Source organism: Telopea speciosissima, chromosome 6 (genome assembly GCF_018873765.1).
Source record: "Telopea speciosissima isolate NSW1024214 ecotype Mountain lineage chromosome 6, Tspe_v1, whole genome shotgun sequence".
Classification (NCBI taxonomy): domain Eukaryota; kingdom Viridiplantae; phylum Streptophyta; class Magnoliopsida; order Proteales; family Proteaceae; genus Telopea; species Telopea speciosissima.
In genome coordinates this window covers 54,831,001-55,093,289 of record NC_057921.1, presented here as the reverse complement: position 1 = coordinate 55,093,289, position 262,289 = coordinate 54,831,001, and the positions used below count along the sequence as shown (strand labels likewise).

Sequence of the window (262,289 nt, the reverse complement as noted above, 5' to 3'; positions counted from 1 at the left end):
CCCTCATATCTATGCAAATGGAATTTGAAATGCAAATTTCTAAACTTTACTAGAAATTGAGAACAATAAGGAAGTTTTTTAACACATGATGTTAGATCTTATCATCACGGCTTGGGAAACTCGTGGGCTGGGGTCCCAATAACTTACCACATGTCATTTGTTCAAAGTTCCCCTTCACTACTGTATTATTCTAAGCTTTAAATGTATAATGGTTTTATGTACGAGCCATCATTAGTTAGCTGTTATTATCATCATTATCATTGATCTTGATATGCAAGCGGTTTAGTGGTTTGTCGCTGAAGATGAGTATTGAACCAGGTCTTTTTTACAACCCCCCACCAACATAAAGCTGAATTTTGTATTTATTTAAGTTTTAAATTTAGTCTTTCAGCAAGTTCAGAGCATGGATTGAATTGAAGAATGCAGCAACTTATCAAGAACTTTTTTCCTGCCTTGTAATTGGATGGCACAAGCAAAGGACCTTAGGTTTGAGGGATCCTGTATTCTGCTGTGTTGTTTATGGGTTTTGGTTGAACGCAGATGGAAGTGTGTCAGCAATCCACTACCCCCTTTTTAACTGGGTTGGACTATACCCTAATTTTATTTTTTTTGGGTTGAAAATGCAAAACTAAACTCTTAACCCTGTATTCCTTTCTATGTAGAGGGCTGAAATGATACATGTATACACAGATCACTCATAGGCAATAGTGTCATGCGCATCAGTCTAACCCTTGTGTTTCAATCTTCTCCTTGCAAATAACAAGCCTTATTACCAAAAACAAAAAACAGAAAAGCCTTTTTTCTATACTCAAATTTCAGAATTAAGGTTGTAAAGCTTAAAACCTACCTTGGCATGTCATGTGTATAGATCATGTATATAAGCAAGATTTCCGGCCTTATACATTGTAGTGTCCAGAGGCACTGGGTACGCCATTTTTTTAAGAGTCCAGATGCATTGATCGTCTTTCTAATGAATATTGTGCATGACAGATACTCAACATAATTGCTTTTAAACATGCCATGAGTTGATGCATGCCGAGTGATTGGACCAATGAAATGTCATTGAGCGATCGGAGGAACTCTTGAACTTCTTCCAATCTTGAAGTGCCACTGTCATGTCAGTCACCTTGGCTTTTACACCACGACAACAATTCGCATGGACAGTTATCACCACATTAAAATCTCTGCTATCAATGCAGAATCCGCTAAAATAGAGTATGTCCATGAACATCACTTTGAGCCCCAACTGTTTAAACACACCCTCGTTCTTCATCTTCTCAAGCACATACTGTTCATTCATCCCTCTTGAATTGTTTTTCTTGTTATACCAGGAGTCGAACAAAGCAATGGTCTTGTTGTTTGGTCTGACGAAGTAGAAACCAGTGTTGACGTGGTTCTCTTGTGACCATGTGTCGCCATTGAAACCATCACTGCTGAACTGGAAGTCCATTCCTTCATCTAAGTTCAACCTCTTGAAAGGATTTCTCAACCACATTACATCTGTATCCTATGGCAAAGATGGAAAGGGATTACTGAAAGACTTCAATTCATTAAATGGTCAACATCAAGAAGTTGGACAGATTATAAACATGATGCAAAATCCCAGATTCTATCCTGTCTAATGAGTACTAAGAAGGTTCATCTTGTTGGATGTGAAGCAGGCTATTGGATGGGTTCACATTTGAGGGCCCAATGCCCTTAGAATTCCAAGCTTCACACAGAGCATTGTCAAACAGGTACAGGGCAAGTACAAAAACCGAATTCGGATAGGTTTAACTTGAATTTTGCAATTATACACTGGTCATGGCTGCAATTATACACTGGTCATGGCTATTACTGGAAATGAGACAATGCCTCTATCACATATGTTGCTGAATCTATAGCCATAGACCTGGCTGACTTGGGGTGGGTAAATATACAGAATCATATCATAGATTAACAACATTTTTTCTGAAATCATTCAAAATAATACACTCTATCCCAATAAGACAACTGGTCCATTTTAACCCAATCAGGCAAATACCTACCCTGCAACCAAAGAATTACTTAGTCAAACATCATCTACCTAAAAGGGCTGAGCCTCATATACCACCTAACCTCTGAAGCTTCCTCTCCCATATTTCCCCTATATTGAGAACAGAGTCTGTTAAACATCAAACAAAGTCCTGAAATGTCTTAGCCTATTGTATTTATTCTCTTCCATTTGATCCTTTGACCTGCTCTCATTATTCTTCTTCTCATCTCTGTACCTAATATGTAATCTAATGTATGAGGTAATTGTTTTATTGTAAATGTTCTTCCCAAAGAAAAACAGCTAAATAATCCCTCTTGAAAGTCATATGATGATTGATAAACATACCGTGAAAATAAAGCTGTAACCATGTCTGAGGACATCACCAAGGAAGAGAACTCTTGTCCACATCATCTTAACAAAAATATCAGACATGTAGAGCCCCTCTCCACTGAAATCAACTCCATTTGTTACAAGTTTGTAGCAGTGAAGCCGTCGAAAATTGCAGCGGTCAAAGGCTGTTTGATCAACTGCAACAAGGAGAAGGTGATTGAGCAATGGTATTGTATCTTCTCCAACCCAGAAAGCCTCCAAGAACACATCCAGCATCGTCTTTTCAGGACTGTCTCCTTCAACATAAGCTTTGTTTATCATAGCAATTATAACTGTCTTGTTTCCCATTGAAGCTTGTTCCAGAGCTGCTTCAAGATCATCTTTTGGAACATCCATGGTATTCTAAAATCCAATGAAAGGCCAGTGTTTGAATTTCTTGAGAAAATAAGGAACAAAAAGGAGGAGAGTGAGAAGATCCTTACCATGTTTGGTGATAGACATTGGCAGTTTTGGAATGGAGAGAAAACATTGGAGATGGAGGTGGTGGAGATGCAAAAATAAAGTACTACTCCAAAGAAGAGAAGAGACAGTACTTTGATTTGTATACTGTTACTCTTTTCTGTGCAATCCATTATCCTCAGTGACTTTGGTGTTAAACAAGCTTTCTGAACTCCTCAAATAAAGTTTGCATTGTTTTGCAACACTATATATAAAACTAACCTGTTTATTAACAGACAAACACGGTTCATGTGGTGGTTGGCATTTGGCACATAGTGGTTCTATTAAAATGCATTGTACATTTATGTTCTCTAATTAATCATACTTTTCTCACCCAAATTTATACCAAAGATGTGGACCAGATATGGAATCGGTGGGCCATATTTTTCTCAACTGCCCTTTTTCGAAAGCTGTTTGGTTCGGTTCGTCACTCTCCCAAGTGGTTAATTTTCCTGATCAAGTTACTATGAGTGATTGGTTTAAAGCTTGGGATCCTATTTTTTCTGTTGATAAGAAAAAGGCACAAGATCTCTTTTCTCTTGCAACGTTCATAATATGGTATATTTGGAGAGCAAGGAACGATATCATTTTTAAGCATCACTCTTGGTCGCCAGTTGAAGTCATTAAGGCAGCAGATAAAGCTTTTCATGAATTCAATCAGGTTACCAAAACTCCTCACAATATTTCTCCTCCCATGGATATCCATCCATCTAATATTCAGGTGCCTTCCCACAAGTGGATCCCTCCTTTTCCTTGGGTTAAATTGAACGTTGATGCTGTTTGGAATAAAGTTTTGAGGAAAGGTGATATTGGGAACATTATTCGTGATCACTCTGGCCTTCTTCTCTCGGCTTATTCATTCGGTGTTCATTGCGATTCTACTTTTATTGGCGAAGCGATTGCCATCCACTCTGGTCTTTTGCTTGATATTAGAGGTGGCTTCAGTAACGTCTTAGTGGAATCGGATTGCTCTTGTCTTATCAACCAGCTCTCCTCTTCAGAGCCAGAGATTGCTATTGATAGTATTTTTCATGATATTGTTCATCTTCAAAAATCTTTTGTTGAATGCTCCATTTCTTATGTTCCAAGGTCTGTCAATTCTGTGGCTGATTCCTTGGCCAGGTCGGCCCTTTCAGTAGAGTCTCCGATTGTTTGGCCTCTTACCTCTCCTTGGCTTCTCTATCTTTGTGAGACAAAAGCCAATGTTTGTAATGACTCTTTGATTCAATGAATTTTCTTTCTATCAAAAAAAAATAAAATTTGTGTTTATTATCTGCCAGATTATTATTTTGATAACACCTTCATTAAGTTTAATTAATTAAATTGTCTTCAAATAAATCTCAACGACTCTGTCTAATTGTTAGGAAACAAGGGGAATATAAATGGATACTTTTTGTGATTATTATTAACTACTACCTCTTAATTGTGTAACTAAACTCCAAAAAGGACCGTGAAAGACGGACAATAGTTTAATTAAGTTAGTAGATTAGTTATACGAACAAGAATGCGTTGGGGAAAAAACACACATAAGTGGATCCCATTCTTCAGTTCGCTTGTCCATTCTCTATCCTCTTAAATTGGGACATTGGAACATACTAAAACCCTAGGATGGTGGGTGAACCGTCCTTACTTCAATTTCTTGTTCGACGCCCATTGTCTTTTCTCTTTATTTAATCTTTCATTATTTTTTCTGACTATTATACGAATCAATCAACATTGGAACTGATTCTGATCTGGTAATTTGTTGAAATCGAAACGGTACCAAAATTTGGGAATGGTGTCATTTGTCGTTTTTTCCCTTATGTTTGGAAAACAAAAAACAAAACGTGTTTAAAAGGGTAAAAAATGGAAACAAGTTTTGTGCTAACTATGATTGTGAGTTTCTGACTAATCACTGATTCCTATCGATTTTGGGTTTATTTCAATCAAACTCAAATTGAAATCAATGGAGGCCGATACCATATCCAGTTTGGGGTTTTGAAACCTTGTTGCTTTTTTGCTTATTTAAAAAATAAAAAACATAAACATGGGAGGTTCTTAAAAAAAATTTGGGGATGTGCAGGCATGTATACCTTTATATGTGGAAGGCCAAAATGTTATATTTATACCTGAAAAAAACCCTTTACAGATCACCCACAGGCAAGAATTCTCCTTGCAAACAACAAGCTTTAGTACCCAAAAAAAAAAAAAAAAAAAAAAAAAAAAAAAAAAGCAGAATAAATCATGAATATAAACAAGATTCCAGGGCTTAATGTAATTAATTTCACATTGTAAAGTCCAGCTGCATTGGATGGATATCTTTCTAAAGAATTCTGTAAATGTTAGAGACTCAACAGAATTGCTTCAAAATTTCCATGAATCGATGCAGGCCGAGTGATTGGACCAATAAAATGTCATTGTACGATCAGTGGAGCTCTTATACTTCTTCCAATCCTGAAGTGCAATGGTTATATCAGTCACCTTGGCTCTTACACCACGACAGCAATTCGCATGGACGGTTGTCACCACATTAAAATCTCTGCTATCAATGCAGAATCCGCTAAAATAGAGGTTGTCCATGAACTTCACTTTGAGCCCTAACTGTTCAAACACACCATTGTTCTTAATATGCTCGAGCACATGCTGTTCATTCCTCGAGAAGTTTCTATTGTTATACCAGGAATTGAACATAGCAATGGTCTTGTTGTTTGGTCTGACGAAGTAGAAACCAGCGTTGAGGGTGTTATTTAGTGACCATTGATCGCCATTGAAAATATCACTGCTGGGCTGGAAATCCACACCTTCATCTAAGCTCAGCCTCTTGAAGGGATCTCTCAACCACATTATATCTGTATCCTATGGCAAAGATGGAAAGGGATTACTGAAATTCAATTGATTGAATAGTTAACATCAAGAATTTGGACAAAATTATAAAGAAGATACAATTGACATGATGCAAAACAAATATCAGAACTCCTATCCTGTCTACTGAGGACTAAGGAGCTCCATGTTGTTGGACATAAAGGAGGATATTGGGCAGGATCAAATTTAAGGGCGTAAGACCCTAGAAAATCTAACCTTCACACAGAGCAGTGTCAAACAGGTACAGGGCAAATATAAAAACGGATTCTTGTAGGTTCAACTTGAATTTTAGTCATGGCTATAACCGGAAATGAAACAATGCTTCTTTCACATATGTTATTGAATCTTAGCATAAGCCTAGAAACGGATTCTACAGAATCATATCATAGATTAACAATATTGTTTCTGACATCATTTGCAATTATCCACTTTATCCCAATAAAACAAATTGACCCACTTTACCCCAATCAGACAAACACCTACTCTACAATCATATAAGTACTTAATCAAACATCATCTACCTAAAAGGGCAGAGTGTCATATACCACCTAACCTCTGAAGCTACTCCCATATTCCCCCTATATAAATAACAGTCTTTTGACCTGTATGTCACACATCTTAATTAGATCAAACAAACTCCTGAAATGTCTTAGCCTACTTTATATCCTTCTCTTTTCGTATTTTTTTAAAATCTTCTGACCTGCTCTCAGTAATCTTTTTCTCGTCTCTGTACCTAGTATGTGATGTTATTTTCTAATTTTAGAGCAGGAGTTGAACAAAGCAATGGTCTTGAAGTGGTTATTTTGTGACCATGAGTCACCGTCGAAACCATTACTGCTGAACTTGGAAATCGACACCTTCATCTAAGCTCAACCTCTTGAAAGGATTTCACAACCACTTTATATCTGTAAGCTATGGCTAAAAAGGAAAAGGATTGCTGAAAGACTTCAATTGATTGAATGGTTAACATCAAGAAGTTGGCCAAATTATAAAGAAGCTACTATTTACATGATGCAAAACAAGTATCCCAGATTCTGTCCTGCCTAATGAGGACTAAGGAGCTCCATGCTGTTGGACATAAAGGAGGATATTGGACGGGCTCAAATTTGAGGGCCTAAGGCCCCCAGGAAATCTAACCTTCAATTCCTCAATTCACCGAGACAGTGTCAAACAGGTACAGGGCAAGCAGAAAAACTGAATCCTTGTAGGTCAAGCTTGAATTTTGCAATCAAACACCGGTCATGGCTATCTATCACTCAACATTAGTCAATGCCTCTAATACGTATTGAATCTATAGTCAGAGGCCTGGCTGAACTGGTGCGGGTAAATCTACAAAATCATATCATAGGTTAACAATATTTTTCCCGAAAATAATTTTCAATAATTAATTTTATCCCAATTAGACAAATACTTACTCTGCACCTAAAAAAATACATAATCAAACATAATATACCTAAAAGGGCAGAGTATTATATACCACCTAACCTGTGAAGCTACCTCTCCCATATTTCCCCTATATTTAGAATAGTCTTTTAACCCATAAGCCACACATCTTAATTAGATCAAACAAACTCCAGAAATTCCTTGGCCTACTGTATTCCTTCTCTTCTCGTATGCTTTGATCCTCTGACCTGCTCATAGTAATCTTATTCTCATCTCTTTACCTAGTATGTGATCTAGTTTTTATTTTATTTTATTGTATATGTTCTTCCCAAATAATAAAAAAGAAACAATCCCTCCTAAAAAAATCTATCCATTCGATTCATGAAATACACTTATACACATAATTTCAAATGAAATTCAAAGAAGAATGTACCTATATCATAGCAGTTGATATGATGATGATGATAAACATACCGTGAAAATGAAGCTGTAACCACGTCTGAGGATATCACCAAGGAAGAGGACTCTTGTCCACATCATCTTAACAAAAATATCAGACATGTAGAATCCCTCTTCACTGATATCAACTCCATCTGTTACAAGTTTGTAGCAGTGAAGCCGTCGAAAATTGCAACGGTCAAAGGACTTTTGATCGACTGCAACAAGGAGAAGGTGATTGAGCAATGGTATCGTATCTTCACCAACCCAGAAAGCCTCCAAGAACAAATCCAACAGTGTGATGCCTCCAGGGTTGTTGTCCCCTTCGACATAAGCTTTGTTTATCATAGCAATTATAACTGTCTTGTTGTTTCCCATTGAAGCTTGTTCCAGAGCTATTTCAAGATCATCTTTTGGAACATTCATGGTGTTCTAAAATCCAATGAAAGAAGAACCCACCAGCCAATATTTCAATTTCTTATGAAAATTGGTGGAAAAAAAAAAAAGAGGGGTAGAGTGAGACAGAAAGAGGATCCTTACCATGTTTGGTGACGTGTTTTCGCAGTTTTGGAATGGAGAGAAAACCTTGTAGATGGAAGCAGCGGAGATGCAAATATACAGTACTACTCCAAAGAAGAGAAGAGAGAGTAGTGTGATCTTTAAACCATTACTCTTCTCTGCAAAATTCATTTTCTTCAGTGACTTTGGTGTTCAAGCTTTCGGACTCCTCAAATAAGTTTGCATAATTTTCCAACACTAGATATAGAAGTACCCTGTTATTAAGAAACTCTCCCATGGTTGCGTCGTGGACGGCACTATTGGTTTTATTAAATAGTAGTTCAAAAAAAAAAATTTGAAGACTGAAGCGTCTTTGACTCTTGATAGCTGCAACTGAAACCGTCAATGGCGACTTTAAACCATCAAACAAGAAAGCGAGAAAGAAAGAATTGCCCCTGCAGCCGCCAAGGCGGCCGGGTCAGCATGACGGAACAAGAGCAGCATTTGCTGCTGAAAACGATATCGCCATTTATAAGTTGTGAACTTCCTTCCTCATCGTTTGTTTTTCTAGGGTTTTGAGCTCAATCCCCACAGAATGAAGAATTATCGAATTCGCGAACTGAGAAAGAGAACATGCGGAGGAGACTTCAGTGGCGTACTATTGGGGACAAGCGGAGGAAATGTTATTTTACTCTGCAATCAAATTAGCAATCAAATTATTTTAAGGGCTCATGTTCTTTGTGCCGCATACACATGGACCTGTGTCACTCGGGGGCAAGACGGTCATTGCGCTCACCCCATATGTCTGGGCGCAGCCTGAACCTTGGCACAGAGAACATTTTCTTTTATTTAAATTTGAAAAGGAAAATAATGGCGTGTAGCGGAGGAAATTTTATTTTACTCTGCAATCAAATTCTTTTAATTTAAAAAGAAAAATAAAGATTATCCTGTAGGCCTGTATTAGAACGTGGGCCAATGAGAGTGCAAGAAAAAAGTCATCAACATTGATGCAATTAATTTTTTTGGGGGTAAAACATAGATGCAATTATTAATTTGATAGGAATAGTTTGGCTGATTATATTATCAAAATATAATTTTTAAATAGAAAAAGGAATTTTTTTTTTTTTATAGAAAGAAAATTTATTGCAAAAGAGGACAAGAAGACAAGGAAAGGAAAGCAGCCACATTGTCCTACTTGCCATGAACAAGGCCGTCCTGATTAGGAAATGAACTAATGTTAACATCTTTAGAAATATAACCAAAAGAACAGTTACAAAGTCTTGATCGATTCGAGTTGGAGATATAGGAAATGAAATCAGCATTATCCGATTCAACCTCAATACTTTGAGCCCCATTCTTTATAGTTTTTTGCAATCCCACTAGGATTGCCAAAGCTTCACTCGAAAGAGGGTCTGAGAAGGAAATCATATTTGAAAAGGAGTAGAGAGGAACTCCCCCATGGTTACAAACAATTCCGCCAATATCGCTCCATGACTCATCTAATGGGAATGTTGCATCGCAGTTACACTTCAAAACCTGGTCTTGCGGGGCTTCCAATACTTGTTTGGAATCTGATCCGGAGTTGCTGTGTTTGACAGATTGGAACCATTAGCATAGAGTCATAAACTGACCAGAATTCTCTATAACTCTTCTATGCCTTGGAGAACACCTTTGTCAGGGTCCATTCTTTAACATTGAAGATCAAGTCATTCCTTGTAATCCATAAAGACCAACAAATAAGTGAGAATAACGCTTAGGACCTCCTTTTCCTCCTTGTTTGCAAAGTTAAACTGCTTCGATGCTTTTAGAAGTTGAACAAGAGAAGGGGAGTCACTGCCAGGGACCAGTAAGGATAGTTCACTGTCAAACCAAGTTGCCCTAGCAAAGGGACAACCTAAAATGATATGATCGATGGTTTCGGTTGTAGCGCCACATCTTCTACAAGAGGAATCCATAGGGGGACATCTCTTTGATAGATTCTCGCCGGATGCAAGCCCTTGCACACAAATTCTCCACATGAAATTCTTCACGTTTGGAAGAGATTTACATCCCCAAATGTGCTTCCAAATAGATGTCGTAGCCATTTTCCATTAATGAGAGCAAGATGAGGAAGCTTGGAACAGTGTTTGGTAGTCAGCAGGTGATATGCTGTCTTAACTAAGAACTTGTCATCCTTGGCTCCCCCCCCCCCCCCAATAGAGTTGGTCTTCTCTAGGATTCACGCTCAACCTGATTTTTAGAATTGCAGATTTATCAACAGGGCTGAATCAACGATAAAAAAGATCAGTCCGCCAAACATGGCTCTCATGGTCTATCAAGTCATATACTTTCATTAGATCACATTCAGGAAGACGGGCACCTTGGATTTTGAAATTGGGAAGAGAAGGTATCCATTTTCTCTACCAAATGTCACATTTCTCACCATTGCCAATTTGCCAAACCAAATTGCTTGATATCACTTTCCTTCAACTATAATGCTCATCTAAGACCAGGATGGATTGTTACCCAATGATGCATCCATGAACTCGCAATTAGGAAAGTAGATAGCTTTAATAAATTTAGTTCATAAGGAGTCGTGATTCTCATAGAGTCTCCAAGCTACTTTAGACAGGAGTTCTATTTTGCAGAATTGAATCATGAAGTTCTAAACCTCCCTTTTCCTTAGAGTGACACATCCATGATATCCAATTGATTTTTTGCTCGTCCTCCTATTGGTCCCAATAAAAATTTGAAATAGCTTTCCTTACAGTATCATGGAGAGTAGGCAGGGCAAAGTGAGATGCGGCACAACTAGACATTGATGAAGCCACTGCTTTAATGAGAACTTCAAGTCCCAATTGGGAGAGAAGCCTTTGTTTCCATTCCTGAACTCTCTTACAATTCTTCATACCAACCTTATTAAATATCTCAACTTTAGAGACACCAATTTATGATGAAAGCCCTAGATATTTAAAGGGGCCATCGCCATATGACACTTTTAGGATACGAGAGCCACCTTTTAAACCGAGGCAGGGTGTTGGGACCAAAGGTGAGGCTAGACTTGCTTGGATTGATTTCTTGACCGCTCGCTTTGCAATAAACATCGAGACATGCCTTGAGATGAATAACTTCCTACAATTTGATTTTTGAAAAAGGAGGCAATTGTCTGCAAAGAGGGGATTGAAAAATTGGATCGGATTTGCAAAAAATATAAAAATGCTCCTGTAAGTCATGTACACCAGGGGTTGAAAAATTGGATCGGATCTGTCTATTCGGGCTGATCCTGATCCAGACCGATTTGGATCGAATCGATCATGTACAAAACTAGGGTTTAGAGTTTTTTTTTTTTGTCAATTTTCACCAATTCTAAACTGTTTCATATCAAAATCAATCGAAACCGATCCGGATCCCAATTCCTATTCTTAAAAGTAGATGAAATTTTAAAAAAATTTGTTTTTTTGTCTACAAATGGATTTATTCTTTTGTAAGAAAAGGATTAAAAAAGAAAAAACTAGGGAGTGGCTTATTAATTCTCAATCAAATTTCGGAGTGAATTAAATGAGGTCTTTAAAAAAAAAAAATAGTGAAGATGCCCTGTAGTCAAGACTCAAGAACACATAGTTGGAAACAATAGATCTAAAAAGAAGAAGTTCGACGTTAGGGATATGTGTGAATCCGTACCATTAAATGATAATTTTTGTTTGGTGCCCTTGTTGCAGTCTATTTGTGTTTGGGAGATGTGCGCACTCTCTTTCACAAAGTTCTTTTTTCTAAAATATATAAGGGAAAAAGTTCTCTATCCGGGAGTGTGGCCTACGCCAGCACTCCCATGAGTCTATCTCTCTCCTCTCCATGTGAAAAGACACCTCTGCCCCCTTGTTTTAAGGAGGAGAGAGATAGACAAATGGGAGTGCTGGCGTAGGCCACACTCCCATACAAAAAACTGCTTCCCAATATATAAATAGTGAGAAAGTATGCTACCTGGTCGCACCAAACACGCAGCCCCTGCGTCTTGATACAGGGTTGCTCGAAATGACCATCGCACCCCTGGTCATTTCTGGGATTCCAGGGGGTGTGGTGGTCATTTCGCGTGCCCCTATGTCAAGGCATAAGGGCAACGTGCACTACACAATCAGGTGGCGTTCTCTTTTCTCATATAGATATTTAAATAAAAAATTATTTTATTTGTGTATAAAAAAATAACATAAAAAATAGCTAGAGCTCGTCCAGGCTGGGATTGGGCTGAGCACAAAATGACTCCCAAGATGAGTCTAGATTTAAAAAATGCTTCCAACCCCGAGCATGTTGCAAGACTACCATATCAATATGCTTGGAAATGAACTTAATTATATCAGTGGTTTCAACTTTCAATCCAGTTGGTCCTGATCGCTAAGTAGGTTTCAAATTTATTTTACATCCACCATTATATATGTTAAAAAATTTACATAATCCCCAAAGTTGGTAAGTACTCATGCCACATAAGAATAAAATAAAAGCAAACTTTCAAAATTGCCCCAATCTCATTAACTATTTTAAAAATCGTGAAATTCGATGAAAGTGCACCGTAATTGTAGGAGTAAAAATCAAACTCCTATTACCCCCTCCAAAAAATGAAAACAAAACTACAACATCAGTCCAAAAGGAAGTACACCTTAATTGTTGGAATAGAAAACAATAGAAACGTATTAAAAAAAAGAGGATGATTCACCCACCAACCTAGGGTTCACAAACCCCTCCTAGGGTTTTCGTATGTTCCAAAATACCCTCTCGATACCTATTCCTGCCCTGCGGTAAATTGGATCCCCCCATTCACCGTGGGTGGAAGGAAACTTGGTAAAAAAAAAGAGTTAGAGAAACAATTAAAAAAAAGAAACAAGTAGAGAAAGTTGCATATCGCTTCCTATTTTTCCCATCATAGTTTAAAACAGATTTTTGGGGCAATTTTGAAAGTTTGTTTTTATTTTATTCATGAGTGGCATGAGTAAGGGTGTCAATCGGTGCAGTTTTGGTTATTCGGTTCGGTTGCAGTGTGGTTTACATTTTGATAATTGAAATCAAAACTGAATCGGATAGGAATTAACCAAAATCAAAATCGTTTTTTATACAGTCCAGTTTTACCGGTTTCTATCCAATTCACAACCGGTTTACATGCAGTTTGTGTAGTGTAGGTTTTGGGAAACAATAATGAAGACAACCTCAGTTTTCAAAGCCTTTATATCCCCGTGTTTCCCCATTCTTTTTTCGGACTCCCTCTCTCATCATATTTCCCATGTCTATGTGATTAAAAAAAATATATATATTCCCATTTTCATGTGTCCTTTTCCTTTCCTATTGTTTGTTTTTCCTTTTTTTTTTCCCTCTTCCACTCTCACATGATAAACATACTATTTCTTCTAATAACAAGTAGGGTTTTGTTAATCCATTTTAACATCATCAATCATTTTCAATTCGAAGTTGAACAAATATAATATATAGTTAACCGAAGACATTTTACTTATTTTATGTTTCAAGCTCGTATGATGTAATAATTATTGTTTATTAAATTAATTATTATGATATTAATTAATCTAATTGATGCATGTGCTAGTATTTGAGTAAGAGGTACTAGTTTCTATTCGGTTTAGAATCGCGGTTTTGCGGTGTAAATCAAAATCAAACTAGAAAGATAACCTATATAACCAAAAATAGGATCATTTTGCTGCGGTGCTATTCGATTCGATCGTAAAAGGTCGGTTCCGGTTCTGATATTCGTTTCAGTTCCATTTTGATTTTTGATACCCTATTCATGGATTATTTTCCTCTCTAATTCCTAACGCTCAGCAGTGCGGCAGTGCTAGGTGGAGATACTGACACGTGGCAGCTCAGACATCCAATGGTCTGAGCTCAACATAGTCAATGAGCTTGGACCGTTGGATGTCCAAACGGCCACGTGTCGAACATCCACACTAGCACTGCCGCACTGCCCAGCTTTAAGAAGTTGGAGAGGATAATTTTCCATTAACTAACTTTGGGGATTGAGTAAATCTTTTCAAAATGGAAAGTAGTGGATGTAAAACAAATTTGAAACCTACTTATCTCATAATTTCCGTTCTTATCTAATTGATCTATCCGAATTGAAAGTAATTGTCCCTAGAGTTATATGGAAGTTATCCATGTCAGCGATCAGTGTGAAGACTGTTATTGTACCCAAAATCCCCTTGAACTGCACCTACTCTATCTCACCCCCCACCCCCGGGTCTCCGATAACTTTCCTTGAAGCAGTCCCCGCTTCTTCAATCGTTGCAGAAAATTCAACTTTTCCCTCCAGGTATTCTATCATTCTCTCTCTTCTATTCTCTGTTCTACGGAATGCTCTCTTCTTCTGTAGTGGAAATAGTAGGACTCACTGTCCCAAAAGGGCACTCAATATCTAACCACCTACCTACCTTGGCAAAGACGTCAGCCAAAATATCATACTCATGAACCATCGAATGGAGTTTGAGAAATTGCACCCAAAAGATAACAAAATGGAACACCACCTTATCAGTTGGGATTGTGGGATCCCAAGGTTTTAGGATAACTAAATAACCATGGTAAATCTAGGGCTAGGAAAAAAGTACGACATGCATGTCATGGGCATTCGAGAATTTAACCACGAACCTATCTGGAGCCTCATCAACTAGGTGGCCGGATCTCATCAGCCTTCATAGATCTAGGGTTCCAAGCTTTAGAAAACATGTCTCTAAGATCAAAGCGATTAACAGAAGATTGGTCACAGACCCATCCCACACGACAAAAACGGAATTGGTGTTTAACAAACTGCATTTTTTGTTCAAGAATAGTAACTGCAGAAACAAGGTTTAGTGGCAGGTCCAGTTTGGTGTTAAAATTTGAGGCAAGGCTTTCAGCAACAGTCAAAGAAGACTCCACCTCAAAGGGGAAAGAAGACAGTGGGACAACAGCAGAAATTTTAGGATCCATGAAGACAGAAATGACCACCTTCACAATATCGCTAGCAAACTCCAAAATAACTGTTGGGATATCCATGCATAAGGCAAAAAGAATAGTCCCACATCGGATATGAAAAGGGATGTGAGTGAGTTAATAGGTACTTGGGCACCCTCTCCTTAACGGCTAACTTTTGAGGATAAGACCCAAGTTCCTAACAATAACACCCACAGAGATGAAACTTAGCCCTCCATAATGATGAGGTAAAGTGGAACAACCTCTAGAATCCCTCCAACTTATATAGAAGAACCCCCAAGAGAAAAGCCTGAGTAAAACATTAGACCAACAAGTCTGTAAAGAAACAAGAGCGAGAACGTTGCTTGCTCCACGTTCGCGGTAATAAAATATCCTCTTTAGAACCCTGGATACATTTTCCCTCTAACACCTTTGAATGTTTTTGCCGAATATTTGTTTTCTAATTATCTTAACTCATAGAGTGGAACAAGATCAGTATCACTAATTAATGATAGACATTAATGATGACAACAACAACAACAACAACGAGTTCCTAAATCCAAATAAACAATGATAGCAAAACCGAAGCAAGGGCATTTGGTCTAGTGGTATGATTCTCGCTTAGGGTGCGTTTCTCTGCACGTCCTAACATGTGAACGTACATGTCACACCCCCATCCCTGAACCACGGGAAATGCAATCGGAGCATACAACTACGCTCTCCAACCACCGAATCCCGATGCGATACCCAGACTAACTCATTCACAACGACGGATAATAGGTAAAAAGGAAAGGATTAATATTAATAACATCGAGTTAGCGAAGCTAGGTGATAGCATATAAAATATTATCTATTCAAGTTTACCCCTTCAAGTACAATTCGTTCTAATCGGGACTTATGTATTACCTACTATATAAATAATACATCTATCATGAAAGGAATCAAAAGAATACACCTATAATTCAAAATGAATAATCAAGTGCATCAAAAGATGGCCACCGCCATAAGTCATCTCCCGCCAAGGAACACACATCGCGAACACTCGGTCCATGCTCCACGATCTCCGGAGCCCACCAATCAACGTAACCAGCCTCGGGAGTCTCGTACTCTGTGCCACTCTGCTCGAATGTACCGCATCAACTAAAAATATGTTTCCTCGAGGAGTGAGCTCCAACGAGCCCAATGAGTGGCTAAGCCACACAAGCATACACAATAATAATAATGAATGGGGTTGTGCAAAACCATACATGATGGACGGATACCAAGGTGTCCCATACCACCAAGGTAGACCGTACATCACATACAATTACAATCATGCTACATGAATGAATGATGATGTATAGTTTTATTGTTATCCACCTAACACACAACTAAGTCGGTATAGTACTATAGCAACACCTTAGGTAGCATCCCGACATCGGTACCATAAACGGATGGTATACCGACGATGACAAACCAGTCGTCTTGAAGCTCCTTGTACCGGTCTCCACCAAGAGATATACGCAAACCCCAAGTCAAATCCCGTCCTAGCGTTCGGCCCAAAATACGGTTGGGCCCGAACTTCCCGGTGGGTATACCCGAATAACGGTCGGAACCCACGGTTTGACCGACACCTAACCCCCTCGGTAAGGGTCATAATCTTGGGTAAACATTTATCCTAGCCAGACATTCACCTATTGTATGAGTGAGGACGCATGTGCATAGGCCGAGGCCGAGTCCATAGATACCGAAATACGGTCGGCGGCTATCCTCTCGCCCCTCTAGCCCATATGCGTATACAAGTACGAGATGTGAATACCGAAGGTAGTCGGTCGGTCACCATCCCGTTTCCACCTAATGCAATGGACAACTCTAATGCAATTTCAAGTACGGTAATCTCAAGCCCAGCACCCACCGACACTTGGATCCCGCTTGAAGCCCTAGATCTACATGCCATGAGTGAGTCCATATTATGGAATCCCAGGTCCAGCACCAACCGCACCGAGTCCCATAACTAAATCAATACCATTCGCACCATAGTGCAATAAAATAAATAATATCGCAAGACAAGAATGTAAAGTCCTATCAACATCTAAACATTTATATCGTCCTATATCTTACTAATAATTATATATTATAGCACACATGCATGAATGACATTCGCAAAACACGACACACAAACATTCCATAAATTAAGACGATTGCTTAACTCACTCACATGATTCTCAGTCAATCGTCAGTACGGAGCTCTTCAAATCGGCGTTCGATGCCAAGTACACTGTCCCACGTACTAATATGCCCCGAGCCGGGTCGGTCAACCTAAAGAGAGTGTACAACGTGGGGAGAGATTAGTGCCTTAGGGCTAGAAGAGTTGGGCCCCATAAGTTATCAAACAAGGCTAAAATAGGGGGCCGACACATGCAAGAAGGCTATATCATGTGCTGTCCATGTGCTGTCCATGTGCTGTCCCTCTCGGACTTTCCCACCGGCAGATCTAGGTTCTCGGGGTAGCACTTGCATGTGCCTCCATGTGCCTGTCCCTCTCGGACCTCCCACCGGCAGATTTTTCTCGGGGTGGCACTTGCATGTGCCTGTCCATGTGCTGTTCCTCTCGAGACTTCCCACCGGAGATCTAGTTTCTCGGGGATGGCACTTGCATGTGCTGTCCACGTGCGATCTTCTTGTTCATGCCATTCCGAGAATGGTTTTGCAGCCCCAAAGTCTTGGGCTAAAATGGGGTATTCTTTGGGGTTTTTTTGGGGTCTCTTTGGCCATGAGAACAACTCCAACCAAGGTGCCATAGCACACACCCAACATGGGTTTGTAAACCCCATGATCGATTAGGTTTTCCTCCATTAAAATACATATGGAAAAAAAACTCATGGGTTTGGGTATTGGGGTTTTGAAAGGGTCTTTAATCATTGTTATTTAACACCCCTCAAACCCACACATCTACGGTCTTCCATGAGGGTTGGTAAAACCCATAAATGGAGGTAAATCCCCAACTTAGGGTTCATAAATGGAGAAGGGTGAATGGGTTTAAGGTAGGGTTAGATGCTTCATAGTTAAACATCAAGGATTTGCCATTAATGGCTCTTCTAATTGAGTAGATGGAGCACTCAAGGTGTGCTCAACCAATTCAAACCCTAGGTAATAGAATTAGGGAAAGAGAGATGGAGAGAGAGAGAGAGAGAGAGAAAAGAGACTCACCAAGGGTTGATGATGATAGCTTGTGCTCCACCATACTTCTCCCTTCTCCTTCCTTCTTCCTCTTCTTCTTTCTTCTTCTTTCTTCTTCTTCTTTCTTCTTCTCTTTCTTCTTCTTTCTTTTTCTCCTCTCCTCTCCACGATTTAGGATTGAAATGTGAGGTAAATAGTAGTTTTGGGTCTTTAATAACCCATCTAGGCATTAGGTCTTGTTTGGTTAGTCTCAAGTCCTTAGGTCCATTTGTTTAGGAGCTTGTTTGGTTAGGTATAAGCCCAAGGTCTAGTTTAAGTCATTGGGCCATTGGATCCACTTGGGCCCATGGCCCATGGTCCATGGCCCATGTCCTAAGTTCTAGTTACAATTAGAAAGAGACTAAGCTCCTAAGCCCAAGCCCATTCTAGTTCTTATGCTTATTAATGGTCATGCATAGGCATGAATTATTCGGATAGTGACTTACTCCCAATCATCGCTAAGTGGATAAGGGCGATTTAGGTGCGGGCCCGTGGATCCCTATCATAAGGGAATTCCAAGAATATGCTTTAGTGGATGATTTTCCCCCTGTCTCGGCGGTGGATCTTTCCTCGAGGACTTCCCTGTTTCGCGGTCCACAATCTCGTGTGATGGCTTGAGTATTATGACCCACGAGTTCACGAGCGTACTCCACTCTTGGTTCTACACAAAAGGTTCAAACCAGACCGGTGGTGAGATCGCGTTCAAACCGGGTTTTGGACACGGATTTAACATCCTCCCCACCTTATAAGAATTTCGTCCTCGAAATTGAGACGTACCTAGGTATCTGCATAGGTGAGGATACTTGACCGCACTTCACCTTCTCATTAACGAGATGCCCCTTTAATCAATGAGATTGCTCCACCGAACTTTATCAAAAGTTACAGTTCGATTGTGAGGATTCTTGTCCTTATAATCAAAGTTCTCTTGAGTAGCTCTTCATGTGTCAATCCATGACAAGTGATGTGGCTTTTTAGTCTTGACAATATCAATGTAGGGGTGTACTTTCTCACATCATTACGTAAAATACATTAACACACTTGCCCTCTTTGTCGAAGCGAATTACTCCCTTAGTTGGCGATACTGCAAGAAAACATAATCGGCATAGCTCTTCCATTTAGATTAAGCCGCCATGATTCGGTCCCTTATCAAATCTACTTTTCCACAAGTGGCTTGTATCAATTCAGACCTAATATTCTTTGCTAATCAACTTCCTCCCAATATAGTGGTGTTCGGAAATTTCTATTGTCTTGTGCTTTGAACGGTGTCATACCTATAGTAGTTTGGTAGCCGTTGTTGTAAACAAACACTACGAGTGAGATGTGCTCATCCCGACTACCCTTCATATCAATGACACAAGCCCCGAGCACGTCCTCTAGGGTCCGAATAGTCCGCTCTGACTTACCATTAGTTTGTGGATGGAGAACCGTGCTAAAATTCAGCAGGTGTACCCATAGCCTTACGAAAACCGCCACAGGACTTCAATGCAAACTCGGGATCACGATTAGAAATGATATCCATCTCCATGTAAGTGAGTCACATTATCCATGTATAGCTTATTCAACTTGTCCAACGGATAGATCTCCTTTATTAGGATAAATGTGCTAACTTGCTAAGCCGGTCAACAATGACTCAAACAGCATCAATACATTTAGCTATACCGGGCAATTTAGTGACAAAATCCATAATGATGTATTTCCACTCTCGTTCGGGAATAGGAAGTGATTACAATAGTCCATATGGTCGTTGCCTCTCCATGCCACCTTAACTCGCTCACCATTGGGTACACATAACCTATCCCTGAACCAGAAGGACGTTATTTTCGGACAAGGTAAAATCGATTCCTCCTGCATCTCTTCCGAATGTCATCTATCAATTTCGTAACTCCACATCGGTATGTTGGGCTTCCTTAATCTTCTCCGCCAATGAGGGTTGTCTTGTCAGAGCGGCAAATAACATAGTAGCATCATCAATTAACACTTCCACCCCATTCTTCCGGCTTCCTCTATAAGCCTCTCATTGATCGTTAGAGTGGCAAGGAAGGGTTTGTGATTTCCTACTAAGTGCATCTCGCCACCACACTGCGGCTTTGCTTAAATGGTATTGGATAGTGCCGGATAGAGGGGTTAAAACTATGCTCAACTTCCGCTCCGGGACTCGCTTAGTTATTTAGCTTAAACTAAGTTGTATGGATTTGTCCTCTAATAGTATCCACCTTACATAATGGTATAAATCAATTCGATTTAGTTAATATAAAGTCCAGTGTATATAAGGACCCGTGAAAATCAAACTACGAGCTTATACTTCTAGGAATAGAGAGATGCAACTATTTCCATATACTTCGTCCAAGATGTCTGTACTCTAAAATTTTGGGTTGAATGACACAAGGCTGTACTACTTTGCTTACCTGGCTTTTCCTATGAGGACTTTCACTTCCGATCCTCCAATACCTAACTCGACTTTAGAATGAATTAGAATATTGATGGAATCCCCTCTATTCACTCCCAATAACGGAGGGGACATTCGGGACCCATTACTCCACTCATATCTATTGTTGAGCAAGGTTTTGTCGAATCATTCATTCAATTCCTTTTGTTCTTGACGCACTTGGCTACACTAACACCCGATATAATACTGTTCATCAACTTAAATTGCTAGATCTATCATTCTCTTCCAACTACATGATATAATCCATACCTCGTAGCATCCGTCCTAAATTATCCTTTCTAGATATCCATCGGTTCGTGGGTGTATAGACATATCGAGATTTAACTACGTGCCTATATATATATTGTTTTTCACCGTCCCTTGAATCTAGACACAATTCAGGGTTTCTATTGGACAAGGTCCTGAGCGTGCCAGGCCCATACACCAAGCCAATCCCGGCATTCCGGTAGATTTACCAACAAGTCCTAAAAATGGCTCTCCGAGAGACATGTAGGGCCATAGGCTTACCCAAGGGTACTTAGGACCAATACTCAAATTTCTAGGTGGTTCCCAAAGAAAGCCGGGCGATCCATCGAGGATACGAGAAAAATGAAAGATAATTTCCCCTAATCATTAGCCTACGTAACTTGAGGTCCTACGGAGAGTCTCTCACCGATAGCTAGCTTTTTTGGTTAGGCTAATCCCAATTATCATTATATTTTACATCATTGTTCATGACTTTATCCTCATAAACCTTAGTATATATCTTCTTCCTTTTTTTTTTTTTTTGTAACTCCTAGGGTTTAGTATGTAGTTTCTCATCTTTTCTTCATTTCTAAACTGGTTTATGTTCTATGGAAGTCCCATACCTTTATTTGTATTATTAAAGCATTGTTCTATCGGCCAAAATTTATATATTCTCCCTTGTTCTCACGATTCTTGTTTGTGGATAAGGCTTTTAATATTTAACCCTAATTTAGAGTAAATCGGGTCGTGTGAACACCGAGTTAGTCCATAAGGTAGAGCATCGCTCGATACCAAACTGTCACACCCCATCCCCGAACCACGGAAATGCAATCGGAGCATACAACTACGCTCTCCAACCACCGAATCAGATGCGATCAAGACTAACTCATTCACAACGGCATGATAATAGGTAAAAAGGAAAGGATTAATATTAATAACATCGAGTTAGCGAAGCTAGGTGATAGCATATAAAATATTATCTATTCAAGTTTACCCCTTCAAGTACAATTCGTTCTAATCGGGACTTATGTATTACCTACTATATAAATAATACATCTATCATGAAAGGAATCAAAAGAATACACCTATAATTCAAAATGAATAATCAAGTGCATCAAAAGATGGCCACGCCCATAAGTCACTTTCCGCCAAAGGAACACACATCGCGACAACACTCTGGTCCATGCTCCACGATCTCCGGAGCCCACCAATCAACGTAACCAGCCTCGGGAGTCTTGTACTGTGCCACCACTGCTTCGAATGTACTGCATCAACTAAAAATATGTTTCCTCGAGGAGTGAGCTCCAAGCGAGCCCAATGAGTGGCTAAGCCACACAAGCATACACAATAATAATAATGAATGGGGTTATTGCAAACCATACATGATGGACGGATACCAAGGTGTCCCATACCACCAAGGTAGACCGTACATCACATACAATTACAATCATGCTACATGAATGAATGATGATGTATAGTTTTATTGTTATCCACCTAACACACAACTAAGTCGGGTATAGTACTATAGCAACACCTTAGGTAGCATCCCGACATCGGTACCATAAGCGGATGGTATACCGACAATGACAAACCAGTCGCTTTGGAAGCCTGCTGTCGGTCTCCACCAAGAGATATCGCAAACCCCAAGTCAAATCCCGTCCTAGCGTTCGGCCCAAAATACGGTTGGCGCCCGAACTTCCGGGTGGGTATACCCGAATAACGGTGGAACCCGCAGTTTGACCGACACCTAACCCCTGTCGGTAAGGGTCATAAATCTTGGGTAAACATTTATCCTAGCCAGACATTCACCTATTGTATGAGTGAGTGCGCATGTGCATAGGCTAGAGCGAGTCCATAGATACCAAAATACGGTCGGCCGGCTATCCTCTCGCCCCTCTAGCCCATACGCGTATACAAGTACGAGATGTGAATACCAAGGTAGTCGGTCGGTCACCATCCCGTTTTCACCTAATGCAATGGACAACTCTAATGCAATTTCAAGTACGGTAATCTCAAGCCCAGCCCACCGGCACTTGGATCCCGCTTAGAAGCCCTAGATCTACATGCCATGAGTGAGTCCATATTATGGAATCCCAGTCCAGCACCAACCGGCACCGAGTCCCATAACTAAATCCAATACCATTCGCACCATAGTGCAATAAAATAAATAATATCGCAAGACAAGAATGTAAAGTCCTATCAACATCTAAACATTTATATCGTCCTATATCTTACTAATAATTATATATTATAGCACACATGCATGAATGACATTCGCAAAACACGACACACAAAACATTCCATAAATTAAGACGATTGCTTAACTCACTCACATGATTCTCGATCAATCGTCGATGCGAGCTCTTCAAATCGACGTTCGATGCCAAGTACACTGTCCCACGCTAATCGCCCCGAGCCGGGTCGGTCAACCTAAAGAGAGTGTACAACGTGGGGAGAGATTAGTGCCTTAGGGCTAGAAGAGTTGGGCCCCATAAGTTATCAAACAAGGCTAAAATAGGGGACCGGCACATGCTGACAGGCTATATCATGTCTGTCCATGTGCTCCATGTGCACGTCCCTCTCGGACTTTCCCACCGTGAGATCTAGGTTCTCGGGGGCACTTGCATGTGCTGTCCATGTGCTGTCCCTCTCGGACCTCCCACCGGCAGATTTTCTCGGGGTGCACTTGCATGTGCTGTCCATGTGCTGTCCCTCTCGGACTTCCCACGGATCTAGTTTCTCGGGGGGGCACTTGCATGTGCCTGTCCACGTGCGTCTTCTTTGTTCATGCCATTCCGAGAATGGTTTTGCAGCCCCAAAGTCTTGGGCTAAAATGGGGTATTCTTTGGGGTTTTTGGGGTCTCTTTGGCCATGAGAACAACTCCAACCAAGGTGCCATAGCACACACCCAACATGGGTTTGTAAACCCCATGATCGATTAGGTTTTCCTCCATTAAAATACATATGGAAAGAAAACTCATGGGTTTGGGTATTGGGGTTTTGAAAGGGTCTTTAATCACTGTTATTTAACACCCTCAAACCCACACATCTACGGTCTTCCATGAGGGTTGGTAAAACCCATAAATGGAGGTAAATCCCCAACTTAGGGTTCATAAATGGAGAAGGGTGAATGGGTTTAAGGTAGGGTTAGATGCTTCATAGTTAAACATCAAGGATTTGCCATTAATGGCTCTTCTAATTGAGTAGATGGAGCACTCAAGGTGTGCTCAACCAATTCAAACCCTAGGTAATAGAATTAGGGAAAGAGAGATGGAGAGAGAGAGAGAGAGAGAGAGAGACTCACCAAGGGTTGATGATGATAGCTTGTGCTCCACCATACTTCTCCCTTCTCCTTCCTTCTTCCTCTTCTTCTTTCTTCTTCTTTCTTCTTCTTCTTTCTTCTTCTCTTTCTTCTTCTTTCTTTTTCTCCTCTCCTCTCCACGATTTAGGATTGAAATGTGAGGTGAATAGTAGTTTTGGGTCTTTAATAACCCATCTAGGCATTAGGTCTTGTTTGGTTAGTCTCAAGTCCTTAGGTCCATTTGTTTAGGAGCTTGTTTGGTTAGGTATAAGCCCAAGGTCTAGTTTAAGTCATTGGGCCATTGGATCCACTTGGGCCCATGGCCCATGGTCCATGGCCCATGTCCTAAGTTCTAGTTACAATTAGAAAGAGACTAAGCTCCTAAGCCCAAGCCCATTCTAGTTCTTATGCTTATTAATGGTCATGCATAGGCATGAATTATTCGGATAGTGACTTACTCCCAATCATCGCTAAGTGGATAAGGGCGATTTAGGTGCGGGCCGTGGATCCCTATCATAAGGGAATTCCAAGAATATGCTTTAGTGGATGATTTTCCCCTGTCTCGGCGGTGGATCTTTCCTCGAGGACTTCCCCTGTTTCGCGGTCCACAATCTCGTGTGATGGCTTGAGTATTATGACCCACAGTTCACGAGCGTACTCCACTCTTGGTTCTACACAAAAGGTTCAAACCAGACCGGTGGTCAGATCGCATTTCAAACCGGGTTTTGGACACGGATTTAACAGTACATGTGATAGCCAATCACCTGTCCTATTTTTTATATTTACAATAGGAGGGTATTTTATAAAAATAATATTAACCGACTGTACCTGCCTTGACACAGGAAGGGTGAAACGACCTCCAAGGGTCACACAACCTAGTGGCTATTCCCACTTGAACCAAAACATAATTTTTACCAAAGGTTTATTGTGACCTTTTAGTTCAAATCACAATTAAGGTGGAGCAAGGTGAAGAACACCGAATCTCGGACTAGTAAAATTCATATCCATGGAAAAGAAATAAATATAGGAGAAGAATTCTTTATATGGAAAACGAAATCTATTTATCTCGATTATTTCACAAGGTAAAGAAAAAAAAAAATAGTCATTTGCCTCCCATAATATTATTAGTAATTAGAAGGATAAAAAACGATTTAAGAACATAAAAATGCTCTTGTAAGTCAAGTACACCAGGGGGTTTAAAAAATTGGATCGGATCTGTCGATTCGGGCCGATCTTGATCATGTCCAATTTGGATTGAGTCGATCTTGTACAAAACTAGGGTTTAGGGGTTGTTTTGCCGATTTTTGCCAATTCTAAATCGATTCAGATCAAAATCGATTGAACCAATCCAGATCCCAATCCTTGTTCTCAAATCCTAATGGCTGATGGAAACCTATTCTAATAGCTAGAAGAAATCGCTTCTTTAAAATTTGGGTGTGGTTGAAGTTGAAGTTGCCAAGGCGAGGAAGAAGCACTATAGAATATAATTAACCTCAATGAAAGTAGATGAAATAGAAAAAAAAAATGTTTCTTGCCTACCAATGGAATTCTATTGTAAGAAAAGAAAAAAATAAAAAAAAAAAACGTCTGATTTATCAATTCTTAATCAAATTTCAGAGTGAATCAAATGAGGTCTTAAAAACAAAATAGTGAAGAGGCCCTTGTTGCAGTATGTTTGGGAATTGAGCTCCTCTCTAAGGAATCCAACATGCCCAGGGTGCATCCAACTGTTGAATTGTGTTGCACACATCTCTAGGCATGCACCGAGATATGTGTGGCACGATCCAACCCTTGGATGCCCCTTGGGCGTTGACCACCCTGGAGAGGAGCCGGATCCGTCTGTTTGTGTCTAGGTGCAGTGTGCACTCTCTTTCACAAAGTTCTTTTTTCCAAAATATATAAGTAAGGAGAAAATACGCTACTTGGTCTTGCTATACATGCTGCCCTTGCTCACACGGGTGTGCGAAATGACTGACACACCTTTGGTCATTTTTGGGGTTAGTGGCTGCGATGGTTATTTTGCACGTCCCTATGTCAGGGTGGACAGCATTATCTTTCTCATATAAATATTTAAATTAAAAAATTATTGTACTTGCATGAAAAAAATAACATAAAAAATAACCCCAAGAAAATTCTATTTTAAATTTAAAAAATGCTTCCAACCCCGAACATGTTGGAACACTACCAAATTTTATTTATTTTTGGTAAATTTGCAACACTACCAGATATGGAAATGAACTTAATTATATATATATATATATATATTATAGGCTAATTTGACAATGGGTTCAGTGAACCCAATTGGTTCTCAGCTTTATATAATCTCTCATTACGGTTTTGGTGATCGGAGTATCTCTGAGAAAGGGAATTGGGATAGAAAAGTTAGAAACCGGCCATATCCACTGTTACTCTGAAGCGTCATTCAAGCCGTAGATATAATAAGAGAAACGAACGGCAGGGATTGAATTGAGTTATTTGGAAGTTACGGTCCTGCCGGGCAGCTCGGCAGCAGAGGATCCAAATTCGTGATTACCAGCGATCTGTGTGAATGAACCCCTTACATCCCAAAACCCTACTCTTTCTCTCTTTAAATCCCTTCGATTTTTTTCTCATTTTCCCCAAAACTGTTGTGTCTCGTTTCTCTTTCTCTCTATCAATTGTCGACCCTCACATTGTCGCTGCCGGAGAGAAAAGCTGCACATATTCTTGACCTTTCATGGGAACTAAATTTCTGATTATTTAGTCTGGCAGCAATTCTATGGTATTAAGCCGACTCTCAAATGGCTGGTTGTTGCAGTTACATATACCATGGAGTGGACAGATTAAATAATATGAAGTTAGTGCCCATGCAAAGGGCAAAAATACTTGTGCTACTACCCAGAACAAGCTTCGGAAGATTGAATCAATGGGCTGTTGCAATTTTACAAACAAGATTTCGGAGGAGATTTGTATAAAAAATGTGAGTAAACTTCAATTCTATGTAGGTTTAATATAAAATTATCAAGATTTTGCTTCTCATTAATGCCCATACAAGGGTCAAGAATTCCCGTGTGCTACGCTACCTGGGTGAATATCTTTCATTTGTTTGAGTATTAGAGAGAAAGAATCTAGAGTTTGTTCTTTGCTGAGTTTACCTTGTTGATTCCGATTTTGGTTGGTTCCTGGCTTTCTGGTGTCATTTCTTTATTGTTTTGTGAGAAAGCAAGAACCCATCTTTGTTCTGAATCAAAATAACTATTGTTTTTTTTTCTTTCTCAGAGGAATTGTGGAAGAAAAGGGTCCCGAAAGGCTATCGATTTGGAAGAGTAACTTCTGCATCAGTGTACCTTTCATTATGGAAGAGTAACTTCTGGCTTCATATATTATGGTATAACTTAAAACAGTGTCGGTTCGGACTTGGCCAGTCTTAGCCCGAAACCTCAATTTTGGCCCGATCCGTCATCAGGGCCAAATATCTCAGCGCAGACCCTGTTTGGACTCAAGACGGATTTGGGCCGAGGCCAAACTTGCGCCCTTATACGCATGGGGAGGGAGAGGGATGGGAAATTACCAAAAACACATTTATCTTAAAAGTTGGTAAGTAATATATATTGGACAAGTAAGTGTGATTACAATAATGTATTGTAATTGGCCTGGTTACAAACAGCTTTACCCTTTTCTAAAAATGTGTAATGGTTGCAGGCATGAACCATACATAGTTTGCGGAGAAAGTTCTTCTTTACCCATTATAAAGGGTTCACCCATGAATCTAAGGTCATCATTACTTCTCCTTATATGTTAAAGGCTCGAAATTCTGTCACTGTTCTTTATCCCCCATCCAAATGCAATGGTCCTATTAGTGAAAGAATTCCTCCTTCACCGTAGCTTAAGGAAACTTGCATCCTTAGCAGTTATTGTCATTCATTATTAATGATCTTGACATGCAAGTGTGTTAGTGCTCTGTTGCTGAAGGTGAGTATTGAACCAGGTATTTTTTTACAACCCCAAATGTAGAGCTGAAATTTGTAATTATCTGTTCTGAAGTTGGTTTCAGCTAGTTCAGAGTGATGATTGAGTAGAAGAATGGAATAACATACCAAGAACTTTTTTCCTGCCTTATTATTGAATGGCACAAGCAGAGGACCTTAAGTTGAAGTGATTCTGTATTCTGTTGTGTTGTTGATGGGTTTGATTGAACACAGATGGAAGTGTGTCAGCACCTAACTGACCAAATTTTTAACTGGATTGGACTAAAATCTATTTTATTTTTTGTATACTCAAATCTCAGATTTAAGGTTGTGAAGCCTAAAATCCACATTGGCATGCCATGTGTATAAATCATGCATATAAGCAAGATTCAAGGCCTTATGTAATTAAATACACTATTAATTTCCATATTGTAAAGTCCAGCTGCTGCATTGGGTAACTTGCTAAAGAATTCTGTACATGTGGGATTCTCAACAGAATTGCTTCAAAATTTCCATGAGTCGATGCATGCCGAGTGATTGGACCATTGAAATGTCATTGTGTGATTAGTTGAGTTCCTATACTTGTTCCAATCTTGAAGTGCAATGATCATATCAGTCACCTTGGCTCTTACACCACGACAACAATTCGCATGGACGGTTGTCACAGCATTAAAATCTCTGCTGTCAATGCAGAATCCACTAAAATGGATGATGTCCATGAATCTCACTTTGAGCCCCAACTGTTTAAACACACCCTCATTCTTCATTTTCTCGAGCATATGCTGTTCGTTCATTGAACTGTTTCTATTTGCATACCAGGAGTCAAACAAAGCAATGGTCTTGTTGTTTGGTCTGACGAAGTAGAAACCAGTGTTGACGAGGTTTTTTTGTGACCATGGGTCGCCATTGAAAATATCAGTGCTAAGTTGGAAATCCACATCTTCATCCATGCTCAACCTCTTGAAAGGATCTCTCAACCACATTACATCTGTATCCTATGACAAAGATGGAAATGGATTAATGAAAGGTTAACATGAAGAAGTTGAACAAATCATAAATAAGATCAATTTGTACATGAAGGACAGCAATTATCTGAATTTCTATCCTGCATAATGAGGACCAAGAAGCTTCTTCCAGATTGATGGACATAAAGGAGGGTATTGGGAAGGCTCATATTTGAGGGCCTAAGGCCCTAGGAAATCTAAGATTCACACAGAGCAGTGTCAAACAGGTACAGGCAAGCAGAAAAACTGAATTCTTATTGGTTCATCTTGAATTTTGCAATTAAGCACCAGTAATGGTTGTCACTGGAAATCAAACAATGCCACTGTTACATATTGGATCTATAGTCATAGTCCTGGCTGACCTGGTGTTGGTAAATCTACAGAATCATATCATTGATTACCAATATTGTTTCTGAAATCATTTGCAATAATCCACTTTATCCCAATAAGAGAAATTGACTCCTTCACCCCAATCAGACAAATTCTTACTCTGCAACCAAGAAAGTACTAAATCAACCATCATCTACCTAAAAGGGCAGAGGTTGAAGGTTATATACCAGCAACGTCTGAAGCTGCCTCTCCCATATTCCCCCTATATAAAGAACAGAGATTTTCACACATCTTAATTATATCAAACAAGCTCCTGAAATGTCTTAGCTAACTGTATATCCTTCTCTTCTTGTAAGTTTTTATCCTCTGACCTGCTCTCATTAATCTTTTTCTCATCTTTGTACCTAGTATGTGATTTGATGTAAATGTTATTTCTTATTGTATACAAGGACTCAAATAAAGCAATGTTCTTGTTGTTTGGTCTGATGAAGTAAAAAACCAGTGTTGAAGTGGTTAATTATTGACAATGAGCTGCCCGTTGTTAAAACCATCACTGCTGAACTGGAAATTGACACCTTAATCTAAGCTCAACCTCTTGAAAGGATTTCTCAATCACATTACATCTATGTATCCTATTGCAGAGATGGAAAGGGATTACTGGAAGACTTAAATTGATTGAATGGTTAACATCAAGAAGTTGGACAAATTATAAAAAAGAGGACTAAGAAACTCCATGTTGTTGGATGCAAAGGAGGGTAAGCTTCACACACAGTATTGTCAAACAGGTACAGGGCAAGCAGGAAAACCGAATTTTCAACTTGAATTTTGCAATTAAACACCGGTCATGGCTATCATTGGAAATGAGACAATGCCTCTATTACATTTGTTATTGAATCAATAGGCATAGAACTGACTGACTTCTTCTTGTGGAAAAATCTATAGAATCAAATCATAGATTAACAATATTGTTTCTGAACTCCAGTTGAAATAATACACTTGATCCCAATAAGGCAAATTGGCCCATTTTAACCCAGGTAGACAAATACCTACTCTGCAACCAAAAAAGTACTTAATCAAACATCATCTACCTAAAAGGGCAGAATATTTTATAACCCCCTAACCTCTGAAGCTTCCTCTCCCATATTTTCCCTATATTAAGAACAGAGTCTTTATAGACCCAAAAAAAGAACAGAGTCTTTTAACCCCTATATTCCATATCTTAATAAAATCAAATTCCTGAATTGTCTTGCTTATACTTTCCCTCCTTAAAGAATCTAGCCATTTTGATTGATGAAATACACATCATTTCAAAAGAAATTAAAAGGGGGAAAACCTAAATTAATCCAATCACTCTCTCTCTCTCTCTCTCTCTCTTACACACATATGGTTATTAGAAAGATTAAGCTATCATAGTAGGTAGTATGATGATAAACATACCGTGAAAATGAAGCTGTAACCACGTCTGAGGATATCACCAAGGAATTGAACTCTTGCCCACATCATCTTAACAAAATTCTCAGACATGAAGAGCCCTTCTCCACTGAAATCAACTCCATCTGTTACAAGTTTGTAACAGTGAAGCCGTCGGAAATTGCAGCGGTCAAAGGACGTTTGATCAACTGCAACAAGTAGAAGGTTATCGAGCAATGGTATTGTATCTTCTCCAAGCCAGAAAGCTTCCAAGAACAAATCCAACATTGTCATTCCTCCAGGGTTATCCCCTTCAACATAAGCTTTGTTTATCATAGCAATTATCAAAGTCTTATTCTCCATTGAAGCTTCTTCCAAAGCTGTTTCAAGATCATCTTTTGGAGCATTCATGTTGTTCTAAAATCCCACAGAAAAAAAAAAAAAAAAAAAAAACCCAAGTCAAAATTTCAATTTTTTGTGAAATTGAGTAACAAAAAGAAAGAGATTGTGAAGATGCTTACCATGTTTGATGGGCAATCACAGTTTTGGAAGAAAACCTTGGAGATGGAAGTGGTGGAGATACAAACATACAAAACTCCAATAAGGAAAAGAGAGAGTGCTGTGATGTTTACAGCGTTTCCTTTCTCAGGGTAACCCATTTTTTTCCTTCTTCTCAGTGACTTTCTATGTTAAGTTTCAATTTACTACTTCCTTATAAATGGAGTTTCCTTAGACATGAACGTAACCTGCTATTGACTACTACTCCTGTTTCTATTAAAAATGTAATTTTTTTTTAAGATTTTTGTATTTGAAAGTTAGAAGTTATCTCAATTAATAAAATCATAAATTCGAAGTCTCTTGCCACCTGTATAGGTGCATGGCTACAATTGGGTCGTCGGCACACTTGGCAAAGACTGGTTTTATTAAAATACATGCATTCTCGCCGTCACCAAAAAATAATAATAATATGGGAGAGAGAAAGCTACTTCGTCGCATGGCTCATGCACCAACGCTAGGACCAATGGGAGTGCATATCCAAACATCCAATTGGGAGCAGGGTGGTCATTTCGTCACCCATGTGTCTGGGTGTAGGGATCGTAACTCACTAAATCATGATTAAATTAAGGGATGATGTTTTTTGTCCGTTAACGTGGCTTATGTAGTCTAGTGCTCCATGGGTCTATCTCTCTCCTACCCCAAAAAAGGCACCAATGTTGTTTCATAGGGGAAGAGAAATATCGACATAGGAGAGTGTTGGCATAGGTCATGCTCTCTCGGATAGAAAACATTTTTTCTTTAATTAAAGTAAAAATCCCTATGTCCAACAAATTTTAATTTATTTCAGTATCTATCAATGTAGTGAGTTTCACCCCAAATGCATTGTTCAATGTGTCACTTAAAAAATGGATTTTCAAATAATATTTTTGTTTCATTATGATTTTTATTATATTTTGAAAATTTTTATAATTATTTAAATATTTTTTTGTCTGATACTAATTGATATCAAAACTGGTCGTGCAAAACCCTATTTTCAAGTTTTTTTCGATTGGTGTAGACCGATAATAATCCAGACCAATATCAGATCGGTATTGGTCAAAACTGATCAGAAGTAGAACCATGCTCCCAAGGAACTGCAGTTGAAGAACCTTTTACCTATATTTGGTATCCCCTATTTTTCGGGTTCTTCAAACCCCCAATTCTAGCAAGGAAGGCCTTGTCTCTGATAAATAAGATAGTGTGGCCTGCTTTCCATCCTTGGCTTCTTGATCTATGTAATCCGAATGACTCGAGCTCTTTTTGTCCAATAAATCTTCTATTTACCAAGAAACCTTCAGTTCCTTGTGAATTATTTGGATGTGAAACTGAGAAACCTGTGTGGTAAAAAACTAATAATTTTGATTGGTTGAAAGGGAACTAAAAAAAATGGAATATAAGATTAACTTCACTTTAATATTCCCACGATCATCATGGGATCTCGCTCTCCAGCCGTGGCAGGAGCTGGATGATCCAACCCAGCAAAACAAAGAAAGTTTTGATCGTTTCATAGGTGAGATCCCCCTGCCACGATTGGGGGAAAGCCAAATTCTATCATCTTTACGTTTCAAAATTTATACATATATTAAGATAGAATAAAGGCCAGCATATTCCAGTGCAGTAACAGCTGTATTAGTTGCCAAGTGGTGGGTTTGGTGGCCCCAATTAAGCTTAATCTAATTCTTCCACGTGTTAAATAAACAGATGATAGAAAAAAAAAAGAGGAGAATTTTGAACCCTTTGAAAATAACAAGAAAAACGTGAAATACAAGACAAATAATATTATTAAATTAAGATAAAAAAATTTAAGATACTAAAAATGGAACTGGTTTGGGTTCATAGTTTTTGCAGCATAAGAAGAAGAAGAAGAAGAAGAAGAAGAAGAAGTAGTCAATGGAATATGAAAAGGAAGCGTTGGGTTTATTAAAGGCCACCACCATGATCTTGGCAATGGCGGTATATAGTAAAGAAGTACAGATTTTGGATCATTCGTTTCGTTATGATTTCTTTGCTTTTTTAATAATAAAACAAGCTTTTATTATTTGTTATATTGTCATTTTCGATGATAGCTGGAGCAAGCAAGCTACCAAGTATATCCCACTTCCCACCTACTCCACCGAAAGAAAGAAAGAAAGAAAGAGGGGAAAAATATGAAACCGAATACATTATTGCGGCTCCGTTTTGTCCAATGGTTTCTCCTTCAAACCCTGTGACGTGGTGTTCAATTCTGATATAATAATCTAAGATACTTGATTGATACGTCAAAAGGTCTAGAGCTGATGAAACATGTTAAATCAAATCCTTTGACCTATATCATATTAGGCTAGTCCAATGTAGCATTTATTTACTAATATCAAATCTTAGGTATTTTATCGATATTCCAAAAACTCTAGAGTTGATGGAACCTATGAAATCAAACCCTTTAAACCTATTACATATTAGGCTGGACCAATCAAATGATTGTATTATGTTTTGAATTTTGTGTAGGTGGACTGGCTTGGTCACAAGGTCACTTTTCTCCAGTCCTTGCTTTGCCTGGCCCAGCCCAGCCTATTTTGACCTTTTCCAAACTCACCCCAGACCAGCCCAAAGAAGTCATCCTTACATGTTTCATCTTTCAATTTCTATTGGCTTCACTATCACAATATCCAATCTTCTTTATGCATTTACATACTACTTTATAAAAAAATAAACAATGAAAATAAAGCATCTTAGTTGGGCTCAATCTTAGCTGGTTTTTACCTGAAGCCTCAGCCTCAGTACAGCTTGGCCTGAACTCGGTTGGAATTTTTCAACCCTAACCCAGTCCATGGGCTGAAAATCCGAGCCCATGCAAGGGAAAATTTGGGAAGGCCAAGCTCGGGTGCAATCGTGTGGACTCAAGTTGCCCCCTAGTTCTTTAACAAGGATCGAGTTTTCCTTAAGCCACGGTGACATAGTGAATGGGAATCGATTCACTGTAGCATTTCAAATGCGTATGGGAAGTATCGAGAGAGTATTTTGGGGAAAATATATTAAAAGCTGGGTTTGTGAACCCTAGGATGGTGCGATGAACCTTCAAACACGGTGGAGGAAAACTATTTCCAAAATATAATGACCACAAAAACCAAGATTGATGGTTCATATAGTTGAATAAGTTGTGAAATTTGACATGTTATCTTTTTTTTTTTTTTTTTAGTAGAAAAATTTGACATGTTGCCAATTCAGATGACACCTTGGAAAGACTTCCAGACGGGCTGTTCTAATTTTTGACACACATTTCCCTAATAATTAACTCTTGCATGAAAGAAAAGTAAGTTTTGAATGTTAAATTTCAATTTTTTTTAACGAAGGAAATACTGTCATTTTACATATGTACTTAAAAAATATGCAATATGCATGACAATGACATCTTTTGATAATGACATAATGATATGTCATTTTCAAATTAATTTTGAAGACCTTTTTTAAACCAAAACAAGGGTTAATTAAAAGAATGTGTTAAGTTCTAAATACATCTATAGAGGAGAGCGCATGCTGGCATCTTGGGGGGCAGGTCAGTCATTTCGCCCTAAGTGGTCTTCCCTCACCAACATTTTGACAAATTTTCCCAACTTCTCACCAAATTGTCAAAAGTATACTTCTTTCTTTCACCATCATTTCAGGAGACCACGAGAAAAATGCCAAACTTTATACTAGGTTGTCTATTCCTTTCCAGCACACAATCCACCCAATGCAAGTTATTGAAGACCTAAATCTTCCCCGGTCTAGCCACGGTTCAACGAATTAGTAACGGATTGCCAAAATCAAGCGATCTGTATCAGTATTGGTGGTCAATGATATCAAGCGATCGCACATCAATGGGTCGGAACGGACTAACGGTAAAAAAATGATTTTTATTGAAAACCAAGGGTAAATCTGTTTTTTCATCATAAAAAAAAAGGGTGGGGGGAGCAAATCCAGTTTGGTATTGGCCGAGATTGATCCTGCATCCCATATCGATTCCTAAAACTGTGGTCTAGCTTTGAAAAGATGGTCAATTTACCATAGAAAATCGAGGTTTGTAACTTTAGAAATAATCTATGACATCACCCACGGTGCCTCGTGAGAGGGCGTAGGAAACACCATCAAGTAGAGATCTTTTTCTCATAATCTATATATGATGAAATATTTATAGCTAATTTGACAATAATATTAAGTTATTATTATTACTAAAAATTTCTATTTTAATTTCAATTTAATTTCACTACTCTTCCCTTCAATAGCCAACAAGTTAATGATTTAATCGGACCAGGATCCTCTGCAATACCGACGGGACGACAGTGCATATCCGACGGCACAGCAGAGGCCAGGTGGCACGTCCCACCGGTACTGCAGAGGATTTTAATACGATTTAACCACTCAACTCAATCCCTAAAAAAAAAATTAAGTGAACTTTTCATCAAACTCATAAAGTAATTAAAATCAAATTATTTTTTACTGCATTAAAATCTACCATGAATGGATACAAGCATTGTGTTTTGACCACCTAGAGGTCAATGTGTGATTAGAAGAGCTCTTAAATTTCCTCCAATCTTGAAGAACATTAGCTAGATCAGCCATTTTAGCATTTACACCACGGCAACAGTTAGCATGAACAGTAGTCACAGCTTCAAAATCTCTGCTATCTTGACAGAATCCACTAAAATAGAGTGTTTCCAAAAACTTAACTCTTAACCCTAATTCTCTGAACACACCATGCTGCATCATATTCACTAGCACATCTTGCTCTTTCAACCCTGGAGAATTATTTTTCATAGCATACCATAATTCAAATAGAGCAATGGTTTTATTGTTTGATCTAATGAAGTAGAAGCCTGTATTAATGGGGTTGGCTTCAGAACTTGGGTTACCATTGAAGTCATCACAACTGATTTGGAGATCCTCAGCTTCATTTTGGACCAATTTCAATAATGGATTCCTTAGCCACATAACATCTGTATCCTGCAATTAACAATCCATGAAACAATGAAAGCTTCATGTCTAAGGTGTTAAGAATTAACAATAATAGCAAAAGAAAAACAAGGAAAGAATCACACACACAGAATACAACAATTTGCGTGGTTCACCTAAGATCGATAAATCAGAGCTTTCACTATTCTAATGAAGAAATTACAAAACCCTCACTCACCCACTTTCCTATATAGGGTTTTGAAACGTTACAATATAGAGAAACCCTAATCCATGAAGTACAAAACTAATATGGAATTCACAATTATGAAATAACGATAGCAAAAGAAATTACAAAATTTTCACTATTTTGAAGAAGAAATTAGAAAACCCTAACCCATTGCCACCCTATATAGGGTTTTGACGCATTACAATATAGAGAAACCTTAATCCCCGAAAATACCCCCCCCCCTCCCCTCCCCGCTCCACCCCAAATAACAAAAGGGTCTATCTGAGTAGGAGAAAAGTGAACAGCACTTCCTGGATTAGCCTAAAATCAGATTTCACCAACAATAAAAGCAGCCATATGAATCAGCAATTGGCTTGAATTGAGAATCAAATGCAATCTGATTCTTAGAACCTTGACAAAATGATACAATCATGGTGCAACAACAACTAATAAGTATACTCTCCAGATGTAAAATATATATCATGGTTGTTAGAAATCAACGCCCAGAATGGCGACTTTGTAGAAGAAATTGCAAAGTGAAAGGAAAAACACACGCACAAGACAAGATTTACGTGGTTTACCCCCAAGAAGGAAGGCTATGTCCACGGCACGAATTCACTAATCTGTGAAGCAAAATACAAAACCCTCTCACATCTCTCAAAGAAATAACAACTATAAGAAAACCCTAATCCAAGAAAGTTCAAAACTGCTCCTTGTAATCCACCCGGTTCAGACCTAAACCAAAATAGATCGAAATACATATCAAATCGAAGCTCTCGATGAGCTCTACAGCGGTTAGATGTATGCACTTTTGACCATTCTGACGTGTTTCGAAGGTAAAACAGCCAGCCGAAGAATTACCACAACACTTTGAGTGTTTTATAGGTGCAACCAGAGAACCAAATTGACCTTTCAGTATGAGATAGATCATCTTATGGTCTAGTTACAAGGCCATACGAATTCTTAGTTGTGTTTGGTATGCGTTCTTGGAATGCATTCTTTAATTTCGCATTCTTAGATGATAAAAACAACTATTTTTATCATCGGAGAATATAAAATCGACCTAGAATGTGTTCCAAGAATGCATACCAAATTCAACCTAGAGTTTCATTCATGGACTTTCTTTCTCTCATATTAGAATTTTAGTTACCTAATTGTTTATCAAATCCACACAAAAACAACATAAAAAAAAACCCCATTAACTACGAACGTACCGTGAAGATAAAGTTGTAACCCCGCTTCAGAACATTACCAAGGAAAAGGGTTCTCTTCCACATCATCTTTATGAAATCTTGAGTCATATAAAACTTCTCTCCTCCAAAATCTACACCCTCTGTTTCCAATCTGTAGCACTGAAGCCTCAAAAAGTTACACCTATCATAAGCAACTTGATCCATTGCCACAACCAGAAGATGATCCACCAAGCCTTGTGTATCTTCTCCTAACCAAAAACCTTCTAAAAACAGATCAAGCATTGTCTTCTCCAGATTCTCTCTCTCAACATAAGCTCTGTTTACAATAGCAATTATAACTGTCTTATTCCCCATTGAAGCTCTCTCCAATGCTATTGTTAGTTTATCTTTTGGACAGTTTATGCTCATGGTGGTCTGATAATAGAAAAAAAAAAAATTAGATTTCACAAGAACAAACCAAACCCATTTCCTAATTCAATCAATAAGATAGATTGTATAGAAAGTTACCAGGTCTGATGAGGTTTCTCTGCATCTGGAATTCTGGAATGGAAAGAAAGGGTTGGAGAAGAAGGAAGGAGGAGGAGGCCATATGCACAGATAGAATACTCCAGCGAATAGAATAGAAACTACAACCAAATTTGCTATGTTACCCTTTGAGTAATCCATGGTTTTGCCAAGTAAAAACTGACTAATTTTGCAGGAATCTGTCAAAAAAAATAAAAAAACATAAACTCTTCTGTTTAATTGGGGTTTCTGCCGATTCAGTTCTCCAATATGTAACCGTCTTTCCGGTCAATGTTTTTAAAACTTACCAAATTAAATTAAATGTACAGTGAGAGTTAAAGGGAAATAATAGTGTGAAGAGTTTACATCAGATAAGAATACAAGAGGAGATGGGTTACATGTGATAACCTTGGTGTCCGTTATATCAGTATTGGGAATCTTACTCAGGTTAGTGTCAAGAGTTGGAGATCAGGATGGACTCGTTTTGTATTTTAAGGGGGTGCGGTGGTCATTTTATGCACCTTTGTGTTTGGGCATGGGCGTAGGGGTGATGATGTGGCGTGCGTTGCTTGACTTGGTGGTGTACTTTATCCCTAAAAAAAGACATATTCGGTACCTTTTGGTTAGAGGTGTAAATGAGTAGTCGAAATCCGTTTCCGTATCCGTTTAGCACTATCCGAATCTGTCCGAAAGCTAAACGGATGCGGATACGGATAAACTATAGCTATCCGAAAAACTATATTTACATGTACATAGATAAAATATCCGATCCGTATCCGTTAGCACTATCCGAATCCATCCGATAGCTAATCGGATGCGGATGCGGATATAGCACTATCCGAGCCGAATCCGATCCGTTTACAGCCTTGCTTTTGGTGAAGGTGTAAATTATTGGTCTAGAATCGGGTATTTGGTTTGGCTCCAAGGAGAGTTGGTATGAACGGGATTGAGTCCTGCTTCGGTTCTGAAAAGCAGTACCTTTCTCATACCTATTTGCTTCCAGTTCGGTTATGGTGTCTATTTGGTTCCGGTTCCTGTACGCGATTTATGACATAGGGGTATTAATATACTGTACTATGTATAAGTATTTTAATTAATAAATAACTCGGTACCCATATTCGGTTCGATTTTGGTACCCAAATTGAGAAAATATGGTTTTCACCATATCAATACTTGATCCTTGGTTTCCAAGGTAGCATACAAAGGTTTCTGTCATTGGAGCGGCCATGGGTATTGGTTCCTTGGTATCTAAATTCGGTTCCTATGCTGGAACAAGATCCGAACCGAATCGAGCTCGGTTCCTACATCCCAGTTCTAGATGGTAACCAAATTCCATTTGGTTCGATTCGTTTATTCGATTCGGATCCATATTCGGTTTTCAGTTTCCGGTCCAATTCTAATTGACACCCTTAACCTTGGCCACCTTGCAAGGAACTAGTGGGTTTACTTTATCCCTTTGGTAGATATCAGGTGGGAGAGGGGTTTTGCATGCCAAATCCAACCTTAATCCGGGTTGTAGGAATCCATAACCAATAATTGGACATGACCCGCTCCAAATTCATCCAAAGGGTATTCTGTCTTGAGCACAACTTCTTTGTATGGACAAGAGGTTAGAGGTCAATTGAATTTAGGTTGCAATTCGAACTGGGCTATTGGGCTTAGTGCCGGGCCTTGGGCTTATCCCAATGAAGAACCCAATTGCCCAACCCTGTAGCCCAACACATCCAGTTGGTTCATGGTTCTACTCAACCACTAGACCCCACTGTGCAAAGTGCAATATATGAGAAAAATGCCCAATATATATATAGTTTTAAAAATCGGGAATCTGATTGGTGAATCGGATGCTTCGGATCATAGTTAGCAAAAACAGGAACGGCAAAAAAATGGAGTATTACAGTACGGATTTTAAATGATAGAAACTTACAAATGGACGGTCAAATATAATGGTCCAATAAACAGAGAACGGTAAAAAACGGAAAATGGACGGTGCGGATTTTAAACGTTTATATTTCAAAAAAATGAACAAAAAAAATGATACTATTCTCATATAAACTGAGGAATTTTCATTTGAAATACATGCTTCTAATTTCGGTATCCGTGCATTGACCTTGAGTTGAAGGTGATATCATGAAAAATGTAGCCCTTCGAGTACTCTTTACGTTGGTGAAAGAATTAGGCCGATAAAAGTTTGAGAGAGAAAGATATGATCACTTAAGTCCAAGTTCTTAAAAAATGCCAAAAAAACGAAAATGTGTTTTAAACTTGTTTTAAATGCATTCAAAACAGGAATGTTTGCCGTTTGCCCTTTTTTCCCGTATAATTGGAAAACATATGGCAAAACGTATTTAAAACAGTAAAAAACAGGAACACCTTTAAAACGAAGTTCTAGACACGTTTTTACTAACAGAGATTCGGATCAAAATCGATTGACACCGATCCTGATTTCCACCGTTCATAATCCTTGTTTCTTGAATCAAAATTAGATAGGCCGATTCTTAGTCATTTTCTTTATAAATCATCTTGTATCGGACCAATTCATTGGCCAATTTCCAATTTCGAATTTTAAAAACTTGAATATATAGCAGTTGACACATTATTCATTCATTGTTAAAAGAAAAAGTTAGAAACACTTATTTTTAATAGAATCATAATATATATTTCTATTCTCCAATACACTCAAATGTATTAAGGTTACAATCATGCACTAGCATCAGCTTAATTACACACTAAAAATTTTTAGTCTATCCATGATTTAGAACAAGCACTGTGAGGAGACCATTTAAGGATTGATGTGTTATAATTGGTTAAGCCCTTATATTTGGTCCAATCTTGAAGAGTAGCCATAAGATCAATCACCTTAGCATTCATACTACGACAACAAGTTGCATGGACTATTGTGACTTCATTAAAATCACTACTATCTCTGCAAAATCCACTAAAATAGAGGGTATCCAAGATCCTCACTCTCAACCCTAATTCTTCAAACATACCCATATACATCAACTTGATTAGGACATCTTGCTCTTTAATCCCTGTAGAGTTGTCTTTCATGGCATACCATGAATCAAATAGAGAAATGGTCTTGTTGTTTGATCTAACAAAGTAGAAGCCTGTGTTGATGTAGTTGTCTTTGGATTCTGGATTTCCATTGAAGTTGTCACAACTTATTTGGAGATCTTCACTTTGGTTTTGGCTTAACCTTACAAATGGGTTCCTCAGCCACATTACATCCATATCCTGCAAACATAATAAATTTGAAAATAAAGAGTTTTTAACTAGTAGTTATAAAGCCATTATTCTCCATTTAGGCTTTTTATAAATGCCACAGAGACCCAGCTCAGTCTGATCTTATCAGGGACAATCAGGGTCGGGCTGGCCTGGGGTTGAGCTCAGCAAGGCTGGTTTTGGTTGAGATATCTCAACCCGATCTCAGGACTGGGTTGGGTTAGGGTTAGGCTACAGGGGCTCAAGGTTGGGCTAGGGTTTTAAAAAACCTGGTACTATTTCACCTCCAATATATATATAAGGGATAAAAAACACTACCTGGTCCTCCAGGGTTGTGCATCATGGGGGGTTAGGATTTTTGCCTTTTCATGGGGGTGAGGTGGTCATTTTGCACCCCCATGAGTCTAGACTGGACCGATTAGCGTTCTTTTTCCCTAAATATAATATGGGAAAATGTTTCCTACGTGGGATGCAAGGGCCACACCCACGCACAGGAAGGGCCGAAATGACTGCCCTACCCCCATGTATGGTGGAAATTCTGCCCGTATTCTCTCATTGGTTGGTGCAGCATGGCCTTTGCGTCCCCCCTGATGTGTCACATTGCACTCTCATTAGTTGGTGCGGCTTGGCCCTTGCATCTCACACAGGAAATGGCGCCCCTTTGCGAAAATGTTATTTGGGGGGGGGGGGGTGGAGATCACGCCCATTGCACCGCACCGCCCCCAATATGCCAACATGTGCACGTGACCCCTGCGCTCCCCCATAGCGAACGCTCTCTGATTAGAATAATTAATGCCAAACCTGAAGTCCGTTACTTGAGAGTTGAGAAACCATGTGAGTTTGTGAAACTGATTCATAGTTTGTTTAAATGAAACCATGTGAGATCACGCCCATTGCACCGCACCGCCCCCAATATGCCAACATGTGCACGTGACCCCTGCGCTCCCCCATAGCGAACGCTCTCTGATTAGAATAATTAATGCCAAACCTGAAGTCCGTTACTTGAGAGTTGAGAAACCATGTGAGTTTGTGAAACTGATTCATAGTTTGTTTAAATGAACCCCCCCTCAATAACGTGAGGAGAACGCCACCCAACACACTATGGACAGTACTGAATCGGACACCAATCTGATAACTTACCGGTAAAGGAAGAAATTAAACGTCAGGCAAGCTTAGTTAGAACTTAGAAGTAGTACTTACAGTGAAGATGAAACTGTAACCACGCTTGAGAACATCACCAAGGAACAGAGTTCTCCTCCACATCATCTTAATAAATTCCTGAGACATAAACAACTTCTCCCCTCCATAATCAACACCTTCCGTCTCCAATTTATAGCAATGAAGTTTCATAAATTTGCACTTGTCGAAAGCTATTTGATCCATGGCCACAAGCAATAGATGATCCACCAAATCACGGGTGTCTTCTCCAACCCAGAATCCCTCCAAGAATAGTTCAAGCATCGTTTTCCCCTTAATTCCCCCATCAGCATAAGCTTTGTTAATTATAGCAATTATAACTGTCTTATTGTACTTCACCATTGAAGCTCTCGCCAATGCCATCTCTAGCTCATCTTTCCGCCCAACAGTATTCATGATTGTCTCACTCTGCTCAGAACCCACCAAAGTAAATATTAAAATTTCACTAAATTAAACTAAGTGAACCCATTTCCTAACTCCAATAAAAATAAGATTGAGAGAAAGAAAATGCTTAATTACCTTCAATTTGGTTGGACATTGGCAGCAGTTATGGGTTGGAAAGAGAAGTAAGGAAGCAGAGGGAGACAAGATGCAGAGATAGAGAACTCCGGCGGACAGGACAGCCACTAAAGCCAAGTTTGAAACGCTGATTTTGGAGGAGTAATCAATCATGATGCAATGAGTGAGTAGTGAGTAATTTAGAAGAAGAGTTTCTTCGTAGTTAGTAAGACTCTATTTATACTTCTCACCCTTGGATTCCGGATGCTCTTCAATTTCTTTAAGAGAATTGATGGAAAACGTGGCATAAGGAGAAGGTAGTTGGAGAGAAATCCTCTTCAATAAACATTGGGTGGAGACCCAATTAATTTAACCCATTTTCCATGGATCTTGTCTTCTTATTATTACTATTTTCTAATACTTACTTAGTAATTTGGTAGGGGTCAACAATACCTAGCTGTAATAAATCCTTTTAAGAATTTGAATCCCAAATCTATATAAGCCTTATGTTACGCAACATATATAATACAAATTGATTGATGATTGATTCGGTTCTGATTTTGTTTGTGCACTATTTTAGTATAAAAAGAGTGCCACCAAGATTGAATCTAAAATGACTGAGACTTAGAAAAGATGACCAAAATGAGGTTGGTCGGTTTAGGTTCGGGTTCGATTTCGGCGTGAGAATGGTGAATTCGAAATCAAATCAATAAGGAAAGTTTGGTTTCAATTCGATTTGGTTTTTGGGTTGTATCGATTTGTTATCAAGGTTTGCTTTGGTTTCGACACCATTCGAAGGTGGGTGGTCCGCCCTGCCTAGAATAGTTCTGTATTCTATCGATTAAATACATTCAAGTGATTCTGGCGTAACAAAAAAATCCGAGAGCGATCAGCGAGAAGAAAGAGCTAGTTGCATGTGAAACACTTGATTATTTAAGCTTAAACACCTTGTTGGAACGAGGGCAGTCTTCCAGCTCTAGTTCACATCGGAGGGAATCCTAAAGATGAAAGCACCCAAACATCGATTGGGGAGGGGGGTACGTAGTAGGTTGGTCAGTTTGCTTGGACCTAGCCAAACTAATGGTCACTTATGTCAACATATATGTATGTCTAATCACAAAGCACGAAGGGCAAATCAACAAATTTGCACTTTTATCTTTCTTAGGAGTAGGAATAATCAAGAATAGCTTAGTCTTTATAGTGTAAACATTCCCTCTGTGGGATCTTGTTAATGTATTTTCATCTTTCGAAACAGCAATCAAAATCAAATTCAATCATTTGCTTCACGTTCCTTTTAAGTCTTCCTTGTCATCTGAACATTGAAAGTCTTTGGAGCCAACAGGCTGGAGTGTCATCCATTTTCACTTCGAAGAAGTCAGATTAGCGTCCACACCACTCAGGTCTCAATGATTTTGGCATGCTTGCGCATTTCAACCTACGGTCCCAAGACAGAAAAAAGTGGAAATAGATTTTCTCGATTTGATACAGTTTTGGTTTTAGAGTTGAAACAGTTCAATTTGACACCCCACATACTGACACGGCCGTGTATGAAAACTTCCCCCTTTATTTTATACAACCTTTCAAAACCCTAGACCCTATTCTTTCTATCTAATGTGTAAAGGTCACCTGTGCTTGTCTATATTTTTCACTAGCACCTTTGAAAGTTTGGACTTAGAACTTTTGACGGAAACCTTCTAGATATGTACCCAGTCTTTCTAGTCGAGAGGGTCCATGTGAGCTTAGAATTGAGATGATCAATTTGATTTTCACCGGCCAACATAATATATAGTTTTATTTCCTGTACTTGTTGGCAATTTTCAACCTGAATGATAAATCAATTGGGTTTCTTCTTATTGAGATTTGAGAATTGAATGCCAAATTTGGTCCACCCCCATGTGTTGGAGCGCATCCTGTGCCCTCAGTGCAGAGAACATTATCCCTAAAATTTATATTGTCTAGCAAGAAATTAAATCTATAGGTATACATGAACATACATGGAGATGCTTGCCAGTACAATTCGAACTAGGCCATTGGGCTTAGCCCAATGAAGAACCTAATTCTTTAACCCTGCGGCCGATTTACACATCCACTTGGCTCGTAGTTCTACTGAACCAAGATAAGTTTTAGACCCCACTATGCAATATATGAGAAAAATGCAAGAACAGCATAAGATCAACCACCTTAGCTTTCATACGCCGACAACAATTCGCATGAACTGTTGTGACTTCATTAAAATCTCTACTCTCTCTGCAAAACCCACTAAAATAGAGAACTATCAACCCCAATTGTTCTAACATACCCATATGCATCATCTTGATTAGAACATCTTGTTCTTTCATCCCTGGAGAACTATCTTTCATGTCATACCATGAATCAAATAGAGCAATGGTCTTGTTGTTTGATCTAACAAAGTAGAAGCCTGTGTTGATTAAGTTGTCTTTGGATTCTGGATGGCCATTGAACTCGTCGCAACTTATTTGGAGATCATCAGTTTGGTTTTCGCTTAATTTTACGAATGGGTTCCTCAGCCACATTACATCCATATCGTGCAACAATAATAAACGGAAATGAATTCACATTTCAAATGTGTTCTGGAAACGTTTTCGGAACAGCTTTACCAATTGGACACCCTAAAAATTGTTTCTCAGCACAAAAATGGAAAAAACTGTTTTTGTTGTTTCTCAACACAGAAACAACACCATAGATTTTTTAGGCAAGTAATTCACAAGACTTTAACTTAATAAGATAAAGTTTTCCTTTACCGCGGAGTGAAAGTTCAACACCCCCATGGTAGATCACAAACTCCTATAGAATTTTAGTATAAATTTCAAAATACCATCTTTCGACCACACACTCAAAAAAATTCCAACAAAATAAATGCTTGCACGTAGCAGCTGGTATTTAAGATTGTGAAAGAAACACTTGTCCTTTATGCATTGCATTTAATTATTTATTAATTAAAATGTCAACATAGATTAAAAATTAGTCAATTTTATAAGTTGCGAGCCGATCATTTCATCTACCCAAGGCTGTGTTTGGTATGCATTCTTGGAAATGAAAACAATAAAAACAGTAACAACTGTTTTTATTGTTTGAGAATGCATTTCAAGAATGCATACCAAACACAGCTCAAGTCTTCCAAATATAACTTTTCATACTTAACTATTCTCTCCCCTTCAAGATTGACTCCAACTCAGAGATACCCCCTACAGATGAACCAAATCTTACAAAAGTAAATGTAACTATCTATCCTTTCACACTCTTAAATCTATTAAAAAAGAACTAGGTTAAGTAAGTTAGCCATTCAGTAAAGATGAAATTCCTATTTGTATACAACACTGTTTGAAGTTCACAACCCCAAAACCCAAAAAAAAAAGAAAGAAAAGGAAACAAAACATAGATGGCTTTTGTTAACATGGTCGTGGGTTCAATCTTCCAACCCACAAATGGCCAAAAAGACAAAAGAAGGAAAGGGCAGAGACAGAAAGACGGTCTCTCTGACTCTCTCCATATCTAGCTCTAACTTGGGGAATATTTCCAATTCCAACACCTTTAAACAGCTAGTTGTGTTTGGTAGGTGGATTCATCTTCACTGAAGCTACAATGGAGCTTTAAAGATCTCCCTAGATTTAGAGGAGGTTCCAGGAGAGGATCATCTCTCTTTGGAGGTAAGAACAGTAAATGTGGAGTGTGATTGATGGGTGTCACGTTTAAGTGGAAGCTCCACTTCAAGGAAGTTCATCTCTGTTGTGTTGATCCCTCCAACTTTTGCATAGTAAGCATTGTTGTTATACCTACTAGTTTGTGACTTGTCTGTACATCCCTTTCAACAAAATTACATGAATCCCCTTCATGAACAGCATTACAACACCTTAGGTGGTTGTCTGAGAATGATGAAAAGGCTTTCACATGGCTCAGGCCAACAATTTGAATCCTCTACTTCAGTATGGAAGAACAGAGAGACTCAAAAAATTACAGGGGATTGGGGTTGGTTTTGGATGAAATTAATCACAAGTATGGAAGAACAGAAAGAGACTCAAAAAATTGGGTGATCAAATCGTCAAACCTTCTCTTAAAACTGAAATTTCACGCAAACACATGAAAGATTTGAATTTAGAGACTTATAAACTCTGCTAAAGTAATCCATTAAAAAGAAAACGTCTGCTACAGCTAAACAGAGCAGAAGAAACCAAACGTAGCCAAGAAAGAAAGAAAGAAAAGCCCATCAAAATTCAATCCAATTAATGCAGAAAAAGAAGAATAAAACCATGTAAATGATGGAAGAATTAAAAAAAAAAAGAAGAAAAAAACACTCAAGTAACTCACATGTCATCCATGAATTTGACAGCAATCATGATGCTGGTGATGAGCAATTATTTTACATTGAATAAATTGATGGGCAACAAAGGCTGCCTCTGTGCAAACCAATCCAGATAAACATAAGCGACTACAAAGCAAGACTGGCTGCAATCGGCGTACTTGGAGATCCTCTCCAGGTAGCTCTGTATTGAGATGGTGGGCCAAGTGAGGCCATGGAAGACCAAGATCTTCTACAATACCCCCTCTATGATCTTTCTAGTCAAAAACAGTTCTGTGGATATATTATTGTAAAGCTGGAAAGTTGTATTGAAAAGAAACTAAGTGATATTGAACAAGACCTAAACAAGAAAGCTTCAACTCAATTGAGCTGTGTCCCAACTTAGATGGGATAGGCAACATGAATACAGCTATTCCTAAATCAGTTTTCAAATTCTTTCAGAAAACGTATAACATCACAAGAACTACCATCCATTACCTTATTCACAAATCTATGTACTTGACCCATATAAAAGAAGTAGTTGTGAAGTGACTACTAGTATTGGATGATAGCATGAAAAAGTTCAATCTTCAGCAAACAGAAAAAGAACAGCTGGACCAAAGGGAACCAGATGGTTTCAAGTTTCCCCCCAAGAAAATGAGATTGTAACCATATAAGCAAGTGGCACAAACAAATGTCTTGTTACAATATCAAGAAATCCTTAAACCCTTAAAATCATGCCAAGATCAAAGCAGTACAAGCATGAAAAAGTTTAATCTTCAGCAAACAGAAAAAGAAACCAAAGGGAACCAGATGGTTTCAAGTTTCCCCCAAAGAAAATGAGATTGTAACCATATAGGCCAGTGGCACAAACATGTCTTGTTACAATATCAAGAAATCCTTAAACCCTTAAAATCATGCCAAGATCAAAGTACTACAAGCATGAAAAAGTTTAATCTTCAGCAAACAGAAAAAGAAAACCAGATGGTTTCAAGTTTTCCCCAAAGAAAATGAGATTGTAACCAAATAAGCCAGTGGCACAAACAAATGTCTTGTTACAATATCAAGAAATCCTTAAACCCTTAAAGTCATGCCAAGATCAGAGCACTACAAGCATGAAAAAGTTTAATCTTCAACAAACAGAAAAAGACACCATAGTGAACCAGATGGTTTCAAGTTTCCCCCCAAGAAAATGAGATTGCAACCCTACAATCCAGTGGCACAAACAAATGTTTTGTTAGAATATCAACAAATCCTTAAACCCATAAAATCATTCCAAGATCAAAGCACTGAAATACCAAAAAAACACTTCCTTTCCCACCCTTCAACAGTAAGGAAGTTGTACCTGCCAATCCCGAGCTTCACCATTAAGAGATCTGAAAAAATAATGTTAAGGTCAATCAGACTGTAGAAACAAATGTTACAAATAGCATAAACAAATGTTTTGGTACAATATCAAGAAATCCTTAAACCCTTAAAATCATGCCAAATCAAACCACTACAATACCAAAAAAAAAATAAAAAAAATCATGCCAAGATCAAAGCACTACAATACCAAAAAAGACTTCCGTGCCCACCCTTCAACAGTAAGGAGCTGCTTGCTAATCCAGAGCATCACCAATGGAGACCTGAAAAAATAATGTTAAGGTCAATTAGACTGCAGAAACAAATGTTACAAATAGCATACTGCTTACACTAATAAAATGGATGCTATGGGCACCCGTGGCTGAGGATTACATCCAACCCCACTGATATAACAGGTCCCTAACATTATTATTCTTCAGTTCCCCATATCCCTCACCAGAAATGCCATATACATCCTACAACTAGTCCAGCTTAGTAAAATATTTTGGTAAAATTGATAGACAAGATTCTTTATCTCTCTTGGATAATGGTTTTCAGTTTCTCCAATAAAATATTCCAGTACAAAACAGATATGCCATGGTATAATTCTTCTATAAACAATGACAACCTAATTGATGGAGTACATATTTACAGATGGGAGTTCAAGTGAATAACCAAAAGAAATGCATCAAGAAAAAAAATGACAGAATTACACCCTGATCATAATTTAAGAGCAAAAGCTTACTAGGACTAAAGAAAATGCATGCCCCAACTGCTATTTTCAGACAAGAAGTTGATTTTGAAATACTTTCCAGCCCTGGCAACTAGGAAAACATGAGCACTACAGCTACAACTAGTACATAACTGTCTTAAATTCCCCCTCCCCATTTTTTATCATAACTGTCTTAATTGTTGAGCTCATTGTGGGCAAAACTGATGTCTCGTCTTACCAAACACAACAGCAACTGATTGGCAAAAGATGAATCCAAAGACAGTCGCACAACAACATCACTTTTGGCTTTTACATAAGCATTGCTTACTATTTGGGAATTAAATTTATTGAAGCTTTTATATTTCTGTTTTCATTAACATTTGAAATGACTGCATTTTAAATGATACACTAGACATTTCAAATGCCTAACAATTGTACAATTTACTCGTTCTGTCATCAGTAAAAAAAAAAAGTTCTTTCATTTTTTACGGATGAGTGAAGTTATTAGTGCAAAAGATGGAAAAAGACCATATGCAAACATAGGCCGAAGAAATTCAGCGGCAGATCGTGATTCATTATAATAAATGAACCTTAGCAGAATGATCGTTAATGTACCTAAAATAGTTAAGAAACCAACACCATAGCATCATCAAATTTCTCAAGAACTTCTGTTCTTGTTGCCATTAATCTACTATAGCAAATAAATGGCATCGAGCAGATCCCCAATATATCTAAGTAGTTAAAACCTCAGTCCATATAATCGTCAAGAGTTCCCAAGAAATTTAGGTGGTTGTTTTTGTTATATATTCTAGAAATACTTGTAAAGATTTCTGTTAAAAGCTTTCATAATCATAGGAACTCAGAATTTGTAACACTTGGACATAGTACATCTAATTTTGAAAAAGTAATATAGTTAGAGAGAAACAATGCTCTGACGGACTCAGTAATTCAGAAATATAATACAACTTTAAAGGCTTTGATTTACCAAATGGATAGAGGAGAAAATAATGTTAAAGTTAAGTTGCAACTTACTTCTGCCGTGCATATCTGTACTTCTTTTAAGACCTTTTTTAATCCGACCATGCTCTCTTTTCTGAACAACAGGCAAGCTAGGGTTCCGATACGACGATGCTTTCCATTCACATTGGGTGACGATGTCCTTTGTAACAACCGATGGTACATGTTGAATCTTGTACCAATCCTCTCCCACATTTTTAGGGAGAATCCTTGCCATGAATTTTTCAGACATCTTTTTCATTGTCAACTCCTCGAGCATGGTCAGATGCTGTAACCCTTCTGGAAGGGTCTCCAGCTGCAAACATTCAATGAATTTTAGATGTTTGATGTTTGTCATTACCCCTTCCTCTAGCCTCCACTCTTTCAATTCATTCAACCACAGTAGTTCCAGTTTTTTGAGCTCAGGAAACCCTCTTGCAGAGCAGATCATTGTCTTTCCTTTTTACGCTCCCGAGGACAGTACAGGAGTTTGTAAGTGGGGCACCTTCTCTAGTTTTGCCATTGGGTCCTCCATCAAATCGGACAAATGCAAATGTATGTGAATGATGCTTTGAGGGAAGTTTGACAACCTCTCTAACTTTCCTGATAGATTCAACTCATAAAGAAGCACATTATCTGAGAAGTTCAACTCTGGGAAGATGTCATCAGTAGTTAAACTCAAGAATTGAAGATTGGGTAGTCTGCTTGTAATAGAATCTAACCACTTGGTTAAACTGGAGATCCCTACTACTTTTAATGTCCTAAGATTTCTGAACCCTTCCAAACCAATCTCACCAATCCAACTGCCCGCCTATATTTGACAAAGTTTGCAACTCCGTTAGATTCCCAATTTTGGATGGACCTTGTATATTCCCACGAGACATATATAGATGTCTTAATTGACCCATCTTGCTCAAAACAACACCTGATATGCTCTGACTGTTGACTCTGGAAGACTTTATGTCAAGGGTTTGGACGTTGACAAGTTTGGAAATGGTTTCTGGGAGACTTGCTATTTCGTTATATCTCAACCCCAAGTACCTCAAATGGATCATCTTGCCTATTTCATTCGGCAGCTCAACGATTCTCACCCTTGGGAGATCCAACACCCTGATTAAACAAAAACCACCATAAAGAAATCTCCAGTGTTGGTGGGGAAATAGTGGAGCAGTATGCCCATGAAAGAAGAAGGAACGCAGCTTTGGTGCTAGAGAGTCACGGGAGATCCACTTAGCAAGATGACTACTATGGCCAGAAACAAATAGCCTATAGGCTTGAACTGGGGATTCATTTTCAATTGCACGAGCATCCAAAAAATTCTCATCCATGGCTACGGATATGGACAGATTCCGCAGCTTGTCATGGATGCGGCTTTTTTTAATTTATGAATCGAATCTGCTCGACACTTGAAGGATACAACGATCAATCAACTCTTCCAAATAATCGTCACCCCTCTGTTCTATCAGTCCCTCCACAACCCATATTTGAATTAATTTTCTTGTTGGTATTTCATCTCCTTTAGGAAACATACCTAAACACTGGAAGCATTCTTTCAAATGAATTGACAGATCAGTGTAGGTAAGAGCTAACAACTATGAGATCTGATCGTTGGCTTCCTTACGATTCAATACTTTCTTCCACTCTCTAGGGGTTTTGGGTTTAGTCGATAATAATCGACCCAAGACAACCGCACCCAATGGTAAACCTCCATAGCTAACAAGAATTTGTCTTCCCAAATCTTCCAATTCTGGAGGTAGAATGACCGGAGAAGTTTTAGGGAAAGTTACGTTGCAAAGCAACGTAGAAAACTCTTTATGGCCTAAAAATCTCAAATTACGGGGAGGGTTCTCCATATCTGCATGCACTGCAACCTCTCGATTGCGAGTGGTAAGGAGCACTCTGCTTCTTGTTTTTGTCTCAGGGAAGACACTTTTCAAACTGTCCCAATCTTTCTTGTGCCAAACATCATCGATCACCACCAAGAATTTCTTTTTCTCGAAGTACCTACAGAGCTCCCTCTGCAACTGTTGGTTGGTCATGTGTTGCTGCTCTCCATTCCTGAGCTCAACAACTTGACACCAGAGGTCCTCCAAGAGCTCTCTAATGTCGTATGCTCGAGACATGACAATCCAAGCACAACAATCGAAATGCCTTCAAAGATCATCCCTCTTATAGATTTTCTTTGCCAGAGTGGTCTTCCCGATACCACCCATACCCACAATTGAGAGTATGGAAAGTCGTGGCTCTCCTTGGATGAGCTTCCTAACAAACATTTCTGTTTCATCTTCCCTTCCCACCACGTCCAATACTTCCTCCACCATATGGTCCCTCCTCTGAGTTGGCCTCGATGGCTCTCCAAATGGTAGAGTTTCTATGCCATATTTTAACTAGTTGGCGGAAACCTCTTTAATCTCCTCAATCCGATTGCCCAAGTCATGATGGATCTTCATTTGGGTGGTGGTGGTGCTACCAACAATGCCTGCAACTCCTTTCTGCCGTTGATTCTCAATTTTATAAATAAATTCATCTACAATGTCCTCAGCTTCGTAGGATATGGTCCTTAGTTGATTCAGCCACAGCCTTGCTCTTTCATTGTCTTTGACTTCCCCATCTGCATCTACGAGGACACAACGTATCCACTCGAGCTCATTACGGAGCGACGAGATTTTCTTGTCCACTCCGGTTTGTAATGCCGCTTCTTGTGCAATCAACTCCGTCAGTTTACTTAGGATGAATTTCACAATACTGCTAGACATTTTCCTTCACTGATGCTGCTGTTGTTGCTTGCTCACCAAGAAAATCCAGATGGGAACAAAAAGATGGCTGCAATAATCTGCAAAAAGGGCATCCCTTCATTTCTGGCAAGGTATAGTTCAACGACAAGCAGGATCATTATACCTGTATTGTTTCTTAATAAGAGAATGCAGGATCATTCTTCATTTTTCTTCTCCAGGAAATTGATTGCCTCATGTTCTTTCAAACCGGCCAACACTTGTAGCCTGGGGCAGAGAAGAAGGAAAATCAAAATTCTGTCCCAAAGCATTAGAAATATTAAGCATGGCCATAGAAACAATAACAATCACTAAAGTCATTAGGTAGTTGGAAATGACAAAACACATATTACCCAGCAAATGGGTACCACAAACCAAACATATCATGGAAATTAAACAAATGCATCTTAAAACAGAGTTAACAGATTTAAAGCTAACACTTCCAAGATACCTAGTGGCCAAAGAAATGGGTAGCTAAATCGCACTACTTGAAAAGTTGAGGCCCATCTTCTTCATCAATTCCCCAAACCATAGCAGCTTCACAAGGTAATAATACGAAGGTTATGGAAAATATTAGCAATAAAAGCTAATAAGGAAAAGATGATAATTCCATTATATAGCTTCACAACACACTGGAAAATATTTACAGGTACAATAATAGATAAGAGCAAGCAACATACCTACTCCAAGAGGTCTCATATAAGCATGCTGGGTATAGACTTGCCTCCGTTATCTACAAGATCACCGAAAATCCATGGCTGCAATAATCTGAAAACGAAGAACGAAAGAAAGAGATCGAGAGAGTGAGATAGACAGGGGAGGATAAAGGAAGGAGAAAAGGGCCCAAAGGAGGCGAAAAGCGATGGGATTTTTTCGAGCGCATGCAGGCACGCATGTACTATTGTACTCCCTACCCTCTGCACCTCTTACTTCTTTTTTTTTTGCGTTTTTTTCTTTTTTCCGGGGTTTTAAAACGGAGACATCCATCTGTACTTTCGAATCCGGATCAGTTACTCACATGGGGGCGTAGGTCTCACACCCCACCCACGCCCCCATGGAGGGTTCAGATCTGTCCCCACCCGTCCCATACAGATAACAGATCTGCATTCATATTGTGGTATCCCGTATTGTTGGAAAATGATTTTTAAAAGTTTCATACCTTTTATGTTGAAATTTGAAATTTGGTCGTTTGTGTTGCTTTTTTTGAGAGTGCATCGTTTGAGGTATGGGTATCCTAGCCCCCAATTATCAATCCCGATACTATTTCGATATTGTATCGGTGATACGGTACATATAAGGGATAAAATGATCAAAAAAATCTATTTTTGAAGGATAAGCTGATACCAATTTGATACAGTATTGATTTCCAAATTGATCGATACCATGCACTAAAACCATGTGAGAAAGAGGTAGTTTTGTGAGGACTGTTTAGTCCCACTTTGTAAGTGAGTGTGTCAAATGGTTAATAAGTAGGAAGTTGGGCTGGAGCAAAAATAGGGGTATTTGGGTCATTTTTCTCAGGCGACCCACCCCCCCCCTCGTTTTTTTTGGGGTGGATCCTCCAGCTCCCACCACGGCTGGAGGACAGTCAGGTCCTGGGAAACTAAGGGTAGGGTTCCTAGAAGAAATGTATCCTTATTCCCATGTGTCACATACGCGTGTGTCGTGTCAAACCGAAGAAGCTTAGGCCATGTGTCCCATAGCAGTCAATTATCTTTTTGGTTCTTTGTTGAACCAATTTTGGGTCTGACCCAAAGTTAGTCTTTTTGGACTAGAACTCGGGCACCTTTGGGTGTCTCTACAAATAATAAACATGTCTATATGTAAAGAAATATCTATTTGTACAAGTTCACTCACAAAACTCAAATTGAAATCTTTAAATCTCATTCGTTGAAATTAAGAGGCACATCTATTTAAAGGGGTACATTCAAGAGACATTTTTCTTTTATAAATAGAGGATGTCCCAGGCCATTTTATTTGGTAAATAACGATATTCTCTCTCTCTCTCTCTCTCTCTCTATATATTTTGGATATACAACACTTTCCATAAGGCTGTTGTATCTTGGTGGCCAATTCACGATTACCTGACAACACCTTTAGCCTATATCATTCTATATATTTAATCTTTTTGGATTATAACTTGGGTCCATTTGAATGTCTCTACAAATAATAAACATGTCTATACATAACGATATATCTATTTGTACATGTGGCTTAGAAACATTGATTATCAGTACAGTGTAGGAACTCCAGATTTGCATTGAGAATTCATTGCAACTTGAAGTCTATACATTCGAATCTGGATCCTCTACTTCCGAGCTGCCCCTACTTCCGTGTGCTCCACACAGAGCAAGGCGGAAAAGGCCGCCTTACTCTCGCTTGGGAAAGGTGCTCAGGCAAGGGTAAGGTGGTCTTTTCGTCACCTTGCTGTGTCTAGGGCGCACACGGCAGTAGGGACAGCTCGGCAGTAGAGGACCCTGACGTCTATACATCCTAAACGTCATGAACAACCTCTTGATCCATCTATTACTTCAAAAACAAGTAATTCTACCTTTTTTTTTTTTACCTCTTATTTCATTTAATAGGTATATTATTGAAAGAATGATGGCCAAGTGAGTATCAAAGGATCGTTGTTGTCCTAAGTAAGTGATGACCATTTTCCAACAAATTTTCAAATTGATTTGTTTTGTGTTTTAATTCTATTTTGTTATTTGTATGTAGATTATACTATGTTTGCATCCATACGAATTTTAGGATATTTATGTAGTGATATTTGTTTGAGTTCAATATGGATATTTTTCATCATCTCACTGTTGTTTTCACAGTGGCGATTCAATATCACAAATTTAACCTCTGAGAATCTTAGGACACGTTCAACGACTCCCATCGTCCAATTCGATCCACCCATGGGCCATGGGTTCTCATACATACATACATACATCTTAGTTTGTGTTTTCCACTTTTCCCTTTTTGATGTTTTAGCTAGACTTTTCTTACATGTTCTGCATTATAATGACGTCTCTCTCTCTCTCTCTCTCGCTCTCGCTCTCGCAAACATCAACCCATTGGTTCGATGAACAACTATCGATTTGGTCTTACAAAAGGATAGTGAGAAAATTATTATTGGGGTGCTTACCAATGCCGAGAGTCAATGCACGGTATCAAATCGGATTGGGTATAGATCACCTATAAAATCGATATGATATCGATATGGCATCAACACTGATCGGTTGTGGCAGATAAGTTTACCCCTGATTTTCTTTTTTAAAACATAGGATTTTTTTTTTCCACTATTGTTCCTTTTTTCAGTACCATTTCACCAATACAGTATTGGATTGGTCGATTCGCATTGGTATCGGTTGAAACCAATACCGATTCCTGGCCGATCCCATCTTGGTGGACCAGTACAGACAAGGGTAAATTTTTAAATTAAAAAATCTAATTTTTTTTAAGGAAGTAGGGGTAAACCTAACCGATTTAGATCAGTAGAGACCGCTATCGATTACTGAAACCCATGATTTTAGTGCATGGTATTGGATTAGGTATCGGTCACTTGCAAAACCAATATGATACCGCTATGGTATCAACAAGGATCGGCCGTATCTGATAAAATTGCCCTTGATTTCCCTTTAAAAGAGGATATTTAACTATTTTACCCCTTGTCCATACCTTGTCACCGATATGATATCGGCACAATATCGGGATCAGCCACAATTGAAACCGTTACATATTGCCCCAATACGAGCGATATGATACCGATACCTCAAACCATGGCGATACCGATACGTATCGCAAACGATACGATAGACCATGATAAATAGTCTCGTCAATGCTTTCAAATTAAACTTTAACGATTTGTATGTAAAGTTTTATAACGATTGCGACATGATTTAAAGATTCCTATCTTAATTACCTAATTTTTTCGGTAAATAATCTAATCGGCCAAGAGATCTCTACTTGGTCGCATGGTCTCTACACAAGCATTAGGGCCAATGGGGGAGCATGCCTGAGTATCTACCTAGGGGTAGAAGCATCATTTCATGATGCCCAGTGAGAGGGTGTTGGAAACACCACCAAGTAGAAATCTTTTCCCCTAATCTTAATTACCTATTTGAACTCAATCACTTTTTATGGATTCAGGATTCCTAAAAAAGAGGGAGAGAAAGGAAAAAAAAAAAAAAAAGGAAACAGAGTTAAGTCTCCGTGAATCGATATGAAACATGGCACTAGGAGAAGGTTATTGGAGAGGAATCTTCTTCAATGTCGTTGGAGATGACCCAGACTCGTGGACCTTAAAAGAATAGTAATATAGAAGTGGCAATGATGTAAACATCAACTAGATATAAAGAAATGGGGAAACGAATGCAACCAAGTCGCATGCGGTGCGTGCGACTCTAGCGTCTGGACACAGGATTGTTCGAAATGACCACCACACCCCCATGGAAAGGTGGAAATCTCCGAAGGCATGCTAGTCATTTTGTACAACCCTATGTCTAAGCATAGGAGCCGCACGTCGCATTCGACCAAGTAGCATTCTCTTTCCAGAAAGAAATATTGGGGAAGGTTATGTGAGCTAGGACTCACTAGGTTTAGTCCTATATAAAAAAAAAACATAAAAAAAAACCATAAAGCTGATTCACTTAGAAACCGATTGAATAAAAATAATAAATACATATTCTAAAATAGGGCCTGCATGATAACACTTCTGTTTTTGAAACATGATTCTATTCCAGAAATGATTTTTTGTATTTCTGGGCAAAAAAACACGTTTGGTAACATATAGAATTTCTATTTCTTGGCCAAAAAAAGAAACAGAAATGCATTTGTTATGCACAATCATTTTTGTTTCTAGAACTTCTATAAAATTCAAAAATGCCATTAAATACCCAAAAATTTGGTGGAGGTGGAGGTGGCGACGGTGGCGGGTGGAGGAGGTGGTGGTGGCAATGCTGGAGGTGGAGTTGGTTGTGGTAGAGGTGGCAGTAGTGGTGGAGGTGGTGGCGGCGTCAATGGTGGTGGTGGTTGAAGTTGCATTGAAGGGGCTGTTTTATTTTGAACATGAAATTACTGCGTTGCCCATCAAATTAAGCTTGTGCTCATTAAAGAACAACTCCTCCCTTATTTCTTCTTTTTATTTATGGGACAAAGTAGCTTCAAATTGGAGCTTCTATTTTTCAATTTCTCAACAACATTTTTGTCCCGGTTTATTCCCAGGAACAAAAAAATGAACCGGTGTTAACAAACGGATTTTTCTTATGTTTTTTGTTCCCAGGAACCAAAAAACAGAGACATAGAGAAACAAAAGTGTTATCATGCAAGCCCTAAGAAACCCCCAACTCCTTGACTGATTTTTCTTTTTCAATGGTATAAACTCAAAATGCATTAATATGTGATTCCTTGATTTTTTTTTTGTTATCACATATTTTTCTGTATATATCTGATTTTACTAATTTATACATATTTATGGCATTAAAAATAAGAATAAACGTGATAGGCCTTGATCGGGTTTGACAAGACTGAGTCATCAAGTTTTTTTGGAAGATGAGTAGAGTCAGAAAACATGGTTTTCCAACTACGATTTTCTTTATTCCCAAAAGTTATTTAAACGAAAGTAAAAAATAAGGAAAAAAGATCATTGTTGCCTGACACTCTAGAGCCTGCACATACAATTATCTACTTGGGCGGGATTTCAGCATTTCCATGGGATCAACACAATACTTTCACGTACTTCTATGTCTAGGCGCAGGAGCCACGCAAGCCACATGACCAAGAAGCATTATTTTCCAAAAAAACTAAATTTTAAAATAAGTAAAAGTGTGGTGAAGGAACAATCCCCTCACCCCATATTGTTAGGGGTCGAAACTCAAACTACCCCTCCCCTTGGTACCGATGCCCGTGGTGGAGAAATTTCATGTGAATGAGAAAATGACTTTATGTAGACTTATGTATGTCATTTTCAAGAACAGCCACAAGAGGATTTACCCTAATTAATAAAATGTATATTATACTAACAAAGCAAAAAAAATATAATTACAACTTCTTTTTTCTTTTTTTGGTAAACCAATATTCATTCATTTAAACATGAAAAACACATGAAATCAGAGTGACAAACATCCTGAATCCACGGAGAGGAAAGTGGCCAATATATCTTACATGTTTCGGATATAGCCTTCCGGGCCAGAGTATCAGCTAGGTTGTTGTGGACTCTAGGAATACAAACAAAAGTACAGGAATGAAAGATTTGGGCTAATTGAATAATATCCATCACAATTGGCTGGAGGAGGAGAGGGGGTGATTTGGTGAAGAAATATACGAGATAAGGTTGAGATTATCTTATTCCACCTCAACCCTCTTGAATCCTCCATCCTTAGCTTGTGAAAGCCCACTACAAATGGCTAGATCTTCTCCAACAAGAACATCAGTGAAAGTGAAGGGCTCTGACGCCGCAAAAAGGAGTTTCCCATGATGGTCTCAAATGGCATAGCCAAGGCCTCGTTGAGAAAGATCTGCCCTGAGACTAGCATCACAATTGAGTTTTACAGCAACTTTGTTTGAAAAATATTTATTTCTATAAATAAATTAAAGTAAAGATGTGGTAGCATGGAAATGATGTCATGCTTAAAACACTCGTCTGTCTCCAATTTATAGCAATGAAGTTTCATAAATTTGCACTTGTCGAAAGCTATTTGATCCATGGCCACAAGCAATAGATGATCCAGCAAACCACGAGTGTCTTCTCTAACCCATAATCCCTCCAAGAATAGTTCAAGCATCGTGTTGGAATTTTTTCAATAATTGTGTTGATGGTTTTGGGTCATTATTTGGTTCAATATTAACCTGATTTTTTTTTTGCGGTTTTGGATCATTCTTTGGTTCAATGTTGGCCTGATTTTTTGGCTAAGGGACATGTATCTTCAAAGAGACGTACATATCCATTTGCATAGGTGCATTCATAGCACTTGGATTGAAATCTTTTAATCTAATCCATTGATCCAAGAGACACACCTATACCATGGGATATCTTCAAGATACACTTACATATAACTGCTTGGATTAGAATCTTTTAATCTTATCCACTCATGTCAATGGACACACCTATTCCATGAGGTATCTTGAAGAGATACATCCACCACTATAAATAGAGGTGAAATGGACAGCCCAAATCATTCAATTTTTGTGGTATGATTTCAGTTAGTCAGGCATTAATAAATTCTCAATTCTCTGATAATTTCAAGTAATTACTGTCTCTGCAAATCAGTAATCAGTCCAACTTGTTTTCTTGGGAGGCAGATTTGCTGCAATCCAGTGCAGTAATAGGATGCAAATACTGTCTTAAAGACAGAGCGTTCTCATTCGACTCAGGCTATTTCTTTGTCCTCTTCCTTTGATATCAGTGTTCTTCTAACACATCGTTTTCCCCTTAATTCCCCCATCAACATAAGCTTTGTTAATTATAGCAATTATAACAGTCTTATTGTACATCACCATTGATGCTCTCTCCAATGCCATCTCAAGCTCATCTTTCCGCCCAACATTAGCCATGATTGTCTCACTCTGCTCAGAACCCACCAAAGTAAATATTAAAATTTCATTAAATTAAACTAAGTGAACCCATTTCCTAACTCCAATAAAAGTAAGATTGAGAGAAAGAAAATGCTTAATTTACCTTCAATTTGGTTGGACATTGGCAGCAGTTATGGGTTGGAAAGAAAAGTGCGGATGCAGAGAGAGACAAGATGCAGAGATAGAGCACTCCGGCGGACAGGACAGCCACTACAGCCAAGTTTGAAACGCTGATTTTGGAGGAGTAATCCGTCATATGATGATATGAGCGACTAGTGAGTAATGGATGATTCTTCAGTTCATCAATTTAGAAGACTCTTATCTTATTTATTTGACTTCTCACCCTTTCTAGTTTCAAGGGAGCCTTTGGACTACGGATCCTCTTCAACTTCACTCCGTGAATGAATGGAGAACATGGCATAAGGAGAAAGTAGTTGGAGAGAAATCCTCTTCAATGTCCTTCGAGAAGATCCAAACTCGCAATGTTGGGCCGAGACCAAATTAATTTTAACACATTTTCCATGAATCAAGGACATCATCCTTCAAGTATGGATTCCATCTTGGAAAATAATCCTCTCCAATTCCAAAAAATTATACCCGGCACACTTCCCTAGTGCCTCTAATAAGGGGGTGGACCTAAGGGTGTCAATTTTGGATTCGAACCGGTAATCGCACTAGAACCGGTCTGCTAGGAACTGGAACCGACCCTCATTAGCTTCTTGGTCTGCTTTCAGATCAACCGATAAGTTATTGGTCCAGTTCCAAATCTACCAATTAGGAACCGGTAGAACTGGAACAAATTCACATCATAATCCTATGTGTTATGGGCGGAAGTTCTGTGTGCAACAGCATAGGCTGCGCCCAGATACATGGGCTGCCCATTCAGGGGGTAGAATGATCATTTTGCCCACCCTCATGTGTATGGGTGCAGCCTACGCTGCTGCACAGAGAACATTTGGCCATGTGTTATATAATTCTTTGGACTCAAGGTTGTGAGAGCTAAAGTTAAACCCTAGTATTTTTTGGTCTTTCGATTTTGGTTGGTATCATTTGTATCATGTGCTATTTTACCAAATATTTGGTTATAAATTTAAAGGTCCATTTGGGAATGCTAACTTAAGAACATACCTTAAAATATTCCTAACTTATGAGAGTTGTGATGTTCTTACTTATTAATTAATACAAAACAAGAGATATGTCATGTGATTGAAATTATTGTCTTATTATAATATTATTAGATATATGTAGCATTTGTTAGGGACTTTTTTTTTTTTTTAATTGTCTGGAACCGTTTAGGAATCGGAACCAGCCCACACATTAATTAATGGTCTTGGATCTCAAGTTTGGAATTGATTAGCTTATTGGTCCGGTTCTGATCCTAACCACTTAAGGCTGTAACTGGACCGATAGCCTAGAATCGGACCAAATTGACACCCCTAGGTGGACCCCACCTGGGTAGACTGTTTGGGCAGGGGTAGGGTGGTCATTGCACCCCCTTCTTAGGGGTACTAAGGAACTGGGCCAGACAGGTAATTAGAGGGGATAAAGATCCCTCCAATTCCCTAAAACTGTGCACTGCGGCAGTTCAAGGTGGAGATGCCGATTTGTAGCAGCTAGACATCCAATGGTGCCGCACTCAACATGATAGATAAAAACCCTCTTATTGTCTTATTATTACTATTTTTTATAATACTTATTAGTGTTATATTTGGTTTTTGCATATAGTACGCAGGCAGCGGAGGGTGAACCGTGGGTAGGGTCAACATTCAACAATACATAGGACAAAGAGAGACAGCTGTATTAACTCCTTTAAGAATTTGAATCCCAAATCTATAAGCCTTATGTTACGCAACATATATTGTAGAAGTTGATTGATGATTGATTCGGTTCTGATTTTGTTTGTGCCCTATTTTAAGTATAAAAAGAGGGCCAGCAAAATTGGATTTAAAATGACTCTGACTTAGAAAAGAGGAGTAAAATGAGGTTGGCCGGTTTGCTTGGACCTGGCCAAATTATTGGTCACTTATGCAGAGAACGAGCAGAAATGACCTTTCCTCAAATCAACAAATTTAAACTTTTATCTTTTTTAGGAGTAGGAGTAATCAAGAATACCTTAGTTCTTCTTACCAAAAAAAAAGTAGCTTAGCTTTTATAGTTTGAACATTCCCTCCGTGGGATCTTGTTAATGTATTTTCATCTTTTGAAAGAGCGATCATAATCAATTTCAGTCATCTTCAATTATTTGCTTTATGTTCCCTTAAGTCTTCCTTATCATCGGAACATTGAAAGTCCTTGGAACCAATAGACAATTTTTCAACTTGACTGATAAATTAGTTGGGTGTCTTGTTATTGAGATTTGAGAATTGAAAGCCAAATTTGGTCCACCCCCATGTGTCTGAGTGCATCCTACGGTCTCAATGCCAAAAACATTATCCCTAAATTTTATATTGTCTATCAAGAAAATTTACAGGCATACATGAACATACATAGAGATGCTTGCCAGTGCAATTCGAACTGGATCATTGGGCTTAGCTCAATGAAAAACCCAATTCCTTATCCCTGTGGGCGAGTTACACATCCACTTGGTTCATGGTTCTACTGAACCAAGATAAGTTTTAGACCCTTCTATGCAATATATGAGACTGGAAACAGGGGTAAGGCTAGTTGTGTACATCTGACCCTCCCCAGACCTTGCTAAATGCAGGAGCCTTGTGCACTGGGTACGACCTTGTTTTTGTTTATGCAATATATGAGAAAAATGCCAGTTGACACATGATATGAACTTAAATTAAACATTTTATTAATTTTTTCATTATTAAAAAAAATTAAAGACTTATTTTTTGAAATAAAATCATAATATTTTTCCTAATTTTCTATATATATATATTCTTCTATAATCTCAAATGGGCTAGATTAGAAGTAGTAGAATCATGCATACAATAAATAAAATCTATGGTACAGGTGCACTAAAATTGAACCCTATCCATGACTTGAAACAAGCACTATGAGGTGACCATTTAAAGAATGTTGAGTTACCAGCTAAACGCTTATATTTCATGGTCACTCTCTTATATTTGGTCCAATCTCGAAGAACAGCCATAAGATCAACCACCTTAGCTTTCATACTTCGACAACAATTCGCATGAACTGTTGTGACTGCATTAAAATCTCTACTATCTCTGCAAAATCCACTAAAATAGAGAGTATCCAAGAACCTCACTCTCAACCCTAATTGTTCAAACATACCCAGATGCATCATCTTGATTAGAACATCTTGTTCTTTCATCCCTGGAGAACTATCTTTCATGTCATACCATGAATCAAATAGAGCAATGGTCTTGTTGTTTGATCTAACAAAATAAAAGCCTGTGTTGATGAGATTGTCTTTGGATTCTGGATAGCCATTGAACTCGTCGCAACTTATTTGGAGATCATCAGTTTGGTTTCCGCTTAACCTTACAAATGGGTTCCTCAGCCACATTACATCCATATCCTGCAACAATAATAAATGGAAATGAATTCACGTTCCAAATGTGTTCCTAGAAATGTTTTCGAAACAGGTATACCAAACTCTATTGCACACCCCAAAAATTGTTTCTCAGCATAGAAATGATAAAAAAAAAACTGTTTTTATTGTTTCTCAACATAGAAATAGCAGAAGCGTTATCAAACAGTACCTTAGATTTTTATAAACAAGTAATTCACAAGACTTTAACTTAATAAGAAAAAGTTTTCCTTCACCACGCAGTGAAAGTTCACCACCCCCATCCTAGATCACAAACTCCTATAGAGTTTTAGTATAAATTTCTAAATACCATCTTGCGATCACACACTCTTAAAAATTCCAATAATATTAATGCTTGCATGTAGCAGCTGGTATTTTTTTGATCAAGGGAGGGCAGCCGAAGCCACCCAGTGAGATAGTATTAAGAAAACATAGAACGAGAGTGCCTGCGAGAGATCTCACGAGATACAAGACAAACAGGTGGAGAAAGCCACCACATTTGTCCTTTATGCATTGCATTTAATTATTTATTAATTAAAATGTCAATATAGATTAAAAATTAGTCAATTCTATAAGCCGCTTCGTGTCCTTCTCTAATATTATCTAATTAGCACAGATAATTTAGTGACAATATAATATATGGGGCGATGTTCTCTGTTTGAGAGCACACATTGTCACAGAATATGCCCAGACACATGGGATAGAATGGGGCAAACCAATCATTTCGTCCACCCCCATGTGTCTAACACAGGAGCAGAAAACATTTTCCCATAATATATATAAATGGTCCAAGTAAATGATGCATGCAAGGCCGCAACATCCACGGAGAGATTTATGCAGCCATGCATTGTGATGGCATGTATTCTAGTAGTTATTTTTCCCTTGAACATTGAATTTATCATAACAATTAGCTGGTCTAAACTCTATTTAATCCCTTAAAATGGGAGTAAAACAAAGTTGACTATGTTATAAGTTATGCAATTAATTAACTATCACAATAAAGAAATGTTTAGACTTTTGTTAATCTTTTCTTGAAGTGAGGATTACGTATAGAGTATTTATTTAGTTTAAGAAAATTATAATTAAGAACTTCTCTTAATCTGAGAAAGGAAGTACTCATTGACGCACATCTTGCAATACGGCAAAGGATCCAAATTGTTCTACTAGTGAGAAAAGCAAACTATAAGAATATTCCCGACAAATTTCCTAATTGAGAGACAGTAAGGGGTGGTGGATCCATGTTATGTTAGCTGAGCCAGCGAAGCTCCAACCCATTCAAATATATATCAGGTCAAACAAATCCAATATATATAACAACACTACCTAAGGTACGTTCTTGATTGAGTTTAAATATTAATTTGATAAGTGGCAAATCTAAACCATTCTCTAGATATCCAATGGTTAGAATTGTGACATCATCAATCCACATGGCATAACTAAATTTTTATCTAAATTTGAAGTTAGTTTCCAAATTTGTCTACCATTTGGTGTTTCTTTTTCATGAAATACAATGTATTGTTTCAACTCATTATGCGAATCATCTTTGATTTGATTGGTTTATAATTATGTTTAGCACCAGTTTAGCAAGAGATTCAATTTAAGCAAACTCATTGCTCTTTCCTTTGTAAAGTAAGGTTGGGAAGAAGTCAGTAACACTTGATTCTTGGGTCTACAAAACATTATTAGAGTCTCTAGTTGTAAACCCTATTACTAATTGAAAAACATATACCTAAAATCTAGTTAGCTTTGTGTAGAAGAAACGTTTGGTAGACCACAACCTTAGTGTGATACTGGTTAATCTTTCATTCCCAATATAATTTGGGTAAATCAATTAAGCTGTATTACTCAGCTCAGTAACTAATAATAGCTTAATCTTATAAAGTACAACTTAAAAACAAACTTAAAGGGAAAGAGTAATAAGTTCAATAGTTTTGCCATAGAATATCCCACTTTTTGAAACTATCTATATTAGAAAATGATGGCTGCTAGGCTGCGTGGTGTCTGCATCCAGACACAGGAAGGGTAAAATGAAACAATCTTGGATTCCTCTTAACATGGGTAAAGGCTCGGAAACATTGCAAGGATACCTAACATGTGTCATTTTCTATCTTTCCTCTTTTGAAAAGACATTCTTGTCCTCCTGCGTCCAGCCATATGATTGATGTATGTTTTTAGTTTATGGAAAGCTGCCGACATATCCAACTCTTTTCCACTTAATATTTATGAAAATGTTTTTCACCACAATGGGCTTGTTTTAAAATTTTGACCAATTAGATTCAGTCATCTGTCAAAATAATTAACCTAGCCTCCTTGTAACAAAAATAATCACCACAAAGGAAATTAAAGGAGCTTTTACTTGATAGATAATATTTTTTTGGAGGGGATTTTAAACAATAAAGGTTGTTGGCAAAAAAGGGAAGAGAGTTCCTCTCATTCCTCTCAAACCCTTGTGATGGGTTCTTCTACACAACATATCTATAACATGTGAAAAAACGGTATCACCAACATGCATGGTTAGTAATCTCAGGATCGCTCAAATCTGATGCTGAAAATTGATTTGGACCGGTGAAAATCAGTACGAATTGGTCAAAAGTGGCCAAAAACTTGATTTTGTTGAGTAGGTCTTGGAATCAGTTGTCAAAAAAAAAAATATAAAGGGTTTAGTCCCACATCGGGTGTGTGAATGTAGTATGTGTTGTGCATATTCGCCATGTTATGGTCCTAAAAGTCGATTAATCTTTTGGGATTGTTGTGTGGTTTGTGTGATTACACTTTCATCAAAAAAAAAAAAAAAAATGTAAATCAAATAACCATAGTCGATACCAATCCAACCTCGAGATTACAAGACATTTTAGTAACGATCAATAGGAACCATTTAAGATTCGGGCTATCCAACCAGATTGACCAATCCACTAATACTGGAACCGATTCAATTCGGGTGATTTTGATCGACCCGATCCGAGATTATGAACCATGTCCACATAGGTCTACAAAATCAGTAGGAGAGAGAAAATAAAAAACCACAATGTGAGAGGGTGATAGTCCCAAATCCATATCGTGGAGAACTTTGCTTCCCTGAAAATAGGGAAGGGAATTTGTGACACCACTAATAGACACGCAATCGCAATCAATCGCAATCACAATAATTGAACACAGAAAAATCACTTTCTCTTGTCCACTTCCCCTTGGAAATGGGAAATGGGTCGGATCAGTGTGGTTCGTAATACTATAAACATGAAATCTTAATCCTGCGTGATGGCTAATGGTTCTTGTAGTTCTAAACTTCTGCTTCAAATCATTATCATATCATAGTATGAAAAACATAAACCTGGTTTAAGTGTTCTAATGTTTCCTAATTCCTAACTAACTTATCGGGTCGGGTCGGGTTACCTATTAGGAAGGCAACAACCTATGAACTATGAACTATGAACAAAGAATGGTGAGACCAATCTGACCCACCGGTAAAGGAAGAAAACGAAACCTCAAGCTTAGTGCTCGCTTGTCTTTCCTCTCCCTCCCCCTCCCTCACGAGAATCTATTCCATATCTCATTTTATTTCAAAAAGTCTGCAACTTTAGCTTAACAAAGACAATAATAATGGTGGGAAATTAGAAAGAACTACTTACAGTGAAGATGAAACTGTATCCACGCTTGAGAACATCACCAAGAAACAGAGTTCTCCTCCACATCATCTTTATAAATTCCCGAGACATATAAAACTTCTCACCTCCAAAATCCACACCTTCTGTCTCCAATTTATAGCAGTGAAGTTTCATAAATTTGCACCTGTCAAAGGCTATTTGATCCATGGCCACAAGCAAGATATGATCCACCAAACCTCTGGTTTCATCTCCTACCCAGAAACCCTCCAAGAATAGATCAAGCATCGTTTTCCCTGGACTTCCCCCATCTGCATAAGCTTTGTTAACCATAACAATTATAACCGTCTTGTTCACCATTGAAGCTCTCTCCAATACCATCTCAAGCTCATCTTTTGGCCCAGTCATGATTGTTTCACTCTGATGAGAACCCACCACAGAAAAAGATTGAAATTTTAGTAAAACTAAATGATTACGAAATGGGTAATTCCAATTAAATAAGATTGAGAGAGAATTAACTGAAATTGCTTACCAGTTTTGTTGATGGGCATTGGCAGTTCTGGGTTGGAAAGAAAAGTATGGAAGCAGAGGGAGACCAGCTGATGCAGAGATATAGAAATCCGGCGAACATAGCAGCCACTACTGCTAAGTTTGAAACACTGTTTTTGGAGTAGTAATCCATGAGTAATGGTTTTTGGGTGTTCTCAGATCAAGAGTTTCATGGTTGATGTAGGATCTTCCACTATTCAACGCTTTATCTTGCTTTCCCTCTCTCACACTTTTTGTTTCTCTGTACACAAGAAAGATATCTAATATTTAACTTCTCAAAAGGTTTGTTTACCTTTTTTTTGTTTTTCGATAGGTAGGTTTGTTTATCTTTTTATGAATATATACTATTCTCTGTATTGTATCTCTCTTGACTTGTAAATATAGATCTCTAGTAAATACATTGGTACGAATTAACAACGCAGCAGAGAAACAATATGATTTACGTGGTTCACTCTGTTATTGGTGAAGTCTGATCTCAGTCCAGAAAGTGTTGTGGTGATTCTTCAACAGATAGTTTCGCATTCGAAAAGCGTCAGAATAGCCTAAAAGTGCATACATCAGTTCCATAGGCGTTGATTCTTGTAGAGCTTATCGAGATATTCGGTTTGATATGTATTTCGACATATGTTTGGTTCTGTCCGAACTAGACCGGATGGGTCTCTAGGAATAGTTTTGTACTTTATGAGTTAGAGTTCTCTTATAAAAGGTTATTATCTCGAATGGGCTACGTTCACGGCCTAGCGATAAATCAAAACTTCCACTATTCCGATGAAGAAGTTACACCCTCACACACCTACTTCCTTGCGAGATTACCCATATATATAGTGCTTTGACACATTACAATATAGAGAAACCTTAATTCCTAAAAATACAAAACTATTCCCAATGGAAAAAATCTCCCAAAATTTGGGGAGAGACCTTTAGATTTGGGGTAAAGTGAATAGTGCTTCTTTAAAATTAAATTGAGATCAAGCGTCATACTTGTATCATACCTCAACCCTCAGGTCAAGTAGGAGACCTGAGGGTATCATGCAATTGTCTTCAATCCCTCACAAGTCATAACAACTCAGAGACTCAGAGAGCCCATTGCACCAAAATACGACTAAAATTTAGACTTTGTCACAGACAACACATTCTATAGTCTATATTTGTGGGTGGTGGAGGTGGTGGTGGTCAGTAAAGTCAAAATAGAAGTTAGAATATGTTAGATCATTTTTTCCTTCCAGGAAAGGTTCAAGGTATAAGAGTTCAATAACAGTAAGTAATCTGATTAGATGGGATGTTGGGCATGGTGGGTCCACTCTATTGATAGTAATTACCCACCTCTGGTGTGTTGGGCTCACACCCCATAGAGGGTCTAGATTTGACACCATGCGTCCCGGGATGGAGACCTGATCCAAACTCATTTTTATGGGGGTCCATTCACATTGGATAGTAGGAATGGACCAATGGATCTTCAATCCTAAAGTGTCACGGGGATAAGCTATCCTTTTCAAGTATGCATTAAATGAGTTGTATTCTCTAATGGAAGCATGGCTTCTACTCTTGCATGGGGGCATATGAAAGCACATGCATTGGTATCATAGAGAGCATGATTTCCGTCTTTCATAGGGGCGGTGGGGTGGTCATTCGCTCCAATGTTTCTAGGACGTGGTTGATACGCTTTTTAACAGAGAACGGTGGAAATTCCTGGAGACATGATGGTCATTTTGCCTAGTCCTACGTCTAGACACAAGGGCCATGCATGCAACCAAGTAGCGTTCTCTTTCTCTAATCATACATAGAGATATAACACATCAGATACCTTTCCCCCAATTAATACCTACCTTCCTTCCAGCCGACATCAAGGGAATCACTGGATTGAATTGGCCTCTAGACGAATGTCGCATTATGACATATAGTACACCAACCTTTCCATATAATTTTTCTTCCTTGACTAAAACTCTCTTTTCTACTTGACCATGTGATGTAAACCCCTTATGCATGTATGAAGCCTGAGATACACCTTTGAGGGATAAAAATCCTCTCCAATTCTCTACAAATGCAGTGTTGTGCAGTTTGCGGGGCGAGAGAGATGTAGATACATGGTAGGCATGACATCTAACGATGCCGAACTCATGAAGAAATAATTTTTTTTAAATAAAAAAAAAATGGGCAGTGCAGCTCAAACTGTTGGATGTCACACCTACCAAGTGTCAACCTCTCCACCAACTACATTGCACTACACCATGGGGGAATTGGAGAGGATTTTAATCCCCCTTTCAGTGCAGCTATTGACTTGGTATTGGGAGATGCCATTACATGCGGGATAGGATATACATTTCTCTCCCTCTACCAAAAAATATCATAAAGACGAATGGTTCTTAATTGGCATTCAAAGCTTAGAATTTTCTTGTAGGCATCAACAATTCAGCATTGGATTCTAGTAGGGGTGTCAAAGTTGTGGCTGAACCGGATAAACCGGTCCAAAACAAATCAAAATAGCCTAACTTGAACCAAGACTAAGTCTCATTAGGTTGGTTTCTATTTGGGGGATTACGACCCTAAAACCAAAAAGAACACGAAACCGGTTCAAAACCTAGATCGAAACTGAAACCAAATCGATAACAACCCGAAACCTATTAAAAAGCAAAATTTTTATGTAGTTTTTATATAAATGTGTATGGTAAATCAAACTCAAACCAGGCCGAAGTCGAAACCAACCTGATAACCAACCAATACAAGAAACCGATGTAAACTCTAAACCAAACTTTCCTTATTGGTTTGGTTTCGGTTTCACCACTCACACACCGAAACTGACTCAAACCGAACCACAACCAGCCCGAACCTACTGATTGACACCCCTATAGTCTACCAAGTAAGTCCAGGTTCATTACACATCAAAAAAAAAAAAAAAAAGTAAGTCCAGGACTCTAGTTACACCAGTGAGGCAGTGACTAGTCCAGGTTTGTGAGATGTCACTTTTAGAATAGTCGCACAGGAGGGTAGACCATAGGGTCGACAGAGGACAAAGAAAGCCAGCTGTATTAGAACTTTAAGAATTTGGATTATTGTAAAACCTGTCCGGCACAGTAGGAGAAATGCCAAAACTAGTAAGCTTTATTTCAACACAGTAGTACAGTACAACTTTGATTGATGAATACATGTTTTCAGTCGTTCTATTCTGTCGGTGGTCAGTTAATTGGTTCATAATTGGGTTCATGATAATCAGGTTTAAAATGGGTTAACTCCCTAATTGGGTTTGAAACGAACTATAAAAGGGTTATAATCGGATTAAATAGGGTTAAATGACTTAATCGGACTATAAACAGTTGATTAATGGTTGGTTACCGGCTGGTGTCAGTCGATCTCAATTGGACACCTATTGGGCTACAACCAAACACCATTACCAACCGGTTAGTAATCGGGTTAGGAGGACAGGGTGGTTTAGAACAAGAAAATTTTGGTTACTAGCAACAGGTTCCCTTGTCCGCCAGAATTTGTTACATATATATCATCAGGCTTTATCCTTTAAAATCTAAGCGAAAGGAAGGTTTTTCATTTAGGGAAGGGACAACGTCTTTGTACAGAAACCCATCCATCTGGATTTCAACAAGGTAACATGGATTCCATCAATCATAGAATTCTAAGTACCACCATTTGTCCACCACAGTATGATCTCCAAAGTCAAGGAATTGATGCACACTCACAGGTGGAATCAAAACCTTATCTGAAATGCCTTCCCAAAAGAAATTGCTTATGCAATATCAGTAATTTTGCTAAGAATCACCACATTCTCTGATCAAACTAGAATCGTTTACTGAAATTGAATTGAGCTATTTACACCGAAATTGTGAAACCGTTCAATAAATGGTTCAATTTTTATTTTAAAATTGAGATTATTTAGTTAAGCGGTTTAAATTGAACCGAACCATTTAAAACGATGATATACTTTTTAGAAAACTATTTAAACCTAAACAAATATTAGTAATATGTAATGGCAATAATTAACCATTAGTGATAACAATATATAATTAGTAAATATATAACGGTACAAATAAGCAATTATTTAAAGAAAACATATAAGTATTCAATTCATACATCAATTTCAATAATAAATTAAAAGACATGTACTAAAAAATAGCCGTTTGAATAAAAAAAGTTAAAAAACCCTCCAAAACCGTTTAAATCGAAACCGTTTATAAATGGTTTCGATTTTCAACATGTGAAACCATTTATTAAATCGTTTGGTTTCGAATTTACCTAAACCTTGCACCGACACCCTTAGGTACCTTGGAGTTGGAATTTCTACAAATGTAAAGGTTGGAAGACAGCTAGAAAACTCAAAATCCATCTCAAATTCAAGTTGTTCCTTTGAAAATCCTCAGAAAAAGTTTTCCCACGTAAAAAATCAAAGATTCTTCCAACTAGACAACAAGTGTCTATTATGTCATGAAAAAGTAGAAACTGATTGACATATTTTTCTGTCATGCAATTTCATATTTGGTTGGCAAGAAATAGATAGAAAAGAAATAAATAAAAAATCAAATTTCTTTTTTTGGAATTTGAGGATAGAGATAGACACATAAATCAATCATTGTGTAATACACAATGATTGATGTACTTTGTAATTCAAACCGAGAATCAACAGGGGAATATTTTTCTCGTAATCTCTAGTTTCTTTCATGACCAGCAATTCCATCACCAAACAGTACCTCAACCATTTATTTGGTAACATCAATTAAAGTTTATTTTCTGTAGACAACAACAAATAACCAAACCTTTCACCATGAGAGCCTAACCTTTACCATATCCTTCATCAAACACAAATATGGGAAGAAGGCTCAAGGTTCCACACTCATTTTGATGTTAGAGCTAATATTTATTTTTGGGTCTTAAATCGCATACCTACTAAAGTTTTGAAAATTTTTAAACAAATACAATATTGTTCAAAGTTTGGAAATTTTTTTTTTTTTTTTTTGGGAAAAGGAACTTTGCTTGGTGACTTCGCCTTTGGTCAGTCCAACCCCCTAAAATGACTGTCCTGACTCCTATAAAATGAAAAAACCCCTTGATCGATGCCTCTACATGTCCACTCATGAGCTCTTTTTTTTTTTTTTTTGATGAAAGAAAAGAAAATTTCTATTAAGTAGATGAAAAGGTACAGCTATCGTCTATCCAGGGTACATTAGTAGCCAAAGTTTGTTGTGCTAGGGACTTAAGCCGACATAACAGATAGGGGTCCGTCATATGTTTGAACAAAATGCCTAGTGAGCGATCCAAAATCTGCAGAAAGTATTCCAACACTTCTATAGGCCACGGAGAATGACATGGAGTTGGAAGAAGTCCAGGTAGCACATTGTTAGAGCACCAAACTTCTTTCAGCTTCAAACCTCTCGATTTAGCCAGTTCAAAACCGTTGAGAATAGCTAACAGTTCTGGTTCCATTTCATGGTTGCTTTTAACCCTTCTTGCATTTAACAAAATGAATTTCCCATCTAACAAAATGTCAAGAGTCCATCCGGAACAGCCTATGTTCCGTGGAATCAAGCCCTGCGCATAACAAAACAAGAAAGTCCAAAGTAGGTAAATGAAGCTTAGGATTAACATGCATATCTTGATTATTAGAAAGTACAACATTGGGCTTAATAGAGGTGGGGAATATGAAGGTCTTGCATCCAAAGTTCAATCCTCTTTAACACAGTTAGAGGATGAGGTTTAACAGCGCAGAAAATATAATTGTTCTTGGAGATCCAAATAAAATAACAAGTTATAATAAAAATGAAAAAAAACCAGACAAGAGAGCTCTGATGCAAAGACCACACAAAAGAGCAACATTCTTCTTTCATTATTTACATATGTGATCAATTGGCCGATATAATTCACATGGTTTTTTCGTTACTTTTTTGTTCTACTCTTCATTCGAATATATATTAGTTTTAAAAATATTAAGTTTGTGTTACTAATTATGATAATATATTTTACATATGCAAAAATTTTCATGAATAGGTTGTAGCCCATTTTGATATTCTACCAACAAAAAAAGTAGCCCATTTAGAATGGTGGGCTTGCATAATTGGAACAGGAATTGAATATTGAAATCGAAATCGAAATCGAAATCGAACCAAATATATTTGGATCAAAATTCGATTCTGTAAAATGGTTTGGTTCGTCTCGGTTCTAGTTTAGGAACCATTGGTTCAAATCGAAACGAATTACTCACTCGTATCGCATATGGCGTCATTATAGTTCTTAGTATTTTTCTTTTTCTTTAAACCTCTTTGCAGATTTGGGCATTCATTCATACATTTGAAAGGATTGAATTAACGAGGGAATAAAATGCCGCTGGGACTGATCTTAGGGTTGGGAAGGGCAATGCGAAGAAAGCGAACTTCATCTCTTGATATTCTGTCTTCGAAACGAGCACCTCGAGATTACTACAAGGGCAAGAACTGCAAATCTACTGGTTTCCATACCCGCAAAGGTTTTGTTTTCTTTGACAATTACTTCTTCTCTTTTCTCTTTATTTCCATTCTCTACTCGTTGATTCCCCCCCCTCCCCCAACCGTCTACCCTTTTGGATTTGCTTCCTCTGCTGCCTGGAACATTAAAATATCTTATTGGGTTTTAGAAATTTCTGTTTATGCTTGGTTGAGCTAAACTATGACCTTTAAATGAAGTTTAGTGGCTAAAAACAACCAAAATAATTGATGTCGAGATGTGCAAACCCGCTTGTGAAATCCATTCTAATACCCAAATTCACTTGTTAAAGGATTCTGTTAATACTTGAAGTACGCATGAGTTGACTGAGAATAATTTTAAGTAGGAGGAATCCACAGAATTTGTACTTCATCTCATTTAATGGTTAAAGGGAAATGGAACATAAAGTCTGAGAGACTAGGATTACTCAAAAGAAAGCGTGACACAAGTACGCAATAAAACGTTGATTAGAAAAATGAGTTAATATCAAATGCTGAATCATATAAACAAAATAAGTCCAAAATAAAATCGAAAGAAATTCAGAATATTAGTTTGTGACTTCAAAGGTGTGCTTGTGCTACACATCTAAAGAAGTTAAAATAAAACTTTAGTACATGAGGATCGATGATCCCATTTGTAACAGTTGTTAATTAAAGAAACCAAACACCAGAAAATAAGAGATGAGAAGAGAAGAGAAGGGAAGAAGGGGAACTATCCAAAGAAGAAATTTTTATGAAGATCATTCCAAACTCCTTTGGCTGTGAAGTGAAACATAACATTAGAGGCAATGATAGGATCAATAATGTTCCATAAACAGATTTTTAAAGTAGAATCTTCACCGTTCCTCATACTCAGTCACAGAAGCTGAGTCTTACACATCATAAGTAGGAGGATCATTGGTAAGATATTTCATCTTACCCTTAGCATGTATGTAAACTTGAACAGCTTGGGCCCATAGCATGTAATTAGATACCCCATTGAGCTTAATATTGGTGGTTTTAGAATTTGTGTTGATCACACAATTAAAAAGTAGTGGTAAGTGGTACCACAACAGGCAGCAGCAGAACACCACAGAATCCTATCGGCAGCAGGGAAGGAAGTAGAACACCACAGAACCCTATCGGCAGCAGGGAAGAAAAAAAAAAATACCAGAAAATTTGAGGCAGCTTAGGGTTTCTCTTGCAGTCGAAGACTCTCTCTCTCGAGGGAAATAAAGGCCCCAAAATAGATCTGCAACAGATCTAATCCAGAACTGTCGCAAGGTAACAAATAAATCTGATTTCAGAAAATCAGATCAATAAACTAGAAGAGGCATGAATCAAGTGCATCAAATGGCTTCCAGAATAAGTCTTCAATGTAGCAGCATCAGTAAGTAACTGATTGTATGAATAGAAGATCGATATCTGAAGAAGAAACCCTAGAAATTTCGAATCATAGATTGGAGAAGGTAGATCGAGATCTTCAGATCTTCATCAGCAGCAAGTAGGTAATATAAGCCCTAGTTTTATCTCTGAGTCTTTTCAAACTAAGGGCATCATGTAGCAGATATGCAGCACAGGCTGCTGCAGCCAAGAATCAAGAGAACCTTGAAGACCAGTCAAACCAGAGTTCAGTTGGATAAATCACTAGTTCGACTAGTGCTCTGTTACCATGTGACAGTTGTTAACTAAAGAAACCATACACCAGAAAATAAGAGAAGAGAAAAGAAGAAGGGGGACCATCCAGAGAAGGATCGAACTTAACTGGAAGTCCCCCCCCCCCAATGGCTTTATTTACATTGCTGAAGTGACAAGAGAAAGACTCCTTATATTAAAAGGAATCATACATAATACTGACTTACTGAAATAGAAGCTTAATAGACTTAAGACTCAGCCTAACATAACAGAACTAGGACTCAACAGATCGATATTACTGCTCAACCCTAGGATTCAATAGAGGGAAAACTCACCCTATCAAGTGTACATTATTTAACACCATTTTCTTGGGGAGGTGGGGGTATAAGGATCAACTGTACCAGAAACATAGGACAAACTTGTTAAAATTATTAAAAAATCATGGGATTGTTTGCAAGGATTCCTCTGCTTATGTAAATGCGAATAGAAGCTGCTCTTTCCACTCTATTTTGCCACCAAAAAAAAAAAAGCACAATTGTGACAACTTAAGGGAGAACTAGTAACTTGAAGTAGGTCAAGCTTCCTTGCCTCCACTTTGCTATTTTAATGCATTTAGGGACACAAGTTTATTATAGTAACCCCATATTTCTGGGCTCAAACAGATGCATGAAAACTTGCATGGTCTCTCTTATTGAACAGTATCATCTTACCAATAATCCTCTGATGGACAAATCAGAAGTTAGATACATATATAGAGTTCAAGTATGAACAACCAAACAAATTCTTTCATACATCATGAACTAAGGTTCGGAAGTACAACAATCCAAGATGTGTTTCTTGAAGGGATGCCCTTGCATTGTATAGTGAACAAAATCATAAAGGGCAGCTTCTGTTAGATTTAAATCTGCTGATGATCTTAATCAGTTGGTACGCATATGTTGTATGACAATTTGTGCCAGGAAGCCATAAAAACTGTGCTTAAACTGTAGAGAAGAGTCTTAACTTTCAAAACTATTAATAATACTATTGATTGTTTATTATGTGATACAACTCATTGCAGGTGGCTATGTTGTGGTGAGCGAGAAATTGCCGAACTATGTAGTCCCTGATTTGACCGACTTCAAGGTACTCATGTTCATATCCTCTTGAAAGCAATAGATTTTTATGTTTCATTGGAGTTGTGATAGACATGAACTGTTCTAATTTGGGCATATGATATTGAAATTCCAAAGTTTGTCGAAGTTTGATTGGACCCACAAAGTTAGGTTTTGGAATGAAATTGGACATCCATATTGTTCTCCATTGCTTCTCATATAGGGTTCTTGGTGTGAACCTGGGGTCAAAACCCCAAGGTTGGTGGCTCTAGGCCCACCCAATCTCTACAACAACAATAACAAACTAAGCCTTATCCCAACTTAATGGGGTCGGCTACATGGATCCAATCAAAGAAAGTAGGTAGAAACTGCGAAGTGAAAGAGAAGAATGGGAAATGAGATGAGAAGTGAATTTTTTTTTTTGAAAATTGACAAATGAACAAAGGAAAATACAAGAAAAGTAAAAGAGGAAAGAGGCACAACCCAACAAGTTAGGAGAAACTCAACTAAATAGGGTCTACTACAAGGATCCTTACCCTCCAATAGGCTCTATCCAAAGTCATACATGGCACGAGACCTAGACTATGCTTGTCCTTTCTCACAACTTCTCCTATGGTCATTTTAGGCCTACCCCTCGCTCTTTTAGCTCCATCAATCGGAATCATTTCATTCCTCCTTACTGGGGCATCCCTAGGCCTCTGTTGAACATGACCAAACCACCTCAGATGACTCCTTCGGAGCTTGTCATTGATCGGAGCAACTCCCAAGTCAGCTCTGATACAATCATTCCTTATTCTATCCTTCCCTGTTTTTCCACACATTCATCTTAACATCCTCATCTTTGCCACACAAAGCTTCTCAATATGACACTTCATAACTGCCCAGCATTCTACCCCATACATCATAGCCGGTCGAACTACAGTCCTATAGAACTTTCCTTTAAGCGTTAAAGGAATACATCGATCACACTGCACTCCGGACGCACCTCTCCACTTCAACCATCCCACTTTAATTCTCTGTAAGACATCATCTTCTATGTCACCTTCTTTATTTATGATTGACCCCACATATCTAAAATAGTCACTTTGTGGTATCTCTTTTTCCTTAATTCGCACCATGTTCATATCCATCATAGTGCGACTAAAATTACACATCAAATACTCCGTCTTCGTTCTACTAATCTTAAACCCTCTTGTTTCCAGGGTTGATCTCCATAGCTCTAATTTAGCGTTAATCCCTGCTTTAATCTCATCCACCAAAACGATGTCATCGGTGAAGAGCATAAACTACAGGACCTCTTCTTGAATGCTTTTGGTTAGGTCGTCCATGATAAGCGCAAAAAGATAAGGGCTTAAGGCTGATCCCTGATGGAGCCCAATCGTAATTGGGGATTCCTTACCCTGACCACCCACAGATCTCACACTAGTCACTACGTCTTCATACATTTCCTTTATTATATCCATATATTTACTTGAAATCCCTCTCTTCACAAGCACTTGATGGATTAAATCTCTAGGGACTCAGTCATTGGTTTTTTCCAGGTCAATAAATACCATATGGAGATCCTTCTTGCTATCTCTATATCTTTCCATGAGCCTCCTCAATAAGTAGATAGTTTCAGTCGTGGATCTACCAGGCATGAAGCCAAATAGGTTCACCGAGATATGGGTCTCTCTTCTCAAACGAGCTTCAATTACCTTTTCCCAAAGTTTCATGGTATGACTCATAAGCTTAATGCTTCTATAGTTATTGTAGCTTTGAATATCACCTTTATTCTTGTAGATTGGGACTAAAATGCTTCTCCTCCATTCATTTGGCATCTTCCTTGTGTTCATAATCCTGTTAAACAAATTGGTTAACCAATAAACCCCACAACTTCCAAGGGTTTTCCACACTGCTATGGGAATCTCATCTGGGCCTGGAGTCTTGCTTGGTTTCATCTTTCTTAAGGCTTCTTTAACTAATAATTCTAAAAATTCAAATCTTAAATTTAGTGATAATGCTGTGATTATTAGGAGTCAAGGCTACAAAAGGAAACAAGTAAGTGAAATAGCACGTATGAATGGAGGAGGGGTAATCTTCAACCTCCTAATGGGAGATAACCAGTGGTATACCAGCCCCTCTTTCAAATGGAGAACTCATCCGAATGGATCCCTAAAGCTCTGAAATTTTAGGCAAAGGTTGGAACATCTATGCTTCTTGAGAACAACCAGTAGCGCATCCAAAGACCAAGTGGAACAATCAGGAGATTTTCTGCAACTAGGTCCTGGCGGTAGGGAAGAGGGCAGATTTGACAATCTGGTTGAAACCCCCAACTGTGAGTCTGTGACCAGACTTAGACCCCCAAATACACAAGCTGGATCTTTTTTAATACCAGAATCACTTCCTAAAGTCTTGAACTGATCCAATGAGAATCGAAGGAAATCGTTCTCAATGTTTGGGGCTGCAAGTACTATTAGAAAGGGCTGGGGAAAAGAAAAGTAGAAAACAGAAAAGAAAGAAGGAGAAGAAGAAGAAACACAAGAAGAGAAGGGGAACCAGATCGCCGGGAAGAGGGAGGGAGAGAGTACACAATCATAAGCCATGTAGGCACGCCCAAATCAATTTTCTATTCCATGTACCATTATATCTAATAAGGAAACTAAACAAACTAGGATATAAACTTAATAAGAAAAGGGAGAGGGTTGGGCTTGCTGCTGGCTTTCCTGGATCAAGCGGCTGTGCCCAATGAAGAGGGTGGGATGGGGAGGGCAGGGGGGTCATTTCCATAGGGGGTGGGAGAGAGAGAGACAGATTCAGGCTGGGCACAGCACCAGTGTGCCCAGCCTTTACCCATAAGAAAACTACTAAAATAAGGAAACTGGACAACACAATCTAATCTCCTACATGAACACAAATATAAGATTACATGATTTTCCCGATTTAAATAAATAAAATCCTAAAATATTCTACTACCAAAGACTCAAATTTGGGCCCAGTTCTTGATTTGGGTTCACAAGTTTGAGCCGATTGAACCACAAATCTGCATCAATTCCCCTGGTGTTGAAAAAAACTTGCCCTCGAGTTTTGTAAAACGGGAGAATCAACACCACATGATCGACGTCCATCCTTGACTATATGAAATTATCGATCCAACCATGATCGGATAGTACAAAATCCATGACATGAAGATTGTTGTCGAAGTAGCAACTTGTAAATACCAAATCGACTGGTTCACCCAAAAGATCAACTGGTCTATTCTCTTCCACAAGTTGATCTTCAACGATCAGAGACGCCATCTCATCCCCCATCATGGGTAGCTGAAGGATTGGAGAAGAGAGCTTTGATTTGTGTCTGAAAAGGTGATGCTAGTCGATTGACCTACCTTTGAGGAAACTGTTATAATATTAGAATAAACAAATAAGTTAAAAAAGAGATTCGAAAGGATGGCGGCATTTGAAGGAGTTTCATCTTAAAGCGTTAGATACTCAATTTTTCTTTTCCTGTTCAGAATGAAAAGATGGTTGGCTTCACTTTGTGGCCAATTGTACTGATCGGTTTATGAAGCAAGTTCCTTTCATTTTAGTTCTATATTTGTTTCTTTCTTTTTTTTCATTTATATTTTCTTTAGTCAAGGGCCATAAAAATTTCATCAATGTATTTAAAGAAAGATAAATAGTAAAAATAGTTTATTATACAGAGAACCTTTGTGGTCAGATGATGCAGTTCAAACACTCTTAATATAAGGAGGTCTTGCTACAAAGCTTGGGTATAGACTAGGTAATGCTGTAAGTGGAAAACTGTGAAGTCATAGAAGTGATTCAAGAAAGGGAAAACACCAGTTAGCCCTGGACCAATTTTGGCTATTTGATGACCTTAATTGAAGCACGTCCAAACGCAATCCAATATGATGGATGTTCGTGTTTGGAAGCTGACCAAATAGGGATCATTTTTTGCTTAAATCCCTTGACTTCAGAGTAGTTGTGCTCACCACACCTTCCTTATACACTTGTAAAAGTATGGAATTCTTTGTCTATGAAAGGTTTCCCAACATTTGTTTGATTGCAGCACTTGACTAAGCTTTTACTGTGGATTACAGATGATGAGTTTTTTTTTTTGGGTGAGGGGGGGGGGGGGAGAACATGTGTCCCAACTTTATTTATCAAGATTCCAAGACTGTTTTTTCCACACCCTATGATCCAGATCATCATTGCCTCTCTGCTAGAGGGATCATTCAGTCTCAACTTCAACAGATGCTTCCTCTGTAATCCTAGGCATCCAGAGATTGAGAGTGCCCTCATACAGTGGAGTATAATGGGTCTCAATTTAGGTGAGTGATTTGAGTGCATCCTATGTTTGATAAAAGGGGTCCAGCCCACTGCCAACCGGATTTATGCTTCTAAGAAATGAAAGTATTACCCTACAAGAGTTAATTTTGTTTATCAAATGAATGCTTCTCCAGATGCTGTGAGATGAGCACGGACTCATTGCTGCTCGTTTGAGTAACAGAAATGATTCTGTTCCATCGAAATCCAACTGAGACCTTCAGGTGTACACGAACTTGCCCAATTTTTTTCTCCTACATGGTTTAATTTGATTGACTTCTTTTCCTTAGTGGTGGCTTTGGGTCCAATTTCTATGCTCTTTAGACAATCCAAAAGTTTGGAGTATGCAAACAGATTGAGTGATCCATCTCATCCTTTCTCGAAGTTTAAAAAAAAACAGTTCTGCCGCTTACTGTAGCAGTAGGGTTAGTTACAGGCCTTTCTTTTCCTCCTGAGCTGTTCAGCCGCAATGTCTCTTCTAGCTCTTCAATTCAACCTTCCAAAAATCTATCTGTGTTTCCCAAATTTTGAAGAAATTTCATTTGAAAAGACTCTCATGTGTCCTCACAGTTTCAGTTGCCAATTGGAGCAGTTCAGAGGGAGGGATTTAAGTTTGAAGTTTAGTACTTTCATTTTTTAAATCCTAGATCTATTTGGCAGTATGGTGCGCCCAAACCATTTGGGACACCTCAAAGGGGCAATGCATACCATTCCATTATTCACACAAACTCTTCGATTACTTATCAGCCGCCTTGCTTGAGACTCTTTTTTGGTTTTGGATGTATCATAAGGTTGAAAAATGCCCCTTCCTTACCTGCACTTAATGCTCCAAATTAATTTGATAAATCCAGGTCTGTCTTGGTGTGTCTATGATAGTAATGATGTTTCTGTGATTAGAATTGGATTTCCTAAATCAATTTCATGTCTTTATATCATATGGTCTTTTGTATGGAAGTTCATAGGGCTTTATATGCGAGAAATGTTGGATCATCCCACATCAGAGGCAAATGGATCCCAAGTTGCTTACTGCTTGGTCCTTTTCCCTACCGAGGAGAAGTAAAAGCACACATCATTAACTGTAGCTACCTCATAATTGTCTGGGATAAATCCTTGACTTCTGCACCGTTGACGAATTTTTCTCATGCCATTGATGATTTGAAACACTGTAGTTCTGTCTGTAGGTTTTCACATTAATCCTGAACATATATGTTTGGAACTGTCTTGACTGCTATTTTGGTCCTGCTCCTGCTTCAGGTTCCCTAATTTGGCTAAGGAATCCTTTTTTTTTCTGTTAGTAATTGAGACAGTTGTTGTGGTTTGCATTGCTAACCACTGTTCCACTTGCGAAACACTGTCCACCTAGGATTTGCTTCAACCTCTTCTCTGATAAATGTCATCTGCATCTTTTTATGCTATTCTGATTAGACTTGGGTGAACGGTATGCCATTTCTTTTATTTCTGCCATGCAAAACTTGCTCAATGTAGATGACCCAATAGTTAGGCAGCCTATTGAATGGACTTTTGAACTAAAGATATGTCAATATGGATTTAATAGCAATGCAGTGAAATCACCGTTAGTGGATTCAATAGCAATGTAGTGAACAGAACAATAATGGCTACAATGAAGCAGAAAAATATGCCTCATAACTTCAAATTTTGTCCAATGTCATGCTGAAGAGTGGACTCACATCTAGGCAACGTGTGCTCGGCGTAGCTGGAATGTGGACTGAGCTGCTGTCTTCCTATTATCTTAGAGGTTTGTTGCATGATATAGTGCTTGTGCTCCTGTAACCAACCATACGTTGGGGTCTGAAATTCCTTATCAGAGAAGCCTTTTATCTTATTTCTGAATATTTTAGTGTTGATCGCTGAATTGTTTTAAAATATAAAGTTCATATGTTTATCCACATGTTTTTGCAGTTACTGATCCACTCTACCCACTCTTTGTATGCAGCTCAAGCCATATGTATCTCAGTGCCCCAGAGAAGTAAAAACTGCAGATAACACAGACACTTCTGCTACATAAGCTAAAGAAGCAAATGGGAATTCGATCCCTTCTGTAGATGTTTTAGCCACTGGTGCTTGAGCTTTTTAAATTTATCCCAAAACTTGTTATGTGCACTATTTGAAAAGGGAGGGGAGGGGGGTTTGGTTACATGGATGGAATTTTGAAGGGCCATGTAGAATTTTGTTATTTAACTCTTTTTTTTAAAGCTTGAAGAATTAATGCTTACATCCGATGATTAATAATCAGATGCACTGTTACACAAAGTAACATTTTGTTTTGTTTTCTTGATTCCATGAACATTAGAGATGCCGCTGGTGAGAGTCAAAAGAATCAAAATATTGGATTGCAGTCTCAAATTTAAGGCACTTGCCATTAGCTTGAGATGGCAATCTCCATTACTCTTGTTCTGGTTTAAGACCAGTTGAGGCCCTTGTTTCTGGATGATCCATAAGCCATAGCCCCCAACATGCTATGAATCGGATCAAAAGAACTGATTACTGATTCAAAGCAGATCACTTCAGCAAACTGGAAGAATCAAGCACTGAAACTGCTTGTTATACAATGGGGTGGATACTTTTGACACTTACAGTAGAAGAAATGATGTAATGTATGTATTGCATGTATCAATTTACTAAAATTGCAAATTATTTACATGAATTTAGTTGATATTTTCTATTCTTATAAAGTGGAAAAGTTGGGAAGGTATGTTGTATATTAGATGATGAACTTAGTTAGATTGGAGCTGAGCACAGACCCAGTTCCCTTTGAATTGATGTAAAGGCGATCTTAATGCCTATTCGACGAGTAAGAAGATCAATAGAAGGTTTCTATGAAGAAATCTTAAACCTTTCTCTATTAAAAATGATGTGGGTCTGACATTAACCTCTATGGTAAAATGATAATGACTGTGTATACTTTGATCAATTTTCGCTTGGTTCATCAATGTACCAATTTCTAAGTTTCAATAAATTTAGAATTTAATTAAAAGTATCTCTCTAATCTAATGCAAATCTCCTCCTTTGTCACAAATTAACCCAGAAAAGGAAAAGGGGTCTCTTATCCTTGTTTAATGACTTTCTTTTTTTTATTGTTTCTTCTTCTTCTTCTTTTATTTTTTGTACCCACAGACACAGAAGCTGGCTCTTGGTTATGCCTCAATGCTTTCTCCTGCAAAGAATAACTTCCTTTTCGAAGCAACAAGTTAAGCAATGGGACGAAGAAGAGAAGAGGTGGTTGGAATTGGAATGCGAGGACTGGAGTTGAACGAAATAAGGATCATCAAGAGATCAATCACCCCAACATTTACTTATACACTTCACACTCGAACCTCAAGAGGGTCTTCACTGATAGCCATGAAAGCACGCTAATAATGACTACTCGAAGTTGTAGAGGGATAAGGCTGCGATCATTCTTGGATAATTAAAATTTTAAACAGCAAATAAACAACATATCAGAGTGGCGCAGCGGAAGCGTGGTGGGCCCATAACCCACAGGTCCCAGGATCGAAACCTGGCTCTGATAAATCAGAGAGGCTTCTCAAATATACCACATTTTTTTTGGCTGTATTTTCCATGGAAATTATCCATGAAAAATTCCTTTGAAAATTATCCATATCTGGCTCTGATAATAGAGAGGCTTCAAGCTCAACCCACAGTCATTTTGCCTTTCTTTCCATGAAAAATTCCTTTGAAAATTGTCCATGAAAAATCCCTTCTGTTGAAAACACTTCTATGAATTCTAATTGATATGGTTATAAGTCAACTTTTAACCCAATCTGACTTCTTTTAAACCCAATCCAGGTTTCATGACATGCTCCTTTGATAGGGGAGATGATTAGAACAAATGAGCTGAAATTTCTCCAACAAAAAAAAAAATTTAAACATCAGCATAGAAATGCTTTCATACTAAACAAAAATGAGAGGGAGATAAACTATTATTTTTCTAATTATATTCTCAAACGTAGGTCTAGGGTAAACCTTGGTGCAATGGTAAGGTTGCTCCATTGTGACCAATTGGTCATGGCTTCAAATCTATGAAAATAGTCTCTCCATGAAGCGGGGGCCTCATGCACTATGTTTTTCACCCAACAACAAAAAAAAATAATGTCATTTAGCCGTTTTAGGATTTTCAGGACTCCAGATTGAGCCCAAATTTGATCCACCTATATCCAACAACGTGATTGTGTCACAAGGAAGTCGAAACTGATTAGTATCTTTTTCTATCTTATGAATTTTCTAAAAACATCTTGACTACTAAGGAATTGGGATTAAAGACGTAGAACCTTGTATAAGAGAGTAAGATAGTAATGTACATTAATTTCGTTTTTTTTTTTTTGTGTCTCAGTCATAAAGTATTGTCCAAATCATAAATTTTCATTCTCTTTAGCATCATGGCTATTACTATCTATTGTTTGTGGTTAGCTAGGAATCATGTTTTTATTCAACAAGGAGTCTCTAAACCCCTATCAAATAATGACATGCATCTCAAATTGGGTCAAGGACACTTGCATATTTTACCAACAACTGTCTAGTACAGTTGGCATACTCACCAGGAGCGGGTGTAAATGAATAGCCGAAATCCGTTTTCGATTCTGTGTCCGTATCTGTTTAGCACTATCCGAATCCGTCTGAAAGCTAAACGGATGCGGATATGGATAGGCTATTGCTATTCGAAAAGCTATATTTACACGTAAATGGATAAAATATCTGATCCATGTCTGTGTCCGTATCCGTTTAGTATTATCCGAATCCGTCCGAAAGCTAATCGGATGCGGATGCAGATATAGCACTATCCGAGCCGAATCCGATCCGTTTACACCCCTACCAGGAGGTCTCGAGTTCGAGTCTCTTGACGGGTACCAATCATTATTTTTAAGAATGGACAGCAATCATTATTTTAAAGAATGCTTTTGTATCAGCATTTATAAATTATCATTATATAGATCCACAGGAAAAGCAGAGGCAAGGAGGCTACTACAAGGAGTGTCTGGAGCAAATTAAGTCATTATGGCCATGAGAATGTTTTGCTAGTCTATTAGATATTAATTCTGTTTTGAAGTCTATTAAATTTGTAATTAAGTAGAGGGAAGTAATACGTGTAGCTCATAGGTTAGCTATTAAGGCATGAACTAACAAGCTTAGAGGTCTATGTATTGAGAACCTCATGGATGTGTTATTTTGTTTCTAATGATATATTCTCTCTCTTTCCATCAAACAAAATAGGATTTCAAAAACTAGGAAACCAATTGCAAAATGGGAATTAATTCACTATTGTAATCCTAGGTGAAAGTAAGAAAATGGATAATAATGAATAGGGAGGGGGCTCGTTCCTTTGAAGGCATTGTGGATCCTGTGTCAATGGGAACGTGTTCAGAAGTATTAACACGGTGAGATTTTAGCCTTTTATGGGGGGTGGGTTGGATATTTTGTGCCCCTCTGTGTCTGGTTGAGGATTCGATCATGCTGGTTTTCAGGGTTCTTTTTCTCTATTGAATAATTGGTGAGACATCATAGGTTACATGATTGTTACTTGCAAAGAAATTAGAGGGCTCGGACGCTCTCAGTGCAGCAAAGCACAAACATCGTGTACTGAAAAACTGATGAGACGTCATAGGTTACATGATTGTTACCTGAAAAGAAATCAGAGGGCTTGTGCTCTCAATGCAACAAGGCACAAGCAACGTGTAGGTCTGTAGCATGGTTCTAAGTATTAGTATTGTATCGCCATATCGGGCGATACGATCCTGTTTTGCTAGTCAACGATACCGATACCATGCCGATACCGTATAGGTAGCACGGTATAGACAAGGGGTAAAATAGTCAGAAAACTCATTTCAAAGGAAATTCAGGGATATTTTTATCCGATACAGCCGATCCCAGTTGATACCGTATCGATATCGTATCGATTTTGCAGGTTACTGATACCCGTTTTGATACCGTGCACTAAAACCATGGTCTGTAGCGAATTTCAGAATAGTAGAACAACCGAACAAAATAGGTAAAGGAAAGCTTAGAGAAGCAATGAACGACAGAGGAACCACAGGTGGAACTACAGAACAAAACGAAAGAGTGGAAGGAAAGATTCAGTTTAGTTTTGTGCTTCGTGTTAGCTTCGATTCAAGTTTACATCGTATCCAGTACAATTCAAAGTTTCAAACCAACGGTTTTCATCTTATAATTGAAACCTAAATTAACTGAATTATTTTTGTTCGTTTTTAATGGGATGGTTTTGATTCTAGTTTTTAGTTCCGGTTTTGAATTGACACCCTTAGACTGGCTTAGATGTGCATTGCATGTCTTTATATATTAAATATGGGAGAAGGTTCTCTAAGCTAGTGGCGTAAAGGAGTGCATCAAAGAGGTAACATAAGAGGGCAGTGAGATATTTGCATGTGAAACGGATAGAGACTGGGAGGGAATAGATTTTTGTCCATTAGTGTTGGGTTTCTCTCCCGCCTCTCCCACAATAGAGACAAAGATGTCACTTCAGGGGGGTGAGGAAAGGGATAGATACATGGGAACATCGAACACTGGTGTAAGCCACACTTCATGTTGGGTAATTGTATTACAATTCTTTATAAACAATTGAAATAACACAAATTGTAATACAATAGCATAAGCAGTAGAAATCAGGCTATAGTTATCTTGACCTTTGGCTGAAATAAGATGATCAAAACTTGAGTTTGATGTAGAGTCACACCTGCAATAACTTGAACAAGCTTGAGGTTGAGTCACACTTGAGATGCTGCCTTTAAGGTAATTGATGCCTCCTACTGTCAAGGATTGTACTGCACCACTACCCCAAGATAAAACAACCTCCAACTAGAAAGATGAAGCAGTTCTTTTAGTCCCTTAAAGGAGCCAAAAGCTTCAGCACAATAAACCTCTAACATACTTAGAAGAAAAGAAGGAAAGAGAAATAAGACTTTTGTGACTGCAAAGTATGGACATAGATATGTATCAAGATGTGTATTTTACAATATATTTGGTTGGGTTTATATAGGCCCAAAACCAATTCTTGCACATCCTTGAAATTCCCAAGAATAACCATCCACTTATGACCAATTTAATTGAAGAATGAGATTTATGGACATGAATTAGAAATCAAATCTTAATTCATGGTCATTCTCCCACTATGGATCATGAAAGACCTTAAAATCCATTTATTCCCCACTAAATACCATAAAAGACCTTAAAACCCCATAAATGACCATTCTCCACTAAAGAAGATAAAATGCCTTAAAACCCCATAAAGAGAAAGACATGCCTATGACCATGAATTAAAAAATTAATCTCATTTAACATCCTTAACCCACCTTCCCACTCATGGTAGTGACCATGAATGGACTTTAGGGTACCCATAGAATAATGTTACAACCCTTTGGAATTACTTCCTTGATCACATGGGTCCCACACCATAACAAAGTAATCAAATCCTTTTTAAACTTAAAATAAAATAAAATATATTTTATATCTAACACTTCTAGACAGAAAAAATTTCTCATCTACTATTAAAGGCAAGAGATTGCTGTCTAGTTGTGTAACCCCTACGCTAGTACAGGAGCCAAATGAGAGAACACACGTGGGCCTCAACATGGATAGGATTTTAGATTTCATTGAGGTTGTCATGGTAATTTTATGCATTCCTATCTTTAGGAACAGGAACCATACAACCAGGTAATATTCTTTTTTGTATTAAATAAGGGACAATGTTCTTTATTTGGGAGGGTAGGGTGTCTAACGGACCTAGCTCCTATTTTTACTGTTGTTTATCGGGGTTGGACGCTCTCCTGCCATGGCTGGACAGAATCATTTTCCGTGTCTAACTGGCTATCTCTTTCCTCCCCTCTTTCTGAAATGATTCCTTTACCCATAGTAATGATTTCTTTTCAGGGGCAGTGGTTGGGTGTTTTCTACAGGTATAGGTTACACTATCGGACAGGAAACATTTTCCTGTTAAATAAGAATGATTCCTCTGGACGGGGATCTATTTGAAAATCTTATGATGCCAATCTCACGATCAGAATTAACAGTCCACACAAATGCTAAAACTGATGGGCAGATGTGATTTCCATTTGCAAAACTTGGGTCACCCGTCTCCGTGTCCCGGTAAATGGTTCTTACCCGCCTCATCATGGTGTATTTTATGGCCTCGCTCTACTGTAGAACACCTCACCTATAAAGCTTCATTACACCCTATTTCCCTCTTAGGTCGTCGTCTTCCCAGCTTCTGCAGTTCTCTTCTCGCGGAATCAGAAGGGATAAAGCGACTGAGCCATGGTTCACGTCAGTTTCTACAGAAACTGTAAGCTCTGTTCTTTCTATACTTTTCAATTATAGCATGTCGGATATCGATCTCTTTCGTTAACGGAACAACGGATACGAATTTTCAATTGAAAGACTGTTTTAAGCTTCGGATCTCTCAAAGTTTGTGTTCAGACTTCAGACTTACATGCTAATTCATGTTTTGATCTGATCTGTTGCTCTTACTGTTAATTTTAGGTTTATTTAGCATCATTTTCTGATTACCGTGTTTAGTGCCTTTTGTTTTTTGTTTGTTTTGGTTAGGGTTTTAGGAGAGCAAGTTAGTTTAGTTCAAAAGCTGTTTGCGTAGATTATTAGCATGAATATTGTAATTTGTTTTACATTCTTCTTTTCCAAAGTCTGTATTGATTCAGTTTACTCTTTTTTGTTCTCGAGCATCTTTTTCTCTTGTGGTGTTTTGGTTGATGTAAAACCCTAGTTTTTGGATTGCTTCAGATGGCAAGACCTTTAAGAAGCCTCGCCGTCCGTACGAGAAGGAGCGATTGGACGCTGAGTTGAAGCTCGTCGGTGAGTATGGGCTCCGATGTAAGAGGGAGTTGTGGAGGGTTCAGTATGCTTTGAGCCGTATCCGTAATGCTGCGAGAGAGCTTCTCACTCTTGATGAGAAGAACTCACGTCGGATCTTTGAGGGTGAAGCTCTTCTTCGTAGGATGAACAGGTACGGGCTTCTGGATGAGAGCCAGAACAAGCTTGATTATGTCTTGGCGCTGACTGTGGAGAACTTCCTTGAGCGTCGTCTCCAGACTCTTGTGTTCAAGTCGGGTATGGCCAAATCAATCCACCATGCTAGAGTGCTTATCAGGCAGAGGCATATCAGGTATAAACTTTATAATTTTCCATAAAGAAAGGGTTAAACAGCCTTTTGCTATAGAGAAATTTTAGAGTCAGCTGAAGCTAAAATAGACGATCACCTATAATATGGCCTTATCCTTTGATTTCCGCCAAATAAAATCAGTTGCAAAAATAAGTGTTAAACTGCTGAACTCACCTCTAACACCTTAAAAAAAAAGACCTTTTAGTTTAGATTGGAAAGAGCTATCACTCGCCCGCCTTACAAATAGGAAATAGGAAAGTTGAGTGGATAGAGATTCCCCTCCCCACCTTAGAAGTAGGAAATCCGAAAGATCCCACCCACCAAGTTGGCAATGGAATTTTTTTGGGGGGGGGGGGAGAAACTAAAGAAGGCAATTGGCCATGTCACCAACCTTATATCTCTATGCATTCATGTTCAGGAGACAACAACAACAACAATAAACTCAGCCTTGTCCCAACTTAATGTGCCCTCGAAATGGCTTTATATGAGGTCATACTTGGTGCAAGAACTAGACTATGCATGTCCTTCCTCACAACTTCTCTTATGGTTATTTTAGGCCGCCCCCATCTCTTTTAGCTCCTTCAATCGGGATCATATCACTCCTCCTTACTGGGGTGTCCTTAGGCCTCCGTTGAACATGACTATACCACCTCAAACGACTCTCCTAGAGCTTGTCATTGATCGAAGTAAGTCCCAAGTCAGCCCTAATACGATCATTCCTTATGTTATCCTACCTAGTTTTTCCGCACATCCATCTTCATCTTTGCTACACATGGCTTCTCATTTCAACATCCTCATCTCATGTTCAAAAGAGATTGGGATAATTAAAATGTTTGTTGAGATATATATTTGAATAAGGCTCAGTGTTGTTGTTGAGATATATATTTGAATAAGAAAGTAAGAAAAATAGGTCATACTCTTGATATGGGGTTTAAGATTTTCTGATGAAAAATAGATGTAGTCATTGTTTCTTTGGTCTATGATCAACTAGGGATGGGAGGACTTGAGTCCAGCATCAACAAAAGAAGGGAAGGGCAGGTGGTTGAGACACTATAGTCTGATTTCGCAAGAGTACGAAGCTTAAACTTAAATGACCCTTTTTCTTGTGGGAGGCTGAAAGTTGGGCTTTTCCAAGGGCAGCGGGTGGGAAAAGAAAAATATGGTGTATAAGGTAGGGCCAAGGAAGGTAGAATGGCTATTAGGAGCAAGGTGTTAAGTTTTGGTTTCAAGGCTGGATTAGACCTTGGCCGAAACCGAGATAGTTGAAACCTAGAATTTTTTGGGCCAAAATTGAAACCTAGGTTTCAAGGCTGGTTTTGACCCTGGCTGAAACCGAGATAGTTGAAACCTAGGATTATTTGGGCCAAAATTTATACCTAGGTTTCCCTAGAAGATTGCTTTTTGTCTTCTTTTTTTTTTTGTGATGTTATTTTTACCATTTTACACGTATTCCATGAATTAGTTGCACCCAAAAAAAAAAAAAAAAACCCCTAAAATGGTAGTTGTGGTTTGGAACTAAGTTTGCTAGTGTACGCTGAATGTTGTTGTACACTATAGCCCTATTATAAACAATGGCTACATATAAGTTAGCTACTAGAAATGTAAAAAATGCACTTGAAACAATCAAAACATGCATTAGGTTAGGGAAATACTAGCATGCAACATTCTGATGTAGAATCATCACCAAATAGGGCTTATTTCTTTAGAAATAGGCCTAGGGTTGGGTTATATACATGTTGGGCCTTTGTTCCCAAGGGTTTTTTATGTATTTGGCCACTTTAATGAGCCTAAACTAGGGGTATATAGGTTGCATACGGGATTTACCCAGTACTTAGTTTATTTTCCTGTTTTTAGATTGAACCGGTTTAGAATTGGTTGTACCCAATTGGTTCAATTGGTCTAATTTAAGTGAAGTGTTCCTATTGGTTAATAGGTCCTTATATCCTATTGGCTAATATGAAATTTTCTTTTAAATTAGTTATTTTAAGTTAGATATCTTTTAACTTAAGTTAGTTGGGTTAAATAGGTCTTTTACTGTTTTAAATTAGTTAAGTTAGATTAAATCTCTTCCTTCCACGATTTTTGAAGGAAAAGACTTTAAATTGTACTAGGACTTGGCATAAAGCCATCTTATTAATATAGTAAATCGTGGAGGGCTCCCACACATTGAAATTTGAATTAAAAGACTGTTTTCTGCTGCTGGCCGACGGCTGCTGCTGTTGTTCTGCTCCTTTGAGTGTGCATCCTTGTGGATTTCAAGGTGGAAAGGGTGGGTGGATTCCTGCGACTCCTTACGCCGTGACGGCTGGGTGGATCTCTCTCTGAAGGTGGTTTCATCCTTCATCATTCAAGCTGCTGCCGGTGGATTCTAGTGGTGAGTTTGAGTTTAATTTCTGTTTTTTATCATTCCTTCTCCTTCCCCATGCGATCCCTTTATTTTTTGTTTTAATTTCATAAACCCTAGTGTTCTAAATTCAGTCCAGCCATATCCTATCAGCCAAGTCCCTCCAAACTTCAGACACAACATCACTACATCAACCCCTCCATTCGACCTAGCCTGCTGCCTCCTCTTCCATAGCTAAACCCTAATTCCCCTTCATCTCCACTAAACCCTAAATAGTCAAAACCTGTTCTGACCTAATTAGCCATTCAATTCAGTTCATATTACAGTCGAACCTTCCCCTTACTGTTTAGAAAACTCGACCTCAGTCCCAGCCCTTAGATCCCACTCAAAACCCTAGTTTTGCTAATTTGGGAAAAAATCATTAACTTCAAGCTCCAATCATGCAAATCCAAGCTGTAGAAGGGTTGAATGTGTATGAGAATGCAAAAGAGTGTGATCAATAAAGTGATTTGGGCAAAAAATTAAAGTTTTTTGGCAAAACCCCCTTCATAGTGTCGAAACTTGTCGAAATAGATAGGTTTCAATCAACTTCAGTGAAAATATAACAATGGTTTGACCATGTTTCGTTCGAAACTAGTGGAAAACTGAACCAACCCTGTTTCGACCCAAGGTTTTTTCTCGAGTGGCTATAAAACCGGGATATCTTGGTCTTGGTTGAAACTCTATGTTTCGACCAAAACTAAGAACTATGACTATTGGCAAGACTAAATGCCTCGATAAATGGGCGAAGAAAGAATACCTAAGCTTCAAGCAACTCTATATATATATTTTTAATCTTACACCCTATTGTTAGAGCAGGTCTATTTTTCTTACTTTTTTATTGAATTATAAATCTCAGCAAATGTTTTTATTATCCACATCTCCCTTGAACATGAATGCATGAAGTTATAAAGCTCATGACATTGCTGATTACCTTCTCTCCTTTTTTATTTAATTATTTTTGGCAACGTGGAAGTGTCCCTATGCTTTACTACTTCTAAGATAGGAAGGGTTATCTTGATCCACTCTAAACTTTTCTATTTTAAAATTGCGGGGTGGGGGGTTGTGATTTATCTCGTTCCACTCTAAATTTTCTTTTGTTAAGGAAGTTTAGTGCAGCCATTTGAGGCTTCTTTTTGCAATTGATTGTGTTTGATGGTAATCTGAGGATAATGGCCAATCAATGGTTGAGGACTATCGGTAAGATCATAAGATTTTAGCTTGAGCTCTCTCCAACAGTTCTTTTTGCCATAATGCTTTTTGTTGTATGCCATAACTGTATTTTTGGTAGTTATTCTCGTATTGATTATTATTTCTCTAATATGTTATAAACAATACTCTTGAGTATCTTGAAGAGGCAAGAGTTTGAAGCTAATACCTCACTTTAAGTTTTGATAACATATAAATGGTTTAATTCAACTGTCCATTTTTAGGACTTGAACCAATAGGGAGTCAAATGTTCAGTGATGAAAAAGATATATTATAATGACTGCAAATATTATCCATGCTCCATTGCAACCTAGTGGTCATGGATTCGATTTGGGAAACAGTCTCCGCAAAGCGGGGGTAATGCTGTATACGTTATGACTCCTCCAGACTCCACAGTGGCAGGAGTCTCATGCACTGGGTATACCCTTTTTTAAAGAGTATCCTTTTAACTTTTAGTGTTGGCTCTGATCATTTTGACAAAGGTATAAGTGAACACTGCTTGAAAAGGTCCAATATATGCTAGTAGATGTAACAATGTATATCTACTGGAGTTGGCCAAACAATTCTTTCATGAATATCTTTCTTGAGTTTATCTCAATGCCATTTGTCAAAAATCGAAAACATGCAAATATTGAGTGCATAGTTGTCACGGCGGCATGGCGGTCCAAGGCGGTTGAGGCCTGTCTAAGCGCTTAGGCGGTAAAGGTGGTCTAGTCACTCTAGTGTTAGTTTTCCCCCTCCCTCCCCCCCCAAAAAAAAAAAAAAAAAAAACAATCAAGACATATCAATATGTTATATCATTAAAAATTAAATTTAAGCCACTACAAACTACGGAGTACAGAGAAGAAGAAGAAGAAGGTAAGAACTAAGAACTAAGAAGCAGAATTGATTAATTGAACCATCGAAGAGGGAGAAGCAGCAGGCTGTAGCAGACTAGCAGGCGTTAAAATAAAAAAAAAAAAAATAACAGAGAAGCAGGCTGTAACAATGGAGTTAACATTAAAAAAAAGAAAAAACCAGAGAGAGAGAAGCAGCAGGCTGTAGCAGACTAGTAGGCATCAAAATAAAATAAAAAAGCAGAGAAGCAGGGCCTGTAACATGCGTTAACATAAAAAGTAAAAAAAAAAAGAGAGAGAAGCAGCAGGCGTTTAAAAAAAAAAGAGCAGCCGGCAAAACACTCAAACAGAGAAGAAGAGTAGGGAACTAGGGGCTTATCTTGCCAGAAGAGTCACGTTTCAGTTGGTGGAAGTGGAACCGGAAGAGTAGAGATGCTGTGTTGGGGGAAGCAGTAGCAGACTAGCAGCCAGCGGTCGTTAAAATAAAAAAATAAAAAAAAAAACAAAAAAGGGAAAACAGAGTTACAGAGATTAGAGAAGTAGAAGAAGAAGAAGAAGAAGATTAGGGGAGTAGAGACTAGAGACTTATCGGAACTAGAAGAGAAGATGAGTCGAGTCTTTGTTGCCACTTGCCGGAACTGGAGGAGTTCAAGACTCGAAGAGTTGCAGGAGACAAAGAGTTGAAGGAGACGAAGGAGACGAAGGCTTTAGAGTAAATTTAGGTTTTCACTTTTTTGTTTATACTTTTAGATAGATTTTTAACTTTTAAGTATTTAACATTTTAAAACTAAATAATCCCATGTAGCAGTGTACATTAGACTCTTTATACACAAACCAATAAAAAGCAAGCAAAAAGAATAAAAAAACAGAACATGAAAAAATAAAAATAAAATAACCTAAGTCATGGATGGCGGTCGCTCAGCCCATATGGCGCACCAAGGCGTCGCTTTGACCGCCTTGGCGACGCCTATATGGTCAGAGCGACCGACATCCATGACTCATGGAAAGCGTAGCATTGCCTAGCCTATAGAATACCGCCAGGACGCCTAAGCGCCGCCTAGGCGACGCCTTGACAAAAGAAACGCGTTTCTGTTTCTTTTTTCATCTTTGCCTCGTGCCTTTCGTAGGCCTATTGTAGGTGTCTTGTGGCTTTCATTGAATAACTCATGAAGTCATGAGCTTAGATGTACCTTTTCTCATGAGATTGGTATTGATTAGGACATAAAAATCATATTGTTCTGCGTATTATGTCTCTCTGATTTATGTGCCTTTGCTTTCCATGTACATTTTTGTTTTCTACTTGGCTGATGATAGATGCTGTATCTTTAATAGGTGATACATTTGGTGTTCAGATGGCTATATTGTAATATTCAAATGGTTAAGGTCATGGTTTAAGTTCACAGTATTGGATCCAGGATCTGTAACCCCAGAAATTGAGACGGGATCGGATATGGATCAGTGTATCGGCACGGTACCGGATGTCTTGACCTTGATTTTCTTAAAAACTGGTCTTTTGACATTTTTACTCTTGGTCCATACCGTTACACTGATACGGTATCGGCCTCAGCCAATACAGATCCAGATTGGCCAATCCCAAACTTAATACCTAAAACCCTGGTTAAGGTGTCTTAGGCCTGCATGATAACACTTTTATTTCTGGGCCATGTTTCTATTCCAAAAATAACTTTTTGTATTTCTATTACTGGGCCAAATTTCTTGCCAAAAAAACGTGTTTGGTAACATAGTAAATTCTATTTCTGGGCCACAAAAGAAACAGAAATGCATTTGTCAGGCGTAGTAATTCTTGTTTCTTGAACTTGTAACAAATTTTCAAAATGCATTGAATACCTAAAAATTTGGTGGAGGCGGTGGTGGAGGTGGTGGAGTCTCGCGGAGATGAGAGCTGTGGAGATAGGTCAAACACCCCCATCCCCTTATTTCTGGAATAGAGAAGTTCCAAATTGGAGCTTCTTTTTTTTTCTATTTCTCAGCTACTTTTTGTCCTGATTCATTACGAGGAACAAAAAAAATGAACTGATGTTAACAAACAGATTTCTATTCTTTTTTGGTTCTTAGGAACAGAAAAACAGGGAATAGAGAAACAGAAGTGTTATCATGCAGACCCTTATCTTCAGCCTCTCCCCTTGCCAAAAAAAAAAGAGGTCTAGGTGTCCTATGTTTCTTGATTGTGTAATTGTCACAATCACAATCCTGAAAATGATGTTCCACCGTCCTTTTCAATATATCTGTCTGCAATAAAGATTTGGCTTTTGATGCCAATTTTCATACTGGGAATATTCTGAAAATTAAACTGAGCATTTACATTATTATATAGGGAGAAAGACGCCATCCAGTCATGTGCTGTGGCGTGACACAGCCAGATGCGAAATGACCGCTCTGCCCCCATGGAAAGGCAGGGGTATTCCTGACTATTATATATTGAGATTCATAACGGGTTTCTCACATATTATTATATGGTTATATGTTATAGGCCTGGTGTGTTGTTGTTCCATGTTCAGAATCTGAAGCTATTGACGCTCATACCTGAAATTTGTAATTAGAATTGGTGATCCTATTTTAGTTTTTGCATAACCTTTGAATTGCTTATCTGACACACTGAATATTTTGTCTTCTATAATGTGTTGTTCTGTTAGAATTGGCATTTACTCATTGTTGATATTTTAATTCCCCAAATTTCCTGTTTCTTTCCCCACCGACTTCTTTGAGCATGGTTTTCTGTTGGTTTTTCAGTGTGCCATACCATTTTTATATCTAGGAGCTACTGTAGTACTTCGCATTATCTTTCTATTCAGTTTGTTAATCTTGAATTTTCTTTGGGAAGCAGTTTTCTGTACGGGAGTGTGGCTTACGCCAGCACTCCGATGTGTCTATCTCTCTCCTCCTTAAAACAAGGGGGCAGAGGTGGTGTCTTTTCACATGGGAAGGAGAGAGAGACTCATGGGAGTGCTGGCATAGGCCACACTCCTGGACAGAGATCTTTTTTCAATTTTCTTTTTATATCTAGTGTGGTAAGGAAATTGATCAACGTTCTTAATTTCTATCCTCCCAATCTGTCAGGCTCGTTGAACTTGTAGGATCAAGTTTCTCAGTCTTGGTCATATAATTTCTTTATGGTCACTTTCAATTCATTCGATATGAGACATAATTACCACACACACGCCCCCCCCCCCCCCCAAGGGGAAGATTACTTTTTTTTCTTTATAATGTCAATGTCTTGAAAATATTCATGCCTTTGATGTGGCATTCTACATTTTTCTGGACAGGGTTGGAAGGCAGGTTGTCAACATTCCCTCTTTCATGGTGAGGGTCGACTCACAGAAACATATTGATTTCTCACTCACCAGTCCTCTGGGAGGTGGACGCCCGGGAAGAGTGAAGCGAAAGAACTTGAAGGCAGCTGCCAAGAAGGCTTCTGGTGGGGATGGAGAGGAAGAGGATGAGGATTAAACATTTAGTTTGAACATAGTTTCTTGATGATAATAATAGAAATATTGGTCTCCAGTTATTTGTTAGCGATCTCACTTTTAGTTGTAGTTGGTTGGTATTAGTTTAAGAACTCCCCATTGAGGTTTAGAAGTTTGTTTTGGCTGGCTGCGTGATGTTTCGTATTTCGATTAGTATTTTGATAAGTACTCAAAACTCTGTAGGTTCCATGTGTTTGTAGCAAGTCGTTCTTAACTAATTTTTGAAGAATTGAGTTTCTTTTTCTATTGTGCACACCCAGAGGACCCATAGTCTGTCTTTCCTATTGCAAATCCACCATATCAGTTTCATAATACATGCAATGTTCTCGGGTCTGAAATGGAATCATTCTTACAAAGATTCGTCGTTTTTTGGGATCTTTATCACCTCCAGTTTCCTACCAGTTCTTCTAACAAGGGGGGTTTGGAATGTCCACCCTACCCCTTGCCCAAACATTCTGTTTGGGTGGGGTCCACAGCCCCCTATTAGAGGAATTGGGGAATGGGGAATTGGGCCGGGCAGCGAACTGGAGGAGATAATTTTTCCCTTTTTTGATGTATATAAATTTTGGGAAAAATGTTTCAAATAATTATTTATTATTAGGAAAAAAGAACGTTGTCTAGTTGCGTGGAGTTTATGCCTAGGCACAAGAGCAGATGAAATTATCACCCTTCTCTTCGTAAAATAAAAAATCTCATCCATGTTGATACTTATGCATGTGTTCTCATTTGCCCCTACATTGGTGCAAGGGTTATGCAATCAAGTAGTGATCTCTTACCCTTATTGTTATTGGGGAAGAAGAGCATTGTCCAGTCGCCTGGCCCCGACACCTACGTGGGGACCAATGAGGGGATGCACAGGGCATCGATTAGGAGGATTTTTCTCTTTGTAGGGGGTGGGGCAATCATTTTAGAGGGGCTGGGGAAAAAGAACGTTACTTAATCGTGTGGCCTCTGTGCCCAGACATAAAAGCACATGAAATTACCACCTCATCCCTATAAAATAAAAATCTCATTCATGTACAAAGACAATGCGATTGAATTATGATCTTTTGCCCTTATTATTATTTGTTCTTTCTTGAAAAAATAAATAAAATATTACAATGTGAGATGAGTAGGAAATGCCTTAAGCTCTGAGAACCCTGCTTCATAAATTTTTCCACTTGAAGTATTTAAGGATTAAAAAGAAAGAAATTGCAAAGGGAGTTCGAGTACAACATCTCTTGTTTGTAGTTTATGAAGGAAAATTATCCTTTCCAATTTCTTAAAGTATGTCATTGCGGCAGTGCTAAGTGGAGATATCGACACTTGATAGTTGTCACGTTCAATTCTCTATCAATGATTTTGGACCATTAGATGCGACAGTTATTAGGTGTCAACATCTCCACCTAGCACCATCGTACTGTCACACTTTAGGAATTGAAGATGATAACAAGAATAGGGTTGTCAAAGTTAATTTAGCGTCAACAACAATATTCTCCTCATCCATGACATCATCCTATATAGTCAAAGTCAATGTTCAACGACAATGTTCCCTCAATGATACATCACTCTTCATGGTCAAAGTCATTTCAGAGGTCAACGACTATGCTCTCCTCAACATGCCCCATATGTGAAAGGAAAAGAGGAGGTCACAATATACAACGGCTCATACTATGTGAACCGATGCAAAGTGTGTTTGGTTCTGATCCCCAGACCCGATGGGGTCCACAAGCACGCATCCAAATGGTGTCAAAAGCTATTCATACTTATTTGTTTTTAGTTAAAAGGTAGCTTTTAGTATTAAGATAAATAGTAACAGATTACATTCTTAAATAAGCCTTAATCAAATCAGAAAGCGCCGCTGGTAGATCATCCAAATTACAATAGAAAATCTGGTCAGCATATGTAAACCCAGCCAGGTAATCTGCACAACAATTAACCTCCCTAACATGATAAATGAAAGTGCAACTACGAAATGAATCACGCAAATCACGAATTTCCTCCACTAACCACAGAACAGCCTAAGGCACCTTGTAAGCACCAACAATCATCTGCACAGCAACCTGAGAGTCCGACCGAACCTGTATCTGAGGCAACCTATACAGCTTTGCTCTCTGCAAACCACTTCGAATAGCATATAACTCCACATAGACAATATTAGTCTCTGCTATACCACCTACAAGCGCAAATATCGGCTGCCCCAAGTAATTCCTATTCATACTTATTTTTCAAAAAGGGAAAAAAAAGCTACTTGGTCGTGTGACTCTTGGCACCTATCCTTAGATACAGAAGTGTGCGAAAGTATTATGCTGCCCCATGAAAAAAAAATTGTAATCTCTTGCCCTCACATTGTGTGCATTCTAATTGGCTTGTGTGTTGGTGCAAGTGTTAGAGGTTCAGACAACGATCTCTTGCCCTTAAAAAATATTGGTTTTTGCTCAGGTTAGTCATTCAAGTCAAGTATAAAATAACATAACTTGATAAAAAGTCATGTAAATTCATTCATTATTAAAAAAATACCAAACACAATTCAAGTTTATCCAAGTCACATGCAACTAGGGATTGAGGTATTGGTATTGGGGACAGTATCAATGGATCCAGATTGGTCCACAGCAATCCAGATCAGTTAATTTTACCTCTACTTTTCAATATTTTTTTTTTATTTTACCTTTGATTTGAAATCGATTCTTGATCCAATATCGGCCAGATATCGATATATTGATACAATTCGCCTGATTCAATCAATCCGATACCGGTACCTCATTCCATGCATGCATTTGACGTATGTTGGAATTTTAAATGTTTTAAAATTGATAATTAAAAATACGGCAAGAGATTTCTACTTAGTTGAATGGTCTCTGCACAAGCATCTGGGCAATGGGGCAACACGCATGGGTATTTACCCAAGGGGGCATAGGCCTCACTTCATGGTACCTTGTGAGAGGGGCGTAGAAAACACCACCAAATAGAGATCTTTTTTCCTAAAAAAATATTAATTTGTTTTGTACAAAAGTTTGTTAGAGGGTTATGTCTTTTTCAAATAGGCATTTAAGTAACCAATATGTGTGATTATTGGAATTATCAATAAATATGTGTTGAGGGAATAATCAAGGCTATTATATTCACTAATAAGGACCTCCTTTCAGAAGGTGCAAATCACATTAAGGCTCTATACATAACGGTGGACTGAAATTCTCCAAATCATGGTCGAAATGGGTCAGCTTCGAATGTATGTTTGTTATGAACCATCGTCACCTCACATGATGGTGTAACTAATTTCAAAACATAATAAATTTGATCATTCAAAAAACTATTTATTAAATATGATAAGAGTTTTAGATAGATTATATTATTATAATTATATAACTTTATTTTTTAAGGAAAAATTTCACCAGGGGAGGTATGGCTTATGTACACTTTCACCCATTAGGCTTGAAAATTTTCATGTACCTCCCTTGCTTTCCAAAGTAAGTAACAAAAACATTCAATCCATCAACTGGTAACTGAAAACGTTAAAGTTGTATTTTAATTGATCAAATTGTCCTCATCTTCCCCAAATAATTTAGGGATTGAAATCAAAATGCCCTCATCTTCCCCAAATCTACATTTCCTCATCTTCCAGAAAACCCTACATTCTGGAGCATAAACCATTTCCCATTTGATTATTGTTTATAACTTTCTCAGTTTATCCAAATTCTCAATCACCTCTTGGGTTGAGCTTGAACGTGTTGCTCTTGTCCACTCTCAAGATCGATCTCTGCAGCAGCTCTGTTACTCAAACCCGTCGCCGAAGAATTAGGAAAGAGATTACCTTTCCTTTCTCTGATCAATATCCTCTTCAACCATAGAATTCGGCTTCCAGGTGACTTCAAACTCTGTTGCCCTCCAGGCGATTTCAACCCCTAACCTCTAGCCGACCAAGCAGAGCTCTTCCTCCTCCACCAACCCTCTCAAACTCTCGCTCCTTCTTGGCACCTCAATCGAGATAGTCACAACTAATCATAGGCAACTTCAATGGCGACCTTATTAATCGTATCGTTCAAGAGTTAATGGTTTTGCACAACTAATCGATTGATCAGTAGTTTCAACTTTCAGAGCGTCGTTTCCCTCCCTTCTTGGATAATAAAATCCGATTTCCCTCCCTTGTTGGATCTAGACCTGAAATTGCAGGGTAAGATTATGCACTCAAAAATCTCTTAGAAATATTCAACAATAGGCCAACAGATCAGGAAAAGAAAAACCGACAAAAATTACCTGAACATTCGTCAACAAATTGATTTCAGGCCCAATCCTGTCCCAGAGCTGGAGATTGCTACGGGGCTCGAGGCTTTAGGGTAACCATTCATTTGGGTTGTGAGATAGAAAGATGAGGGTGAACAGAGGTGGATGCCAGAAGGATTTGAAGAGATGATTGAAGGGCTTCAAACCCTAAACTATTTGGGGAAGATGAGGACTGGGTGTTTTTGTAACTTAGTTTGGAAAGCAAGGGAGGTACTGTAATTTCCCAAACGCTAGGGGTAAAAGTGTACATAAGTCATACCTCAGTGTAGTTACGTGAAATTTTCCCTTTAAAAAATAATAATTGAACTTTAATTGTTTGATTAACTGGAGTAATTGGACCAAATCAAACCACTTATTGGTTCATTCAATATAAACCAGATATTTTCTAGACAATTGACCTCTATTAGGTTCAACGCCGGCGTAGTCTTGGACTGTATTAATTAATTAAGTTTAGTGCCAAAAAAATGATAATTAGTTTGTTAGTCCAGGGGGGAATCCAAAAAGCCACAACCAATAGTAAATATTACAATTAAAACTAAAAATAGAATAAATCGAATCGAAAGCTATATATTATATGGTACGTAGCTTTGCCACGAGGACTATTACTAAAAAAGATCCCGCCGGCGATAGCAATCTAGCCGGAGCCTAGGGGTGCGAAATTTCTTAACCTTCACACCCCTCTCTCACACACTCCCTCTCTCTCTCTCTCTTCCTCGTGTTCTGTCTTCGAGCAAGCGAAGCCAAAAAAAACAAAGAAAAAAGGAAAAGAAAAAACAAATCAAAAACAGAGAAGAGAGAGGGGTTCGCTCTCTCTCTCCATCCCCTTGGAAACCCTAAAGCTCAAAGTTCGCTTTTTCCTTCTTCGAAACCCTAGTTTTTTTCTCTCTGTAATAATCTGTTTCCATCAGATCATCAAGTTTCTTCGTTTCTGATTTGTAGCGTATTGTTCTAGAAGAATTATCATGTTGGGGGGAGTGGATTGAGGAATTTTATGCGATCAATAAAAGGTGTTGAATCGCGGAGAGAAAAGGGGAGGATATGTATAGAGATCGAGGTGGAGTTGGATCGAAGTCGGAGATCGGTCCTATCGACCGTAAGCGGATCAATGATGCCTTAGACAAGGTTTTGGAGAAATCGTCTCCTTCGACTTCTAAGGGTTTGAACGGAAAGGAGAAGGATAGGTTATCTGTCCCGTCCACCTCAGCTGGTAAACAGCCTCCTGATCATAGGGATACTCGTTCTGTGTCTCTCTCCAAGAACAAGTGCTCTGATGGTCAGTTTTACCTTTTTCCTTTTTCAGTGTGATTTGTTTTTCTTATTTCTTTTTCCTTGGTCAATTTGTTAGTTCCCCTGTCCCCCTTTTATGTCTAATTGAATATATATTTTTTAAATCGCAGCCTGTTTTTTCGATCAGTGTAGGATGGATTTTGCTTGCAGAGATTTGAAATTTTAGTCGCTATTTGCAGTTATTGAATTTTTGTATATGGTCAGATGAATTTAGCATTGGCTAGGCATTTGGTTTTTCCTTCTGATATTTGATGAAACTTGTTAATGCTACTTGAACGGTAAAGCCTGCAAAATGACTGCACTCTAACTCATAGAATATAATTTTGGGCCTTTTGGGCAAAAAACTGTTGCAATGGTTTGAATCTTTAACTGGTTGTTCACAGCTTAGAGATTATGTACTGCAGAAAATCTCTGCCTACAGCTGTTAGAAGCAGATAGGTGGCGTAGATTCAAATTGTTTGGACTTGGAAGTATTGGGTTTGTGAATTGCATTTAGGTGGGTGGCACGAGAGATTATGTAATGCTTGTTAAAAGTTATGTCAGAAATGGAACTAGTTTAGGATTTTCAATATGGTTCCTATAGAATTAGGTAGCTAAGATGAATAGATCCCGTTTTGACACCATGCAACTGGAATAATGAGGACTTTGTGGACATGAATGGTGGGATAACAATTGGGCTTATCCTATACATTGGAGACTCATCAAGCAGTTCTTTGGTTTCTCCAAACTATAGTTACCATCTTCAAATACTTCTCAGTTCTGAGGTCCTGGTGTTATGTGTAAGTTATGAACAAGGACTTATAATAAAAGTATACAAAAAATTATTTTCTTGGAGAAAGCTTCATTTTTGTTGGTGAGCATTATCATTTGATACTTTTGTGTTTGCTCGGCTATTAATGGGAAATTTTACAGGTATGTAATTATTGTGATATTGCATCCTTTTTTATGGTTAGTGGAAAGGTTGTGTTGTCATTTACCTTCTCTGATTAATCATATATTTTTCTATTTTCTCTTATCTTCACTATTCCAAAATGCTATCAGTAATTTTGATATATCAGATGTTTCTACTTGTATCCTACTTTTTTTTTATCTGATAGCTTTTCTCATTGCTAGATAATATGTTTATTTTTATTCAACTGCAACTTCTTTCCATCTCCTACATAACTAAAATATAACGTGGAACGTATGGACCTGCTTGGTTCCATGTGGTTGTAGTCTATGGAGTCCATGAGTTCTGGTGGTGCATTATCTGTAATGCTTTTGATTTTAATTACTCCCTCATCATCCTTGGGAGTGAATCATGTTATTCTGCTAAAATTGTATGACGGCTTTTTAGCACTCAGCCTCTGCAATATATTATTCTTGCTAGTTTGCTTATGAAGTTCTTGTTTGCATTAATTTCAGAAGAATCTGAAACGGACAGTGAAGAGTCTGATGTTAGTGGCTCTGATGGGGATGATACATCTTGGATCTCATGGTTTTGCAATCTGCGAGGGAATGAATTCTTCTGTGAAGTTGATGATGAGTACATCCAAGATGATTTTAACCTTTGTGGGTTAAGTAGTCAAGTTCCTTACTATGATTATGCGCTTGATCTGATTTTGGATGTTGAATCTTCTCATGGTAAGCATTTTTGTTTTTGTTGTGAATTGTTCTCGCAAATATTTGTGGCGTATTATGTTGATTGCCTTTTCTTGGTTGGTCTTCTATTGATTACTGTAGTTTCATTCTTATTACTTTGTCAAGATATTGTATAATTCATTAATTAATCAAGGCTTTTTTTATATGAAGAAATATTGGACTGCTACACCTGGGTAAAAGGCAAAACATCAGAATATCATTTTGTATAATATGTATATGACTGGCATTTATGAATTAATCAAGTCCAATATGAGCCAAAATTTGTTTGTTGGTTCATTTCTTTGTTGCCTTTTGTACTAGTGTACCGCTCTTGCTCATAACCTCTAGAAAAGTTACTAGAGTTTGCCTGGTGAGGTTTACTAGCCTCAAAGAAAAACAAACATTAGAAATCTGCCAGAAACCAGAATCGTAGTGAACCAGAACTGAGAATAATAGGCAGCAAAGTAAGTATACTAACTTCCCATCCACTGAACAGATGGGGGCTGAGATTAAAGTTGAATGGAGGTCTTAACAAGGGGAATTGGATAGGGAGAACTAGGCATGGATAGAAAATGGAAATTTAGAAAAGCAGAAAATAGCAAGGAAAACTTGAATAACTTCAATCCACCACTCCAATGGTGCTTAAGTTTGGGTCTAAGGGAGTAGAATGGGAAGGGAATAACATATCCAAAACTCAACCCAATCTGATGGTTAGATTCTCATAAATCAATGACTGAAGTCAGACTCATATGCTGTCAAACAACCCTATCGCAGACATGAGACAATACTTATAATAGAAGATAAGGAGAATTTAGAACAATAATAAAAGATTAACTAAGCACACAAAGAGGTCAGAGATCACCTAATGGAAGGCCACGATGGTGAGAGGACAGTATGACCAAAGGCTCTACCACCTATGGCCTGCGGGGAAGGCTATACTACCAGTCCCAAACCAGGATTCACCACCTTCTGCTGTTTGAGTAGGCCAGTGAGCCATCCTCACATACATTTATGTGACATTAGCAGAACTCTTTTTAAAATTCTTAGGATACTTTCAGGTCTGGTTTTATGTTCTTAAAGCCAGACAGGACCTGGATCTTTTGGGGGTGGATCGTTGAGGCCTGGTATTCAACTACACGGCTTGTTAGTTTGACAGTCCGTGATGATAGAGAAGGGATGATCTTCATCCATTATTTTTACCCACTTCACTTGTAGTCCTATTTTATTAGAATTGCATGTCCCTTATGTTTTGGCCCATGTCTTTTAAACTTATTTATTCTTACGCATCTCTTCAAACTTTTTCGCTGGAAAGATCACATACCAAGGAACTTCTTCCTTTATTTTCCAGTTCAACTCAAATAAGATGGTTAGTAGCAATTCTGTAATTTCACAACACAATTCAAGGCTCTTTTGGAAGAGAAGAATAACTTTAGGACATATGAGTAAATAATTCTAAAGAAGTGGCTGATCTGGAATGTCAATGAGAAAGGTTATGCAACAGAAATAACTTTAGGATATAAGGACTTTTATGTATTAGTGATAAGTGAAGGGGGTTATTCGTAATTTCAGAACTTTACCCCTTCTTCAACCTCACGACATGAGCAGTAAACCAGCGGTGAACTGGTTCTGCTCCAAGTGAGGGCACTCCCTCAATTCATCTTCTTTCAATGTAGGATTTCAGGCACCACTTTCTGATCCGAAAAACCTCTTAAAAATGACCAACAACAGTCTTGAACAATCAATGATAAAATAGACATAAATCCCTGAAAGTGTCTCTGGCAGTATGCAAATGTTTAAGTCTGTGGTTTTGATCATAGTTGTCAAGGCGCCATCCAGGCGGGGGCCTTGGCATCCACGCAAAATGTAGAACCAGTTCCCACTTCCCAACTAGACTACTGGGAACTAATTCCACGGTAGGATCTTTCAGAGCTAACAATAGTACATTTTGCACCAGTTTCCAGCAACAGGAAAATAACGTATCACCCAAACAGTAGGTGAATGACAGGGTGTCTAACTCTTCAAACCTCCAACAAGGCCTAACAATACCCTGGATTGCTGCCTAACTTCAGAGGAAAACAAATAAGGCTATTACTGGACAGTCAGCTGGGTGGGGCGTAGGCTAACAACCAGGAAATTCACAAATTCCAGAATTAGTAACTGTCTCAGAGTTAGCAACTATCAATTCTGATGGACCTGGCCTTCCAGTCGAAGATAGTCTCTGTGGAGTGGAATAACTCCTGAGAATATCAGCCTAATCTGAGGGCTGAATGCAAAACTATGATGGGGACTCAGAAAGTTTGAAATCAAAATAGCAACTCACTGATAACAACTAACCCAGCCAATAGTAGATCAGCTTTAAACTACCATCGAAGGGAGGATCCTTGGTGGGTATTCCACTGTCAAAACCTGGGCTGGAATGGATGGCTTGATCAGGAGTCACAGGTCCACGAAATTCTCTGCAGAAATCTCCAATATCAGGGGAACCGCAAGGATGGGAAGTTCTTCAAGTTTTGTCTCCATTAGAACTCAATGGATTGGCCTTCAAGGATGTGAACAACTACTCTGGCAGTATTCAAGAGCTTTGAATGCCCTCTCAGGTGTAGGATAAACCACAGAACAATAAAATAGAAACTGTGGAAATTGATTGAGAGATAGGAGGAAGAAGATTGGGGGGGGGGGGGAGGATGGCCAAAGCCTCACACCTATGGCCTTGGTCTGTATCTCACAGACATAGGTCTCTCACCTCATTCTACTGTATCTCAGCCATGGTTGTAAAACCAACTTTTCTTAATTCATCAAATCATGCTGTGTGAATACAGACCCTACCTTATTTATAACAGCAATATGGTTCCCTCCTTGTGTTGAAAGGAGGTTTCCTTACAATATGGACATTCTCTAATTTAGAAACTAATTGCATAGTTAATCTAGCTAATTAACAAAATAGAAAGAGTGCTAAAATTAGCAACTACTATTATATGATGAAATCTTTATTAAATAGAAACTAATTTGAAGCAACTTAAGTCCCCCAACGCAAGGACTATCCAACACTCTAATGGGCCTCAACTTGGCCCACAAAATTGAACCAACAGCTGGCCCAGAACCTTGGTTAACATGCTTGACAGGCCATGTTCGATGTGCTGGCTGGTGTAACTGTTCCATCGATCTACATCAACGTGCCTAGCCAACAAGGGTCACCTTGGTTGCCTAGTCGGGCACCTTGGTCGCCTTGTTGGTGTCGCCCTGCATTCAGGTGACAACTATGGTTTTGATTCTCACAGTTGAAGGGTATTAAGAACCCAAATTGTAGGATTTGGGTCGCTTATAAGTAGCAACTTACATCAAGAATCTTGGGTGGAGAGTGGCTTGGGAAGAAGCAAGCGGAAAGGGAAACAGGGGGGTCTTGCCTGTGAAAGGAAGACACCGATTCAGGAGAGAGAGAGCAGCACGCTTCACACCCACAACAGTGAGAAAACTTCAACTCAATACTCCAATAATCTCTGACTATTGCGTTGATGCATGTTTATAAAGAAGCAAAACTCTTATAAAATCGAAACAGATTCCAATAAGGAAACATGAAAAGAAATAACATCAAACAAGGAAATTGAAATAAGATTCCTACGTACGTAACTCATACCAAAATTACAATAGTATCCCCATATAACTAATTAACCCCTACCAACGCTTGTTGGTTCAAAAACTCAGGTTGGGTCCGTTCACCTTGGTCTGGGTTTCCAGATGTGGTCGTACCGGTCCAGCCATGATAGGCTACTGTATCAACTCTCCTTCTTTGAAAAGAACTTGACTCCGTTGAGTTTGGACAAGGACCATGGATACCATTGGAGTCAACTCACTCGAGGATAAATGATCCTGCTACTTTCTTGAGCTTAATTTTGTGGAGGACCTTGGCGGGAAGAAGCTTCATTTCTTTGCCACCGTGCTTGAAAGAGGAGGTATTTGCATACCCACAATGTTGTGCAGCCACGATAGTCCAAGAAGAATGTAACACACCTTCAGAGGTAGGCTTCCACATTGCACCCTATCCGCGTACCTACAAATAGATTATGTGAGCACACACCTATCAGTAATCTTGAGATTGGTGTTGTTCATCCATGCAACCTTGCAGGGATTTGGATGCGGCTTTTTGCAACCCAAGCTTATGAACATCGTATTTATGGATGACATTAGTGCAACTGCATCCATCAATCACTATGCTACACAGTTGTTGCACTTCACTCGGGTCTATAAAATATTGTTGCCATAGTTGTCAAGACAATAGGTGAATCAAGGCAGTCGAGGGGTGAAAAACTTAAGGCGGCACCAACCAAGGCGTCCCAAAACAAACCGCCTGGACGCCTAGGCGCCGCCTTGATAGCCTTGATTGTTGCGCATCTTCCTCATCAGAACTCTTGCGAGTGGTCAAAACAAGACGAAGAACATAGCAAGTTTGTCGCTCCCCATCACCATCATTACTGTTGCCTTCACCAGGTTCATGCTTTACCTCCAAACAAATTGTCTCAAGATTCTATTGCTCTTCTGGAGCAAGAGGTATAAAAGAATCTTTGTCAATGTAAGCTACCAAACATTTGGGGCACTGAGAGAAATATGTTTGTACCCCTTGCACGTGAAGCATTGAGTCACATCCTTCAGAGTCACAAAAGGTCTGTTAGAACCACGACCTCAAGGTGGAGAGTAAGGATGGTTTGGCCTTGAGATGCCATAGATGAACCACTAACCTGTGGCTTGCCGAAGGATTTCTCTGGTGGAGGAGGTTGCTTGTTTGTATTGTCACCTTTAGAGAAGATATCTGTAAAGCTCCTCCGATTGTAAGGCCTCTTCAGACTCTCCACTACCTGATATGCTGCCTGTACCGCATCCTCCAACATAGGTAGTCGACTAGAAGTTAATGCAGAACTAATCTGAGGGATTAGGAACTGAAACTGTCGCTGGCGGTAACCAAAGGTTCAATGCTGATCGTGGTTTTGATTCTCACAGCTGAAAGGATATTAGAAACTGAAATTCTAGGATTTGGGTCACCTATAGGTAGGCAACCTACCTCTGGAATCTTAGGTGGAAAGAAGCTGTAATGAGATCGAACAACAACTCAAAGGGGCTGCAAGTGTCACCCAGAGCAGAACAGGGATACATAAACAGAAAATAATAGCAAAGAAGAAGAAGGAATGAGGGAAGAATGATCAATGGTGGGAGGAAACAAGAGGAAAGGGAAATTGGAGGGACTTACCCGTGAAAAGAATACGTTGATTCAGGCCAGAGAGAGAGGAAACAGCATGCACCACGCCTACAATGTTGATTCAATACTCCAATAATCTGTCTATTACGTTTGATGATTACATGTTTATAAAGAAGCAAAACCCCTATAAAATAGAAACCAACTCTAACAAGGGAATATGAAAACTGGAACTAAAATCAAACAAGAAAATTGAAATTAGACTCCTACTTAGGTAACTCCTACCAAAATAAAATGCAATTACAAAAGTATCCCCATATAACTAATTAACCCCTATTAACCCTTGTTGGTCCAAAAACTCAGGTTGGGTCAGTTCCGGCTTGGGTCTGGGTTTCTAGATGCGGTCATATTGGTCCAGCCATGATAGCGCTGCTGCATCAATCATACACCTATCCCTACGCCCTAAGAGTATCCCTTTGACTTTGAGGCACCAAGTCATTTGGGAAAAGCCTCATCTACTTGGTTACTCATGTCTTTAATGGTTAAGTGTCTTGATTATACTGTCATGGTGCAATGCAGATGCGCAACCTTGTGGACTCTTCATCACTGAAGATAGCACACACCCAAATACAAGTGGAAAACCATTCGTCACTGTGTTTTTGGGCAACCAAAGACATCCTTGTTCATCACAAGGCTAGCATTAGGACAGTCTGATGCACATATAACATTTGAGAAAGATAAGGTTTTCTTTTAGCAGCATGCTTAGACAAACATAATATTGCTTAGTTAATGCTTGGAAGGATAAGCTTCCACTCTTTTATTTTGTGGATGACTGAGAAGAAGAATCAACTGAGGTTTTCTCCTGAAAATTATTGATTAGGAAGCATGTGGAGGCCAGGATTCCATGTTGGTCTGCAGTAGGTTCCTGAAGATCACATGTAGTATGGTCTTCTGCTTGCCGATTAACTTAAACTATGATATCATCTGAGGACATCTCTCATGTATTCCTTCTTCATCTGAGATATCTGGTTGAAAAATGTTGATACCACCCTGAGCTAAAACTTTCATAGGGAATGCTAGCACCACAGTTATTCAATCAGATGTAAAGGCAGAGATTAATAAATCTCCTAGGGGAGAGTGATGTGATGTCCCACACATTGTATACTACTCTTACTGGATGTATTACTCTTTTGGCTGCAGCTAATAATTTTTCAATTCCTGTACCATTCCAAATTGTTTGGGACGAAGCATTGACATATTACTTCCTGCATCTGCGTATAATAATTGCCCTTTTTCATCAACATATATATGAAGTTTTGTGTTTCCTTCTCTGCATTTTCTATTCCTTTTGGAACAACACGGGGTTCTTGGTTTTATCTGCAATCTGATTTCCCTTTTTTTCTATAAAAAAAAATTATACACCTGTTATGTGAATTTACAGGTGATATGTTCACTGAGGAACAAAATGAATTGGTTGAATCAGCGGCAGAGATGCTTTATGGGCTGATTCATGTTCGGTACATATTAACTAGCAAAGGAATGGCTGCAATGGTGAGGGCCTTTCTTAAGTCAATAGCATTTGATGTGTAGTGTTATAATTTTTTGTTTCAGACTGGCTGAGATTTGCTTGTGGAAATCTCTGCAGTTGGAGAAATACAAGACCTTTGACTTTGGGAGATGCCCAAGAGTGTACTGCTGTGGACAACCCTGTCTTCCTGTTGGTCAATCAGATATTCCTCGATCAAGTACCGTGAAAATCTACTGTCCAAAATGTGAAGATATCTATTACCCACGGTCAAAATACCAAGGCAGTATCCTTTTCTATATATTATTTGTTGTGCATGCATAAAGTAGCCACTATAGCAATGCATTTTTGTTTACTTTGTTAATGCTAGCATGATCTTGTTCTATGTGGGAGTTGGGGTTTTCATCTCACACCCCTTGTTTTGCAAATCATCTGCCACCTCATTAGCTGGTTTTGGTTTCCCCAGGGATAAAAGTGCATATGAGAGGCCAAACATCTAATTGGCCTTGTGCAATGAAAGTCTTGTGGACTCTGTATCCGTTGTATCAAATTTGCTGAATCACCCTCTACAGTGGCTCACACCCCCCTTTTTGCATGTAGAATATTTTCATTAACCTGTAATATTAAATGGTCAGGTGATGAAGTGATCTCGTACTAGGTAATATTACTGAATGATTTCCAATTATTAATATGATGGTCATTAATTCTTCTGAGCTACGTCCTGTCATTTCTCTTTTCTAAACAATCCAAATTTGAAAAATCTGGTCAGATGTATGGTTTGTCCTTTGGTGTTACTGTTTTGGAGGCTGCTTTTTTATTTTAGGGAAAAGTCTCTCTGAGGCTACGCCAGCAGCTCCTCTCTCTATTTCTCTCCTCTTCTCCACCTCCTATTGGCAAAGTGCCAAAGCTAGCTCTCCAGTTCCGCTAGCTCAGAGAACCCTCTCCCTTTATTGTTATCCATCAAGGGCATCTAGCCGTTTATTTCCTTGGTAGTGTTGGTTAAATGTTGTGCAACTTGATCTTCCTCTCAGACTACCCACAGATTTCTACATGGCTTAAGATGGTATTTACTGACCCCTTGGACTCTCTGGCCTTGAGCCCCTAGCCTGTCAACACTCCCCACCCCCACCCCGACCCCCACCCCACCCCACTCCACCCCACCCCTCCCCTCCCCTCCCCTCCCCTCCCCCCATACACACAAAAAAAAAAGATTACAATTTATAATATTTCTTTTTGGTCAACACTCTTAGTTTGATTTACTGCACTCGGTACATATATTTTCATATTCGTATAGTTGCTGCATCGATATCTTGTTTTCCTTCACTGTATGTAGACATTGATGGAGCGTATTTTGGAACTACATTTCCTCACCTGTTCTTGATGACCTATGGGCACCTCAAGCCGCAAAAGCCATCGCAGAACTATGTTCCAAGAATATTTGGCTTCAAAATCCACAAGCCATGACATGACCCTTTGTCGTCATCTTCAAGTGCTGCATTGTTGCTGGTACTCCTGTTGGGAAGAAATGGTTATTATAACCAAGGTAGAGTTCAGAAGTCCCCAAGAAATTACAAGTGGTTTCACCTTCTTTTATATCAAGAAAAAAAAAATACTTGAAAAGCAATTTGACTATTATTTCTTTCAATTTAGTCATGTATTCAGTGAGCATATTGTAATGCTTTTTCATTGTGAAAAGTGTTTGAAGTTCCTTGCATTGTGTTTTTTTTATATCACTTTCATGGTTGAGCTCTGAGGCACTCATTCGGATTCCAGGAAGCTGCCTCTCATGTGGCACATTGTGGTTCTATTTGCACCTTTATTTTACGTGGTTTTCAAGTGCGGTGCACTGCCCAGTGCCCCTCACTTGTTCATCTTCTCAGTCACATGGCCACCGTCGATGCCCAAGTGAGGTGCACTTGAGAGGATAAAAATTCTTTCACAACAAATCCATACAAATTGCATATTTTTGTTTGCTCGGTGCTATCTAGAATTAAGACCTGGGTCGCGGCACTAATATTTGCTGTTGTGTGGGGGAAATAAAGGTTATTGTGCTATGGTATTCTTATTCATCTACTCCATCCTGCAGTGACTGTAGGGCTTTGGTTAGTTGGATGGAGAACGAGAGGAAGAAAGGATCATGTAAACCGTAAGTTGAGTAGAAGGAAAATGATTTTGGTGCATCACTAGTTGATACTACCATGATAACATGTTGTGTACTAGATTTGTAGAACGAAAGAGATGCTTAACATGGAATCCATTTTCCACAGTGAGAATGTCAGAGAGAGATTGTATATGATTGGACCAAAATTTAGATTGAGTGATCTTACAATTAAGAAAACTAATTGGATTGGATTCCAATAAGTATGAATTGAGGGAGAGAGACGCAACACAGTTTTGAGGGTTTTCCATCCCATCCTCCACCGAGATCTCTCCTACCTTACTCTCTTCTATTCTCATTGATTCAATTAGAGTTTTGGGGAACCCCAGCTGTTAGTTGTGAATGTGAGAGATAGTTTCTTTCTGGATTGTTAAAGAGCTAAACGCCTTAAGAGGAACTACATTTGTGGTTCGTGAGGTAACCTTCTTGAGGTTACTGTAAAATTTGATGCGATTTTTCAATTACTCTAATTAAAGCTTATAGCTACCAAAATTCTAAAACTGCTATAATAGCAATAAAGCTGAATAATTACAAAGACTAGGTGGGACAAACCCATTTTTAAATCACTGATTGGTTGTACTATATTATGGATGTGGTACATTTACAAAGCAATTGAATCCCATTGTTTTTCAAGCCATGTGAGCAGAATCTCCATTGTTTCTACTTTGGTCTTAACCATCCAAAGTAGAAACTTCACCTCTAATGGAAACTCACTGAAAGACCTCATTAACAAGTTCCAAAGATAAGATTCAATTTGCAACCTTTTCTCATTTTTGGTTTCGTATTTAGTTACCTTCCGGTGGACATGCTTGTACAACAAAGATAATCAGGTCCCACTTAGATTGGGGGTGGGGGGGTGTGTGCTTGTCTTGTTTCCATTTTGAAACATATGGGGAGATGTTTTTGAAAGCTTGATTATTTCCTTCAAAAGTGAATAAGAGAGATAGGGGGAGATGATAAGGACACGGATGTGTGTTATGGAATGCCATGAAAAGGCATAATTGGATAAGAACCAAATAGAAAGGCCAACTCAATTGCATAATTATAGATGTGGTGAATCTGGAACTCTGGATACCTTATCCAAATAATTGAGGCCCTTCTTTTTCTCTCTTTTTTCATTTTCTTTTTAATTTTATGAGTGGGAATGTGAGATTAGAGAGGGTTGTTTTAAGACATATTGCGCGCGAAGATAGGAGAGTCGAACCTGTGACATCCTGGGAGCTTACACTCTACTCGGAAGGCACCACTAATTAGGGGTGTTAAAACATAGTCCGAATAGGTGAAACCAATATGAACCGACCAATATAGCTCAAACCAAATCGAACTGATCCTTATTGGATGGGCTTTGGGCTAGTGAATTGCACACATGAAACTAAACTACACCAAATTGAAAACCGAAACTGGGTGAAAAAATCAGACCAAAATCGAAATCAAACCGATATAACCCGATACCAACCTGAAACTCATTAAAACCATATTTTCCCTGTAATTTTGTATACATATAAATGTCAAACTTAATTTAGGGTGTCAATTTAGAATCAGAACCAGAAATCGGAACCGATCTAGACTGACAGGAACCGGAACCGGACCACCCAATATCTTATTGGGACGAATGTGGTCCTAATGATATACTATTGGTCCGGGTCTCCCAACGGTTCTAGAACCGATTGTCCATTAAGGACCCGATATTAACTAAAGTCATGACAGATTTTTGTTAATATCTTCACAACAAATTCAAATTTTAATTTATTTATTTGTATATAATTAATTGGAGATCGAGGGGGACCTAAATGTGATGCTGATTGATCTACCAATTGATCATTAGAAACCAAAGGAATTGTACCACTAAAAGTTCTATCTTTTGAAAAGCTGACTTGAATCCTTGTCATGGCCCTCATCGATCACTTTAATTTCAGACCGGAAAAAAAGAAAAAAAGAAAAAAAAGTACCACTAAAAGCTCCATTTCATAGCTAAAGGGTAGAGGTAAAAAAAAAACACAAAAGCTTCTTAACTTTACTATTCTTAAGTGGTTACTTTGAAATTAAGATAATGATTCATTACTGAGATTGATCTCATTTCCATTTGCAATCAAAATCCATTGGATCAGATTAACCTCCGGATTAGAAGTGTTATGTGGGTCCAAAAGCATCCTAACCTCGTATAAGTACACCATTAAACTCACAAGTTGAGATATAATATCAGTTTAGTTGCAGAATTTTAATGTGGTCCAAAGCATCTTTTGCTTTAAGAAATGGCTTTTTGAAGATTTGCAGAGTTTAGTGGTTGGCACGTGATGCATCACAGAGAGAAAGGAAGAGGGAGAAGTAGAATTGTAGAATATTCTCCCTTATTGTTCTTGACATATTGTTACACTTAATTAAAGATGATTTAGAAGGAAATTAATCTAAATCATGAATCTCATTGACCAAGGGAAAAGGATTATGAACATGAGGGCCAACCATTTATGTTGCTAATAAGATGATTGTCTCACCTTAATGATAACTAAAATCCAATATTACCAAGCCATCTTCCAAAAAAACAGATATATCATGATTTACACTTAACTTAATCCTTGACTTAATTACATGAGTTAGCATTTCTTTCTAATATCTTTGTGATTTCTTTAATGGGTTGATGTTCTCTGTGTCACAGCGTAACCTGTGCCCAGACACATGGACCTGCCATTCAGAGGGCAGGATGGTTATTTCGCCCACCCTATGTGTCTAAGCACAGCCTACACCATTGGCTCAGAAAGCATTCCCCCTTTCCTTAATGGGTATCTATTGCTGGTTAGATGTTTATATTTTTAATAGTTCATGTATCGGTGAGGTGGGAGAGATTGGGGTGATATGCTTATTAATTATTTATCTGCTTTTTTCGGGAACAAGCAAAAGGTTTTCCTTCGTATTTAATTAAATAAAACCCTAACCCTATCCCCTCATCCAAAACACAAACACAAACACAAACAAGCACAAAAATATAAGGCTGTCCTAGCTAGGTGGGCCACCTTAGACCTTTTCATATTTCAATCCTTAAAATGAACCAATGATGTGGCCGACTAGGGTACATTCCTTAAAAAAAACATCTTTGTCTTGCCCACACAATCTCTGTCCATTTCAGTTGTATGACCTTCTATGATATTCTTTAAGCTTAAATTACATTAAGGTACCTCAAAGTTTCAAAAACTATGCTTGGGCCACAATTTTTTTTTTTTATATTTTCAACTTTGCCCATACTCTTACTTCAAGAAACTCCACCCCCCTCACCTCCTCCTCCTCCTCCTCCTCCTCGAATAATTATCACCTCTAATTTGCGGGTACCTCCAATTTCTCCAATTCCTCTTATAGAGGGGTGGACCCCACCTTGGGTAGTGTTTTCAGACAGGAGATAGGATGGTCATTTTCACCCCCATGTGAGGAACTAGAAGAATTGGAGTGCCCGCGAATTGGAGGGGACAATGATTCCACCTCCTCTTCCTTTGGTATTTCAGCCAAAGAAGAACAGATCCAGCAGCCGCCCCGAAGGAGTGGAATATTGTCGGGCTTCCTCATTGTCTCCCACAATGGCTGACCACCGGCTTCACATATCTCCCCCCCTCCCTTGCCCTTGCATCTCCCCACTTTGCTCTTTTTGGCACCTCTTTCTCTCTCTACTCGCTCTTCTCTCCCTAATTTTTCGTAAACTTTATACAATAATGTTAGATAATGATTACCAATTTTTTTTTTAAAGTTAAAAAATTTTCAATTCCTTTCCCTTTAAGTTTTTCCTCGTAACCAAACAAAGAATATTGTGACTATGCAAAATATAGCTATAAGAGGTATTAGATCCACCCCTCCCCCTCCCCCCTGTTTAGTTTCAAGTCAAAGAAATTGTCATTTATTTGTAGTTAAGAAGAAGCTAGAGTCGCACAACAAACTCCCTCATCCCAAAACACATTTTGCAATGACTTATTACTTCAGATTTTTCACCTAATTATATCTTGGTGCCATTCATTTTAATCCATATTCTGCAAGATATTACTAGATTTTTACCTATAATGTTTTATGAGTAAATTTACAGTGTAGGCAGCATGGGATTTGGTAGTTTATTAGAAATCAAATCAGATTTGCTTATAAACAATTAGAGACATTGATTTTACTTAAATATTTGTCATAGATTTTTAAGTCTCATTACAATGTAAGGAATGTTCCATCACAATTGCTGCATCATGAAATTTATGTAATCTTTTAAGTATTAATATTTTCATTAATTCCTTTAACAATTAGAAAAAAAAAAAAAAAAAAAAGACCGAGTTTTCCTTGAGATACAGTGAATCCATTCACCGCAGTGCTTCAGATGAGAGCAATGTATTGTGAGAGAGGGGGATAGGACTGTGCATGATGTATAGTTGTGCACAGAACCTTTTGCCATAATAAATATAATAAAAATAGATATAGGGAAAAAGATTACTATCTTACCCTTGTACAAATTCTTTTATACGGACCCCACATGGATGATACTATTTTCTAAATCCTCATTGATGTAGCGTGCAGATTCCTTCTTACGATTGTCCTTATAGGAAACCCTCTTCCATAAAATATTAAAGTAAAAATTCAATATTTCTATCAAGATAAAAAAATTTAAAAAAAAATTCATTACATGGTATAGGCTAAATCCCAAACTTGACATAAAATTAAGTCAAAGGATGGCATCTCAGCCATCCTTAGAACAAATCAACCTTCCGAGTGATTCAAAATGCTTGTTCATGAAGGAATCTATGATTCCTTCATTGGGGTTATGTAAATAGCAATTTCCTTTACACTAAACAAGGTAACCTCCTATTAAATAATATTTAGGGAAGGAGAATGCTACTTGGGTGCATGTGGTACACTGCCCTTGCGGCCTAATAGAGGGGCAGGTGAAATGACCGTTGCTCTCCCAAAAAATTCTGTCTTTTCATGGGGTTGTAGCATTCATTTGCCCATCTTTATGTATGACGCAAGGACAACGCATGCGCCCAGGTAGCATTCTTTCTTCCTAATAATTAATTAACCACTAATTTCAACTTTAGATAATTTCCCTGATCACAGAGGAGAACAAATGCCATCCAGATTCCCCAAATTTACAAATCTACCGTAATTATTCTACAAATTAAACTTGAAAACTAAAGAGTGGTGTTTCCGAAATTTTTGTCACGAAAGCGTCCCTTTTCCTTTAATTTATGGAAAAGGAAGTTACAAGCCCCGTTTCGTATGGGTTACCCATCCCGGGTCACTCAGTTCCACGTGTCACTATTCAATACAGACACGTGGAAAAGTAGGTTTAAGGTTAGTAATCTGAGAGTCTGAGAACCATTATTGAACGGGTCGTCTGTCGTATCCCGCAAGTGAAGTGAGAAGAGGCGTAGAGTTTTTGAAGCAATGGAACCGCCCAGGGACAAGGGTCAAGCTTTTTCAAATACCCTCCCTTAATACTCCAAATTACAATAATACTTCTTTTTTCACATAAAATAAGTTTTGAGATTTGACTCTTTACTATTTAGTTTTATTGAAATTACAATAACAACCTCTAATTGACTAATTCCTTTACCATTCAAGTTTTTTGCTTTGCTTTTGATGGACATCAATTAAAGTTAACAATGATTCAATGAGGATGGGCTCTGGGCAGGTGATCTCCCATCAGATTTTCTCTATTCTTCTTAAATCTGATAGACATTTATTAATGAAAAGGGGTCCTAGAAGCAAATAGTCAATGCTTAACCCTAAACTTGAATGGTTCAATAAGTCAAAAATACTATTTAGGACTACTCAATCAAATAGAAACTATGACCTAGGGTTGAGTCATGAGTGATTCATCAAACACTTTTCTTAATTACTCTTTTGTCCTTTTAGGGTAACATCTTCTTTTTTTTTTTTTTTTTTTTTTTTTTTTCAATTAGAGTAAAACCTGTCATTTCACATATATACTCGAAAAAACATACGTTGGTTTTTTATAATGACATAATCATTTTCAAATTATTTTTTGAAAATCCTCATTGCTGAAAGAACTTACAGGAATAAAGCAAGGGCAATTAAAAAAAAGTGACAAGTTTTAAATATATCTATAGAGGTGTCATTTAAACAATTCCCTCTTGAAAAGATCTGAATTTTGTTGGCAACTAGAGAACCTAAAAATTATTTGACAAATGGTTGAAAACAAATGGACATTTATATAGAATAAAAAATGGGGATATATGATTGAAATCGATACTAAAATTTAACAAGTGGTCAATTCAAATTATTCCCTATTAATTCATCTAATGGTTGAAGTTGCTACATTACCCTTACTACAAGACAAAAGTAGGTGGATAATATAAAAGATTTATTTTACCATGGTGGGACAGAAATTAAAGAAAAAAAGATAATCAAAAAGTTATCTCAGATTAATATAATTTAGATCAGTCATAGTCTAGGGAAATATGATTTTGGATGCTTCGATTTCTTCTTAATTAATAAAAAGAAAGATTTCCTTTTCCAAGAAACACCAAGAAGGTTTGAAATATTCTTCATGATTCTTTGATATCCATTCAAGAATCAAGAGCAATGATGGCCATCGATGAAGGAGTTCACCCTCTTCAATGGAGGAAAACTTGGTCCCAATCAAGGTTTTAAATAATGGAATCATCATCTGATCAATGTTGATTCCCCGATTCAAATCAATCAAAATCGATTGATCAGTGTTGATCATGGTTTGAGGTATCGGATTGGATCAGTCGATTTTGGCTGGATCGGATCGGATCGCTTGAGATTGATCTTGATACCGATCAGATCCAGTTGTACGAATAGGGGTAAAAATGTAAAAAAAAAATTTTAGTTTTTTATTATAAGAAAATAGGGACAAAAGTGTCATATTTGCCCGAGTTTGGACAATCTTGATCCGTATCGATCGATCTGATCCGATCCAACTGATACCGAGATCACGAACCATGGTGCTGATTCTGATATGAATTGATCGATTCGCAATCCGATTCACGGATTTTTGAAACCCTGGTCCCAATTAACAAAGATGTATTGCCTTCCAAGAGAAAACCCCATGGTCCAGGCCTTTTGGGTTGAAGGCGATGGGGTTGGTACACAATTTGAAAATTTGAAAAGTGATTAAAGGGTGTTTATGTTAATTTAATTTGATAGTAATAACAAAGAGTGGCATTTCCTGTATTTACAAACGAATCCAAGGTCATTTGTGGATTCGCATTTTCTCTATCCCAAAAACGAATTCAACCCCATATCCCTTCCTGCAAAAACCAACGTCACACCGAGACCAGAAATGATCACAGAAAAATAGCGAGAGAGAGATAGAGAGAGGGAGAAAACCTAGATTGCCGTAGACACACAGGATAAACGCAGAAGAATCTGAGGCAAACCTTACTCTTCAGGAACCTTCATTGAAGAAGAAGAAGAAGAAGAGAAGCAAAGCAAAGTAAACAAGAAAGGGTGCGATTTTTTTTTTTTCTTTTTTTGATTCATCATTCATCATTCATCATAGCATATATGTAATGCATCAGAAGAAATCCGAAGTTCAGATCGGAACAGAAAGCAGCGGTATCTCTTCCGATTTCAATCCAACACCGCCTCTCCTCCCAATCCACCAGAAGCACATCCATCATCAATTCCACACCACCCAATCCAATTCCTTCCCTCAACCCTTAAGCCTTCTTCAAATCCAAATCTCAAACCCTTTATCTTTCTCTTCCTCATCTTCATCCCCATTATACAACCCTCAATCTTCACCAACATCAGCAACTCCACCCTCACAATCTCAATCACCGACTACTGCAATCAACACCACAACATCATCTGTAACCCATCAAAATCAAACCCACCACAATGCGATCACAAACCCATCAACCAAGACCCTTCTCTCTACTGCCCATAAGAGACCCATTATGAACCACACCCCTTCTTCCACCCTCTCCCACTCACCCACCTTATCTTCCCTTCACCACCACAACAACAACAACCATCTCCACCAATCACCTTATTCTCCTTCGAATTCTTCGTCTTCGCCGGCTTCACCCTGTCCCTCTCCGCTGCAGATATCATTGGCCACCAGGGCTGCTGCCTTCCGCCTCCTCCGCCACCTCCGTCACGTCCGCCGCATCCGCGTCCACCTCCGCCTCCTCATCCTCTTTTCCTTACCCTCTTTCTATTTCTTCCTTTTCAACCCTCGCCGTTCATTCCTCCTCGACTTCCTTTCTGCTCTCGCTTTCTCTGCCGCTCTTCTTCTCTCCATTAACCTCGCCCTTCCTCGCCTGCCCTCAATCCGTCTACTCCTGGCCCGCTCATTCCCTCTGAAGCTATCCTTTTCCGCTGCTTCTCGCCCTCCTGCGCCGGTTCTTTGGTCAATTGGGTCGAAGCAGAAATCTGAGAGAAGGGTCGATTCGGGTTGCGCGGTTCAGGTATACAGTAATGGAGATGTCTATGAGGGTGAATTTCATAAGGGTAAGTGCTCTGGCAGTGGTGTTTATTACTATTACATGAGTGGGAGGTACGAGGGTGACTGGGTCGACGAGAAGTATGATGGATATGGTGTGGAGACTTGGGCGAGAGGGAGTCGATATCGAGGCCAGTACAGGCAGGGCCTTAGGCATGGCTATGGAGTGTATAGGTTCTACACTGGTGATGTTTATGCAGGAGAATGGTCAAACGGGCAGAGTCATGGGTGTGGAGTTCATACCTGCGAGGATGGAAGTCGGTATGTTGGAGAATTCAAGTGGGGTGTTAAGCATGGCCTTGGCCACTACCATTTCAGGTAGAAAAAGATTTTACTTTTCTTTCTTTTAATAATGGCCCTTTGGATTCCTCTATTTATTAGTCTATATTTGGGGTTCATTGTATCTAGTCTATTTTGGTGCTTGAATAATTGTTCTGTGGAGTGTCAGGTAAATGGTTGATGTTATTCAGGATTTTCGAAGTTAATTCCAATTATTGCAAGCTGTTTGCTTGTTTAACATGGGTAAAACCTCTCCGCGAAGTGGGGTTAATGCTGATAAATTTGGCCCTTTCAGACTCTGCAATAGCGGGAGCCTCGTGCACTGGGACACCCTCTTTGGTTGTTTAATATAGTTTTTGATTTTATATCCTTGTGATTGAATTTGTATTTTTTTGGGCTTGCCATGATATGTGAAGTTTTGGTTGGCAAAATCTTTGGATAGATTTGTCCATTCTGTTTACAATTATTGGAAATTTAAAGCTTGGCGTAGTTTAGCATTTGAAGACCTCCCTTTCATTTAGTTGAGTTTGCATTGCGGTTCTTTGTGGTCTTTGCTTTATTCTTCTTCATCATTTATAGTACCTTGTTATATGTATTTCGTAAAATTGAAATAAAGATGTTGTTGGATGTGATGTTTTGAATTTTTATTTGATTTATTTTTAATCTGGTTTTCACATATTAGGTCAGCATTAAAGATGAAGATTTGATTGTATAATTGTAACAGAGGAGCCTTCAGTAATTCATGTGTGCCTAATTGTCTGCTCCTAACTAATGAGAACCGAAAGCTGGCAAAAGATTCATTTTCCTCCAGATCTTCAATTATCACTTCCACCTTCCAGTCAGGAGCATTAAGTTCCTCAACCTTCACCAAAATAGACTGAGCTTCATGTTTGTGAACCATATGTCTCGAGTCTAAACTCTTTGCTGACAGAACCGTACTGAAGAGCTTCACCTTCAACTGCTACACCCAACATAAAAACCCACTTTTGGTCGCTGCAGCAACCTGCTACTATGGTTTCAAATGGCGACTCCCTCACCTACTACCCCAGCACTACAATATTGTAACATCGCAATTAATTTAGTGCATACAATGTTTTCTCGTTCATCTGCCATCTGACTCTGAGTTCTCGCGTGATGTTTGTTGTGCATTTTCTGGAATTTAAGATTCTGCCTTGTTTTTTATCGCCTACTGTTCTCTCTCTCTGGGTTTTCCATAAGTTAGCCAGGGGAAGGGAGGGGGGGGGGGGGGGCTGTAAATCCTGAAAGTGTGTTCTTCTTGTGCACTTTCCGAACCTGCACAGAGAAAATCTATTCTGCCATCCGCTTGTGCTTTTGTTCCTGCTGATTGGCTATTTCTATCACATTTGACAGCAATATATGAAAATAATTCTACAGAATCACATCTTATCAGGAAAGTCTCTGAACTGAAGAAGTATGACTAATGCATGAAAATTTAAGTGCTTCCTCAGGTACAAGATTTCTATGGAATTTTCAGGAACAAGAGGTTCAATCGGAAATATGAACAAATTCTTGTGTAGTCCAAGGAAATTAAAATTTTTAAATGATCCCCCACTACATGTCTGCAAATTTTAATATTTATTATCAGAATAGCAGAAACAAGTCAACAACCATGATTCAATGGGTCAGATCCACTTACTGTTTCTTTTTTTGATTGATTGGAATAATATACAAAGTAGGAATATTTAGTGATTCCTAACTGGAATCAGGTAGATATCCTATCTATGTCCTAGGACCAAAAATATTGAATTATGAAATGAGTAAAAGTATAGTCTGTAGTGGCATAATCATCCTCCGAATAAGTGGGATGACGTCTCATATAATTATAATTATATTGAAGAAATAATCAACAAATGCCAATAGACAAAACTATAGGTTATACTTTGGCGTTACTATACCGCTGAGTTATAGGGTCCCTTTGATTCAATTCCTGAATATCAGCCACTATGGTGATGGAAAGGTTGAACTGCTTCCCTGGTACAATTCCTTTCGAACAGAGTTATATGAAGAGAAGTATTAAACTGATTTGACTGCTACTTGACCAACATATACCAATTCCTGATCATCATGTGGTCAGAATTAGAATTCCTTAAGGGGATGCCTATTACCTTTCACTTGTTCATCTTTGGAAAACAGCCGAATTAATCTGTTTGTTACATGACCTGGTTTCTGTATCTATTAGACATTAGACTAAGGTTTTTTAGTCCCCCTTGGATTTTGAGAAGAAGTTCCAAAGTTCAAAGTTTTGGACAGATATGGTCATTGCATAATTATTGTTCAACCCAACCCCGCTTTCCATCTTATCCCTTTCTTGAGGTGCTTAGTGCCCTCCAAGATAACTCTAGTTATACATTACAGGCACTGGGCCCATTTGGCATCTATTTAAAAAAAGGCTGTGGGGCTCTGGTATAGTTTAATAGCTAGTGGTAAAGCATATATAAAGTTAATATATTTATTTGGCTGGGCCTTCAAAAACTCAAAATAATATTTTGAAATTGATAAGCTCCGGACAACTACCCTAAGCATTTGGCCAGAACAAATGCCTTTTATCAACTCATAACTACAGATGTATTCAAGCCCATAACTTGGAAAATGTTTTAGTCTCTCTAGGTCTCATTTAGGACAAAGGCAAAATTTATGACTCTCCATGGCTACTTGTCCATAGACTGCTGAATTGAAATGTCTAAGGACCTAATTGGACAACAGATCTTATTTTAGAAAGTTTTTACAATCCTGTATGATGAATTTTGCCCTTTGTAGCTGCCCTATTCCAAATAAATTCTTGATGCTCTTCATGCTGACAATGCCTAGTAGATGTCAAAGGGATTAACTGTTTGTACCTTGTTAAGAACCACTCTTTGGGATTCAACATTTTTCCCTTCTGGAACAAACCCCCCCCAACCCAACACCAAAAAAACAAAAAAAATCCCCCGTGGGAAAGACAAATCATGTTAAAGACTTAGGTAATTGTACAAATGCATCCTGTTCGACATCCAGGAAGAAGGGTCATCAAGAACTTTTGTAGTTGGTAAAAAGAAAAAGAACATCAGCCACGTGGTTCCTCTCTGAAGATCTCAAGTTCTTGCGTGGAAGAATGGGATGTGATAATGGAAAACCATAGTGTTTTCTTCTTGATCCTTCACAAAGTAGGATTTTGTCTTCTATGTGAACTTCTTGGCTAATAAAATCAGCAAATAGACAGAACAAAATAGTGAAAGATCCAATAGTGGTTCTGTATGTTAAAATTTTAGGAGCCGGTGAATGATTTTTCTGCTTAATTTATTTAGGTCCATTGTGATGATGCTACAATATAAATGTGCTTAGTAGGATATATATATAGTCCAGAAGTTCCCTCTAGCAATGCAAGTATGTGTGTTGCTAATACACATGATAAAATGAATGCAATGTTTCACATGGTCTTTGGTTTTCTAAATTGACGTACACTTACTTTGATGGTTTTAGTTCAAATCTCTTTACAGGTAGTGGAACCAACAAAATGGCATCTTCTTCCATAGATTTCGAAAATGAACATTACAATGAAACTTCTGTTATGTAAGATTGGATGTGGTGTCTCTTTGCTTGTGCTCTCTAATACCAACTCTGATGTATTGATTGCAGAAATGGAGACACCTATGCGGGAGAATATTTTGCGGACAAGATGCATGGGTTTGGTGTCTACCGTTTTGCAAATGGCCATCGGTATGAAGGAGCCTGGCATGAGGGAAGGAGACAAGGTCTTGGAATGTATACATTCAGGAATGGAGAGACGCAATCTGGACACTGGCAAAATGGTGTTCTCGATATTCCAAGCACACAGAACACACACCCTGGATCTCCCATTGCTGTGAACCATTCCAAAGTATTGAATGCTGTCCAGGTAAATCCACTTACCACCCCTTGTAAACATGATCCCTCCTTTTTGAGTGTTACGCAAAATCAGATGTTCTTGTTTAATATAAACACAGTTCCAATCCACCCAAGCCGTATCTTGCAATCACATTGTTGGATGGATGATCATGAGTTCTTAGGTATTAAAAATTATTGTGGTACCTGGACTTGTCCATCTTGGTTACCTTGAGAATCTCCTTGGTGGATCAGGTAGCTTGGGGACCAATTTTGGAATAAAACTGGATCAAGATTTGACCACCTGGCGACTAATCCTTGTGCTGGTTGAGTCTGCTGGCACTTGGCAGAGATTGGGTTGGCAAGATGCGAGTCAATCCGTGATTGTCCTTCATGTGCTGATTTTTCAGTTAAACATTCATCTCATTCTGAAAATAATGCCATCGACCATCAAATTGTTGGCAAATTTTATTTTTGTTATCATAATCCCCCATATCATTGCCGTTGGTCAGCCCAATCAGAGGGAATGGTAATTGTTTTTTCTACCATGACACTTGGAAATGTGAAAACCATAGTTGTCAAGGTGTTGCCTAGGTGTCCAGGTGCCTTGGTCGACTTGTTGGTGCCACCTTCTGTCTAGGCTCCCTCCAACGCCTTGGGTCGTCTAGATGCTATTGACAACTATGGTGACAACTCTGGTGAAAACTGGAAAGCTGGACCATGAAAATTTTTTTTAAATTGATTATAACTTTTTTATTGGATTTGCTCTCCAGGAAGCACGACGAGCAGCAGAGAAAGCATATGATGTTGCGAGAGTTGACGACAGGGTGAACAAGGCTGTAGCGGCCGCCAATAAAGCAGCCAATGCAGCACGAGTTGCAGCTGTGAAGGCTGTCCAAAAGCGAATGCATCACAACAGCAATGATGATATACCAATGCCAATCGTGTGACACTTAATGCGCCACTCACCATCACGCTCCTAGTCCAAATTGACAACAAATATAACAAATTAGGGAGAGCAAGTGAAGGGACAATGGAATATTGTCAAGCGAAATTTTCTGTCACAGCCTTTTCTTTTATGTTGTTACTACCTTTCTTCTTTCCTGCATTTCTCTTTCCCTTTTCACTAAGAGGATGCAACAATGAGCTACCAGCTTGGAACCAACTTTCAGTTGAAGATGACTGACTTGAGGAGCAGGTTGAGGTAATCTCTTTTTGCGTCAATGTGATATGTATATAGGATGAGCTAGAGGTTTTTAGTGAAGGGCTGGCACTGACAATGTGCTGTTTTAGGTGGGATTTTCATAATTTTGTTGCTTATTTGGTTAGCTAGTTGTAATGAAAGTGCTAAGGTGCCGAGATGATCCTTCAGCCCTGGCACTTTGTTGTATGTGAACTATGGCTTTTGTATAAGAGATCAAAGGGAGTTGGTGACATTATATAACCACAACTCCCCTCCTTTATACCATCATGGTATGGTGTCTGATATTTCTGCAGGAGCTTATAAATTCCTTTTGACCAACAAAATTGTCGTTCAAGAAACAAAAAGTCAGAAAGGTCTTCACAGGCTCTTCTGGTTTTGCATGATTAATCTCTTGGGTGAATCCAACACTTGTTCCTGTTTTTTGTTCATGGTGCAACAACAAATGGTGGGTTATTAAGGTCATAACAATGTATCATTGTATTTTGAGAAAAAGGTTCTCTGAATCTGGCTGGGGAGGGTATACCACTATTACTTAATACCCTCCATCTCTATCTCTCTTCATATGAAATAATTGTCTCTCTCATGTATAAAACTCTTGTGCCAGATTAACCTCAGGAGACATGGTTCACCTTGTATTAATTACACATGTCCATTGTCAATTAGTGTATAATACCTGTATAATATTCAGTTCTATAATGAAAAGAGAAAATCTCCTCTCTTAAATCCAAGGGAAAGTGGTAGTACAACTTTGTGTTGTGCCAGGCCATGAGATGTTAAATGTTACTCTAATTTTTTTTTCCCACCAAATATTAGATAGTTTTACTTTCAGAATCCTGAGTTTTGAGAATTCATATTTTCTAACAATAGCGGAATTAGTTCCCGTGAATTGGTTTAAATTTCAGAAAAATCAACAAAAATTTGGACTTCAATCACCTTATGCTATTTAGGACAAAATGTAGTCGTATCAGTCTTCTTCTATTGATAGGGTTGGCTACATTAATTACAATTTCGGCAACAGCCTCTTGTAGCTGTTTGGAGTTTGGACAGAAGGTGCATACCTTAAAATCAGTTCCTGCCTCTTGTAGCTGTTTGGAGTTTGAGCAACACCGTCTATGGAAATCAGTTCCTTTTAGGTTTCATTGAAATTCTGTGAAATTTTTTACGAAAATTTTCGGTTTCGCAAGATGTCAAAACAAAGCTGCATACGAAAGTAAAAAAGTGAAGCTTTCGGTTGAAATTTCGTTGTTTCAGAACAATTTCGACGATATGTGTGGTTTCAGTATCGTTTTGATCGAAATATACAAATCTTTAATATAAAATGTATAGTTTCAAATGAAATGGGTTGAAATTGCTAGATTTGCTGGTTGCGACTCTTAAGGTTTGTGAAAACTTGTTTTTTTTTTTGTTAAAGCACTCATACAAGTGTGCATCAAGTTGTTAGGCAACAGTAGAACCCATAAAAAATGATGACTTGTTGCATTTTATGGAAGTTTTTGTGCAAGATTTATAGTTGAAGATATTTCACTTTTCCCAAAAATAATTATAATATGGTATAATTATTTTTTACACCATAGGCCAATCTATGACTTTACAGAATCGGATTTAATTTGTTTTTAAATTATTTTAAATTTTTTGGAAAATTTTTAAAGATTAGTACTTAATGGTTGGAACTCGATGTGGTACTAGAAATCAAAGGTGGGCAGAGGGATGACTTGCTTGTATGCATCACCAAATGGTGGGGTTCTTCATTCTTGGCCAGAGAAAGAGAGAGAGAGAGAAAATGGCAGGGTTCATGGTTGGGGATAGAGGGAGCAAGGCAAAGGTGAGGTTCTAAGGTTCGAGATAAATGAGATGTTGGCTGAAGTTGCAAACATGTGGTCACAAGATAATTTAACGCAAAGGGAAGCAGTTTTCTGTCCGGGAGTGTGGCCTACGTCAGCATTCCTAAGTGTCTATCTCTCTCATCCTCAAAACAAGGGGTCAGAGGTGTCTTTTCATATAGAGATGAGAGAGATAGACTCATGGGAGTGTTGGTGTAGGCCACACTCCCCAACAAAGTTCTTTTTCCCTAACGCAAAATAGGATGAAGGATTTTGGCAAAATAGATGAAATAGCTCAATTATTTCACGATTTCTGTTGAAACTGAATTCAATTTATCAATTGAGTGCAAAAATCATATCAAACACCTTTTGAAATTGAAATCACTGCAGAGAATTCTCCAAATCATACCAAAAAAACCCCCATTAAAATGGCCATCAGGTTTAAGAAATATATCGGTTCATGCTGGATTCCTAGGATTCAGGCCGACTGTGAAACCCATTTAGAACTACTCCAGACCAAAATACCAACAGGCAACTACTCCCCAGATGAACTCAGCATGGGAAACAAACAATAATCGCAAATTTCCATCAAAATTCTGCTCATCAACTACTCCACAAAGCTTCCGCAAACCTAACCTCTAGCTGGGTTGGCTCTACGAATGATTACTACATTCTCCTGCGAAGAATCATAATCCAATGGGAAAAATTCTCTCGAAATCAACCCAAATAGAAGTCGCCTTGATTGCACATTATTGGGAAGGGGTTCAACTTCCTATAGAAAAATCTGTTTAAGACTTTTACGCAACCTACCTTCTCAGCCTATGGTCGACCCAATTTTTCTACATTTTATGATCACATTTCTCTTAACCTCAATTTTAAGATCAACTGAGAAGCAGGGTAACTAACAGATGATGACCCTGTTACATCTTTCAAACAATGGCTACCTACAAACGGTGCTGAATCATGAACAGTTACTACCAAAAAGAAAATTATAAATTTGAACCATCCAATCTCTCAAAAAAAGCAAGAAAAACCTCGAAATGTAACTAGTTTTTGACAATCAACTCTGTAGTTGAAACAAAACAAAATTGCATGGTCCAAAACATTCATACTAGGTAGGTAACCCAGTGGTTCAAGTGCTATGCATCCACTTCAACTAATCTTCAATTGTTAAAAACTGCTCAAATACTAGGAATCTCAGAATAGACTGGACCTAAAGATAAAAGAGATGAGTAGAACACATCCTGGGTCTCAACTCTCAGTTTGCTCTCTCAGCCGCCGGATGGTGCTCCTGACTGTCACGGCACTGGCAGTGCTGTAATAGCAATTATAGAAATGGCAATCAGTATCGACAAGAAATAGGATACAAAAGGGAAAATTTCAGAGGATAATCTTTACTTCAATGTATAAGCACCGCCCGCCTTAACTTTCCCACAATCTTTGCAGCCCCAAATTCCTACAGCCTTCCTCTTTACTGCGTACTACACCAATGCACCATAGATTATAACAAGCACATGCCTCATGGATGAAGCAGGACTCCCAAAAGAATGGAACCAACAGAATTACTAGACACAGAATAAGATACCGTACCTTTCCACAGAATTCACAGAAGTATTTGCTGTGCTGACTAACCTCCATCTTCTTGATCTGCTTACGCAGACTAGCACCATATCGGGTACCTGAAACAGAAATCATCAAATTCTATTTGTGTTTTGAGTTTAATTATACATATATGGACCTCAGACTTCCAACTTTGATTAACCCACCCATCTACAGTCCACATTGTAATTGTAGCCAACTACATCATCAATCAAGGCCATTCAATTGTTAACAGCCTCTAGGATAGGGGGTCCCAAAATGTGTTTCAGAATGCAAGTTTAGCTCCAGACCAAAGTTAACATTGTCAGAACACTAAGAATTTTGAGGGCAGCACACAATTCTGAAACAAGAGAAGGTGAACTTTGCAGTCTAGGCTAAAATAATCCACATGGTAAGAGTGCCATAAAAATACCCAGTACATAGCAGACCCTTGGAGGAAAGGAAAATTAGAGAAGGGTTGACAAGGTCCAGTTTAAGTCTGAGAGCGACATAGCGCACTTACCATATTTCCCAACAATACCCGCCTTCTTTGTACGTTTTGTCTGCACCAACAGTGAAAGTGTCATAACAGAAACATAACATTTAAGAAAGGTGAAGTATTACACACAATGACAAAGCAAATCAATTTGTAGCAGCATTTGAAATTGATGTCCTCTACACTGCCAAAATGCATAGAAACTTGCAGTTTTCCCAGGAGCTTACTTCATTAATTATGCTGATTGCTGACAGTGATATTTGGAGATTTTGGAAATTATTGAAAAAAAAAACTATGGGAAGCTCGATGTTCTATCAAATAAAGTATACAAAAATAACAAAAAACAAGAGGGCACAGAAAGTTATAAGCAAAAGCTTACAAGAATAATTTATCAAACAGTGATGATGTGAAGCTTTCAGTAAACATGGTACAGAAAGTGTCAATTGACAAGTTTCTCAAATAAGGCTTCTATCTGAATCAAATCACTCCTTCGTACTGGAGCATCTAAAGGCCTCCGTTGAATATGGCCATGCCACCTCAAATGACTTTCTCATATCTTATCACTGCATTAGAGCCTATTCTCAAATCAGCTCTAATATGATCCTTCCTAGTTTTGCCACATCCATCTCAGCATCCTCATCTCCGCTACATTAAGTTTATCTATGATTGACTTATAAAATTTTACTTAAATTTTTGAAGGAATATGTCAATCACACAACACTCCAGACAAACCTCTCCACTTCATCCATCCTATTTTAATTCTTTGTGAAACATCATCCTCTATATCACTTTCTTTATTTATAATTGAGCCTAGTTACCTAAAACAATCTCCATCTCATCAATTTTCACCACCTCATTATCCGTCCTAGTGTAACTAAAGTTACACACCATATACTTCATCTTGGATTTACTTATCTTAAAACCTTTTGATTACAAGGTTGATCTCCATAACCCCCAACTTAGCGTTAATCCCCGCTTTTGTCTCACCCACCAAAACAATATCCTCAACAAAAAACATACACCAAGGAACCTCATCTTGAATGTCTCTAGTAAATTATCCATGATAAGCGCAAACAAATAAGCACTTAAAGCTGATCCTTGATCTAACCCAATTGTCATCAGATTTCACTACCTTGGCACCCCCCCAGTTCTTACACTAGTCATCACATCATCATACATATCTTTAATTATATGTTCACGTATTTACTTGAAACACTTCTCTTCTCTAGTACTTGCCAGATTAACTCTTTAGGGACTTTTTCATAAGCTTTTTCTTGGTCAAGAAAGACCATATGGAGATACTTCTTGGAATCTCTAAATCTTTCCATGAGTCTCCCAAGTAAATAACTTATGTCGTGGATGTTTTGGCATAAAACCAAATTGGTTTTCTGTAATAGTAGTTTGTTGTCTCAAGTAGATTTCAATCACTCTCTCCCATAATTTCATAGTATGATTCGTTAGTTTTATGGCTCTATAGTTATTGCAACTTTGGATATCGCCTTCCTTTTTGTAAATCGGAACCATAATGCTTCTCTTCCAAAAAGAAGCGAGGATTTTATGGCTCTACTCTTCTTTTCCTTCATTTTGGCTAGTCTTAGAGAGTTTTTTCCCCTTCCTTTGTCTCAGATTGTTATAAAGATCTTCATATTTCTTCTCTCTTGCTTTTACCATAATCCTCTTATGTTCATTTCTGGCAAATTTATACCTTTTTAGATCCTCTACATCCTTAATCCTTTGCCATGTCTTAAAACTAGCTTTCTTAGTCTAATTGAACCATCTTAATACAAATAAGCACACCTTATCAGTAAATGATTTCAAGGTATCTCCTTTTAAGCTCCCCACCTTATCCTAGGGCAAATAAGCACACCTTTCTTATGATTTTGAGAAAGAGGCACATATCCATAACCACTAATCTATGTTGTGTGGTTAGGCTCTCCCTTGGTACAACCTTACCGTCTTTACATAACAATCTATTAGACCTTCTAGTGAGGAAGAAATCTATTTGGTTCCTATGATGCCCACTTTTAAAGGTAAATAAATGCTCTTCTCTCCTTTCAAAATAAGTGTTTAAAATGGATAAATCATAAGCCATGACAAAATCTAAAACTGAGTTCCCCTCATTCTTCTCTCCAAAACCATACCCTCCATGTACACCTTCATAGCCTCTACGATCTCTCCCAATATGTCCATTAAGATCACCTCCTATGACAATCTTTTCTCCTTGACTAAAACCTTTCACTAATCTATCCATGTATTCCCAAAATTGTAACTTACTACTTTCATCCAATCCTACTTAGGGTGCGAAAGCATTAATTATAACAATCTCCTCTTTCTCCAACACAAGCTTGATGGATATAATTCTATCTCCAAATATTTTAACATCCACCACATCATTCTTTAAATCTTTATCCACTATAATTGCCCACTCCACTTCTACTTTTATCCCCCGTATACCAAGGTTTAAAGCCATCCAACTCCTTAGCTTTTTTACCCTTCCATCTTGTCTCTTTAATACAAGTTGTGCTAATCCTTCTCCTCATGATATTTATTAATTCTACTCTTACCCGTTAATGATCCAATGTTCCAAGATGCTAACCTAATCCTATGCTTTTGGACTAGCTTCTTTACTCGCACTTGTCCATGGTACGAGAACCCTTGCCTACTAAATATTTATTGTCACAAACTATTTACTGTTATTTATGTGCAAATCTTTAATGAGCACTCTCTTTCAATCTCGATAGGCATAAAAGAGAATGTGGAACCATGTGGCGAGGAGAGACCCATCGAATGGGAGAGGAACAAAGAGAAGGTAGGGATCACCAGCTTCAGGAGTTTTCGGACACTATCATATGAAGTGAAGATCATGTCTAGAGCAAACCTTAGGCACTGCAATTGTAAGATGGCAAACAAGACTACACCCATCTAGATGACACCCTCTCAAAAATCTCCTTCTACAGGAATTCAATAGGGTCCGATTGAGTTGTACCCTGATAACAATAGACTCCAAAACAACGTCTTTGATTGCTCTCTTGAACAAGAAGCCTTGCACATGGAAAATGTGGTTAGCAAACCACCAGGGAAAAGCTTGGAGCACTAAGTCTCTTTCATCCTTTATCATGAACTCAACAAGGAAGTGCCCACCCTCAAACAATTTAAGGTGTTTTGCACCAAATGGTTTCTAGGAAGCTACAAGCGTGTCGCGAAGGCGGTCCTTGTCAAGGTTGAAATGCATAACTACGTATCCATTTTGTATTGGAAGCATCCAGTAGTTGTGAGAAAGATCTTGACAGAGAATGCCCGGGAGGGTATTGGGACTCCAATCAGACTGTTCTCCTTCGGTGAAAAATCGAGTTCATTTTTCGATTTGCATCCTAAAAATCCTTTTTGACCTTTGAAACTTTTTTCCTCCTTCTCCGTGATATGGAATGTAGATCTTGTTCTAAAGATAGTCAAGGAGGGACGATTAGGTGTTCTAGAGACTCATGCATCTCACATGTTTGATGAAATTATGAAAAGTAAGAGGAATCAAAAGTTACAAATTTATTCTGCACATTGGTATACCAAGCCCAATTCTCCTTCCATAATATATTTTGTCTAGTAGTAACCAAACGATTATTAATTATGACCCATAACTTATTTTCATAAATGATTTCTCATAGAAAGAACATAAATAAAAAAAGAAATTATACCAAAGAGAACCTAAGTAAATATAAATACTAGGGTCATACAAAATTGAATTCAAAATAGACCTATCAAAAGGTCTGTCAGAACTTATTAAGCACGGAGAATAAAGTACTGATGTGAAGCAGGGAAAGGCAAAGTAAAAAATGGGGAAAGAAGAGATGAACATTACGCCAATCTAGGAAAATAAACACTAAACCCATATCAAACTTAACGAGCTTGAGAATCCCCTCGCATACCAGTAAGCCAATAGTTTACTCAGCCCAATGTCATTCTCCAATCCCTCTTATTTCTCACTTGGGAGTGCTCTTGGAAGAAGATAGCGTCTCCAGACCAACCCAGCCTATATCAATGACTATATTCTAAACCTATGCTTTTACATCTTTCCTAACTACTGATAAATACTTACAATATATATATATATATATATATATAGCTCGAATTTATGGCCCCGAAACTATAATTAAATTCAAAAGATTTCCGAGTACAGAAAAACGTGAGGATGCTGATATCCTAATGCATTACAGTACACAGATAAGATGATTCAACAATATCAACTCAAACTAGATTTCACAAGCTCTAGAATCTTCCTCATGTAGATCTTGAAATCCAAGAGAAGCCCTTAGGTTCAACAAGGATGAGGGGGAGAACAGGTCTTAAGCCCTCTTATTCCATCAACTATAGCCATCGAAAGTGAAAGCATTTGATGAGGAATTCCATAGCTACAGAACGTACGACCAAAAGGATTGAAAGTAGATAACACATAACATAGGGCATAGCTCGAACATGAAACAGAGAGACGATGTGAGATTTACCATTTTCGTTCGCTTGAGAGGTCTGCGGTTGCTGACTGACGGGTCGAGGCAGCAAAACCCTAGCTCACCTTGGTTTCACCTTCGGGCCTTCAAAAATGAGGACTGTCGTTTCTCATTTTTTATAGTGTACTTTCTTAGCCTACGAAAGTTGGTAGCATCCGTACGATCAAGATCTTACCCAGTGCAGTGGATCCACATCTGATGAACTATGTTCTAGTCATTTGTGTGGTCCAGATTCAAGATACCATTCTCGCGCGTACGCCACCTGCTTTAATCGTGTGGTTTTAACACTTCTCTTATTTACCGGTTCATGTTTGTTGCATGATGTTACATTGGCCCGGCCGCCTGGACTTGGATCTTGTGCAGCTGTGGCGGGAGCTGCACTGTGCAGCACCAAAACCCACCCTGAATACAGGGGGGAGGTGGTCATTTCACATGTGGGGCCCAGGTGGGACCCACTTGTGAAATGACTACCTTACCCCTATTTTTCTTGTCGTTTAGTGGTGCTGCACAGGTGTAGCTCCCGCCACGGAGGGATAAGATCCTTTTCCCGGCCACCCTGGGCTACATTATAAATTTAGAGTGGAATGTCGGCATTAATTTAGTTCACAGTATCAGTATCGGTATCGATATTGTTATTGGGTTGGTAATATCGATACTGATACGAAGCAATTGTATCAGGTCGTTGCGAGATCAAAGCATCCTCTCAACAAAAGCAGGATGTATGTACAATACTAGCCGATCCATATCTCAGATACTCATATATGAATCAATTGATACGATCGAGATCCAATACCTATAACAAAAACCATTGCTGTTGGGGTCCTCAGCATTGGGGGAAAACGCCTTGTGTTTTTTAAGACTATGTTCGGATGTCAAGGAACGAGAAAAAAACAATTGACTTTAAGGAGAGAGATAGACACATAAATTAATCACTACATCATTATGATTTTATTTCATTATATTTTTTCTTTTCTTTTCTTGACATCCACATGTAGTCTAAAACTCAAGTGAGTCTACATCCAGAAGACCAAAGCTGGATAATCCATCAATGCTTATTAAGTTGATCTGACGTGGTGTCTAGCTAGTCTCGTCCCTAGTCAGTACGGGTTTAAGTTAAAACTTAAAACTCGTTATAAAAATCATGCAAACTAATTTATGTATTCCATAAAAATATAGATTTGATGGACACATTTCCAATAGCATTACCATTTCAAGTATAGACATCAATGAAAATTGCTTCTCCAACAGAGACTTTAAAGTGCCTTAGCTCATAAAGGTTGAACTCTGAAATGAGTATCTAATAATGAAAATTATCATTTTTGAATTTACGGTTCTAGGTTCTATCCTCTAAATTAAAACTAAGTTTTTTGTGGAGGGCCTGTGCGGACGGTCTTGCAACAAGTGAGGGTCTTCAGTCTAGAAATATTTCAGTAGACCCAAATTATCAAAGATGCAGGGGCATGATGGAGACGGCAGACCATATCCTTCTTAGCTGTTGTTTTGCAAGAGCAATTTAGTTTGGGAGTTCCATATCATACATTCTTCTTACTGGCCATGATCCCTCTTTTCTGCTTTGGCTTCAGAGCTAGGAAGATCTGTTTAGGAGGGACAAAAAGTTAGCTAGAGAATCATTAGCAAGAGCAGCATTTATATGTTGGTACATTTGGCAAACACGTAACGACTATGTCTTTGGCACGAAGGAATGGACCCCTCAAGAAGTCATTTTGGTTGCGGAGAGTGTGTTCCTGGAAGACCACAAAGCGTCAGCGAAAGGGTTGCAATTTTCAACGGCAACAACATCAGCTCCTTCGCAACCCTCTCCTGTCGCTGACTGGTTCCCACCTCCAACCGGTTTTGTAAAGGTAAATTGTGATGCGGCATTGAAGCTGGGTAGCTTGGAGGGAGGCATTGGCTTGGTGTTTCGGTCAGATGTGGGAAAACCCTTACATGCGTTATCTGCTCCCCTTCATTTCACTTATGCAATTCAAGGTGAAGCTCTTTCCATCAGAATGGCCATTGTCAAAGCGGCCACTCTAGGAATATCACATCTTGTCGTGGAATCTGACTGTAGAGAAGCTATTCTTAACCTTCAGGGTACTCTTACGCACCCTCCCCTTGAAACAGCTGTAATTTTAGATGATGTTAAGCGCCTATGTAATACCTTTACTGCTGTTTCGTTTTCTTTTATTCCATGGGATCTGAATACTGTTGCAGATACCCTGGCCAGGAGGGCCCTGTTTAGTGCGTGTATAATAGATTGACCCATTTCCACTCCTTGGCTCCAAGACGTGTTTGGAGTTCAAGGCCCCTCACATGATTATCAGTAAAGCTTCTTGTTACCAAAAAAAAAAAGAGTAAAACTAAGATAAATTTCATATTGTATTGGTATATACCAGGATTGAAGTCCAAAGATAATCTTCATTTAAGTAGCTCTTGACCCTCTTTGAAATCCAAATCATCAATCATAGTTTGAAATTAGTGATTTGTTGGAATTACTTTCAAATTATTGAAATTGTGGTAATTGAATAGGTTTCCCTGGTAATTGAAGAGTTTTAATCCATCTCAGGTGTTGTCACCCTCTAACAATAGTAATGAAAAAGGAAACTCTCTCTTCTATTTCCATTTCCTTCTTTATCATTTTAAACTCTCTCTCTCTCTCTCTTTCTAATTGTATTTAAAAATTTGACATCATTTTTAAACTGCTCATTGTCTTATTCCCAAAAGTTATTTAAAGTAGATGTATAAAAGGATTTTCAAAAATAATTTAAAAGTGATATATCATTATGTAATTATAAAAGATGACACTATCATATAATTTTTTCGAGTATGCATGTAAAATGACACTATAGCCCTCACTAAAAAAAGTATGTAATATATTTTTTGGGTGAATAAAATTGTGTTATATTAGAAAGGCAAAAAAATAAAATTACAAATTATTTGACATCTTGAGGGATGTCAATAAGAAAATCCTTTTACAAATATAAATGAGAAGTGAACATCAACCATCTCATTGAGAACCATTTCCCTTTGTATGCCATCACGTAATTTTCACAAGTAGAATCCCTATCAAGAGTTGGTCACTGAGATCCAAATTAACCTCTAAAAAGGGTTAGAACAGATCCGATGTGAGGATCTGGTTCACTCCATTTTTATGCTTTAGTTGTAGTTATCATTGCATATTTGCCTTTAGAAGACTTAAGAGAATTTATAATTTTTTTTTGGTTATAAAGGATATTGATTAAACAAGTAAGACAAAAAGCTGCAACAAGATAAACAAACAAGTCCAAAAGCCTAGGAATTGGAACTTTTTTTTTTTTGGGGGGGGGAGGGGGTAAAAGCCTAGGCATTGGACTCTTGAAGTAAAAGAGTATGATATACATTTCTTTCACTGTTAATTTGGTCTAAATGTAGTGTAAAATTAGCTGCCAAGACTAATGATGCTCTTTTCTTTATCTTTAATCACTTTAATAAAATAAAAGGAAGGAATAAGGCTATTCATAATTAATTCCTTTACCTCTTTTTAATGTTTCACCTAAGGATAAGGTAGTTGAGTAAAACATAAGCTTCAATTTAGCCCTCTTTAAGAATAAATTTTAGATAATGTGGTCACCTTGTCCCCTTTCCTCCTTTCATCCATTTTGTTACTTTGAATCAGATCCTTTGGATGGGTAATTAGATAAAGAGAAGAGACATAACCTCTTCTTAACTTTACCAAATATTGAAACATTACTAAAGATATTATACTAAGCATCCTATGGACTTAAAATTTAGAACACTAATCTCAGAAGTCAGGTCTTCTTTTTCAGCTATTTATACCTTCCAAACACATAACACTATTCTCTAACTCCCATTGTTTTTCTTGGTCTTTGTTTGACATACTCTGTTCGGTTCTTCAAATCCACTAATATGAGTACTGCAGGTAACTGATCAAACTCTTTCTCTTCTCAATTCTCACATAGGGTTTCATGTGAGGGCATTAGTGTGGGAGTCCAGCATTATATAAGTTTTTCAGACCCAAGAGTAGTGTGGGCTAGGCCTAGTTAAGCATCATCTAAGCCAAGCCTAGCACTAAATTAACTGTCAAACACAAGCAGCCCTACCAGGCTTGGTGCCAACTGATCTATGAAATTAATATTTCATTCATGTTATATATTAGTAATTTTAGTTCACATTGATAATTTGTTCTTCTATTTAGAGTAACTTTTTAATGTTTCTGTATTGGTTAACTAGTATAGAATTGCCTAGAGCATTGCGACCTAGTGGCCACGGGTTCAGTTGGGAAACAGTCCCTTCACGAAGTGGAAATAAGGCTGCATACATTTTGACCCTCCCCAGACCCCGCAATGACGGTAGCCTCGCATACTGGGTATGCCCTGTTTTGCTGTTTCTTTTGTTCAAACCCGCAATCACTAGGTTGCAACACCATAAGTGGACCAAAAGTTGGACAAAGTTAAGAATTGATGTCCAAAGTCCAGCTCAGTTTGGCCATTGATACACTTATTTTATATGTAGTATTTCATGGATTTATGATTTGCTTGGATCATATGTATTGATTTAACAAAAATATGTTTTAGTTCAGCAGAAGGACCCATTGAAGAAAGTGAAGTGCCTTCACTGGAAGACATTCCTAAGCTAACCAAAGATAACTATGGGAGTTGGAAAGTTAAGATAGAAAAGTACTTGAGGAGAGAAAGACTCTGGGGTTTTGTTGAAGAAACAATACCTAAACCCCTTGATGAAGATCCAGAAGTTTTGATAGAAAATGCTCCCTCAGAGTACCAGTTGTGGGTAGAAAAACATGGACGAGTTCAATCTGTTTTCAAACATAAGTGTGGACCATGGGCACTCCCATATATTGAAGGAAAAGGCAGAGCTAGTTCTGTTTGGAGTCAATTGGAGATCATGTTTAAGAATGATGAGATATCCCTAACAGCAACAGGCAAGTCTCAAATAACCTCCCACGCGTCAAATTTCAGAACTTAATTCGATCAAATACGCTCCCACCATGTATTTTAGAAAGAACACTGCTTGGACGCGTGGCCCCCTGCCCCTGCTTACCATGAGAAGTGCTTTAATTTGCTTTACATTTTGCAGGAATGTGCACAAATTACACATGGTGGCTGCCCTTGTACAGAGCTATTGTAGAAGGTGATTTAAAGACTGTCCTTCAGTTGGTATCAAAAAATGAGAGTGTTCTTACAGCCAGGCTCACATCAGAAGGAGAGATTCCTCTTCATGTCGCAGCTCAACATGGACGGATTCAAATTGTAGAGAAGATGGTAGAGAAGATGCCTGTAAATGAACTCGCAAGAGCAGGAAAATATCGTAGATCAGCACTTCATATTGCTGCCTCAGATGGAAACTTAAAGATTGTAAAGATCTTGGTAGAAAAGCATAAAGCTCTAGTGATGCTCACCGGTGAATACTATGACAATAACATCCCAATTACTGTTGCCGCTAGAGCTGGCAATAAAGATGTGGTTTATTATCTTTACTCTATCACTCTGCAACAGGATCATAGAGATCCTCCGGAAGAAGAAGATGCCAGAAAAGAAAGGGAGATTATTAGAGCTGGACTTCTTACTTCTTTAATTTTCGGTGATTTCTTTGGTGAGTGATCTGGACTCATCATGTACCCCTCCACCAAAATTTTTATTTTTCTGTTCTGATATATTGATTTTGTTTGTAGATCTGGCTCTTCATCTACTACAAAGACATCCAAATTTAGTATTGATGGAGGATGCAAACCGGGCTACAGCCTTGGGTGCACTATCAATGAAGCCTTCTGCATTCCCAAGTTCATTCCCTATAGCAAAGTCAGGTGGGTTTGGTATCCTGTCATATCAGCTCGAGAAGACCATATACTCATGTAAGTATTTCTCTTCAATTGCTGAATCCTTATGTTCTCAGAGAAAGATACAAATAGGGTGCTATCTTATGGTATACCGTTAGTATACGCAGCATTTATATATAGGGGACGACACTCTCTGCCCGGGAGCACATCTGGGCGTAGGCTGTGCCCAGACACATGGGGTAGGGGTTGGGCCATTCAGGGGAGCAGGCCGGTTATTTTGCCCACCCCCATGTAGAACTTTATCCCTAAATGATTCACAGCTTGTTCACTTCCAAATCATTTTCTAAATGCAAAATACTTTATAATTTTAATATACTTTGGATCAGACAGCTTGTTCACTTCTAAATCATTTTCTAAATGCAAAATACTTTATAATTTTAATATACTTTGGATCAGTCTTTGATGTCCATGATGAACGCATTAATCCTTGGTTGCAAGCCAAAGGAGACGTAGAAAATTCATCTGATGCAACCCGCGACAATGCTCAAGGTGACTCTCTCTCTCTCTCTCTCTCTCTCTCTGTAGATGGTTATGTCATGGTCCAATCCAATTGAGGTCCGGGAAGCGCCTCTTGGTGTGGTGGTGGCTGCCAGTGCAGTAGAACGCTGGCCTAAGCCCAGGGAGAGTCTCTTCTTCAAACCCCTTCCCCCAATCAAATGTATAACATCTCATTATTCCCCCTTCCCCCCTCAGACTCACACCCCCGGCCGCTTTTCTTTGAGTTAGGACGCCAACCCCTAGTGGCCTATGGGCTCTCGATAAGATCTGTCTAAAAAAAACAGAAAAAAATTTGAGGCTCAAAAAAGAGCACAATATTCAAGCCCAACATCTCAAGCATATACAAAGAGCTGCTTAACATCCCCAAGCAGCAGATTCTCTACGAGGACTTCAAGCTCAAGCACATTGAAGGGGTTTGGCTATTGCTTGGGCTTACAGAGTCGAGAAAAAGTTGCCCTTTTAGCTTAAATGACCCATATGACATGCCCAAGGCTTGCCAATTCATAGCTCTATAGTGTCAGTATAGTGAAAGTTAATTGAGAAATGTACTTGAAGAGCCTGCATATAATACTATGGAATCAATTTCCACAATGTAACATTTATAATGCAGTAAATGTTATGAATGGGCTTGCACAGGTGGAGACGGCATTACTGTTCGATTTTGTAAGGGACTACCTTTGTGGTTCCATGGATTATTTGAGAGAGTACTTAAACTAGGTGAGCAATTAAGAAGAGCCTGCACATAATACTACTTGCATTCCTAAGCCTCTATCATGACAGTTCTTTCTTACAATTCCAGTTCCAGGTTATAAGACAATCTATGATACGAAACTGAAGCATCACAGGGCTATAAAGCTGCTAAAAGAAATATGGAAGCTAGTATCAGAAATTGATGAACTTGGGCCCCTGGAAGACGAAGCAGTTGAAGCAATGTTCCTAGCTACTGAGCTTGGAATCATTGAATTCCTCAACGAGATCATCTACAATTGTCCTCAGCTTCTTTCTCAAACTTGTCCCTGGTTTGAAACAGAAGAGCCAAACAATATAGGCCAAACTATATTTCATTATGCAATCAGCAACCACCAAGGAAAGATCTTTCGCCGCATCCATGATCTAGGCCCAATGAAGAATGATATCACGAGGTTAGCAGACAGATCCAAGAACCTTATGTCACATTTGGCAGCAAAATTGGCCCCTATGCGTTGTCTCAATCAAGTCCCGGGTGCAGCTCTCCAAGTGCAACATGAACTACTATGGTACAAGGTGATTTTTACTTGCCCCATTCTTGCTTCATTTAGTATTCTTTGTTAGGGACTTGGGTAGAATCCAATCTTAAAATCTTACTGTTATAAAGAGGGTGTCCAAGTACCTATAAGTCTCCACATTGGGCTACTCACATCCACATCGGAGGTGGAAAGCATCATGCGTCCTGGGAGGCAACCTTAGACAAATCTAAGGTTTCATATGCAAGTGTAGTGTTTCACTTTTGATAATTTTCCTTATCATAGGAAATGGAAAGCATCATGCCTCCAACCTACGCTGAATTTGAAAACGAAAAAAGGAAGACGGCGAGAATTTTATTCACAGAGGAGCATCAAGAGCTAGTAAAAGAAGGGGCAACTTGGATGAAAGATACAGCAACACAATGCATGGTTGTTGCAACCCTTATCACCACAATCATGTTTGCAGCAGTGTTTACTGTACCAGGTGCCAAGGAAAGTGATACAGGCAAGCCCAATTATATACATGAAAAGTTTTCTATAATTTTTGTTGTAGCAAACATACTAGCACTTTGCTCTTCCGTTGCTTCAATGTTGATGTTTCTAGCGATCATTACTTCACGCTACGCAGAAGAAGACTTCTTGAAGACATTGCCACAAATGTTGATCTCGGGACTTCTCTTCCTCTTCCTTTCTATAGTAGGGATGATGATAGAATTTGTTGTAGCTGTCTTAGTTTTAGTTCATTACAATGTTTTCTGGGTCTCCTTTCCTATTGTATTTCTAGCTAGTGTCCCAATTACTATATATGCTTTGGTGGAATTTCCCCTATTCATAGAATTGACATTCGCCACAACTAGGCTAGAAGTATTTGGGAAGAAAAAATAATCATGTCTACATGGAAGTTTAATGTAAATGTTTTTAAGCAGGGGATGGGAACAAGTTGAATTAAAGGAATGACTTGAGATGTGGGTTTTACAATCCCTTGTGAAGTGTTTTGAGTTATAAACAATTGTAAGTTAATTGGTTTAAGATGATTATAATTAGTGGTGTGTTATAATACCAATTATCAGCTTCTTGAGGTTCCAAGTGAGGGCGGTAGAGAGGGCATAACGGATTGCCAACGCTTCAACAACCAAAGCATAGTTCCAACCAACACCGACCGCAAAAATAGCAGACAAAAGCACCATCAAAATTTTGACAAATACCTCCTATTTTACACTTTTGTTTACCATTGTGGTCACATTCAGAATATTTAGGTTTTTTTTTTGGGGGGGGGGAGGGGGGGTAGAAGTCACATTCCTTCAGAATTTTAGTCATTTACAACTTTTATAGTCTGGTCATTCCAAACCATATAATTATGGGAAAAAGATCTCTACTTGGTGGTGTTTCTTATGCCCTCTCACAGGGCAGGGCAGGGCAACGTGAGATGACAACTCTGCCCCCTGAGTAGATGTTCAGGCGTGCTCACCCTTGGCCTAAAAACTTGTGTAGAGACCATGCGACCAAGTAGAGATCTCTTGCCCATATATTATATACATTCTGGTCTCTTTCAAAAATATCCATCTCAACTCCGATACGCCATTATGGTGGTGGAATTTCCACAAAAACCTACCTACCTCATTGTCAATTCCCTTCATCTTTTTTGAGCTGCAAAATCAAATTTCACACTATAAAATTTCTTGGAATCCCTATGACGTCTCTAATGGAGCAAATGTTAATATGATTGGGTTGCATTTGTAAATATAAAAAGGAAAAGTGAATAGCAAGCAACCATCTCATTAACCATTTCCCTTTGCATACCATTGGATAATTTCCATAAAGTTGCACCCCCTATCAAGAATTGGTCACTGAGATCTAAATTAACTTGTAAAAATGGGTTGGAACAGATCCGATGTGAGGATCTGAATCACTCTTTTTTTATGCCTTAGTTGTAGTTATAATTGCATATATATATATTTTCCTTAGAAGAATTGGGCATTTATTTATCTTTGGGTTATAAAGAAGAAAAGGCTGGGGATTCTTAAAATACATATTGTTAGATACATGTTTAGGGACATTGACGGTCCACAAGATCGTTTATGTCAAGGAGATATGAACCGGAGTAGAACCAAAACACCAACACATGTCTAAAATGTATAGATTAAGACTTTAACTAAAGTAGAGTAGTTAAACTAAACTATTACAATTTTAAATTAAACTTAAAATTCTGAAATAAAGGTTACAATTTCCAAAATTAAATTAACAAATTATAAGTTCTTCTAAAATTGAAAGAAAGTGTAAAGTTTCTAATAGTAGTTGTCCTCTTCTAATCCAAATACTTCGTCCTCTTGGAACTCCTCCTCTAGTACAATCCTCACATCCAGGTTCGCATTCATAAAGTTGTTCATCTGAAAGGTGGTGAGGATAAGCTTTGGAAAAAGCTTAGCAAGTAAATTTACAACAACTATACATGTGTGAAAACATGCACAAGTAATACAAAATGTAAAGACATATAATAATATATTTATATAGATCTGAAACAAAACAAAACAAAATGATCATAACCATATTTGTTTATCACCACTACCGTAATGAAAAGTATATATGGCAACAATCAACAAAAGATGCATCAAAAGAATATAAAATAATAAACACATCACTCCCTGATAGACTAGTGTGAACTAGTTACCATACACTGGTCCAGGCCCTCATGATAGCGGCGTATGAACTCCAGTTATGATCAACTGCAACACCACTGTCCCCTCTCAACATCAAGAAACTAATGGAGAAACTGGTGACCAAAATTACCCCAGACTGAGTCAAAGCCCCCGAAGGTTTTACTAGCAATGTCCTCCTGGAGAGTTTTTTATCATCTCTCTCTTTCAGTAGTCTATTTAGTTCCAATAAAGATAAGCCCGTAACTTAAAAACTCGCCAACTTATCCTTACCCCAACATATTCACCAATGACAATAAGGTAAACAACAAAATAACAATCAAGGACTTGCTTATAATTTAAAGCTATACATCCAAGTTCGGAACTTAGGGGTCATGACTCCCCAATTCTACACTAACACATGCTATTGAAAAGAATGAAAATAAAGTGTGAAAACATTAATTTTCATCAACATACCAATACATAAAGTGAAGAACAACAATAAGGAAGATTGGGCAAAATCTTCGTAATCACTTATCCAATAATAACCTCAATGAAAATTAAAGGGTAAACCCTAAACAAAATCAGATTTTTATGCATCATCCATAAACATCATGCATTAGGTTATAATCATGAAGAATCATCCATAGACCTTTCTCATACTATCAATAAATAAGCATTGGATTCATTAGTCTATAAACATGACATTATTAAAATTTCTGCACACACATATGTGAATTAAATCATAAGAAAATCACCATTCCTTGCAAGTAATCATGTGTGAACAATTTAATTGAGTAAAAAGCATGAATGAAATATGTTTTCGACATGGTAAATCTCAATCTAAAATTAAATTTCAGATTTATAACAATGTTTTAAAACAAGTTTTATATGAAGGGAAAATATTAAGTATAATGGTTGAAAATCTACTCACCTTGTGTGAAGCGACTAGGGTTTCTATAGGTGACCTCAAATCAATGCTTCAATGATGTTGATCTACCTCTTTCTAGTTCAGAATCACTTTGATGGAGTCCTACGAGTAAGGTAATGATGAAAGCAATTTCAAAGTATTGCTTAAACTTGGATTTAGGAAACACAGATTTTTTACAGAAAGACCTATCTTTAGTAAATTAGCGATATCTCTCTTCTCAGATCTCTGATTGGGCTGATTCAAGTTGGGTTACGAAGATAAGAGATGAGGCTACGTTTTATCATGAAATAAGATTTTCTCAATTCGGCTCTGAAAAGGGTCGAAATTTTCCTTCAAGTGACTAGTTTTGCACAGTCCGAATCTTCTTCTTCCTCTTCTTCTCTTCCTCTCTATAGTCTACGAATTTTTCTCTCTCCCTCTCTCTCTCTCTCACACATTTTTTATAAAAGGAATGGGGTTTGGGATTTGGTTATGAGAATTTATTTCTAACAAGAGAGAAGGAGGTGGGAAGAATTCGATTTAGTCTCTAACTAGATCTCTTTACTCTCCCTCCAATGAAAATAGGGGAAATATCATTCCTCCCATCTAAGTTTCCATAGCATCAATCCAATACCGAATTTTTGAAAAATGATAATGCCCTTCCCCAATTTTTAAAGATTCTATTAACCGTACCCTAACTGTTAAAAAACGTCATTAAGTGATGACGTGGGCATTTCCAAATTTTCTAATACCTTAGATTACCCTTAATATAGTTTTATTCCAATTTTGCTCTCCTCAACCCCAAAACCCCATTTCCTCTTCTTCCTCTCCGTGTTCCTTCTTCTTCTTCCGCCAGCACCACCATCATCGCCACCACTGCCGCCGATCCTCTTCCACCTCCAGCACCGCCACCATCGTCGACCCATCTCCATCCATCCTCCATCTCTTCTATTTTGTTTCTATAATAGTCTATGGTAGCTCTAAACTATCGCCGACGTTGTGTTTTACAATTTTGCCAGACCGTCATTCATGGCATACTATGGTATTTCTACATAATCATAGATGATAGAACGCAACTATATACTCTATGGTAGCTCTAAAAAACCAAACTGATTCCAGAAAGACTCTGAACTCGAGTCCATTATGACTTGTTGTCCGTGCCCTTCTTCCAATTCATGTTCATGGCTTTTATCGCTGCGTTTTGGTTTAGCATAGACTAGTTTCACTAAGCACCGCCGCCCTATAGAATTCGCCGCCACAAATGGGACGAAGGTTAGATCTAATGGTCGAAATGAACCGATCTGAGGAGCTCCAGATACAAATTCCCAATTCATAAGCGCTTGATGGAAAATTGAAAAAAAAAAAACCAAAAAGCTCAAATCTTACAAACACAGAAACGAGAAATCAGAAAAGGAATGGAGTACAGAACACAATCTTGACCCTTGAGGGAGCTAAAAAACAAGGAGAAAAAACTTTTTTCTTTCTTAATAATGGCAGCAAAGAATAGAAAGTACCTCTGAGCTCCTGGGGACTGAGGGAATGGGAAGAAATTGAGCTAGAAATCGTAGAAGAAGATGCAGCAAGAGCCATGAGAATTAGAGAGAAAGAATTGTAAAATCTCTATTTGTTTGTGAAAATTCTCAAAAGAGAATTTTTTTTCTTTTGCAAATTTGATTTGGTGGTTTGGTTATGTCTGTTTTAAGACTTGTTAGGGTTTAGGGTTCAAGCACAAGGTTGCTTAAAGCATTATACCTTGGGTATCTAGTTTGGAATACCCAGACTGCTGCCTCCAACTAGTATTTATAGGAAACTAGGGTTTAGGTCAGATGGGCTAATTACTAGATTACCCCTCACAGCCTGGGTATTAATACAAGTAGGATTATATTAGAACATATGAAGGGATATTACATAAATACCCTTACAATCTCCTCCTATGTTCTACATATATCCACCACACATGTATAGAAACCATTGTTCAATTAGTAATTGAATCAATATAAATTGAACATCAATAATCTAATAAAACAAGTAAGTAATAAGTAAACTTCAAGAAATAAAACTAGGGTTTTAGATCAAAACTAAACCCAACAATAAATCCGAAGTTCCACATGCAAGTGGCTAAACCAAAAGAAATAATCAAAAGAAAAAATCCTTGCAATCCATGTGACTTTACTCATCAAGTAAGTCATCATCATCGAGATCCAGATTTAACTGTTTTCCTCCATCTTCGCCATTCTCTATAATTTGTCAAATATGAATTTCATAAGATAATATGAATTCAATCATTTGTACAATAGTATCTAGTTCAACAATAAGAACTTAGTACATTCTATATATGGATGAAGGTAAATAAAAAATAATAAACATCATCATCAAGTTTCTTTACAAGAATTTGATCCTATATAGTCTCTATCATAAGGACCATACCATGTTTTCATTTGGAATACTGTGTTCGTCATATCAGTCATAGATTTATGTTGTATCATCAAATTTAGAATGGTACACCATACTATGAAAGACATGTCATCAAATTTAGAATGACATAAAGACTAGCACAATATCATTGAAACATATCAGACATTTTTCATATTCCTTTGTGGAATAACAAAGTAAGGAAACTTCACATGAAAATTTGCTACACCATCAAGTTTGGAATGGTTTCACAAACCCCCATACTTAGTAACCTAACTAAGTTATCTGAAACATGTAAACTGTCCCGAATGCTTTCCAAGGCTAGATGAGATTCGAATAATTCAAAATAATACTGGGTTAGGTTAAGACATGACTTTGTTCAATATTTGTTCAATCCTTTTGTAAGGGCATTTGCCGTATTATCCTTCGATCTCACATTAATTAAAGTGATAATCCCTTATTTTGTTCGATAATTCAGCATGACCTGTTTCAGCCTGATGTGTCTCCTCTTACCATTAAAGTGTGAGTTATTCACTATCGTCTTTGTTGCTTGATTATCACAGAATATAGATATAGAGTTTAACTTAAAACTCCTCAATGGAATATCTATGATCAGATCCTTTATCCACTCTGCTTCATCTCCCGTAGAAGCTAGAGCATAAAATTTTGATTCCATAGATGACAGAGCAATACCAGTCTATCCCTTGGACTTCCATGCTACAGCTCCTCCTCCTAGTGTAAATACATAACCACTAGTGGATTTGCTGTCTCCCAAATCTGAGCACCAAGATGCATCAGAATATCCTTCCAAAGTTGGAGGATGTCCAGTATAACATAGAGCATAACCAAGAGTACCCTTAAGGTATCTCCTCAGCCTCGTCAGGGCATCCCAATGCTCTTTTTCAGGATTACTAGTGAAATGACTCAGCATGCCTACCGTAAAGGCTATGCCTGGCCTAGTACAATTCATTGCATACATGAGACTACCAATTAGTTTAGAATATAGTTTAGAATATTCTAACTGATTTACGGTGTCACCTGTGTTAGGTTTCAACCGTTTGTTATAGTCATAGGGTGTCTCAATCGGTTTACAGTCACTGTATCTCCAACTAGAAAGTAGCCTCTCAATGTAATGAGACTGACTAAGGGTGATCCTTTGCTCATCGAAGCTTACTCTCATTCCAAGAATGGTGTCTATCACACCAAGATCTTTCATGTCGAATTCTTTAGACAAGGTTTCTTTAATGTCACTCACTACAGAGAGATCAAAACCTAGAATCAACATGTCGTCTACATACAAGCAAATAATCGTGACCTTGTTTGACTCAGACCCAAAGTAAAGGCACTTATCCGAGTTGCTGGTTCGAAAACCAAGGCTTTTTACTATCTTGTCAAACTTCTCATGCTACAATTTAGGTGTTTGTTTAGACAAGGTTTCTTTAATGTCACTCACTACAGAGAGATCAAAACCTAGAATCAACATGTCGTCTACATACAAGCAAATAATCGTCACCTTGTTTAACTCAGACCCAAAGTAAAGGCACTTATCCGAGTTGCTGGTTCGAAAACCAAGGCTTTTCACTGTCTTGTCAAACTTCTCATGCTACAATTTAGGTGTTTGTTTAAGACCATAGAGAGATTTGTTTAATTTACAAACTCTTTTTTCAGAACCTTTCATGACAAACCCTTCAGGTTGGTTTATGTAGATTTCTTCTATTAGGTCTCCATTAAGGAAAACCGTTTTTACATCTATTTGATGCACAACACAATGCTCAATAGATGCTATGGCAAGAAGAATCCTTATCGTGGCCAAATGGTAAACCGGGGAGTAGATGTCAAAATAATCTATCCCTCTCACCTGGGTATAGCCCTTAGCTACTAACCGTGCTTTATACCTAGCTATAGACCCATCCGGATTAAGTTTCTTCTTCAGTACCCACTTACACCCTATTGTCTTGGTCCCTCTAGGCAGATCAATAAGGTGCCAGGTTTCATTCTGCATTAAAGAGCTTATTTCCTCATCAATGGCTTCTTTCCATAATAGTGAGTCCCTAGATCTCATCGCTTCTTTATAGGTGGATGGATCAGCCTCTAAATGGTAGGTCATAAAATCCTCATCAAAATTCTTGGGTATTCTATCTCTAGTAGATACTCTTCTAGGTTCTGATTCAGGGAGCATTGTGGGAGTAGTGTCAGAAACAATTGGTTCAGACTCCAGAGGTGATTCTGTAACCATTTCAGTCAGACCAGACAAGGTCATGTCTTTATCTCTGAGGAATTTATCTTCAAAGAATATGGCATCCCTAGATTCTATCACCACATTGGTTGATAGATCTAAAAATCGGTCTGCAGCACTGTCTTCTGCACAGCCTAGATACACACAATTGTTTGTTCTAGTTTCCACCTTAGGTCTCCTAGGGTCTTATATCCTAACATAAGCTATATAGCCCCAAACCTTAAAAGTGTCATATCTACAGGGATGGTTATACCATAGTTCATAAGATGTAGAAGTCAGTTTTGAATGTGGTAGTCTATTTAGAATGTGATTTGCAGTCAACACTGCTTCTCCCCAATAGCAAGAGGACATGTTAGCTATAAATAATATGGAGTCTAACATCTCTGTTAACGTCCTGTTCTTTCTTTCAGCTATGCCATTTGATTGAGGTGAGTAAGAAGCAGTAGTTTTAAGGATTATGCCCGCCGAGGCACAGAATTCCTTAAACTCTGTCAATTTGTATTCTCCTCCCCTATCACTTCTAAATCTTTTAATTTTCAAGTTCAACTGATTTTCTACCATATTCTTGAAAATTTTAAAATTTTCAAATGCTTCATCTTTAGATTTTAACAGGTATAAATGACAATATCTAGAAAAATCGTCTATAAATGTTATCAAATACTTCTGACCTCCTCTAGTTGTGTAGCTTTTAAAGTCACATATGTCAGAATGTATAAGTTTAAGAAGTTGAGTGCTCCTAGAAACCGGTCTGAAAGGTTTTCTAGTTATTTTGATTTGAGTACACACTTCACATTTGTTAAATCTAATTGAAGTGTCTAATGATAAATTTTGAGTTTTAGCCAGTTTGAGCATTTTTCTATAGCTCACATGTCCTAACCTACAATGTAGTATTTTGGGATCAAGTGAAATATGGTTAACCTGATTTATTGTCTCATTAGCTAAACTCAACCTAAACATACCATTCAAATTATAAGCACATCCAAAATAAAAAGAATTAACAGACAGTGTTATTCTACCACTACTAAAAGTAATAGACATGCCAGCATCAAGCAAAATTTCGATTGAAATTAAATTATTTTCAAAACCAGGAAAGATTTTAACATTTTTCAAAGTTAATATTTTACTTGATGAAAGAACCAGGTTCGCTGTCCCTTGTTGAATCACTTCCACGACGTCTCCATTTGCAACAGTGATAGTCTCTGCTACTTGAACAGCATCAGTGAGCAGGTTCTTGCTATTACAAACATGATAAGTCGCCCCAGAGTCTAACCACCAATCTGAAGATGTACTGGCCAGCCCCTTACCCTTGCCAACCATGGCAACAAAGTTAGTAGGCTCAGTCTTGTCCACCAACATGTGAACTTCCTTCTGTGGTGTGTCAGTGTTCCCTTTCTTAAGACCCCTACACTCAGATGCATAATGACCCCACTTTCCACAGTTGCGGCACTTGCCCTTCTTTTTAAAGTTAGTCGTTTTGGCCTCCAACTGTTGGGGTTCTTTCTTAGGTGACTTAGACTGCCTAGGATTTTTCTTGGATTGTGAAACTAAATTGGCAGATGCCTGTTGTTGTTGTTTCACCATCTCCAAGTTGTTCCTGGCTCTGTTCTCATCTTCAATTCTAATGAACCGTTTGAGATCATCTAGCCCCACTTGTGTTTTCTTCCTATGCATCTCAGTTTTAAAGGAATGTCAGGTAGAGGGTAACTTAAAAATAATTGCACCCACTAAGAATGCATCAACAACAGGGATATTTTCTTGGTTCAGTTTTGTTCTCAAGTTCTCAAAGTCTGTTACTTGAAGAAGTATTTTCTTGTCTTCTTGAAACTTGAAATCCATAAACTTGTCAACCAAGTGAGTCTTTGATAAGTCCTTCTCCTTTTTGAATTGGGCTTCTAGGTTTTCCCAAATCTCTTTTGCAGTCTCATATTTACTATAGGTCTCTGCCAGCCTATTTGACAGGCAGTTCAATAGGTATTCTTTGCAAAAGTCCTCATCACTTGTCCATTGGGCTTCAGTTAGGTCCGTGCAATCAGAAAAAGTATTTACTGTAGTGTAGAAAATATTGAGGTACTTTAGTCCAAACTGAGTCCTCCTTTTCCAAGAACTGAACTCAGAGCCACTAAAGCTTTCCAATTTGATCATCTCAATTGGAACAGCATGTTTCTCCATTGTTAAGTGATTTGTTTATATGCCCAAGTAAAAATTCAAATAAAAAATAAATTCTCAAATGAACAATCACACCTGAGATGAAGAAATCTGGATTTAGACGACGGAGGAAAGGATGGCGGCGGTGCAGTGGCATCGACAGTCGTGGTGTGCACCCTAGTGCTGGCAGGCACGAGTCACTGGCTTCTGTTCGGTGACGGCTGGCACTGGTCGCAGCCCGTAGGTAGTGACCGATCTCAAAAACAAATCAGAAGCTAAAGCCTTTTTGTCTTCTTCTACTTTTCCTTTGTTTTTTTTTTTTTTCAAAATAAAAAACAAAGTTTGACTTTTCGTCCTATTCTCAAACAAAAGCTTAGACCATTCTCTCTCAACGAATTCTGATTTCTTTTTTTCTTTTTTTTTTCAACAAATCAAACCAATTCGTTGAAGAAATGGCACTCTGCCTCTCTCTTCTTATCAAAACAAAAGAGCTCTCTGCCAACGTCAAATCAACCCTTGTTGAACTTTCGAAATTTATTTTTTTCAATAATCAATCAAAGCAAGAGGGCGTTTGACCAAACAAAAAGCTGCAGCCACGTCCTTTTTGGTTTTAAATAATCAGGGAAAACTTGATAAAAAACTGTTGATTGTCACATCCAAAGCAGTGAATTGTAAATCAGATGCATACGAACAAAACAATGTTTTAAAAGCCGAAGCTGAACCCGATCTCTCAAAGGAAAATCTGCGCCGATCTCTCAAACGAAAAACCTGCAGAGTGTTTGACCGAGATCGTATAAAACAAAGAATGCAATTCTGCCGAAGCCGATCTCTCAAAAGAAAAGAAAAAACTGCAGAATGGTGACGTACGATCAACCACAAATTTGATTTCAAAAAATCCAAAAATCCAAAGCCGATCTTGATCGTAGAGAAACGAAATAATAATGCTTTAAGATTGTTAGGGTTTAGGGTTCAAGCACAAGGTTGCTTAAAGCATTACACCCTGGGTATCTAGTTTGGAATACCCAGACTGCTGCCTCCAGGTAGTATTTATAGGAAACTAGGGTTTAGGTCAGATAGGCTAATTACTAGATTGCCCCTCACAGCCTGGGCATCAATACAAATAGGATTATATTAGAACATATGAAGGGATATTACATAAATACCCTTACAAGACTTGCGTTGGAGCTCGCTAATCCAAACAAAATATACATGATTCTTCCCAAATCCCAATCTTGAGAACCCCTAACTCACTTGTAACTTCTTCCCTTCCCAGTCCTTGCCCCCAGCCCTTCCCCCACTCTGCAAAATCTTCTCTGCCCCCACCTCCATCTTTTAATTTCGCTTTGTGTTTATTCCCTGCACCTACCCTCGCCATTTTAGTTGCTCGGAGGAGTGTCTTTAGACGGAGACAGGGGAGGTGAGTTGAGAAAGGTCTACTTCTGAAACTAAAACAGGGTAAGGGGTTTCACGTGGAAATAAAAGGAAGAGAAACGGAAAAAAAAAAAAAAAAAAAAAAAGTGACGACACAGAGACCGGTAGCAAGGCCGAGAAAACAACCTACAAGCAGCAACGCCCATTCTGGAGGAGCGCCATCGCCAAGAGCATCGTGGAAGTGATCTAAAGATAAAGAGGATGGAACCCTATCTAAATGCTTGCGACTCAACCGTCAGCCAGATAATCCTCGATCCAAATGCTTTAGCCAACCCCTAATTCCTTTCCTCTTTATGCCCTGTGTTTCCAAATCGGAATCAGAGGTCGATGAATTCGACAGTAACAGAGTCCTATGATCGCTGAATTCTCCCCCTGACATGTCTGACCTCATCTCATTAACCCAACAGAAATAATTCAAACTTCCAATACCATCGGGGAAGACCACAGAGAAAGATTGAAGGTCACGCGATGAACAACGGACCACTAATGGAGAATCTCGTTGGTCAGTTGATGGAAAATAAACAACAAACAACTAAATAAAAAAAGAGCTGAATGGGTTTCGGCGGTGGTGGTGATGCTAACAGTGGTGCTGGCGGTGTAAGAGGATCGGTGGCGGCAGTGGTGGCGATGATGGTGGTGCTAGCGGAAGAAGAAGAGGAGAAATGTGTTGAAGGAAGAAAGAAAAATTAGAAAATCAAAGAAGAAAAAAATATGAGGTTAGCCAATAAAGGGTAATATTGTCTTTAAAACTGTTATTTTAACACCGTTAGCCACTTAAGGTACGGTTGATAGAATTTTTAAGAAGTAGGGGAGGGCATTATCATTTTTCAAAACTTGGGTATTGGGTTGATATTATGGAAACTTAGAGGGGAGGGGGATGATATTTCCCCACGAAAATATTTTAAAAGGAATCTTGACTTAAGGTTTTAAAAAGATTTAGATTTATTAGTTTAATTTTAGTTACATTCCTTCTTATTTTATTATTAGTATTTTGTTCTTAGTTGCTTAGAACCGAAATGCTCCAATCCCTCTCATGCATGGAACCTCCCTGGTATCCTACATTGACTCCTCTCTATTTTCCTTTTTTTCACTCCAACTCCTTCTCTTTCTTTCCTTTTTTTTTTCTATATATATACATATTTTTTTTTTAAAACGTGGGAGAGTTCCCACATCTCCACGGTTTCCTAGTTAGCTAGTTGTGATGTGGGGCGCCCCACCATAAGGTAAATTCGTAAAAATAAAACTTCCCAAATAACTTGTTGAAGTAAGGATTCAACCAGTAGACTAGATTATTAGTTATTTATTACTTCCCAAATAAAATCATATATTCTTTTAACAAACCCTAATTCTACATTTAGGCAAGGAATAATCCAAATTAAGGGTGTTACACTAGGGCACACTACTTACCATGCATGTATGTGTTTACCTCCAGCTAGTCCAAGCTCCTACATATCAGTTTGCCCTAATCCTGTATTATGTAAAAAGATCAAATTACCCTTAGTCCAAAATCAGAATATTACATTAAGGTTGTGTTTGGTATGCATTCTAGTTCGATTTTGCATTCTCGAGTAAGTAAAACAACTATTATTTTTATCATCTTGCTCGAGAATGCGAAATCAAAGACTTGGAATATTGCATTCGAAGAATGCCTAATGAGTAGAAGAATTCATTTTCTTGCAGTGTTTGGTTAAAAGTAGTGTGAAATTAGTTGTCATGGTGCTGCTCTTTTCTTTATCTTCAATCACTTTAATGAAGAAAAAAAAAGGCAAGAAGGATTTATGGATTTTCAGAACTAATTCCTTTACCTCTTGTAATGTTTCTTCATCCAAGGACAATCGGATGCTTCGGTTAAGCCCTCTTTCTCTTTAGTAATGAATCGTACATATTTTGGAAACCTTGCCTCGTTCCTCCCCTCCCAATTTTCAAACATGAACCAAACCAGTCTATCAATTCGTCACTTTTTCTCTAAGGGAATGTTACCTAGCATGCATCATCTCTCGTATTCCAGAGAAGTAGGGAACAACAACTTTGAATCAGATCCCCATTAATTAGATAAAGAGAAAAGACATAACCCCACTTTTTTTAATTTTACCAATTAAATATTGAATCAAATTACTAAAGATATTTGGGCTTTTTACTACCTTAGCATCGCATCCTGTTAGAGTAGTAGCCATCACCATTTATATCTAAAAAGATCAAAATGAACTCAAAATTTTAGAGCTATAATTTCAAAAGGTACAGGTCTTGTTTTTCAGCTATTTATACCTTCTGGATCGAACACTTCCCAACGTTGTCATACTCTAATCCTCTCGTCTTGGTCATTGTTCAATATATAATTCGGTGTTTGCTCTTCACATCCACTGCAAATATGAGTACTGCAGGTAACTGATCAAACACTCTCTTTTCAATTCTCATCGACCATCCACATTAATCTAATAAGACCTGGTTGCCAAAGCTGGTTAATTTTTAGCATACTACTACATACATGGTTTCATGTGAGGCCAGTAGTGTGCGAGTAGTGTGGGTTTTGGTTATTTTTTAGCATTACATAAGTTCAGACCCACCAAGAGTAGTAGTAGTGTGGGCTAGTAGGGCCTAGAGCATTGTCTAAGCCAAGCCTAGTATTAACTATCAAACACAAGCAGAAGCCCTACCAGGAATGATGCCAACTTAATATAACATGTAGGGCAAGAGAGCCCACATAGTGGCACCAACATAGATACGTTTTTTCTTTCATGGGGGGTGGCTAGTGCAGGTAGTGAGTGTTCTTCTTCCCCTAATATGTATTATTACTCCATGGATTTATGATTTGCTAGCATCATATGTATTGATTGATTAAACAAAAATATGTTTTTTGTACTTTCAGAAGAAGGAGGACCCATGGAAATTGAAATACTGCCTTCAGTACCGCTGCCTCCTGTACTGGACAACTGTCCTGTGCTAACCAGAAATAACTATCGGAATTGGAAAGTTAACATAGAAAAGTACTTGAAGGGAAAAGAACTCTGGGGTTTTTTGGAGGGACCAATAACTAAACCTCCTCCTACTGAAGAAGAGACAGAGTTCTTGGTTTGGGCAAAGAAGCAAGCACAAGTTCTATCAATTTTCAAAAAACAGTGTGGACCATGGGTGCGCCCATATATTGAAGGAAAAGGCGGTGTTAAATCTATTTGGAGTCAATTGGAGGTCATGTTTAAGAATGCTGATGAGTCACCGCTAACTGAACCAGGTATATTAATATTAATTGCAGCACTTCTTCTTCTTCTTCTTCTTCTTAGTTGAAATTCCTTAGACAAATTTGTAAGGATCATTTTATCAAACACATGGTGATAAAATGATATGTTTCATAATTGGCATTGTTGGCAGGAATGAGCACAATTCACACATGGTGGCTGCCCTTGTACAACGCTATTGTATATGGTGATTTAAAGACATTCCTTCAGTTACTCCCAACAAATACAGAAGCGCTTACAGTGAGGCTGACGTGTGATGGAGAGATGCCTCTTCATATTGCAGTTCGACATGGACAGCTTGAAATTGTTGAGGAGATGTTAAAGAGGATTCCTGAAAATAAGCTCACACAACTGGGAAAAGATCGTAGAACCGCACTTCAAATCGCTGCCTTAGATGGAAACATAAAGATAGTGAAGAGCTTGGTGGAAAAACGTAGAAGTCTAGTGATGCTCACCACTGATGACTACTATGAAGAAATCCCGATAACTATCGCTGCTAGGGCATATAATAAAGATGTTGTTTATTATCTTTACCAGATCACCCTAGAACAAGATCGAATTCAGGAAGCTCGAGCAACAGAAACAGCACCAGCCGCCGATAATGCCAAACGACGGCGAGATGAAACTAGAGCTGGTCTTCTTACTACTTTAATTTTAGCTGAATTCTTTGGTAAGTAAAATGAATATGCAGACAGACGTGTGCTTTGGCCTGGCGGCGGTTTGGCAATGCTCGCCCGCCTACGAGCTTGCCCTCAGCTCGATCAAGCTCCTCTCCAGGGAGCAACGCCCAGGGGCTGACTGCCCAAGCGGGGGCATCCATCCAGCCGTTGGGCTCTACCACACACATCCCGATGGCTGACTGGGTACGCACGGGGATCGGGATGTGTGCAGCACAGATCAGCCATTGGATGCCCCCGGGCACTCCTTGGGTGCTGGAGAGGAGCCGGATCTGCCCAGCTCAGGGTTATTCCTTTAATGTGCATCGGTGTTTGGCATTAATTATACACCAATTAAGTATTAGTTTCATATTTTCTAACTAGTGTTTGGGATAGAGTACACCTCAGCCTCCTTGTTTTGAGAAGGAGAGAGATAGACACATGGGAGTGTGTCTTGGACAGAAAATTGCATCCCCGGTAGGAGATAGGAGGTTTCCTGAAAAGTACGTGTGTGCTTAGAGGCATCAATAGGAGTTGGATTTCCACCTCCCTGCAGTCTAGGAGCCATGTTGCCTTTCAGGTTCATTTTCCCAAAAATAGGATAAACCATGAACAATGTTCAATAGGCATCTTTACAAGTCAAAATGACCAATTCTATTTTGTTCAAGAGAAAAAGAACTTTGTTCACTTGATGCTCCCATTGGCTCGTACGCATGCAGAGCCATGCTCCCAACCTATGCTAAATTATTATTTCTATATTGACTTGCTAAGTTGACTCACTGTTACCACTATTTTTTTGGCATCGACAGCATGAGTTGAAGATGCACAGACGTGCCATAAAATAAATTGAAACTGACTTCTAACTAGGAAAGAATTGGTTCTTTCCAGTGCATCGGTTGTTCCAAGGACTTTTAATGATAAAAATTGTAATGTTAAGAAGAAGAAGAACTTAGAAATCAAATTGCTTATTTGCAGAACGTATCTGTTGAAGCTTACAATTTGATCGATATTAATGGATGTCTTTTAAAAAGACATATTGCCGGAGTTATTCTCCAAGCAAGACCTACTAAATGTCTCTTGAAACACGGGCCAATGAGACATTGGGGCCAGGACCAACCCTAGCAAAAACTACATCTAAAAAGAAAAGAAAAAGATAAATGATAAATTGTTTGTTGTCTTGATTTGGGTGTCCCTTCATTTGTTCTGATGGCTTTTGGTGGTTACCAAGTAGGTGACGTACCTTTGATATGAATCCCATATTGACCGTTCGTCGATCATTGACCACTTACCTCACTTAAAACTTATCGATCTTCGCTAAAATAGTTTTTTTAATCTATTGACTGAAAATAAGGTGTAAACACTCACTTGTATCACCAAATTAAGGTTTGGGGTTCAAAAAATTAGAAGTAAAAAATAAGGTCTTTCTCCTCCCCCCTCCCAATTATTTGTTTATTTATTTATTTATTTTTGTTTTTGTAGATCTGGCTTTTCATCTATTACAACAGTGTCCCAATTTAGTGTCGGTCTTTGATACATACAAAAACACAGCCCTGCGTGCAATATCAATGATGCCTACTGCATTCCCAAGCTCATTCCCTATCGCAAAGACAGGTCGGTTTGGGATTCTGGGATATCTTTTCGAGAAAACCATATACCCACGTAAGTATTTCAATTGCTGAACAGAACCCTTCTTATGTTCTCTATTATCTCTATCTTCAAATCAAAGAAGTAAAGAGATTTTTTTTTTTTTTAATCCTGATTGACTGACCCATTTGAGCAAACACCTGGGCGCCTAGCTAGTAATGTATTAGTTGGATCAGTTGGTCCGAGGTGGTCTTTCCTTAAGGCGAATTTTGGATCAATTGGTCTTCCATTCGCATTATTCTCTATGAATTTCAAATTGATGATGATGATGATGATGATACAGAGTTTGTTTTAACTTTCTATAATTAAATCTACTTGGGATCAGTCATACGTGTCCATGATGAACACATTATTCCTTGGTCAAGCACCAGAAGAGATATTGAAAGTCCATTCAATGCATCCGGCCACAATGCTCAAGGTGAGTACTCTCTCTCTCTCAATGTTTGTATTTTGGACTCCCGATATATATTTCCAATGCAGGAAATTTTTATGATTGGGCTGCAGGCACAGGTGGAGATGGCATTACTGTTCGATTCTGTAAGGGACTATTTCAGATAGCTCTTAAACTAGGTGAGTAATTAATTAAGAAGACCACCCTCTTGCAGCAACTAATACTACTACTACATGCTTTATCTAAAAGCCTATCATGAGGGACAGTTCTTTCTTGTAACTGCATTGCAGTTCCAGGTTATAAGACCATCTATGATAGGAGATTGATGCATCACAGAGCTATAAAGCTGTTACAAGAAATATGGAAGCTAGTATCAGAACTTGAAGATTTCAGGCCCCTGGAGGACGCAGCAGTTGAAGCAATGTTCCTTGCTACTAAGTTTGGAATTGTTGAATTCATCAAGGAGAGCATCATCCATTGTCCTCAGCTTCTTTATCAAACTTGTCCCGGGTTTGAAAATGGTGATAACGATGATCACGCCTATTTAGGCCAAACCATATTTCACTTTGCAATTTGCCACCGCCAAGAAAAGATTTTCAGCCTCATACACAATATAGGCCCAATGAAGAATGATTTCACAAGTTTTTCCGATCATTCCCAAAACCTCATGTCACATTTAGCAGCTCAAAAGTCACCTGTGGGTCGTCTCAATGAAATCCCAGGTCCAGCTCTCCAAATTCAACATGATCTACTATGGTACAAGGTGATTTTTTTTTACTAATCTGCCTCATATATCCTTGCTTAATTTAGTATTCTTCAATCATCACACCAAACACAGCTTTTCAAATTCCTCGATTGATCTCCTGACTACCCCCCCCCTTATCCATAGACCCACTGCACACAGTATTATTGGATCTAAAACAAGAGTAACCTCTGGCCGGAAAGCGCTAGTAGAGGTTGCTCAGATCTTCAAAACAATTTAGTATGTCAAAGAGTGATCAAGAGGAAAGGGCAGTCTGATAATGCCCTTACAATTGCATCAATATTATGTGATATTAATTTTTGAAAATAGCTTCCCCTACCTAGATTTGTTGTCAAGGCAACCTTAGGCAACTCTTTAAGGTTTCATATATATATATGCAGTGTTGTTTTACTTGTGATACTTTTTCTGTATTATAGGAAGTGGAAAAAATCATGCCTCCAACCTATAAAGAATTTAAAAACAAGGCTAAGAAGACACCGAGAGTTTTATTCACAGAGGCGCATCAAGAGCTAGTAAAAGAAGGGGCAACTTGGATGAAAGATACAGCAACACAATGCATGGTCGTTGCAACCCTTATCACCACAATTATGTTTGCAGCAGTGTTTACTGTACCAGGTTCCAGCAAGGAGACTGATACTGACAAGCCCAAGTATATACATGGAAAGTTTCCTATAGTTTTTGTTACGGCAAACATACTTGCACTTTGCTCTTCTGTTGCTTCAATGTTGATGTTTCTAGCCATCATTACTTCACGCTACGCAGAAGAAGACTTCTTAAAGAAATTGCCTCAAAGGTTGATCTTGGGACTTTTCTTCCTCTTCCTTTCTATAGTGGGGATGATGATAGAATTTGTTGTAGCTGTCCTAGTTTTACTTCACTTCAATGTTCTATGGATCTCCTTTCCGATCGTATTTTTAGCTAGCGTCCCAATTATTATATATGCTCTTGTGGAATTTCTCCTATTCATAGAATTGGCTTTCGCCACAACTAGGATAGAAGGATTTGGAAGGAAAAAATAATCATGTTTTAAGTTATAAACCATTGAGTTATTTGATTGAAGATGATGTAATATCATTAGTGGTATGTCATAATACTAAGATTTGAAAGTTAAGCATATCATTAGTTATATTTTTTTGCCATTTGTTTGTTGTCAGGGGTGTATCGGTCTTTTTATGCTGGTTTGTGTTTAGCGCAGGTACACGCTGTGTCTAGTGATCGGTTAGCGTCACTTTTTTTCTATAAATAAAATAAATAAATTTGACAGTACCAATCAAACGAGGCCACGTGGGATTTTCCAACGTATGGAAAAACACGGGGAGGTTACTACCGGAAAACAAAGCACACGTTTAGATAAAGCCTGAAAGCTAAAGCTAACCTTCACAAGTCAACTTCGGCATGTCCTCGTCCACAGCCAATGACTATAATGTCCTTACAAAAAGATATTGGTTACCTAAACGCTTTTGAATTGTGATTAAACTTCGAACTTATTTATAAGGGTAACATCGTAATATCATAGGGGGTGGCGTCCCCCATCAAAGATTGGCTTATTCCCTTTTTGAATAATATTTGAACTTTCCACTGACTCCACCTTCAAGAACAAGGAAGTTCCGAGTCGCCCAAATTTCCTTCCTTTTCCACGGTCCACCTGCATTCTTCTTCTTTAGTCCTTCACCCTCCTCTCCTTAGCTCACAAATCTCTTTCTCTCTCTCTCTCTGTTTCTGAGATTGATCCAGTTATTAAGAGCAGGTGAAGATGCATCTGCTTGTGAACTGCTCCAACTGCCATACACCGCTGCAACTCCCACCAGGAGCCAAATCGATAAGATGCGCACTATGCCAAGCCATCACCCACATCGCCGACCCTCGCAGCGTCCCTCCTCCTCCCTACCCCTATAATTACTATTCTACTCCGCCGCTACCGCCACCAGCACCCTCTGCCTACAACAACGCGCCACCAGCACCCTCTCCCTACAACCACGCGCCACCTGGGCCTCCGCCTTCGCCACACGGCCACAAGAAGGCGGTGATATGTGGCATATCGTATCGACGCTCCAGGCACGAACTCAAGGGATGCATCAATGATGCCAAGTGCATGCGTCACCTTCTCATCAACAAATTCAACTTCCCTGAATCCTCCATTATTATGCTCACCGGTACGATTACGATACGATACATACGCCACTCTACCATTTGATTGTCCATCTGGGTTGTTCTGTTATGTTAAATTCGATGGTGTTTGCTTGATTTTCAGTGGAGTATTGGTTCTTTTCTAGTCTTTAATTGTTCCATTATTGCTGAATTGGAAATTCTAATTGTGGAATATTTTGGTTTATTGATGACAATTAATACCCCCTTGCAACACTGGTCGTTTTTTCAAAGAATTGTTTGTTTTTTCCCCTAAAGGGAATATTAGGCAACGGTAACTCCTATTTTGAAACTTCTGAACTTCTAGTCTTTTCTATAGCTGCTCTTGGTAACTTTGTTTCATTGTGAATCAAGCAACACACTATTCTCTGGTGTAAATTCTGTTATACTAAGTTTACGGTAAGCACATTGACATAGGATTGAATAAAGATCCTCTCAAAGTGCATATCTGCCCATGTCATCAATTCTTAGAATCCATGGGAGTTGCCTTTTGTTTTTACCCATCTATTATCCTCTTTGCCAGAAAAAAAAAAAAAAAAGAAAAATGGTCACACTAAAGCACTATTAAATTGACTTCTCAAATTATCAGTCCTATTTCAATATATCAAGGTAAGCACATTCCCAAACTGTTTCCGCTGTTGTATAGACACTAAGGTGATTTTTTGTTTGAACATCTGTTAAAACCAACAATTTTTTCATCATGGAAGTTTTGATGTCTATTTGGGTTTAGAAGGGATTGTTGCCTTTTCAGTTTTTGCTTTGGAGCTACTGAGTGTTTTGTGACCATGACCTTGGATTGAGAAAGTTTTAAGTCATTCTTTCTAATTTTCATAGACCTTAAACTTGGTACTTTTTCATGTGTATTGGACTGGAGGAAGCTGTCTAATTCTTACCACAATCATCACCTGATGGTGTTCCTGTCCATGGTTGAGACACTACGTTCCATGATTTCATCCATTGATATGCAAATGAAAATCATGGCAGAATTTTGATATGGAATTTAGAGACTTTTTACCATGCTTATGAGTTCTATATTTAATAGTCTTATGCCTTAACTGAGAGATCGAATTGTACTTTAGGTTCACAGAATCTGTTGTCTTTTGCCTTATATCTCTCTATATATATATATACACAAAATGACATCCTACTATGGATGGGGTGGGGGGTTGACTTACTACATAAGGTATTCTCAAAAAAGAAAAAAGAGGAGCGGTGAAGTGAAATTGTTGCCTTCTCGAAGTACTACTGAGCAATTCGTGTATCACTTGATACAGACGACTTCTGTTTTTCCGCTGGACCACACTCTTGACCTCCGATCGAGCTATGAGCACAAGTAGGTAGGCTGCTAGGGGGCTAGTTCAGGAGAGAAACCAAAGGCAAGTGATAAAACAAACAAGTGATGAAAAAAAAAACAAATTGGGGGAATGCAGTTCTCAAGTCATACTTTTTTAGGGTTTCCTGGGAGGTTGTTTTATAACTTTATTTATTTATTTATTTGGGGGGGGTGGGGTTGGGAGAGGGGGGTCTTGGATCTCTTATTTCCAAAACTGATTTTGCTAATTAGAGAGATCTCTTATTTCCATAACTGATTTTGCTAATTATAGAGGTTTCTTAGAGTTACCATTGAGGGTTTGGATACTGTTTTTTTTAAATTGTACTGTTTTTATTTGACCAGCTCTAATCTTTACCTCTTCCTGAAAGTTTATCTGCAGAGGACGAAACTGATCCAAACAGGATTCCTACTAAGCATAACTTAAGGATGGCATTATATTGGCTTGTACAAGGTTGTCAACCAGGAGATTCTCTAGTGTTTCACTATTCTGGTCATGGTTCACAGCAGAGGAACTATAATGGGGATGAGGTTGATGGATATGATGAGACCCTATGTCCCTTGGACTTTGAAACTCAGGGAATGATTGTTGATGATGAGATTAATGCGACAATTGTTAGACCTCTTCCTTCTGGGGTTAAGCTGCATGCAATTATTGATGCTTGCCATAGTGGGACCATGCTAGACTTACCATTCCTCTGCAGAATGAGCAGGTTTGATTGCAATATATTTATAGTTTCATTTCTTGTCATTCTATGATAACTGGGAATGGGGTATTGACATGATAAACCACTTATTGTGTATGCAATTCGCCCAGAGTGGCCTGAACCTTGCTTACGTATTACTTTTTAATACACTCAGGAGTGGGCAGTATACATGGGAAGACCAGAGCCCTCCATCTGGGGTTTGGAAAGGAACAAATGGAGGGGAAGCAATTTCCTTCAGTGGATGCGATGATAATCAAACCTCTGCTGATACTTCAGTGAGTCTTCAGATCATTAATGAAATACATTTTCTACTTTTCCCCAATGACAGACTATTTCCTTTTAATTTGCAACAGAATTTATCTCACATATTAAACAAGCAAGTGAAGAAGTTAATTTTGTTTGCAGGCTTTATCAAAGATCACTTCAACAGGTGCTATGACTTTCTGTTTCATTCAAGCAATTGAGCGTGGACATGGAACTACATACGGGAGCATGCTAAACGCAATGCGGAGTGCTATCCGTAATACGGGTAATGACCTTGGTGCTGGTCCTGTAACATCTCTCCTCACCATGCTTTTGACAGGAGGCAGCCTAAGTGGGGGATTAAGACAGGTATAGCTATCCTCACTTTGATATGGACATTTGTAGTTTGGAAACTGATATGATGTAGCATTGGGGCACCCCTCTGAGTTCTTGGTAAGGAATGCTCCGGGAGCCCCAATTAACCTTTTAGTGTATGCACGAGCTCGTGCACACACACAGGAGATTCAAGTCCAAACTTCTTTACCGGATGAATCCACTTCACCCCCCCCCCCCCTGCCCACCCACTCTTATTGTGGGATAGATTAATGAAAAGGTTAATAAGGCACTTGGCCAAGGAATGCATGTTAGCCATCTTCCTGGCTCACCCTCCCTGAAGGTCTCAGCCTAGTACCCCACTGGATCCTCCTCTCACCCCTTTTTTGTTTTGACTTGAAATAATCAGGTGACCAGGAAAAATACTAGGTTGGAACAGAGTTAATGTGTCTAGGTAGCTATCCATGTGATAGTCAGTGGATTTCCTATCAGATGGATGATTTAGATTTTCTGCATCAAGCCTCCATATACCTTGGGAGGAGGCATGACCATTCCAAGTTTGACATATGTTCAAAAATTTCTGCTCCAACCAAGTCTGCAGTCCATAGATTCCACAATGGACTGTGTAGCCCTGAAAATTTTTTCTAAAAAAGAATTATAATAAAATAAAAACATTCATGACAAACAAGGACCAAGGCTATGTATTAAATTTCATTTCTTCAATTTCTTTATTAAGTCTTATGTCATCCCTACTAATATAACAGAAATTTCACTGAACTTCTACAAAAAAGCCTGAACCCTTTGGAGAACTCAAAACTCCAAATGGTATGAGGAGAATTTAGTGAAATAGTAGAAACACTTCATGCAGTATATTGCCTAAGATTACTTTCATGGGTAAAAACTGTCATGACTCAATAAAATAATATTTTTCAAGATATGAGAAGAGCTTAACACCCTCAGATTATAGGTTAATTACTTCACAGTATTGTTTTTAATCCTATTACATATTAGTTGTTGGACTTATAACTATCGTTTGCAAATCACATGTGCATCTAATATTGGTCAAACTACAGCAATACTGATGTAGTTATGTCAGTAAAAGTGAGGAATAATTAGGAGAACTATTCAGTTATGAAACAACCAAATTATGAATTAAAGTGGCAGTCGGTAGTAGCACTGTAGCAGTTTAAGTCTCTATCTTAGTATTTGTTTCTTTGTGGTTATATTTTTCGTTGGCAAACTTAAAGGAATAACAGAAGGCTAACCAAAACATGGGACAGGGTTTTCTGAGATAGTGGTATAGGGGAGTGCACCAATCAGGGGGTGCTGCGGTGCCTTGTCAATAGGGGGCAGGGAGGAGAGAGATGGAGAGAGCAGCTGCTGGCATAACCCACGCCGGCAGCTCAGAGAGAATTTTTCTCCCCAAAACATGTGTATATGCATGGTGGGATACAGGATCAGTATGAAAGAGGTGGGACATCTTTAAAAACTCAGGGAAACATGATACCATTTTTTGATCTTGCTACTGTATTAGTTACACGTTTAAAATTGCGATGATGTCATCTTTGCTGTAAATTGTTAGTTTTCAGTAGCAAGTACATAAAACAATATCAATAGTACCTGAAAACTTGAATAAAATTAAATTGAATATTTGTCCCAATCAGCTTGCCATTGTTAGATGAAGATCTGTACTGTAACAGTTCATACTTTACAAGCATCCCATGCATATGAGCTTTCCAGTTCCTCTTTTGTGAGGCCGATATCCTGTTATATAATCTGATCTAAGTTTTGTTTCCTTTTGCTCCAGGAGCCGCAATTAACATCATATGATCCATTCGATGTATATGCAAAGCCCTTCTCCCTATGATTGTCTTCTCTATCTGATGACCTATGGTTAATTTTCATAATTTGTTGAGTAATTTGTGGGAAGGTATTTGCCTCTGTTTACCCAATTTGTGTACTGAGGAGATCCTCTGCCTTGTTCTTCAAATATATATTTTTTTACTTACTATTCTTCCAACCTTGTGGAAATAACCAGATTGTTTGACAGAGCTGAAGTGAGATGTTCCTCAATTAAACCATTTTTCAATCTCATCTGGTTGCAACTGGGTTCAAAAGTAGAATATCCAGTCAAATAATTCATGGCCTGGGGCTGCCTGTGCCAAGCTTGAAAAGAATTGTGCAGCTCACACTGGATCTCACTAGTTGTCAAAAAGCGATGAAATTTTATTTATGATCAAGGATGCATTACAACACTCTGGGGCAGATCATTCAGCGATATTGTTGAACATAAAAACAGAACAACAAACTGCGGATCAATCTTTATAAATTTCATTGTAAATGTGAAATACATAATAAAAAATGTGGGAGAAATCAACTCATGTTAACCTGTTTTGCAAACGCTTTAAATGTAGAAACAACAATCCATGAAACTGAATGTTAAGTTCTGATTCGTGTCCAAATCAGAATCATCTCAATCAGCTGCTCTTCAAATGAGAGGAAGGGTAGAGCTTCTGTTTGAGAAGTATCAAAGTGAGAGAGAGAAAGGGAGAAACTTAGGTTTAAGTGATGGGGTGTGTTTCCAACCCTATGTAGATACTGAATTTTGTCACCCCAAGGGATATCCAAACAATAATAAATTGAGTCCAATTTTGCTCCCTTAAGTTTTCCAACAGAAAATGATTATTTTACCTCTACAAAGAATTGGGTGTCCAAATCTTATGAATTGGTTGAAACTTTTAGGGAAGCTTTATCTTTTCATGACGAGGCAAGATCCTAGATTTTATATTGTTTGGCCATCATTGCATCAAAGATTCAAAGTACCTATTTTAAGAGGCCTCCACTTCGAGTGCAGTTTTGACTATAATCCCAGTCAAATTTATGGTTTATCTTCACATTAGTGGATTGTAATTGAAAGACCTTTCCAACAATATATATGTATCGTCAAAGTCAAAACTCCCAAAATCTGTCTAAACATCAGCCAATAAAATAACTTTTCTAGGGCAAATAAGGATTTTTCTAGGTCATCCAAGGGTTGCCACGCGGCAACCCCTTGGTGGTGTCATCAAATAGGAAAACCCCAACAAGCCCTTACCCCTTGTTTTATAAATAGGGCTCTGCCTCCATTTCAAATCAAACCGAAGCATGCTTCACACCCACTGAGCTCTAGACCTGAAATCTAGAGAAAACCCTGAGATACCTTGAGAGAGAGAGAGAGAGAGAGAGAGAGAGTCCCCATGGATGTCTAATTGATCCTTATCAGTAAAAAAAAAATCCCATAAACTGCCCATATATTAAAATTCTCCCTTTCATGGCTGTCTAATTGTTCTGATGGGAGAATAGCCATCCATTTTTTTTTAACTATATTTAAAAAGTACAAATTTTTTTAATGGACTTTTAAAAAGTTACAACTGAGACAAGTAATCACCAAGGTTCTAAAAATCGGGTTTCAACCAAATTTCGATCAACCAGAAACCAAGATATGGTCAAAATCTTGTTGAAACCTGTGATATTTTCCCAGCCAACTTGAGTTGATGTTTCGAAGCTCAAAAATGCCATTTTTGTATCTGATTTTTTGTATACAGTCTATTTTTGACATTCTAAATACAATGCATAAACTATTTTCACACCAAAAAAAAAAACTGAAAATGATATTTGTGGTTTTTTACCCAAGTTTACTACCGTATATTGTTGTTGGACATTGGCTGGAAACCAAGACAGACACTTATTTTTTAAGATATTATTCATAAATAATAAATATCCTCATATTTGAATCCAATAAAAATAATTAGAAAATCAAATTCTAAAATGATAAAAAGTCAAACCTCCAATTCAAAAACAAAAATTGGATTTCGACAGTAGGTGACGAGCTTTCCAACAAATTCAAGATTGTTTAAATCTAATTTATATATTGGAGTTATGTTTCAATCAAACCTAATTTGATGTGTACGAATATTGTCAAAATCGCTCTGAATGAAAATATTTTTTTAGACATCAAAACAAATGAATATTATACTACATTTTTTGTTTTTAACAATGTTTTACCATATTAAGATTTGAGAAAAATCCAACATTAGAAAGTTGAAAATTTTACCTACCACTGAAAAACCAATTTTAGCTCTTGATTTGAGAGGTTGACTTTTTATCTTTTTTAAATTTGATTTTTAACTATTTTTTATAAGATTCAAACAAGGGTATTTGCTTATTTATGAATAATATCGTAAGTAAATAAAATAACAAATATAAAACATAAATAAATGTCTTACTCACTTTTTGACATAAATGTGTGTCCAATTTCTAACCAGATTTCCTCAAGTTTCAATGGAATTAAATGATAAATATATGGGCATTTAGGTTGAAACTAGCAATATATTATCAAATTTTCATATCGAAACTAGTTACGTTGAATCAAAACATGGGACTTTTTAAAATCGATTCTACCGAGATTTAGTTCCTACTAATCACAGACCACAGGCACCATTCTAGTTAGGTTTAAGAAACTTCAACCTCACCATCTCTAAGGAAGATCCACAAGTCCGGATCATTATCACTCCAATTCTGACACCCTCCAATTCCCTCCAATCCCTCACATGGAAGTTGAAATGACCACTTACTCACTGTTTGGACACACTTCCCAAGGTGGGATAGGGTGGTCTTTTCAGCTCCATAGTGAGAGGATTGGAGGGAATTGAAGGGTGTCAGAATTGGAGATAAAAATTCATATTGAAATTGAATAGGGGTCCCATGCCACCGTACACTTTTGTGGACTTCTAAGCCAAAGAACTGTATTTACGTCCTATTTAACCCTGGGTGAAAGAAAACTCACTCCTAGTTCACTTATTGAAGGAATTGGAGAGGATTATTTTCCAATCAATCAAACATCTAACGGACATACCCAGACCAAATTGATTATGAAAAGTAGTGAACCATAGACGCAGTGATATGGATTGTGAAGAAATTAACTTAGTCCAAGCCAACCACAACTTGGAAACGCAAAAATTAGAACGAGAAGATGCCATACGAAGAACCAAAATAAGATGCTCATTAGAACCTTGGCAACTGCAGTGAACCATTGAAGAAATAATTATAATAATGATAATGACAATTTGACAAGGAGGATGATTACCCAGATTCAGGATGGAGACACCAACCACCCCCCCAACTCCCAAAGAAACTTCGCCGGCCCTGGACATGGAATTTTCTTTTACCAGGTACAATGAGCAACGCCATCCTCTAAATAAACGCATCAAGCCTCCTTGATCCAATTGCTTCTGGGGGTCTAAAATTCTCCAACCGCAGATTGGAGCTAGTACAAATCTCATTCAAGAAAGATTCTCCTTTCTCTAACCTAATGCTCTCAAGAATGCTGCCGAGAACTTCGGACGCAAGACCAATTTGTAGTAGACGTCCTGGTTCTTCCCCACCCTCATGTATTAGTCGACCAATCTCCTTCAATGAAACAATATTTTCAGCAATGACTTTAGCAAGGATACGGCCAAAAAACTCAGGTGCTTTTGGGGCATCAGTTACAGCATCTTCCAAAGTAGCAAGAACTGATTCGAACCTGGTAGCAAAGAATTGAAACAGGATTAAACGGAGATCCCAGATTTATTTTTCCCCTGGTAGTTGGGAAAGGGGGGACAAGACCAAGCAAACTGACTTTTACTTATCTCCAGTAAATTTGATTTCTTACCCTTCAAGGAGCTGTATTTGATTTAACGAGCAATCTGGGAACTTGGTAAGATTGACAAGAAGCATAGCCAAAGAATCCCTGTCCATATCCTTTCTCTCGAAAGAGTCTGTGACCCAGATAGATATCATAGACGGGTGGAAGCTCGGAGAATTCAAATCTTTGATACATAAATCAACCTCTTTCTCATCTTTGGCACTGAAAAGACATGTTTCAGCTCATAAATCAGACTATTCAGGAAAAAGTTACTTCTGTCAAGGACTATCTGCCAAAACATGCAAGGCAAATCCTTTCAAGCAAAATGGAGTACTACAACCTAAAAAGTATATCCTTGACCCCAATTAAAGGAACAATCTATTTCAAGCCTTATAAATAAACAGTTAGATCAGATATGCATTAAATTTTCATTTTAACATAAGCTAATGGAGGAGACAGCCCCTCCCACTTCAATCTTACCATTCATAGTGCCGCTTTGGGCCATTAAGGGGTTGATAAAGGTTCCTTGAACAGTGTGAGATTCTCCCACACTGACAGCTTTTTTTCCCCAATGGAAAATTAATTAGACTATTCTGACCACTAGATAGATGGGAGTTCCTCCGATAAGCCACGTGTCAAATCTTGTGGCCCATCTCAAACATATGGGCCCACTGTGGGGACTTTTCCTTGTTTTACAACAGTTACTGTTCTTCGAATAGATTCAAGTTTTCTCAAACAACGTTCAAAACATTATAGCAAGACATGGGATAAGTTAGATCCGTCCAAAGCTGAACCCATGACTAGACATTCTGGAGAAAATGTCTACCCACGAATCCTTGTGGAGAGACTCTAAATGGACGAAGGCCTTCCCACAAAATTAAGGGCAGCTAATTAAAAAATTGCATTACAGAACACATAAATAAAATCTGATTCTGGGTTCCTGAAGTTAGGTGGAAGCCGAATATAAATATGGTGACATCCAATCCTAGCAGCGACATGAGAGCCAGAAAATACAGGCAGTTATCCGATTCACTAACTTGTCCATCATAAGCAGCCAATGCAGCTCTGTCCAGGAGAAAATTTTCCCAAATCTTTTTACACAGGAAGCTAAGGTATTATCAATGGAAGCTACTTGTGAATCTTTAAGCTTCCTCTTCAACCTAGCAAAACCAAAGTGCTGCCATTCTCGGTCACAGGACAGAAGTAGGAGTATACACAGTAAGTATCAAACCCTCTCTCTGCAATCCATACACCATCCAGCTAAAACTACTACCAGGAGAAGCATCCCAAGGTTTTTTTCCATGACATCACTATACAAGCCTGTTCTTAATACAACCTCCCTTCTGGATTATCTACAAGTTCTATTAGCAGATCAAGGTCTACAAGATATTCATTCAAGCACTCTCATCCATAAGTTGTCTAATAAAAGCTGAACTCCATGTACTCTTACTCCCTGAAGCCAAGAAGCTCAATGAATTGAACTCGACCATTTTGACTCGGAGGTCAAATGGCCAAACCAACAACCAGCCCAAGGCAGCAAAGCAACGAGGAGAAAACAAAAAGGAAGGAAGGAGAATATAGGAAATACATGGCCAAACCGCCTGAGGAGCAACTCAAAAGAGAAATGATGCAGATCAATCAGATCTGATGGATATGATTGGCCTTGCAGTACTGGGTGATAAAATAGGACGAGAGGATTCAGATCTGATGGTTCAGAGTGCTCAGATCTGATACTCGATCTAATGGTCAGATTTTATAGAAGATGATAACAGAAACTTAAGAAAAAGTCAGATTCAGTAATAAGAAAGAAACTACATAAAAGATGTGAGATCAACAGAGAAAGTGGGAGAGAGAAACTAATCCATTCAATTCCATAGTAGTAGGGTAAATAAATGTACAATGCTAATTTATTGAAAACATAACAAATCTTCTAGATCAACTCAACTACTAATAAAATATAATACCAAGACTTTCCTAACTAGGACTCTTTGACAGCTAAGGAATCTAGAATATAGATTTCCTAAATGGACTCAAAAATTAACTAACAACCCACAACTAGTCTAAGATTAAAATATAATACAAATTCCTAACCAACTATCAACAACATGGGACCTACCAAAATAAGATACTAATTTTGTGCACCCCTTAAAACCCCCCACTTTCGACTTCATATTTCAGCCTATGACAAAAATAAATCCCAAAAACTAAGGACTAACCCAAACCAATACTAAAAACTGGCCCAATTTTAAATCGGACCTGAATTAAGAAGGCCAAAACTTGATTCCCCTGAATGATTGAGAAAACAGTGAAGGAGATGATCAGCCTCAAGGCCACTACCAGAGAAGAATTTCCAGTAACAACAACATAAGCTCCCACAAGCAAAGACACCGAAATTTTAAAAAAAAAAGTGGGGGGTGGGCGAGAGAGCAATGCATCACAACCCAAGCAACCCTGGGTGTCTTCAAGAATGCTGACGCCCCATAAGGAATGTTGATGCAAATCTTTCAGACACGCATTGATGACCAATCTATCAGCCTTCATAAAGAATTTCACCCAACAGAAGGAATAAACACAATTTTCCCCCCTGATCTCAAAAGCTAAGTTAGCAGCTTCTCCAAGTAGGTCAACCCAAATTCATCTCTTCAGCCTAGAAATTCTGCATCACTTTCCTAACAAAAGCAAGATAACTGGAGTTTCCAGGAGTTGCTCCATCATCTTGAGTACACTCCAGCAGGGTAATTCAATCTTTAAGTGCAGGGACGTTGTGTGCTCGAGAGTTGACCAACATTTTTTTCATACTTTGCCTGTGTTGAGGTTTTTGTCCAACATCTGGTTCAGACTTCAGAGATTGATGGCTTTTTAGCCCCAAAAGGTCAAACCTTAGGATCAAACTGTTTATGGTCAATAAACAGTTTGGCACACTTCCTCTGGAATGAGCTACAGAAGGGCTCGTGGTGAAAGCTTCCTATTTTTATTTTTCAAGACCCACAGGGTGAGTTAAGATCCAGGGGAAAGATAAATAGTCCCTAATATAAAATTAGCAATGTTCTATTGCAAGTCTTGAGAAGAATCCTACCAACTGAGAGTTATCCTTAGACTTATCATCACTTTTGGAAATCCTAAGACTCAAAAAACTAACAAGAGGAATCAGCAAATTTGATTTCCTTTCAATTTCAAACCATGAATAAAATCTGTAACTTTGATTAGTGGAGTATGTGCTACAGGCATGGTTCAAGTAAGCGGAATCAGCAATGGGATCGAGCCTCTGCCAATTCCAATTCTGATTCCGACTCAGCAGGGATCGTCCCAAAGGCCCTGAACCTAGAAATTTAGCACCAATCAGAAAATTCGAAATAAGCCAGAATCAGAATCGAGAAGGCTCATTCCGATCCACTTCCTGTAACAATGGATTCAGGTTTCATAACATTGTTAGGGGCATGAGTAGTGGAACAAAAGAGGAATCAAGTCTCAAACATCAACCAACCTTTGAAAATCTCAAATAACAATCTTGAATAATAATTCGAAGAAAAAAATCAATAAATTTAAAAAAAACAGCTTAAGAACTAACCAGAACTGATAATAAGATGACGGAACATGCAATAACAGCAACAAAAAATAGAAGAGTGACAAATAAAAGTTGGACCACACAACTGAGAAGAGTTATATCCCACACAAACCCATCAAATTCTCAATTTAACTGCAGATCTTTGTAACAGAGCTATTGTAATCCTATCCCCACTAAGGATGGAAAAGAACTCCAGAACTCACTTTAATTTAAAAAAAAAAAAAATAGAATTACCAAAAGAACATCAAGAACAATCATAGCAACTCTAATTAATCATTAACTACATGTTATGCTTAATGATACAAGTCTATGCTGCTATACAAGTAGCCTTGTTCCGCCCCATCGTTCTGTCCCTAACCACAGAACACTAAATACATGTGATTCTAGTGTCCTTGTCAATTTTCATAATTCAGTCCTACGGACCTCAATCACCATGATTTTAAACCGTTAGAAATATTTATAATTGGTAGAAGGACTATTCCCATTCTGTCATCTCATTTTATTGTTATCATCATGATGCTCAAAGCTATTCAAGAGGTTATCTTACTGTTTCTTCCTACCATGATGAATTCGTTAACTTCGTATAATTATTAGGAAGTGATGGATTGATCCCCAACTCTCCATTCTACTTGAATTTCCACTAAGGGTCTTAGCATGAATTGAAGAGCACATCCAGAACTGTCCATTTGCAATATCCGTAAGACTAAACAACAGCACAATCAGTTACAGATAAAAAGAAGCCATGTAGGACATAATCACCCTCCTTACAAAACAGATGGCTGAGACCGTTTTCTCATTCTTTTCATTTAAAAACATTTTCTTTTATATCTTTTACAGGAACAGGAAAGCAGACTGGCAGCTAGTTGATACGGATGAAAGCAGGTTTTAGACCCACATCTATAATATCATCTCCCATAGAACTTACCAACAAAAGAAGCAGGCATCTTCAATAAATGGGCATGTAGATTCTAATCATTCTATCCTTCCATAAGAACCAGCTGAATCTACTTTCAAGGAAATACATGATTGGCCAAAACTTACAATCATAAACTACCCAACAGAGATATTAATGATGAGTATACCAAGAAAAAATATTTTGAGTTAACCAAGAGTTTAGGATTTCCAGCTGGATCAAAAGAAAACAAATCAGCAACCAAGATTCAGGCCGCTTCAATGCTTTAACAAATTTGAATCACTTCCTAAAGACAATTCTAACAAACAATGTTTAAAATATTTTCCGGACTGTGGTACTAAGAATATAAAGGAAATACAACATGCTATCAAATTGGGAAGCTAAAAATTCTCCCCACTTTATTGCACTTTGTTACATGAAGGAATAAACATTATCAAGTAGGAGGAAGCAATTCAAGGAATGAAATCTTAAATGACATTAGCAAACTCCCCCCCCCCTGCCCGGTTAGTTGTGGATATCATGTCAACTGTGAAACGGGCTTTCACATTGGAGAAATTACAGGGTATTTTTGTGAATCTTTTCCTAAGAAAGTTCATGCATGCATATCAAGCACCACAGGCTTCCTCCCCTATCCAATATGTAGCTCCTCGGGCAACCCTGGCCCTGCTGGTAATGGTGGTGTGTGTAGAAATAATGAGGACAGGACTGTCCTATTGGTTTTCTAATGTCAATGGAAATTTTACAACTACCTTCTCTATGTCGCGGCCCCACTTATTTTCATATTACTTATTTAATTTATATGGCTTAGGGTGTCCTCTGAAGGTTCATGGAGATACAATCATTTGATCAAGAAAACTACAGCAAACTTGTTTCTCCAGGAGGAAGCAGTCAGCCAACTCCATTGCAGATGAGCTGGCCCATTGGGAGGAGTGCTAGTAGGGATTCTTTGTATAACAGATTTGAGTGGGTCCTCTGGGCTTCAGGATCTATGCTTCTTTTCCAATAAGATTTTGTCAATTAAATAAATAAATAAATAAGTGGAATAACATGGCATAAAACAATATAGAGGGTTGACAATAATGGACGAGCTTCATATACCACCAACCTAAATAAGCTAAAGTGACAAATTATGGTGTTAGGATTCAAATCTACTATTACCAAAAATTTACCAAAGATACCCATAAAACTAGAATTCAAATAAAAAAGAAGAACCAGTATATTCAATAACATAGACAAGAAAAAATTATACCTGTAGTACTCTCTAATCGCTGATATTGACATCTCCCGCAGGCGCTCTTCAGGCCAAACTTTTTCTGATGAAGCATTTTGTGCCACAGAAGATCCCTGCATCCGTGTGGCAGGTGAGTTTACCATGGATCTATCAAAAGTGCGATCCGTGTTCCTTAAATCCCGGTTACCAAAATAGGAATTTCGTTCTTGCGAATTTAATTGATCATAAGCAGGTGGGCCCATTAACCTTTCTGCGGCATATCTTGGCATGAGGTCCTCTCTTGAGTTAGAAGATGTCCACTCAGATACAGAATTGTAACCATTTGGGCCAGCTGTCATTCTTCTGGAGTCTCCAGTGCTGGGGAAAACATCAGCCACAGAAATAGTTGAAACCAATGGCTGCCCTCTGATAGACATTCCCCTAGCAAGACCACCTTGGGGACCAAGAGTAATAGACTCATCATCAAGAGACCTTTGAGGTAGGGGGACCGACAATGTCCTCTCATAAGTAGGTCTCTCCTCGAATCTAACATCTTGAGCACCAACCCCGCGGACAGGTGGTGGCATCCCACGGAAGCCACCCATCTGGGCATTTGGAGAAAACATGGTTGATCCTCTCATACCAGGATCAATTAATTGCCCTCTTCTTGGTGAGGAATTAATGCCTGAACTACGTGAGAGCCTACCGGCCTGTGCCTGCCGTTCTTGAACTGCATCTCTGTGCACTTCATCAATCTTTTTTGGTCCCTCGACTTTTCTTCTTTGTTGCCATTTGTTCTTTCTCAGATCAATAGCATCCTTCAACATGAATCTCACTCTAGAAGATAGCTTCATGTTGTTAGATAATGTCATCATCAATTCAAAATATGCATCCATATGTTCCTTGGCTTTTGGGTGGTCAATCATCTTCCCAATTGTGCTCATTAGCTTGCACAGAGCTTCAATGTCTTCCTCATCGGGATTCTGATATTGCATATCATAACCTAACAGCTTCTTTATGCATTCATGCATTATTCTCTCAGTCAGCATCTTCTTTTTGTACAATTCCCCAATCAATCTAATATTACCCAGCATCCGCCTTCTTGCCTGGGTCTTCTTCTCCTCCCTATCCCGTTCAGACATTTTAACTTCGCCTTCTTCTTCATCTCTGTTAGCTTCTGCTTGCTCCCTTTCCCCCCTCTCAAACTCCTCCTGGCACTTATTCAAAAGCAATCTCTTAAATGTGATCTTCTCATTGTCCTCATTAATATCAGGCAATGCACTGGCAAGATGGAAACAGAATCTTGCATACATCTCACAGAAAGTTGGTTCCGTGAGAGCTTTATCAAAGATCTGTGAGATGACACCAGTAAGAGTAACCGCATTGTCAATGTTGACTTCTTTAACTTGTTCAAAAAGCTTGTCAAAGTTTTGAGGAGTTAGCTTATTAAGGATAGCTTTCAACTGTCTTTGTTTGCACTCTTCCTCATCAGAAGTTTTACCCACTACATACTTCTTCTCGGCTTTGTGCATCATCTGTAAAGGAGTCTGAGGTGACGGGATCAAACCCTTCTGAGTGCCAGTAGCACGTTGCCACCGGCCGGCATCAGAATTATTTCGCGGAATCCCTCCCTGCGGTGAAAGGGACTGCAATGGTCCAGAGAGAATGCCACCAACATATTGGGGAGAAGGTTGCCCACGTGGATTCCTCAGAACACCATGATTTCCACCTTGACCAGGACGAAAACCTACAACAGCACCTCCATGTTGGATCTCAAGACGTGGGTCTCGTCCTGAAGGGAAAGGACCAGGTGATTTGTTCCATTTGTCATCATCTGCCATACCATTCCCACGGCGGTCAGCCCGAGAACCCCCACTTGGCCTATCTATAATTCTACCAGCAAGGAGATATGAATCACGATCAACAATATGACCTATACTGACTGAACCACTCATCAGGACATCCGCTATGTCAGAGCCAATCCCAAAACCTGCAGGAAGATCCATACATAGCTCTGAAAATGTCAGCAGAAAATCTCTAGAGTACTTCTTTTTGCCCATAACTTCATTTCCATCTTCATCAGGATTGACCAAAACACCACAACCCCGTTTTCCAGTATCTGATGTTTTCAGCTCCGGAGTCGATACGTCAGCTGCATCTTCCCAATCATCTGGTTCAGCTTTATTTTGCCCATCCTCCTCATTCACGAGGATACTCTTCTCAGTATCGACCACACATGCCTGTTTTACATCACCACTGGAGCTGCTGTCTATGCTTTCTTGACGAACTGCAGTTTCTTGCTTTTCGTCTGGACCCTTGTATGCATTATAAAGATCAGAAGTTGCCCCAGCAGCATCTGCATTCTTAAGAATTTCTTTCATCTTCTTCTTCGCCTTTGATGTACCCTTCGCCCTATTTGGTTCTATGTTCTTGTCCTTGGGAGCTGACAAGGGAATGGAAATTAGCCCCCCATTAGTATTCTCTATGCTTCCCCCCTCAACTTTCCAAGTAACTTCAGACAAAATGGGAGTTGGAACAGCAGCTGCCTCCTGATGTGAAGCACCAGATTCCGTAACGAATGGTTCTTGACTATCAATGCTCTCAACCCTTCCAGAGGATGAATCCATGGACGAAACATTATCTTCATGAGAAATCTTAGGGGAAAGAATGCCAAATGATATGGTTTCAGCAGCAACAGAATCAGAAGATGCTGTAGCAGACTTTACTAAGTTACCATTTGTCCTGTTGATCTCTGAGATGGAACCCAGATCTTCGTTATGTTCAGATTTAACAGACAAAGACTCCATACCACCAACAATGATTTCTCTCTCCTTGAAGTCCTCGGCCTGAAATTGTTTACTGCCTTCCGCATAGCCAGAAAAAGTGGATCCTGCAGGCATTTTAATGTTATTAATATCTTGTTGAGGCCCTTCAGATAATTCAGTTTTCCATTGTTCCCGCACAGCAAAACCATCTTGTATCGCATTATGAGCAGCATCCAAATTATCAGATACAGTTCCAGCAAAAGACGTGCTTGATGGTTCACAGGTGGTCACCTCCCCAATCCGAACAGTATCTGTCAATACTTCAAAAGAATCGGTACTTCCTATATCAACATCCAACACATGTTCCTGAATAAATTCTGAGGTACTTCCTGAGGTTTCCGATGGAGAAGAAGTTGTTTTACCTTCAACAGTTTCTGATATCCTATCATTCATGGAACTACTATGTCCCAAACTCCTAGATGTCAAGCTCAAGATAGATGTTGATGACCCAACAACCACTGAAGGAGGAGATTGCATCGTGTCAGGGTGCTTAGCAACTTCTGTGGATATCCTTAATGAAGATGACTTCACAAAACCTGCAGATTCAGAGGCATCTGCCTGCACAAAAGCCATTGTCTATAAAGTTACATAATGCGATAAAATTTAACGAGAATACCATGACTGATAAGCACATAGCATGATACCTGGTTCTGCAGTTGTGAATGTCGTTGACCCTTCTTAATAGGCTTCTTCTGATGATCCTTAATAGAATCAGATCTTCTGACAGATTCTCTTCTTTGGCCTTCAGTGTTGGAAGTAGTATGTACTAACTCCTCAGGAGGGACAGTAAGCGCAGAGGAAGTACTGGGGGTTGCAGGCCTCTGCACTGATGCAGTTACAGTAGCAAAGTGTTTAGTTGTGGCAGGCAAAGAGACAGAACCTGATGGTTCAACAGAGCTATCACCAACCACATCAGAGTCCTTCTGTGCAATATGCGGGCTAGATTCCCCAGGTGGCCTTAATAATTTAGATGATTCACTCTTGCTAACAACAGGTGAAGTAATTGACACCGAAGAGGAGCCAACCTTTTCTAGGATTGAACCAGAAGATGACTTCTGTGTCACCTGCACTGAAGTTGGTGGAGCAGAAGCTATCACTGTATGAGCATCGTTAACATGTTCCGAGTTTGACATCTCAGGGACACCATGTACTGGAGGCCCAACCTTGTTAGACAAGGGGTTAAGAGAGGACAGATTCATAAATGAAACAGTAGGCGGACCCTGGCTACCTGGATAATTATACCTAGCAGATTGAGAACCAGGAGTCATCTGGTTACCAGTCAGGGGAAGAGAAGGTTGACTTTGAAAGTAGATGGAAGGAGGGTTATAAGAACCTGCTTGCATATGAGGATAGTAGTTCATCTGATGGGAAGGAGTAAAGGATGCAATGGGCTGGGATTGTGGCGGCAAATTAGGATGAGATCTTGCGCCCAATGAACCACCATCCAAATATGAATCTGCCCTTCTATCAAAACTCAACTCTTCATGAGTCTCAGGATGAGTTATTTTAACAGCTTTGCGAGGACCACCAAACTTTCCACCTTGTGGTTGTGCGAACTGTGGGGCAATCCCAATTCCCAGGTTTTGCAACTGAGAAAGCTGATGACCCATTGGAGGTGAGAAGCTCATGTTCTGGCCCTGATGCATTATCCCCTGAGGCTGCAATGGGTGAGATTGGAGACTTGGGACAAACACCTGCTGCTGGACTTGAGTGGCACTTGCCACTGGAAACTGCATTGGCATTTGCACTGAACTGGGCATCTGAGACTGAATATGTGCATTGGGGGCACCAAATTGTACAGAAGCCTGTGGCTGCTGAAATGGCACTGGCATCCCAGTTGTAGGATGAACAGACGACTTCTGTATCGCTGGGGGGGCAGGTCCCAATGGAACCTGGGCATGAACATCCCTTTTAGCCTGGGATGGAGGGTGGGAATCCCTAGAATTTGCTTGGCTAACAGTACCCACATCCTTCCTTGATTGTTGCTGCTTTGGGGTGGCAGGGATTGGCAAAGTAGGTACAGCTTTAACAGAATCATGGTGCACCTGCATAATTGAAGAACGATTGTCTTAAGCAAAACCCTAGGGGCTAAAATTCCCATAAATGTGAGACTGTTTTATGGTTTATTTAATTAGGAAAAAAATTTTACAGCCCCACATATTGAAGGGAATAAACAAATAAATTTTACAGTGGGTTTAGTCCTAAGCATGAAACAGATGACACCAGACATTCATCTCATTTTTTCTTGCTTGTGACAACATACAGAGTTACCAATCATTTTCCTAAGTACATCAAAAAAAGTCAAAGAGCATATGCCAACTTCTCTGCATATGAATTCACACATGTATCAGGGGAGGTATGTGGCATAATGCCACCAAGACTCCATAGATGTTTTGTGGTACAGTTCATATGTAAACATTAAAAGAAAATAAAATAAATATTATGACAAGAGAAAAGGTTTGCAGGATGCACAGATTAAATGCAAAAAAAACCATAGTCCCCACATGGGCACTCATCAAGCAGTTACATACCTGGTCACGTTTCTGCTCATCCAAATTTGGAGGTGCTGAGCTTGTTCGGGCAGGTATCTACAGACAAAAGTGCATAAAGTCCTTCCATACTCAAGAGAAAAGCAAAAGGTGCAAGCAAACCAAAAGGCAACAAAAAACCTCATAACCAGCATAGTGGGGTGGAACATGGAACTTTACCTGCATTCCATTCACAAAACCGGGACTGAAGCTCCCAAACTGCAGAGGGAATGACCTTGACGCATCACCTGGGGATACCATAAAAAAAATGCTATCAACAAAAGAATCAAAGTAATTAGAACCTAGAACCACACATTCATTGCAATTCATAGGCAACAGAGGCAGCAAGCAGAACAGCAATATTTGGACGATGCTGATATGAAATCTTACTCACAATTCACAGTTAATCTACATACAAATGCAAAAATATAGTTACCTTTCGCCGGTGTTGCAGGGGTTGCCGAATCAGCTGCTACCGCAGCTGATTGAGATGCTGGAGCTTTTGGAACAGGTCTGATACTTCTCGAAGTGGCTGGATCAGTTTGTTTTGATGGAACTCCCGAGGCTGGTGCATCAGACACTCCTAAAGAGCACCAATTACAATTACAATGGTTTAAAAACTCAGCAGAATCTGATAACTCTCTCAGTACAGACATCACCACCTTATAATATAAGAACCCACCCACCAACCAAAAAATAGAATTTCGTTTCATACCATGTAAGGGGGGTTGTGCATAGGCACCATTCTGTATAGCACTTTTAGCAGAGGCATCCGACTCCGAATTTGCACTTGCAATGCTCACCCTGGATTGCCCACCTTGTGCATTATTACCGAACTTCTTAAAGCTGAAGGAACCAACCCCACGCATACGTTAACCATGAAAATATATAAAAAGCCCTAATATTCTGATTCAATTGTCTCTAAGAAGATAGCTAAAAGGAAATATAGCAGAGGAAAGCAAGAACCTTCGGCTTGTCGACAAAGACGAAGAAGACGAGTGAGTCAAAGAAAAAGATGGTGGAGGGGCGGTCCCGCCGCCGCCTCTCCCGCCGCCTCCTGAGAAACTCCTCTGCTGACCAGAGCTCCCGGATCGACTAGGTTTCTTAAACTGGGCCTCGCTCTTCTCAGACCTTGATTGATTGAGGGACATAAATCCTAACCTTCGTTCCTCTTCTATTCTCTGCAACCAAGAACCACAAATACAAACCCAAAACAAGCGGATCAACCGATCAATCTCCAAAAAATAAATCATAACACAGCCAAATTCACACAGTAAACCAAGAAAAAATAATCAGCATTACAAACAGCAAAAAAATAAAAAATTGGAGATGTTTAGTTATTAATATAGCTAATTGTACACTATTACATGAAGGGTTTGATCGATTTACCTTAGTGTGTCAATTGAGAGAAAGACCGGGGGATAAATTAGGGTTTAAAACCTTCGAAACGGAAGATATAGATTGGCGGGAATCATGACGATAGAGAGAGGGAAAGAACGAGTAATGGAAATAGATACTGAAGAAACGATAGTCGATTCGGGAGTTTTGGTGTAGAAGGTTTAGAGAGAGAGAAAGAGAGGGAGACTGAGAGAGGGAGAGTGAGAGACAGTGAAAGATGGAGATTAAAAAAACGGAATCAAAATGGAAAGAGAGAGAAAGAGAGAAACGAGGAGAGAGAGTTTTGTGTCTAACAAACAAACCAAACTGTAAAGACGGTCAAAAAGTTGACTTTTGATGAGATCAAAGGGTCGAGCTCTTCGCTCTTTACGCTCGCGGTTTTGATCTTTTGATCATCAGATGGCTCGTTTGCTGTCGCAGTGATGGCGTACTTTACCGACTTTGGATTTTAAGACTTAAGAACGAAGGCTAAGGTTAAAAGTAATAAAAGGGTTAAAACACTTAAAACCCAATATGGAAAAAAGAAAATTTTATATTACAAGTGTAAACATAGGAGATATAATACGCAGAATACCACGTGTCCCAATATTAGAAAGTGACTTTTAACGACCACCTCTTTCAAAATTAGATTCTGTCACCCTAGGTAGGATGAAAATCTATCCTATCATTTACTATATCTGCTCACCTCTCTAGTCTCTACTAATATGTGTGAGCTAATCTCATCTAAAAGAATGTGTCCATCTCAAGAAAAAGAAAAGCTATTTGATCGTGTGGTTCTTGTGGTTAGACACAGGAGCAAGTGTAATGACTGTTCTATCCCCATTGAAATCAAAAATACCATCAAGACATGCCTTGCGTTCTCTCTCAATGGCCCCTGCTAATGCATGGGGCTACATAACTAGACGATGATCTCTTGCCAAAAACACAGTGGAAATTTTCTTTCAATTGTGAAGAAAGTAGAATCTCCTTACCACATGTGAGCCAGGTTTTAAAACACGGGATCCTCATATCCAAGCACAGGGAAATTTCTAAGGTTTTTGGGTGTGAATTGATTGTGTCGGACCGGTGAACATCGAAATCAGTCATGATCGATTCTGATCTAAATCCTGATTCTTTAAACCTTGACTGTGAGTGATTGAAAATTCAAATCCAAAAACATCAAAAGAATGTTTGTATGAAGCGGAGGCTAACGTGGTTGGATGTTTCTTGTATGATATATTGGTCATCAAACCATGAAATATGCACCCTACCAACGGTGACCTGTAGAATTTTATTCCTTCAATGGAATTGTAAGCATAGATCTTTGATGTTGAAGGTGAAAACGTAGGACACGTCTCATATGTATTTAATTGGAACTTTAAGAAGTACTAGCTTCACTAAATAATTATGGAATAAACCCATTTAGGAACAAAAGAAGATTAAAATTTTGTTGCATTTAAATCGGGATTTTCATATTGATTTTATAGTTTATATTATTCCCTAATTCTGACCTTTTTGTGCTTTTGGTAATTATTTGGAAAAAATGAACAGGGTTAAGATAATTAAGCTGTTTATAGGAAAAAGGGTAAGTTGAAGACCTCATCATGTTGTTTGTACTTATTGTTCCTGTGGGTGACTTGATATATGCCATGAAGAATAGTGAAGGGTATGATTGTCACTATTTCTTATGAAGTGTCAGTGGCCATGGCACCCTTGAAGATAGACATAGATAGTGAGAGTGTTCATGGTTCTAAATATCGGTATCGTACCACCCAATATCGGGCGATACATATCAATTTTGCTAGTCATTGATACTGATACTGTACCGATACTATATCGATAGCATAATACAAACAAGGGGTAAAATTGTCAAAAAATTCATTTTAAAGGAATTTTAGGATAATTTTGTCTGATACAACCAATCCAGACTAATACCAAATCGATATCATATCGGTTTTACGTGTTGTCGATACCCGTTCCAATACCGTGCATTAAAACCATGGGAGTGTTGGCTACCAAGAATAGATGTCTTTTACGAAAGAGGTGGTGTGCATGATCATGTCACCAACCTTCAAACCACAAATGTTATGACAAGGTGCTCACTGTTGACTGCTCAGAGGCTTCACCAAGGGTGCCTGAGTTACCGGCCACCCCCTACAAACTAATGATTTGTGGTTGCATATGGAGGTCAGACAAGTGAAATGGCCAAAATGCCCTGGTAGACAGAGCTAAAACATGGTTAGTTGATCCCAAAATCCACTCAAATGTCCAAATAAATGATTTTCATACATTCACCAAAAAATATATATATATATATATATATATAGATGATTTTCATAGATTTCTTCTACTATACTTGAATTTGGTGTGAATAGTCGTTGAATTCAATACCAAGTGTATTTGAAAAATGTCTTAGAATACCTTTGGGATCACCTAATTTGGACTTTGGGAGTCCAAGATATGGACATTTAAAGTTTTGTACAAATTTGGGCGGGGTTCAAGTCCTATCTGGTCCAAAATAGAACCAGTCAGCTTAAGAATCCTCAGTGACAAAATTCCCAACATTGAGTAAAATCCATTAAGCCCTTCAATGTCAAGCGCATCTTATTGGGAAAAGGATCTTATGCAGCTGTGGTGGGAGCTGCACCTGTGCAACACCACTAAACGATAGCAAAAATAGGGGTAAAGTTGTCATTTCACAGGTGGGTCCCACCTGGGCCCCACATGTGAAATGACCACCTCCCCCCTATATTTGGGGTGGTTTTTCGAGCTACACAGTGCAGCTCCCGCCACAGTTGCACAAGATCCAACTCCATCTTATTGGGCACCTACTTGACGTCAAGTGAAATTCCCAACATTGAGTAAATTCCATTAAGCCCAATTACCGGAAAGAAAAGAAAACTTGACAGAAATCCTGTTGTAATTTATTTGTTTTTAAAATAGTTTTTGAAATTTTCAAAACACTTTTTACTTTCCCTTCATCATTGGAATTCTTACATTTGGTAGCGTGAGTTAAAACAACAATGTGCATTATTTTTAATCTTACATTGGAAGTGGAAGAGTGGTTTTCCAAGCTTATAAATGGGGATTGGAACCTAAGGGTTGGGGTTCTAAAGAGAGGTATCACTCATCTAAGGTGACAGGTTGGATCCGGGTGCTTTTAAATCGCTTGCCGAGCTGTGGCCGGGTCAGATTATAAATAGAGGCTTGGTAGAAGGGATAAAACACATCTAAGCATTCTGTTTTCAGTTCTTTCTCTCTCTGTTTCTGTTATATACGAAATACTTGTATTTGTGGTCTATTTTGTTGCTGTATTTTGCCATTAGGCGTTTGCGTAAAGTTTTTTTTTCAACTGCTGTTCTGTAAGCCTAGCCTTGCTCTCCTATTGTAGTCGAACACTTTGTGCAAGAGTTACTAGGCTTGAGGTTGAGTAATCTTGGAGGTGAAAACACAAGAGATCCGGTTGTACTCACACAGGGGCATTTTTAGACCTTAAGGACAACATCACTTTGGTGCGTCTCAACCTAGTTTTGTTCGTGTGTTATTGTTTGGCGACATCACTCTCACCAACTTGTCATTACTTGATCTTGTAAGTTGACAGAATTTATTTTTTTACATTTCAGTATTTCTATTTCTTCAACTTGTCTCCAAACTCTTAAGTGTTTTAAATTCAATTTGTTTCCAAACCATAATTCAAATGGTAATAACCCGGCCTTTTTGTGAGGTACTCTATTCAAAATATGACAAGCAGATAAAATCGCTTCCCCCCACATATCAAGCGGTAAACCCGATTTTATTAGCATAGAGTTCATCATTTCTTTCAATGGTTGGTTTTTTCTTTCCACTACTCCATTCAACTCGGATTGGTAAGAAGTCGTTGTTTAATGAATAATACCATTAGTTTCACAAAATTTTGCGAGACTAGTAGTATCATACTCAATACTTCTATCGGTTCTGAGTCGTTTAATCCTCCTACCAAATTGATTTTCTACCTCTGCTTTAAAAGACAGCATTCTCTGTTTCATCTTTAGTCCTTAGGAGACAACACATGGCATATCTACAAAATAATCGATAAAGGTAATTACATATTTATTTCTACCCCGAGATTCATATGACTTAAAGTCGAATAAATCACTATGAATTAAATCTAGAAGGTCACTTTGCCTTGTTACCGATTTATGGGATTTTTTAGTGAACTTTGACTCTACACAAATAGGACATTTTGACATTATTTGATTTAACATCAATATTAATCAGTCATATTTTAGAGAATTTATGCATATATGATGAATTATAATGACCCAATCTATTATGCCATAAATAAAAAGAATCAACATAATAAACGGAACCAACACTAGGCTTATCTCCATTCTCAACAACGCTCAGTACAAATAGGCCCTCTTTAGTGATTATAAATTTGTCAGATTCAAAGCACAACTTCATTCCACCTTTATTCAACCAAAGACCTGAAATCAAATTTCGACGAATGTCTGACACATGAAGTACGTCATTCAAAATAAGCTTTAACGGAACTTGTCATCCGATGCCAACAATTCTTGAATATTGTGAGTTTCCCATGTAGACTTTTTCGTCGAAGACCACTGTATTATAATTTGTAAACAAATTTTTGTCCCCGGTTATATGCCTTGTAGCGCCTGTATCCATACCCAGAACTAATCAAGTACTAGACAGAGGAGTTGGGGGGTGGGGACCCAATGATCAAGTAGGCTATAAGTGAATTATTGCATCAGCTCGACATGTAAACTAGGATCTATCCTGATCGAGATTAAGTCAACTCTATTGAAACAATGGATCCTATCCTCAACTTACTAATTAACACATAATATCTTTTAGGCTCTCTTTGGCATGATTTATATTTATGTTTAGAGAAAAGGTTCTGTGAGCCGCCGGGGGTAGGGTATGCTAGTACCTTAGTTTCTATCTCTTTCCTCAGATGAAATGATCTCATTGCCTTCCCATGTATGATACCGTTTTGTTACACTTTTTATTGGTGTGCCCTTTGTCGCTTGCTCATTGGACCCTCTCCCTTAAAAATATATATATTTTTCGGGTGGGGTGGTCGAATGATCATAGACTAGACAAGAAACAGAAACCCTCGAACTCAAAACTTCCTAGTGCTAGGCTCTATTGCACTAGCCTCACCCTCATGTTTATATTTATTTAATAATTTACATTAATAATTAATGAATCATAATTCGTAAATAAAAATCCTTTCGTAAACAAAAACAAAATAGTTTGTTCACTGAAATGTAAGTTTGGTATTGCCTATTTCCAGAATAAATTCTACAACCCCACCGTTTGAAGAACTCCGTGAGCTCAATTTCCACCTATCCATCACTTTCACTAGGAACATGCTCTTCTGCTTGCCCAATCTGGATCTGAAATTTGTCTCCATTAGAGGGAATGACAAGAGAGTACTATTTGCAAAGAGCAGAGAAACCTCAAATGCACCACATAAATTGTTGCTCGGATTAGCACATAAGAGGTCCGAAGAATATGAAGTGTAAAAATATGTAAACTTAGAAACTCGATCAGAGACACAAAATGGAGAGCTTGAACAGAAGAATGGCAGTGAAAGATGGCTATCATTAGGGTAATAAAACTCGCCATATATATGAGCTATTTTTTTTATTTTGGTAAGACATATATATGAGCTATTGTAATAAGAGCTCTAGCTCTTCTATTAATACAAACCATAGAATACTTCTATAATAGTATTTTAATATCCCACAAAATATCAAACAGTTTCACATCCATCGACAGGTCTGTTGCATTACCCACTGCACCAAATCCTCACAATCAGTCCAAATGGAAGGATTAGATGGCGTTACCCACTGCATACGCCATCTAAAGCTTCTCGAGAGAGAGTGTTCTACGATCAGCTTACTCTCCCTGGTTGGTTTATAAACTACGTAGCCTTGCGTTTTCAGATGTTGCAATCCTTGAAATCCTCCTCGCTTTGGCTTCTCGTACATGTTCTCTATGGCCAAAATCCGTACAAGCAAGAGCACCACTATTATTACAGATAATAACAGAAGCCCAAAGCCCAACCAGCCTTCCTAGTCTCTTGGGCAAAACTGTCATCATAGATAAGAGTAATACAATCAAGCTTCGCAAGCTCAACGTAGTCAATCATCAACAAGGGAGCTGAGGGTGATGAAGGAGGTTCAAGCACAAGGGAAAACTTAGAAGATTCTGGTCAGCTACCCACCTATTAATATTCCTTAAAATGATAGTAGGGTCATTTACCAAAAAAAAAAGAAAAAAATGATAGTAGGGTTAGATGGAGGATGGGCAAATAGACAACGATTCATAGCATTCCATAAGAAATAACAGGTAATAGATAAAATAAAAAGGAAAAAGACTTGTCTTGAATGGGTGATGATTTTGGTGTTTTTTTTTTGTTAGTAAGAGAAAATTATTTTCAAAAACAATAATTTACAGATAGGTTCTGTATACAAAAAGATTGTTTTCCAATAACAACACAGTAAGCTAGATGTTGCAAAATAAAAGCAACTGGATCAGGTTGATAATCAATAATCTTCAATTGAAAGAGACTCGAAATATGATGGAGAGTTGCCGATAGTAAAAAAGATGGCCAGTATTCATTTGAAGGATTCAGAAGCTTCCTTGAGACGTCCTTGTTAGAAGCTCAAATTTCAGCAATTGGGAATGAACATTTTTTAGCTTGATTAAGTCCTGCAAAAAATACTGGCTATCTCCGCATCCACTTTGTCTCTTAAAATATCAAAACCTATAGCTATCATCATAATTTTTCCTTGAAACAAAATGCAAAAAGTCTAGGTGATGATTTGGGTGTTAACAGTGAATGAAGGAGATCATTCAGAGAGGAAGCTCAGATTGTAACCTCGAGAATCTTGCTGCCCAAATCCTTATAAAGAAAAGGCAAGATTTAAAAAAAAAAAAAAAAACCGTTCGATCTATTTCCTCTCTTTATCACAAAACACATAAAAACTCTATTAATAACCCCAAGGGGTCAGCTTAGTTGACAAAAGATCAACTCCTCAAATAAGAAGTCATAAGTTCAAACCACCTTGGGGCCTATCCCCATCCTCTAATTTCCCCCCTCCTATTATACAAACTCTTAATCCAAAAAGAAGAAAAAAAAAAAAAACTCTATCAATACATAATGAAACAAATTAAAGCAGCTTTGAAATTTTTGATGTTTTCATTTTCCATAATATATTCCATAAAGCATTCCCATTTCTAAAAACATGAGAAGAGGACAGAGTACTTGCGAACTTGACAGTCACTTTAGTTATAAGTATTCCATTTTTTGACAAAAGGGCAAAATAGAAAATCCAAATGGGATATAGAGGCAAAAGAATCTGAACAATGCATGAAGCAATGTCCCAAGGAAAAATGGAAAAAATCTAAGTGGTATTACAATATTGTCCTCAGAGTAGTTCAGTCACATAATAGAAAGAGGGATTTAGGATCATAACAGATCCAATATAAAATTGAGGCCATCGTGGGATCCATGGATCATCCCAAATGTAAATAAAGACAGCAATACCCACCTTCCAATAGACATTCACACATAAGAAAAGAATTATGTGAGAAATACTATTCCATATCCAAGACCCTTCTTAGAAACAAACATTTTGTTTAAAATACACTTTGAGGGAAATATTTAACTTTCAAACCACAAGGAATTAAGTTTAGTCACAATTCTCCATCCAAGTGTCTATAGACGGGATCTATTATGTAAGGAACTTAGGTTAAAGCCTAAACCCCCAATTTTTTCTTGGGGTTTATGCATAGTATCCCAAGTGATGGGGCATAAAACACCCCATCTATCAGAGGCTGCCACATGGCCGACCTGACCTCAGTCCGAGAACCGAATTGAGCCGAGCAGGAAATCGGGCCTACCCCATCTCCGATAAGTCACCTGACAGAGCTAGACTCGCACAAGCTAGCCGGTGGCTGAGGCCGAGCTCTGAGCCGAGCTCACACAGGTCAGCCATAAACCCCTGGTCGAGCTGGCTATCGAGAACAACCTCTCGGGCTGACCTCCCAGGCAGAGGTGATTGCTAAGGCCGACCGACTAGGCCGACCCCCCAGGCCGAGCCCTCCTACATGGAAGCTACCATAGCGCCCCACCGGGGATCGCGGGGCCACGTCAGCGCATCTCGAGAATCACGGGATAAGAATCGAGTCACGATCCCAACGCGATACGAAGTCACACTCTACATGGACTCTTACCTTAATAAGAGCCTGACCCCAAAAATAGCTCTCCACTCCGCTCTACGCTAGAGAGCCTTCCAAAAGAAGGCCTCCTACCATACGAGGACTCTCCCAACCGCCTCATCTCGTCCTCACTCTATAAATACCCAGGTATGGAGCACCACTCCTCATCTGACTTTTTACTAGCTGTTACGCTGTTGCACTGATGATCTAACTTGAGCATCAGAGAGCCCTAGGCCGGAGCCACACCGGCTCCCTTGTGGTCATCACTTGGTCTTTGCAGGCTCATCCGTGGGCGAACCAAGCATCGGAGATTTCCACACGCAACACCAAGAAATCAATATTTTTTGTGATAAATGGTTCTCATATTTAATCTTTTTCTTTGCTGGCAACAAGGCAATAATGATTTGACAGGTGGCTACCAAGGGCCTGTGGGGCGGCGTTAAGAATATAAAGAAAATAAATAGGAGAGGTGGAAATTGTTCCTATAGAGGGACATGAATTAGTCGAGGTTTTAAAGGTACAAAGCTCATGAAAATAAAGGTTGAAAATAAACCAGTCTGACCATCGAGAAGGCCTTCCTAACCAAGGAGTCAATAATGTTATTTAGTTAAATGTATAATATCATGACAAACTGCAAAAACTTCAATCGATGGCTACCCATGAGATGGTTGGAGATAATCAATTTCAAGTTATCAAATTCCACTTGAGTCATAACATTTTGGGAACACATTGAAGAGGATTAACCATGTCCTTTAAAAGGATGTATCCAGTGCACGAAACTTCCACCACTGTAAGATGTAGGGAAGATCATAATGTACGCAACTTAACCCCTATTTTCACAAAGAGAATGTTTCTAGATGTGAACCCATGAGCAATTTTGGTTAAACTGAGACTCCGGAAAAAAATTCTCTGCAATGTCTTAATTTGGCAGTGCGACCTTGAGAACTTGATACGTGAAAGATGCGACATCTAACAGTGTCGAACTCAAGAAAAAAGAAAAAAAAAATTACTTTGAAGTGAACTCGCACCTTTGACCTTTGGACGAAGCTTTTTTCATGTGTCGAGCTGGCCGCACTGTCGTGAACCCCCATATACCCGCACTGGAGAGGATTTAATCCCCCGAGACCCCCCCTCTCAAAAAACCTTACCTATCGATGTGACGTTGGACCATCATTTTATGGAACATGCTGAGCTGCTCCATGAGATAGTGGTTTGTCAGTTCGTCCTTAGCCCCAGCTTTCCACCTAAGCAACCAGGTCACATGAACATGATTCCATGCGTCCGGTCTCATTAAAGTCTGTGTCTAACAACCGTGGATTGGATTAATTATTGGTCAGATATATTTGACTTTTGTCCAAGCCGATGGTTCACAGAAGCTGATATGTCAAAAATGGAGACTCCGAGACGACTCTCTCTCTCTCTGAGTAATTGTCACTTATGTCGTCGAGATCATAGTAATCAAATCCAACGCTTAGGAAGGCCAGTTTAATATATTAAACTACCACCAGGACATCGAATCAGCATCAGTACACGTGCTTTCCGTTCCAAATGGAGGTTTAAACGGCTTAAAGTTCGGGACATATATATACGCCAGCGAATGAGCGAAGAGAAAAGATAGTTTCAAAAAAAATTGTGTGTGTGAAAATACGAGAATTGGTTCGTTCTCTCTTCCCCCCGCAAAGAGTACCGGGAAAGCCGAAAAAAGCCCTAGATTTGGGCTTCCCCGGTCGATCTAACTCTGTTATACGACCTGCATTCATCGGATCCGATCATATATTTACGTTTTTCTTCGATTTGAATCGGTTCTGCATTGATACTTCGGTGCCTGAAATCATTTTTTTTTGTTCAGTTTGAAAGCCAGAGATCGTTACTATTGTTGAACCAATTTTGAAAACTTGTTTACGGAGACTTGCCGAAGATCTGCATTTTGAAAACTTTTGATGCTTTGATATCCAAGATCTGTTATTCGACTGGAAAGCGCGGCTTTTTCCTTTTTTTAAATCGTGAAACAAGACTATTGCTTCTGGAATATCGTTATTTGAGATGGATTCGTTGTCTGCAATCAGTGAGGAGCTAGCTGAAATCGATGGACAGATTAGTGATATTTTCCGGGCTCTATCGTAAGTTCGAATAGCTACATTTCAAGAGTCAGTGATGTAGAGATTTATTGGTGCATTATGCATTTTTTAGATCTGGGGTCTCTGGTGATTGATTTCAACTCGTCGTTATATAGCTAGTCTCAGCTATAAGTTTTAATTAAACGTGACACTTGAACCTGAATGTTGACTGAACTATTAGAGAAAAGCAACAAGTATTGCAGTTCCCGAATTTCTTATTTCAATTGTCTATCATTCGTAGTAGTTGCGCTTGCATCTGACAGATATTGGTATATGTGTATCTGTCAAAAAATGTGGTTCCTATGTTCAGTTCCCGATTAATGGAACTTTTCTTTCTCTTTGCACAGAAATGGATTTCAGAAATTGGAGAAGATTAAGGACCCTAACAGGCAAAGTAGGCAATTGGAAGAACTTACAGAAAAGATGCGGGAATGTAAGAGGTATGATCTCTACTAGGTCTCTGTGTATTTTTGTGTTGTTGGTTGCTTTGGCTAATCAATACTTATATGAATTTTTGGAACACTGAAATATGCTCTGAGCAGAATTAGTAGGCTAGGACATTTAAGTCATTGTTTATTAAAATGGTGAACAAAATTCAAAAGAAACGAAATTCCATTTAAAGAGAGCTTAATCATGGTTTCTATGTTTAGAGATAGATGGGAGAAGTGATTTGATCAGTGGTTGAGGAAAATGATCTTTTTCACAATACTTGTCATGGTTTTTTTTTCTTCTCCACTAAATAATACTTAATCAGAATGGTGAAATACAGATTTCCAGTGGGGAGGGATTGGATTAGTGTTCTCTAGTCCTATTTACTATGTCTCTTGCATATGATGTCCAAGCTTTATAGATATCTAACTAAAAGAATATTATAAATGTCAAAAGATTCAGTATAAAGGAGTACAGCTATACAAATTGCACATGTAGATGCTGCATTGAGAAGGGGCCTAATTAGTTATTCTTGGAATCTGATGACTAATTTTCTCTAGTCCTTTTTACTTAGATTTCTAGATTTTCTAAAACAATGTGATTTATAGGATGTTGAAATCCTTTCTATTTTCATAGCTAAAGCCTAAAGGCAAGGCCCTAATTTCTTGTAAAGTCAGACAGGGACAGCACAATCTTCTTTTCAATGCAACCTTTCTTATAGTTAATGTTTTCTATATACAGGCTTATCAAAGAGTTTGATAGAGGACTGAAGGAAGGAGAAAGTAGAAATAGTCCGGACGACAACAGGATGCTCACTGACAAAAAACAGTCAATGGTGGAGTTCCATTTCTTGAGATATATATTATTTTTAGGCACTCAATGATTTTCTAAACGTGTATTCCAAATTCATCACATGTGCTCAACGTAACTCATTTTTTTTTCATTGTTGTGCAGATCAAGGAATTGAATTCCTATGTTGCTCTAAAAAAACAGTAAGTTATCAACTATAACTTGGAAGTTTCCAGTTTTATCTGTATATAGAACCTACTCAATGCAGAAACTCCTTGCATTTACAGGTCATCTGTATAACTATCTGATTTTGTGATGGTTAACCAGTTTCTCGTGTGCATTAGCTATTAATTTCTTTGCTAATTTATGATGTTACTGCAATCATATTCTTGAATACAAAGGTCAATTACAAAAAGTTTGTAGTTGGGCCAGTTTCATATTTGGAACAAATCATCTTCTGCTACAACAGCTTTCCTCCTATCTGCTGTCTCATTATGTGTGGGAAAGATCATCTTTGGCTTATTTTGGTGAAAAATAGCGTCTTATCTATTTTTATAAATTACAATTTAGATGCTTCTTCTTCTTGTATGGAAGCAGTAAAGAGGAGGCAAAGGAGGTCGCAATAGACAATGCCCGCTCCATATTCGATTACTTTATGAATGTTCGGAATAATGTGATTCCAGTCTTGAGGTTTTGCAATTCTATTCTATTTGTCATGCTTGTTTGTTCAATTGGGTTCTGTTTGTAATACTTGGTTTTCTGAATTTCATTAACATTAATGTTTTCTTCATTGCAAAGTTTAGAAGTCTAAAACTAATCAAATTCCTTCCAGTGCCCAATCCCCCCACCTACCCACCCCAAAAAAAAGAAGAATATTTTTCATTCGTTTGGGTGTCTTCCCACTGCCATAATGCTTGTAATGGATCAAGTTTTTCATGAAACTCTTTGTCTGGCTTACCCTTCTTTTGATTGTGACTACTTACTCTGCTACCCACTGATGTCATCTAGTATATTACTTTTCTTAAAACAACAATAACTTAGCTGTATCCCAACTTAATGGGGTCGGCTACATGGATCCTAGTAGAGATAGAAAATTAATATAAAAGTAAAAGGAAGGTGCACACAACATCGACACAAACTCTAGGGCATCGACCTTTCCTAGCTACGTACCATTTCTGAACTGCCCAACATTTTGCACCAGGCCTTGAAAATGGAGTTAATTACAACAACATCATAGTTCAACTAAATGGGGTCAGTCACATGGATCTTTGCTCTCCACTAAGCTCTAACTAAAGTCATGCCAGGGACAAGGCCTAAACTAAGCATGCCTATCTTCACTACTTCAACTATGGTGATCTTAGGCCTGCCTATGTCTCTTTTGGTTTCCTCAATCTGAATTAGGTCACTGCTCCGGACTGGGGCATTTGAAGGCCTCCGTTGAACATGGCCATGCCATCTCAAACGATTCTCTCTAAGTTTATCATGGATCAGAGCTACTTCCAACCCAGCTCTAATATGGTTATTCCTTTATCCTTCCTAGTTTTCCCACACATCCATTTCAACATCCTCATCCTCATCTCTGCAACACCAAGTTTATTTGTATGACATTTCGTCACACCCCAACATTCCGTACCATACATCATAGCTGGTCTAATGAAAGTCCTATAAAATATTCCTTTTAAGTTGAAAAGGGATACACCGATGGCACAGAACTCCGGTCACACCTCTCCACTCCATCTACCCTATTTTAATCCTCTGGGTATTGTCATCTTCAATGTCGCCCTCCTTATTTACGATTGATCTCAGATATCCAAAATGACCACTTTGCAGGATCTCCCTCTCACCAATATTCACCACCTCATTATCTGTCCCAGAGTTGCTAAAGTTATACACCATATATTTGGTCTTAGTTCTACTTATCTTCAGACCTTTTGATTCCAAGGTTGATCTCCATTGTTCCACTTTGGCATTAATCACTACTTTTGTCTCATCTACCAAAACAATATCATCTGTAAAGATCATACACCATAAGACCTCATCTTGTATGCCTCTGGTTAAGTAGTCCATCATAAGTGCAAACAAATAAGGACTTAAGGTTGATCTGTAAACCAATTGGAGATTGGGAATTCACTGCCTTGGCCCTCCCGTCGTTCTAATGCTAGTCACCACATCAGCATACATATCTTTAATTAGCTCTACGTATTTACTTGACACCCTTCTCTTCTCTAGGATATTCCAGATTAGCTCTCTAGGGATTCTGTTGTAGGATTTTTCTAGGTCTATAAAGACCATATATAGATCCTTCTTGCCCTCTCTATATCTTTCCATGAGTCTCCTAAGTAAGAAAATTACCTCTGTCGAGGATCTTCCTGGCATGAATCCGAATTGGTTTTCCGAAATACTAGTCTCCTTTCTCAGGTGGGTTTCAATAACCCTCTCCTAGAATTTCATCGTATGACTCATTAACTTTATGCCTCTATAGTTATTACAATTCTGAATATCTCCTTTGTTTTTATAAAATGGAACCTCAATGCTTCTCCTCCATTCATCTGGTATTTTCCTAGTGATCATAATCTTGTTAAACAACTTCGTTAGCCAAGATAGACCATAAAGTCCTACGCTCTTCCATACCTCAATTGGGATCCCGTCTGGGTCTGGAGCTTTGCCTACGTTCATCTTTCTTGAACTTCTTTTACTTTAGACATCCTAATTTTGCGTGTATATAGCTATGCGAAGAGGTGTCCATATGAAAAATGTCACTTTCTGCGGCCCTTTCACTCGTGGAGTCTTCATTAAGAAGCCTGTAGAAGTACTCTTTCCACTTCTCTTCAATGTCCTCATCCTTTATTAGTACTTTGCCATCTTCACTTTTGATACATCTAACGTGGTCTAAATCTTTGGTCATCCTTTCTCTCATTTTGGCTATCTTACAAATAGTTTTTTCCCAATCCTCCGAATTCAGATTATTATAGAGATTATAGATTGTCATATTTCTTCGCCCTTGCTTTCCACAAGATCTTCTTAGCTTCGTTTCTGGCAAGCTTGTATCTTGTTGGATACTCTACCTCTTCAGACCTTTGCCATGTTTTAAAGCAAGCTTTCTTGGTCTTGATGTCTGCTTGGACCTCATCATCCCATACCAGGTCTCTCTAGGATTATGTTGTATACCTTTTGTTTCCCCCCAGAACCTCTTTAGCAACTTACTTTATATAGACTGGCAACCTCAATGTCCCATTTTCTTTGTTTGATCTCTTTATCCGTAAATGTAATCAAGGACTTTCCTTTTAATCTCTACCACTTTATCTTAGGGCAAATACACTCTCTTATCCTACGTTTCTGAGAAGTGAGGCGCAAGTCCAAGACCACCATTCTATGTTGAGTGGTTAGGCTTTCCCCAGGAATAACCTTACAATCTTTACAGAATAGTCTGTTGGACCTTCTTGTGAGGAAGAAGTCTATTTGACTGGTATGGTGCCCACTGTTTTAGGTAATTAGATGTTCCTCTCTCTCTTTTTTAAGAAAGTGGTCACAATGGAAAATTTATAAGCTACTGCGACATATCTTGCTATATTACTTTTCTTAATGGAATAAATTTGATCACTTCGAATGCACTTCCTTCTTTGGTTATCATTGTCCACTGTCCTATGTCTTAATGCTTGTCAGTGGACTAATAGCAGCTGGCAAAGTACTTAGAGTATAGGTTCTGATGCTTAGCAAGATATTCGTGAACCTCTTTGCCTGGCTTGGCCCGTTATTGATTGTGGCTGCTTTCTCTACTAGTCACTGATGATGTGTAGGCATTTTTTGTCTTGGACTTTCATTTTGGCTACAAATGATAGCCAATTTCAACTTTGCTCCTCAGTTTGCTTAGATTGTTGTTGCTAACAGATATAGAAGAAGATAGATTGGGCAGAAGTGATTTCACATAGAACACTGCAAGAAGGGACATACTGAACCAGAGTTCAGGAAATATCTTATAATTTACGCTTTTTCCCATAAACCTAAGCAAATCTGGGCAGACCTCACTTGTTGGTACCCCTACCCACATTTTGCAGATTCAAGCACATGCGTGAGAGTTAAGCCTTATATTGGTCAAGAGCAATATGCACTTGGTTTTTGTAACTAAGTCAATGGCTTGGGCATGTGGGAGGTATCCCCACTAGGCACTTGCGCTTTGTGGCTCTGCCCTATTTTAATACAGAACCATCTGTTCAAAAAGCAAGATTGTTGGTACATTTCCCACTTGCTACATGCTATGGGTTTATCTAAGCATGCAATGAGTAGTATTGGGTTCTGTCCCAAGAAATTTTCTGCCTCTGTGTTTGTCTGGGTTTAGCTCTTAATCTTTGTTGGTGGACCAAAAACTGTTGTTAGGTTCACTTTATTGTCATGCTTGTGAGTGTTCATGAAAAATTATGATTTTTTTTAGGGAATCTCTTTAAATATGTATGGGGAATTATTCAACGTGCTGTTATGGCCTGTGGCATTAGGATCCTGAAAGGCTGAAATATAAATTTTCGTAATGCCATGTCTATACTCTATACATGTGTAGCCCATACACTCTTGTGGCAATTGTTTCTCTCTCTCTCTCTCTCTCTTGTTAATATGAAGCTGCTGGTACTTTAGGGGGGAGAAGCACGACAATAAAACAATGAGGTTGCAAGGAGTTCTATTGCTCATTTTAAAAGGCTCCTAGATTTGTTAGTTAAAATCCCACATGTCAAAAAAACATTGGTGGACCAGTGTGAATCAGATCCCCTTTGCACCCTCATCTCTCCATTCATAGACTAGGGGCACCTCAATCTTATAGAAAAGACTAACTGGAACCTCATTTGACCGATAAGGGGTTCTATACCTTTGTTGTAATGATTGAGTTTTTATCTGGCTCTTTTCCTTTTACCATCATTGCACCATTTGTAAATATGTGTACATATCAACCTTAAGCTATGTTTAAGCAATCAAGAAGCTATACATATATACACAAACACCCTCTATATATGGGAGTACACACACGGAACTTTCTCAACCAAAATTGATTGAGAAAAACCTGTTGTAAAATATGTGTAAATATCAACTTATATATATGTTAGGCATATCAAGAACCTGCTGCTATACAGGTATATTCACAAACAGCAGCTATAGATGGAGGTATCCTCCTTCTCAACCAAAATTTCAGCTCCCCTGGGGAGGTTGTCAACATCAAGAAATGGTTTCCAAAAGCCCCTGCTGGGTCCTTTTTTACTTTATTGTTCAATCAACATGATAAGAACATTTCTGTCATTTTAGAAATTGTGGCATGCCCCACAGTTGAGTCTGGCATATAAAGAAACCTTGGTGAATGATGACTCAAAAGTGACACCATTAAGGGCAGTGAAAAATTAGAAAGGATCAGGTCTAGATCTGACAATGCCAAGTCCCCACGTGATCCTTGATTCTGATCTTGGATGAGGACCTGTAGCTGTGTATATATTCATACTTTGCAATCTTATTGAACACTTTATTTTATTTATCACTACACCATTAAGTGTATTTGTGATTTCTAATGACTTGATTCCTCAGCACTTCGACATGCAATACCTTATAATCAGTTTAAATATGATTTTAGTGCTTTGGAGACAATATCTTGTACAGATGCACAATCTCTAGTTATTACATTATTTACATGTTGGTATCCTAATTTGACAAGCTGTACCTGGATTGCCTGAATTGTCAAACCCAGACCAACCTAGTTTTGATCCAAATAAAAGACATTGTTAAAGCCAGATTTTTAGGAAAGGTTTCATTTTAGGGACATGGTTAAATCTTGGACAAACATGAGTGGTCTGATGGGTCGGAGAAAGCATTGACACCGATACGCACCACTAGTATATGTAGTCATCTTCAAAAGATTAGTTGGCCTTGCAACTGAGTGCAATCGGTGACTGACATGGTATTGATCGTACTCTTCTAGACTCTCATTGCTCCATTATGTATGAGGGTGGGGTGATAACTTGTTTATGATGTGCAGTTATGCATGAATTATGAAATTCACCCGGAGGCCGGAGCACCCCCACAGTAGATGTTTTGAGTGCCCAGAGAACTCATATATTGAGTTTCTACGGGAATCAGGAACTATTTTGGCACTGAAATGCATGATGTTGGAATTCAAGTTTATTTGTTTTTTTTATTTTTTTAATGTGCACCAAGAAATAATGAACATAGGATATTTATTTTATCTATAAGTTAGAACTATGTAAAATACGCCAATGTCAAGTATCTGCAATACAAGCGCACCCTTATTGTTTTTCCCTCCCACTTGTCCTTGGATCCATCCTTTTTCTCATTTTTTACAAAATCCCTTTTGTAAGCAAGCTAACTTGATCTTTGTTTTCCTTTTCCTCTGCACTGTGGCTCAAAGATTTACAAGGTCATGTCCGAGAAAAATGTGAGAGACAAGTTGAATCTTTTTCAACTTAAACTTAGAGCATATGATAACAATTGGCTGGACTTTATGATCTTCTTTTACCTGGAAGAGTCACCACATATGCTGGTCCTTGTCATACTAGTTTCAGTATATTTTCATTGGGCCTTCTTTATATCTTGTTCTTTGCTTCGTTCTCCCCCCCCCCCCCCCTTTAAATTTTTAGGAGAATGGTGTTTATATTCCTAATGGTCTTGAAATATTTGTTATATTTGAACTGTAAAAGTTTGTTGTCCTTGACTCCTGTGATAAGCTTATGCTGTATGAAAAAATTACGAATTGCTTTGTTTGATGGCTAGATAACTTTCTGATAACATTGCATATTTCCCCCTTCTTCGTTATCTTTTTTTCTTATTACCGTCGATTTGATGACAGATATGCAAGCAATATGGAAAACAACAAGCGAGTTGATCTCTTTGATGGGCCTGGGTGTGATGAAGAGAATGTTTTATTGGCTTCTTGTAAGCATGCACCATCTGTTACCGTGCAGTTTTCTTTTTCATTATCCATGGTCAACCAATATTTCTGCTAATTTAAGTTGTGTAGAGTGGAAACATTGAAATGGTTGTCATATACATCACCCTCCGTGTCAGTATGATGTCCATAGATGAAATGAGTGCGGTCTTTGGACATTTGTGGGCGTAAGACTAGGGAAGATGAATAGGAGGTTAGAAGTTAATATAGATTTATGGCAGGATGGGCAATGATCTATTGAATAAACTGATGGGCCCCCATTTATCTCAGACCAGCTTGCACTTCTTGAATAGCTCTCTAGCATACTTGCTTGTCTTCCCAAGAAAAATGGGTAAGCTAAAGGATGGACAGAATCAATAGGAACAGGAGGAGGAGGAGGAGGGAGTGAAGTTGCTGGATCTGAAAACACAGCTAGTAAATAAGATGGTTATCTAAACCACCCTCTTTTGTTCACTATGTACCTTAAATTACTGGCTTGTTCCATAGGACTGGAGCACATAAAAGACATGGAGCATCTAAAGAAACTTAACAGTGCACTATGGCTAAATAGCTTTTTACTGCTTCACACTTGAAGATATTTGAAGCTAGAGGTGGTGGTGTGCTCCTTAAGAGGTCATAATACCATACTAAATTAAGGTACATCTGTGGAAACAAATTGTACTGCATTCAAAGATGCTGTAAATTTTAAATGAAAGGAAAATCTGTTTGGATAATCTGTATTGCACTCACGGTTGTCATGGCGTCTAGGCGATCCAAGGCATTGGAGAGGGTCCAAAATCAGGTTGACACCTTGACAACTATGATTGCTCTCAAAACTCCTGTTCAGTTAATGCCCATTGTGCTATAAAAATACTTAATAAGGAGTATGTTAATGTTATTGCTTGAAGGCTTAGTATCATGTAGATAATGATCTGCACATGATAAACTCATATACATGACCAAATCTTTCAGCATATAAAAATCGGTCTCTGGTTGAATAATTGGACAGGAAAACATCATGTTCAGGAAGCAAGATGAAGTCTTTATTTAATAATAAGAAGGGTGTGTTGGCAATTGGATGAAGACAAGATATGGGATTTAGAATGAGAAATTCTCCGGCTTGAAATTCTTTTGATTATGTCATAGTGATGGGCATGAGATGCATAGGTTATAATAAATCATACAATTAAAATATCATGTCTATTAGATTCATAGACTATCATAGTGGTTACTGCGACCCAAGGCGTTGGAGGGGGGGCCTGGACGCGTGGTGACACTAATAAGGTGCTTGGACGCCTAGGCGACGCCTCAACAACTGTTTGCTATTATGAAAGTGTGAATAGATAATTTTCCCCGTAGCAAATTCTGTTCTTGATTTTAAGGTTGAAGAAGCAGCGAGTTGATCCTCAAGTGTTTAGGTTTTTTGAGATGAAGTATTGGCTAGTCAATGTCGGAGCGATGACCAGTCAAGAAAAATAAAATGATCTTTTTTTTCTTCTTTAAAGTTAGGGGTTTATATGACATGCTGACAACAATTAGACCACAATATGAAATAAGATGTATTATATTAGATATTCACCTTACCAGTATTTACAAATTTTATAGGGCACTCATACGATCGGCTATGATGTATGGTGTGGAATGTTGGGCAGTTAAGAAACATAATATATATAAACTTAGTGTAGCTGCGATGAGGATGTTGAGACGGATGTGCGGTAAAACTAGGAAGGATAATAATAAATGAACAAAGTAGATCTGATTTGGGATTAGCTCCGATGCATGATAAGCTGCGAGAAATTCGTTTGAGGCGGCATGTCCATGTACAATGGAGTCCTTTAGATGCTCCAGTACGGGGGAGTGATTTGATTCAGATTTAAGGATCTAAAAGAGCCAGGGGTAGACCCAAAATGACTGTGGGAGAAGTGGTGAGAAAAAATATGCATAGCTTAGGCCTTGTAAAAAGAATGGCTTTGAATAGAGCTGATTGGAGGGTAAGGATCCATGTAGCCGACCCCATTTAGTTGGGATAAGGCTTAGTTGAGTTAAGTATTTACTATTTACCACAAAAAGCGGATTGGTGGTATTTGCATACCAAAGTGGTGAATGCTAAAAGAAGTCGAAAACAACCATTCTGTTTTGCTGTATGGCCAATATGATAAAGATAAAAAATTCTAGCTAAATTACAAAGTCTGATCCCAAAATCATAATTGCCTAAAAGTCATTGAATAGCTTGTACTTGACAAGCCACTTGATTTGTCAACTAGTTCAACCTAGGTGATCGACTTGCTGGTAGCACCTAACTAATGCATGGGTCAGTCACTTCATGCCCCTCGAAATCTTGTCCTTACCGATACACTACTTATTTTTTAAAAACAATTTGTGTTTTCACTATATCTATCAATACAGGACTGATACAGTCTGATATGGGTCCGACACTGGTGATACACTCGATATGCCTCCTATAAACCTGCAAAATTGAAACTATGACTCAAAACTGGAGCAACCAAAGGCCTTGGAAACTTTTGTTTTTTCCGATGTGTGGGGAAATCATCTAGCATAAAAAATGACCCTAATCTTCACCATTTCAACAAGTTTTGGGGATTTACAGTACTCACGTATCAAAACAGATTTGGGCGAAAAAGAGGTAAAGTTGCAGATCTCTCTCTCTCTCTCTCTCTCTCTTTTGTTATGCATCACTAAATTTATATATATAAATTCATAATAAAGTTTTTTATTTTATGCTTTGAAACCTGTATCTTTAAACCTTGATTATTGCACTTATCTAACACCTTCAATGTTGGTTGGTATAGTTTAATCTATATATGTTGGAAAAAAACCCATGCTTCCTTTTGATGTTTATGAACTTTTTCCTTATTAACCAATTTTTGCAGTTTATGGATGTTAACATCATGCTCATTTCAATTATTTCTGAAGCTGGACCTATTTTTTTTTCAGCTATGTCTAATCAACAATTAATAGATAGAGGAAACCATATGATGGATGATACTGATCAGGCCATTGAGCGCTCAAAGCAGGTCAGCCCTCCCCCCTTCTTGGTGTATGTTTTGCTCTAAGGTACTGTAGCGAAGAATGCTGGTGCTGGTCATTATTTGATGATTTGGGATGACATGAGTCCTTTATTCTTTTTATTGAACCTTTGATCATTTTGATATTACTTGAGAAATTTTCTAAATATAACTGCATGGGATCTGTTAAAGATACATATGTGGGGTGGTAGTCTTAGCTAAGTAATTTGGGATTTAATCGTTATATTATTTCTGTTTGCTATTATAGTTATGTTTCAGTTTCTTTTGTAACTAGCTTCTAGGTTTAGCTAGGTAAGAGGTGTTAGAGTCATATTCCGTTGTAACTCTTATTTGTTTTTCTATATATAAAGACATGAAGGTTGGTACTATAGATACACACCATCTGTCGTCCAGCTCTTTTCCCAACTTCTTTTCTCTCCCTCTCTTCTCAGTTCTCTTCTTCTTCTTCTATAGATTCTGGTTTGTTTTCTCTTTGGCTTTGTTACAGGCTTCTTGTAGAATTCTTCTTTCTTCTTCAAGCAGCCATTGATCTTTCTTTATTTATTTGTTTTGTTTTACATCATTAATGTTGGCTGTTGTGGAATCCGGAACTATGTCAGGAACTGCTGGTTCTCTAACTCCATTGAAAGAATTTCAATGACATTATAAGAAAAAGGAAAACATTAGTGGTGCATTGAAGCACAAGGTTTTAAATCTCAGGATCACAGATCAGATGGGACACTGCTGATAGTGAGGCAGATAGGCTGATTCACACGTTCTGATCCCAAGATTCAAAACCTTGTTGAAACTTTTCTGCTCAGGGCATTAAACATCAGGACTATGGATAATGCCAGTAGACTCATTGGTTGAAAATTGAAATATGCAGCTGGTGGTTCACATTTATGGCTTCGTAGAATGTAGATGGTTAGTTTACAGTTGTGCACAGGTTGCTCTCTCTCTCTTATCCGGGGGGGGGTGGTTGGGGTGGGTTGGAGCAGTTTTGAGGGTTGTCCATTCTTTTGAAAGTATAGTTGGGCAGAAGAAAGAGGATAAATCAGATACCAATTACCTGCATGATTGGTCTTTTTCGCAAGTTGTCTCTTTTTTTTTTTTTTTTTTTTTTAATAAGAGTAGGTTATCTCAACAAAATCGGAAGGTTAACGAGCTTCCAGTTGGTACTGCAGTTGCCTTGATGTTGTATTATGCCTCCCCACCCCCCACCCCCCCCCAAAAAAAAAAAAAAAAAAAAAAAAGGGGCCCATGGTTGATATATTTTAAAGTAAAAAAAGATAAGAAAAATTATCATGGTTTGCCTTGATGTGTATCCCTGTTTATGACATAACTTCTGTTTGAGCAAGATTGAGAAGAAAAATTCAACTTCAATAGTTTGAATTATTCCAAATTATAACTTATTCAGATCTACATGGGACATGTTCTAAATATTATCATGGTTATAGGTTGTTCAACAAACAATCAATGTTGGAGCTGAGACGGCAGCTGCTCTCAAGGAACAGGTTTGTGTCATTTGACCAGATTCCAGATCAAAGATTCCAAAAGTTCAGGCTTATTGCTACATTCTATTTGGTTTATTTTTCTCTTATTTTTTCCATATTGGGAACTAATTTTTTTTTTTGTTGTAATTTCTATGTTTAGACAGAACAAATGAGTAGGATTGTCAATGAGCTGGACTCGATCCACTTCTCTATCAAGAAGGCATCTAAACTGGTTAAGGAAATTGGTAGGCAGGTCAATTTCTAAAATTTTTCCATCTCCTTTCTTTTTCTTCTTTCCAGTATTATGTTGAGTTGTGTTTGTTGCTGTGGTACTCATATTTGTTACTTTTGTTGTTACTTGTCATCCTCTTTCTAGGTTGCAACTGACAAGTGTATAATGGCCATGCTTGTCCTGATTGTCATTGGCGTCATAGCCATCATCATTGTGAAGGTATATATGTGTGTATTCTGATTTTTTTTCTTCTAATTTATGGTGAAAATCTATATCTTTTTAGTTTCTCTCGATGAGAATGTCTACATAAATGGGCGGACAAAAGCTATTTTCTTCCTCGTGGCAGGTTGAATGGGGCTGAAATTTTGTGGACAGGTGGACCCAATGTCCCTTTTTCACATGTCAAGTTTTAGCTCAAAAGGAGTTAATCACATGGAAGCTGGAGTATAGAAAAATTGACTTCAAAAGAGTACACAAATGCTTGAATGACCGAGGGATGCATTATATGACCTAGAATTACCACTAGGCTTGCGGGAAGGAATCTCCTCCACTCCCAACCTTTTGCTTTACCACAATAAGGCTGGTGCTGCATCACCACAGTCCAAGGAACAGCATCGCCACTGACCCAAAGAGGCAACAACCAAGCTTCTCAATCACTCAAAATCATTGGAGGCTGTGCTTCCTTTGTTTTATTTATAATGTGTTGTATCACAAAAAAAGTAACTCTAAAAACTAGCAACTCTTCTAGAAAGAAGATCTAAGTGCTATTAAACAAAAATAATACCAAATAAGCAACTCCTGTATTGCTGTTGACTTAGCAACTAAATCTATTACAAAATAGAACTAGAATAAAAGAAACTATCACAAAATAGAGACTAAAGCAGTAGTGGATCTAACAGAATATTTCAGGCAGCAATCTTCTAGATGATGTCGTCATCTAGATAAACTCCTCTCTATGCAAATCACATGGGGCTCACACACACAATTCTACGTTTAATTTTTAGATTATCTTCCATGCAAATCTCCTCCAAATTTTTTAAAACAAACAATAAACACCAAAATAGAAACTAACTACTTGATCCCGTATAGGACTCCAATCCCTAATATTTGGCCTTGTTGGATTGCCCCCATTACAATAGTAAACACAAAATAATAAGCCCATGACCCTTACAACTCATTGGGCTCTCAAATTAAGTCTAACCTAAAGAAAACTTAAACCATGGGTTCAGTTAGACCCAATAAACTAAGCCAAACCCAAAACAACAGGCCCATGTTTCTTGCTGGAATTCTGCATCAATTCTTCCTGTCTTGAAAATAAACTCGTCCACCAGTTTTGTATCGATGCTGAATTAGAACTGCATGATCATCCTTCAATTGGAAGTAGAATACGACAACCGTTGATTTCATCTGCCATCCCTAAGCTCTGATACGAAATATGCAGAAACAGTCTCGAACCAGCATAGCCAACGAGAGATCAACTGCAACATGATCGTATAGAGGGTCAAATCAATATTGATAACAGAATTTTCTAACACCTTTTGTTTTTTTAACATATGAAAGAAGAAATAAAAGGGATATGACTTAGAGTCACCACTAGACCTGCAGGAAGGAATCACCACCAATCCCAACCAATTGCTTCCCCACAATAGGGCTAGGGCTGCATCACCACAGTCCAAGGAACACCATCACCACTGACCCAAAGAGGCAAAAGGCAAGCTTCTCAATCACTCAAAACCGTTGGAGGCTGTGCCTCCTTTGCTTTTTTTATGATATGTGTTGTATTACAAAAAAAGTAACTCTAAAAACTAGCAACTTTTCTAGAATGAAGATCTAATTGATATTACACAAAAATAAAACCAAAATAGCAACTCCTAGAATAAAATAACTATTCTAAATAGAAACTAAAGTAGTAGTGGATCTAACAGAATATTCCAGCCAGCAATCTTCTTGATATTCTCCTCTCCATTCAAATCACATGGGGCCCACGTAAATTTTCATTCGATCTTTTAGAATATCCTCCATGCAAATCTCCTCTAAATCTTCTAAAACAAACAATAAATACCAAAATACAAACAAACTACTTAATCCCGTATAAGACTCCAATCCCTAATATTTGGGCTTATAGGATTGACCCATCACTATAGCAAACAAAAAAATACTAAGCCCATGCCCCATATTAAGCCTAACTTAAACCATAGGTTCAGTTGTACCCAATAAACTAAACCAAACCCAAAACAACCGGCCCATCTTCTTTCTTGCAATCTGCATCAATCACCCTTCTACACAATTAGGTGTGCTCGTTCCCCTATTTTTGTTGGTGTGCCCATTGAGAGAAACTTTGCCTAATTATTAATTTCTATGTATCCCATATTTTAACCAATTGGAGTGAAAATATACCTTCAGCTTTTCTACAAGTGATAGGTTATAGTTATTGAAGAGAAGAGGGAATAAAGGCCATTAGGTTTATAATTAATGGGCACTTTGTTTCATGTCTCCTATGCTGAAACATCAAGACTAGATTTACTTTGCTTACCAGGCTATTTAACTACCAAGATTGATTTAGAATCGGACATTTTATACTTCTCGGGGTGCTCTGAAAACATTTTTTTGGGAATTTTCCTTTGTAGTATATTTTCTTGAAAGCAAAAAATGCAATGTTAAGTGTTAAGTGTAAATTTCAACCATACACACCGAGTGTCATCACCTCCTGTAAACATGTTATTTCTCATGTTTCATGGCACAATTGTGATGAGTTCTTTATTTCTAATTCCAAACGTCTCCAAAGTTGGATCTTGGAACTAATACGATGGGCATAGAATGTCTTGACCGTTTGGAAAAGAAAAGGTTCCTGCATCTCTAATTGGTTGAAATAGTGTCTCTCTAATAATAAATTGACCACCTTCGATTATTTGGTATGTGGGCATCGTAATGCCAGAGTTTATTCTCAAAAAGATGAACTGGATGAATTTTGGAGGGCGGGGTTTACCCATTTATGAGATTTCTAGCTGTGTGTCCTAGACTCCTAGTATAGAAGGAAGCAAGGTTTGAAAATTCAATCGAAATTGTTGAACTTTGAAAATTGTTTTGGATTCCATGGACCTTGAAACTAAATCACATGGAAACAAAAGAATACAATATTTCATCGAAATAATCAAAACAAAAGTATTGAAATACCAAAAACTTTAATTGAAATGATTGAAATTTTATTTTACTTTCTTCATATAAAATATCAAAATTGGAGTTAGAATGCTTCAAATTGTTCTAAAACTTACAAATCTTGGGAGATTCAAATCTCTCCTTAACTATCTAAGCTCCTATGATAAGATTGGAAGGAGATTCAATGATATTTGCACACATTTGGGGTAAAATTTCAAGAAAAGTTAAGTCCCTAAAACTCATCATCTTGGTTTAATTTTTTTTTATTTATTAGATTTGAACAATTTTTGACTCATCATCTTGGTTTTATTTTTTATTAGCTTTGAACAATGTTTGAATGCTTAAGTAAGATTCTAATGGGGGATATCTAGGGACTTGAGGGACAGGAAGAAACCTCAAATAAAAGCTAGAATCGCAAGAAATTAGGAACCAAAGCAAAGCAATATTATCGGCAAAAAACATCACTAAAAAACCTCATCTTGAATGTCTATTGTTAAATCATCCATGATAAGTGCCAACTAATAAGGGCTTAAAGCTGATCCTTGATGTAACCCAATTGAAATTGGGAAGTCACTACCTTGATCCCCCACAGTTCTTGCAGTCAACACACCATTGTACATATCTTGAAGTATGTCTACATATTTGCTTGAAACACTTCTATTCACTAGTACTTGCCAGATTAACTCTCTAGGGACTTTGTCATAAGCATTTTTTAGATCAATAAAGACCATATGGAGATCTTTCTTGCAATCTCTAAATCTTTCCATGAGTCTCCTAGGTAAGTAAATAGCTTCTATCATGGTTCTTTGTGGTGTAAGACCAAATTGGTTTTCTGTAATAATAGTTTCTTGTCTAATGTGAGTTTCAATAACCCTCTCCCATAATTTCATAGTATGTCTCATTAGTTTTATGCCTCATAGTTATAACAACTCTGAATAGCACCTTTATTTTTATAAATGGGAGCCACAATGCTTCTCCATTCCTCTTGCATTTTCCTTGTACTCATAATCTTATTAAAAAACTTGGTTAGCCAAGATAAACCATAGATTCCTATGCTCTTCCTTCTATTGGGACCCCATCTGGACCTGGTGTCTTCCTTACTTTCATCCTCCTTAAAGCTTCTTTTACTTCAGGTACCCTAATTTTTTTGTCCTTAAACTTTCTTGAAACCCATATTCCACAAAGTAATTAGGTTGGATTGGCTTTGTTAGGCCCATATAATAATTTGGTAACCACATTAGGTTTTGTTGGCTCGTGAAAGTGTATGGACAATAGTATGAATAATTACTTGGTGTCAATATTATATTATGTGCATAATAACTTATATGTAGGGGGAAGTGCTTGTAATGCAGTGGCGGCAGCCAGCCAGTGCCCAGTGGGTCTGGTTGTAGTCCAGGGAGGTCGACTTATCGGCTCTCCTACCCCCCATGCTCCCAAATAAGTGCGGTCCCCTTGGATCCCCATGGGCACCCTGCTGGCCCCTTAGGTGGTCTTGCAACCCCCCAAAAAAAAAACTTATATATAGGTGAAAGGACACAATACCTTTGCTATACACTAGCAAAATAGGGTGCATTATTCATCTGATTATCCATACATGTGTATTTCCATAATTTTCCCTCATTTCCCAATTTATTTTTTTGCAAATTTCGACCATTTTGAAGAAACATTTCGGTTTTGACAGGGGTCAAAATTACCTATTTTGTCGACTTCTCAAACCTTTTGAGTAAAGTTCATTTAGCATGGTGGATCTCAGGCCCTTAATGGTTCTCTTCATGTAGGATGGATCCTAACCTTTAGTTGTATGATCTTGCAACTGTGTATGTGCATCTTGTCCATGCCAGAAACAGGATATTTGAATTTTCAATTTTTGATTGATTCAATTCAGCATTCACATTTTGGTTTGGATATACTTGGGGGGCTGATTATAGACCTACATCTAGTGAGCTAGTTAGATAATGTTACTTGTGAAATTGTTGGCTATTGTACCTGCAACCCTTTATTTGTTTTACTCATTTGGAATATGGTAATTTATCCTCTTTTTTTTTTTTTTTTACCTCTGTTTGGACTTCCAGCTTGTGAACCCTAATAACAAGGACATTCGGAATATTCCTGGGCTTGCCCCACCAGCTCCTGCACGGAAACTTCTTTGGGATCTGAATTAGCGTACAGAAAGAGAACCATCTCATGCGACTGTTGTGTGGTATAGGATGAATTGTGTGAGAATTTCTTTTATAGTATTTTCTGTATGTTACCCACATGAATGGAAAATCCAAAATACCATATAAGGAGCAGATTATGTAACACAGGGTTGCTGAAGCCCCAGTCTGATTAGCCATGGTGCAAGATGTTGGTTTCCAATCTTATGCCATTATTGTGGCCAACAATGCAGTTCCGACCTCACAAGCCCCAAATGAGTGAGCTTATCTTTGTGATGATATACGATTGCAGAATTAGTCGTCTCAGTTGATTGAGACGATCCTGTACAATAGTTAGATGATTTCTCTACATATTTTCTTCCATTTCTTATGTTTTTTCTTGTCTTTTACTCTTATATTTGATGTTTATTTGGGGTTAGATGTTCATATTTTTTTTTAAGTATTCTTCCTTGTTTCTTTGTCTGTGGTACCAATAGATTGTGATTATATTTATTATTCAACTATTTAAGGACTTGAAAACTTTATTTACTGCCATGATTTCATTCCAAGGGGATAAAGGAGCGGTTTCTGTCTCTAAGGACCCTCCATCAATGCAACGGGACCAGTTAGAGGATATATAAGGATATATCCACACCCTCTAGTTAAATTTACCATTATGGAACCTGTGTTAGTCAAATAGTTCTTAAGGATATATAATCATTTTTGTGCTTTCCAGATTAAATGACAAAACACATTATTCCAACAATCCTCAAAACTAGTAGTGAGTAAAAGTTGAGTGTTGGGGTTCTACATGAAAGCGATTATCTCACATCTTATGTGAATAGTCTAATGTGAATGCATATAAGGATTTGGACACCCTCTCAATAACTAACTTTTAAAGGTGAGTTTTATCTGAATTCTCAACTAGTGATATCAGAGTTATAGCATTTCCCATACACTGGTTAAAGGTCATGATAGCCACCAGAACTTGGGTCGATGAGATCATTCAAACACCATAATGAGGGTTGCTTTATTCTTGACCGATCCATTATTCTTAAAACAGATATTGCATTTAATTAACGAGTAAAACATGACAGAAGCAATGCTCCTTTTGAGGTATATATATACAAGGTCGAGGCTTCAACTCAGGCCGGCCTTGGGTAAAAAAAAAAGGTTGTACCTAGTGCACAAGGCTCCTGCGTTTAGCAGGGTCTGGGGAGGGTCAGATGTACGCAGCCTTACCCTTGTTTTTAGAGAGACTGTTTCCAGGATTTGAACCCGTGACCAAGCGTTCAGCAAATGAACACTTGACCAACGCTAGGTCTTGACTCATATATGTTACCCTTAAGTTGGAACTGGGCCCAAACCATCGACCCTGACTATTTGACACCTCTAGTTAATTTGTCTACCACTTGACTACTCTGTATTTTCATGGTAATATTATCAATGTTATCATCTATCAATAAGGTAGGTTTCAACCTGAGCCAATTTTACCATTTATTTTAGTTTTTATTACTTAAACTAGATTGAGGTGGATTTAGATATTAGTAATTAGAAATTTAGAACTCTAATTACAGTAATTTTTTTTCCATTTATTTTAGTTTCTAGTCTCTCTCTCTCTCTCTCTAGCTTCTTTGACCAGGTGTGTATTAGGGCAGGTTATGGGAAAGGGATTGACCACCTTCCAAATTCCAATAAAGAATTGAATTCCTCCCCAAAACCAGATCCATTCCATATAAAACTTCTACTTCATGTTCCACTAAGGAAAATTTTCAATTATATATAAAAAAGCCAGGTTATACTCAAGCTGTTATCATGCGGAATGCACCCTCTAGAAGGGTGATTATTTTTATGAAATATAAATGATAAGGGAAAAGATAGCTACACTATTTGTACAAATTCTTTTATACCCTCTTCACATAAAAAACATTGACACTCACAATGATATTTCTCTTTTCTATTGTGATCATGTGAGCCTCATATGGATGATACCATTTTTCAACCTCTCGGATTCCTTCTTACATTGTCCTTGTAAGAAACCCTCCCCCAAATGGTAATTACAAAAGTTTCTATATCATACAGTATCATCAGATTTTATAATTATCTTTTGTCTTATATGATTTATTTTAGATAATATATATATATTATGCACTATATATAGAATCTTAGTTATAAGTTCTTGCGCTTGAATGAGACTCTGGAATAGTGCTACGATACTTCAGATATTTGTATACATGGAAGGTCATTGTGATATTTTAATGATTTTGATTATCTATATCCACTATAAAGAAAAACTTTCACAAAAAAATAAAGGAAGAGTTTTTGTATATGGCCGTACATGGTGCACGATCGTGCTTTCAACTGTTGGACAGACATGATCGTGTATAGTACACGGACCCTCATCCCCATCCAATGGTGACAGGTATAATCTTATACCATGCATGACCGTGCACAAAACTTTTTGCCAAAAAATATAGCCCAAGAAAACAGAGGACATTAGCTATTTCTTCCATTTGAAAAGAGAACCATAGCCCACAATTAAGTTCTATATTGTTAGATGGTTGAGAAAAAAAATTGGAAGCATGAAGTCTGAAAGATATGACAACATAGCTTTTGAGAGCATTGTTCATGAGTAGTTGATATTATCAGCAATTTACATGTCATCCTAGGAAGCATAAGGTGAGAGTGAAGGGTACAGAGGCGACTTAAGGAGGGTGGATAAAGTATCCCTGAGGCTTTATTTGGGTCAGAATAGTACATGAAATTTTGTCCAATTTAATTGAAGAAGAAAAGCTATTATTTTTTCACACTATAGGTTTAGTTCCTGCATGAACATGTTTAGCATATGGAAGATGATGTCTTAAATCTAGACCATCAAAATCTTAAACAATCCTCTACATGTTTCACTTGTTGTTATTAGCTTTTGTGGTCCACCATGAGTTGCACTTTAGTTACATAAATAAGGACCATTGAATTTTTCACACCTTACAAAACGAAAAAAAAAAGGGGTTACTTTGTTTATTGCGAGAGCAAGATATTAAATAAGATATGAGATATTCAATATAATGTAAATATAGCAAGCTTTCAAAAACAAATTAGAGGTAATGTTTCCTGTCCAGAGCAGATAGATAAAGAGCAGATGGTCATTTCTTTAGAGATGTCAGTTCCTGTAAGGAGGAGAGAGACATAGCGTGGGAGGTACTAGTACACCCTTCGTTCTTGGGTACAAAACTGCTTCCCAACAAATTATTATAGTAGTTTTATGAAATATACATTCAATATCATGGAACTAGCTTTGATCCCTACAATTTTATTAAGTGTGATACTTATCAGTTAATATTAAATATAAGAACTTGTTGAATTCCAAATAATATAAAGATAAGAAAATGGACTCAAACACTCAATTACTTGGAACAATTTTATAGGCAATTAGTTATATGCCTATGAAATATTAGCTATTAGAAAGCCTATTGTATTCTCGAATATAATATAACAAGCATGGATTTAAGTATCAGTACTGGGTGTATCAGAGGGGTGATTTTAAGAGACATATTGTATTGTATTGGAGAAACGTAAGATACGAATGGAAATGATCAAGAAATGCATGGATGTACTTATAATACATATAAAACATAAGTTTGAAGTATAAAACACCTTATTATGCAATATGAAAATATATATAATCTTGATATAAGGATTTGAGTCGTAAAAAAATGAGACCTACAACTTTATCACTTTTTCAGTCAAATCTGTTTCGATCCATAAAAAATTGTTGAAATGGTGAAGATTAGAGTCGTTTTATATGTAGATGATTTCCCTCCCAATTTGTATTGAAGGAAAAAAACAAATTTTCAAGGCCTTTGGTTGCTCTCAGTTTTGTATCTTACTCACGATTTTTGTTTTGCAGGTTTAAAGGAGGCATATCAAGTGCATTTTACCTGAATTGAATAGTATCGGTCCTATATTGTAACGTATCAGTTTTGTATCGAATTATGTCGATCTCGTATCAATCAACATATCGCCAATATGATACAATACCTATCGATACTTAAAACCCTGAATACGGGACAAAGTATAAAGAAGTATCTAAAAATATTTAAAAAAAAAAACTCACATTCATGTACCTTCATTATTTTGTCATGCATAAGTATAACACAACTAGTTGGACTCAGAGAGTTGACTACAAATATGGATGAATTTTAAAATCGATGTATCACAGTTTTCTTTCTGGTAATTGTACCCACAATTAGTGTCACAAAAAGTTAAGCATAGATTGGAATGACTACATATACTTATTTTGTATTAAACTACTACCAATATGTTGGAATTATAATAATGAAAAACATATTAACACTTTCATTATTAATATGGTATAATAAAATGGGAAAAAAGAACGTTATCTGGGTGCGTGCAAATGATCGATGTGCCCCCGAGAAATTCTACCTTTCCATGGGGGTGCGGCGGTCATTTTTTGGGGTCACAACGATCATTTGCCCGCACCTAGATAGCGTTCTTTCTCCCAGTACAATAATCTTTCTTAGAAAAAATATTTTTTTTTGTCCATTACTACTATTAAAACATAATACCGTATGCTAGCACCCTATGTCTCTCTCTCTCTCTCTCTCTCTCTCTCTCTCCTCCCTTGAAATGATTCCCTTACCCCTCAAATGAAGTAAGAGAGAGATAAACACATAGGGTGCTAGCATACAGCATACCGCTAGCATACCGAACATTTTCCCTAAAACATATAAGTAAGTTATATTGATAAAACTTCTTTCCATTATGAAATTTAGTTACAAGAGAGCTACTATAGATGACACTTTGACTCGTCAGATGGGGGTTCAGAGTTTTATTTTCCCTTAGGGGGGGGGGGAGGTGAGGCCTCGTGTTGCAAAGTTAAAACTATGATGATTGAATTAAACTTACTTAATTTTTATGATAATCTGATAAAAATATATTTTTGATTTTTTTAATAATTCAAAGTGTTCAAATTTTTGAAAAATGACATAATTTCCTTCAAATTCTTTTATTTTTCAATTATAGTTTGAAAATATAAAAAATAAAGATAATATTAATTAAAGAGTAAAAAATACATGTTGTGTAGATATTATGATTAATTATTAATAAAAATAAATAAATATCATAATTAAAATAATAATAAATTAATATAAATTATTAAATTATTTATGTGATCCAATTCACAAGGAACATGATTGAGAATTATATGATCGTCTATCTCCGAGGAAGAAGAGAAACATAATCAACTTGAATTAATATACTTTAGGGCAGAATCATGGGATAAACTATACATGCAAGCATGCATTTGTACCGAACCAGATAAGTCCAAAAGAGTGTATATGAAAACTAAAATGGTGTATAGTAGGTTGCAACAAACCAAAAAAGATAAATTAAAATACAATAATAGAAGATTACAAGAAGGTGGTAAACTAAAAGAAATAGCCATGGTCATTTCACTCGAATTTTTGTCAATCCAAAATAAGTAAAAAATAAAACTTAGAACATCACTTCAATATTTCAAATTTCAATCTTTTTATCGGCAAAAATTTTCATGATAGTAGATCAAGTGAGGGAGTCCTTAATTAGGACATCTATTTCCACCATGTGGAAGGATCCAATGGTAATTCTGACTTCTAGATAAGTAGGAGATGAGTTAAATAAACTACATGTCAAATTTCATATACAAATTCAATCATTTACCTCCCATTGTACATGTACTACCATACTAGTATTTTATATTCATGTCAAATTCTTAGAATTTTCAATAAATTGTTTCATCACATGATCAACTTCAAATGGGTTGAAACTTGACATGTGAACAAGGTTCTAAAACTTGGGTTTCGACTAGGTTTCGTCCATATCTCGGTCAAAACCTGACATTTTCTCCAGGCTAATTCGAACCTTGGTTTCGAGGCCCAGAAGTTTTTTTTGCCCTGATTCTTATTGTGTTGCTTATTTTTGACATTTTAAACTCAATCCATGCATTAGTTTCACATAGATAACACTAAAAATATTTCTTGTGGTTTTGATCTAAGTTTGATACTGTATATTGTTCTTGGACATGGTATCGAATAAGGTTTGACCGAAATATAATTCCTTCAATATAAATGAGATTTAAGCAATCTTGGATTTATCAGAAAGTTTTGTTTTGATAGCTTTCCAACAAGTCCAAGATTGCTTAAATCTGATTTATATTGAATGAGTTATGTACCAGTCAAACTTAATTTGGTGTTCGCGAATGTTGTCAAAAGCGCTCTAAATGAAAATATTTTTTTGGACATCAAAACAAATGAATATTTTACTGCACTTTTGTTTTTTAGCACTGTTTTACCATATTAAGATTTATGAAATTTTTAGATTTGAGAAAAACCCCAGCATTAGAAAGTTGAAAATTGCACATATCGTCGAAAATCCAGTTTTTGTTCATGAACTGGGGGGTTGACTTTTGTCCCTTTTGGAATTTAATTTTTTAACTATTTTTATTGGATTCAAATACGGTTATGAATAATATCTTAAGTAAATGAAATACAAATACAAAAATATTTACTTAAGAAAATGAAATACAAATACAAAAATATTTACTTAAATGATATTAGACATAACTGTCTATCCTGGTTTCTGACAGTTTCTGTCATAAATACCTGTCTGTCCTAGTTTCGAGCCAATTTTCCTTTAGTTTCGATGGGCATATGTGTCGAAACCACAAAAAACTAGTCGAAACCAATCGAAATTGGTCGAAACCATCGAAATCCGATCGAATCCAGGGATTTTATAAAATTTCCCTTCAACTCGTCTCGAAAACCTACGAAACCGAGTTAACTCGGTGGTTTCGACAGGTTTCGGCCGAATTTTTCTTCCATGCATGTGAATAGGGTATCTTAAGTCCAACAATCCATAAAATATCAGCCAGTCTGATCATGGCTCAGTTAAGTGTACTGTTCAACCAGAAAAGCTTCTCCTTTTCTTATTGTAAAAAAATTATAAAATTGTGTGAATTTAAAATCACATAGCCTCATTTGTACGATAATGGATCATCTGTACGTACGTGAAGGTGAACGTGCATGTGAGATGTAACCACTTATCCTTTTGTTTTCATTAATACCCCTCGTGCCCTTGTAAATGGCAAAATGGGATAGGTGGTTACCTCTCACACGTATGTGCAGAGGAACTGGACTCCATTGGTCCTGTACCTCAATGTGTCAAACCTGCTCCGATTGCCATTTTTATTACCGCATGCTAAAGCCAAAATTTTAGAAATAAATTAGTTAAAACAATGATCGAGTTTTTATTTTATTTTTTGGAACTAGAGGTGTCCGACCTTTGGCCAACGAATTCCCCCAGGGCTCGTGCACGGCCCCGCAACACACACGAATCGAGAGATACTGGGACCCCCATGCTCATCAGGGAGTTTCCTCTTAGGCATGTGGTCCCAAGGATCGAATTTTCCTTTAGCCACGGAATCCATTCACTATGAGATGTTGAGATACACGGGTATTGGAAGGGTACTTTAGAAAACATATTAAAACTCTATAGGGGTTTGTCATCTCTAAGATGATGTGGTGATAACTTCCCCGGTTTCCCCCTTCTCCCCCAAGTGGTGGAAAACTCTCCTAAAAACAATGGTGCGTGGAAAGGAATTTTTATTCTATGCTATTACAGCATGGTGCTGTACTGCATCGCCATGTGCACCATGTGCACCATGTGGGGCCCGTTGTGCCACATGGCCTCTGCAACGCCGCATGATGCAGCACAACACCGTACTGTAACAACAGAGAATAACGATTCCCTGGAAAGATGGAACTCAATACAAAAGAGGATCTCCATTCTCCACGTGTGATAGGCCGTCTTGAACGTCAGATTGGAATCAAACAGGAGGAATTCACACAGGGAAAAATGTTCACGGAAAGAAAGAGAAAAATAGAATCTTTGTGTTCATACTTCACTACTTCATACCTTGTCGGGCTTGGCTTCGAGAACCACGATAATTTATTTGAAATTTGGTTTCGAAGGGGAGTTCATTTACGAAGTCCAAACCTCACAGAGCACTTTGCAGTTTCCACTTCCAGGCGAAAGTCAGTCGAGTTGGCAATTGGTTTTGGTGAAATTAAAATGCAAAATGAAAGATTGGAAAAGCAGAACAGAAGAAGCAGAAGGATGAGAGATCAAATCAGGTGAAGAAAAATAGAACAACGTAAAATATCAACAAATCTTTTCCTTACTTCCTTGATTTCTGGTTTTAGTTACTATCTCTGTCGTCGATTTCATCTACCATAACAGAGTAGTTGGGAGTTTCTCACTGTTTTGCCTCATTGGGTCCTGCTTCAAGGCAGCTTCTCTTATCTGTGTCTCCTTTATTTCTTCTCATTTTACCGCTACCTTTTTTTTTTCTGATCATAATTTTCTATTAGGTTTCTTTAAGCCCTTGTTTATTTTGTTTCTGCCCCCTTTTTAGCTCTTACCTTCGTGGTTTTATTCTCTGGTGTCCTATCTGGGCTTCTTCTCTTCATATTGCTGTTTTCTTAACAAATTTGCTTCTCTCCCCAACTGGGTTTTTTTCCCTCTCTGCTTTCTTTCCTAGCTTTCGGTCTTCCCATCTGGGTTTTCTTTTTCCTCAGAGAATTGGTTCAATTCAGGCAACATGGTTTCTTCAAAGCTGTTGCTTTCGTTCCTACGATGAACTGCACGGAGACCAGACTAGATGCTATAGGTGCTTAAATTTAGAACTTGTTATAAAGTTCTGAAGCATGAATTGTCTCTGCCACTTCCTTGGGAGAAAGACGTCTATACCAGAGCTCAAAACTGGAAGCCAACTGGGTAGTTCGACCCCGGATCAGGCAAGAAAATCCTCAGGTTCCCCTTACTGGCAGCGAAGCATACCTGAGTTGTATGAGGAGAAGGCCCACAACTTGCGGGTCTTTGCGATCTCGGAGCTTAAGAACGCAACAAATGATTTTTGTAGGTTGCTTACGCTTGGGGAAGGCGGATTTGGAAGTGTATATAAAGGTTTCATTAAGCCTCCTGGTGGTCATGGGGAACGGATGGTCGTTGCTATAAAGAGTCTTAACAGGGATGGCTTCCAGGTACTGTCATCTGTTGTCTTTGTGGTTGATGTTTTAGATGCAAAAAAAATTTGAATTGGGAAGTAGCCCTTTGTGATATATAGTTTGGCAAGGATGGTGTTGTGATTCCATTGAGTTTGAATTCTAGTTACCTGTCAAGTGTTGTAGATTCTTTGTTCCAGTTCTTTTGATTTCTTTGTGATCCCTTTAGATTATTGGATCCTTTCATTGAGGTTAATGAGATCCTAACTTGGTATGATGAAACTTGAATCTATTGCAGAGAGTGGATGGGTAAAATACATCACCCTCAGTGTTTCAATTATCTGAGCCGTACTTAGTTGCTTTTTCTTCAGTCAACTGAAACACTTCCGCTACTTCAATATGTTTTTTTTCCCTTGATGGTTTAGCACATTTTGATAGAAAATTAACAAATTTTGAAGCAGTTTAGCTTTACCCTTGAACTTCTAGTCATTCTTGGAATTGCAATAGTTGTAGCAGTTTTATCCTTTGAGAGCATTAATAGAGGTGTTTGCAACTTTGTGGACCCGAGCATGAGCTGACCTGTTCTTTACACTTATTGAATAAAATGACGGTTCTGTGTCCGTGTCGAACCACTATAAATCTTGTATGTGCTGTCTCTCTTTGTCTCTTCATCTCCATTACTCACTCCATTGGGTTTTACTAACATTTGATTGGAGTTTTGAGATAGCATACTATTGAGGGTTGGTAAGTGTTGTAATATGGGTACAAGGGTAGAATTGTCATATAAGGGTATTTTGGTCTTGTACTCATTCTAGAATGTTCCCCTCCATATTATAAATAAAGCTGGCCTGTGTCCCATTAGACACAAGTCATATTCACCAAACCAACATGGTGTCAGAGCAGAAGATCTGATCTGAAACCCTAACCGCAACTCTCTCTCTCTCTCTCTCTCTTCTTGGTTTGCATCTCTCACCACCACCACCCTTCTCCTTGCTCTCGGTGGTTCTCCTTGCTCTCGGTGGTTCTCCCCTAGTCCACTGAGAGCCTTGTTCTCTCCTCTTGAAGATGCCTCTCAAGATCTAGATCTACACGGGATTTTTTCCATGATTTGAGAGGTTTTACTAGATTTTCACAGGTTTCTCTTGTGCTTTCTTTTCTCGATCTACAGGGCCAACCCTATATGTCGATTTTTCAAGGCCAATCCCTGCTTATATGTTGGTGACTCTCAAGGCCAATCCCTGCTTTTTGTTCATCAAGGCTGATTATCGTTTTTTCATGGCCAACCCTGTTACCAATTTTTTCAGGGAGAAACCTGCTTCTCGATTTTGCTCCAGGATATCTTCTGGCTTTTTGTTTCATCTCAAGACCATCACTGCTTGTCGATTCCACTCAAGGCCAACCTTGCTTTGCTACTTCACAGGGAACAATCCCTGCTTCATCGATTTTACAGGGTCCATACCCTAAAAGTCAATTTTTCAGGTTTTCACACGTGCTCGATTTACTATGGGAACTGTCTCAGGCTGCTGTTATTTTTTCTTTTGGCTCTCTCTTGTGGTTACTACCATGCCAGACACCTCTGATATCTCTACTACATCCATTGGGATGGAAGGATTGGCTCCGGGAGATTTTGCTTACTTCCCAATGTGTGCTATCAAGCTTGACGGTACTAATTATCTGATGTGGCCCTGTTCTTGCTGCCTATCTATCAAATCCTGAGGTTATTACGGGTACCTTACTGGAGATACCAATAGGCCTTCTACTGTAGGTTCGTCTGTTGATAAATGGGAGTGTGAAAATTCCCTGGTTATGGCATTTCTTATTAATTCTATGTAGCCCTAGATTGCTTGAGGCTACCTTCTATTGGATTCTGTTGCTACGATATGGAAGGCTTCCCAAGACACTTATTCCTAGGTTGGGAATGTTGCTCAGGTTTTTGAACTCCGCAAGAAGGTTCATGAACTGAAGCAAAAGGAGTTAACTCTATCACAGTATTATTCAGAGTTACGTTCTCTGTGGCAGGAGTTGGATTTTTATAAGGAGTTTCAGCCCACTACAGCTACTAATGTTGCAAATTCAAGAAATGGGAGGACAAGATTATGGTTTATGACTTCTTGACATGCTTAAATGTTGAGTACGATCAGCTTCGTGCTCACGTTTTGAGTCGTGACCCCTTTCCCACTCTGGAGCAGGCCTATTCTATGATTCAACATGAAGACAGCCGTTGTACTACTATGTTACCACAACCGGTTCCAGCCCCTCTAGAGTAGTCAACTCTTGTTTCCGGCTCTCAGTCCCGTGATGATACCCCACGGTTTGGTGGCCCCTCTACCAAGGCCCCTGTGAAGTGTGACTACTACGGTAAGGAGCGTCATACCAAAGAATACTGCTGGAAACTCCATCGCCATCCTACTGATGCTTCTGGTCGTGACCGTGGTCGAGGTTTTGGTAACTCTAGCCAGGCCAACTAGGGCAATTCTAGCTAGGCCAACGATATTGAAGTCTCTGACAATACACCAGCTGACTCTTCTCTATCATCAGCTGAGCTTCTTACAGATCTTACCGTTTTTTATTAGGAAGACGCCGAAATGGAGAGATCTTATCGTTTTTTATAAAGGTAAATCGAGATATGTACATTATAAAGGTAAGTTTGGTCCAAATCTCGGTGGAACCGAGATCTCGACCGAGTTGGGGTAATATTTCATGTTGCTCTAAGTCTCATCTTGATTTTTTCAAAAAGAGAGATATTACCGAGCTCTCGGCGAGTTCTTGAATTATGCTAGGATGGAGCCACCTCCACCTACATCTACTACTTCTGCCTTCGCTGTTGCTAATGTTGATTCCAAACTTGCCAGTTAAGGTACCCCTTTTTGTGGTCATAGTGCATTTGTTCCCACATCCCCGTGGATTATCGACTCTGGGACATCAGATCACATGATTTGTTCTTCCAACCTTTTCTTTTAGCATGCTCCCTACTCTAGTAAAGGCAGGGTTCATTTAGCCAATGGAACTTATTCCACCATTTCTGGGAAAGGTTCCATACGTTGTTCTCCTACTTTGTCCCTTTCTTCTGTTTTAAATGTTCCCACTTTTCCAACTAATTTCTTGTCCATTAGTAGTCTTACTTCCAGTCTAAATTGCAAAGTCACTTTTTTCCCTTCTCATTGTGTTTTTTAGGATCTGGTGGTCGGGGCAACGATTGGCTCTGGTAGAGTACGCGATGGTCTGTATCTTCTTGATGATGGCTCTCCTTCGATCTTTGGTCAAGCTCTTCAGACATCTTCTTCGTTGCCTCTTGTTTGTGAGTTACTACAGTGGCATCGTCGTTTGGGACATCCACCTTTGGGGACTTTAGCTAGAATTTTTCTTTTTTTAAAGAATGGTAATTCAAGTCACTTTTTTTTGTGAGGCATGTGTTTTGGCCAAGCAAACTCAAACTAGTTATTCTATTTCTGATAATAAAAGTGCCACTCCTTTTTCCTGAATACATTGATATTTGTGGTCCATCCCGTTGTATTTCTATCACTGGCTTTTGATGGTTTGTCACTTTCATAGATTGCCACTCTAGGACGTCTTGAGTTTATATGATGTGCACCAAGGGGGAGGTTTTTCATTGCTTTCAACACTTCCATCGTATGGATTAGACTCAATTTGTTGTTACTGTTAAGATTCTTCGGAGTGGCAATGGCCATGAATACTTCGAGGGCTCTTTTCAATCTTACTTTGCTTCCCATGGGATTCTCCATCAAACTAGTTGTGTCGATACTCCGACTAAAATGGAGTTGCTGAATGGAAGAATCGCCATCTACTAGAGATTGCTTGGTCTCTCATGTTTGAGATGCATGTTCCTCCCAAGTACGGGAGTGACACGGTCCTTACTGCAGCCTTTCTGATCGACCGAATGCCCTCTCAAGCCTCCTCTTGATGTTCTCCAGGGCTCTTCTATATTTCTAGTCCCTCCTAAAATTTTCGGTTGTGTCTGTTATGTTTGTAACCATCAACCCTATGGGAAATTTGACCCTCATGGCCTTCGGTGCATGTTTTTGGGCTACTTTGCTACTCAAAAGGGCTACCAGTGTTATCATCCTCCATCCAGGCGATGGTTTGTCACTATGGATGTCATTTTTCAAGAGTCTACCGCGTACTATCCTACAACACCTCTTCAGGGGGAGCCTTATTCCACAGGGGAAGATGTGCCGCCACTTGCACTTGATGTACCACAACCTCATGTCCTTGTTCAGGGGGAGATTGACACTACTACCCCGGTTCAGCAGTCAATACCAGAGATGTGTGTCTATGTTTGCAAACGTCTGCAGACTTAGATCACTGCTGCACCTACTCTACAACGCCAATTGCCACCTCTTGATTCTAATCCAACTCCATTGGATCCTGGTAATATTCTTCCCATTTCTGATGTTGATTCCCTTGTTGACCCCACTCTTAATTTACTTATTCTTGTTTGCAAAGGTACTAGGTCATGTACGTTACATCCTATTGCTAAGACTATTTCTTATGAGTCACTTTCTCCCTCCTATTTTAGTTTTGTGTCCTCTCTGTCCTCTGTTTCATTTCCCTAGAACTAGCAGGAAGCTATTGCAAACTCACAATGGCATGCAGCTATGGTTGAAGAGATGTAGGCATTAAGGAAGAAAGACACATGGGATCTAGTTTGTCTTCCTCTACAAAAGATGGTTGGTTGCAAGTGGGTATTCACAGTTAAGCAGAAAGTTGATGGTGCAGTGGATTGTTATAAAGCTAAGCTTGTTGCTAAAGGCTTTACTTAGACTTATGGGATTAACTACCAGGAGACGTTTGCCTCAGTAGCCAAGATGAATACCATTCGTGTTATATTGTCTTGTGCAGTTCATTTAGGTTGGGAACTACAACACTAGATGTGAAGAACGCTTTCCTTCATGGGGAACTTGAGGAGGAAGTGTATATGGACATTCCTCCTGGCTTTACATGCTCAAAAACTTAGGGGGAAGTTGTGGAAGCTTAAGCATGCTTTATATGGGCTGAAGCAGTCGCCACGTGCCTAGTTCTGGCGTTTTCATAGAGCTATGGTTACTGCAGGCTATTCTCAAAGCAATGCTGACCATACATTGTTTATCAAGTGATCAGGTGGAAAGATTGCTCTTTTGATTGTGTACGTTGATGATATTGTCGTCACTGTGACGACATTGAAGAAATTTCTCGCCTCGCGAGATATCTGGGCAAGGAATTCGAGATTAAGGATCTTGGACATCTTCGTTATTTCCTTGGCATTGAAGTTGCCAGGTCCTCTAGTAGCATCTACCTATCTCAGCGGAAGTATGTGCTTGATCTTCTTTTAAAGACTGGTATGTTGGGATGCAAGCCAACCGATACTCCTATTGATGATGGTTAGCAAGGAAGGTGATCCTGTTGATAAGGGACGATACCAGAGATTGGTCGGGTGATTGATTTACCTTTCTCATACTCGCCCTGACATTGCTTATGCAGTTAGTTTGGTCAGCCGATACATGCATGACCTTACTCCACTCACATGGAAGCAGTGTTGTGCATTCTTCGTTACTTGAAGTCTACCCCAGGTTTTTCTCCTCATGATCATCTTTGAGTTGAGGCTTTCATGGATGCTGATTGGGCAAGTTCCCTTGATGATTGGAGGTGTACTACAGGTTATGGTTCCTTCGTTGGTGGTAACCTCGTCACTTGGAGGAGTAAGAAGCAAGTTCTTGTGGCTCGGTCTAGTGCTGAAGCAAAGTTCCATGCTATGGCTTATGGCATTTGTGAACTTCTATGGCTTCAAGGTCTTTTCACCGATTTGGCTGTTCCTGTTACACTTCCTATGATGTTTTATTGTGACAGCAAATCAGCCATCAGCATTGCTCACAACCCAGTCCAACATGATCGGACGAAACATGTGGAGATTGATTGTCACTTCATCAAAGAAAAACTGGATTTGGGTCTTATCTGTGTGCCTTTTGTTTCTAGCAGTGAACAACTGGCTGATATCTTTACTAAAAGTCTTAGTAGAAAAATGTTTCATCCTATTGTTTCCAAGCTGGGCATGTGTGATATCTATGCACTAACTTGAGGGGGAGTGTTGCAATATGGGTAACAAGGGTAGAAATGTAGAATTGTCATATAAGAGGATTTTGATCTTGTACTCATTCTAGAATGTTCTCCTCCATATTATAAATAAAGCTGGCCTGTGTCCCATTAGACACAAGTTATATTTACCAAACCAACAGTAAGAATTTTTTTTTTTGGGATTTTATTGCTCACTTCCCAATTCACCTCCCTCTTGGTTGCCTATACGGTCCTGCAACTAAGAAAAAGAATTTTCCCCCTCCTCATTTTTCTTCCATTGGCATGTTTTCTTTTTGTGAATTTCGTTTCTACCTTTAAGAATTTCAAGATAGATTATGAGCTCAATTTCAAATCCCTGTTTAGTTAACTGACTGTCTTAAAAAATCCTTAAAAACAATTTCAAGGGTATTCACCTAGGAGTATGAGTATGCCATAATTTTTTTAAATTAGTTAATTTTATTGATGAGTCTGAAGAGAAACGGCATTGCCCCATTTATAGAACAGCTAGTATGATATTACTAAATTATTTATAGAACAGCTAGTATGATATTACTAAATAAGTATACTGCTGAAGGAAATATATGCAACAAAAAGACTGGCCAAAAACAATGTTGTTCCGTTGGGTTTTGAAGGTTGTTCACCTAAACCCTTCAAGTTGTTTAAGATTATAAGACACCAAATCAACAGATTCATTACTCTGTCTACATCCTTTAAAATCTGTCTATTATGCTCTTTCTGTACTAGTATGGTGCATTAACCAGAAGATTCCAGAGGATATATCATGGGGAGAAAAAATTCTTTTCTCATCCATTCTTTTTAGAATGTTAGTCAGCGTGCACTGTGTTTGTCATCGTTTATGAATGCAGTCCATAACAGATAATGGGCCTGTTCAGTAGGGATAATCAGTCATTTTCGTTTATTGCTATTATTACCATGACAATTATTATCACCGGCATCACATTGTTATTCAAATTTTTATTGTTTTTGTTGGTGTTTTCCTTTTCTTGGAGATAACATGGCTGGCTTAAGGAGGAACCCTGGTAGGGCATAATAGAAAATTTATATGCAATTACATCTGCATGGTCTTACAGCCTTTTGCATCCCAATCTAAAGTCACTACAATATCAGAGTGGATTAATCAATATTACTGGGAAACCGTGTATATTTGTGTTGTTTATTTACTGTTTAGCAGTAAGATTTATGTTATGAACAGTTTGTGGAATTTCTGTAATTTAATTGCATAAGTGATGCATATTGAGATTGTATTATTTAACATGTAAGTTCTTGGGTTCTTAGTTCATGGGTCCATGCTTCATTTACTATCTTAAAAAGTTGTAGAGAGCATCAAGGTGCGGTTGGACACTTGTAATCTTGTATCACAGAAAACATTTGCCAAATTGGTGGAATTTGGATAGTTCTTTTTACTATAGATATTGTTTCCTTGGTTACATTTTTGTTTTTCAATTATTAATCACTTTGATACATATGTTTTCTCTAGCCTATTTACTGGGTGATGATTAATGTCTCCTATAATTCTTTCTTTTCCCCCCCATTTAGGGTCACAAACAATGGCTGGCAGAAGTTCAGTTTCTCGGTGTTGTTGAGCACCGAAATCTTGTAAAACTTATTGGATACTGTGCTGTAGATGGTGAACGAGGCATCCAACGATTACTCGTATATGAATTCATGCCAAACAAGACCTTAGAAGATCATCTTTTCAACCAAGCTATTCCAGTTCTTCCCTGGCAAACAAGATTAAAGATAGTACTTGGTGCAGCCCAAGGATTGGCATATCTGCATGAAGATTTGGAACTCCAGGTTTCACTCCAAAACTTTTCACTTGACAGAAGCTGAATATGCATAGCTTCTAATGGATGATGTAGAACACCTTTTGATCCTTCATTTTAACCTTCTTTTTTTCTCTAATTTGATTTATACTAGGGAATTGGTGTTGTCTGACAAATTCCTTTGATTGGGTGGATGGATTTTGTAGATTGTTGATCCATGTATCACCACATGATATCATTTGCTAAAACAACCTCGTCTTAATCAAGTTCTAGGTTCTCAGATTTTGTGATTAAAGGTTGAGTTTGGCGTTGAAACTGAAATTGAGGGCCTCTTGGTTGTTTATACTCCATTCTGTACACTGGATTTTCTGAAGTACTCTGAAAGATCATTGATGCCCAAAAATAGATTGAAAGTTTATGAAGATGGTTCAAGGCTGTCAACATTCCAGAAAGTCTCAGAATACTAGGTCCTTACGAGCTGGTTATAAACCAGAAATAGAGTCTGGGGTGCTTGGTGTGCCCTTAAAATATTTTGATTTATCTTATACTGTGTGGAAGCACTTGCGTAACATAAAACTCTTGATAAGCCTCTAGGTTCTACAATTGGTTACTTAAAGTTGGGATTCTTGAAAGCTGTCACTGTATATCGGGATTTTAGTTTATCAGGTTGACTATTATTATTTTACTTCGATATCAGGTTTTATTTCTGGGGTGCTTGGTGTGCCCTTAAAATATTTTGATTCATCTGATACTGTGTGGAAGCACTTGCATTACATAAAACTCTTGATATGAGGTTTTATTTGGTTTGCTGTTGTTATACTATCTCACTTATATTTAATGTACAGGTAATATATCGGGATTTTAAATCATCAAATGTGCTACTGGATGAGGATTTCAAACCAAAGCTATCAGACTTTGGACTTGCAAGGGAGGGACCAGCAGATGGACGCTCTCATGTATCTACAGCGGTACGTATTCAGCAAACTTTGCATTCACACTAATAACTTTTGAGATAGATAAGGGTTGAACTATCATATAGCTCTTATATTTAGTACAAAGTGTGCATTATGCCACTTTTTCTAGCAAGGAGGGATGAGTGAGCCAACAAGTTTGACAGTCCTTTTGATAGCCGCCTCTTAAAATTTGCCATTGCTAAGATGATCCCACTTCTGGCGCAGAATCTATTCCGAGCATGCATACCAAACATTGCCTAGTGTAATAACAGTCAAATGGTGGGATAATTGGTTTTGATTGGTCACATTTTTAAACATGATAATGAATTTTCCTTTCATACCCATAAGAATGCATTCTTGGTTATCAGGTGGTGGGGACATATGGGTATGCCGCTCCGGATTACCTTCAGACGGGCCATCTCACAACCAAGAGTGATGTATACAGCTTTGGTGTGGTTCTATATGAGATCCTTACAGGTAGACGATCATTGGATAGAGACCGTCCAAGATCGGAGCAGAAACTTTTGGAGTGGGTGAAACAGTTCCCTCCTGAGAGTAAGAGGTTCAGCATGCTAATGGACCCACGGCTTCAAAACCAGTATTCTCTAAATGCAGCAAGGAAAATTGCCAAATTGGCAAACAATTGCCTGTGTAAGAATCCAAAAGAACGTCCATCGATGAGCACGGTTGTAGAAAGATTGAAGCAAGCAATCCAAGCTGCAGAAGACAGGAACACTCCTCAGAAGAGTTCTGATTCCTCTGGAATCCACCCGGTTGATTCTGATGAATAAGTCAGATCCAGTTGGCATCTCTGAATCTGCGAAGAGGCGGATAGCCCACCTGGCCAAAGTGAGTGAGTGAGAGTTTCAAGGTGGTCAGTCGAAGAAGATTTATGATCATGCAGAGGGCCAAAGTGTTTTAGGTTTTTGCTGACAAACTATCTTTTGATTCTTCGGGAGGTTTAAATATGTGAATATGTGATGCAGTTGCTTTAATCTGGCTGGACCGGAACGACCCTCATTGGAGGCCTAAGCTGAGATGCAACCGGCCTAATCTGGTTGTTTGGTCAAGGGAGGACTTGGAGACTACGTAGGATGTAATATTTATATGGGTGGGTAAGGAGTTCTACTTATATTGGCAATGTAATACCGTAGAAGACAGATTTGAATGAATGGATTTTGAGTTGAAAGAATTGGAGGGTCGGCAGAGTAACCAGATTGATGTGATTGAACTACGTGGTATTCTTTGGGTTTGGCCTGAGATCCTAATCCTCTCATAGGCGACCCTAATCCAAGGGTTTCATCTCCCAAATCACCTCCTGCTGTAAGGGCCAAGTTGAAGCAAAGACATTTTTGTTTCCAGGTTCACCCCACATATTCTGTTTTATCCTATAGGTAATTTTGGTTCCAAATATACCCTTGCTCTGTATTTCTGATCTCCTTTATATCCCTCCTTCATATAACTATACTTCTGTCCCTTATGATTCTCTCTAATTACAACTCTGCCACTCTGTTTTAAACTTCAACCCATTTACAGAATTGTCATCCTCTTTGTAAACGCTATTTAGGGAAAATCTCTATCATTCATTCATTCTGCTATATTTACCCTACATTTACTCAAACTTTCACTGCTGATTCACCCCCAAAAAGAGTAAACTCCTACCTCTCCTCCCCTAGTACTCTAAAAAACTCAAAGCTGCAATCCCTCACCTGTCCCCTCCCCCATCACCCCCTGCCCCTGCCCTAGTAACCATAGTTTGAAAGGGCAGATGATGGGGAGTGGAGACTATGCTGGAGGGGAGAGGTGAGGGGGTTGCAACAGCAGGCCAAGGTGTGCGGGGTGTCCAGCGATGAGGCAAGGTGAGCTGCGTTCTGTGGAAGGAGGAGGAGGAAGAGTAAGACATGGGTCCAACTATTGTTAATAAAGGAGGGGTGGAGTAAGTATAGGGGAGTGATGTAGGAGTTTTCTTTTTTGAGAGAATCAGATGTGAAGTTTTTAGTAGGGGGCAAGTAAGGGGGAGTGATAAAAAATTTCCCATTTATTTACCATATTGCCACTTTGGACTTGTGTGTTTTCTTGTTTGATTAGCCCCACAAACGACCCAAATGGGTTTTTTTCAAACCCTAGATTGCACCAATATCATAGATATAATGGAGTCAATTCTCTACTTCTCTCATGCATGCATCGCGAAGTCCGTCCAACTATACAAGTTTTGGGAATGAGAATAACAGCCTTTTACCTGATGTTTGTGGTTTAATCAGAGGGTTTTTTATTTAGCTGTGTTTGATATGCATTCTAGGTCAATTTCACATTCTCAGACGATAAAAATAACGAGAATTTCAAAGGAAGAATGCTGCTAAAAGACCATGAGACTTGGATGATTATGGGAGACAACATTTTTTGACAAAACAACCAATGGGTGGGGAAAAAAAACAAGTGTACGGTAGGAAGTTTTGCCAAAAGATGTTTATTAGGTTAAGATTTACATCCATCAGTAAAAGTAGGTATAGGAATCATCCTTGCGTGTCCAACCAGAGTGGAAGAAGAAAACATTGACATGTGTTTTGGTAAAGAAAGGGGCCAATAAACAAGTTTTTTTTGCTTGTTAAGGAAGTCTCCATTTTCTAATCAGATTGGAACTGTAGTGCTAATCTTGCTTATCTACACACTTCTTTATTAGAGTCTAAGAAGCATTTTAAAAAACAAAAGGAGTTACCGTTTCTTCCCTATCGTTGATAGTTTCCCCCTTGGCATGGTGTGACGCAATGGTTCTGAATAATTTATTAATAAATTCGTCAAAGTATAGACTTTAAGAAATTAATTAGAAAAGAAGACACAGTATCTTATTGGTTTAATCAGATTGATTGACCACATTAGTATTTGCAAGAAATCAATTTCTTAAGCTTGCTGATATTAAATTCGATAAGGACTTTTGGTTCCAAATTTCTTTTGGTTTTTATTTCAAATCAAATTAGTGGTGGAGGTTGGGAGACACCATTAAATATGAAGGAAATTTTGAGGTTTGAGAAGATTGGCTTGAGATAAACCTTTTGCTATGTTATGGGTCGGTCAATTGGACCAACTGCTTCCGCCATTCTACGGTCTTAAAAGTCGGTTAACCTTCTGGAATTGATGTGTGATTACACTTTCATCAAAAAAAAAATTAGACCAACAGCTTTGTAGCTTCTTACATGGGCACCAGAAAGAGAGATACAATGGAAGTTGTCTGTGTACCTTCTTATGTTATTAAGAATTTACAACTAATTTAATTACTTGCTCATTCTCACAAAGAGACCAAATTGTCTTGTTTGGGTAAAGTTAGGCTTCTGAACTCTTAATCAAATTTTAACCAAGGTCATTAGGTATCAGTATCAGTATCGATGCTTGTATTGGCTTTGATTGATGCTGTTATCAATATGGACCGGTTGTATCCAGTCAGATCGGACTGTTTTACCTCTCAAAGTATTGATACTTTAGTTTTTTTGGAGCATATTATCTTCCCTTGTATTGATGGCATGATAGCAGTATTGGTATCGATATTGGATACAGGCGATACCATTACATATCGACCGACACCTTAAACCATGCTATTAACACTGATTCTTTCTTTCTCTCTCCATCAACTGTATAGGTTTCTATTGGTACTTTACGATTAGAAATCGATATGGCATCATTGGTTCTCTTTTTCCATATTTTCTAGTGTGAAATATATAGCAGCTATGGGGAAGAGTTCTATGTGGGGGAGCGTGGCCCCTACATGTGTGTAGGGGCTAATAGGAGCATACACAAAAGCATCAACAGGGTGGGGCGGTCATCCCCCCCCCCTCTATGTGTGGATGCAGGGGCAACATTCCCCCTACAGAAACCATTTCCTTAACAATTATATTTGTAAGGGAAAAAGAACACTGCTTATTAGCATGGCCTCCACACCTAGACACAACCTAGGGTGAAATGACCGCTACACCCTCCCTATGAAATGACTACCCCAGTCCTGAGTTGTGTCTGGGCGTAGGGTATGCAACCAAGCAGTGAAGCCTCACCCTATGTATAATAGACCAAAACTGATTGAATTGGATCGATTAGAATCAAAATATAGGACCGAACTGATAAAAGACCTAAAAGGGGGGGAGGGGGTTAATCTATGATTTTAGTTTTACATTTTCAATCTTCAGGTTATACAAAATTTATTGGCCACAATTATTCTCATTAGATAAAGTCATATAAGGGGCAAGGGCCACACTCTCGGACAGAAAATCTCTGCCCATTTTGGGGAAAAGGACTCTGTCCGAGAGTTTGGCTCTTGCGCCTAGACACATGATGAGACAAAATGATCACCCTACCCCCATGAAAGGCGAAAATTCCCCCCTGTTGATGTTTTTGCATATGTTCTCATTGGCTGAAATGGGCCAACTATGGGTTTGTCGGTTTAGGACCGATTATGAACTAATAAATTGAAACCGATTACAAGAGAAATTTGATTTAAATCTTTGGCATTGAGACCGATTTTCTTTCAATCCGGTTCGGTCTTAGCCCATATATGCTACCCATAGGCTGGAACTGGATCAAAACCATTGAACCTGACTATTTGACACCTCTAATTAAGTTGTCCATCATTGACAACTATGTTAATGTCAAATTTTTATGGTAATAGTATCAAACAGTATCATCTATCAATTAAGTAAGTTTCAACCTGAACCAAAATTTCCATTTTATTTTAGTTATTTTTAAATTTTAAAAAAAAAAAAAAAAAAAAAAAAAAAAAAAAAAAACTCATACTAGATGGAGGTTGATTTAGATTTTAGTAATTTGAACACTTAGGCTGTGTTTGATATACATTCTTGGAATACATTCCAGGTCAATTTCTCATTCTCAAATGATAAAAATAATTGTTTTTATCATCTAAAAATACAAAATCGACCTGAAATGCATTACAAAAATGCATATCAAACACAGTCTTAAGGTTACCTAGTCATTCTCCATCACACTTGATAAGTGTTAGGTTTGTACCCAACTTTTGGTCTTAGAAAAAGGTTGTGGACCTACTTACATCTGTTGGAACCCATGGTATTGTCATTATCACCTTTTATTACATAAAAGTGAATACAACTCACATCCCCATTTTATGTTGCCATCACTGGTTGGAAATTTGAAGTTAGAAACAAGGAAAAAGACTTTAGGTTTGTGTTCAGACTCCAAAGTCACTCTCCCTCGTCATCTATTGCAAATATAACACCGTGTTTGATTGCCTAATTATGTGGGATGTAATTTTTCAGACACATGAATTTTATTTTAAAAAACTGTTTGGATGAAAAAAGCGAATTACCATCCAAAGATTTACAAAATCTAGAGATTCATCATTTTAGTGTAAAAAGTTTAAGATTTCACCTCATGAGGTGAAATCCATATTGAAACAAAAATTGGAGACAAGGTATAAAAGGACATGTATTTTCAGATTCACAAAATAATCAAGGGAATCAAACAGTTTATTTTTTCCAAAATACGAATCCACAAAAAATCCATCCAAAGATCTCCATTTAAAATCAATATATGCTCCCACAAATTTACGCAACCAAATGCAGTGTAAGGTAAGCAAAGTGGCCTAATAAAGCACCTTTATCTATAAGATTAAATTTTTTTTACCTAATCATTACTAAAAATAAATTTTTTTTGGTTTACTTTGGGAAAAGTAAGAAATCCCAAAGTAATCAAATACCATGGTTGACCATTGATGACCATTTTTTGTGGTTGTCTTTTCCCTTAGAAAACTGACCCTTCTCTCTCAGGTGTGTACCAGGGTAGGTGATGGGAAAGGGATTGAGATTGACCATCTTCCAAATTCCAACAAAGAGTTGAATTCCTCCCCAAAACCAGATCCATTCCATATAAACCATTTCAGTTCCACAAAGAAAAACAAGAACATTAAAAAAAAAAAAAAAAAAAAAAAAAAAAAAAAAAAAAACTAGGTTATACTACTCAGTCTGTTGTCATATAGAATGAGCCTTTATAATAGTGATTAATTTTTTCTTATAAAAATGTAAATTATAATACAAAAGTTTTTATATTATAAATTATCTTCAAATTTTATAATTATCTGTTGTCTTATATGATTTATTTTGTATGGTAATATCTATATAATAAAGTCTTGCGTTTGGATGGGACTTCGAGACTAAAGACATTAGGACATTCATTCATATACATGGGAAGATTAGCCTAATAGGATTCACTTTACCCACGAGGAAGAAAAATTTTCATCATCAAAATATATTACAAAAGGAAACAAATGACGTACATGATCTTTTTCTTCTATTTGAGAAGACAAAAAAAGTTATCATGGACCATAGACACAGCCCACAGCTAAGTTCTTTTGCGAGACGATTGAGAGAAAAGATTGGAATTTTGAAGTCTAAAATATATGCCAATATAGCAGTGTATGGAAAGAAAAATCTTTAAAATTATTTTCTTCAATCTACAATAGATTCCTTTGTATTTATAATTTTGTTGAAAAGATATTTTTTCTTATTATTATAGCTTTGGAGAGAATTATATTTGAGTAGTTGATATATCAACATTTTGTATACCATCCTAGGTAGCATGAGGAGAGAGTGAAGGGTACAAAGGAGACATAAGAAGGGTGGATAAAGTCCATGAGACTTTATTTAGGTCAGAAGACTACATGAAAATTTTCCAATTTAAATTTTTAAAAAGAAAAGTTGTTATGCTTTCACATTACATGCTTTAGATCCTGCATGAACATGTTGTTTTACATATAGAAGATTATAACTTAAATCTAGGGACCATCAAAATCTTTTTCACATATTGCTAAATGAAAAAATGTTAATTTTTTTAGTGCGAGAATAAGATATTAAATAAGATAGGAGAAAATCAACATAATGCAAATTTAACAAGTTTTCAAAACAGATAAGGATAATGTTTCTGTCTGAGGCATTGAGATAGAGAGTGGGAGGTCATTTCATTAGGTTAGAGAGGTCATTTCACGTAAGGAGGAGAGAGATAGAGAGTGGGAAGTGCTAGCGTGCCCTCCACTCCCTGGATAGAAATTGCTTCCCAAGAAATATTATAGTAGTTTAATGAAATATACATTCAATATCATGGAAGTAGCTTTGATCTCAAAAACATTATTAAATATGAAAGGTTACTTATCAGTTACTATTAAATAAAAGAGCTTGTTGTACTCCAAATAATATAAAGATAAGGAAATAGAATCAATCATTCAATTACTTGGAACCTAATTGAAACAATTATACACGCAATTAGTTATGTCTCGATCTATGAAATATTAATTATTAGAAAACCTATTGAACTCTTGAGCATAATATAAGAGCACAATATAAAGAAGTATCTAAAAAGATTAGAAAAAAATTCACATCCATGTACTTCCAATTTTTGTCACACATAAATATAGTCCAACCAAGTATACTCAGAGAGTTGACTGCAATTCTAAATATGGATGGATATAAAAATGAATGTATCACAATTAGTATCACCAAAGGTTAAGCTGGATTGGAATGGCTACAGATACTAATTTTGTATATATACAGCAACCAATATGCTTTTTTTTTTTTTAATTAAAAATGGCTACCAATATATTGGAATTATAATAATGGAAAAGATAGTGACTCTTTCATAGTTAATATGAAATAATAAAATAATCTTCCCTATAATTTTTTATTTTTATTTTTGTCCATAACTACATTAAAAACCTATAATCTTGTATGTTGAATAAAACATCTTTCCATTATGAAATTTAGTTATAAGAGCGCCTATCATAGATGACACTTTGACATGTCCGATGGGACTCAAGAAATAATTTTTTAGGAGGGAGGCGATGTCTTCGGGTTGCAAAGTTTGAATTTTGATTATTGAATTTAACTTTCTTAATTGTTAGCAAAATCTGGCAGAGAATATGTTTTTTTTTTTTTTGTTATTTTAATAAAGGAGAGGGTTTCCCACACTGCTAGCATATTCTGAAAAAGGTATTCTCCATGTGGAGCCCATATTTTCAAAATAGATGAAATAAAAAAAAAAAAAAAAACATAAATGGGATCCTCACTTTTTGTGAGAGGATGTGCAAAGAATCCACCGAAAAGACTCCTGTCCTACAGTGGTGGGAGCTGGAGCGTCCAGCCCAGCAAAACCACAGCAAAAGTAGGGGTGGGGTGGTCATTTCACAGGCAGGTTCCACCTGGGACCCACCTATGAAATGACCACCCCATCCCTTGTTTTTAGGTGGTTTTGCTGGGCTGGATGCTCCAGCTCCCGCTACTGCAGGACAGGAGCCAAATCCAAGAATCCACACACGGCAATATATAGATCTTTTGCCCTTTAATAGATCAAAGTTTTCAAAACATTTAAATATGACATAATTTCCTTCAAATTCTCTTATTTGTCAATCATAGCATGGAAATAAAAATAAATAAAGTTAATATTAGTTATAAAATAAATTGTACACGTACAAATATTAGGATTTATTATTAATAAAATTAATCTAATATAAATGATGAAATATTAAAATTAATACAAATGATTAAATTGTTTATTCAATCCTATCCACAAAGACCATGATTGGGAATTGTTAGATTGATTTTCTCAGAGGAAGAAGTGAAACAAAATCAACTTGAGTCGTATACATTAGAGCATAATCATATGGTATAAACTACAAATGCAAGCACGCAATAATACCAAACATGACCAATTCAAAAGGAGTGAATTAAAAGAAATACCCATGGTCATTTCACTCGAAATTTTCAAATCCAAAAAGAAGTAAAAAAAATTTAGAATATCACTCTAATATTTCAAATTTCAATTTTTTTATCAACAAAAGTTTTCCCTAAATAGGGGATCAAGTAAGGGAGCCCTTAATCAGGACACCTAATTCCACCATAAGGAAGGATCATATGGTAAATTTGACTTCTAAATAGCTAAAGATGAATTGGATAAACCACATGTCAAATTTGATATCCAAATCCAATCGTTTATCCCCATTGTACATGCAACACCTCACAAGTCCTCGTACCCATGTCATATTCTTAGAATTTTCAATAATTTGTTCACATGGCTGAATTTTTTATTTATTTTTTGGGTTTTGAAAAAAGGAAAAAAGGAAACAAGAAAAAAATATATAGGTTGAAACTTGACATTTGAGTAGGGCATCTTAGGTCCAACTATCCATAAAATTTCAGTCAATTTGACCATTGCTTAGTTATGTGGACCATTAGGCCGTAAAACATTTTTTTTTTTATAGGAAAAGTTTTCATACACCGCTATGTAAACTGTGTATGTGAGAGGGCCTCTCACAAAGAGTTGGAAAAAATCATAAATCCCCACCCATTAATTAATGCCTTGAAACTCTCACCCTCTCACATACACGGTTTATATGACCGTGTATGAAAACTTTCCCCTTTCTTTATCATAAAAGAATAAAATTATGTGAAATCAGTAGTCTCATTAAAACTATACTCTATTGGACTCAACATGTTTGACTCGCCCCCAATGAACGGTATCCAATTTTAGGGTAAGAGCTGTCGTGTTGCGTAACTCCTGCACCAACACAGGGGCCAATAAAAGCACGTAGGGGCATACATATGGATCAAAATTTTTAATTTCACAGGGGATGGGGTGGTATTTTGCACATTCATGTGTCTGGGTGCAAGGACTATGCAATCAAACATTTGTTTTTTTTTTTTTTTTTTTTTTTGTCATTTTTATTACCAAATTGTTGAAGCCAAATGGTGTGTAGGTGATGGTTGTAATATAGTTATATATTTTGATCCTTAGATTCCTTATATTAGTTAGGCAGAAAGAACGCCACCCGATCGCACAGTGCACATAACCCCTGAACCCTGTTAAATACTAGACCGATACGCGAAAAACTCTGAAGCTGATGGAATACGTTATATCAAGTCTTTTAACCTATCCCGTACTAGGCTGGTCCAATGACTCTAATCTAGTGCCCATACATTAGAATGGTGCCCCATTAAGCACATAACACACATAAACACAGGAGTGCATGTAATGACCGTCGCACCCCCAGAACAAGAAAGATGGAAATGACCAGGAAGCATTATCGTACTCTGCCGGACAGCATTCTTTCTATGGTTATCGAGTGAAATATGGGATTTAATACCGAAGAAGATCTCCACATGTGATGGGCTGTTTCTGAACGTCAGATTGGAATCAAACGGAGGGATTCACCTGGCAGGTAGCTTAGGTGGCATCTAATTCTGATGTTCTGTATGCCACGTGTAAGTCGTAGAAGCACACACGGAGAAAGGTTCATGAAAAGAGATTATGTATTAAAATAGAATCCATGGTTTCATACTTCGCACCTTGTCGGGCGGGACATTTTTTATTATTATTTGGTTTCCGTATTCAGAGGGGGCAGTTTATTATGACGTCCAAACTCACAGGCAGAGAGAGAGAGAGAGAGAGAGAGAGAGAGAGAGAGAGAGAGAGAGAGACCTTTTCGTATGAAAGTCAAGAAAGGCGACTGGGCACTTGGTTTTTAATTGGTGAAATTAAAATGTGAAAATCAAAGATGAGCTGGTGCGGGCAGAAGGAAGGTTTCTCCCAAACCGCGTCGATTTGTTCAGGTGGGAAAAAACCAAATTAAAGCAGCTGAAGAGACCCAAATAAAAAAGCACACCGTAGAATACCGACAAAACTTTTTCGTGTTAGTTACTTCTTTGAATTCTGGTTTTAATTACTCTTTCTCTCTCTCTCTTCGACTTCATCTACTATAACAGGGTTGTTGGGAGCTTCATTACTTCCATTTTCATCTCTGCCTCAGCTTCTGTTATCTGGGTCGTCTTGATTTCTTTTCATTTTACCACTTGGCTGCTTTTCTCTTTTTTTAACCTGCTTTTGAATTTTGATTGGTTGAAAAATCCTTCAATTCTCTTTTGGGTCTCCTTTCTCATCCGGATAAGATTTTGCTGCTTATCTTTTTCTGATCATAATTTTCTATTAAGGTTTCTTTAGGCCCTTTTTTGTTTTGTTTCTGCCCTTGTTTCCCTCTTCCTTTCTGGGCTTCTTCTCTGCATCTCTGTTTTCTTAACAAATTTGCTTTTCTTCCCTACTGGGTTATCTTTCTTTCTGCTTTCTTTCATATCTTTAGCTGCCCCATCTGGGTTTTTTGTTTTTCCTTCGAGAATTGGTTCAAATCAGGCAACATGGTTTCTTCAAAGCTCTTGCTTTCGTTCCTACGATGAACTGCACGGAGACCAGGCTAGATGCTATAGTTGCTTAAATTTAGAACTTGTTATAAAGTTCTGAAGCATGAAGTGTTTCTACAGCTTCAATTGGAAAAACAAAAGCAGGGTACAGAAGTCGGCACCGGAGCTCAAAACTAGAAGCTCAACGGGTAGTTCGCCCCGGGCGCAGGCAAGCAAATCCTCAGGTTCCTCTTCCTTGCAGCGAAGCCTCCCTGAGTTGTATGAGGAGAAGGCCCACAGCTTGCGGGTCTTTACCATCTCGGAGCTTAGGAACGCAACAAATGATTTTAGTAGGTTGCTTAAGATTGGGGAAGGTGGATTTGGGAGTGTATATAAAGGTACAATTAAGCCTCCCGGTGTTCATGGGGAACGGATGGTCGTTGCCATAAAGAAGCTTAACAGAGATGGCTTGCAGGTAGTGTCATCTGGTCTCTTTGTGGTTGATATTTTAGATGCAAAAGATTTGAAATTGGGGAATAGCCCTTTGTGAAATATAGTCTGGCAAGGATTGTGTTGTGATTCCATTGAGTTTGAATTCTAGTTATCTGTTTAGTGTTGTAGATTCTAAATTCCTTTCTTGCTGTTGTTTTGAGTTTTTTGGGATCCCTTTTGGTTATTGGATCCTTTGATTGAGGTGAATGAGATCATAACTTGAAATGATGAAACACGATTCTATTGCAGAGTGGATGGCTGCATCACCATCAGTGTTTCAATTATCTGAGCCATAATTCGTTGTTTTTTCTTCCCCTACTTCAATATGTTTTTTCTGATGGTTTATCACATTTCGATAGAGAATGAACAAATTTCGAAGCATTTTAGCTTTACCCTTGAACTTCTAGCCATTCATGGAATTGCAATAGTTGTAGCAGTTTTGTACTTTTGAGAGCATTAATAGTGATGGGTGCAACTTTGAGGACCTGAGCATGAGCTGATCTGTTCTTTACACCTATTGAATAAAATGATCTCGTAAAGTTTAATGGGTTTGTACTGTTGCTGGCAATTTTTGGGATGGGATATCATGATACTTGTATATTGGGAGCTTAAGCTAAAAAGTACTTTCTGTTCTTAATTTTGTATTAAAGGGAAGGGAAGTGAAATTGGTTAAAAAAAATAAAAAAAGGAAACTTTTGTAATCATTACCTAACATGATTTTATAATCTACTTCAAATTCTTACCAGTTTAGTTTTATTTTACTTTTCAAATTTAAGGGAATTGATTGCAAAGTAAAATAAATTTTAATAACCAAATTTGGAATGATTTGGTATTTAGTAATTAGACTTCGTAGATTGGTTACATTACAAAAGTTTTTTTTCTAGGTTTGATATAATTTCACTTCCCTTTATTTCCTTTGCAACCAGACGGAGCCGAAGTGTGTCATTAAAATTTTTCTTTCCCCCTTTCTTTCATTCTTCTTTTTTGGCAACCACATGGAAATAAAAATATTCCAACCCCCCCCCCCCCCCTCCAACACACACTTTCGGTGGAGCACATTGCAGATTGTTGTGAAATACATAGACGTAAGCATAAGAATCAATTGGAGTCATGAACTATAAGGTTCTTTTAGGATATCAAGAAATTTAGTATTCCCTATTTTTTTTTTTTTCATTATCCATCTTCTATGGTATTCTTTGAGCAATGAACTTGTTGTGTCGTGTCTTTGATATATATGCTAATCAAAATAGAACAATTTCATCTTTTGTTTTAAAGCACCCCCCCCCCCAAGTCTTAGATACAGTCGTGGTTTTAGTCACATTTGCAAACATAATGGCTATTGAATTCTAATAGGTGTATCATGTATGCATTTGAAAGATGACTTTGTGACTTTAGGGATGTGATTCGATTTAGGTTAATATATATATATATTTTTAATATATGTGATTGGTAATGGTAAATGAAAACCAGGATTCCTAGATATGGATCCTAATGCTGGATTGGCAGGAATGATAGGGTTATAGGGCTAACCCTGATAACATTGCATCTTCGCTTTCAAGAGTATGGAGTTGTACCTTATACATCAAGACATGATACAGTGAAATTATAAGAGAAGATCTAGTGTAGAGTGCACCAGTGCCTTATTTGTAAAAATCCAATAGTGAGGCTCAGTGCTTTGCTGGTCACTTGATGATACTGCTATGAGGAAACCAATAAAATAATTACTCATATTTTGGTGTAACATGCATGTTTCTAATAAATGATATCAAATTGGACGTATAGACTGATCTGTAGCAGAATCGGGTGACCTTGATCCCAATATGATTCCGATATGGATCGAGCAAACAGTGGTTCAGTTTTGAAATTACGCCCCGACCGATTCCATCCAATCCATATCGGTATCGGTCTCGGTCTCCGCATCGGTCTGCCAATCTGTATCGGTATTGTATTGGTATCAACATCAGCCGAGACTGATGCGGACACCGATTACCGATACCTATAATCTTGGTTACATATGGAATATAAATTAAATGTTCATTCTTCTATGCTAGACCAATTAATATGAAGACCTTATTTTGGGTTGAGGATGTATACATGTATTTGTGGAATGCTTTTGTGAGCATCTTGGGGAGGATAATGAGTATATGCCATGACTAAGAAAAAGAATTTTTTTCCCCTCTTCATTTTCTTGTCATTGGCAAGTTTTCATCTTGTAAATTCTGTATCTACCTTTAAGAATTTCAAGATAGATTATGCTATCAGTAGAGATAAAGTGGATGTTGATGAGCCCCTCTATCAAATCCCTTTCGAATTAACTGTCTTAAAATATCCTTAAAACAATTTCAAGGGTATTCACCTAGAAGTATGAGGATGCCATAATTTTTTTTAATTAGTTAATTTTATTTATGAGTCTGAAGAGAAAAGTCACTGCTCCATTTATAGAACTACAGCTAGTACGATATTATTAAATAAGTGTATTGCTGAAGGAAATATATGCAATAAAAGACCTATCCAATATAATGTTGTTCCATTGGGTTTTGAAGGTTGTTCACCTAAACCCTTTTGAATTGTTTAAGATTATAAGACACCAAACCAACAGATTCATTACTCTGTCTACATCCTTTAAAATATGTCTATTATGCTCTTTCTGTACTAGCATGGTGCATTAGGCAGAAGATTTCAGAGGATGTATCATGGGGAGCAAAAATCCTTTGCTCATTCATTCTTTACTGTAATTCTTGTTAGAATGTTAGTCAGCTTGTATTGTGTTTGTCATTGTTTATCAATGCAGTCCATAACAGTTAATGGGCCTTTTCCATAGGGATAATCAGTCATTTTTGTTTATTGTTATTATTAGCATGACAATTATTATAATCGGCTTCACATTGTTATTCAATTTTTTATTGTTTATGTTGTTGTTTTCATTTTCTTGGAGATAACATGGCTGGCTTAAGGAGGGACCCTGGTAGGGCATAATAGAAAAAGAATATGCAATTACATCTGCATGATCTTACAACCTTTTGCATCCCAATCTAAAGTCACTAATCAGAGTGGATTAATCAATTTTACTGGGAAAACGTGTATATTTTTGTCATTTATTTACTGTTTAGCAGTAAGATGTATGTTATGAGCAGTGTGTAGATTTCTGTAATTTAATTGCATAAGTAGATGTATATTGAGATTGTATTATTTAACATGTAAGTTCTTAGGTTCTTACTTCATGGGTCCATGGTTCATCTTATTATCTTCAAATGTTGTAGAGAGCATCAAGGTGTGGTTTGAGACTTGTATCATGGAAACATTTGCCAAATTGGTGGAATTTGGATAGTTCGTTTTATGATATATACTGTTTCCTTAATTATGTTTTTGTTTTTAATTATTAATCACTTTGATACATGTATTTTCTGTAGCCTATTTGCTAGGTAATGATTAATGTCTCCTGTAATTCTTTCTTTTCCCCATTTAGGGTCATAAAGAATGGCTGGCAGAAGTTCAGTTTCTCGGTGTTGTTGAGCATCCAAATCTTGTAAAACTCATTGGATACTGTGCTGTAGATGGTGAACGAGGCATCCAACGACTACTTGTATATGAATTCATGCCAAACAAGACCTTAGAAGATCATCTTTTCAACCGAGCTTTTCCAGTTCTTCCCTGGCTAACAAGATTAAAGATAGTCCTTGGTGCAGCCCAAGGGTTGACTTATCTGCATGAAGAATTGGAACTCCAGGTTTCACTCCAAAAACTTATTTCTTGACATGAAGTTGAATATGCATGGCTTCTAATGGATGATGTAAACCACCTTCTGATCCTTCATTTTAACCACTCTTTTCTCTAATTTGATTTAGACTAGGGAATGGGCTTTGTCTGACTAATTCCTTTGACTGGGTCGATGGATTTTGTAGATTATTGATCCATGTATCACCACATGATATCATTTGCTAAACAACTTCTTACCTTAATCAAGTTCTACATTCTCGGATTTTATGATCAAAGGTTGAGTTAGGTGTTGAAAATGAAATTGAGGGCCTTGTGGTTTGATGGATCCAGCCCTACTCCATTCTGTACATTGGACTTTCTAAAGTACTCTGAAAGATCATTGATGCTCAAAAATAGATTGAAAGATTATGAAGATGGTTTAAGGCTGTCAACATTTCCTGAAAGGCTCGAAATACTAGGTCCTTACGAGCTGGTAATGAACCAGAAAAATAGTCTGGGGGGCTTAGTGTACCCTTAAATTTTTTGATTTATGTACTGTGTTGAAGCACTTGCATAACATAAAACTCTTGATAATCCTCTAGGTTCTACAATAGGTTATTTAAAGTTGGAAAACTCGAAAGCAGTCACTGTATATTGGGATTTTAGTTTATCAGGTTGAATTTTATTATCTCACTTCGATATCAGGTTTTTGTTTATTTACTGTTGTTAGCCTATCTCACCTATACTTAATGTACAGGTAATATATCGGGATTTTAAATCAGCAAATGTGCTACTGGATGAGGGTTTCAAACCAAAGCTATCAGACTTTGGACTTGCAAGGGAGGGACCAGTAGATGGACGCTCTCATGTATCTACAGCGGTACGTATTCAGCACACTTTGCATTCACAGGAAAACTTATAAGATAGATTAGGGTTTAACTACCATATAGCTCTTATTTATAGTACAAAGTGTGCATTATACCACTTTTTCTAGCAAGGAGGGATATGACTGAACCTACAATTGTAACAGTCCTATTGATTGCCACCTCTTAAAATTGGCCATAGCTAAGCTGATTCCAGCCTCTGGTTACTGGCATTCTTAGGCTGTGTTTGGTATGCATTCTTGGAGTAGATTCTGTCTCTAAAATTCAGTCTGAAGCGAGAAAATAGAGAAGAATCGGGTTTCAAAATTTGTTCAAGACCCAGAATATATTCCAAGAATGCATACCCAAGTGTAATAACAGTCAAATGATGGGGTAATTGGTTTTGATAGATTACAATTTTAAGCATGATAATGAATTTTTTTTTCATATCCATAAGAATGCATTCTTGGTTATCAGGTGGTGGGGACATATGGGTATGCTGCCCCTGACTACGTTGAGACCGGCCATCTCACAACCAAGAGTGATGTATACAGCTTTGGTGTGGTTCTATATGAGATCCTTACAGGGAGACGATCATTGGAAAGAAACCGTCCAAGATCGGAGCAAAAGCTTTTGGAGTGGGTGAAACAATTCCCTGCTGAGAGTAGGAGGTTCAGCATGATAATGGACCCACGGCTTCAAAACCATTATTCTCTAAATGCAGCAAGGCAAATTGCCAAATTGGCAGACAGTTGCGTGATCAAGAATGCAAAAGAACGTCCATTGATGAGCACGGTTGTAGAAAGCTTGAAGCAAGCAATCCAAGCTACAGAAGACGGGAACACTCAGAAGAGTTCTGATTCCTCTGAAATCCACCCGGTTGACTCTGATGAGAAGTCAAATCCTGTTGGCATCTCTGCATCTGCGGAGAGGCGGATGGCCCACCTGGCCAGAGTTGAGTGAGAATTTCAATGTGGTCAGTAGAAGAAGATTTATGATCATGCAGAGAGCCCAAGTGTTTTAGATTTTTGCTGACAAGGCACCTTTTGATTCTTCAGCTGGTTTAAATATGTGGATATCCTAGATACCCTCAGGGTATGAATCACAATTCCGTCCAACTATTCAAGTTTATGGGAATGAGAATGACCACTCTTTGCCTGATGTTTTTGTTTTGATCACAGGGTTCTTTACTAAGATTACAAAGGAAGAAGGCTGCTAGAAGGGATATAAGTTTGCCAGAGTACAAAACTCTCCCCAACCGCTCCCCCCGCCCTCTATTTTTTTCGTTTGTTTGAGAAACCCATGAAACCAAAGCGGCTATTTTACAAATTTTGAATCTGTTTTGTAAGTCAATTAAACAGTTAATGTAATTATATAATCTAATTCTTGTTAAATATGTTTTGAACTATTACCTAAAGAAAATGTATTGATTTGTTCATAGAACCAGTTAGTACTTTCAGAATTTGAGGGTGGAGTGGTGGAAAGAAAATGATGGGGTTTTTTGGTTCATCTTCAAAGCTTTAGGCTCAACTTTAGATGCCGACACTTTGCTCTGTTCCTTGGATTTTTGATCCAATTTTTTGTAAATTCAGTCTTAAAATAAAAAAACAAGGATGGGTAAGTATGGTTAGCAAGCATATTATGGAAGCTACCTATGTTGAGTCCGGATCCTCTGCCACACGTCACTCAGATGGATAGCTCCACATGGCATGAAAAGTCTTGAAGATGAAGAGGCATCATCCAATTGGCACTTTTGTAAATAGATATGTTGGTTGCAACTTAACTGAAACATGTTTAGCTTGTAAGCCTTGTATGGTAATTGAATGTCCTGATATCAAGTAGGAAAGAAACTCTGGCAGACTAGCCATGGAATCTGCTTATAGAAGATTCACCAAACATAACTTTGGACAGTTAATGAGGTTACATTGGCATGATTGAATGAAGGTTCTGTTTGATGTCTGGGTCAACCATGGACTGAACATATTAGCTTAGGCTGAAGTTTGGTAGGGGTGGAAATGCTTTAGGGGGTAATCAACCACAGCTTCAATCCTTCAATCTCGTGTGTAACTATGTGAACAGACAGTCTAGTCAAGTTCAGACTTCTGCAGCCTTTTGCAGTCCAGTGAAAATGCCTCAATTTTCCAGCACAATTCAGAATGAAGCCCAATCCAGCCACTTCACACAAGCACATCATGCTTGCCCTTCACAATCCAACAAATCTTTCATGTCAGTACCAAGCAGTATTGTGATTCTTCTAAAATGCAAATGGATTTTACAAATTGATGAAAGAAGAGGTAAAATTGAAAATTGCAGAAATATTACTGAGTATTCACTGCGGCAACTAAAATTAACAAGTATGATAGCTCTTGTGGGATTCCATGGCTCCTCATTCAAACACGAGTAAAACTAATCAAGCTTTCACCACCACTTTTAATGGCCCATGTGAAACACTCAGGCTCATCATCTCTATTACTTTAAATGCCACTATCAGACCAAAATTTCCGATTGAATTTTCTCATATGTTATCTATCGATAATAGAAGACTACACAACAGTACAACTGGGGGAAGATAGGCTCGCAACAAATTAATCTGGCAACGGAAAATGGTAACACAGTTAAGGAAAGATCACCCCTCTCAGCTGCCTAATCCATTATATCTGCTGGACTCATTGATGCAGACCTGTCCAACTTCCCTTTCTCTCAATGAATCTGTACAAATGAAGTCCTGATGCCCTGTAGAAAAGTCCTGCTAGTTTGACCTTGTGAAACCCATTAAACCAAGGTCATATTTGCAGCAAGTATTTATGATCCAATTCAAAGTGAGGCTTATTTCTGTATAGATAATCATATGTAATGTACATGAGAAAGTCAAGGAAGACATTCATCCCTGATTTCTCTTTCGAAATTTCTGCACCTTCCTGCAGATCACAATAAGCTCTGTCCAATATTTTATATGTGATTCCGTCCAAAGCAAAGGAAATTTCACTCAACTTCTGGCCCCACATCAAGGCTCTATCAGGCATCCCTTGCTTGCAAAAGTGAGAGAGCAATAAATTAACAGTAACAACATTTGGAGCAAAGCCCATCCTAAGCAACTTTGCTGATAATATCATAGCACGATCCAGTAAGTCACTGCAAACACCATTCATCATAGTGTTGTATGTTACAGTGTTAGGAACAATACCTGATGAAACAAGCTCATCCAACATCATCACAGCATGACTCATCCTGCGGATACTGCAGAAACCATGGATCCGTATATTATACGTCATAATATCAGGGTCACACCAGCTAGCACGCATCTTACTCACAAAATCCTCAGTGTTAACCACGTCAAAAGCCTTACAATACCCACTTATTAAAGTATTGTATGTAACAACATCAGGGGTCAACCCAATTCTGTGCATCTGCATAAATACATCCTTCGCTGAATTCATCCTGCCCTGTTTACAATACCCGTTAATGATCATATTAGTAGTGAATATATCTGGGAGAAGTCCTTTTTGTCTCATCTCCACCTCCAACCTCAATGCTTCACTCAACTTCCCACAATTAACAAATCCACCAATCAAGGAGTTGTATGTGAAGTTGTTTGGCACAAAACCTCTCCCCAACATTTCTACAAATGCTTCATAGGCCTCTTCAACAAGACCTGATTTTGAAAGCCCATCTATGAAGGCTGAGAATGCAACCATGTCTGGAGATATCCCCCTCTGTTCCATCTCATCCCACAACATCTGAGCCCCTGTAATGTCTCCCATCCTGAAATAACCATCTAAAAGCAAAGTGAAAGCTACTTTGTTGATGGGGAAACCCTTCTCCATCATCTTATCCATAAGTTCTCCAGCCTCTTGTAGCCTCCCCTTTTTGCACAAGCCCAAAAGCAGAGAACTACAAGTGGAAGATGAAGGTGTCAGACCAAAATCTATCATAACTCTGTAAGCTTCAAAGGCCTTGTTATCTATCCCCACTTTGCTATAACCTGCAATTATTGAGTTGAATGCAACCACACTAGGAAGTACCCCCTTCTCAAGCATATCTCGTAGGAATTCCATGGCATCATCAAGCTTACCAGCCCAACACAACCCTGCAATTGAAATATCTGACAATGAATGATTGGGAACCAAACTTGACATGGATATATCCCTTAATAACCTGTCTCCATCTTCTTCCCTCCCAAACTTCTTGTGCCCAGCGACAAGAATGTTAAAAGTTATACCATCAGGAGCTACACCCTTACCCTGCATTTCCTCATAAAGTAAATTAGCCTGCCCAATCTCTCTTGCCTTGACATATCCATCAATGAGGATGTTATACATGGTGGTATTTGGAGCAATACCGACATCTCGAAGTCCATCAAAGAGTGCTCTTGCTTCAACCGTATTCCCCTCCTTACATAAAGCATTAATAAGTGTACTGAAAGTAACAGCACTTGGACTGCAACCGATTGAGATCATCCAATGGACCCAGCCAAGAGCATCAGATGTTCGGCCACTGATGCAGTAAGCATTGATCACAATGTTATAAGTAAAGACATCAGGTTCACAGTGGAATTTGCGCATCAAGTGCAGTATACTCTCCCCAACTTGAAGATGTCCCCTTTTACAAAACCAATGAACTATAACATTGAAAGTAAAATTAGAAGGAGAAGGTCCTTTGCCAACCAAATCCCTGAACAATTTCCAAACACTACCAGAATCACCCCTCTGAAGTAACAGCTTGAAGAGAATGCTCATGGCAGACAGACTCGGCCTCAATCCAAGGTTCCTTATTCTACTCAAAAGCTCCATTGCATCTGTAACCATACCAACTTTCATAAAGGCCCTCATAAGTGAATCAAGAACCGAGAAATCCGACTGGTGCAAATGGTGATCCCTCCATACAAAATCCACCACATCCTTACTTCTACCAGGTCCAAATCTTGCAATTACACAAGAAAGAACATCTTGTGAAAGGAAACGAAATTCTTCAGCCGCAAGAAGATGAGCCACAAGACAACAAGACTGAATTGAACTCTCTGAGCCATTCCGAAATGCGAATTTGAAGAATGCAAAAGCCGATTTTCGATCATTAAAGAATTTCATGATCTTTACCAGGAAAAAGGGGCAAAATCTTTGAGAAAAACCCTTCAAAACATACCCTTGTTCTTGTTTGATCATTTTTGACAACCCAACCACAATTAGACGCCTTTCATGTGGATTAACGATATTAGGCAAATCCAAATTTCCAAAAGGCAAGAACTGATCTAGAAAATCTAAGTTTGTAACGGTGGTGATGGTAATAGCAGTAGCCGAAGAAGAAGAAGAGTTCCTCGTTTGACAATCTAGGGTTTTTGGAGGGTTTGCGAATGTGAAAAAAATTAGGGTTTTGAAGAAGTCGTTCAAATGGTTGGCTTTTGCTGGGAACAGGAGAGGAGAAGCGCCACATACCTTGACAAAGAGGTGTACCGGGCAGAACGTAGCAGACATCAGCAGCGAATGAACTGTTGCAGAGCTTCATTTCCCGGCTAAGGGTGTCTTCAAGCTGAAGGGGTTTCTTCTGCAATGGTCAGGGATGCTGGTCTGCATTGACGCAGCTCTTAACAGGTAGCTGGTCAGTGTTGTGATTCTTACTTACTGTAGGTAAGTAACTGCCATACCTGGGAGAATTAAACTTTGTTGTTCAATCCGATTCAGGTTATGGTTTCAGTTCTAGTTTTAGATCCAGTTTTAGTTAGCCTTTTCCCTCTTAATATATATCAGGATTTCTGTTCTGAAAAAAAAACAAAAAGAACTCCAGTATAGAATGGGATAAAAAAAAAAGTTTATGAGGGAGGGGAATTTTTAAAATTCGTCCCATAAGGGATTAAAGAATAAATTACATGTCTACCCAAAAAAAAAAAAAAAAAAAAAAAACTAAAATAAATTATATGGATTGCACAATGTAACTTTGCCTAATTGCAGAAGACACCTAAAAATTACACCCAATACATGTATTTCACAAACGTTTGTATACTCGTTAGTAGGGCTGCAACAGGGTCGGGTTGGACTGGGCTTTACAAAACCCTAGCGTAACCAGGAGCCCCCTTTGCTGAATCAGGCCCAACCCGACCCTGACTCAAGGCCTGAAAAATCCAACCCTGACTTGTTCTTAGGGTCGGGTCGAGCTGACCTTGATTGACTTTGATCTTGGGGAGGGGGAAGGAAATACATGGGCTGGAACGGGTTACGGAGAAAATTATAATTTTTTTTTGTAAAATAACACTATAATAAAATGTATTATACCTCTTATTATCTTCATATATAATATATTATATAACAAAATGTGGGTAACATTTAAAGTTTATAATACATATAGGGGAAAGTTTTCATACACGGCTGTGTAAGCCGTGCAGGTGAGAGGGTGGGATTTTCGAGACATTAAATATGGGTGGAGGGTTTATGAATTTCCCTACTCTTTGTGAGAGGGGACATGACCGTGCACGTTTGCACGGCCGTTTATGAAAACTTTGGCCATATATATATTATATCAATATATATTTTATAGTATAACTTAAAACAGGGTCAGATCGGCCTGGGGTAGGCTTACCATGAGGCCTCAACCCTGACCCGACCTGACCTTGACTCAGGGCCAGAAATTTTCAGCCCTGACTTGCCCTCAAGGCTAAATATCTCAGCCCAGACCTTGTTCGGGCTCAGGGCGGGTCTGGGCCAACAGGGCCAAACTCGCACCCCCTACTCGTTAGTGATCGTTGTTAAGTGATGATGTCATAGAGAAAATAAAATTATAATGACCGAGTTACCATTATTTGAAAGTGATATTACTCTTTTGTCCCTTTCTTATCAGTTGCCCCAAATAACAAAAGATTTCGTTTTCACCTTTATCTTCTCTGTCCCAAATAAATTCACAATCCATTAAGTAGAGCTCAAAGTCACAAAAATACCCAATAACCCAGATACATTGACTGGTATATTAAAGCTTAAAACTTCAATTTCAAAAAATGGAAAATAATTAATAGTAATAAGAAAGACACTAAGACAACATTTTTTGTTTTCAGTAATAATAATGTGGGCTGTGTTGTTAAATTCTTCTAAGTTCCTCTATCGATCATCTCCTTGTAACTTTTGAAGAAGGGCTCTTCTCTCTGAATCCTTAACTGTTTACGGAAATTCTTGATGAAAGCTTCTTCTAATTCATTTACATCTTCTCTGTTTATTCCTCACAGCTTTATTACTGACCTAAACATCAATACTCTTTGTTGTATTACTGCCACCATGAGAAGAGATCACCTCTCCAGGTCTGTTTACAACCTTTCGATCAGCCATGAAATCAGATATTGTAGTAAGGTCTGTAACAAGATCAAATCTCTAACCAAAGATCCAAGGAGAGAGAGAGAGAGGATTGATGCTTGCAGAACTAACAATGGTAGTGAATGAATATATATACAAAGAGAAGAGCATAGGGTAGGAGATAATGGTGGAGAAAGGAAAGCATAGAAGTATTAAATTTCAATACTATATGATTACCAAGAAGAAGTTGCAATATTAGTTTTTTTAAGCAAGGGAATATGTCTGACATGCGATAATGCCAAGAGAAAACCTCCCAAAAGTATTACAAGGCAAAAAGAAAAAAGAAAAAAAGAAATCTTTTTCTTTTGTTTTTAATTAATCAGTATGTATCGACTCGTATCAATTTCTAAAGATACTGATAGCGATATGAATCAGATGTATCTGAAGTGCCACGTATATTCATATAGCCTTATATACACCCATGGTACGATATTGTTCGCTTCGGCAGGTGAGTCTCATGCCTTTAAAACGTGTTGTATCCCATGTAAAGTTTATAGCATATTGTTCTATGAAAGACTATTAATTAACTCCTCTCAAGGAAGTGCAAGTTTACAAGATCAGCTTAATACATATTGCAGTTCATTGTTCTATTTATCAACATGTAGGATGAAACTAGATCATTTCATGCTTTGTACTGCCACTTCTAGTAGATCATCAAACCTCTTGTCCTTGAGTTATTTAGATGCAGCTCAGTAAGTCGTGTTTTGGTTGTACAACCCAGTCTTATTTGGAACATATGCTCTATTGCAATCGATCTCGAGTCCATATTATGTTGTCCTTCTGAGGCCTTTGAATGCTCCAGTATAGAGGAGTGATTTGATTCAGATTGAAGGAGCTAAAAGAGCCAGGGGTAAGACTAAAATGACTAACAAGTATGGCTTTGAATAAACCCTGTTTGCATGTCAAGTTTCAGCCCAAATGTATTTTACCAAGTGATGAAATAGGCCTTTTGAAAAAAAATCCAAGAAATGGAATAAGCATTCATCCAATTGTCAACTTTCTGTAATGATTCTAGTTCCTCACTATCAACATATATACCTGATTCAATCTCCTAAAAACCTTTCCCAAATGAAATTTAATCTTTTATAGAAAAAAAAATTAAGCTTGTTAATGTGTTGAGCAAAACACAAAACAGCGATACCATTATGATACAATTTTGGGTGTTGGGCAGAAAAATTGTCATCCAACTAATGCTGCTACATTAGAAAAAGAGAAAGGTAGAAAGAACAAGACACCAAGGAACGATATAGAAATTATATGTAATCGTTCGGCGGTAAATCCAACCTGATCACATCGATGTCAAACCACAAAAAGAACTGCTTCACCTCAAGTGGTTTGAGGAGCTCTACCTAAACATCACTAGTTGCAAGTATGAGGTGCCTCCTTTCTTGCTTTTTGGGGGAGTATTGATCCTTATGAGCAGCTTAGTCTAAGAAGCAGGACATGTGGACTTCAGTTCATAGAAGTCCACTTGGTATATATGCTTTTGTTGGGAGAAATGTTTGAAGAACTGGTACAGAAATGTAGTAAAATCAAAATATTATTTGGAGCTAGATCACTGTAGTACTTGAAATATGAATCTGCCACAATTTCACATGGATGATTCTGTTAATGACATGTCTTATTCTTCATAACAGCTTCAGAGAACTGGAAATGAATTTCAAAAGGTTTCCATGGTTTGAAGAAACTTACAATATTGTAGTATATGTCTGTTTATTTATCTATCTTTTTTTCCCCCCCACATAGGTAAGACCCAAGGAGAGTTATGACCTCTTAATAATAGTGAGGTGTTGGATCTTTATCTATCTTTCCCTCTTTCTCCGACCTAGTATAACACTCTTTTACATATATATACCATCACAGATACAGTAACATCATCATTCTTTACACTGGAACAGCTTCCTTAGTAGTATTAGTGTCCTGTGTGTTGAGGAAGCCCACATAAAGTTTGGTATGACCAGTGTCTTGCTCTGAGAGCCTGACATCCTGGCCACCTTCCGACATGCTCTTCACAAAATTCACTAAATTTCGCCAGTTCTCCCCTTCAAACAATCTCTTGTTCATCCTTAGATATGTGAATGCACTCAACCCATTACCTGAATCTGACCGACTTGTTGCTAAGACTTGTGCAAATGCACCTTCATCATACCTTTCCAATGCATTCTCACCGGCAAGCTCTGTTCCTGCGGTCTTAGTTGCCATCTTCACTTGCCGGACTAGTCCTTGAGGCGAGCAATTTGCGTGTGCTGGTTGTTCTCCATCTTGCATCTCCATGCATGTGAAGTTCAGTACAACACCCCGTTTACCAAACATTCGCGCTATGGGCAGGTAGCCATCTCGCTGCCTGGTGTTGTAGTATCCGACTGTTAATTCAGCTGCATGGGACCTAGTCCTGTAGTGCCAGTGGATCCCAGCCACCTTTCCGGATAGCTTTGCTCCAGTTCCTTGAAATATCCTTTCAGCTGCTGCTAAAACCTGATCACCGTGCTCAAGTAACTTTTCTGAGTACCATTCCAAGAAGAACTGGCCGTACTCGGTGTTCCATGTTCCTTCCCTTGAGAAGAATCCAGTGTCCTCTGGGAACTGGTTGTAGTGACCTGCATCATGTGGTCCACTTTTACCCCATTCTTTCTTTCCCATTGCATCTGCTGATGCTTCCAGGGAGGCTCTCATGTACTGTTGTTCCAGACAGTTAAAAAGCTTAAGAAAGACAATATGAAGAGGTACAGTTCAAATTGTTCACTAAAAAGAATGGTTTCTTTGAAAGGTCTACCTGGTCATAGCACTGGAATTCACCAATTCCAGGAAATCTCCAAGTCCCATTACTTTCTGGATAAGATGGATACCTCAGCTCCCCACAAGGGCCCATTCCAACTTGATTCTCCTGCAAATTTCAGCAAATTTGAATAGACTTTTTTAACCAAGGTATCTCTCCTACATAGTGGATCGAAAATGAAGAGGAACAGAGCTTACTTACTGGTTGATCATAATACACATGCCATAATTTCTAGTATATTCTTTAAATGTGGATGGCCCACTTGTTGGTTTGCTTCATTACACCAAAATTATATGGTGCCTAGGAATTGGTTGGAATTCCCTCTCTCCCTCAGTGTGTGTTGTATTCAAAAATTTATTTCAAAGTTTGAAAGGAAACTTTTAGTTTATGTTTATAAATATTTATCACTTAGTACAATCTGATATTAAACCTAGGCTTATGTCTTAGCTTTGACCAGCTTTTCTTTTTTAAAAATCAGTAATGTTTCTTATGTTTTGGTCCTTATTAATTAAGATTGAGAAATGGAAACATGATAGATAGGCTACTTACCACGATAACTCCTCCTAAATAATCTTTGAACATGTTGCAGAAGCTCCTCATGTAATCAGAGTAGGCTTGGATGGGTGTTCTCCCCTTCAGCACAGGCAATGAATCACAGCCCAGGGAAATATACTCAGGATTCCTGCGGCCAGATCTGTCTGTGTAGACTAGATCAGGGTTCTTGCTAATTTCTTCAAGCACCCATGGAGGTAATGGTATGCTGAAAATTCAACACAGAATGAAGGAAGATCACTAATTGATATTAGCAATATTAAAAAGATTGAAGTGGTTGTTTGAACTAGAAACATCCACAAATAAACATAATTCCATGAAGAAAAAGCCAATAGCTCTTGTTAAATTTTATAAAAACATTTCTAATAGTTTGAAAATGTAAAAATATCATGAAGGTCAAGATCTGAATAATAATATAGCAAATTTACTGATAAAAGTAGCCACAAATAGCATATCGACACACTAATACAACTAGCTACAGAGTTTTCTTTCTCCATTTTTTTCTTTTTTTTTTTTATGAAAAGGAAAAAGAGAAAAAGTTGATTTGCTCAAGTCATGAACACACAAGAACAGCAGAAGCTACAAAACAACTGAATTATGAGAAGAAAGTTAAAAGACCATTCATAAAACTAGTTTGTGCATCATAAGTCCAAGGGGAAGATGCGATAAAGCTGGAAATAAATATGTGTAGTTCAAAAAAAACCAAAGAATTGAATAACAGAGAACATGTTATGGGCCTTTCTGCATACCTGCAAGAGTCTCCAACATTTCCTCCACATTGATGGAAGGACATAACAACTTGAAGCTTCAGGCCATGCCTCTGCACCATCTGGACGAGCTCAACATAACCATCCCAATTATACTTCATGGGGCCATCTTTCTCCACCAACCCCCACCAGGCATCCACCATCACACCTTCCACTCCAGCACTCTTCAAGGTCATTAAACTGGCATTCAGCGCTCTTGGCCTGTTCAAATTCCCGCTGATGGACACAGTGTCAAGAGGCAACATGATGAACACAGGAACTTTTCTGCTGGCTTTGTGACACCTTGATAGCCCATGAAGCCTCTCCCTCTTGTCATCATCGTTCATCCCTTTAGAAAGTGAAGTCTTCTCATGTGGAAGCATCACTTCAAGACTCGAACTCTTCGCCCTGAGCCGGTTCAACAGCTTGAAATGGGGGTAAGAAACAGACCCAGCTGGGAATTCATCAAGTGTTTTGAGGCCCTTGGTTTCCTTTAGATTGATAAAGGAAGGAGAAGAATGCAGGGTTAAGACCATTTTTGTTATTGTAACAGTGAAGTGGGAAAGGAGGAGGGAGATGTGAGAATTTATGAAGGACAATGGTGTTTATAAAGGGAAGAAATCACATTTAGGCTTGTGAAGTAGACATCATTGGTGGGCTCAGCTTAAAGGGAAAAAGAGCAAAAAATAAAAACTGGTCCAGTCACCTTTATGTGGACTCAAGCAGTCATCCAAGAACGGTTCCTATTCTTCAATTCACATTTTAACGCGCTTCTTTTATTTTATTTGCTTCTCAAATGAATGGATTTTGTTGTTTTTCTGTAACAAATCAGATATTTATATCCCTGGCTGTAGGCAGCTCAGTTTATGGTACTTCTCTTTTGGGTGATTTTGTACACATATATTATTAACATATATAGTGGATCTTGATGGCTCTAATACCATGCTTAACGTACCAGGTAGAGAGACCCAATTGACATATGAAGTCATCCAAGGTTTCATAGAGTAGAGACTGTGAAGGGATTAAAAGACTGTTAATGGTTAACAGTTTTAGTAGGTGTTTGCAAGCTCTGGCTTTCCTAGAGTTTCATTTACATTTACTTGACTTATTCTCTAAGACAATCTACAATTATCTTAGTGTTCCAAGAGAAGAACAGATTTGATGAGGTAAGGTAGCATGTTTCTCTTGTCTAAATCTTCTGGTTCTTTTCAGTTAAAAAATGTTATTTACGCCCGAAATCAATGTTATACCTATCGATAACAGTCATTAATTGAGAGGCTTCATACATGGTAGGTAGGACCCTGAAGCATTTTGATGCAATTGTGAGAAGTTCATGCACAATCTAATGCTTTGGAGAATTACTACTCAATACATCCTCTGTTTTCATGGCTTTACACATAATCATGGACACTTTTAACAAAAAACCAATCTCAGGTCTCCAAAAATATCCCACAAGAGGGAAACAAAAGATTGGCACTTTTTTGCCAGAAAAGGGCAGGCAGGCAAACCCCACCAGCCAATTCTAATTGTTCTATATTCTTCAAACTCTTCATGTGGATGAGAAAATCTTAATAAATAAAATAATTTTAATTTTCTTTGGTTTTGGTTTTGATGGACTTGGGATAAGAAGACTGGCTCTTTCAAGGTAGGGAAGAGCATGAGGTTGAAACTACTTCCATGCCTTTTACCTTTCTTCCTTCCTGAACATATCAACATCTCTCACCTGTCCATTTTCTTTTCTTTTTTTTCAACTTTTTACAAATGTAGAGATTTTTTTTTCCTATTTTCTTTTCATAACATTTGAGTAGGATCTGATTTGAATAAAGCTTAAAGTGAAGGTAATTAAGAGTCACCAATCCATTCCAAGAATCCATAGAAAAAAAAAAATCCAATCTAAGATAATACAGAATCTTAGAATGCCAAAATCTAGGATTTTGGTGTATATTTGCCCAGATTTTTTGGAACCCACTTGTTGTTTATGAATCTTTAATCCCTACCATACATCTTTTGTGGAGGACACTGAGTCCTTATCTCTTCTATTGTCCTCTCTCTTTCTCTTTCTCTCAAAGAAGAGTTCAAAGAAAGGAGTGCAAGAAAACAGGGGACTTTCTTTCATGTAAAGCTGACTGTAATGTTCTGTTATTCCATTCAACCCCCTCCCCACGTGAATTTGTGATACCCTCACCAACTTTATTCGATTCCTTTTGTTCTCTAATGCTTAAATTTAGATTCACACGTAGCCTGC

General features: G+C 38.2%; 21 protein-coding genes, 2 long non-coding RNA genes, 1 other non-coding gene and 2 pseudogenes across 33 annotated transcripts; 14 read left to right on the top strand and 12 right to left on the bottom strand.

The window, feature by feature from the left end:
• Positions 1 to 973: 973 nt before the first annotated feature.
• Positions 974 to 2,940, bottom strand: LOC122664397 (uncharacterized protein At1g28695-like). Its single transcript, XM_043860193.1, has 3 exons — positions 2,827 to 2,940; positions 2,360 to 2,746; positions 974 to 1,507 (listed from the first exon to the last, which is right to left on the bottom strand). Exons 1-3 carry the CDS (start codon positions 2,827 to 2,829, stop codon positions 1,010 to 1,012), a joined length of 888 nt encoding a protein of 295 aa, XP_043716128.1. The 5' UTR covers positions 2,830 to 2,940; the 3' UTR covers positions 974 to 1,009.
• A 368-nt stretch (positions 2,941 to 3,308) lies between these two features.
• On the top strand, positions 3,309 to 4,073 carry LOC122665942. Its single transcript, XM_043862066.1, has one exon. It carries the CDS (start codon positions 3,309 to 3,311, stop codon positions 4,071 to 4,073), a length of 765 nt encoding a protein of 254 aa, XP_043718001.1.
• A 1,031-nt stretch (positions 4,074 to 5,104) lies between these two features.
• Positions 5,105 to 8,095, bottom strand: LOC122664396 (uncharacterized protein At1g28695-like). Its single transcript, XM_043860192.1, has 3 exons — positions 8,045 to 8,095; positions 7,541 to 7,936; positions 5,105 to 5,677 (listed from the first exon to the last, which is right to left on the bottom strand). Exons 1-3 carry the CDS (start codon positions 8,045 to 8,047, stop codon positions 5,186 to 5,188), a joined length of 891 nt encoding a protein of 296 aa, XP_043716127.1. The 5' UTR covers positions 8,048 to 8,095; the 3' UTR covers positions 5,105 to 5,185.
• A 20,412-nt stretch (positions 8,096 to 28,507) lies between these two features.
• On the bottom strand, positions 28,508 to 31,339 carry LOC122664398 (uncharacterized protein At1g28695-like). The gene is made up of 3 exons (XM_043860194.1): positions 31,306 to 31,339; positions 30,812 to 31,201; positions 28,508 to 29,035 (listed from the first exon to the last, which is right to left on the bottom strand). The coding sequence occupies exons 1-3, from the start codon at positions 31,306 to 31,308 to the stop codon at positions 28,544 to 28,546; spliced, it is 885 nt and encodes a 294-aa protein (XP_043716129.1). The 5' UTR covers positions 31,309 to 31,339; the 3' UTR covers positions 28,508 to 28,543.
• Positions 31,340 to 35,760: 4,421 nt separating this feature from the next.
• LOC122666250 (uncharacterized protein At1g28695-like) lies at positions 35,761 to 38,326 on the bottom strand. The gene is made up of 3 exons (XM_043862411.1): positions 38,156 to 38,326; positions 37,670 to 38,062; positions 35,761 to 36,280 (listed from the first exon to the last, which is right to left on the bottom strand). The coding sequence occupies exons 1-3, from the start codon at positions 38,312 to 38,314 to the stop codon at positions 35,789 to 35,791; spliced, it is 1,044 nt and encodes a 347-aa protein (XP_043718346.1). The 5' UTR covers positions 38,315 to 38,326; the 3' UTR covers positions 35,761 to 35,788.
• Positions 38,327 to 40,888: 2,562 nt separating this feature from the next.
• Positions 40,889 to 45,615, bottom strand: LOC122665940 (uncharacterized protein At1g28695-like). The gene is made up of 3 exons (XM_043862065.1): positions 45,253 to 45,615; positions 42,578 to 42,982; positions 40,889 to 41,389 (listed from the first exon to the last, which is right to left on the bottom strand). The coding sequence occupies exons 1-3, from the start codon at positions 45,613 to 45,615 to the stop codon at positions 40,889 to 40,891; spliced, it is 1,269 nt and encodes a 422-aa protein (XP_043718000.1).
• Positions 45,616 to 46,410: 795 nt separating this feature from the next.
• On the bottom strand, positions 46,411 to 50,779 carry LOC122665939 (annotated as a pseudogene).
• A 64-nt stretch (positions 50,780 to 50,843) lies between these two features.
• On the bottom strand, positions 50,844 to 52,745 carry LOC122665938 (annotated as a pseudogene).
• A 10,924-nt stretch (positions 52,746 to 63,669) lies between these two features.
• LOC122666249 (uncharacterized protein At1g28695-like) lies at positions 63,670 to 72,910 on the bottom strand. Of its 2 annotated transcripts, XM_043862409.1 has the most exons (4): positions 72,901 to 72,910; positions 68,392 to 68,458; positions 67,887 to 68,279; positions 63,670 to 64,248 (listed from the first exon to the last, which is right to left on the bottom strand). In XM_043862409.1, the coding sequence occupies exons 3-4, from the start codon at positions 68,265 to 68,267 to the stop codon at positions 63,706 to 63,708; spliced, it is 924 nt and encodes a 307-aa protein (XP_043718344.1). In that variant the 5' UTR covers positions 68,268 to 68,279; positions 68,392 to 68,458; positions 72,901 to 72,910; the 3' UTR covers positions 63,670 to 63,705. The 2 variants fall into 2 exon arrangements, with proteins under 2 accessions (XP_043718344.1, XP_043718343.1); XM_043862408.1 differs by lacking the exon at positions 72,901 to 72,910 and having other exon boundaries at positions 68,392 to 68,573.
• Positions 72,911 to 74,657: 1,747 nt separating this feature from the next.
• Positions 74,658 to 89,838, top strand: LOC122663835 (39S ribosomal protein L41-A, mitochondrial-like). The gene is made up of 6 exons (XM_043859485.1): positions 74,658 to 74,871; positions 77,541 to 77,605; positions 83,833 to 83,995; positions 84,036 to 84,066; positions 87,972 to 87,980; positions 89,827 to 89,838. Exons 1-3 carry the CDS (start codon positions 74,727 to 74,729, stop codon positions 83,902 to 83,904), a joined length of 282 nt encoding a protein of 93 aa, XP_043715420.1. The 5' UTR covers positions 74,658 to 74,726; the 3' UTR covers positions 83,905 to 83,995; positions 84,036 to 84,066; positions 87,972 to 87,980; positions 89,827 to 89,838.
• On the top strand, positions 85,336 to 85,407 carry TRNAM-CAU. Its single transcript has one exon. It is a non-coding gene; the product is annotated as a tRNA-Met (tRNA).
• Positions 89,839 to 90,030: 192 nt separating the features above from the next.
• On the top strand, positions 90,031 to 99,053 carry LOC122665074 (40S ribosomal protein S9-2-like). Its single transcript, XM_043861134.1, has 3 exons — positions 90,031 to 90,189; positions 90,645 to 91,026; positions 98,736 to 99,053. The coding sequence occupies exons 1-3, from the start codon at positions 90,162 to 90,164 to the stop codon at positions 98,917 to 98,919; spliced, it is 594 nt and encodes a 197-aa protein (XP_043717069.1). The 5' UTR covers positions 90,031 to 90,161; the 3' UTR covers positions 98,920 to 99,053.
• Positions 99,054 to 103,936: 4,883 nt separating this feature from the next.
• LOC122664582 (casein kinase II subunit beta-1-like) lies at positions 103,937 to 114,527 on the top strand. Of its 2 annotated transcripts, none has more exons than XM_043860462.1 (5): positions 103,937 to 104,469; positions 105,888 to 106,106; positions 112,730 to 112,839; positions 112,934 to 113,096; positions 114,147 to 114,527. In XM_043860462.1, the coding sequence occupies exons 1-5, from the start codon at positions 104,235 to 104,237 to the stop codon at positions 114,275 to 114,277; spliced, it is 858 nt and encodes a 285-aa protein (XP_043716397.1). In that variant the 5' UTR covers positions 103,937 to 104,234; the 3' UTR covers positions 114,278 to 114,527. The 2 variants fall into 2 exon arrangements, with proteins under 2 accessions (XP_043716397.1, XP_043716396.1); XM_043860461.1 differs by having other exon boundaries at positions 103,941 to 104,469; positions 112,934 to 113,099.
• Positions 114,528 to 122,423: 7,896 nt separating this feature from the next.
• LOC122664821 lies at positions 122,424 to 129,034 on the top strand. Its single transcript, XM_043860822.1, has 3 exons — positions 122,424 to 123,741; positions 127,339 to 127,597; positions 128,337 to 129,034. Exons 1-3 carry the CDS (start codon positions 122,486 to 122,488, stop codon positions 128,511 to 128,513), a joined length of 1,692 nt encoding a protein of 563 aa, XP_043716757.1. The 5' UTR covers positions 122,424 to 122,485; the 3' UTR covers positions 128,514 to 129,034.
• Positions 129,035 to 131,836: 2,802 nt separating this feature from the next.
• Positions 131,837 to 137,232, bottom strand: LOC122664822 (60S ribosomal protein L37a). Its single transcript, XM_043860823.1, has 5 exons — positions 137,158 to 137,232; positions 132,689 to 132,728; positions 132,178 to 132,266; positions 131,986 to 132,068; positions 131,837 to 131,902 (listed from the first exon to the last, which is right to left on the bottom strand). The coding sequence occupies exons 1-5, from the start codon at positions 137,158 to 137,160 to the stop codon at positions 131,839 to 131,841; spliced, it is 279 nt and encodes a 92-aa protein (XP_043716758.1). The 5' UTR covers positions 137,161 to 137,232; the 3' UTR covers positions 131,837 to 131,838.
• On the top strand, positions 131,995 to 132,473 carry LOC122664824. The gene is made up of 2 exons (XR_006333381.1): positions 131,995 to 132,065; positions 132,169 to 132,473. It is a non-coding gene; the product is annotated as an uncharacterized LOC122664824 (long non-coding RNA).
• Positions 137,233 to 141,503: 4,271 nt separating the features above from the next.
• Positions 141,504 to 142,681, top strand: LOC122665937. The gene is made up of 4 exons (XM_043862064.1): positions 141,504 to 141,526; positions 141,735 to 142,099; positions 142,255 to 142,626; positions 142,674 to 142,681. The coding sequence occupies exons 1-4, from the start codon at positions 141,504 to 141,506 to the stop codon at positions 142,679 to 142,681; spliced, it is 768 nt and encodes a 255-aa protein (XP_043717999.1).
• A 17-nt stretch (positions 142,682 to 142,698) lies between these two features.
• LOC122665157 lies at positions 142,699 to 143,444 on the top strand. The gene is made up of 3 exons (XR_006333445.1): positions 142,699 to 142,770; positions 142,850 to 143,029; positions 143,411 to 143,444. It is a non-coding gene; the product is annotated as an uncharacterized LOC122665157 (long non-coding RNA).
• Positions 143,445 to 143,539: 95 nt separating this feature from the next.
• LOC122665936 lies at positions 143,540 to 164,208 on the top strand. Its single transcript, XM_043862063.1, has 4 exons — positions 143,540 to 143,672; positions 144,149 to 144,229; positions 144,312 to 144,775; positions 163,606 to 164,208. Exons 1-4 carry the CDS (start codon positions 143,540 to 143,542, stop codon positions 164,206 to 164,208), a joined length of 1,281 nt encoding a protein of 426 aa, XP_043717998.1.
• Positions 164,209 to 164,874: 666 nt separating this feature from the next.
• LOC122663726 (metacaspase-1-like) lies at positions 164,875 to 170,235 on the top strand. 3 transcript variants are annotated; one of them, XM_043859363.1, is made up of 6 exons: positions 164,875 to 165,342; positions 167,047 to 167,377; positions 167,526 to 167,646; positions 167,777 to 167,983; positions 169,755 to 169,831; positions 169,965 to 170,235. In XM_043859363.1, the coding sequence occupies exons 1-5, from the start codon at positions 164,943 to 164,945 to the stop codon at positions 169,812 to 169,814; spliced, it is 1,119 nt and encodes a 372-aa protein (XP_043715298.1). In that variant the 5' UTR covers positions 164,875 to 164,942; the 3' UTR covers positions 169,815 to 169,831; positions 169,965 to 170,235. The 3 variants fall into 3 exon arrangements, with proteins under 3 accessions (XP_043715298.1, XP_043715300.1, XP_043715297.1); XM_043859365.1 differs by lacking the exon at positions 169,965 to 170,235 and having other exon boundaries at positions 164,875 to 165,108; positions 165,139 to 165,342; positions 169,755 to 169,957; XM_043859362.1 differs by lacking the exon at positions 169,965 to 170,235 and having other exon boundaries at positions 169,755 to 169,957.
• Positions 170,236 to 172,966: 2,731 nt separating this feature from the next.
• On the bottom strand, positions 172,967 to 186,239 carry LOC122663648 (eukaryotic translation initiation factor 4G-like). Its single transcript, XM_043859255.1, has 10 exons — positions 186,043 to 186,239; positions 185,620 to 185,834; positions 185,369 to 185,499; positions 185,090 to 185,236; positions 184,834 to 184,901; positions 184,657 to 184,713; positions 182,770 to 184,170; positions 179,340 to 182,683; positions 173,640 to 173,834; positions 172,967 to 173,510 (listed from the first exon to the last, which is right to left on the bottom strand). Exons 2-10 carry the CDS (start codon positions 185,802 to 185,804, stop codon positions 173,180 to 173,182), a joined length of 5,859 nt encoding a protein of 1,952 aa, XP_043715190.1. The 5' UTR covers positions 185,805 to 185,834; positions 186,043 to 186,239; the 3' UTR covers positions 172,967 to 173,179.
• Positions 186,240 to 195,936: 9,697 nt separating this feature from the next.
• LOC122664526 (novel plant SNARE 11-like) lies at positions 195,937 to 214,613 on the top strand. The gene is made up of 10 exons (XM_043860377.1): positions 195,937 to 196,382; positions 196,727 to 196,819; positions 197,550 to 197,643; positions 197,763 to 197,800; positions 204,433 to 204,518; positions 207,466 to 207,545; positions 208,994 to 209,050; positions 209,190 to 209,282; positions 209,406 to 209,480; positions 214,490 to 214,613. The coding sequence occupies exons 1-10, from the start codon at positions 196,306 to 196,308 to the stop codon at positions 214,577 to 214,579; spliced, it is 783 nt and encodes a 260-aa protein (XP_043716312.1). The 5' UTR covers positions 195,937 to 196,305; the 3' UTR covers positions 214,580 to 214,613.
• An 8,354-nt stretch (positions 214,614 to 222,967) lies between these two features.
• Positions 222,968 to 249,779, top strand: LOC122664523 (probable serine/threonine-protein kinase PBL19). Of its 3 annotated transcripts, none has more exons than XM_043860372.1 (5): positions 222,968 to 223,277; positions 243,679 to 244,066; positions 247,550 to 247,810; positions 248,537 to 248,659; positions 249,120 to 249,779. In XM_043860372.1, exons 2-5 carry the CDS (start codon positions 243,716 to 243,718, stop codon positions 249,603 to 249,605), a joined length of 1,221 nt encoding a protein of 406 aa, XP_043716307.1. In that variant the 5' UTR covers positions 222,968 to 223,277; positions 243,679 to 243,715; the 3' UTR covers positions 249,606 to 249,779. The 3 variants fall into 3 exon arrangements, with proteins under 3 accessions (XP_043716307.1, XP_043716308.1, XP_043716306.1); XM_043860373.1 differs by lacking the exon at positions 222,968 to 223,277 and having other exon boundaries at positions 243,140 to 244,066; positions 249,120 to 249,596; positions 249,704 to 249,779; XM_043860371.1 differs by lacking the exon at positions 222,968 to 223,277 and having other exon boundaries at positions 243,140 to 244,066.
• On the top strand, positions 223,501 to 250,106 carry LOC122664525 (probable serine/threonine-protein kinase PBL19). 3 transcript variants are annotated; one of them, XM_043860374.1, is made up of 7 exons: positions 223,501 to 223,650; positions 231,238 to 231,498; positions 232,313 to 232,435; positions 232,789 to 233,269; positions 233,380 to 233,392; positions 234,556 to 234,595; positions 249,822 to 250,106. In XM_043860374.1, the coding sequence occupies exons 1-4, from the start codon at positions 223,609 to 223,611 to the stop codon at positions 233,209 to 233,211; spliced, it is 849 nt and encodes a 282-aa protein (XP_043716309.1). In that variant the 5' UTR covers positions 223,501 to 223,608; the 3' UTR covers positions 233,212 to 233,269; positions 233,380 to 233,392; positions 234,556 to 234,595; positions 249,822 to 250,106. The 3 variants fall into 3 exon arrangements, with proteins under 3 accessions (XP_043716309.1, XP_043716310.1, XP_043716311.1); XM_043860375.1 differs by lacking the exons at positions 233,380 to 233,392; positions 234,556 to 234,595; positions 249,822 to 250,106 and adding an exon at positions 249,700 to 249,779 and having other exon boundaries at positions 232,789 to 233,266; XM_043860376.1 differs by lacking the exons at positions 233,380 to 233,392; positions 234,556 to 234,595; positions 249,822 to 250,106 and adding an exon at positions 249,704 to 249,779.
• Positions 250,107 to 250,989: 883 nt separating this feature from the next.
• LOC122664521 (pentatricopeptide repeat-containing protein At5g01110-like) lies at positions 250,990 to 254,248 on the bottom strand. Of its 2 annotated transcripts, XM_043860369.1 has the most exons (2): positions 251,810 to 254,248; positions 250,990 to 251,737 (listed from the first exon to the last, which is right to left on the bottom strand). In XM_043860369.1, exons 1-2 carry the CDS (start codon positions 254,108 to 254,110, stop codon positions 251,426 to 251,428), a joined length of 2,613 nt encoding a protein of 870 aa, XP_043716304.1. In that variant the 5' UTR covers positions 254,111 to 254,248; the 3' UTR covers positions 250,990 to 251,425. The 2 variants fall into 2 exon arrangements, with proteins under 2 accessions (XP_043716304.1, XP_043716303.1); XM_043860368.1 differs by having other exon boundaries at positions 250,990 to 254,247.
• Positions 254,249 to 257,789: 3,541 nt separating this feature from the next.
• LOC122664522 (beta-amylase 3, chloroplastic-like) lies at positions 257,790 to 260,604 on the bottom strand. Its single transcript, XM_043860370.1, has 4 exons — positions 260,048 to 260,604; positions 259,296 to 259,506; positions 258,744 to 258,854; positions 257,790 to 258,646 (listed from the first exon to the last, which is right to left on the bottom strand). The coding sequence occupies exons 1-4, from the start codon at positions 260,578 to 260,580 to the stop codon at positions 257,855 to 257,857; spliced, it is 1,647 nt and encodes a 548-aa protein (XP_043716305.1). The 5' UTR covers positions 260,581 to 260,604; the 3' UTR covers positions 257,790 to 257,854.
• Positions 260,605 to 262,289: the final 1,685 nt, after the last annotated feature.

What these genes read in the sequence shown, in the direction of transcription:
- LOC122664398 (XM_043860194.1), bottom strand. An exon ending in GTTACAGCTTCATTTTCACG is followed by an intron (nt 29,036 to 30,811) that starts GTATGTTTATCA and finishes TCTTTGTCATAG; the next exon opens with GATACAGATGTAATGTGGTT.
- LOC122664821 (XM_043860822.1), top strand. Translation starts at nt 122,486, where the DNA reads ATGCATCAGAAGAAATCCGAAGTTCAGATCGGAACAGAAAGCAGCGGT. An exon ending in CTTGGCCACTACCATTTCAG is followed by an intron (nt 123,742 to 127,338) that starts GTAGAAAAAGAT and finishes TATTGATTGCAG; the next exon opens with AAATGGAGACACCTATGCGG. An exon ending in AAGTATTGAATGCTGTCCAG is followed by an intron (nt 127,598 to 128,336) that starts GTAAATCCACTT and finishes TTTGCTCTCCAG; the next exon opens with GAAGCACGACGAGCAGCAGA.
- LOC122664525 (XM_043860374.1), top strand. Translation starts at nt 223,609, where the DNA reads ATGGTCGTTGCTATAAAGAGTCTTAACAGGGATGGCTTCCAG. An exon ending in TTAACAGGGATGGCTTCCAG is followed by an intron (nt 223,651 to 231,237) that starts GTACTGTCATCT and finishes CCCCCCATTTAG; the next exon opens with GGTCACAAACAATGGCTGGC. An exon ending in GCTCTCATGTATCTACAGCG is followed by an intron (nt 232,436 to 232,788) that starts GTACGTATTCAG and finishes CTTGGTTATCAG; the next exon opens with GTGGTGGGGACATATGGGTA.
- LOC122664522 (XM_043860370.1), bottom strand. Translation starts at nt 260,580, where the DNA reads ATGGTCTTAACCCTGCATTCTTCTCCTTCCTTTATCAATCTAAAGGAA. An exon ending in AATGTTGGAGACTCTTGCAG is followed by an intron (nt 259,507 to 260,047) that starts GTATGCAGAAAG and finishes TTGAATTTTCAG; the next exon opens with CATACCATTACCTCCATGGG. An exon ending in AATTCCAGTGCTATGACCAG is followed by an intron (nt 258,647 to 258,743) that starts GTAGACCTTTCA and finishes CTGGAACAACAG; the next exon opens with TACATGAGAGCCTCCCTGGA.
- LOC122664396 (XM_043860192.1), bottom strand. An exon ending in GTTACAGCTTCATTTTCACG is followed by an intron (nt 5,678 to 7,540) that starts GTATGTTTATCA and finishes TCTTTGCCATAG; the next exon opens with GATACAGATATAATGTGGTT.
- LOC122663648 (XM_043859255.1), bottom strand. Translation starts at nt 185,804, where the DNA reads ATGTCCCTCAATCAATCAAGGTCTGAGAAGAGCGAGGCCCAGTTTAAG. An exon ending in ATGAGCAGAAACGTGACCAG is followed by an intron (nt 184,171 to 184,656) that starts GTATGTAACTGC and finishes TCAATTATGCAG; the next exon opens with GTGCACCATGATTCTGTTAA. An exon ending in GCGATTAGAGAGTACTACAG is followed by an intron (nt 173,835 to 179,339) that starts GTATAATTTTTT and finishes ATGTCTTTTCAG; the next exon opens with TGCCAAAGATGAGAAAGAGG.
- LOC122665074 (XM_043861134.1), top strand. Translation starts at nt 90,162, where the DNA reads ATGGTTCACGTCAGTTTCTACAGAAACT. An exon ending in CGTCAGTTTCTACAGAAACT is followed by an intron (nt 90,190 to 90,644) that starts GTAAGCTCTGTT and finishes GGATTGCTTCAG; the next exon opens with ATGGCAAGACCTTTAAGAAG. An exon ending in ATCAGGCAGAGGCATATCAG is followed by an intron (nt 91,027 to 98,735) that starts GTATAAACTTTA and finishes TTTTCTGGACAG; the next exon opens with GGTTGGAAGGCAGGTTGTCA.
- LOC122664526 (XM_043860377.1), top strand. Translation starts at nt 196,306, where the DNA reads ATGGATTCGTTGTCTGCAATCAGTGAGGAGCTAGCTGAAATCGATGGA. An exon ending in GATATTTTCCGGGCTCTATC is followed by an intron (nt 196,383 to 196,726) that starts GTAAGTTCGAAT and finishes CTCTTTGCACAG; the next exon opens with AAATGGATTTCAGAAATTGG. An exon ending in CCATTGAGCGCTCAAAGCAG is followed by an intron (nt 207,546 to 208,993) that starts GTCAGCCCTCCC and finishes TCATGGTTATAG; the next exon opens with GTTGTTCAACAAACAATCAA.
- LOC122665936 (XM_043862063.1), top strand. Translation starts at nt 143,540, where the DNA reads ATGGTTATGTCATGGTCCAATCCAATTGAGGTCCGGGAAGCGCCTCTT. An exon ending in ACCCCTTCCCCCAATCAAAT is followed by an intron (nt 143,673 to 144,148) that starts GTATAACATCTC and finishes GGGCTTGCACAG; the next exon opens with GTGGAGACGGCATTACTGTT. An exon ending in ATGAACTACTATGGTACAAG is followed by an intron (nt 144,776 to 163,605) that starts GTGATTTTTACT and finishes TCTGTATTATAG; the next exon opens with GAAGTGGAAAAAATCATGCC.
- LOC122664523 (XM_043860372.1), top strand. Translation starts at nt 243,716, where the DNA reads ATGAAGTGTTTCTACAGCTTCAATTGGAAAAACAAAAGCAGGGTACAG. An exon ending in TTAACAGAGATGGCTTGCAG is followed by an intron (nt 244,067 to 247,549) that starts GTAGTGTCATCT and finishes TTCCCCATTTAG; the next exon opens with GGTCATAAAGAATGGCTGGC. An exon ending in GCTCTCATGTATCTACAGCG is followed by an intron (nt 248,660 to 249,119) that starts GTACGTATTCAG and finishes CTTGGTTATCAG; the next exon opens with GTGGTGGGGACATATGGGTA.
- LOC122664397 (XM_043860193.1), bottom strand. An exon ending in GTTACAGCTTTATTTTCACG is followed by an intron (nt 1,508 to 2,359) that starts GTATGTTTATCA and finishes TCTTTGCCATAG; the next exon opens with GATACAGATGTAATGTGGTT.
- LOC122663726 (XM_043859363.1), top strand. Translation starts at nt 164,943, where the DNA reads ATGCATCTGCTTGTGAACTGCTCCAACTGCCATACACCGCTGCAACTC. An exon ending in TTCCTCTGCAGAATGAGCAG is followed by an intron (nt 167,378 to 167,525) that starts GTTTGATTGCAA and finishes TAATACACTCAG; the next exon opens with GAGTGGGCAGTATACATGGG. An exon ending in TAAGTGGGGGATTAAGACAG is followed by an intron (nt 167,984 to 169,754) that starts GTATAGCTATCC and finishes CTTTTGCTCCAG; the next exon opens with GAGCCGCAATTAACATCATA.
- LOC122664822 (XM_043860823.1), bottom strand. An exon ending in GGGTATTGTTGGGAAATATG is followed by an intron (nt 132,267 to 132,688) that starts GTAAGTGCGCTA and finishes TTTCTGTTTCAG; the next exon opens with GTACCCGATATGGTGCTAGT. An exon ending in TCTGTGAATTCTGTGGAAAG is followed by an intron (nt 132,069 to 132,177) that starts GTACGGTATCTT and finishes GCATTGGTGTAG; the next exon opens with TACGCAGTAAAGAGGAAGGC.
- LOC122666249 (XM_043862408.1), bottom strand. Translation starts at nt 68,541, where the DNA reads ATGGATTACTACTCCAAAAACAGTGTTTCAAACTTAGCAGTAGTGGCT. An exon ending in AATGCCCATCAACAAAACTG is followed by an intron (nt 68,280 to 68,391) that starts GTAAGCAATTTC and finishes GGTTCTCATCAG; the next exon opens with AGTGAAACAATCATGACTGG. An exon ending in GATACAGTTTCATCTTCACT is followed by an intron (nt 64,249 to 67,886) that starts GTAAGTAGTTCT and finishes TTATTGTTGCAG; the next exon opens with GATATGGATGTAATGTGGCT.
- LOC122664582 (XM_043860461.1), top strand. Translation starts at nt 104,235, where the DNA reads ATGTATAGAGATCGAGGTGGAGTTGGATCGAAGTCGGAGATCGGTCCT. An exon ending in GGATGTTGAATCTTCTCATG is followed by an intron (nt 106,107 to 112,729) that starts GTAAGCATTTTT and finishes GTGAATTTACAG; the next exon opens with GTGATATGTTCACTGAGGAA. An exon ending in ACGGTCAAAATACCAAGGCA is followed by an intron (nt 113,100 to 114,146) that starts GTATCCTTTTCT and finishes CACTGTATGTAG; the next exon opens with ACATTGATGGAGCGTATTTT.
- LOC122665940 (XM_043862065.1), bottom strand. Translation starts at nt 45,615, where the DNA reads ATGGATGTAATGTGGCTGAGGAACCCATTCGTAAAATTAAGCGAAAAC. An exon ending in GTCGGCGTATGAAAGCTAAG is followed by an intron (nt 42,983 to 45,252) that starts GTGGTTGATCTT and finishes GGTTCTGAGCAG; the next exon opens with AGTGAGACAATCATGAATAC. An exon ending in GTTACAGTTTCATCTTCACT is followed by an intron (nt 41,390 to 42,577) that starts GTAAGTACTACT and finishes TTATGTTTGCAG; the next exon opens with GATATGGATGTAATGTGGCT.
- LOC122664521 (XM_043860368.1), bottom strand. Translation starts at nt 254,110, where the DNA reads ATGTCTGCTACGTTCTGCCCGGTACACCTCTTTGTCAAGGTATGTGGC.
- LOC122663835 (XM_043859485.1), top strand. Translation starts at nt 74,727, where the DNA reads ATGCCGCTGGGACTGATCTTAGGGTTGGGAAGGGCAATGCGAAGAAAG. An exon ending in TGGTTTCCATACCCGCAAAG is followed by an intron (nt 74,872 to 77,540) that starts GTTTTGTTTTCT and finishes AACTCATTGCAG; the next exon opens with GTGGCTATGTTGTGGTGAGC. An exon ending in CTGATTTGACCGACTTCAAG is followed by an intron (nt 77,606 to 83,832) that starts GTACTCATGTTC and finishes CTTTGTATGCAG; the next exon opens with CTCAAGCCATATGTATCTCA.
- LOC122665937 (XM_043862064.1), top strand. Translation starts at nt 141,504, where the DNA reads ATGACGGTAGCCTCGCATACTGG. An exon ending in ACGGTAGCCTCGCATACTGG is followed by an intron (nt 141,527 to 141,734) that starts GTATGCCCTGTT and finishes AATATGTTTTAG; the next exon opens with TTCAGCAGAAGGACCCATTG. An exon ending in GATATCCCTAACAGCAACAG is followed by an intron (nt 142,100 to 142,254) that starts GCAAGTCTCAAA and finishes TACATTTTGCAG; the next exon opens with GAATGTGCACAAATTACACA.
- LOC122665942 (XM_043862066.1), top strand. Translation starts at nt 3,309, where the DNA reads ATGAGTGATTGGTTTAAAGCTTGGGATCCTATTTTTTCTGTTGATAAG.
- LOC122666250 (XM_043862411.1), bottom strand. Translation starts at nt 38,314, where the DNA reads ATGGATTACTCAAAGGGTAACATAGCAAATTTGGTTGTAGTTTCTATT. An exon ending in GAGAAACCTCATCAGACCTG is followed by an intron (nt 38,063 to 38,155) that starts GTAACTTTCTAT and finishes TTCTATTATCAG; the next exon opens with ACCACCATGAGCATAAACTG. An exon ending in GTTACAACTTTATCTTCACG is followed by an intron (nt 36,281 to 37,669) that starts GTACGTTCGTAG and finishes TGTTAATTGCAG; the next exon opens with GATACAGATGTTATGTGGCT.